This window comes from Cololabis saira, chromosome 7, assembly GCF_033807715.1.
Source record: "Cololabis saira isolate AMF1-May2022 chromosome 7, fColSai1.1, whole genome shotgun sequence".
Taxonomy (NCBI): Eukaryota; Metazoa; Chordata; class Actinopteri; order Beloniformes; family Belonidae; genus Cololabis; species Cololabis saira.
Genome location: NC_084593.1, coordinates 38,400,683 through 38,628,820, shown reverse-complemented (window position 1 = coordinate 38,628,820; position 228,138 = coordinate 38,400,683). Strand labels below are relative to the sequence as shown.

At 41.4% G+C, this 228,138-nt stretch overlaps 13 protein-coding genes across 15 annotated transcripts in view; 4 read left to right on the top strand and 9 right to left on the bottom strand.

Moving 5' to 3' along the window:
• Positions 1-4,756: 4,756 nt before the first annotated feature.
• LOC133447671 (transmembrane protein 271-like) lies at positions 4,757-5,980 on the bottom strand. The gene has a single exon (XM_061726399.1). The coding sequence runs from the start codon at positions 5,637-5,639 to the stop codon at positions 4,854-4,856; it is 786 nt and encodes a 261-aa protein (XP_061582383.1). The 5' UTR covers positions 5,640-5,980; the 3' UTR covers positions 4,757-4,853.
• An 8,497-nt stretch (positions 5,981-14,477) lies between these two features.
• Positions 14,478-24,524, bottom strand: fnta (farnesyltransferase, CAAX box, alpha). The gene is made up of 9 exons (XM_061726398.1): positions 24,354-24,524; positions 24,097-24,182; positions 22,619-22,733; positions 22,211-22,315; positions 17,122-17,248; positions 16,752-16,900; positions 16,428-16,490; positions 15,364-15,556; positions 14,478-15,279 (listed from the first exon to the last, which is right to left on the bottom strand). Exons 1-9 carry the CDS (start codon positions 24,479-24,481, stop codon positions 15,121-15,123), a joined length of 1,125 nt encoding a protein of 374 aa, XP_061582382.1. The 5' UTR covers positions 24,482-24,524; the 3' UTR covers positions 14,478-15,120.
• Positions 24,525-24,934: 410 nt separating this feature from the next.
• On the bottom strand, positions 24,935-32,213 carry aup1 (AUP1 lipid droplet regulating VLDL assembly factor). The gene is made up of 12 exons (XM_061725857.1): positions 31,998-32,213; positions 30,709-30,846; positions 30,221-30,371; positions 29,522-29,709; positions 29,148-29,220; positions 28,670-28,743; positions 28,281-28,347; positions 27,948-28,050; positions 27,703-27,840; positions 27,424-27,563; positions 26,605-26,693; positions 24,935-25,761 (listed from the first exon to the last, which is right to left on the bottom strand). The coding sequence occupies exons 1-12, from the start codon at positions 32,036-32,038 to the stop codon at positions 25,716-25,718; spliced, it is 1,248 nt and encodes a 415-aa protein (XP_061581841.1). The 5' UTR covers positions 32,039-32,213; the 3' UTR covers positions 24,935-25,715.
• A 1,182-nt stretch (positions 32,214-33,395) lies between these two features.
• On the top strand, positions 33,396-41,480 carry ctsf (cathepsin F). Its single transcript, XM_061725854.1, has 14 exons — positions 33,396-33,794; positions 34,496-34,606; positions 35,008-35,104; positions 35,642-35,703; positions 35,889-35,961; positions 37,571-37,684; positions 37,817-37,965; positions 38,048-38,144; positions 38,686-38,766; positions 38,948-39,067; positions 39,153-39,217; positions 39,503-39,593; positions 39,730-39,788; positions 40,486-41,480. Exons 1-14 carry the CDS (start codon positions 33,558-33,560, stop codon positions 40,558-40,560), a joined length of 1,431 nt encoding a protein of 476 aa, XP_061581838.1. The 5' UTR covers positions 33,396-33,557; the 3' UTR covers positions 40,561-41,480.
• A 679-nt stretch (positions 41,481-42,159) lies between these two features.
• On the top strand, positions 42,160-46,438 carry eif1ad (eukaryotic translation initiation factor 1A domain containing). Its single transcript, XM_061725856.1, has 5 exons — positions 42,160-42,312; positions 43,043-43,161; positions 43,262-43,370; positions 45,317-45,425; positions 45,516-46,438. The coding sequence occupies exons 2-5, from the start codon at positions 43,075-43,077 to the stop codon at positions 45,739-45,741; spliced, it is 531 nt and encodes a 176-aa protein (XP_061581840.1). The 5' UTR covers positions 42,160-42,312; positions 43,043-43,074; the 3' UTR covers positions 45,742-46,438.
• Positions 46,439-49,136: 2,698 nt separating this feature from the next.
• Positions 49,137-51,617, bottom strand: LOC133447396 (N-acetyllactosaminide beta-1,3-N-acetylglucosaminyltransferase 2-like). The gene has a single exon (XM_061726067.1). It carries the CDS (start codon positions 51,615-51,617, stop codon positions 50,193-50,195), a length of 1,425 nt encoding a protein of 474 aa, XP_061582051.1. The 3' UTR covers positions 49,137-50,192.
• Positions 51,618-57,008: 5,391 nt separating this feature from the next.
• nrg2b (neuregulin 2b) lies at positions 57,009-119,549 on the bottom strand. Of its 2 annotated transcripts, XM_061726395.1 has the most exons (12): positions 118,773-119,549; positions 87,236-87,401; positions 86,205-86,323; positions 85,604-85,727; positions 77,657-77,715; positions 74,092-74,115; positions 71,196-71,298; positions 69,694-69,823; positions 66,898-67,025; positions 64,587-64,802; positions 61,659-61,842; positions 57,009-58,531 (listed from the first exon to the last, which is right to left on the bottom strand). In XM_061726395.1, exons 1-12 carry the CDS (start codon positions 119,182-119,184, stop codon positions 58,055-58,057), a joined length of 2,142 nt encoding a protein of 713 aa, XP_061582379.1. In that variant the 5' UTR covers positions 119,185-119,549; the 3' UTR covers positions 57,009-58,054. The 2 variants fall into 2 exon arrangements, with proteins under 2 accessions (XP_061582379.1, XP_061582380.1); XM_061726396.1 differs by lacking the exon at positions 74,092-74,115.
• Positions 119,550-123,883: 4,334 nt separating this feature from the next.
• Positions 123,884-131,016, top strand: purab (purine-rich element binding protein Ab). Its single transcript, XM_061725853.1, has one exon. The coding sequence runs from the start codon at positions 123,947-123,949 to the stop codon at positions 124,826-124,828; it is 882 nt and encodes a 293-aa protein (XP_061581837.1). The 5' UTR covers positions 123,884-123,946; the 3' UTR covers positions 124,829-131,016.
• A 1,858-nt stretch (positions 131,017-132,874) lies between these two features.
• Positions 132,875-176,476, bottom strand: psd2 (pleckstrin and Sec7 domain containing 2). Its single transcript, XM_061725852.1, has 15 exons — positions 175,954-176,476; positions 168,276-168,772; positions 166,425-167,189; positions 145,612-145,809; positions 144,612-144,692; positions 144,104-144,216; positions 143,757-143,815; positions 142,669-142,758; positions 142,545-142,588; positions 142,233-142,423; positions 142,040-142,110; positions 140,682-140,839; positions 139,181-139,325; positions 136,813-136,956; positions 132,875-135,789 (listed from the first exon to the last, which is right to left on the bottom strand). The coding sequence occupies exons 2-15, from the start codon at positions 168,689-168,691 to the stop codon at positions 135,559-135,561; spliced, it is 2,706 nt and encodes a 901-aa protein (XP_061581836.1). The 5' UTR covers positions 168,692-168,772; positions 175,954-176,476; the 3' UTR covers positions 132,875-135,558.
• Positions 176,477-185,887: 9,411 nt separating this feature from the next.
• zgc:92242 (uncharacterized protein LOC436899 homolog) lies at positions 185,888-196,330 on the top strand. Of its 2 annotated transcripts, XM_061725850.1 has the most exons (6): positions 185,888-186,045; positions 187,342-187,751; positions 191,478-191,595; positions 191,926-192,037; positions 192,130-192,355; positions 193,009-196,330. In XM_061725850.1, exons 2-6 carry the CDS (start codon positions 187,574-187,576, stop codon positions 193,152-193,154), a joined length of 780 nt encoding a protein of 259 aa, XP_061581834.1. In that variant the 5' UTR covers positions 185,888-186,045; positions 187,342-187,573; the 3' UTR covers positions 193,155-196,330. The 2 variants fall into 2 exon arrangements, with proteins under 2 accessions (XP_061581834.1, XP_061581835.1); XM_061725851.1 differs by lacking the exon at positions 185,888-186,045 and having other exon boundaries at positions 187,170-187,751.
• Positions 196,331-201,135: 4,805 nt separating this feature from the next.
• cxxc5b (CXXC finger protein 5b) lies at positions 201,136-203,802 on the bottom strand. Its single transcript, XM_061725849.1, has 2 exons — positions 203,643-203,802; positions 201,136-202,812 (listed from the first exon to the last, which is right to left on the bottom strand). The coding sequence occupies exon 2, from the start codon at positions 202,624-202,626 to the stop codon at positions 201,670-201,672; it is 957 nt and encodes a 318-aa protein (XP_061581833.1). The 5' UTR covers positions 202,627-202,812; positions 203,643-203,802; the 3' UTR covers positions 201,136-201,669.
• A 1,728-nt stretch (positions 203,803-205,530) lies between these two features.
• zgc:110843 (uncharacterized protein LOC541492 homolog) lies at positions 205,531-209,190 on the bottom strand. Its single transcript, XM_061725848.1, has 3 exons — positions 208,988-209,190; positions 208,401-208,603; positions 205,531-206,319 (listed from the first exon to the last, which is right to left on the bottom strand). The coding sequence occupies exons 1-3, from the start codon at positions 209,049-209,051 to the stop codon at positions 206,230-206,232; spliced, it is 357 nt and encodes a 118-aa protein (XP_061581832.1). The 5' UTR covers positions 209,052-209,190; the 3' UTR covers positions 205,531-206,229.
• A 4,444-nt stretch (positions 209,191-213,634) lies between these two features.
• The window catches only part of ube2d2 (ubiquitin-conjugating enzyme E2D 2 (UBC4/5 homolog, yeast)), a 16,863-nt gene continuing 2,359 nt past the window's right edge, over positions 213,635-228,138 (bottom strand). The window contains exons 3-7 of the mRNA XM_061725847.1: positions 221,159-221,190; positions 220,859-220,936; positions 220,612-220,717; positions 219,544-219,637; positions 213,635-214,978 (exon numbers count right to left, since the gene is read on the bottom strand). Coding sequence (XP_061581831.1) covers positions 214,933-214,978; positions 219,544-219,637; positions 220,612-220,717; positions 220,859-220,936; positions 221,159-221,190 — 356 coding nt within the window. The 3' untranslated portion in view covers positions 213,635-214,932. The remainder of the gene's footprint in view (positions 214,979-219,543; positions 219,638-220,611; positions 220,718-220,858; positions 220,937-221,158; positions 221,191-228,138) is intronic.

Genomic DNA, 228,138 nt, shown 5'->3' with positions numbered 1-228,138 from the left:
AATTCACCACAGACCTCTGCTCCCAACAATGACACGTAAATCATTATTGGTCCCTTGTCTTTGTTCCTGCAGTTAAGTGAAATTAGCGATAATGAGGCTGAAAAGGCTTTCATGTAAAGTCTGGGAGGACACAAGCTGAGAGCTGATGTGGTTATTTGTGTGTGATGCAGATAATCACTCAAATCAATCAGGTCATATGGTGCAGTATGGAAAGCAGCTCTCCGTAGTTTGAATTTAAATTGGAAACTATGCGATACTATCGTCATCGTGGGGACATATGGGGAGAAGACTCTCTCCCTGTGCACTCAAGCAAATATTTTGGTGTCTGAACTCAGCACAAAACAGGGAAAACCCACCTCCGACTGGAATTACCGAGCCTCATTACCTTCATCTCCAAAAGTAATTTCTAATCATACCACATTCATTTTACTTTGGAAGTAGGACATTTCAATTCTTTTGTTCTTGCTTGTTTTGTTGCCGTATAAACAGTAAATTCTCATCGTCAGCTATAAACAGCCCCCCCTAATGCAGTGGGAATAAGTTTGTTTTCATCAACGTTCCTCTTTTTATTCCTCTTTTCGTTTACAATCATTTCATGAGAAAAGGTATGAAATATTTTATTCCAACCTAATGGGCAACTTGACTTTTTTTTTAAATTATGAAACAGCCTTCTTCATGGGGAAGCTTTATTTTAGTTGTTTATTTTTGCATTAGAACCATAAACTGTAAAACATTGGAGACGCATTAGGCTGGTTTCTGAAAACCGGTTTTGACGGCCATTTTTCTTCGTACGCCGTGTTGCTTGAGAAGCTGATGAGGACACGCCCCCACATGTCAATCAAAGTTAGCTTTGGTTACAAAGTTAGCTCCGTCAGCCGAATATAACCCAATATAACATACCGTTAGACGTGCTGACTCAACGGTGAACTCCAAACTGTTTGCTTCGCTAAGCGCGGTAGCAAATTAGGGATGAAGTGATAACGGCTAGCCATTGGCTGAGCCAACGGGCAATCAATCATATTAGAAATACAATTTATGCTTTATATAAACTTACGTGGTACAAAAACAAATTCACCCTCCTCAGAGTTGTCATGGCTGTGAAATCAAACGATCGAGACCAAAACGGTTGGTTTGAACCGGACAGTAAATGTGTTTATTTCTGCTCTAAAGTTGGACATTTTAACATGGGAGTCAATGGAGACTCACTTTTGCAGCCTCTAGCGGCCAGAACCAGCAAGAGAAAACGAGAAATAATGGTCTACTACCGACTAGCAGGCCATTGCATTACTTCAGCATGCCTCGATCAGATGCCATGTTTTATCAACATACTTACTATAAGGGCAATTAAAGGGAGAAAGGGTATGAATAAATAAGTTTTGCTTCTTCATGCCCCTTTTCAGACAATTTGCATCAATCAATGTCATATCTGGAGGTATAAATACTTAAAAGTTTATTCAATTGGGGAAAAGAATTATATTATGCTTCTATTATGTACAAATGTATATATGATATTGCGACAATGAGGTAATACTGGTGAATATGTTGTTTGGGATTGTTCTTTTGTAAATACTGTTTACCAATCACTTATTGGTCATTGTTTGGAATAAATAAATTCATTCATTCATTCAACATTGCCAGTTAAATTCATAAGTAACTTTTAGGAAGAGCAGCTTTTGAAAACATAAAACATGAAATCATATCTGAAACAGTAGTGTCCCGTTGAGCTCTGTGAGCAACAACAGCAGCAGCTTCATCTGAACCTCCAGCATGTCTGGACCCCCCCCGACCTGTTAGAGAGGTTTCCCCCTCACTAAAGGGATTCAGCACGGTGGGATTCCTCAGCCACGCGGCTTTTCATTAATGGGCCTTTCAACAGTTACGACAGCAAAGATTAGACAAAAGTGAAATCAACTGCATTATAAATGAATTAGTACGAATTAGATGTATTTGTCATACACTAAAACTGGATTCTGATTGGACTGTCCCCTTTATTTTATAAAATAAAAATAAAAACTCATCAATTGTGTCAATTGTTGTGAACATTTGCACATAAATTATTTAAAGAGGTTTTTTTTTATGAGGATTTCGATCATATCATAGAAGAGCAGCAGTGGTGAAGGTTTCTATTGATCTCCCCGTAGCTTAAGTGGGCTGCATCAATGTTTATGTGAGACTTCAGTCCCACATTCCCTACAATGGAATAGCAAATAATCTTATTAAAGTGCAGTTTTCTTGTCTTGTTGGCCAGTCAAAGCTACATTCATGCACCCAGACTCACATCCATGCGTTGCCTGAGGGCTACACACATCTCTTTCTGGCTCAGTCACAGTCTGCTGAACACAGTGAGGCCGCGCGGGCTTCAGCGGGACTAGTTCACCGTCTAATCCAAGGACACTCTGACCCATGCAGTACGAGGCCAGGAGTCAAAACCCCGACTCTCAAGTTGGCATGACGACTGCTCCCTGAGGCTCAGCTGCCAGTTACATCCCACAATGACACCCTGCTACAGAGGCTGGACCATGTGCAGGACTGCATCACCTGCTTCAACCCTCATAGGAATGGATTCAACTTTGTTCCCGTGAGCGAGGGGTCTTCCTCACACACCTGGGTCAGTCATGGTGTCACAGGTTTCTCAGGTGACCCTGAGCCATTTGTTAAGCTGTGGCTTTAGACAGCTGAGCACCATGATGCACCGGGCTGCTTCTCTTTAAAGGGGACCTATTATGAAAAACAGGTTTTTTCTTGCTTTAACATATATAAAGTGGTCTCCCCTCAGCCTGCCAACTCAGAGAAGGAGGAAAGCAACCAAATTCTGCAGGGTCTGTACAGCCGCCAGGATGAGCCGTCCAGTGTGATGTGGCTTCTACGAGCCAATAAGATTCTGCTCTCGTCGTTACGTAACCAAAATGCAATTTGCAACGGTTGGCCTCCAATGCGTGAAACCACGCCCACAACTAACTCTGCCCGGAACAACAACAACTAACTCCGCCAGCCATTTTCCCATAGCGGTGTATCGCGTCATTCAGGCAGCCAATCAGCACAGTGCCTCATTATCATAGCCCCGCCCACTCAGAATCCCACATAGATAATGAGGTTAGAGAATGGGATGATAAAGACTGAAGAATGGCTCAGAGGCTGAATTTCTAATTTATTTAGCAAAAAGAAACCAAAAGCTTGTTTTTAAGACATTTAAGGCCTGTTTAAAATAGCTATTAGATGCCATAATAGGTCCCCATTTAAACTCCATGGCTGCATTCATCATATCATAATCAGTAACTTAGCGATTCTCCTTTCCCTGTGTCTTCCCCTCTCTCTACAGCCAACATAGCTGAAGAAGGCAGGAATGAGAGGAGGGCTGTGGTACAGTTTTTTTAGTTTGCATTTCAACCAAAGCATGACAAATAAATTGAATTAGGAACTCAGGAAATCTTGTGAAAAAGGAAGCCACCCCTATAAAATCTACATGGGATGCAAGTCATCAATTATCTTTATCAAGTAGATTCAACAAAAGTCAATCTTAAAGATGAATTTAAACCCAAATTCAACTCATATCATCCATGACCGATCAGCTCATGTACAATAAGGATGCACTCAGGGGTTAGATGGCACCATTTTTTGTTTTAAAAAATAGCATATAGCTTTTTAATTACAATCTTAAAAAATATGATATAACTGCATTTAAACTAAACTACATTGTCTGCACTTTTTAGGCATGAGTAACAGAGATCCCCACACCGGCAGCAGCTTCACCACTTCAGATGAGGGTATGCACGTTTTATTCACAAGTAGAAACGTTAACAGCCAACATTTAAAACACAAAAGTCAGCAAGCTGTTGAGTTTATGGGCCTGTGGGTCTGCCTGCTCTGTCTGGCCTGCTGGCTGCCGCGCACATCTGTGTCTACCTGGAGTCTGGCTGGTGGTGCACGATGTGGGATTTATGCTTCCGCGTTACACCGACGCAGAGCCTACAGTGTAGGCCCTGCGTCGGTGTAACGCGGGACCATAAATCAGCCTTTATAGTCCATGGGCCAGAGCCCAAAATTTCACTTGTCAGTACCACTCAAGGTGACCAAACTTGCTTACGATTTTTGAAAAGATCCATGTCTATAGATGATATTTTGGTCTGATAACCCTTCCTGAGTGGCAGCTGGATCAGAGCTATCAGCTCATGAAGTTCAGAAAATTACATTTTAGATGCTGGTGCATATCCTGGTCTAGACTCATGTACAGGATATCTGTCAATGTTTCACAATATTGTCTTTGGTATCATTTTAAAGGGGACCTTTTAAGCTAAGCTAAGATGTGATACATTTCCTGAATCCTTATGCTCCTATGAGTATTGCAATTTTTGTATTTTGTGTCTCTGTTGTTCCTAGATGGCACAGGGATAAAAGATAGTATATCATTTAGGCGAAAATTGTGTGTTGTTTATAGTTTAAAGAGCTGCAGTGACCTCTATGTTGGCAGAAAGATTCACATCTTAGCTTGAATGAATGCTTAAAATGATACCAAAGACAGTATTGTGAAACATTGACAGATATCCTGTACATGAGTCTAAACCAGGATATGCACCAGCATCTAAAATGTAATTTTCTGAACTTCATGAGCTGATAACTATGATACAGCTGCCACTCAGGAAGGGTTATCATACCAAAATGTCATCTATAGACATTGATATTTTCAAAAATCATAAGCAAGTTTGGTTACCTTGAGTGGTACTGACATCTGGCCTGGAACATGGACTATTACTGTGTTTTCCTTCTGTTTGTTGGTTGTGCGTATTGGAGGGTAAGGGTAAGTTTAAGCATGGATGTCACTGATTGTCACGGCAGAGAGGAGCCCACCGGTGCAGCTATGTGTCTATGCATGCCTGCATGGGGAAGATGTCCTCGTATGCGGGCGGCAGCTCTCCGGGGACCGGGTAGGAGAAGGGGAAGCTGCGGTTGAGCTCCGGGTCCGAGGGCGAGTACCCCGGCAGCTCGATGGAGGGGTGTCCCCCGCAGCGCACCTCGGCTCCCGTCTCGTCAGACACGGTGAACACCCCCAGGTTGATGTAGGACACCGGCTGGAAGCCCTGCGAGGAGCAGGAGCGGTCCTCGCCCAGGGCGCCCCCGGCGCGCTGCGCCTGCCGGCTGCGGGAGAACTGCGCCGCCTTGTAGCGCTTGATGATCAGCAGGTTGAGCAGCCCCAGCAGGCACTCCAGGGTGCTGAGCACCGTGGAGATCACCAGACTCCTCTGGTAGTCCCGCAGCTGCTCGCAGGCGGGGTTGAAGAACATGGAGTGGAAGCAGTAGTGGGAGAATTTCCTCTCCACCAGAGACGCCGTGTCTCCGTCCACCACCGCGCCGGAGAAGGCGGTCAGCACCCCCAGCAGGAACACCACGACCCCCAGGAGGAAGAAATTCCTGCAGCCGGGTTTCTCCGTGCAGCAGAGCAGCGCGGAGCCCAGCAGGACCTGGCCGAAGCCCACCAGGATCCCGGAGTAGAAAGCTCCGGCCGCGGCGCCCAGGCGGAACTGCGCCTTCACCCCGGAGCCCAGAGAGACGCACCGCAGTCCGACCACCACTTCGCTCAGGGCGCACACGAACAGGAGGGTGCTGGAGAACACGGTGCACAGTCCTCTCCCACTCAACTTCATTATATTCCACCTGTGCCTGCGCTCGGCGTCCCTGTCCCCCCGTCCTCATCCTCCCTCATCCTCTCCTCCGGCTCCTCTGGAAACGCTCTCACAGCGCGCAGGCATCGCGCCGGCGACTCCCCGCTCACAGCCCGCGATCCCCGCCGCTGCGGCGGCGCTCCCGCATCCCCGCCGCCGCACACCGATCTATCAATAATTAATGACCAGCACGAGTTTCTCTCAGCACTTATCGATCATCCGTGGTCATTGTATCCAAAAACAAGCCCGATCCAACAGTCCGTCAAAACAGAAAGATGCGCTCTATACCGAGCAAAAGTTAGTTTTTCTTCCTCATGCGTATTTCCTCTCCCGCAGACAGACCGGCTTGTCTGTAGTCAGGTGCTGTGGATGCTGTGGATGCTGTGGATGCTGTGGGGTGTTTTTTTTTTCGGAGAAGGAGGAGGAGGAAGCTGCCACAGCTGATTCTGGAGGTGACCAATGACTCACGGGGCTCCAAACACTCCTACGGAGTCATTACGCGCGTCCCAGGTGCTGCATGCTGTCACATCCAGGAGTTATGAGCTGCTGGTTGGTCAGCCAGGCTCACAATTACTAACACAAACCCCTCTCTCTCGGGGCAGGTTTAAAGCCCTCGCCCTGGAGTTTGGAGAGGCAGTAGGTGCGTGCGTTCTTGCAACCCAATTGAATTTTAGATGTATGGAAGAGTATCAGGGCCATGCCCATGCAGGAGAAAAAATATTTGAGAGGGGAAGATTTTTTTTATTGTGCACTTCGAGAAAAAAGTCGTAATGTTGAGAAAAAAGTCGAAATGTTGAGATTAATGTTGAGATACAATTTCGAGAAAAAAGTCGAAATTTCGAGAATAAAGTCAGAATTTCGACTTTTTTCTCAACATTTCAGTTTTATTCACGAAATGTTTACTTTTTTCTCAACATTTTAACTTTTTTCTCGACATTTTGACTTTTTTCTCGAAATCTCGACTTTTTTCTGAACATTTCGACTTTTTTCTCGACATTTCGACTTTTTTCTGAACATTTCGACTTTATTCACGAAATTTTGACTTTTTTCTCGACATCTCGACTTTTTTTCTCAACATTTCGACTTTTTTCTCAACATTTCGACTTTTTTCTCGAAATTTTACTTCAACATTAATCTCGATTTTCGACTTTTTTCTTGACATTTCGATTTTTTTCTTAACATTTCGACTTTTTTCTCGAAATTCTACTTCAACATTTATCTCGACTTTTCGACTTTTTTCTTGACATTTCGACTTTTTTCTCAATATTTTGACTTTTTTCTCGAAGTGCATAATGAAAAAAAAATCTTCCTCCTCTAAAATATTATTTTTATTTTTCTCCTACCTGGCCCTAATACTCTATACAGATGAGACCACATAGTGCTCCAACTCATTTTTATTATTTGCAGATATCCGACGTGATTCAATACATGGATGCCTATTATGCTCCCGTAATTATTCACGGTAGGTGTGTGTCTGGGAGTCAGAAAGAAAGAGTGCTACAGGAGGAGTGTTGTGCTGCAGAAACATCCAGGTCTTTCCATGGAGCAGTGCAGTTCAACACAAAATGCGCCTCTGAGATTTGATTTAAAGGAGATTCAATGCGTCAGGTGTGGATATCAGGCCGTTGTCTAACTTCAGTCCCCAAAAACACCTTGGCATGGTGGAGACAGAACTACAGGAGTTACAAAGCAGATTGCTGTTAAATAGTATTTTTGTTTCAGAACAAATGTAGAAGCACATTTTGAGTGAATCATGTCACTCTGTGCTGTAACGCCAAACAGAAACTACACTCTAAGTCTTGAAGTAAATGTGTGAGTCCAAAGCCCAAACATGGTTCCTGTTAAAAGGCAAAAGAACCGGGCATTACTTTAATTCCCAGGTTAAGTATGCACGAGGAATATTCAAAAACTGTCTTAAAGTGTTTCTCATTAAACTGAAAAGCATCCTCACACTTGCCTGATAGCTGTTTCACCCAAAGTGGTCTAAAGGGAAATATGTGTGTCATAAACTAAGCACAGTCCCCTCACATGTCACAACCATATTATAATAGCAATAAGATAACAAAAACTTGTATAAAAGGAGAAAGAATTCAAAAAGTATAACAGTTACCATCGTGCCATGAATGGACCCCGACAACCATTACTTAAGGGGATGTATTTTGAAACATAGAAAAAGGAAACTGTTGCGCTCAAGAGTGTATATTTTGGTGTGTGGAGTGGCTGCAAAAGCAACCAAAGCAAAAAAACTCCAGCAGGACACTCTACTGTGACGTATGAAAACTGTCTGTCAGTAAAGTGTCCACGGTTGTGTGACATTGGAGATCCAGCTCATCTGTTACACACTAGTTCAGCAAACAGGTGCAGCTCTGATTCTAGAAGCTGCTCCTCCCAGAGAAGACGGGGCAGGATCACACCGAGCCGCTGGCTCCACCCCTGAAACCGGCTGCTATGAACACAGCTGTGAAACAGAACCTCTGCTCTATTTTGGTCAAAGCATTCCATTAAAATGAAGGCCTCAATCTTTTGGCATCACATAGTCATGAAAACAAGAAACAAATGAAAATGAAAAAGTTCATAAGCACTGATATCAACTCCGTGGAGAGACCTGCTGGCAGAGTATCGCAGGTTGCTGTTGTTTCCGGTTCATTTTACCTGGATGTGAAAAATGAAGCGAATGTGGAGTGGTTCAGGTGAGAGAATCCCACCAGGGAAACATTTCCTCCATTCATTCATCACAATGAGCCACCTCATTGCCTCCACGAGTGCAGCCACCAATGTGAGCACCGGCCTAATTAGGTCATTAACTGCTTGGCACCGGTTTGCAGATGCGCTGCTGCGAATGACAAGCTGATGACCTGCTGATTGGCAGTGCTGCTCCGCCGGTGGGCGGCCGTCCCTGCCAACGCGGATCTGTCCGCTGGCAGACCTGTGGATGTTACCGGCAGAAACACAGCAGCTAACAGGACCTGTCGCCTCACATCCTTGAACCTTAACAGGCCCGACGTCAGCAGGAAAAAGCCTCATGTCTGAGCCCAACGTTCTCAAACATCATCACTTTGCGTGGCAGCAGATTCACAGCAGTTTGCACATTTGTTGTCCCACAATGTGGGCGTTCATGAAGTCCTCTGAGGCTGCAATAGTGATTAATAAAGTAGCTCCAGGCAGCTTGCAGTGGCAGCTGTCAGCATGCAGCTTCCGGGTTCAAATGCCAAGCATATCTGATGAAACAGGAGTTTCTTATGGGTCTGTCCTTCACTAGGGCAGCAGCAGAGCGCTGCTCACCTCCATAACACAGACAATTGGCTGGTCATGGTCACAGAGCTGGAAGACTGTTACTGAGGAGGAAAGTAGTCCTCTCCCTAATGGGTAAGATCACCCCGAGAGGTGAGGGAGCGTGGACCGCAGCAGCAGCTCCTGAAACGGGCTTTAATTTAATGCTGAGGACAATCGTTGGAGTGAAGCTTGTGCTTTTGACCCGGCTAACAGTGTCTGAGGAGAACCTGAACCCACACTTGCTGAGTCAGCAATGAATAAACCGCTTTGACATCCAAGATGCGGTCTTACAGACGCATTTACAACGGCGTGACAGAGCATCCTGCTTAAGCCTATAAATATTCATGAGTCTGAAGCAGTTTCCAGTGTTGACACTGAGAAGTGGGAGGGTTCTCAAACAAGGTTTATCCCGAGGAGGAATTGAGATCAAATCGATGCAGGGGTGAAGCCTCGCCTGACCTGGATCAGACCGGGGACCTGAACTGTCGCGTGGGCGTGACAGCGAGGAAAATGCCCAGAAAAACAGGGACTAAAGGGCAAAAGGAAGCTATTATTAAAAGCTTGACTTATCAGGGGCTTGGGTTTTTTCAGTGTGAAGAAAAGACTGTGAAAAGCAAACTTTTTTTTGCCTCTTCTTGAGGGATATGGATTTTCCAGCATGCTCTCATCAACCTCATTAACACTTTGAGCACACGTGATCACTTGATGGTGTTTTTGTTAGGTGCTTCGTCTACTAGTGGCTTTAATTAAGCTCTTAATCAATTCAAATTCAATTAAGAAAATCTTTATTTCCCCAAGTCTCATCAAGAAGTAAAATCTGCTCTGTGCTTCTTTATAAACAGCATCAGTGCTGCAGCTCCAGTGTTTACCAGTCCAGATGAACACCAAGGTATTTGCACCACCTCCACTTCTCCTCCCATGATGGGAAAACTACCCCCCTTTAACCTGGCTCTCCTAAAATCATCTCCTTTGTCTTGTTCACATTCAAGATGGGATGATTGTTCCCACTCCAGGCCATAAATACGGCACACAAGTTCTCTGACATCAGTCTCTTGTCCATCACCGAAAATGGTCCAAATGGAAGACAGTCTCTTGTCCATCACTGATACCCCCCACATCTGCAGAGTCATCTGAGTATTCCTGCAGATGACACGGCTGGCACTTGTACAGGTGTACAGCCTGAAGAGGAGTGGTGAGAGTACAGTCCCCTGTGGTGCTCCTGAACTGCTGACCCCTGCTCAGACACACCTGCCGCTCTACAGGTTATTTAAGGTTATTTGCAATTATTCACAAATGAAACACAAAAAAATTGTAAAGTTGTTACGCTTTCAAAAAATTATATATCCATCTATCATTTGTACCTAATATAGACAAACAACCCACTCTGGTGGGCCGCCTAGCATCATCAATTAGTCAAGTTTTTGGACTGTGGGAGGAAACTGGCATAAACCCACGTGAGCGCTGGACCCATATAGAAAGAGGAAATACTGAACTGTAATTTATACCTGAACTATATTCAACATTCAACCCCCATCTCTCTGATTTTTATGCTATATCTTAAAGGTTATTATTATTGTTTCGTGGATGTGAAAAATTGTTCTCATCTTTCTTTTCCGAGCAGCGGATGATGGAGATGGTAATGATGATGATCAGACCATTACAGGCTCATTACGAAGAGAAAGAGGTGAAAATAAGAGAAGCTGTAGCGATAATGAGCTCGTGTTGGAGTTCAAAACGCCGTCTGCGGGGAGTTTCGGCTGCAAGGTTCCAACATTTCAGGCATATTTTAAGGATATTTAGGATAACGTAACTGAGGATCAGCTTTCTTGACTTCTGACTTATGGCTGGTCTGGGTTTTTATCTGTGCACATTACATTTCCCAGAGGAGGAGATTACCTGCCAGCAAGAGGGAGAAAGAAGAGGCTGCACCACAGTCAGAGTAATATGAACAACCTAAACACCTCTCCACAAAGGAATCAGTGCTGTATGAACAGCTTCCAGTCGGAGAAGGCAATCGTTGTTTTAGCCATCGTTCAAGCTGCAGGCGGCCTTAGTTTCTAAGATAAATGCATACAGATGCTGTCATTTTTCAAATATTGCCCTTGGGATGACTGATCTATCCATCATCTCCCCTCTATCTGCCAATCTTCATTGTAAACACATGAAACACATCCTGCCTCATAAGAGACATGTGATTCATCTTTTTCTTCATCTCGTTCTATGCAGCCGGAGATGACAGAGGAAAACAGAGGTTTGTGTATCAGGGGCAGAATCTATAAATAAAAGGGCTGAAAGCACATGTCGGCTTTTATTCCAGCACTTACCTCTTCAGCGACACAACACTTGAGGCCAACCTTTGTGTGGTGGGACTTTGGTGAGATCCTTGAAATAGGATTAAAGGCCCCACTCCAATCAGAAATGTCTTTCACTTTGTGTTACCTCTCCTGGATGTTGGAGCATCACCGGAGTGTCTGAAGTTTAGACGTGAGGTACATTGCGTACGGTACATTGAACTACAAGGGATCCGTCTGTGTCACTGCAGCATTGTGGAAACTTTCTCTCCCTGCAGGTTTCTGTGATGCAGCGATTGGCCGACCCGCCCACGGCCTGTTGTTTGTGTGCAGTCTGTCTTGGTTGTGGGTATTAAACATCTCACAGCACACCACATTTGCCTCTAATGGACACAGACTCAAGTCCTTTTCATGATTATTCTCACCACTCGATGTGCATTTCCTTTTTCTAATTATTGTGTCCCTCTGAGACGCTGATGGGGAGGAGGCAGCTATGTAAAATGGACTCATTTGAAAGTGTTTCTCTCTCGTACAAAGTGCTCAAACAACCAAGATCCATACTGTTGGAGAAACTTTTCAGCTAGTTTTTTATTTTAAGGGTCTGAATCTTCTTAAAAGTCTGTCCACTTATTTAGTATGTAGCCTCTGCAGTCATTGCAATGATTTATATATTTCTTTCTAGCATATATTTATATACATTCCTGGGGCATCACATGTTTATTTCATCAGTGATGTGTTTTGCTTATTAATAAGACGAATCATATACATTTAAATAACACACAAAGGGGTCTATGTGAGGCTGTAAACTGAATCCGGGCTATTTTCTGTATTATTTCTAAAGTGTTTCAGTGTCAGGCGTATTTGCTTTGTCATGTAATCTTACGCAGGGCGTTATTTTTTAGATGTTCAAGATGCCAGAGAAGAGCAGCAATCAACACGTCTTCCTAAAGTGTTAGATAAAACAGATGGAGGATATAAATGTCACCAGCAATCACAAGTTAGTTTGACACTGCTGCTGTCAAATCTGGAGCTCTTTTCAGGAGTTTTTACTGTTTTCTGTCCTTAATTACAGAGTAAAAGTGTACCATTTAGACACCCATGCCCCCCTCCATAAACCCAGCCGGTGCTGCGTGGTTTTGTGCACTTGACTCCATGTAAATCACACACGCCGCTCCTTGGTGAACAGAGGTTGCATGATCCCACGTCAGATCAGCCTCCACACACCAAACCCAGCTGGACGAGGTCCTGGGCTCCACGCTGATGCAGTGACGTCCTGTTAATCCTGAGTCTTTGAATGCATCTTCCAAAGTACCTTGTAGCCAGTACTCGAGTTGTAAAAGAAAATCAGGGGGGATGGTGGATTTTATCATATGGGGACAGATAATTTGTGCTGATTACAAATAATATAATATATTACAAATAATAGCACTGACCAAAACACCTGCAGAAATACTGCAGGAATGACATAGCAGCAGTTAAATGCAGCCTTCTGTAAGCTTTAAATATCCACTGGGCTTACATCAAATACATCAAAACACAAAAATAAAAACAGTTTTCTGAACTTATCAATATGACTCTGTCCTTCATAAGTAAAATGGATCACTGCAAAAACTCAAAATCTTAAGAATATTTGTCTTATTTCTAGTTAAAATGTCTCATTACACTTAAAACAGGACTCATCACTGGAAAAAGCAACAATTTTCACCTGTTTCAAGTAGATTTCACTTAAAATAAGTAGAAAAATCTGCCAGTGGAACAAGATTTTTTTTGCTTGTAATGAGAAGATAAAACTTGTCCTACTGGCAGATTTTTCTACTTATTTCAAGTGAAAATGTACTTGAAACAGGTGAAACTTGTCAAATAAGTTATTTTTCTGGTGATGACTCTAAATGTTGAAATAGCAGTAAAACCACATTCATTGATGAAATGACATAAGGGATGGAAAGGGGGGATGGATAAAGGGGGGGATGATTTTGACCGTTTTTATTTCAGGGGGAATGCCATCCCCCCTCAACTCCAGTACTGGTTGTAGCTCCACAAGCCTTCATCAGAACCGTGGTCATCAACAATTCATAGACTTGAAAGCTGAAGACAGATTTCTGGCTGCAGGCTGTACTCATCACTACAATTTATTTATCGGCGCTCAGACTGCAACGGAACCCGGGTTGTTACCTTAAAGTTGAGATTAATTAGTGTTTTAATTATAGTCTGAAACCTCTTTGTTTTCTTCCCCCGGTTGAACCACCAGGGAGCATCCTCCTCTAAACAATGGCAGAAACGCTGCGGCAGGTGCTTAATGTGTTTTGTTTAATAAATTGAATCACTGCAGCAGAAATTCGTATTCACGCAGCAGCCTGATCTGCATCCCAGTCAGCTGCTGCAGCAGGTGAACTCGGGGATGACAAGATACAGGGGTGAAAGTCAAAAAGATCAGTGTTGTGGGTGCTTTTTCTTCTATCTTATTACAACTGCTGCTGACCAACTCTCCCACCACAGGGTCCTTCACACTACGGAGAACAAGCACACTGCAAAAACTCAAAATCTTACCAGGAATATTTGTCTTATTTCTAGTAAAAAATGTCTAATTTTTAGTCAAAAAAAATCTCATTACACTTAAAACAAGAGTCATTACCAGAAAAGTAACTTGTTATTTGACAATTTTCACCTGTTTCAAGTAAATTTTCACTTGAAATAAGTAGAAAAATCTGCCAGTGGGACAAGATTTATCTTCTTATTACGAGCAAAAAAAATCTTGTTCCACTGGCAGATTCTTCTACTTATTTTAAATGAAAATCTACTTGAAACAGGTGAAAATTGTTGCTTTTTCCAGTGATGAGTCTTGTTTTAAGTGTAATGAGATTTTTTTTTCACTAAAAATGAGACATTTTAACTAGAAATAAGACAAATATTCTTGTTAAGATTTTGAGTTTTTGCAGTGCAGGTGGTGCTACAAACGCGGAAATCTCCAGAAGCTGTAATCACACACTACTGCTACGCAGGGATGGAGAGGGAGATGGGTCTTGTATGTCAGCACGAGTAGTAACAGCTGCATCTAGTGGAGCAAATCCAATCCAAGCTCGAGGGATCCGTGGCACTAAGTTGTAGATGTCCGTGCACGCGGTGCCAGCACAGGGGATGCTGGGTTTCTGCAGGCAACACGGTTCAGAGAACGGAAACGTCTCCACGGAGGGAGGAGGACGCTAATCCAAAGGCTTGATGTATGGATTTGGAAAAGATGAATCAGAAGGAGGCAGCGTACATCCAGCAACATGCACTTCATCTCTCAACTGCTTTATTATCACGGAAAGAGAGGTTTTACAAATAAACGTCAATATAAACAGTGCGTTTGTCGTCCCCAAGTTAAAACAGAAATACACATATTATACAACCAGCTCCACTGAAGGGTAAAGTCATTTACAGTTTGTGTTGAAGGTGTGTTTCCTTACACACAGCAGGCCAATTTAATCAGTTAGCAGGGGGGATAGATAAGAAAATGTGTTCCCAGTCGTGCAGATTTATTTTCCTCCAATCAGATATTTATAACTATTAAGACTAAAGCGATAAACCCCCACAGACGTCCTCGGGCCATTTCATGAGCAATAACATCACCTGAACGCTGAAGGAGCTGATAAACTGACCACGTAAGATCTCCAATTCTGGAAAAAGATGCAGGTTAGTTGTGTGATTAATTAACTCCTCCAGGGACTAAAGTAGGAGAGAGAGAGATTTCTGTGTGTGTGAGACTCGGTACATTCTCCTAGCTAACCGTGTTATTATTCAAAACTTTCTTAGAGATGCATACAACAGTTTACAGTCAGACCAGAATCCACGGTTTGACTCTGCTGACGGCGTTGTTGATGCGCTGATCGGAGTGTAAACGGTGTGCGTCTCCCGGAGGCCTAGCTGGTCTCCTGGGAGTCCGACGCCTGGCCATCACCGGCCACACGCTCCTCACAAGGACTGCTGTCGCCGCCGTACTTGCTCTTTAAAGAACGTCCCAAAAACTGCCAGTACTCCCTACGAATGGTGTCCTTCTCCTGCGCCAGGAGCTCACAAATCTTAAGGGGAGCAGAAAACAAATACAAAACCAGTTAGAGGGGATTACTGGTGGCATCATTTCTACCTATAATTTACATTCTTACTTCTAAAGCCTTTCTCAAAGTTCCCCGCCGTTCCTGCTCCTCCATATTCTCCTTTTGGACGCCGTTCTCCAAGACATCTTCGTAGCAGTCGAACAGAAATGCTAGAAGGTAGGGCGAGCAGTGCGTCTCCTTCAGCTCCAGCACCTTCTCCAGCAGACCCGCCTGACCCGACAGACCCCTGTCCTGCAGCATCCTGGTGGGAGCGGAGAAGGAAACACATGAGACTCTTCCAGCTTTAATACCCAGGTCTCCGCCCGGTATAAGCCCTGCGGACCGCCACACACTCGGAATTTCTGAAAGGAGATGACAGACTGACTGTTTTTACATGCAGTCAATAACCCTTTTAAAACCGGAATATTAGCAATAACCCGGTTTTGCACGACCATGTAAACACCAATAACCCCTTTGAATAACCAGAATTTGCTCATATTCCTTTTTTTAAAAACCCGAATATGACCCCTTTTCTCATTTCATTCTCATATGACTCCTTTTCTAACCTGAATATTCTGTCATGTAAACGCCTAACGGGATATCCCGATCAAACGGAACATGAATTTGTTTTCTGCGCATGCTCTGTTCACAAGGAATCTTGGTCTTTTGAGTCCAGGAAGTTCTTATAAACACGGAGAAACGCAAGACCTTTTGGACACTTTTGGAGTGAGGAGACTAATCACTTCATAAATGTAATGAAGGATATGAACATTTCTGCATTTGTAGACGGTAGAAAGTACGGGGATAGCGAGATTTACAAGAAGGTGAGCGAAAAGTTGCGCGAAGCAGCATTTGTTTTGAATTTGGATACAGGAAGAAGAAGTGGAAATGACGGTAATTGCGTCATGATGTTCTCTGTGCGTCGCTGTTTTGATCGAGAAAACCCAAATGATTAATTACCATGTAAACAGGGATAACCCTGTTTGCTCACGCATGTAAACTGAGTATTCCGAATGTTTCAGTAACCGGAATATTAGCAATAACCCGAATTTTTACTGCATGTAAACGTAGTCACTGAAACTGCCCGTAGATTTAACAACACATACGATACGAGAAAAGAAAAAGGCAATTACCCTTTTAAATAATTCCAGGCACTTTCGTTGTGAGAAGCCTTCTTGATCTGGCTCAGACAATACCTTAACAAAAAAAACAGGAAAAATCTGTCAAATGGATGTTAATTCAGAAAGAGAGAGAAATAAAAATCATACTCCAGCATCTGTACGTTAACTTTTCATGAACTGAGTTAATTTAAAAGTTAAAGATAAGCAGCAAAACAAACCCCAAAGTAATCCATACACACACAAAGAGCTATAACCATTATTTCCTCCAGCTAACAAACAAAAACTATGACTTAAATGTACATCTATATTGCCCAGATTTGGAGGTAGAGTGCTTACTTAATCTCTGCTTCCACCACAGCTGGATCGGAGAAGCCTGTGGTGTGAGAAACTACAAAATGCCTCTGGTTCCATGCAGAGTTATTCCTCACGTCGTCCTCCAGAAGACCCTCCACAAACTCCAGCTCGTTGTCCCACAGTTTGTACTCCTGGCAAACCAATCAGACGAATGTATTCAACAAAGTTGCTCATGTAATCTCACTGTACCATCAGCCATGGCTGCAGACCAACACTGAGCACAGATATCCTCCACGCACCAGCGTGCAGCAACATGACCGGTGTTCTGTCTGCCAGAGCGACTCGCTGTGGGCAGGAAATTGAACCCGATTCCTCAGTTCTGAGTCCAGACTGGGCGAGCAGCGACACCTACCTGGATGACCCACTGCCGGTGCTGCCAGGCGTGGTAGTTCTTGGCATCTTGGCTGAGGATATCTGCGATGAACTCCAGCTCCTCCGAGGGGTCGTTCAACCACTCCACCACCATACGTCTGTGATGCCTGCAGCAGCAGTGTGAAAGTCTCTTTATTTGGCAATATTTTCAGTCCTGCTTGAGAAACGTTTCATAATTCAAATCCCAAAATAATCAAGACATTTTAGTTGCAATCTTGCTGATCGGTTCCTTTACAAAGCTGCATCAGGACTCCGTCTTTCAGGAAAACAGACCACTGATACCGCAGTTTACTGCAGTGGTGCTCCAGCTGATAACACTTAAACGTGAAGACATTAAGTTACTTAGTTAATATCTATTTCGGTCAATCACAAGCATAAAAATCAACAAACAAGATAACAAACATCCACAGGTTTTTCTCTGGTCAATATTTTGATTATTTTGACCTAAAAGGTCTGGGCTTGAAGCTAAGATTGAAGCTTGAAGCTAAGCTAAGCAGATTTTGCTTATCTTGCCCACCTATTAACATAATAGAATATACAAAAAAAACAAATGAAGTATCATGAGGTTACACAAAATAATAATAATAGTAATAAATAATAATAATAGATGTAATAATACTAATAATAATGATAGCTCTGAAAACAGAAAGTGAAAAGATGCTAAAGAAACCGACAAAACCAATTGTCATATATGTACTTAGTTGACACTACATGAACCCTTATGTCTGTTTGTGACAGAAAGAAATAATCAGCCTCCAAATAACCACTTACATGACCAGTTCAAGGCGGTTTTAACTTTTTTATTCAGGCTTTTCTGCCACTAAATAGTCCTTAAGTCGTTTACACTTTTTGTGTTAAGACATGATTAAATGTTGTCATCTCTAACTAGTAGCTGTGGTAATACGCCTGGTTAAGAAGGGTTGCGTATTTGAGCGTGGTAATGTTGTTTTATTCAGTGACTTATATTTATACATCATGGATCTGAGAAGAAGGCAATGATAATAATAATAATGCTTCATCTCTGCAAGTTTTAATTTGACTGCGTATCTGTGCAACGTTTTATTTCTTGAGCAGTGATTCAACAAACACGTCCTCAACACTGGGCTCTACTTCCATTGCATGCAAGGGTCACATGTTTACAGCACGGCCGACCACAGGAAAGTGACCAACAACATGACATTGGCACAAGGATTTCACTTTAAGGCTGAGGTTACAGCAGCTTCTGGAAAAACACCAAGATAACAATATCTTAATGACCCGAAACATTGCCTTGCAGATGTGAAACGCATCTCATCTCCTCTCAGGCAGGACGGAGCCAGCAAACCGATTATGGTCTTAGTGAAGACTCATAAGTGACCAGTAAGAATACTAACATCATCATATCTAATACTTAGCTCTACATTATTCACTCAAAACTACATTATTATTATTATCATTGATCATGTCTTAACATGGAAATTGTGTTTTATTATTGCGTTAGAAAAACTTTATTATACCAACTGATAATAACGGTTACTGATTAAGATAAAACCATGTTTTCTTCTCTCCTCAGAAACAGTTTTCCAACAGTTAAATTACAGTTTCTACAATAATCTAAGAGAGCTGCAGCAAATCTTTACATTTGTCAGGGTTAGGTGGCTCCACCTACTGCATCGTAAGGTTGACACCCTTATTCCAACATAGGATTTTATATTTATGAAAGTGAGTAAAAAAAGTGCTATAATGGAGGTTTTAAAAATGACCTCATCACTCAAAGAGGAAAAAAAAGAGAGAACTATTAACATGATGAGGCAGATGAGGTCAGGTCCACGGGGCTGGCTGACATGCTGCTGTCGCAGGCCGATGGTTCATTCCCCTTTTCAAAAACGAGGACCAGAGGACGAGTATAAAATGAAGGGGAAAAATCTCTCACTCCCTAGTAAAGTCTATCCAGAAGAAGGGAAACCTCAGATTCAGGAGCCACGATATGGGTTCCCCCCTGGCCACGGAGAACTGGACCAGCTTGATACCCTGGCTGGGTCCTAGCGGGAGCGTGGAAGCTCGGGTTGTGGATTTAGATAAGGCAGTCAGCCACGTCCCCCAGGGCCTGCTGTGGAAGAGGCTCCAGGAGGAAAGGAGGTGTGTTTATTCCACCCAGAGCAACAAACACACTCCTGGTAATAACAGATTAGTTTCAGCTGGGAGCTGAGCTGCACTCATCACCAATTCTCTGCATAACTTCTGTGGACTGAATGTTTATGTGCTACTAAGGGACAGGAGCGGTCCGGTTTGACGGTCTCAGGATTTCATCTCTCCTTTTTGTAAATAATGTGGCTTTGCTGCAGTCATCGAGGCAAGATGTACAACTCTCAGAGGACTCTAGTGTGGAGCAGCATGGCTGAAAATCAGCACCTCCAGATCTGAGACTCAGTATGTTTACATGCAGCAAAGAAATGGGATTTCTGATCGTATCACTTTTACTTTATTTTTACCAAAGTTACAGGATTTTAAACCCTCAAAATCAGTTAAAAATCTGGGCGTGATTTTTGACTCTGAGCTCACTTTTATTCCACATATTAAAAACATAACAAAGATAGGTTTTTACCATCTTAAGAACATAGCCAGAGTCCGCCCGTTTCTCTCTCAGGCTAGTACGGAGGTGCTAATGCATGCTTTTATCTCTTGTCGTTTAGATTATTGTAACGCCCTGCTCTCTGGTCTTCCCAAAAAGAACATGTACAATCTACAATTATTACAGAATTCAGCCGCACGCGTGCTGACGAGGACCAGAGGGCGGGAGCACATTACACCTGTTTTAAAATAGCTGCATTGGCTCCCCGTGCGCTTCAGGGTTGATTTTAAGGTTATTTTACTAGTTTTTAAGTGTCTTAATGGTCTTGGGCCTTCTTATTTGTCTGCACTACTTTTACCCTATCGACCCTCACGGACCCTGAGGTCCTCCGGTGCTGGCCTTTTAACCATACCAAAAGTTAGAACCAGGACACACGGGGAGGCGGCATTCAGTTTTTATGGTCCCCGATTGTGGAACAGCCTCCCGGAGAACCTCAGGGCCGCAGAGACTGTGGATGTTTTTAAAAAGAGGCTCAAGACCCATCTCGTTAATCAGGCTTTTAACTGACTCATTTAACTCTTTTAAATTTCTTATGCTCACCCTTATTTTTATTGGATCTTACTGCTCTGTTTTATATTTAGTTTATCCTTTTTTATCATATTTTATTTTCATTGTTTTATCTTAATGTTTTATCTAAATATTTTAGTCATTATTTATGGTCTATTTTATACATTTTACTGTCTTATTCCTTTAGTTTTTAATGTCTTGCTTTTTAGACATACTTTTAGGATTTTATGTTATGTGATACTTTTTAAAACTCTTTTAGTGTATTTTATCCTGCTTTCTTAGCTTTTAGCTCCAGTGTTTCCTCATGGGGAGCCGCCATGCTGGGAGTGACTCTGGCCTGCAGGGGGTCGTCCTGGGGATGGTTCTGGCCTGGATGGTGGTGGAGCTCTGTACCACGGCTTCACCGCTGTGGTGTGGACTCCTCTTTCCGTCCGGGCCGGGATGGTCTCTGTGGGGCCCCCCCCCTTGTAGCTGCGGGCTATGAGACCTCCTGGCGTGGACGGCTCCCCCTTACCGTTTCCTCACCTGGATCCTCTGTGCCTAGCCATGTCTGCACCGTGTGTCTGTCTGTGTGTGTGCGGGGAGGGGGGAGGGGGAGGGCGGGGGGGAGCATTAATACATTTTATGTTTATGTTTTATGGAAAGCACTTTGTGTTACATTTTTTTTGTATGAAAGGTGCTTTATAAATAAAGTTTGATTTGATTTTGATCAGATAAACATCCAGAAGACCCAATCACTTGTCTGAGTTTACATGCTGTTCAGAGAGTGGGATAAATGTCCAGAGCATGGCTGACTCCGTGACGCTATGTGGCGCTGTAACCATGGTAACCATTTTAACAAAGAGCCACTTCCGGTTGACCGGTTTTGTTTGGCGCCAACGCCTTCCGTATATTTTTCCACTTTATTTTGATCTGCTCCGGTGTCCTGATGAACCTTCTGCCATCTCTTTCGTAATCTTCATGTTGGTGTTTAAACAACTATTTAACACATGCCGTCTCCTTTCACTTCACTTCAATGCCCCAGAGGAAATTCTCAAGCATGCGCAAATTGCAATATCCGATGTCTCCGTGTACATGGCGTTAAAATTCCGACTCTGAACGAATTATCTAGGTGTTGCAATCAGATTATTAAATTCAGATTCAGAAAACTTTATTCATCCCCGAGGGGCAATTGCAGAATGTCCGATATAGGTCTGATTGAGGTGTTTACATGCAGTTTAAAAGTCCGAACGATGTCTTATACGATCAGAAATCCGATTGAACTGCTGCATGTAAACGTACTGACTGTGTTCTCAGTTGGAAAAGGGTGGTATGCCGAGTCCAGTTTGGAGGTGTGGTTTAGAAGTTTAAGCATCATGGGGTCAGGGGTCTTGTTCACAAGAGGAGAAGAACGGATCAGGATATTGGCAGGCAGAACGGTGCAGTGACTGCAGGAATCTGTACATTTCTGTTGAGGCGAAGAGAAATCCAAGCCAAAAGGCAAAGCTCTCTCTGTTTACAGGTAGATCTATGTTACTACCCTCACATATGAATATGGACTGGGAATAGTGACAGAAAGAATGAAACTGTGGAAACAATCATCTGAAATGAATTTCCTCTGCAGGGTGGCTGAGTGAGAGGTTCTGCCATTCAGGAAAGTCACCCTCCCTCGTCAACCAGGAGGCCCCAGGACACACTGGAGAGATTATTTATCTCACCTGGCCTGGGAATATAGCAGCATTCCCCTGAAAGGCCTGAGGAGGAGGCTGTGGAGAGTTAGGCCTGGTCGTCCCTGCTTAGGCCCCTGCCTTCCTGACCCAAACTCAGATAATTTGTATTCATAAGAATATAAGAATCTATTGATACGATACTAACAATGGAGTTGCAGTCCTGTTCTTGCAACCCCTTTCTCCTTAGCATTTTGCAGAAATTCATCTGGGCTGTGATCTGGAAGTAACTCGGCAGCACTCACCAGACTTGGTAGTTTTTGGGTTGGTCCTCGATTATGTTGGTAATGTATCTCATCTCCTCCCTCAGGTCCTTGGATAAGGCTTGCAGCAGCACTCGTCTGTAGTGCCTGGATACCAAACCCCGTGTTAAGACAGCATTTTCACAGGTAAACTTCCCCAACACCAAAGAATATTCAGAAACATACAGCAAGACTAACTTAACCCCATTGTAAAGAATCAATAGTCCTTCTTTTGTCCGGACATAATGAGATCTAGATATTAAACTTAAAGCTGCAGCACCACAATGAATGGTCATTTTCTGTATTAGACATTTACTGCAAATTAAAAACACTTATACAAGTATGCTACCTCTCTTGCTGATATTTTTTCCCTTTACAAACACACGTTTTCCACACAAACAACATGCTCACCAGACTGTGTAGTTTGCAGCGTTCAGCTCGATGGCATCTGCTGTCAGAGCGAAAGCTCTTTCACTTTTTTCATCTTTCTTTAAGAGTGCACGGAAATAGTCGTAAACATCGGAGACTGTTGAAAGAGAGACGTGTTTTTAGTAATAAAGTTCCTGGCTGCGTCTCGTCTCACGTGGCAGTGAGGGTAAAAAGTACAGATATGCATATAAAAAGGTGTGTATAGCGTGATTGAATGTTTTAATATTCTTTATGCGACATCTGATTGGGATTTGTTTATTGTTTTGCAACATCTTACATTTGTCAGAATATAATTTGTTTGTTGTTTGCAACATCTTACATTTGTCAGAGTAGTATTTGTTTGTTCATCTTACATTAGTTTGTCTGACCAGCACTGATCCAGCTGGACCTCCTATGTGATTTTGTGCTTGTGGTGTTCTCTCAGATGTAAGTAGCTTTGGATAAAAGTGTCTGCTAAATCACACCAGAGACGTTTTATAAACTCTACCCCCCCACTACGGTTGGGTTTCCTGTATCAGGTGGGTTACCCCACTCCCTTTAGGAGACTTACAGCAGATCCTGAGTCTAATGAGTCCTATGGGAAAAGTGAACGTGAGCAGCACAGATTATTACCAATTCCTTCGCCCCATAGTAACCTAAGTAAATATGGGACCCATTTTTCAAAAGCCACAAACCTTCTGAACATTCTGACACCAAAATGGCAATTTTCAGACCGACAAATTAGGAAAAAATTAACTTTGTTTGAGACCTGTCTCTGTCTGAGCAACACACTCTCGCGAGATTTGGCTCTCATAGCTCTCCTCTCTGGTGGTGCTGATTCAGAGATATTGTCGGTCACTGCAGAACTGCCAACGTCGTTTTACCATCGGATAAACTTTATAACTAAAATAAAACTTGCTTCTTTGCTTAATAATACTGTTATTGTTATTATTGAAGTCTTTTTGGAAGGGGAAAAAAAGAATATTAGACTGATCCGATGATCTTGTCCTGGGTTGATATCAGACATTAAGGTAGCAGATTAAAAAAAACGAGCAGCAAAATAAGGCGCAAATATTAAAGTACTGTATCTAGTGTTGTATGTTCACAACACTTCCAAAACAATGTAGGGAGAGGGGCGGCCACTCCCACTTAGGAGACAGGAAGTCATACCATTGGCAGAAACGGTAATGCATGATCTTCTGTATAGAGTATCTTTGATCACAGTAGTAGTAGTAATTTGTTGTCTGCAGCATCTTACATTAGTTTGTCTGACCAGCACTGATCCAGCTGGACCTCCTATGTGATTTTGTGCTTGTGGTGTTCTCTCAGATGTAAGTCGCTTTGGATAAAAGTGTCTGCTAAATTACAATAGTAGTAGTAGTGGTTTTTTGTTTATAACATCTTTCATTTGTCAGAAAATAATTTGTTGTTTGCAGCATCTTACATTAGTCAGAGTGGTATTAGTTTGTTGTTTATCTTACATTTGTCAGAGTAAGCTATCTTCACCACAGGGTTCGGTCCGTCATCCTGCGGAACTGGCTCCAGATCGTCCCACTCCTTCCTCTCTCTGAAACACAGAAACACAGGTCTGAACCTGCTGAACCTGCTGAACCAGAAACCCTCACATTTACAGAGTTACAGCGTCACCATGACGACAAACACGTTGAACAGGCTGAGGTTTGAGAAGGCTAAGCTAAGTTAGCCCCCAAAACCAGGGTAATCGATAACCCACCGCTACCTGTAAAACATGTATCGAGTTGGGTCCAGAGCAAAATCATCCCCGAAATGTTCATCCGCCTCCACGTCGAACTCCTGGCTCCCTTTGAGGTCCAGGGAGTCCGCTGAAGGTTCCCCCACACCTGACATGGCTAACGCTGCTAAACCTTTAGCTTTAGGGTGAAGGCAGGAAAACACGTCACATCCGGTGAGGCGGATTGCCACATTCACGGACTTCAGGAAAATACAACTTCCTTTCCAGCGTCTGGAAGTCATTAACCTCCTTACTACTGTAATTACATTCAGGCCGCCTGGATTTATTTTGATTTTATGGCTGTAGAATTGTCAAATGTGAAAGAATCAGTGCTCCTGTCCATTTTTTTCCCCAATATAACTTCAACTTTCAATATCTGGCAGTTATTCAATATTACTTTGTGTTCCGACTGTGTAATAACTGTTTAATGAACATAACAGGTAAAATGAGGTGGACAAAACCCCAATTATGTCCATCTGTGCAAATATATATTAACTGTCCCGAACAGCAAAGTTATCATTCATGTGGCTTTGCTTATATAACAGGATTCATTGTGGGATAAGACACTGCATATTTAAGACTTTTATTGTATCTTCAGCAGCTGTCAAACTGCACCAATAACATTCAATAGTTTTCCTCTTATGGATAGTCTTAACAGTGCTGTACTGCATTTCATTTTCACCTTGTGTCCGGGTTCATGAGCAATGTCTTGAAGAGTGTCAACAAGAGACGTTGACTGGGATTGCTGAGTCTCAGCACCTTAAACAGAGATTTTCTGCCAAATCATCGCTTGGTAGAATTTGGAGAATCACAGACACTAGACACATGAAAACCTTAACAGTATAAATCCAAGTTATAAACAATAAAAATTACAATGACTTAAATTTACATAATCTTATCTAAGCTTGCTTAAAATGGGTGTTGAGTGCTAAACATTGGACATGTGAATCACAATGCAGTCCCTGAAAATAATAAAAGGCAATAAAATTAACATCTGCTTGAAATAATTTTTTGAAAGCAAGGTCAAGCTGAACTTTATTTTCATCAACAACTCTGGACATTATAAAAATAAATATGATTCACAGTCAGTGGATTGTTATACAAACTGTTATCAAAATTATTTATCAGAGAACAGAATTGCACACATGCATAAATCACCATTCCATGAATGTATACATGTTCTGAATACTTGCTGCTATTTTTTTAATTTTTTTGCAAATAACAAAATATCCCCACCCCAAACATGACCACTTGATAGAATATAAAAATCACCATTCAAATCAAACAGCTATGCAGCTTGAATATGTTCTGTCTGAGCAGTTTTCAACGATGGCTTGACTCAGAGTGTGTTCAGTGTCCGTCTTCCTCATCCAGCCCGTGCTTCTCAATGTAACGCCTGGAAAAGAAAATTAGATAACACATTGTTTACGTTGTCATTTGCCAACAACAAGTCAAGTGTTTAACATTCTACCTTGTTCTGGACTTATTGTTAAATGTATAAATAGGACCTTCTCATTATCTTGGCCAAAAAAGTTGTATGTTGTAGTCAACTATCTGACTGTAAAACTAATCTCCTACATCTTCAGCATCTTCTTATGAGAAAAAACTTTTTCTTCCCCTTATTGTCACTCCCCTACTTTATTCTTGACATAATTATCCAAAACTCATGCTAAAATATTGAGCTTCATTGCAATTTGTTACATTCTTCTGACCGTCAAGTAAAAATGCAGTAATCATTTCTGGCCACTTGAGGGCAGCACACCAGCATCCTGAACGTTTATTTACAATACCATGAGGAAGTTTGGAAGCAGTTGCTCGGACAAACATCTTGCAGGTTCTACGTTTGTGAAGGTCGTTCTTTTACATGGTGATAAACTTGTGATTAGTAGCTTTAACACCATGTGGTGGAAATGCTAAGCAACAGATGCATCCCTAACAATGCTTTCAAGTAAATCTCAGAACAATTGAATATCACAAAACTACTCACTCCCGTATAACTGGCAGATGCTGTACATAATGATGCAGCTTTGGCTGTTCTCTAGAGTGTCCTACTGGTATGTGCTAAACATTCAGTGAGCAATTAAGAGGCCCACATGTCTTGATTGAAATTATTCTGTGACAAATGCAAAATGTTATTCCAGAAAAAATAAATATAATAAAGACACAGCAGATATCTGTGCCGTTTCCACTGCAATGTCATAGATCCAGCTTTTCTTGCAATTTCTTTTTCTTATCTCACCTTCGTGCAAAACTATACAGCGCTTCTTTTCTTTCTTGGAGAGACAAATGTCTGTCAGTTGGAGATTTTCCAAACGTTTTGGCAGCAGGCTATGGGGAAAAACAAAAAGCAATAAACAATCATTTAGTAATAAGAAAGACCAGCAGTATAACACAATAAGCCAAAACACCGATATCACCTTGAAGAGCCTAAAGTACTGAAATGGCACATTAAGATCTGTGATCTCTCATCATCTTGGATGCAGAAGATTGTTTTTAATGTTTTCACAGCCTGGCCGTTAGCTCTGTTGCTTCAGAGTGAGGAGGTTACTTGTTCAAGTTTTGATAAAGGTCTTTGTGCGTGAAGTTGGAAAGTTTGTTTCATGCCTACGTAGGTTTTCCAGCTTCTTCCCACAGCCCAAAACATGGATATTAGGGTGACTGGTGATTATAAACTGACTTTGGGTGTGAACATGCGTGTTCGTTGTCTTGTGTGGTGCTGCATGTACTGGTGAGCTGTCCAGGGTGCACCCTGCCTCTCGCTTGATGACAGCTATGACTGGCTCCAGCCCTCCTGTGATGATGAGTAGGGCGGAGTGGAAAAAGAAAATGGATGGATAGACGTTCAAGGAAGTCAAAACTATGATCCGTCAATAAGTGTAGGGGAATGTGCTGAAATAGTGCCATAAACACGAGTGCTTACGGCACTCTGGATGATCATAGTGGAGAAAACTCAACTATACGTTAATGTTTCAACTTGTGATTCTTTGGCTAAATTCCAGACGTTTAAAAGATCTAAAATGAGGGCAATGAGACTTTGCTGTATTTAAAATCATCAAACCTTTATAGTTGCAGCAGAACTAGGAGCAAAGGAGCTGATCTTGGAAGGCCCAAATGTCGACATCCCAGTCGCTTCCATCAAGGTTTCGTCCTTGCTCTCCAGCAGATTTGTTATGGTGGTGTCGATGCAATTGGTTTTTGCTGTACACAAACATGACAGAATTTTAGGTTAAAGGCAAAATAACCCCGGAAAAAAGGTTCTGGAGGACATGAAAATATTGTGATAATAGAAATAGCAATGGAAACTGCACATGACATATCCATTAGAACTGAGCCCTACCTAGGTCCTTTTTAATCACATTCAATGGGACATGAGGCAGCACGTCTTTCACCTGCTGGGCCATCTTAACAATCCGATGATCATCTGTGCCCAAACTCTGGACCATGAATCCAAGCCCAATAGAGCCAGTTGGCACATCTGCATTTACAAAAACAGCATTCGACATCAGATATGCTCCTAACCTCAGATACAAGCCAAAGCATGTTCCAATTCCAATTTATTGCACAATTAGTTGGTTTTCTTACTTGAAGACAGTGGTGGTAGAGAATGTCTCTTCCTTTTGATGTGCTCTGCTTTATCGGCTTTAGTTATCTTGGTGGATACCAAACCCAGTTCAGCAGCCAGGACCTGAGAAAGAAGAAACACAAGTCGAACTTAAAAAGAGAAAATTACAACAGATATGTAGTAAATTATATCACCTAGTACTTTGTGAGATTATGAAACTAGGGCACTAAAGAGTGATCCAATACTGGTGATGGCATCAGGGTTTATATTGTATTAATCTACAAAATGTTCCCATGTTTGTTTTCAAAATGTTACCCTCATGAATCCATTCAGCTGGAAAACACTGATCTTACCTCCTGAACTTTGTTGGCAAACTCCTGCGAGGACTCGCCATCTTGTCTAGACACTGCTGGGAGCCAACTGGAATGAACATGAGAAATAATTAAGTCTGTCTGTTTAAAAACTCATGGTGAAGTTTAGATCTCTGAGCTCCCTAATTATTTATAGTGGTAATTTAATTTCAAATCATTTTAAAGGAAGGCCCATTACTAAGCATTACGAGCTAGGGGGGAAGGTTGAACTTCTGAGGCCGAAATTTGTCTCAAAGCAAAGTGTTTCAGTCGTTCTTATTTTCACAAAACTACCTCTTACTACAGGCTAATTTTCTAGGTCATGTAACATGTTGAAAAAACTTCAAAAAATCTCAATAATTCATAGAAAAGAATGACAAATTATTTAGTACCTTACATGATACACTGTAAATGGAGCAAAAAATGTCCATAAGAGCTCCACCAGCCAACTGGACTCAGGAGTAGTCTGTGGATTGACAAAAGACAGTTCAGTCAATTGTGTTATTGTATTACACTTGATCTTGACAGCAGGATTACAGAGAAGGGCTGATCTTGCTACAATAATACCCGTAGAATTATCGATGTGATCCCAAACAAACTAATAGATTACAAATGTCCTCGGTTATTATAAAATCTACTCATCAGCCACTGCAGCACAGAGAAATTCATGAGAGAAATTACTCTTAGGTCCTCTCTAAGATAAATGGCTTCTTGCTATCTCAAGGTCATTTCACAGGTTTTACCAAGAGTTTCCACAGCTGAAATACAATAGGTAATGTGCAATAATTACACAACTGAAGCAGAACATTAACTTTCCACAACATATCTTTAATCTAGCTTGGCCTTGAATGCAAATTTAAATAACTTTACCAAAGAAATCATCGGCCTGGTCACCCGTAAGGCCACAGGTTGGACAGACTCAGTCAGAGAGAAAGGCCAGGAGCTGAAAGGAGAATAGGGATATTTGAATGTCTGTGTGTTAATAGCCTTCATGCTGTGAACAAATAACACTGTATAAGCTAAGCTGACTATTCCTTAACTAAAGGAATTTACAGGTGGTCCGGTTTTTCAAACTCACATATGACAGGTTTTCTGGTAAAAGCTGGATGGTTAATACGCATTTATTATGAAGGAAATTCATTTGACACAACTGTTATGTTGAGAGTTTCAAGTCTAAACGAATGAAAAGAACCGTGATGTCACACACTAGGCAGTAATATTGTACAGCAGAATCCAACACAAACCTGAACTTGAGCAGACCAGCACGGCCGTTTGTGGTGTCGTCTTCAGGAAACAGGAGCAAAGGAGAGGTGCCATCGGTAGAGCAATACCTCTGGAGAGACTCTCCGACCGCTCCGGGGCTTGACGCTGACTGGATTTCCATGAAGCCTCTGGCCCAGCAAACAAAGCCTGTAGAGCCCTCCAGCTGGGGCTAATGAGCAGAAAACACAATGCAAACCCATCTGAATACCACATTCATTGTTCTGTGTGGCTGTGCCACAATTCAAGCATGGTGACTGTAAACTGAAAGCTATACATTAATACTATCTGCACAGGTGATGTTTTAAGATAATTTCAAGCATCAGTGTACACATTTGCTCTTCTGCAAACATTCATTTCCAACCACTTTTGTTTTTACAGAGAGCAGGATGTACTTTCATATTTGAAGCGTCACAAGAGAAGTAGTGGTTCAAATGTGAAAAAGACATCAGAGTGATCTAGAAAGCGAGCGCAGGCACTCCATTATTAATACCAAAATAAACATAAGAAAGCTAAATACATACAAACACCGGTACAAGCACTGATACATGCTATAGATGTGACCTGATGAAAGAGGCGTGCTGTAATCCTAAAAAGTTAAACTGGCCATTTTTTATTTATTTTTTTTTAAGTATGAAATACAAGGTTTGATGAGCAAAATAAAAAAATAAATAAATACTCACAGTATTGCATGGAGTCACAAGGTTGAATATATTGTGATCAAACTCTGTCAGATGATTGCATATGTAAAGCTTGGTGTTTTTGTCTCTGGAGCGAGGATTTTTCTGTTTCACGTGCATCCCCAGGACTGAGCACATCACTCTCACAATAAACCTAAAAGCAACCAAAGCAAAGCAGTAATAATAATTAATAAGCAACAAACAAGTCACAAAAAGGGAGAACACTATCCAAGTGTTTGATTCAAGCCCATGAAGAATAAATCACTCAGTTAAACTTTGGAGGGAACGCCACAATGGCTCTTTCCTCTTTCCAGACATTTACTCCATTATCTGACTATGTGTTAAAGTTCATTTAGCATTCTAAAGAAATACTTATTTTTCAACCGGCTATTTGCTTTGCATACATGGTTATAGCTGCCTCTGACACATATGTACATAAAGGGCTGAGAGTACAGCATGCTGGTGGAAAATCAATTCTTTCAAACACTTACCTCCGGACAAAACTCTCTGGAAGTGCACAGCTGACCAAGAAAACATGGACACCTATAAAAATCCGCATTAACATCAAACAAAGGCCAACTGGAAAGTAAATCAGCAACAGCAAGAAAACCACTCCATCTTTGGGAAACCTGGGTAAAGAAAGAACAAGAGCTTTTAGAAACATTTTTATTGCAGTATTTAAAAGATAAAGACATTTATAACAAAGCAAAACGGCTTTACTGGCCAGTCTTGGCTTATCGCAGATCTATCAATATTCTAGCATATGAAATGATAAGTAAAGTGAAATTGCAATACAAATTAAACTAGGTGTGAGGTAAAAATAAAGGCCAGTCAAGTTTTACGTTGTTGAAAGTTAAGTTTTAGTTTTGAAATGTATTTCCTTACTAGCCATCATGGCAACAATTCAGAATAAAAACATATCTGAGGCCTCTTTAACAGTCTTTTGCGAATATAAGTAAATACTGACATAATTCACTGAACTGATATTAAAATGACAACACTGAGCAAAATTCAAAACCTTCAAGTTTTTACTGTTAAAACAGCCCTGACTGATTTATCCTGTTCACATGAGGCAAATTGGATCAATAAGGACCAACAATTCACCTTTGATCATCTAATCATTAATCAGGAGGGTTACATAATAACACCTAATACGGCATAAAACCATAAAAGGTCCTTTTTTTCTTATTCAAAGATATGTTGAGATATGATTTGTACATTTTTAGTCACTTAATGTCTTTTGAAATCTAAATAAACGTGTATCACCATATTAAAAGCTTCTTTGAGACCTTTTAAAAGCGCTCGATAAATAAAATCGATCATTATTATTAGATATTTGCAACGTAATCAAGGACTTAACAAACGGTATCTACACTTGATTTATGTGAATAAACAGATGTCCTTGCCAGATCTTTCAGTTAATAGTTTGAATTCCCCTGATGTAAATTGATCTCATATTAAAACACTGATGTATTTATTCATTACTTTTTAAACAGTAAATAAAGTGTCAGTGATGACGTGTACAATGACGTAGCATTCCACCCAGTAGCAGCTAATGTTGGTTAAAAACCCGAGTTTTACTTTTTTTTTCCGCTTAATTTTTACCAGGAAATGTGATTCTTTATTATGAAACACTGACATGTGCCGTATCTGTTAGCTGACAAGTGACAGCAGTTATAGTTGAGACTGTAAGCTCATATGATTTAATCCTTTAACGACTACAACCGTGCTAATTAGCATTAGCTCCTGACACCTAGCCGCTAGCTGCTAACTGACTTACCGACGAAAGTCAAACATGTCGTCGATCCCCCGAGTCTCCATGTCTAAATCTCTAAATACGGATTAGTCATCACGTTCACATGCGGAGTCTGGTCACACAGCGGGTGAACCACCCACCGGTTCGTGTTAATATTTACTAAAAAACCAACAGTCCCGGCAGGAGTGCGTAAACTCAGTTTAGCAGCGCGGCTAACATCCGGTCCACCGATTACACTTCCAGACGAACCTTCCAAAATAAAACTCTTCAAAACTAGATTCATTACCTTTGCTGAGTGGTGCACAATGTTTAAATATTTCACTAGCCAGTATGTTTTTTCATGCTTCAGTGATTTTCTTTAAATCCCTTAGGTACAATACGTAGTTTGTAACTTTGTAACGTCTGTACATCCCTATACACTGGCCACTTGTGGTGTCGGTACAAGAAAAGCAGCATGCAGAGGCTAAACTGTGGCTTATAATGACTGTATGAGGCTGCTTCTTAAAGTCACAATAAGCTGTAGTGCCAGTCATCTGTTTGTTAGTGTTGGAGTTCCAACTTGTGCTGCTGTGCTACGGAATTTGATGTATAAATGTATATGTAGAGTAATCTAACTCTTTAAATAGCATTATTACCTGCTTAATGAATCCTGCACTTAGCTCAGTCAGGTTCACATCTATGTTGTGGAACCACTGGCGTTCATGTCTCTACACTTGCGCCTACTGTTTTTCTTTTTGTGTCACTGTTGTTTTTAAGTCTTCTGTATTGTGGTTGTTGTTGTCTTTTATATCGTGTGTGTTATATGTATAATTTTCTATGGTACTATGGACCTCTTCTCGAGATGTGTCTCTAATAAAGTGTGAATTGAATTGAATTGAATTGAATTGAATTGAATTGAATTGAATTGAATTGAATTGAACTTAATTGAATTGAATTGAATTGAATTGAATTGAATTGAATTGAATTGAATTGAATAACTGAACACATTGACATTGACATATCTGTTGATTTCAAAATAAAGGTTTTCTATAAAAGGGAAGACAGCAAAAATACTGATGTTTGTCTTCCTTTAGTGAACGTGATACATTTGAATGTTGACAACAAGTCATAGTGATAAAGAAAATGGTTTTTAAAAAGTACAACTTAGCATTTAACCTCCTTACTACTGTAATTACATTCAGGCCGCCTGGATTTATTTTGATTTTATGGCTGTAGAATTGTCAAATGTGCAAAGAATCAGTGCTGCTCCAGTCCATTTTTTCCCCCAATATAACTCCAACTTTCAATATCTGGCAGTTATTCAATATTACTGTGTCTTGACTGTGTAATAACTGTTTAATACATGTTCCTGTCTATGTAACACTAACAAAAGGACCGACTGCATCATCTGTTCACCAGATTTAACTCCTCCCCTCAGTCTCCTCCCACCGCCAGTCTCAATTGTTTATCAACAAGGATGCTCCACTTATAAAACCTCTGCAGCTACTTTAATATTGATTTTTATTTCTCCGAAAAACAAACAAATCCCTCTTTTTAAGGGAGCGCAGCCTGAACATCGGTCCCTTCTCCTGCCGACAGGACAACATGGTGGTCCGGTTCTCCGCGCTAATCCTGGCTCTGGCCGCCGTGGCCGGCTCGGTGCTCGGCCTGGGTGAAGACCTGGACCGGCCTCTGTTCGGGCCTCCCGGCTCTCCCATCCGCGTACACGAGTCCGACGAGGGCTTGAAGCAGGCGCTGCTCTTCGCCGAGGAGCGATACAACCGCGGCTCCAACGCCCTGCACCTCCGCAAAGTCAACCGGCTGATCTCTGCCACCAAACAGGTACAATTAGACGACTTATGTTGATTTATGTAATGTTTTATGTAATGTCATTTTAAGATATAATTATGCAGTGGTATTTCCTTCGACATAGCATTTGATATAATTTATTACATTGTCATGAATGGTTATTTTTGTGCGCTGAAGTCTGTAAACAATGTATTAAAGGCTCTGCAGTTTTGACAGACATTTACGAAAACCAGACCGGAAACTTGCTTTCAAAATAATGGTATAAATCTGCACATTACACAACAGTTTCAGCGCATCAACTGCACACCTACAGTTAATTTCTATCTATTCACCTTTCAGGGACCGTTGATTAATTGAGACACTTATCAATTTAAATTTTAATTGCATCTTTGACTGGCAAATACTGTTAAAATGCCGCATAAATCGCTGCAATATTTTAACATTTTTATGTGGCCGGAAGTAGAGTAATCCATTTAAAATTGACACTTGGCACTACAATCAGTCATTTGTCACTACAATCAGTCATTTATCAGCGAATTTATATGAGCAGTATAATCAATCTAGTGTCAAGCTTGTTCCAAGAAAAAGGAACATTTTTTATTTAACAACAACAAAATATAATCAGCATTCATTAAGTCACAGGACTCACCCACTACATGCTGTGTTGCTAAAGTGATGGATTTATGGATACTGTTTTTCTTGATTTTAAATTGTGTGTTTTGTCTGTTTTTCAGTTGGTCAAGGGAATCCGTTACACTATTACAGTGGAAGTGAGCAACACCCAGTGTAAAAAGTCTACCATGCTCAGGACATGTGACTTTTATCCAGAGCCCCAGAAACTCAAGGTAGGATTTATGTGGGCGAGAAATACTCTATATAGATTAATCCACTGACCGAAAGCAGCTTTGTTAGTGCCGTTATGTAATTTTACTGAAAGGATAATCATAGATAAAAGCTGTTTCTCGTCACTGCTGCAACGTGTCTTTGTTCAGCAGAAATGTCACCAGTCATCTAGTCTTGTGACATGAGTTTGGCTTTGAATAACCCGGAGCACTTCATGCATGAATCAACATGCAACACCAACATTTGAGCTTCTTTTTGTTTTGTGTTGTTGCTCTAGTCTTCATGCTCTGAAAATTTGCTTTAGCCATTGCTAAGCGTGAGTCTGGATTTAGTTTAAAAATAATGTGAACACATGTTGATAATATCTCTTTTGTCTGTCTTCTCTAATGCTTTTATATTTCAGACAGAGGTTTGCTTGTTCGAAGTGTGGGATATTCCCTGGCAGGGAACTTCAACCCTGCTCAAGCAGAAATGCCAGCTTAAAAGTCAGTCATCAGGATGTAAGCAACTAAATCCGTTTCAGCTTTTAAGAATCACAACAGTTTCACGACGGTGATGAGGAATGGCAGTTTTCCTTTATTCTGTTGTTTCAGCTAACAAAGTCGAGGCTGTCTGTAATCATTGTTGATCCATTGGTTTTCAGTGTTATGGCACAAGTCTGTCAGAATTACAATTATCCCATAAAACAGATGAAATAACAGCATATACAGTGCAGTGTTGTTGTTTTTTTGTTTGTTTGCCTATTGATCACCAGATAGTGGATAGCCTTGGTGTTAGTTGTTCAATGTGACCTTCATGTTATGTAACCCTATTTACCAACCTGTTTCTCAGTTAAACTAATTAACTAGACAAAACGGTAAAAGGTAATGAGTCCATGTCATGCGGTGCATGTCAAAAAATCTTCATTATGCATTATTTTTATTTCACATATGGAGGAATTACACAGGTACAAACTGAGAACAGATTTAACGGCATGTGTGCAAGAGTAAGACACAATCAGTCTTGACATGTTTTTTTCTGGATGTCTCTTTGATCAGTTGAGCCTGAAGCAGAACAGACAAACAACGGAGAGGATCTATCCACCAACCAGCCTCTGGAGGTAAACATGCTGTGCTGCTCAGGCGGATGACAGGAACGACAACAACACGCTAATCAGACGTTCTGTGCTGCTGGCTGCTTGCCATAAAGTCCTGCTTTCTTGTTAAAACTACTCCGTTTAGTTTGAATCTGATCTTGGGGATGAAGACGCTGATACTTTGTGTCTGTCTGCTCTTTGTTTGGTAGGGATCTGTGGAGCTGCTCAGTCAGTTCAAAGATTTTATGGTTAAATATGATAAACTCTACAGCAGCCAAGAGGGTGAGTTGTTGTTACATGTTCAAATCATAAACCTCCCAAAGTGTGGCTGTATTCACTGTTTACTTCCTGTCTACACACACTGAGCACTACATGTACTTGGAACAATGTGTCCAGCCTGTATGAAAGCATAAACACACTAAATATTCTCAATATCTTTGGAATAACTGCAGTCACTGGTAGTAAGCTTGTGAATTAACATGATCAAATCTGAAATAGAGGATAATTACGTGTGCACAAGTGAACTAAACCACATACAATTTTTTTTAATATATATATATATATATATATATATATATATATATATATATATATATATATATATATATATATATATATATATATATATATATATATATATATATATATATTCAGCTGCTTAAAATAAAGACTTGTAAAGAGGTGTAGGACTCTTCATATGATTTTAAGTATTGATATGAAGAAGATCCAAACAGCTCCAAAAGTGACCCCAGAGTCAGTGGTGCTGATAAAAAGGCTGGAAGGTTGGAAGATAAACTTAAAACAGATCAGGCTCTGTACAATACAAGTGTTTAAATAGTTACATGTTTTTTAAGATGTCTAAAATTCTGATACAGGACATATTCTCAATTTTGTTTTAACCAAATTTGTAATTACTGTGTTTAGCTTTTACTGATGAAAAGATTATTTATTGAGATGAGTTATTCAAAAGGATAGAGAGTACTGTGGAATAGGGCTGGGCGATATGGACCAAAAGTCATATCTCGATATTTTCTAGCTGAATGGCGATACTCGATATATATCTCGATATTTTTTCTGTGCCTTAATTGGGGTTTTCCCCCAAAGCATTATAGCATAGCATCTCTGTTAGCTTCATTTTTTTCTGAAGCAAACCCTTAAAAAAACAGTCAGTTTTAATACAAAGCCTCGTGCCAAATGTCACAGGTACCTTTGTTAACAGAGGTCTGCACAATATCAAAATGTATAAAACAAATGAAATAAAAATAAACTGCCTGCATATATAGAATAAAAATGCTTCTTGAATAAAATAAAACAAATATCCCTTTCCTGCATAACAATTAAATTAAAATACACTGTGCAATTAATACAATGTAGACAGTAACAGGCAGACTTTTCCACTGAGGTTGACAGTTGTGCAAATAACAAAACATTTGTGCAAATCTCAAATAAAACATTCAAGTCAATTTGTCACAAAATAAGCCATATCAAAATCATTAAAAAAAAAAATATATATATATTTTTTTTTAAATCGATATAAACGATATTGTCTCGTACCATATCGTGTTTGAAAATATATCGATATATATTAAAATCTCGATATATCGCCCAGCCCTTCTGTGGAACTACATTTACTTTCTGTAGTCATAAGATAACATTGTTGGATAATTGAGGATAAAAGGAGTTCAACTCCTGAAAAGGTTCATAAAGGAAAACATTGTGAATTAAGTGAAAGAATCACCTGCCTAAACAAGGCTGATCAAAACTATTATATGCATTATCACTCATGTAAGTAAAACATTCTAGATAACAATAATAATAATGGCTATGAAGGGCAGTGAAATCCAGTTTTCATTCTGAATTATCTCATCATTTAATTTATTTGATCTGGCAGAGGCCGACCGTCGTTTGCGTATCTTCCACGAGAACCTGAAGACCGCGGAGAAGCTCCAGTCTCTGGATCAGGGTTCAGCTGAGTACGGAGTTACCAAGTTCAGTGACCTAACGGGTACGTGACTGTGCATGTGCTTGCATTTCCACAGTTTTCGATGAAGAAATGCAACTTCTGCTTCTCGCGTGTTGACTCAACTTTGTTGTGATAAATTCATCCTAAACACTACAAACGTCTGATGTTCCTCAGAGGAGGAGTTTCGCTCCACATACCTGAACCCTCTCCTGAGTCAGTGGACTTTGCATCGGCCAATGAAACCAGCGGCTCCTGCCAAAAGCCCCGCCCCCGACGCCTGGGATTGGCGCGATAAGGGAGCTGTCAGTGCTGTTAAGAACCAGGTGAATTATTGAGAAGTCACCTTAAATTGTATGCTAATGAGAAATAACCTGCTATGCTGACACGTGCGTGGGTGTTTTGCAGGGTATGTGTGGATCTTGCTGGGCGTTTTCTGTCACAGGAAACATTGAAGGCCAGTGGTTCCTGAAAAATGGGAGTTTGTTGTCCCTTTCTGAACAAGGTAACACATCTGTACAGATCCAGACTGAGGCACTCACTGCAAAAACTCAACATCTTACCAGGAATATTTGTCTTATTTCTAGTTAAAATGTCTCATTTTTAGTCAAAAAATCTCATTACACTTAAAACAAGAGTCATTACCAGAAAAATAACTTGTTATTTGACAATTTGACAATTCACCTGTTTCAAGTAAATTTTTACTTGAAATAAGTAGAAAAATCTGCCAGTGGGACAAGATTTATCTTCTCATTACAAGCAAAAAAATCTTGTTCCACTGGCAGATTTTTTCTTCTTATTTTAAGTGAAAATCTACTTGAAACAGGTGAAAATTGTTGTTTTTTCTTGTTTTAAGTGTAATGATATTTTTTTGACTAAAAATGAGACATTTTAACTAGAAATAAGACAAATATTCTTGTTAAGATTTTGAGTTTTTTGCAGTGCTGGGGTTATTCAGTGACCTTTTCCCTGCAGTCAGCTTGGTTCAACTTTACCCATCCAGACAGATGTCAAGGTTTGATTGTTTTATTGATCCTTCTTCCCAGAGCTGGTCGACTGTGATGGGCTGGATCAGGCATGCAAAGGCGGCCTGCCATCAAATGCTTATGAAGCTATTGAGAAGCTCGGTAAGAGACTGCTGTGCGGAAGAATATAATCAAATATTCTGTCTTCAACAGCTTTTTCATACACCCACAACTCACCTGAGATTGATGCCAGTAAAATGGATGTTTTTTGTTTTTTTTAATCAGAAGTCTGCTAAGCACAAACGTTCAATACTCTGATCTTTCACCCCCATGCATATCCCAGGTGGCCTGGAGACGGAGACAGACTACTCGTACACCGGGCACAAGCAGAGGTGTGACTTCACCAACGGGAAGGTGGCCGCCTACATCAACAGCTCCATGGAGCTGTCCAAAGATGAGAAGGGTTAGTGCCCCCAAATCCACTGATGTAACAGTGTGCTGTTATACAAGCCAAAGTTTTATGTTTGTTTTCTACTTTTTGACCTCAGAAATTGCAGCTTGGCTGGCTGAGAATGGACCGATCTCTGTAGCGCTGAATGCCTTTGCTATGCAGGTGATCCCTTTTTTTGTTTTCATTGAAGTTTCTTTGAAGCTATGAATCATATTCTAATTTTTTTTTCTTTCTTGAATTCTGTTCAATGCATTTTAGTCTGTGTGTGCTTTCATTTGTGGTATATTTACTTAATTTCAACTCCCAATAAAGGTTATTATTTTTCCCTGAACCAATTACAGATGTTTGACTTTGCCATCTTTGAAAAAAGAGACCATTCTGATTTATGCTGCATATAACAACCATATCTAATAGATGTTTTAATTATTATTATTATTATTCCTGTAGTTCTATAGGAAGGGTGTGTCTCATCCTATGAAGATTTTCTGCAACCCCTGGATGATCGACCACGCCGTGCTGATGGTGGGATATGGAAATCGTAAGTGTTTTTCCACTGGTTGAGCCCCACTTTGTTTACCAAATGTTGCCACTGAAAAAAGGACTGGGGTGGTGGTAGTATATTGTTTTGGGGAACGTCATTGAGAACAATTATATTTGTGTTTCTGTTTCTTCAGGTAACAACGTCCCATTCTGGGCCATTAAAAACAGCTGGGGGGAGGATTACGGAGAGGAGGTGAGACAATAACATATATTATCAACAACTATATTCCTTTCAAAGTTAAATATGACATGAATTATAATCTAATTATGCAGGTGGCAATATAGAATAGATAGAATAGAATAGAAAGCCTTTGTTATCATTGTACAGGTACAGTGAAATTAGGCAGCAGCTCCTTCAAAGTGCACACATGCAAAGACAATGTAAACAAGGAAACATAAATATATATATATATATACACTATAAAAAAGAGTGAATGGGAGGATAAAAATGTACATGAATGGGTGGGGGGATATTGCACTTAAATGGATGGAAGAATAATATTTCCCTTGAAATGATGGGAGATTATTGCACATAGATAGAAGGGAATATTGGGACATTGTGGATAGAGGGTAGAAAATATTGCACAGGGTAGAAAATATTGCACAGTGAGGTAGCTTATAGGTTGAGAAAGTTCACAGCTTTGGGGAAGAAGCTGTCCCTGAATCTTTTTGTAAGTACGTAGGTTTTGGACTGTAAATTAAGTCTTTGGTAATTAGGATATGATAAACTTTGCTCTGCTGTGTTGCATTATGTGGTAAAAAATGAACTTCTGTGTAGCAATTATTAAGTATTATATTAAAGTAAAAAGTGTAATGTCACAGTAAAAAGCTAAATGAAGCTAGAATATGGCCTTTTTAGTATTTGCTTGACTTTGTTTTGTCTTCCTCAGGGTTACTACTACCTGTACCGGGGATCTAATGCATGTGGTATCAACAAGATGTGCTCATCTGCTGTTGTCAACTAAGCATCCACGTCGCATATACGTCTTCATGCCTCCTCATCTGCCTGCTGAAACCTCCTCGACACTACTCACACATATGATGTGAAGAGGAAACACATTCAAGTCCTTTTTAAAGGAGACATATTATGACAAAAACGTTTTTTGTGCTAAGAGCACATGTTCAAATGTTTGAAGAGACTACTAACTTAAAAATGTTGAGATAACAAAACCCTTTCCATTCTGGGGGCTGAAAATACATCATTCTGTGAGAGGTTCAGATCTTTAGGGTACTGAGACAATACAAACCAGATGAAGAGACAAATTATCCAGTTTCCCCGTAAATATGTCCTACAGATTTAACATTAAGCTGTGTTGCTCTATATATCCAAAGTGGGTATCTAGAAATATTTAACACCAGTTACAAAAGAGCCTCAGACCACAGAATGAGGGAAGCTGAGGGAAGCTGGTATGCGAAAAACCAGCTACCATGAACAAAAGATGTGGTTGAAAACAGCTCTTTAGATCTTTTGTTCTTTTTTTTTAAAGAGCATAATATGGCTCCTTTAAATAGGACATGTTTTTTGACCTCAAAGCCCACACCTCATGTCACTTTACAAACTGATACCAGCTCAAATAAATCTAGCTTTTATGTGCTTCTCAAACTTTACAGTGGATTTTAATTTCTATTTCTGTTTGAATAGATGGGTTGTAATTCAACCCTGCCCGCAGTAACTGAGCCCCTGCTTGAAATGTTTTAACCTTTTAGTATAAGACTTTTGTGTGTTGAGCTTTTTCTCAGACGTGGTGTTGTGTATTTGAAAGGGTCTGTTTAAAAATAGTAATAATAAAGATAGGAGTTTGGCTTTAAAGTGGTCCGCTTGTTACTGCAATAATAAGGAATGAATGAAAGTTGAATTCAATTGAATAAAAATGTGTGAGAAAAATGTGTATTGTTTTTTTTTGTCATTTTTGTAATGGGTAAAAGTAAACACAAAGACACCATTTTGCACTGATCTAGTTTTATTGATATTTAATTTGAATGCTAAACATTGATGTAATTCTTTGAAAACAGTTGTGAAATATGGGAGAGATAATATTTCCATATTTTAAGCGCAGTACCCACTTGATACAGGAGGAGTTAGGTGGTGATCTTGAACGTTGCTCAAATTGGGGAAGTTGGAGCGGCGAGAGAACAACTACATTTCCCATAGGGCAACGGTACAACCCTGGAAAAACAATTATTTTTACACATTCTGCAGCCAGGTGCTCTTTGTGTAAATAATTATATCATAAATCGGATAGTGGTTGTTAGTTGAGTCATTTCTAATGTATTTGCCTTCGTCAAAAAAATTAAGAAAAACATATGGACGTTACGCAGCTGTCAAAGCTGTCGAAAACAGTTTGCACTCTCATTTTAATGTTTATTTTGTGATTACTGTTATTTGTGTGTTATTTGTAGACGTGTGCTGCTGCCTTCCTTGGCCAGGTCACCCTTGTAAAAGAGGTCTTGTCCTCAATGGGTCTTTTTAATCTGGTTAAATAAAGGTGAAAAAAAAAAGAAAAAAAGACGCTACATGCCTTTATTTTGAAAGTCTGAGACCCTTTGACACCGGAAGTGAAACTTCGCGTTAAGCGTTTCAGAAACACGAGCTCGTGTGTGGTTTTTGTTGCAGTTTTACAGCTGATTTACTCTTTCTCTCTTCCGACTCTTGTCCGAAAATATTCTCTTTTAGGGAGCATTTTTAAAATTTTACTTTTTCTTTCACTTTCTTCAAGGTAATTATGTAATATGACTGTATGAACTGATCATGTTTGGTTGTCCAGCTACGGCTTTAGTAAAACTGACATTTAAAGTATAAACAACTCGGCAACGAGTAGGTTTAACTCGCAGAGAATAAATATTAAGAGTTTTAATTAGAGGGAAAGCAGCTGTTGTGTATCTAACTTAAGTCCACAGTTTCGTGTCTCAGGGCCAGATAGATGGATCCACATCTGGAAACATCAGTTACATTTACAACCGTACCCAGACCTGAGAGCTACTACAATTTTATCATTTTCATGTCTCCTTTTTGGCACTGTTTACTTTCTTTTTTTAACCAGTCTCTCATCGTATTGCCATTTTGTATCATTTTCATTACTGCATCCAAACGATGCTTTTATATGAACTAAAATAGGAAATATTAGTGGTCTTTCTGGCTTGTCAGATTCTGTGAGGCGGAAAAGTAATGTACAAATGATTTATTAACTATTTTTAGGCGTGTAATACCTCAAACCTGAGCACGAACGGATCTGTTATTTCAGATAGTATAATATAAATGTAAATGTCATGAAGCAGCCTTTTTGTTTACATCTATTGTGTTTAAGTAAGAAACACTGTGTTAAGTACATTTTAGTAATGTTAATAGATTCATAAATGCATTTCTATAGTAGTTGACTGATATTTGTTTCTTAAGGATACAGAATGTGGTGTATTTGCTTTCTGACCATCTCCTGTTGTCTCCATCAGCTGGCGAAGGACCCTTTATTTCATCATTTATAATGTCACAGGCCACCAAACGCAAACATGTTGTCAAGGAAGTTCTTGGAGATTTTGTCTCTCCCACAGAAACCCAGCAGGTCGTGAAGGTAACGTTTGTGAAGCCCAGAGAAGTCAATCATATCAGATTATAAAGAAATGCTTTATTCCAATTTACCTTACCTGACTCTGCCTTTGCATTTTTAACAGGTTATTGGTAGCCGTGGCAACAACCTCCATGAAACCATCACGGCTCAGGGTGACACGTTCCTGGTGAGCATGCCCACCAAGTTCCGCAAGAACATCTGGATCAAAAGAGGTAACTGATGCTAAGTTTGTCGTCCTGGAAAAAGGGGGAGAATGAGCCCTCTGTGAGGATGTTCGTTCAGCTGCTAAATATCAAAACAATTATGATGCAAAATCTTTATAGTAAACAGCTGATCATGAAATCTCTGTATGACACACCAACATGGATAAATAAAATAGTTGTAATTGGCAGCATATTTCTGACAGTTACTAGAAAAAATTATGGAATTTAGTTTTGTGCCGCACTGTATTTGCAATTTATTTCCTATTTTTATCCTACGTAATAAAGCAAGAAGGAACATCCTCCATGAGTTTGATTGCATGATTTTTGCCAGATGCTTTATGTTAGTGACTTATTTCTCTCCTGATAACATTCGTGCTCTGCTTCTGGGGCAAGTGGTGATGTTGATATGCGTTTATTACGACATGTGTGACAAAAACTAAATAGTAACAGTAAAATAAAGGTAAGTGTCCATCCCTAAGACTCATCTGAACTGATTGTCCTGAAATAGATTGAAGTTGTGCGTAAAGTTAAACACATATTGCTCCTTCTCTTCTACATGTCACCATCTTTTTTCTTCACCTGCTCCTCATGTTTACGACATTTGGATGTTGCCAATCTGCCATTCCTGTTGAGATAAAAATATTTTGGTGTTCATCCAAAACTCAAATGCAACTTTACAACCTTTTTGCACAATTTTAAGTGCATTGTCTAAAGTTTTGCCCTTTTTTTTTGGACCCCAACCTGTTCTGTTTAATTGAATTCTGAATACACAAAGTAACCACGTCTTGCTTGCAAGTCAAAGAAAACTTCTGGGATCCAGATTGTGAAAAGTTTGGTTGCATTTTGCAACTAGTTTTTTATTTTTAGGTATTACTGCGACATATCAATATAGCCTGCGTTTTATTGTCACTATATGAAACCCGACAAAGAGCTAGAATATAGTTTGTATACTGTGTTATTTAGAAAGACGTGAGAGCTGAAACAAGTGTATCCTAATGAAGCCAGGAGGGCTTGTGGCACGCACACTCTCACCTTTCTGTGTCCACTGAGATTACGTTCACGCTGCAGGTCTTAGTGATCAGTTCTGATCTGATGGTTTTTGTGCTTGTTCACATTGGTATTTTAGATGCATCTTACTTCATGTGAGCAGGCGTCTGTTTTGGAGTGCACAGTAAGGTGAAGTGATGTCAAACGTGGTACGTTGGGTGTGTGCAAGTAAACATGGATGCAGCAGCAGGAAGTGTTGGAGTATGATTTCTTTTTGAATGTTTTGTACGATAGAAGTGCACAGATTCATAATATAATTTTGAGGAGAAAGGTGAGGAAGAAGGGCCGTGTGTGCAGAGATGGCTTCAACATCTGTACAGAGATGTGTGTGGATGATGGAGCGGAGCCTGGGAGCGGTGGACAGTGACAAAAAAATTGCTGCCAATGCAGAATCGTGACGTTTATCACGTAGCAGGGATGTCAAAGACGGATGAGATGCAACCAGACAGTTCAGACTGCAGTCAAACCGGAAAACATCAAATGCGTCGGATCCTGATTCAGGAACAAACTTTACACATGAAACTCTTGGAAGATGCAACTACAGGACACCTAATCTTTCTAATTTGGGGCACCAGTACGACTTATGGAAAAGCTTGTGGAGGTCCGATATAATTATCAAAAATATAAAGATAAGATATAAGAAAACACTTCACTCTAGATATTTGGATGAGATATAAAATGAACATAAGGGGGCATAACTTTGTGACCACTGATGTGAATAACCGCTGTTCATCTTGCTACACTGCAACAGACCCGTCCTCTCTCTTTCAGAGCACTAACCCCGTACAAACAGAGTAGTGTTACTCCTCTAGCGTAGCGCCACCCCAGCAGCTCAGCACTGATACTTGTTGAGATGTCTTTGTTGTTACTTTTGCTTGACATTTAAATGTTGTGCTCTGACTCCCCAGGTGATTATGTGATCGTGGATCCTATTGAGGAGGGAGACAAGGTGAAGGCTGAGATCAGCGTTATTCTATACAAAGATCAGATTCAATACCTCCAGCAACAAAAGCTTTGGTGAGTGGAAACACACAAACACAGAGATGAAGCCACGCACGTGCAAGTGTTGTGATCCAAGGTGACTCCTTCTTCTCCATCTCGTTCCAGGCCAGAGGGCTTCATGGAGGAGCAGTTGCTGCAGGAAAAGACAAGCAAGCAGCAAGGAGAGGAAGACAAGAGAGAGGAAAAGGAAGAGGAAGATAGCGAATCCGAGGATGATGAAAGCGATCTGTTTGTAAACAACAACCGTTGTAACTACGAGTACAGTGAGAGCGAAGAGGAGGACAGTGAGGAAGAGGATGAGGAAGAGAAAAGGACAGATAATGGATCTTAATTGCAACAGCGAGATGAAGGACTTGAAGCGACTGAAATGAAGCGACTGCTCTGCTGGCTGATGAGACGGGGGTTCAGTTGTTATGCAACAGCTCCCTCTGCAGGCCGACGAGAGAATCCGCTTCAAGCTTTGAACGGTTGGACCCCTTGAACAAACTTAATTTCCCCCTTTTACCAAAAATGCCTGGACCAATCTGTAATGCCTGAAGGAATTCCTAATAAAAGAAAGAAAAGAGATTAAATACATTTTGATTGTCTTCTCAGATACCGCTGGCATCTTGTACCAGACTCATGTCCACATGGAAACCTCCGGTGGGAAGTCTTATCAGTTGATTTGAGGGAAAAATAATATTTTGACTCAGTGTCTTCAGTTGAACAAAATTAATCAGACAAACCTGTAACGCATGATCATCGCTGTAATATAAAATGGGTTTGAATCATGTTTTGTTTTTGATGATTTTTAACCAAAGAGTGTGGGGGCGTGGTGGGAATAAGTGTAATGTTCCTTTGAAGGATGTTAATCCCACAACCTGGACCAATGAGAAAACCACTCTTATTTTGCACATTCCACATTTTCAGAGCTTCTTGTGAATGTGGGTCATCAGTTTGGGTTTTAAAGGACCTTAAATCACATGCTATTGGCATTTCTGATCCAGTTGCACATGTATTTGTTTGTGATCAAATGTCTCCAAATTCAAACAAAGGAATTATTCAAAATATCTGTCTTCCTTTCACTGCTAAGAATTTTTTTTCTTCTACATCAGTTGTTCAGACGCTATTTCCAACATGTGAAAAACATTTTACAGGTGAAACGCAGAAAAATAGGTTTTAATGGGATTTGCTCAAAGTATTTGACAATCGCTCATAAACATCCACACACCAGTGGAACCAGTTGAGCCAACCGCTGTACTGGCACCCACTTGCCTCTCTGAGCAGTTGTGGACTGGTTAGGCTGCAGAAAACATGCTCCAGGCGCAGAATACCTGCCATGTGCGTTCAGCGGCACATGGCAGGGAGTTGCCCAGAGCGTGAGTGAGGTGACCTCAAATACTTTTTGGTTTTTAATCGTTATATCAATCGTTAAGTAACACAATTTTCCTCCATTATTATACTTTAAAGTAATTCCACTGAATAATATGTCATAAAAAAGCTGCTTTTTCATACTCAGAAGTTGGCTTGAATAACATTTTAAACATCTATAAAACCACAACTTTGTAAACAAAAAAAATGTTTAATGTCAATTTAGTTCATGGAAACAATGGACTTTAAAAAGGTGTTGAAATGTATTTTGTGACTAACTCTGCCGCAGTTGTTTCATTGTTATCCTCAGCTGAAACACTCCCTTGACAAAGAAAATAGAATTGAACCAACAACCCCCCTCACACATGTGTGGCTGAGCTACGCACACCAACCGGTTTTCATCATTAGATGTAGATGTAGTTGGAGCAAAGCAGATTAAGAAGAAATGTCAACAACAGTCAATCACCTTGAGGAAATATATAAATATAAATATAAATAATGTCATCATAAAGATGTTGGAAATCAGAACAGTCTGATTTTGTTTTTAATGCCAGAACATGGTCACGGACAAGAAAAAAACCCGCCTGGACAGCCAAACTGAAAGCTGCATTAGCAGTTTCCACTTCACTCCTCAACCAAACCGTCTTAACGACAATGTCACTTTGATTATGTTTCATTACACAGATTTGTTTTAGTAGTTTTTAAACTTTGATACTGTAGTTGTTCAATAGTAAAAAAGAACACATTGGCTCTTCCAAATGAAAATGTAGCGACTCTTACCCAACATTTAGTGTTTCCTGTCATGAAATGATCACACGATAAAGCCACTTATGTTCACCCGCTGCTAATTGCTTTTACTGCATGTAAAATACATTTATTTGGAAGTTTCACCTTCAAACTAGATAAAACCAGTTTCCATGTTTAAAGGCTTTCTCAACCCAAACCAGGAAAGTGCAGATATCATCGTGAGTCTTTATTAAATTCTGTTGTGCCACGATTAAGGTTTAGTCGCCTACATTTGAAAATATAAGAACAATTATTTGTTGCCAGGTTGGACAAATTCCTTGACAGACGGAATATTCTGAGCACTAAAGGAATTAATAGATTAAACATCCACTACAATAGATGATGAAAATGTTTTTTTTATTAGAATTTTTATTGACCTGAAGAAAGCATTTGACACCATAGATCACAACATTCTGCTTGAAAAACGTAGTAAATATGTTAACAATCCATTGTGGCATGGATTATGGGTTATTTAAAGAATAGATGATAGTCTGTACAAATAAATAATATAAAATCAGGTACATGTAATATAACGTGGCGTGCATCAAGGGTCAGTTTCTCGGTCCTAAACTGTTCATCTAATTTGGGGTGTTATTATGGATGAAAAATATTTCTTGGAAGTCACATATTTATGGTATAAAAAAAAAAAAAGGATTCATTGTACAATAAGGCATTATATATTTTATATAATTCTTTGACTTATTGCTTAGAAATGAGAACTACATATTAAACTGACACTAATCCGGTTTTTATGTCACAGAAAAGACCAATAAGTATCACTAGTCGAAGCAGATACAGAGAGCCATCCAGTCTATTGTTTATTAAGTTAGTAAAATGTGGTGGTCTAGTTGATGACAGTATTTTGAAGCCCATATACAAAGCCCATAGGACATGTTTACTGAGCAATATACAGGATGTGAGGTATTTATAAAACCAAGATTCAGAACAAAAGTGACGGAGCGACATGTTCAGTTTGGGTTGGTAAATGGGACAACCTGGATAAAGAATCTAAACAAGCAAATTAAACATCGTGTTTAAAAACATTATTAAAGACACTATGACTAGAAAATATAATGAATGAGGTACATTTTTTGATCTGTTGCTTTGTGTAGAAGATAATTAATGAAGAGTTAAATACGATGTATTTGATGGAAATCAGTGGCATGCGGCCTGCAGCTGTTTTATTACTTTAATAAATGTTATTTATTTTTGGTTTAATTATTTGTGTGACAGGGGCATATTATAGTGTGTGAAATTTGTCGTATTAATTGTTTTGTAGAGAATGAAATAAATAGATAAAGATTTTTTTTTATGATGACACATGTTCATATCTGCTGTAAATAAGCTTGAAATATAAAGAGCTGTGAGGCAGTTCTGAAACTTTCACGTAGACAAGTTTAACAACCGGAGGTTGTATCCTCCAAACAGCTGCACCTTCATAATAAAATGAATAATGGACTAAAAAAAGCAAAAACAAAAGTGCCACCATTTGGACTGTAACTACATGTATGTAGTTTGCTCAGATTTCAGTACTTTTTTTCCTTCTGTTTGAAAACCTTTTTATCTGGAAAGTTGTCACCAAGATAAAAACTATTTTTTCTGACTAGGTGAAAATCAGCAATAGGGCTTGGTCGCCAAGTTGCATTCTGGGATGCGGCGGCCATGTTGGCAGCGTTGTGAGTGTAAACAAACAGCAGTGTAGTAGCAGTGTAGTAGCACCAAGTGAACAGACGGAATGCTGGAAAGCAACTGGAATTTACTGGGATACCTTAAACAAGGAAGCCAGGGACCGGTATATGGAGAAAATAATGATTATTAAGGGTTTGGATCCATATGAAATCCCTACTAAAGAGTGGAGCTCCGAGGAGGACTTACTGCCGCAGTTCTGCACGACTGACATCTTAGGCTACCTTGTTTGCGAGTTTTTGGCAGCTGCTTTGGTAAATGTTTGACTCACCATGTGTTACAATAAATTAGTATAATAGTACAACATACAGTACATGTTTTGTATTACTCTTACTTTTTTCTTTTCTTTTTTTTTGACTGATATATTATGTGGAAGAGGCTCCGAGGCATGAACAATATTTTTGTTTTCCTCATGGGATTATTTTTTTCATCTGCAGCTACAAATAGAGTTAATATTTTTTCCTCAATAAACTAGTTTTATCTGAAGATTGGGGTTAATCTCACCGCAGAGAGCTGGCCAGCAACTGTGTTTAGCTTGAGAAGTGGGGAATAAAACCCGTGTTTTGATCCGACCCAGTTTGTGTGAGTGTTTGTTTGTGATATACTGAGGAAGGTTATGTTTGGTCGTTACAGCCGCGATCCAAGCGAGCCGATGACTCTTTTACTCTGTTATCTCAGATACTTCTCCGTGGTTCTGCCTCCAGGCAGGAAAGCGGTGAAAAGTTAAACCATTAGCGATCTTTTCCCCACGTCTCTTGTGTGTGGAGCTGCTGCACCCCACAACAGAGCAACGGAATACCATGGTTTAAAGGATAACGGAGAGTAAAGATTACAAGTAGGCTAAGACAAAACGAAGAGGGAGCACGTCTGTACACAGTGCGCAGTGGTCCGAAGAGCAGCTAAGTTAGCTTCCAATATGGCGGCTCCGCCAGGTGATGACGTCAAGACGACCAAGCCCTATTACACTTTAAAGTTTTTCCTTTTTTCTCCTTCCAGAGTCTTGGGGTCTGTCCTCAGAGACACATGTCCACATTGAGTCGACGTGTTCTTCAGGTCGGCCCACAGGTCGGCCATTTGTTTGGGGCTGCGCTTGTGGACCAGGAAGATGGTGTGGTACGAACACGGCTCTGCCGCTTCCTCCTGGGAGAAGTCAAACGTCAGGAAGGCGGGGTGGTGCACGGGGAAGGCATCGAGCCGAAACATGCACATCCCCACATAGACGTCATCGATGGGGAACAGGTGAACGGTTTTGGACACGTCGTGCAGGCGTTTGGCCAGCAGACCCGAGTACACCACCCCTCCCCCGCCCAGGTATAAGGGATAGAGACCCTTGTAGAAGTGGTCTGGGATGAAGTACTTTGAGGTGCGGACTCGGCTGGGCACGGCAGCTTCTATGACATGTCCTATCATGAAGTCTCTCATGGTGTTGTGGGCGTCCGGCTCCTGCAGCAGGTCGTGGAGGTAGCCGACCAGCTTTGGGGTGTTGACAAAGACATCGTCATCTCCCTTAAAGACGAAGTGAGAGTCACAGTGGCGTGAGAACCATCTCCAGAAGAGCACATCCTTTAAGGTGAGGTTGAAAAAGGTGTCTTTAAAGTCCCAATGCAGAATGTCTCCGTGGTGCTGACTCTCGACTCTTAGTAAATCCGATACGTCCCCTCTCAGGTCTTCTGTGGTTTCTTGGCCGAGCAGAAACACCCTGCGGACGTATCCTCCGTAGGCTTCTCCACCGCTGCTGTTGCTCTTCTGTCCCCCCACCCATCCCACTTGACCCCAGGACTTTCGAATGGCTTGTCGGTTCTCATAGTTGGATGCTGTGGTTTTGATGGCGAACAGAATCAGAGGGGGTTCGGTCTCATCCTCAGCCTGAGCTCCACATAATCCGTGTGGCTGGATGAGGGTGGGGTAGCTCCTGCTTTTCATGTAGGTGACATACTCCTGCAGGTGCTCCGGTAGCTGCTCAAAGATGTTTCTGTCACGCCCCGTCATGGTTACCTCAGAGAAACTTTGATTCAGTAGTGAATCACCAAAGCTGGTTCTCTCTGATGCGTCCTTGGCTCTGATGGGGTTCAGGACGGGGTTGAAATGGTAGTCAACGGCCAGTTGGAGCTGATTCCAGATGGCGCTACTGGGGTTCCTCCAGAAATGATGAGGGACTGCAGCAAAATTGCCATCACGTGAAGTCCCCGTGGCCACGAAATGAATATGTTTGGGAGCGGGAGCGGGAGCGGGGGTTGTTCTGAGCAGAGAGCCATCTTTCATGATCATGTTGAGCCTGACAGAGACGTAGACGAACATCAGGGCCACGGAGAGGCAGGGAGTGCACACACAGATCAGCACGCAACGGGAGCGACAGCAACGGGAGCGACAGCAACGCAGCGCCATTACGCTGAGAAGGCAAATAGAGTTGATTAGCTTCTGTAAAACTCAGAATTCAGTACAAAGCTCTGCTTTTATGAAACGTAGTCGTATCGTGTGCCTATCTCCTTGTTTCTACAGAAGCCACACATGGTTTTGGAGATATTTGTAAGGTTTTGGGAGGTACACAATACCACATAATGTGCCTCAAATTTACCACAGACACAAACAAAATTACGCTGCCAAAACTAATTTCTAAGAAAGTGAAAAGGAAGAAAGAAAATGAGACTATTTAGACAATTTTGCTAGTTTTTAGAAGTATAGTCAAGAAATGTTTCTTACTCCATTGGCAGATATTTAGCTAAAAATAATACAATTTAGGCTTATTTCTAAAGGGGCTGTTTTTGCAGTGTAGTAATGGAAAGTTGCCATGCTTGCAGTGTGATGTCAAAGGATAAAAGATCTTACTGAAAAAGGTTTTAGCCACATTTAAAACTTAACTAACTAGCCCATGATGCAATTTTTTTAAACACATAAGCACATGTAATAATTTTTTTTTTATGCATATATGCTTTAGGGTTTTACCAAACCTGTTATTAACCGATAATATATATGCAGAGAAGGGGAGGAAAAACCAAAAAAAAGCACATGTAATCACAACTGTTAAATTCCGGATTACATCCACTACATCTGGAGACATGATGGAAAAGTCCACCTGCTGAGAGATCACATGACTGGATTTGAATCTGAAGAGCTACTGCTAAATGCATTTAGTGGGAACAGTGGTTTCCTCAGACGTCCAGATAATTCGAGGATATTTGAAATAAATCAGAGACTCTATGTGAGCGAATTGTTTGAAATGGAGTGAAACATCAAAAATGCAGGAGGTGAATAAGGAAATGACTGCAGAGTCAGACAACAACATCTTCACACTAAGAACAATGAACTTACTGTGTTCAATTTCCTATTAACAACACAAATAATTACACCCGAGATGAGAAACTCTATGTACTTTTAAAAAGAGAATAGTTTAATTTTCTTACCTGCTTTAAATGGGAATGTCCTCATTCACTGAAAACTGAATTCACTGGTTTTGTGGCTCTACGACCGCAGAGAGAAAAGTTTATTCTGTTCTGTCATGAAGCCATGATGTAAAACTAAGAATGAGGAGAAGCCTGTCGTACTGGGGCGTGTGCGGGAGGAGGGATACACCCACTGACAGACATGATTCAAGGTGACATCAACACTAAACAGGACCATATATATACATATACATATATTAAAAAATAAATAAATAAATAAATATATATATATATATATATATATGGGTCTAATATATATTATATATACATACATATATACATCCTTTTTATAGTCAACATTGCCAGTACCACTGAAACATGACAGGAATAAGCTTTCTTTTCCATCTTTCCATCTCTTTCTTTCCTTTCTTTTCCTAAATGTAATACAGGTAAATTTCACACTGTCAATAAAAAATGTCGATAAAAATCATCAACATGACAGCGTAATAGCCAAGTGGCAAGCAACAATAACTGGTGTCGCAACATGTTCCCATTCACATCTCTACAGCAGAAACCGCATTACGTATTGATCTAGCATGAAACCCCATTATCACTCCAAACCTCGTCACGCCAGTCAGACACAGGTTTAACTGGAATTGAACCAGAGGAATGGACGTTTCTGAAATGTTTGGCTTGGTTAACAAAACCTCAAAGTTCAATCTTGACGCAATTGTTTGATGAAGTCACCAAACTGCTGAAAGGACAAAACCACAAAACGAGTTTGGGGACTTCAAGTGCCTGTAAACAAAGGGGGGAGTCATCAGGGTAACGTTGACTAAACACTACTTCTAAACCCAGCCCTGACCTTCCACCTTTGTGTCAGCTGGATGTCATGTTTATGATTCACATTTTTAGAAACTAATTCAGTTATATATCCAGGTATTTGTTCATGTATATCTGCCTGGGTCTAATTTTCTTATCATTTCATCCACTTTCATCTTTGTTTGTGTTAGATAACGACAGCTGTTGAGTTTTTAATCTTGTGACGTTTTGATTTTGAAACACTGGAGTAATATAAAGACGATGATCCTTTCCACATCGTATGCTCTGACACTTTTTGTGGTTCAGGTATGTAATGTTCTTTTTATTTTGGTACACAGGATGGATGTTTCAGTAACTAATAGTGTGAAACAATAATGCTGTTAAATGTTAAAACACTGGGGGGTTTACTAGCCCAAAAGTTTAACACATTTAAAAATCCCCAAATTCCATCTTTCAGTCCCTTTAAAATTATGAATGTGACTAAATAATTCAAATAATAAGGATTTTACATTTCTCATCTTAAATGAAAACCCGTCAAGAACATGTTTTCATGATTAATATAGAAACGTTCTTGGATTTAACTAAACATTTGATCACAAGTTTTCTTTCACTATAACTTTTCTATTACTGCTCAGAGCTCATCCTTGGCTTTACCTGCTGTGCATTTTCAACAAATTCTCATTTGAAGGTGGCTGTATAATTTAGAGCTATTTTATTTTATTGGGCCATTTTATTTGCTTTTCAATTACATTTACTAAAACATGCCATTCTTCCAGTTTGAATCAAAGTCTGCCCAGCCACATGGGGTTAGGTTGCGGGGAAATGCTGCCCTCTAGCGGCCAGCCGTGTAAACACTTCGACCTGCCTGGCTCTTCCTACTAATGTGAGCAGAGAAAAGCACAAGAATCAGCAGACGTTTGTTACAAAAATGACAGGACTGTTTCAAAATGGTAGGAATAAAGTTTTATTTCTCATATGAAGGGGTGGTTTTGGATTTTTCTTCTTTTACAAGTAGTATGATTTTGATAAAACTTGCAAAAAATTTTCTAGCATATTCCAAGAATGATGGACATGAAGAGAAAGGGATTTATTGCTGAATGTTTAAAATGAAGACACATTATTTTATGTTATTTTATTATTATTATTCTTTTTTTTTTCACCGAGTGGAAAAACAATTTGCTTGCTGCTTTTTCCATGCACCCAACTACCAGTACCACTAGGACATGCAGGGTATTTTGTGGGGTGAGAAAAGAGGAGGAGGAGGAGGAGGAGGAGGAGGTCGAGGAGGGTACAGGAGAGGGACAAAGAAGGAGAAAAAGGGGGAGTAGGAGAGTTGATAGGCAAAAAGACAAACCGCTTGAACAACAAACATGGGAGGGCTGTGTTGGTGTGAGTGTGTGTCACGGTGTGTGTATGTGTGTGTGTGGGTGTGTGTGTAAGTGTGTGTGTGTGTGTGTAAGTGTGTGTGTTCATATGTATCTAACAGGGTGAGGAGAAGGAAGGTGGGATTGTTAACAATTCGACTAGCTCTAAAAGCACACTATCCTCACTTGCAGTTTTTCCACATTGCAAATCCCAGATTGGTTACAATGATAGTAAGACAGAACTAGGCAGACTTTGGGCCAGCTACCCAAATTATACTTTTTTAATATTTCTAATATGATTCCCCTGAATAAGAGGGGGTTGTCATCATTTTTAGGCTACTTTCTATTATCTGTGATCCATGCATTTCCTTTGTGAATAAAACAAAATAAAAACAACTCTACTTAGAGATGGACTCGTATAGGGACGCGTATTTTGACAGAATTGTTGAAAAGGGCGTCGAGTGGAATCAAATTTGACATGATCAGCTGAATGTTAGTGTGCTGTTTGGTGTACTCCCAATGGCATATTAAATTCATCTGCTGGTTGCTTCTGAAGGTCCTAAGAGGCTGAGGACAACATGAAGGCGCGGGTGGGGTGGGTGGAGGGGGGGAAGGGAGGGGGGCACAAAGAGACAGGCCATTCAGTCAATATGACCAAGCAAAAGAAGCTCAATCAATAAAAGTAAAATGCTGATCAAATATGCAGAATTATCATGTTTGGAGCAAAAAAAAAACTTGGAAATGCTTCTTTAGCAGTAAGGGATGTTTTTTCTCTCTCTTTCTCTTTTTTTTCTCTTCTTCTTCCCCCGAATAGAGTTGTGCCTTTGCTCGTGTGGCGAGATGCAGGAACGATTTTTTGGAGCCGGCAGCTGAGGGAGCACCGGTGAAATTTCAAGATATTGGTAACAGGAAAGAAAAAGGGACTAACCAGAATAATATCCTCCTCTTAAAGGGCAGGGGGGGTGGGGGTGGTTGGGTTCAGGGGGTGGGGGGAAAGTACCTAGCCACACCCCTGCAAGGCAAACAGATGTGGTCTGAACACAATTTCATTTTTTCATCTTCACCATCGACTTTGTGAATTACACACAACTACTCACATGCTAACTTACACATGTAACAACCTTTCAACGTAATTAAGGAAAGAAAAAGGAAAAAAGAAGCAATCTAATAGCTCTTCTGACTCCAAAACTTCATCCTGTTTTTAATCGGGGGCCATGGTTGAATGCAACAGAACTGAGTGAGGGTGTCGTGGATCTGGCCCTGTGGACTGAACTGTGACTGAGATGACGCGCTCTCTCTGCTTCGAGTCTTTTGGTTGTGATGCGATGGGGAAGTCCTGAGACACAGTGCGGCTCTAAGCTGCTGGCATAGGAAACGGGTGGACTGGGCAGTCCACGGGAGGCCAGAGTCAGGCTGGATTACAACTGGATTGGTTGGGTTGGGTTTGGGTCGACAGCTCCCTGACCAGTGACAGCTCATGGAGGGAGGTTCTTACAGTGCAGTGGAGCTTCTGGCAGCGTGATAGGTGGTGAGAGGAACATGTCACACAAACGAGAGACCACACCCACCAAGGTGAACACAGGCGCCAACCAAATGAGGCTTCATGAGGTCTACGGACTGTCTACAGGCATGCACACAGTACTGGAGTTGAGGGGGGATGAGGGGGGATGGCATCCCCCCCTGAAATAAAAACGGTCAAAATCATCCCCCCTGTAAAACTGCCATTCCCCCTTTCCATCCCTTATGTCATTTCATCAATGAATGTGGTTTTACTGCTATTTCAACATTTAGAGTCATCACCAGAAAAATAACACCAGAAAAGATACTTATTTGACAATTTTCACCTGTTTCAAGTAAATTTTCACTTGAAATAAGTAGAAAAATCTGCCAGTGGGACAAGATTTATCTTATTATTACAAGCAAAAAAATCTTGTTCCACTGGCAGATTTTTCTACTTGTTTTAAGTGAAAATCTACTTGAAACAGGTGAAAATTGTTGTTTTTTTCAAGTGTAATAATTTTTTTTTACTAAAATTAGACATTTTAACTAGAAATAAGACAAATATTCTTGTTAAGATTTAGAGTTTTTGCAGTGATCCATTTTACTTATCCTGTGAAGGACAGAGTCATATTGATAAGTTCAGAAAACTGTTTTTTATTGTTGTGTTTTGATGTATTTGATGTAAGCCCAGTGGATATTTAAAGCTTACAGAAGGCTGCATTTAACTGCTGCTATGTCATTCCTGCAGTATTTCTGCAGGTGTTTTGGTCACTGCTATTATTTGTAATATATTATATTATTTGTAATCAGCACAAATTATCTGTCCCCGTATGATAAAATCCACCATCCCCCCTGATTTGTTTTACAACTCGAGTACTGCATGCACACACACACACACACACACACACACACACACACACACACACACACACACACACACACACACACACACACACACACACACACACACACTGCAACCACCACCAATGTGATGGCAGCACCCTGAACACCTCCACAGGAATCTGAAGTCACCTTTTCTCAACTCCCAAACTCTCACCAGTTTACAGAACTCCCCACCTACAGGCAGCAGACCAGGACATTCATGGCTGATGTGTGTTCATCCGAGAAATCTACCCCCCCAACACATCCGGGTGCGTCAGTGACCAGATGTCCCTGTGAAACAAACGCATCGTGTGGATCACACTCATGTAAACGGACACCTTTTACACAGGAGGAATCAATATTGCATGATGACATAATCAGATCACAGTTCAAAAAGAGGAAGATCCCAAATCAGAGAAAAAAAACCAAACAAACAAAGCAATAGGAAGGAAGAGGGTTGGTCTCTATAAAAATGAGGAGTCTTTATAAGAAAGGCTACAAAAACTCAATGGGACCTCCGACTTCAGCATACAGCAAAAGGCACCACAATATTATTCTATTTATCTAACTTGTGAAAAAATTGGCACATAATTCTCTTTTTTTTTTTTTCATCTCTCATAATGCTGTAAATCAAAAAACTTTACATATAAATATCCCCCCAATATAAAAAAAGTCTTTGCTGTTAGCTAGTAGACAATTTTTGCTGAAATGAAAATAAATATTTCCTTTGTTTAGAATATCTGTCTGTTATACAAAATAAAAATATTTCTCCTAGGTGCAGGTTTCTAGTCCACTGGTTGTGTGTAGGAAGAAGGGGGTGTCTAAAGTGGAGGGGCGGGGTGTGGCAGGGGTGTCGGGGGTCGGGGGTCGGGTCTTAAAGGGGCATGTTGTCGGCCTTGGAGCGCTGCGCCGGGGGGCCGCGGCTCTGCCCGTTGCTGCGCGTTCCCGGCCGACTCAGCCCGCGGTGAGTCCGCGTGTCCGCCCCCGAGGAGGAGCGGTACCCCGAGACCGTGAGGGGCGGGTCCATATTCATGTTCTGCATACTGAGGAAAGGCGTGCTTTCCCCGTGAGCGTCGTCCTCCTCGTCCTCGTCCTCCTCCTCGTCCGACTGGCTGAAGCTCTGGGAGCTGTAGTCCCGCAGCCCCGCCGAACGCTGGGACACGTGTCCGTTGAGGCGGTTGCGTCGCGGACGCCGTCGGCTCCGGATGGGTTCCCGTGAAGAGGCGTACTCCTGCGTGGTCTCGTAGGCCTCGTCATCGGGGAGGCGGTAGGGGCTGGACGGGAGGCTCCCCGTGCTCTCCGTCAGGTAGGGCCGCCGCGGGCGCCGGGGCTGCCGGTATAAACTCCCGTCCTGAAACGCAGACCAAGAGCAAACTGAAACAGCGCCACGGTTGCATGTAGGGGTGGGACGATACGGTAACTCACGATTCAATACTGTGGCGATATGTGGCCCACGATAGTGATATTATCACGATACACGATATCTACGATATTCGATATATTGTAACAAATTTCATCGATACATCACGATATATGTGACTGAAAAAGAAAAAAATATTAGTGTTGTCCCGATTGATCGGCCGCCTGATCGATTATGCCCGATCACGGCATTTTCCAAACATCGGTATCGGCCAAAAAAGTATCGGAACATGCCTAGTTATTAATGTTTTTAATATATATTAAATCGTTTTATACATCGCTGCATTTAACGTCACTTCTGGCCGGCCGGAATTGATGAAGTAAGCAAAACTAACATGGTTTACATGTTTGAATTGTGAAATTTTATATATGTTCATGTTGCATTAATTTGCTGATATTCATTTCATGCCATTCAGAATGTTGCACTAAGGCTAAGCCAAAAAGTATTTTAATTTTTCTTGTGTTTGTGAGTTTGACTGGATGTCATTCAACTACCTCTTTTGAAGTTAAATTTATTCATTTTTGTTTTTGCACTATTCTGCACTTTTTGTTTTAGTTTACAATTTCATGTTTTTACATTTTGTGGCACCAGTGCTGATAAGCTTTGTTGAAATATATGTCCATGTTCTCCAATGGACAATAAAAGAAACTTGGGATAATTTAGTTTTAGTCCTCTTTTTTTTTTTTTTTTTAATTCATTGCCAAAATGTATCTGATCGGGAAAAAGTATTGGAAATGTATCAGGAGCCAAAAAAAGTGATCGGATCGGGAAAAATCGGGGTCGGCAGATACTCAAACTCAAGTGATCGGGATCGGATCGGGAGCTAAAAAATCCTGATCGGGACAACCCTAAAAAATACCCATAAAAAGGAAAACGTCTGTACTTCATACAATGTACAAAGAAAGTGCATTTGTATATAAACCTCACTGCCTCCTAGTCTTGTAAATGTAAACACTGTACAGTTGGACAAATTGAAGTGCATGAACAATAGTGCGGTGACAACCGCATAAATCCATTATATGTGTTGTAATAAAATATCGATATTTGCCGTCAGTTTATCGATTATTTATTGCGACAGAGAGTGCAACAATATATTGCAATATCGATTTTATTCCCCACCACTAGTTGCATGTCAATCTATTTGCAGGAATATTGCTTTACTTTTAGGTCTTCCATCCCAACCCACAGCAAAGGTGATTTTAGTTTCACATCTTCACTAAGCTGAGTTAAACATTGCAAAAGTTAAATTGTACCTCTGTAATAAAATATCTTCTCTTGTCTACCCAGAAACCTCTGCAGCAAGCAGGGAGTTCAAAAGTCTAATTAAAATATGATATTCTTCGTCCTGAAGAATAGACGTTCACCAAAAACGTTGTCATTTACAAATAAACCTGACCTGGTGATTCTTCGTCGTCCACCTGCTATTTCAAACATAATCAGCGATCCCCACCTTTGTCGTTTATTATCATTTGCAGTTTAGATATTTATCCGCAGCTGAAAACAGTCTCAAAGACGTCTACCAATTCCTCCTGTGCTGCACAGAGCCGGTTGCCCTCCAACCAGGAGGTTGGCGGATCGATGCCTCGCCCCGTCGTGTGCTGGCGTGTCCTTGGGCAGGACACTGAACCCCACATTGCTCCCTAGTGTGGTCATTAGTGCACCGGAGGAAGAGCAGCAGCTCTGCTGTGACTATGCAACAGAGGCACCGGAGCACGGCTGTGTGTGCAGAACCTGGATAAACGTAAGACTAATCAGTAAAGCTAATGATCATGGCTCATTTTGTTTCTTATGATATAGGCTAATGCTCCTCTTTGCCGCTGCGCTCCTTTTAATGCACAAGCCAGGTCTCAGTCTGGCCCGTTCTCATCTCTGCTCCTACGACACCAGAACCAGCTATCGGATGCTGAATTTTGTTCATCGCTTCCAAGACGCTTTGATAAAAGTGTCTGCTAAATGTAAATGTTAAAGGGGACCTATTATGAAAAACAGGTTTTCTCTTGCTTTAACATATATAAAGTGGTCTCCCCTCAGCCTGCCAACTCAGAGAAGGAGGAAAGAAACCAGATTCTGCAGTGTCTGTACAGCCGCCCGGATGAGCCGTCCAGTGTGATGTGGATCTACGAGCCATTCAGATTCCAGATTAGCCTCCGATGCCTGAAACCACGGCCACAACAATAAAACTGTGTAACTGCCTGCGAGCGTCCGACTATCGCATCGCACTGCGTGACATCGGACGCTCTCTGTCCATCTCCAGCAGCTGCCACTTTATTGAGGTTTTTGTAGTGAAATGAGGAGGAATCATAGAGATAACTTCTCATTTCAACTAACTGGATCAGCCGTTCCTCATCCGTGACTGTTTAGCTCCTTTCAACCGGCTTTCAACGTGAGCGACAGGAAGAAAATAGAAGCAGGGCGTCCAACAAATGTTCAGCTCAAAACGGCGCGACGAGTCGCGCTGCGTCGCTCGCGGCCAGTTAGGACAGTCCAATAAAAAAATAAAGCAATGGAATTGATTTTGTCGCTGACGCTCGCTCGCATTGCATGCAGTTATGACACGGCGTAAAGGCTGATTTATGGTTCCACGTTACACTAACGCAGAGCCTACGCCGTAGGCTATGCCGTACCCTACGGCGTAGGCTCTGCGTCGATTTAACGCAGAACCATAATTCAGGCTTAACTCCGCTGGCCGGAGCTTCCACCATTTTTTCGTAGCGGTGTATCGTGTCATTCAGGCAGCCAATCAGCACAGTGCCTCATTATCATAGCCCCGCCCACTCAGAATCCCTCATAGATAACGAGGTTAGAAACGGTAAAGATAAAGACATGGCCCAGAGGCTGAATTTCAAATTTATATAGAAAAAACAATCAAAAGATTGTTTTTAAGACATTCAAGGCCTGTTTAAAATAGACATTAAATGCCATAATAGGTCCCCTTTAAGTTAAGCCCCAAGTAGGGCTTGTTCTCATCATTCGTTTCCTGGAAAAGATGCAGAACAGCAGCAGCCAGTTCTGTCAATGACGATAAGTGATCACCGTTATGCTGCACGTGCACACGTACATCGGGGCATCTGAGCAGCGGCTGGTCGTCGTCCCTGTGGTAGGCGGCGGCAGCAGGAGGGAGCGACAGGGCGTGGGTTGTGTTGGGAGAGGTGATCTGGAAGGTGGGCACCTGGGGGGGCAGCGGCGGGTAGTGAAACTCCACAGGAGACAACCGTGCCGGCGTGGTCAGCGCAGACACGTACCTGGGTGGAGAGAAAAGATCAGAACAAAAATGGCTGAAATGTCCTCTGGACAACACAAACATACATCTCACCCTCGAACCCACTTGAACAGAGTTGGGTCAATCGGCCTTTTCCTTTTATGCACTGCAAGTTTGGAATGAGCTACAACACATACTCAACTTGAAATATTTACCTTCTCTTGACATGTTCAAACATATGTTAAAATCAGTTTTCACAGAACAATGTCTTTGTTTTTAATCAAGTGCCATTATTTGTCATGAATTCTTTTTAGCTTTCTGATCCTTGTATGTTTTATGCTTGTTTGTTTCTTGTTTTGATATGTTTTTATTTTTTTGTAAAGTTACTTGTCCTTGTATGTATTTTCTTTTATATGAAACTGAATTTATTTTTCTGCTCCCATTTTGACCAGGACTCCCTGGCAGAAGAGATATTGTATCTCAATGGGACTTTCCTGGATAAATAAAGGATAAATAAATAAAAAAAAAAAATAAATAAAACCCTGATTACTAAACGAAAGCAAGACCCACACTTCAACCCCTTAATGGTTTTTACATTTCAGCCTATAAGACTGTACTGACGGGCCATTCTGCCCCGCATGCAGTACAATCAACTACCTCCAGGTCCTTTTGTGGCCCAGAGCAACAACTTTACACAATAATAAACCAAACTACAGTTATTGTCATGTTATGTGTGGAGTGATTTTGTCAGACAAAGGCTCAATGTGCCATTCACTCCTGCTTAATATCATGTAAAACTGTTTAAGGTAACAGAGAGCGCAGGTTTCCTATGAATAAACAGCACAGACAGGAGGATGGAAGAAAAACAAACATCTCATTAAAAAAATAAATAGCTGAGATCAGATGAGGCTACATAAAAGCAGTAGCCACCCCCAGTTCCTGCATATTAGATTAAAATCAGCGTTGACATTTCTGTAGCATCTTATTCCATTAAACTTGAGTCCCCACTAATTACTCTTCCTGGTGTTTGGACAGATTGACCATTTGTTGAATGACGGGTTCAGTATTTTTACTGCTTTTGGTCTCATCAATGAGCAGACGGAAGTTTGGATTAAGTCATCACTTAAATCCGAGCGAGTGAATTGCGGGCCGGGCCCCGCCTCTCTGACACAACAGCACTCTACCCAACATTAGCTAATGAGGTTTAAGCTTTTTCTCAGTGCCTCTTCTCCATTTGTTTTCTGTACCACTTGTCCACTTTACAGCTGGATCTGACCCAAGATGAAACTGGACAACATGAACCTGCTGTTCGAGTCGAACCTGAAGTCAGAATCTTAAAATTCTGATTTCCAGGCTCTTAAAGAGACACAACAACTTGGCTGACAGCATGGGGGTATTTATACACAAGACTAAACGCACGAAGCCTGTCGAACACACTGCTTTAAGTTCGTCAGGGTAACGAAGATGCCTGCGGTGTCACATGCACTCTGTCTCGTATCATTACATCCGACATGCTGGTGTTCACTTCCTCTGGATGCTGCAGAGGCAACATCTGGCTCTGGAAGATGGGAGTTTTTATTTCAAAAGGTCTTTGGATTGTGGGAGGAGCAAGAAAACTATATTAAACACACACTAACATGTTAAACTTTGAACTTAATTGTCCAAATCAATCAGAAAGATGTACAAAACATCCATACGTACAGGGGCGTCAATTGGGTATGAAGGTACGGCAGCCGCCACACCGTGGCTTCAAGGGAAAATGTAAATGTTTGTTTTTTAAATACATTTATGGAATTACTCTGTGTCTATTTGTATTGATTATTCTATTACTTAATACATATAGAATAACTACAAATGCAAATCAGAACAACATGATCGATTTCACTAGTTATTTTACACTGCAAAATCTCAAAATCTTAACAAGAATATTTGTCTTATTTCTAGTTAAAATGTCTAATTTTTAGTCAAAAAAATCTCATTGCATTTAAGACAAGACTCAAAAACAACCATTTTCACCTGTTTCAAGTAGATTTTCACTTAAAATAAGTGGAAAAATCTGCCAGTGGAACAAGATTTTTTTGCTTGTAATGAGAAGAGAAATCTTGTCCCACTGGCAGATTTTTCTACTTATTTCAAGTGAAAATTGACTTGAAACAGGTGAAAATGGTCAAATAACAAGTTATATTTCTGGTGATGACTCTTGTTTTAAGTGTAATGAGATTTTTTGACTAAAAATGAGACATTTTAACTAGAAATAAGACGAATATTCCTGGTAAGATTTTGAGTTTTTGCAGTGAGCGAGACTGCATTTGAAAAAGTTCAAATTTTCTTGACCACACAGATAAGCTACATAGCAGACTTCTGTGATGAGTATTTGCTGGACGTGTTGATTGATACTCTAGTTATGTTCTGTGACTCGTAACCTTGCCATGCCTTAGCTTTGACTGAATTAACGCCACTGCCAACGTCCCTAAGTATGTTGTGGTAATAAATGAATGTGGCAAAATAGAAATCAAGGAGTGTCATGAATTAAGAAGATCAATGAACAAAAGTCAAAAGTACTTTTTAGGATGTTGATCTGATTTCATGTCCTGAAAGACATGTATAGCCCAACGATGCAGTGATTTCCTATAATATTTAACACTGGAGGAGTGTAGGAAAAGATGTAGTCATTTCAATGATGCACCACTGGAGGTCGCCAGAGAGTAAAGGAATCAGTGTCATAAAAAAACCAACCCAAAACAAAACCAAACAGTGTTTGGGTAATTAGGTATCCCCCTTCACTACCTGTCACTGTGAGGTGAGTCTCTGAGCGAGTCGTAGGAATCCCCGTACTGCATCCCCGGTCCGGACATGTCCGCGCAGCCCCAGTGGGCCGCCCGCCTCGCCATGCACGCTGGGCTGCTGCACTTACTGGTTCCCACTGAGCTGGAGAGCCCACCTGACTGGCAGTCTGAGTTCACGCTCTCTGATCGCTCCATGCTCCACGTCTGCTCCTCGTGTCTGCAGGTGTGGGCGCCAACACAACAAGTTTGAGAGGTTACAGTGATGCTGAGCAGGCAGGAGTGATGAGGAGTGAAAATACCTTTGTCAAATAAAATATAAAGTGATCACTCTGATGGGATGTTTGATCTGGTCTGTGTCGTATGTTTGGGGAACAAAATTGATAAGTTGATCTTATTTGCTTTGAGATCTGTTACTTTGCTGACAATATGAGGCTAAAATACTTCCTGTTGTTTTCTCCTAAACGCCATTTAATTTAGCTAAAATGAATCGCAAGCCTCCAACAATTTCTATAAATAAATAAACATAAGTTGATATACTCAGTGTAGCGGGGAGGTAAAAATAAGAAAGTAAAGATCTTAGGTGATGTCAACAGGTGGCTGTAACAATGGCAGAAAGCAGAAAGATGAGCGGAGGATCTCCACCGTGTCAACAAATGTGTGAGAAAATGACTGAAACGTTATCAAAACAATCAAAGAAGGACTGAAATTAACTTGCATATGTCCCCTGCTGCAGCATACGGCACGATTAAATAATACCAGGAATTCAGCCTCATGTTGTCACAGACGAGAGATTACTTTTAGAAACTTCAGTCAAACATTACCTCACACTGCTACACTCACAAATCTAAAACTGTTGTGCAAAAAGGAAGCCCTATGCTAACATTGCAGAGATGTAGAACCAACACATCTGGGCTCAAAGGCAGTTGGGATGGATCGTCACAAGACACAATATGAAGTACAGTCAGATCAATTAATATTCCAGATCTTCTTTGATAAAAATGGATAGGATGTGCTCCAGACCAGAGGTGACGAAGACCGTCCCAAAGCCAGGCTCCGATGTATCAACTCCCTTAGCAAAGACCGTTTACTGCTCTGTGACAGCTGAGTTATTGCAAAAAAAAGTATGTTGAGATCTTCAGGCAACACGTGGCTCCTTCAGGAACAGCTCTTTTGTGGGGAAGTCCCTGCATCTTCCAACGAGACAGTTCAAAGCAACGTCCTGCACACATGAACCAGGTACGGCTGAGGAAGGCGAGATGGTGAGATTGTGTGGTGAATTATGAAATGAAAAATGCAACAGCGACAAGCCCGTGCTGTCACACGTCTTCAGGCGCGTTTGCAGGAAGAATGAGACACAATTACAAAGGAAACGCTTCATCATATTCCTGATGCCAAAATTCCTTTCAAGCGTTACGAGAAGGAACCGCAATAATGCCGCAAGTTGTAAAACCTTTACTGTCCAAACCTTTTTTGGAATGAAACGCATTAAATGGACGTAAATTAACTGATGAAATGAAGCTTAATAAAAAAAGATTAAAAAAAAAGTTGAAATATGCTTCATGTAGTCTGCAGAGAAATACAATCGTGCGTCCGAAATGCCATACTAAAAAGTATATACTAAAAAGTATACTTAAATACGGCACACTTTTGAGTAAATATCAGTAGTGTGCATTAATTCGGACGTACTATTAAGAGCGCACATGTCACTTCCTGCTCTAGGGAGGGGGGGGAGTTGTTACCATGGTAACCTGTCACAGCAGCAGTAGCACTGCTCCGCTATTTCCCGTTCATTCTGGCCGAAACAAGATGACATTATATAATATTATTATATACGAATATTATAATATTAATATTATATAATAATATTATTATACTTAATATTATACTTATGACATATACGTATCACTTAGCAACCAAACGCCGCTGCATTGCATTGTGGGAAGTTTCTGCTCAGCTAGTGTCCATCAATCCACACTAAAAAAAATATCTGGAATGAGTATGGATAGAGCTACTATTGAGTACGTTCTAATGTTTAGGACGCACTAAAAAATCTCGCACAATCATTTTGCATACTCATTAGGGTGGAAGTATGCAATTTCAGATGCACCCAATCAGTATGTTTTTGTTTTTATTTCTATTTTCTGTAAGTTTTCAGCTTTTCCTGGTTTAACAGCTTCAGTGTTTTGCGTTTTTTTTTTTTTATGAACCCCAAATTACTCCAAAATTCTGCATATTATTAAAAACCAGGGCTGAATAAAAGACCAGTATATGTACTATGTGAAGGTGTTGCGTTGATGCGTGCGTGCGCCCACCTGGAAGCGTGTGAGGCAGTGGTAGAGTGGTGGGAGCGGGTGGATATCCGACTGCCTGCATAGTTGCCTGCACCCTCAGCTCCGTGACTGATCACACATTCTGTCGTAGGGATGCTCTTGGGGATGTACTGAAATAAAAAAACAGATATATAAACATCAGAAAAGACATGATGACTTCTTTAGTTGCTTTAGCCTCACTCTAATATTCATAAGAAAGACTTGAAAAACACAGGAAACAGAATGAATACAAGCAAACAGAGCAGATATAAAGAGAGGCCTCTGTTTGTGGGTGTTTCTGTTTTTACTGCTTCCACCGTTGCTGACTCATGCTCATATCATCTCCAAGAAATGGTAGGAGTTTTCTGCTCTCTCTCTCTAGCACGTGTCAGCGTGGTGGCACTACATTTCCCTGGGTTATCTGTGAATCACAGATTTATCAACCTGAAGACTTTTTCGAGAGCAAAAGTGGAATTGAAGGCTCAAGAGAAAACTTTGTCAAGTTGAATCCAAGCTGAAAAAAAAACACCTGAAAGCATCCAGAGCATCATCAAATAAAAAAAATATGATAAATATCTGTAAGCCAAACTCAGGAGACACGACCCGGCCCACGCTGCCTGCACGGGCTTCTCAGGTGAAGCCGATATCCAGATCCACTGCCTCTTCCTTCATTTGTCCTTAATTTAGTATTAATGAATATTTGAGGATATTCTGAACATTTTAACACCCAAATCCTATTTATAGGGTGCTTATATTTAATTAAAAGTACTGATATGTCTAGTCTTATTTGAGCAGTGGCTGGAGGCTCTGATAGAGATTAGATATCCCTTTCCAAAAAACTTGATATACTAAAAAACTACGGATAAAAAGGTGATTTTAATTGCTCTGGATGCGAAACGTTTTCCTTCTCATATTTGTTTTATTTTTTTTCACAGTGATCATATTTTTCATTTGATGATGCTCTGGATGCTTTCAGGTGGAGATCCGTTCAGCACCAGCCACTGTGGTGGCTCTCACCGAGTTTGGCTCTGCATCGTCTCGCTAGGATGAGCACAGATCTTCTTGTAAAACATGCCACAACTGAACGGGAGCACATGTCGCTCCAGCAGCAGCCAGCGCTGCTCAGCACGAGGAGGGCCGTCACAAATGTGCAGCATCTCAAAGACTCTCCATCACGGCTCTTGAGCTGTTGCCAAGGAACATAATCAGCTTTGAGACTTCTCACTTGTTCCTGCAAGCCCCGCCCCCTTTTCTGTATGCTCCGTCCAAGCTTGCAACACATAAAAATAAAATCACTATGCTTTTAAAAAGACAAGAATATGTGTCACTGTACTATGTTTCATTAAATGAGGGTTTCAGTGATTTTAAATGATGTGGTTTATTTATTTAGTTGTTTAATGTTTGTTTTTAGTGATATTAAATATGGCCGCAAACATTGAGCTTAACCAGCATTTCCAATTATCTACACATCTTATTACATTTAATGAACCAGAAGTATTTTGTGAAATTTGTTTTTAGCTTTGATGTGTTGTTTTATCATCACATCACATCAAGAAAAATTCAATAAATCAAGAATGGCAGCGGTCACGTGACGGCCTTACATTGGGTCTTTGTTCGTATCAGCTTGGCTCTCATCTCATGTTTATTTTAATTTACACTGCAACAATATCATTTGCCTTTGGGGATTTATAAATTGTTATTCAATTCCATTCACTTCTAAATTAATTGAACTCAATTCATTTCAATTAAGTCATTTCCCCCGCGTGGCGTGTACTCCCGGTGGCCAGCACGTGTGAAAATAATGAGCTGTCTCCCCTACCACTTCTCCACAACTTGAGCCCAATGAATCCTGGCATCGTCATTTTGAAATGTGCCCATACCAGCAGGGAGGAACGGGAAAATCAGCCATCAGCATATCCTGCTACTCAGAGCAGTTTTTGGGAGGTGAACGCAGACCTGACCAACTTTTTCCTATGTCTCTAAAGTCACCGGGCAAACCAAAGCTTTTATTATTATCATCTTCATTGAAATGCAGTTGCTTAATTGCTCTTACTCTCAATGTTAAATGGTATTTGATGGTTTTTTCTGACAACATTTCTCTCTCCAAGATGCTCCTTCACTACGGTTTCATGACGTGTTGGACAGTGTTGACTTTGGTAGTTTCAGCACTAAACAGCAGTGAACCCACCAATAATCAACCCCTTCTGAAACAGAACAGCGTCTTTTCCAACTTGTTTAAAGAAAATACTTTAATTCACTTCAAAATCACATCAGATCAGGAGGACCTGCATCAGAACCTGCATCAGAATCTGCTACAATCCAGCTGATATGACAAGAGGTGAAACCACAAAGTACGAGCGACATCTTAAAAAGCACCACGACATCGTGAACAGTAAAATGTAAGAAGTGATGTAACGCTGGTGATCATGTTTCTGTTAAGCCAATGAAACGCTGATACGGCGGCACCGAGCCGTCTGTGACAGTAACAGCTTATGAAAAACTCCTCACGGAGGCGGAGGGAGATAACCAACTCTATTACCCACTTCTAGCTTATCAACACAGTCACTAAATACGGGATTGAAAACCTTATCAGAACGCTTGACAAAAGACAAAAACCCACATATTTCAGTCAAGTTACCCTCCCAGAATTTCATACAGACCAAAGTTGGAGATGGAGCTGAAAATGTGTTTTATGCCACGACGGCTGGTTAAATTACAATCACACTCGAAAAAAAACTGCGGCCATTTTTAATGTAAGTTACATTTGACCTGCGGTGTGTTTCTGGCGCCGAGACTCACGTCGTCCAGCTGGATCACCTCAGGACCAGGAACCGGGGGGTTGGGCCCGTTGGCCATGATGCGGTTAGGCTGCTCCGCGCACGGGTTCTGGTTCTGGTGCAGGTGACTCTGCATCTTCCTCCTCTGCTTCCTGTGTCAGTGGTGAGAATGGATGCAAAATAAGCACACATACGCTCCTGCGCTGTATTTTATTGTCCAGAGAATTCACAGCCATTGACAGTTTGGACAAACGTGGCAGACCACATGTCCAAGAAACAGAATTATTGGCATTTAGCTGAAAACTCGGCTAGGCTTCAAAGGACATTAGCAATTCACTACTTGACTTATTCAAACTGCTCTATATTGTGAGCTAAGCCGGCCATACACTGTGCGATTATCGGCTTGTTTTGAGCCGATTTTCCAGTCATGCGATTATTTTTGGATCGGGCCGGATTTCGACCCAATCGTTGGTCGTGCCTCGTGCAGTATACGTGGGGTAACGACGAGAGATTAACACCTCACGACGAGAGATTAACACCTCACGACGAGAGATTAACACCTCACAACGAGCTCCCGATCACGAATCGTGTGCTCGCAAGAAAATCAAACGTGTTTGAAATCCTGGTCGTGCTACGACCCGATTTGCCTCATCCTTTCGCAGAGAGCATGTACAATCTCTCATGTCACGTCAAAAACTATTATTTGTATTTTAAAGTGTTTCAAATTCACATTACAAATCATGTTTTAATAGCAAAAAAAAGACATTACCAACGTCTGCCCAGCCAATTCCTTGTCCAATCACGGCGTTGTCTAATCTTTTTTCATTTATCGCCACACAGAATGGTACAAATTGTGTCTAAAAATGATGCGCAGTGCCCACCCAATCAGAAACGGTACAGATATTTTGTGATTTCTTTTTATATATATAAAAAAATAAAATTATAAAAAAATAAAGGATCCCCATAACCTTTGATCGGGTGGGCAGGACGCACGTTTGGGTGGACACAGCCCACCCCTGCCTCAAAACCAGCCTCGAGTTCCAGTACACAGAAGTCCGACGTGAAGATTATGATCGTATAGTGTGAGCAGACGGGCCGCATCAGAGCATCGGCTCGTACAGTGTGAGAACATAAATCGTGGGGTGTGAACTTTTGAACTCCGCGATCTAGTCGTGCAGTGTGAGATGGGGCTGAATCAAACGATTTAAAATATCGCACAGTGTATGCCCAGCTTTAGGGGCTGTAGTTTACCCCGCAATCAGCAACAAAAATTACATGCCATTAATAATCAATAACACCCTTTTCTGATGAATATCTAATATTTTCGATCGGATGAATTTGAATCCTGAACTTCTCTTCGTGCTAAAGAGCCTTTAGACTGGATTCAGGGCAGTTTTTTCTCCCGCCGCATCACAAACACAATAAGCAGCTCATTACCATCGTTTCCTTTTAAGAGAGGTTAATGTGGAGGTTTAGAGGCTTTCATAAACGGGGAATCATTTATTTCTCCTTTTAAACACATACTTGGTTTTGCAGTAGGCCACCACACAAACGATGCCAACTACTAGCAACGCCACACAGATGCCGGTGATTGTCAACACCCGCCTCTGGTAGAGCTCCTCCGCCTCTGTGGGAGCAGAGAAACAAGCATGCAAACACACCCACACACACGCGCGTTCAGGTGCGAACACACATTCATACATCGGGGGACAATGGACACACACACACACACACACACACACACACACAGACATCCTGCATGAGTGCTGCTCCATTGGTGGTAGCTGCAGAAACAGTTTTCTCACTCCTACCATCTGCTGCCATCATATGTCCTGTGCTGTTAACTGATTCCTGCTCTCACATGTCTCACACTTCTACCTGTGCTGCATTCACACGGCCCTACATCAACACAGAGGCCTGACTACCGTCTAAGAGTTACACATTCATCCTGACATAGACTGCCTGCTGTCCCTGCACAGGTGCATTCACAGTTGCCATGGACATGTAATGTTACAGATGACACTGGGGGGGGGTCTGACCGCATGCCTGTATGGATGGAGTAAACAAAAACAGGTCATCCAGTTAAAAAAAACAAAAAAAAAACAACTAGTGAAAGCGTTAACACCACAGCGGCCTGGGACCAGAGCTTCATCCAAGTTCAGTATTCACAAAGCTCGCCATGTTTGTCACAACAGTTTAGATTATGTACCCTGTCGACTCCATTATGTGCATGTCTACTATGTTTTGCCTCAACAGAATATAACTGGTTAAGTCGTTTGATTAAGGTTTTACTTTATTTACACCACTGACCTCTAATCCCCAAATTAAGCAGTAACTTGACGTCAGGCTGAATTGGTGGTTTGCTGCTCTCAAATGGCTGCAACTGGATCTGAGACGCTCCTGACAGGGATGCTGCAGCGCACCGACGTGCTCGTCTACAGACCTTCTCCCAGTGGACGGAAATATGACACCCTCTCTCTGGCTTTTGTCTTCAGTGTGAAAAGGGTATAATAATTTGTGTTTTGTCCCAGCTCACGTGACTGTGCAGCAGTGGCAAGGTCTTACTAAGCTCAACGCTAACCCCGGGTCCCCCAGCGTTGACCTGCGGTGGACACGTGAACAGCTCTGGGCTGCCAGAGTGGACGCGCTGCCCCCCCAAGTTTTGAAACGTTGCTTCTCAAAATGGAAAATGAGTCAAATGCCTCTGTTTTAGCATTCATAAACTGCACAAATAGATAAATAAAGACTGTATATCTATCTAGTAATTTTGGTGTTCAAACAGCAATCTAATGGTGAGAGTGATAGAGTTTTTGTGATTATCTATTATTTTTATTTGATCTTAAAGTTAAATTAAATCTTTGAATAACATCTTCCTCAAATAACAGGTGAAACATGCACGCCACTATTTACATCAGCGTATATTTACATAGTTTTGTGTATATTTTTTAGATTTTTGACATGAACTAATGAATGGAAAGTTGCCCCATAAAGGAAGACTAACTTCTGCTTACAACATAACAAATTTGGCCTACATGAGACTTCATAATACGCTTTATTCCTGCTCCCCTATGAACAGTCCAACAGTGTAAATGACGTGGTATTTTCACGTCACGGCCCAAACTGCAGACGTATATATGCACTGACTGCACTGCATTAAACTCAGCTAAATCCCTCGGTTTCTGGAGAAGCTTTGTGAATAACGGGACTTGCTGGTGTCGCCTGCGGTGGTGTAACGCTCTGTGTCAGAACGGCGAGCGCAGCGACACAATGACGGAGAGACCAACAGACAGAACAAAACATGAGGGGAAGGGGGGGGGGGGTAAAAATCAGGAATAGCAAAGTGGTGAGGGATGAGGAAAAGGAGGAGGAGAAGGACGCACATAGATAAAGGAGGAGGAAAGGAGCAGGAGCGTGTCAGGAGAATCCAGGGAGAAATATCTCCCCAGGAACCGAAGACTGACCTGAATTTGTCCCCTTATGAACTAAGTGGATTATCGAGGTCCCTGATTTGCTAGTTTTAGATAAGAGAGTCCTTCAAGGATTGAAATAACCTCAATTGGAGTTAGTTAGTAGTTGAGTTCTCACTCAGTTGGTTGGCAGCAGTCTGATAATTTATGAATTGCTTGGTCAAATCATAATCGGTTATTTTTATCTAATTCATCACAACCCAGATAAAAAACCCCTCTAGACACGCCACTGAAGGGGAGGAACGGGGGTCGTGAGAGGGGTCGGGGTGATCTCTACAGAAAGGGCCTCTGTAGGGACTGGCCGGCCTACGAGAGCTTTGGCCCGGCATTGTGTGCGTGTCACAGGATACAGAGGCAGGGGAAGGGGCGGGGGGGGCGCTCTGTGGCGCAGCGGGGCCAAAAGCAGATGTGATTTAGGACAGGCGAGCTCTCGACTCTGACACTGAATCAATCAAGGGTATAATAATAAAGACAGCCTGTGTCATCTGACCTTTTGCTTACTTTTGGCAATGCTTTTCAAAAATAGTCCCGGCTTGGATTTATGACAGGCTGCTGTAGCCAATATGCATATTACCTAAAACCTGAGGACGAGCCAGAAACTCAAACATGCTTTGATTTATTCTCTAATTTGTTTTTTTTTATTATTACAAAAAGATAGATTGTTGATTTGGTCATTCTGCTGTTCTGTTTTTATTCACATCAGCAGTTTATTCTTTAAAATAATAAACCTCCCCAATTAATTTTTTCCCCTCTCTGGATTGGCTGCTTTTCCAAATGTATCAGATTAGAAGAAGAACACATGCAGAGATGGGAGACAGGTGTGCTAAAATCAGGTTAGAGGGCAGTTGAAAAAAAGAGGGACAAGTTGGGAAAGACCCAGTTGTTAGCTTTAGAAGGAGGATGGGACAATAATGTGTGATTGTGAGAATAAAATGAATAATAATGTTCCATACCCATAAATTCAATTTTGAGAAGCTCTGCCAGCGCAGAAAGTTGTCGTGGTAAAAAGAAAGAGACACAAGGTCAGGCGAAATGTCCACTTTGGAGCAGATATGTTATTTCCATGTCCTGCATGTGCTGAACCAGGAACCAAGTTAATTAGTGCTGTGAGCCATCGCGATTGTCACGAGTACCATCCAGTAACAGACAGACAACTCAGACAGCCTCAGCTCTGTGACCCCCAGATATGATATTTGAAAGAAAAAAAAACCCTGAACCAAACAGAAATAAGACATGAAGGCAGAAGCTGAACCAAAGGAAGAAGGAAGGAGGAAGCAGCAGGCGGGAGAGGCATGCAGAGGCAGAAAGAGACGGACAAAGACAGCAAAGACAAGAAGCCACATCACTTACTGCTATATTTACTAGACCTCATTTCTGGAGTAAACAACATTGGACGGATACACAAAACAAAAAGGAAAAAAATAAGGAAACAAAAGATAAAAAGCCGTGAGTTACACAACATAAAGACACACTACAGTTGATGAGGTTGGCAGAGCAAATGGGGGTGGGTGCTTCGGCTCTTTTTGACTAATGGCAGTTGTGCGCCGTGGTATTAATTATATCGTAGCTCTTGTATAACACTTTGCTGCACTACTGCTGCTTATAGCTGTTATAACCTTTCATATCGTTTGCAGGGAAATCATAACAGCATTCTCAATTTCCATGGATTTGCATGCATTACTGGGAATGAGGAGAGTGAAAAGTTAGCTGATCTTCTGCCCGCTCTGACATTAACTGAGGGTGCATCTTCACCAACACAGTGCATGAATAAAAGCACGGCAATCACAGACAGACTTGAGCATGTAGACGGGGCGTGATGCTGGGGTCAAACACAAGTAGACATCACATATGGAATGATGTCTGAAGACGTAAAACGCGGTGCAAATGTTCTGAACTGTTCTCGGTACAAATGTGACATAATTCAGCACAGAAGTTTGGATAATAGACAAACAGCAAGGCAAGACGACGTGGTATGAAGCAACACTGTTCAAGTCTGGAAACAGAAAAAATAGCATCAAATCCATCCTTCTTTTTTATGTGATTGCTTGGACAGAAATGTGAGAACAGCAGCAGATGAAACTAAGGCAGACAAGCACAGAGGGATCTTTAAACTGCTAAGTCCTTGCACTTCCTGTGGTTTTCCTCTGATTGTGCCAACAGTGTATAAATACATCTCACTCTGAGTGTCCTTGCAATCACACCCCATGTGCATTCCTATCATTTAAATGAACAAGTTGACATTTCAGGAAATCTACATATTTGCTGTCGTTCAAAAGTTCCAACAGGACCCAGGTTTCTCTAGAAACCAGGGGGTACCCAGTAAAGGGGTACTCCTAACGCAGCGCATCGTTACAGTTAAAAAGGAGCTCTCCAGCCAGTTTGGGAATGGTGACATGAGCCAGCCAAGTAACACTGTCAACATTTTGCAGATAGGGGCTTGAGAATGGTCTTTGCATTGAGGGTTGTGGCAGCCATGTTGGTAGCTACAGAAGTATAGTATTAACATTACAAGTTATCAATTGATGCAACATGTGGCTTTAAATGGTTTAGATCCGTATCAGATCCCAAAGAATGCACCGCTGATGCCACCTGTCACCTCTGCTGACACACCGGACGCATTTCTTAAAGGCACGGCCCCTCAAACAAGGGGGTCAAACATATCACCATTTGCATATTTAGCATACATTTTCAAAGTCTTGCACAGCTCCACCAAATAAACTAATGTAAAATTAAAGAAAGAGCAAAGTCCTGTCCATTTTACAAACAACTATACATCAGCTCTTAATTGTGACATTGCTCTGCAACATGGTAAATAAATGAAAGTGTGAACAACAAGCAAAACTGAACAGTAATGCAGTAACAAATCGGGCTAACCTGCATATGACACCGTCATGGGATGGCAATGTCATACAAATAAGGTAAACGGCTAGCGCAGAGCATTGCTTTACATGTTTATGTTGACGTGCACGAGACAGGACAGCAGCAGTCTTTTTCTTAAATTACTGTTGTTAAAGCCATGTTGCTCTTAGCCATACAACATCTAGCCATAAAGTACGCGTCTGCAAAAACTAGAAGGAGACAGTGCTACATGTAGCTGCCCTCTACTCCTGGCATGCACGTAGCTACCAACATGGTGGATTTCCCAACTGTGCAACAGCTACAGCCCATTAGCATGAATCCATCCTAATTTCTGTTCTTTGAGTATAAAGCTAAAGGACTTTTAGTTTGACAACTGGAAGAAAAAATAATTTTTACTACAATTTTAAGTTTAATATAATCACAAAAATGAGATTAAATATACTAATTAGTCCCTTGGAAAGACATGCTTTAGTGAAACCAGCGTGGCAGGCCAAGCTAACAGTCTCCTGGCTGCAGCCTCATATCCAGTTTACATCAGACTACTCCACTGCTCCTCACGACAGCAAATACGGAAACTTCCCAAAATGTGAAACTATTAATTAAAGTAAATACCACAGTGTTTGGAAAAAAGAAAAAAAAGTGACAATTTCGAAACACATCAAGAGTTAACCATAAAGCAGCATTTAATGACATGCTTTGAGGAGACAATTTATGAGATGATCCATAGGCACTTATGGAAACACGATCGGTTTTAACTTTGTCTAAGTCAACTGACATCAAAGAAACGTAAATGGAGACCAGCACCACAGAGGAGCTGGACTTGAGTTGAATAACCGAGTGATGCTTTTATATTTCATTACTTTAAGACCAGAAATGTAAGCATATTTTATGTGTAACTTGCGCTTTCATTTGCCAAATGGGTTAAATTCTGGACCCTTACACTTACGGCTTAAACTAATACAATGGACTTTTCCTTACTTTCCATGAAAATGGCCATGTGGAAAAATAAGGACTAAAATGGTTGGTTTTGTTTTTCCTTTTATTTATTTTTTACTCCCGAAGAACAAATCAGCACCGATGGACCATCTACAAAGAAAACTAACAAAGCAACTCAGTGAAAGCAAACAGCGTCAACCTTTTCTGTCTTGTTTATTGTGTTCGTTCTCTGTCTCCTCTGTTTTGTGTAATTCTCTGGATCAAGCTGCAGAAAAAGCTTTTTGAGCCCAATTTACAGTTTGAACACAGTTTGAAATGGAAGAGTAAGGCCGATAATGTAAAAATTTGTTGCCAATTGAGGGACTTTCATAGCAGTTTTGTAACTCTATAGCAGCCAGTAGACAACAAATGAGATTTCAAGCAAGTGATCTGAGATGAAACATAGATGAAATGTAAATTATAACATTTCTAGATTGGTTGTTTCTGGTTACCAGAGGAGCACCACAGAGGAACCAGGGGAGACAGGGACAGGAAGGAGGGGACACAGAGTCATGCAAACACACCCTCACACACACACATATGTTAACTTACATGAAACAAAGGAGCAGCGTTGTAAACACACACACACACACTCACACACACAGTGTTCCCACCAGCCAACACCTCCAATGTAGCATGCAGCATCTCAGTGGGAAGGAGACAGACAAGAGCAAATGGACATACTGTAGAAACCGGCCATGACGGAGTTTTGACAGCGGTCCCCCGTATAGTCATTGGGACACCTGATGAAGGGAAAACGAGACACAGAGAGGAGAGAAGGGAATGGGGTGGGGTTAAAGATACAGAGGGAAGAGAAGGATAAAACATAAGGACAGAAGGGAGGAGAAATAGCAGACAGAAGAGGAGAGGAGAGGGAGGAAGGGAAGGAGGGAGACATAAGAGAGCAGAGAGATGAGGGATTAGAAACAGCACAATCCACCAACTACAGAGAGAGAGATGACCTGCATACTCTGACATCACCACCATCAATTTGACACTGCGACAGTTCAGACATGATCACGAGTCATGATGGTCATGTGATGTGGCGCGGGAAGCAGGAGGGGTCAAACGTACGACTGTTGACCTCCAGCCCCTCTCACACATTAACAGATGTACAGAGAAGCACACACACGCAAATACACTCACGATTGCTTTAAGAACTAGGCCCTAGGATTCATTTCAGAACTATTGAATGGTAAAAAAAAGGCTTATTGCCACATTAATTATTCTTTGGTCAGCTGGAACAAACACGGCAGACTAACATACAATGATATAACATACAGAAATGCACACAACTTTGACAAATGTGGCAATAAATACAAACTCCTGTTCCCTTGTTTTGGTCTCATGGAGACTCTGTGTTTAACTGCTAATGGCTGCCTTCGCCGTATGGCCACATTAAGCCATCTGAACATTTTCACTGAAAAAGAATCATAGAGTCACCTGCTGCTGCTGGAAAATTAGTTGACCGTTAAACCAAAAAACAAAACCAGAATCAGGAAAATGTCTAGAAATGTCCAATAAACTGAGATGCTCAGCAGACCACATTTGTGTAGAGCCTATAACGACACCCGCCCCCCAAAAAATAGTTATAGAAAAGTAATAATAATAGTAAAAAATAGATAAAAAGCAAAGATGTATGAAAGTGGTCAACTTTTACTGTTTTTCACAAAACAGGAGAAAAAAAAGGTGTAAATACAGACAGAAACACACGGACATCCCTCCAGCGTGTGAGCATGAGAATGGGTAGAATATTTTTTCAGTACAAATAATGGCAACGGCGCTATTATTTATGGAGCAGCAGAATGTGATGTTCTGTTTGTGCATGGATGGTGAGCTGTCAGTGACACCACGGGATAAATGGGATTCATGTTCTGGCATCAACAATCAGATTCATTGAAAGTAAAATATAAGCTCCTCAACGCATCACTGGAGGGAAAAAAATAATACACATATTCTGCATACATTGGTATTTTTGGTGCATTTTCTTTCACCATGTCCCTCTTACTCGTCTTTCAATTAAACAGTACAGGTCCTTGTTTCCAACAGCAACATCTATAGATAAAAAAAAAAAAATCTCAAGTGTGTACTTTCAAATTGAAAACGTCTTGAGCTGCGTGTTATAATGGGCGCTGTGGCTTTTTCCCTGCCACGCAAAAGTGATTTCAGTCTTTTATTGCCCTAATTAATTGTAGAGCAGCTTTTACTGCAGTCAAACCAAAGACAGAAACTCTGATCTGACTGCAGTGCACATTATACTGTAGGCGAATCGCAACAACTGACCGCGCTCTTATGATATTATGGGTGTGGTAATATTACAGTCATTACAGGATGACAGAAGCTCTTCAGCAGCTCCATCCAGCCCTCGTCATAACTATACTGTATTTATTCCGGTTACATAGTGCCTGGTCAACAGTTTTATCCGTTTTAAAATGCAAGGACCTTCCTCTTGCCCTCCTGCATACACTCTCCATAGAACTGACTGGATATCCTTTTCTCCTCTCTTTCACTACTAAAGAGACAACTTGCATTTTGAATCAATTACAGCAAAAACCCTCAGAAGAGCTCAGTCAGCAGTTTCCCAGAGAGATATAAATAGAGCAGAGAGAAAGAGGTGGGAGAAGCAGCCCTACGCCGGCAAAGCTTTTACTGTATATCATTTCTTTTCTCTCCCCCTCTCTTTGCCTCTTACTTCGCCTTCTCTCTTTATCCTTTCTTTATCTGCCTGCTTTCTCAAATTTTCCCTAAGCACCGAAAATGAGCAACAAGGACATAAAGCTAGCACACCCTTTTGTTGCAGCCATGTAGATAACAGCAATGCCTTAGATTCACTTTGTCACATTTATTATGCAAAGATTCAGTAAATAAAACATGTTCTGCAGGGAGAAAAAAAAAAACACGTTTCCAGCCATGTCTAAGCATCAATACTAGTCGAAACGATGGTATTTGTACGCAAGATTAAATCAACTTAATTGATTCAAGGAAGTACATCTCGCATGTTCAGGTTACTCATGAATTAGCTGGAGACCGGGGTTTTATCCTTTATAGAGTCAACAGTTGCTGGGGCTTATGGCTGGGCAAGGGTAGAAGGTAAGCCCTGCACAGATCCCATATTTACACCTACATGGTAAATGCAATTTGCACATTATCTGCACATTTACTGGATACTCCCTAGTGCTCAGGTGAAAAAATAAAAGTGTCCTTTTACAAGGGCCACTGATGTTTTCACATCCTGCGAATAACAATAATAAAAAAATATTATATAATTATATATATATATATATATATATATATATATATATATATATATATATATATATATATATATATATATATATATATATATAATAAAAATAATAATGTGTATTTATAGACACCTTTCAGGGCACCGCACATAAGAAAAAATATAAAATACCACAATATATAACGATACAAAAAGAACACAGGAAAGCATAATAATAAAAAAATAGTAAAACTAAATAAAGTCCAAAATTGAGGTAATTTCAGTCCCAGAATTAAATGGAATATGCCTATTTAAGGCGTATTTGTATTTTAAGGCGGGACTTGAGGGAGGTGACAGTGTCAGAATGTTTAATATCCTGTGGTAGAGGGATCCAACGACGGGGGGCTGAGCAGCTAAAGCTCTCAGCCCTACGGTGCACAAGCAGGCAGATGAGAGGGTGAGATGGATGGGAGAAGAAGACCTGAGATACGACAGCGTATGTTAATGTAAAGGGGCTCAGTGACATACAGAGGGGGGAGGTTGTTGATGTCCTTATAGGCGAGTCGTAAAATTTTACACATTATATGGAATTTAACAGGGAGCCTGTGAAGTTTCTGCTAGACAGGGGGGATATCACTGAGGGGAGGAGTTCTGGTAATAATTCAAGTTTTGAACCAGTTGAAGTTTTAGGAGGGACTTGTCAGGTACACCAAACAGAAGGGAATTACAATAAAGACGAGATGTAACCAGGGCGTGCTGCTGTTTTGGGTGTGAGAGACGGGCACAGACGTGAGATATTACGGAGATGGAAGTAAGCTGAGCCAGGGACATTGTTAATGAGGGACTGGAATGACAGAGTGCTGTCGGATGACACCCAGACTCTTATTCTGGGGAGAGGGAGAAACAGAAGAGTTGTCAACAAGAATAGAAAAGTTATTTATCTTGGAGAGAGCGGATTTAGTGCCGACGAGCAGGACCTCAGTTTTGTCTCTGTTAATTGTCAGAAAGTTGTGTGGGAACCTTGATCTGATTTCCTGTAGACAGAGGTGGGTAGTAACGAGTTACATTTACTCCGTTACATTTACTTGAGTAAGTTTTGGGAAATGTTGTACTTTTAGGAGTAGTTTTGAATCACTATACTTTTTACTTTTACTTGAGTAGATTTGTGAAGAAGAAACTGTTACTCTTACTCCGCTACATTAGGCTACGTTGAGCTCGTTACTTTTCTTTTATCTCCTCCGCGTACGCGTCAATCTCAGACATCACTGAGTGATTCTTTGGGAATAATGTTTGTTTTTGCATGTTTTGTCACATTTACACAGACTCAAACACACACAGAGTTTCTATGAGTTCATGGGCTTGTTCTAGTTCTGCCTGGTTAAAAAAGAAAAGTACAAAGGCTTGACATTTTGTGCTACTTGTGCTTAATTTATTTTTTTATTCTGTTATTTTATTTATTTTATTATTTATTAAAGTACTTGAATTCACTTTAAGATTATTTTAATTTAAGCTATTTTTTATTCATTTTAATTTATTTTATTGATTTAATTTGCCTGAAGATGATTATTTTGTACTTTTGTCTGTTTGAATGGTTGTGTTAAAAAAATAAATCAGACGTTACTCAACACTTACTCAGTACTTGAGTAGTTTTTTCATCAAATACTTTTTTACTTTTACTCAAGTAATTATTTGGATGACTACTTTTTACTTCTACTTGAGTCATATTATTCTGAAGTAACAGTACTTTTACTTGAGTACAATTTTTTGGCTACTCTACCCAGCTCTGCCTGTCGGCAATCAAGGGGGCGGGTGGTAGGTACTGGCTTTGGTGGCCAGGTAGAGCTAGGGGTCATACATTCACTATGGCAATGACATTTATTGCCATAGTTTCAGAAGATGTTGGCAAGAGGGAGAGGGTATACAGTAAACATGAACGGTCACAGTACTGAACCCTGTGGTACACCAGAGGAGAGAGGGGATGGTGGGATGTAAATGATTTTAGTTGAATGAGTGCAATCAGCGAGATATGATTTAAACTAGTCCAGAGGCGGGCCAGGTAGTTAAGTGGCGGCTAATCTGTCATTAAGTATGGCATGGGAAATTGTATGAAAAGCTGAACTCAAGTCAAGTAAGAAGTCCATTGGCAGCCATAAGAAGGTCCCTGGTGATTCTGACAAGAGCAGTTTTGGTACTGGGAAGCGGTAACTAAAACTAAAGCCAGATTGGAACTACGAAAGGTGATCATGCACCTGAGACGCAACAGTTTTCTCCAAGGTTTTCGAAATAAAGGGGAGACTGGAACAAAGATTGTTGAAATTATTAGGGGTCAGCACCAGGTTTCTAGAGAATTAGCTTTATTTTAGCTGATTTGAGAGACGAGGGAACAAACCAGTGGTGAGAGAGGAATGGAAGGGGTCAGAGAGTGACTGGAGGCTTTCACCAGAGAAGAGGGGAGAGGATCCCGCTGACAAGTACATGACTTAGATTTATGGGTGAGTTCAGATATATCAGCTGCAGAAACTACGAGTCGGTGAGAGAAAAGCAACAAGATTAAGCTTATTTCATTGTAATGCATTTGTATTATATGTTGTGAAGATATATACTTTAGCTATAGATCTTTACAAACATGTGCCTACAGGTAACAAGAGGCGAGGCATAATGCCTTTCTGCGTGTGTCAATTTTACTATACAGCTGTACTTTACTCTTCAGGAAAAGGGGATTATACTTTTTTGTGGTTGGAAAAAAGACCTTTCAAACATCAGCTGACGTTTGAGCTATCATGCATTTTTCCTTCCTTCCAGTGCCATGGGGTGGACTGATTGCATCTATTGTGGCGGTTCATGAGAGGCAGAAAGAGAGGGACAGTTGGAGTCTCCATATCTCTGAGGTAACAAGCGGTGGACACAGTCTACTGTCGGTCTTATTTACATGCCGTTTCCAGCAGTACTACGAAGGTTGATAAAGCTGAGAAGCCACATCTCTGGAAACTGCAGGCCAGTCAGTCACTACCTCGCAAACCTCCTCCCTTCTCTAAATATGCAGCATGTTATATCTATTGTAATCACACACACACACACGAGTCAAACAATTGTGCACATTTTACACCCCTCAGATGTTAAATATGCAGGTCATAATACTTATATGAACCGTTTATAACTAAGTTTTCTGCTTGTCAGCACCATGACAATAGATTCTGATTTATCCTTCAGCAATGACCGGAAGGTACATCAGCTGGGAGGCAGAGAGAAAGGCACGTAGCAAGAATAGGGGGTAAAAGTGGTAGACACACTGAGAGAGAGAGAGCGATGGAAAAGGAGAAGCAGCGTACAGATGTTAACGAGCCACCTTGTGTATCCAAGGAGGGATTTCTCTCAGATATGTGCAACTGTACTGTACAAGGAATCTTTAACAACAAAGCTTTCAATTACATGTGAATATTTACAGTATGCCATCTTGTCAGACATCTACTAAATCTTGTATGAAGTTACTGTTTTGTACCACAGGAGGGGAAAATGGACGATGCGAACACGAACAGAAGAAAGGGAAGTCACTGGACGTGGACGGGGTACGAGACTCTTCCCAACGAAGGTTGGCACCAGGGGGTTTGTGGGAAGCTCAACTACACGTCTGCTGACAGAGCTAGAGCTCATGAGCAGGATGCCACACAGAGCCACCAGAGAACTGTCGGATGGAGCAGAGAAGGCAACCTCTTGCCTCTGGCTGAGGACGAGGGCCAGGACATGGCGAGCCAGCTGGGACACGTTCCTGTTCGCTGCTCCACCACCGGGACATGTTAGGGGATCAGGGGCAAAACATCCTTAATATGGCAGGCCTAGAGCCCACACAGCCTGTTCCAACTACCACATTCATTGAGGATACAAAAGTGCAAAATAAACCAATCAATGATCCAATTCAATATTCATAAATCAACAAAGATCTACTGTAGCTGCAGAATTAAACCCAGATTCTACAAATGTAAAGCGCTGTGATTGCTGTCTACTGCAAGAAGGACAAAAAATTTAAAATAAATATATCCTTTGAAAGTTCTTGACACACAATACACTAAATTAAAAAAAAGAAGTAATATTTAGCTTTTTACATCTTTCTCCGAACATTTGGCATGTGGGTGTCAGAGATCCTACTATAAACTTAAGACAGCTGAGTAGTGTATCTGGTGGCGTATTACGATAGTATCTTCCTATTTTAAATTGCAACATCTTCTTATTTTACTGCAGAAAGTTAAAAATGTTTCAAATCAGTATCAGTAAATAGCATAGTAAAGAGCTCTGATGGTCAATACTTCATCTTTATGTAACACCACCTTCTAAAGCTGAAAACATCCCCGGCTTTCTAAATGTGAGGGAAGTAAAAATACATCTGTGGCCCATATGCCAGCATTAATACAGTTTTACAGTTAGGGACTTTTTTATAAATAATTATCTGCTTTACATAAAATGCCAATATTCAACCTATTACTGATGTAATAATTAAAACTGTTCAACAGATGCTATTGTTTAAATACAATTAGTCCTCACAGTTAGTTTTTGGCGTAATAACATGAGTGTGGCTTGGTAACACGGATAGCTACTGGCAATACTGAGGTTACTGTGACCACCTCTGCAGGTTAATAGGGACCTAATAATGTGGCTCCGTCAATTGTTGAATGTTAAAACGCAAGAGCGCAAATCACTGCTCATCACTGAAGGGACTGACATCTGTGTGAGCTGCTCTGTCCTCTGTGTTGGGGCGTCTTCAGCTTGCAAAACGGTTCGTGGTAACATGCCAACAGAGTGACCGCCAGCAGAGACACCTGCTAATACACTACGTCACCGGGACGTCCTGTTCAACTTTCCAGGGCCTGTCGTATATTAATATATATATATATATATATATATATATATATATATATATATATATATATATATATATATATATATATATATATATATATATATATATATATATATATATATATATATATATATATATATATATATATTATAATATATATATATATATATACACACATACACAAAGTAACCTCTTAAGTTGAGAGATTTAAAGAGTTTGCGTTTCCTCCCATTTCACAGGCAAACCTCACTCACTCAATGAAATGGTCTTATTACGGCAGGAAACAAGGACTTCTGAATGAGTATGGACACTAAGTGCAGTGAACATCTCTTCCAGCAAAATGCTTTATTGTTCAAGTGAAAACTGGGAGAAAGTGAAAACAGGCCCTGGGGCATGATGGCGTGGTGAGGCAGGCAGCAGGCGTGGATGTGGAGGGGCTGTAAACGGGAAACAGAGCGGCACAGACACCAGGTGGAGAGATACGACAGCCACGACACAGTGATGCGCTCACAGCGATGCGCTGAGGGAATGAGGGATGACTGGAAGGCAAACTTACTTGCAGGACAGCTGGTTAATACCGTGTATGAAGTAACAGTCTCCTCCGTTGACGCAGTGGGCTTTCTCCGAGTCATTGCAGCGCCTTGCATGACTCACACCTGGAGAAGGGGTTGTGGTGGTCACTGGGAGGAGGATGAATTGACAGAAAACAGGCAAAATATGCATTATATTTAGTTGCAGACACAATACCAAGTCAAAGTCTAATAAATCCATCCACTTTTATTAATAGGGATGCATTAAAATCCAAAGATGATGCATTTTTAAAACATAACTTGGCAGAACAACTGTGTCATTTGACATACACACTTCAGTACTTGTAAATCTTACAATAATTAATATAGTAATGTTGGAGTCGGAAAACATCCTCAATATCTGTATCTTTGTGGTCAATTTAAATCAATACAAGTAAAAAAAAATGTATTTTCTCTGAATATTTGCACACCTAATTCCAATATTAATGCAAACAACTAAACTCTTATTTTCAACTGCTGATACTACGTTTCTTTTCTGTGTCCCTCCCTGGTAGTTTCCCTAACCCTGGAGATTTAATCATATTTGCAGACAGACAGAAAGACAGACAGAAATGTGTTGTTGCTTACAAATCTGTACACTGATGATACTTGTCGCGTTTTCTTGGCCTAGTGAGTTTTCAGCCACACAAGTGTAGTTGCCGGAGTCTTCCACGCGGACGCGAGTGATCTGCACCTTTGAATTTTTCCTTGGGTGAAAGGGGAAGAAAGAGACAGAGACAAAACAGAGTAGTACACAGTCGACAAGTTTCAAGAAGAAAGAAAGACTAAACTAAACTGGACAAATCAGCGTGTGGTTCAAAACACGATCTATGGATTTCTGGCGGTGACCACTATCTCATTTCAATAATGAACCATGGAGCATCCCACATTAGCCAGGAATCCCAAACAAGAGACCTGTTGATCACCACGAGCATGTAACGATGCCACAACACTGGGGTAGCTTGGGTCTCATGAAACATACCGTCTTCATTCCTATGCAAGCCTGTGTGAGGTGTGCGGCTCATCAATAGATTAACTGATCATCAGCGAGCATCACCATCTTTATCAAACCAGATGCTTTGGCAGTTTGCTGGTCTGGAGCATTAAAGAGTTTCTAAATATAATGCCCAGAGGAGAAGACATTAGTAAATGAGTTGAGGGAAGGATTTGCTGCTGCCCATCAATCTGGTAGGGTTATACGATTGTCGATGAGTAATCTGAAGACCATCATTCACAGTGATTACTCACAGTAACAAGTTCACCCACAAAGTCAGACCATGCCCATATAAAGTTAAAGAAACCAAGGTTAATCGCAGTCCAACTTAGTAAAAGACCTGTCTCGGCTTGTTTGGAAAGGTTACCCCCATCTATTCACCTATCTATCCATCCATCCATTCATCCAGAATTTTAAATGAAAAGGTAGGGCAGTTTAGGCTGCACTCTCACTTCTTTACAGATTTCTAATATGTGCAAGAAAGAAAGAAAGAAAGAAAGAAAGAAAGAAAGAAAGAAAGAAAGAAAGAAAGAAAGAAAGACAAAGCCACTGCACCATGGACAGAAGACATGTCTGGGCCTGTTGGGATGGATGTATGCATATGCAACAAATCTGAAGCACTCACTTGTTGGTTTTTATTTTGAGGTCTCTGCCTTTCTGAAGCTCATGTCCGTCTTTGTACCAGCGGAAGGATGGGCTGGGGTTCCCCGACGCCTCGCACTTCAAGTACAGCTTGTCTCCCTCCATCAGAGACTGGCCTCTCATCAGTCTTAGGAGCTTAGGAGCCGAGGCTGGACATGGCGAGATACAGACACAGAAGGACAGATAAAGGCAGGGACAGAGGGGGGGGAGGGAGGGAAAGAAAATTAAAGCTTGCATTATTGAAATGAGCTGAAGACATTCAATTAATCTATCCATTTCCTTCTGTGACTGCATACGCGTGCGTTTGTGTGTCCCTGCGTGGACGTGCAGAATGTGTTTATGTGGTGAAAAACTCTATCAGATATAACCTGCAGAAACCTGGGCCTTAAAAACAGACAAAAATTCATTTTGTTTTCTCGAAACACACACATATTCCTCGTTCATACAACCTGGACTTAAAAGTAAACATAACCTGAAACAACTTTTTGAAGGTGCGTCAGGCCAAAATTCTTTCAATTTGTTCAAATATTTTCTCTAAGGGTGTAAAAGTCAACTTGGTCCTCACAAACATAGTACTGGCACATGCACACACATGCACACACACAGATAGAAAAGGCACTCGGGGAAGTTGTGAATCCTGAAAAGCAAAAACCAACTTGAAGCTTATGGGGGAAAAAAAAAAAAAACTTGCTTCAGAAACTCTGCAGTAGATTTTAACAATGGAACAATGTGTATCTGTGTGTGTGTGTGTGTGTGTGTGTGTGTGTGTGTGTGTGTGTGTGTGTGTGTGTGTGTGTGTGTGTGTGTGTGTGTGCAGGCGCGTCAGCTGTCCCTGGAGACTTTGACTCTCTCTCTTTTTCTCCTTAAAAACTACACCAGACTGCATCACTGACGCCAGTGAAGGCTGCACAAGCATGCAGAAGCTGAGGCAAAGAGACAACTCAGCATCATCTAGTAGCATTTATACACTCTCACATGCACACCCCCACACACAGCCTGTGATTTTACCCACACATGATGATGCACTACTGCAGGACTGAGACATACAGTACATACACTCTCCCAGCTCTGCTGCATCCTCAATGCTTCCTCATACACATGAGCTTCTTGCATCAATCCTGGAAAGTGAAGGTCGTTATGATTTCCAGTTTCCCTCTCATCACAAACTCTTTGAGGTGATGATAAAAAGAAAAAAAAGTGATTTTAAAAAGGAGGTCAAATTACATACTCTACTCTATTACACTAAGGTGTTCCTAATCAAATGCATTAATTGATCATTAGCAGGTCTATAAAAGCTGGGTATTTTTTCAGTTTTCTATTATTCAGATGTTTCTTCACGAAAATGGCAACAGGGAAAAGCATCAGCGCCAAACTCAGAGAGGAAGTTGTTGCTGACCATCAATCTAGACGCGTTTAGAAATCCATTTCCCAACAAACAGGCAATGTGGAAGATTATTCACGAGTGGAAAATATTCAACACTGCTGCCAATCATTGTGCAGCGGAAATCCCAGACAGGTTCACTCCCAGGTCAGACTGTGCTACTCTGAGAGGCAAAAAGCCCAGGAGTGACTTGTCAGAGTCAACGGGCCTCAGTTAGTGCACTCAGTGTTAAAAGTTCATGACAGCGCAATTATACAAAGATTTGATAAGTCTGGCTTGTTTGGAAGAAGTTGCCAGGTGAGAACTCGCCTAAAAAGGACAAACTATAAAACGTCTGTACTTTCGAGTGACTAAATATATTTAGAGAAGTACAGTAACATGGAAAAGCTACAGAAATGCTTAGCAGAAGTGTGTGTGCATGTGTCTATTTAAAAGCTCAATATCTGGTTTGTCTGTGCTGTTTTTTGTGCTTAAACAAGTGGAAACATCAGTGAACCACACCGTTGCCCTGGGTGACGCCTTGTTTCATCATCAATCAACATACAGTAACTGGTTTATTTGTCTTTAACTCCACATGTATTGTGTCTGTCAGAACCGCTCGCTAGAGATACATTATGTTCATTAACAACAGCCAACCACATTTTTTCATCTTATTTGAGTGTTTTTGTTGTTTTTTGTTAAATAGCAGTCTTTTAAAAATAATTTGCTCTTTGATAACACATTTAAAATTTTGTTTAGGTTCTTCAGAGGGTTTTATTCACTCACATTCTCACTCCACTTCAACAATCCCACCCTGATGATCATATTGGGGGGAATGTGGGGTTCAGGTGCAGGAGGAGACTTTGAGGAGTGTCGATTAATCCACCCACCTGCCCCAAAAGCCCTGGCGACAGTGTGTTCTTCTGGTTAACAGCTGTTATTCAAGTAAAATTCAAGTTTGATTTTTACACTTCCAAGGGGACATGAAACATTCACACGTCTCACCAAAGTAAAAAAAAAGTCACCTTCATTGGACAGACTCGTCCTCACTTTCTGGCGGGTTTGTCCTGAGTTATGCTGAACGACTGTAACAACATTTCTGTTGTTGAAATTATTTGGCTGCTAAATTATTTTCTTTAACAAAACTACAAATACCATAGCCTAAATTACGACTGCAAGAGTTGGGATGATACGAAAAATGCATAGAAAAGATTTACACTCACCGGCCACTCTATTAGGTCACCTGTCCAACTGCTCGTTAACGCAAACTTCTAATCAGCCAATCACATGGCAGCAACGAAATGCATTTAGGCGTGTGGACATGGTCAAGAACATAGACATATATACATAGACGCCGCATTGACTGCCTGAGAACGTCGGGGGTGGCCGCCATCTTGGATCGGTGGCGCTTTGACTCCAGTGCGTTCACTTCTATTGAGGAAGGAGGTGTCTGCATAAGTAAAATAACTATAACTCACTTAATTTTCAACCGATTTTCACGCGGTTTGCTTTGTTACAAACGGCAGACATGTAGCTATGATACAGGATGCTTGATGTACGTTAAAAATGCAGGCTTTCATGCTAAAATACGTTCTGCATGTAGTCACACTACTGGTTATGCTATTCAGGTATACACACATATACATATATGGGTCATTTCAGAATTGCGGGTACATTTCGCGTCTCCCAGAAAAACCTTTTGTTATCTCCCCCCAAAAAAATCTTTACTGGATCAGTTTTAAATAATATTGCTAATTATATTGAACTTTAATCAATAATAATGCTTGATGTGTATTTTAGGCACAATTTATACATAAAATATGAATTAAATGATTCCCACCCCACCCATTATTGACTGTCTTCAGCTCATGATTCACACATTCAACTTGAATTAACATGAAATAAGTCAGTATAATTTGCAGGTTTTTTGTGCTTACCCTATTAATAGTTATAAAGTCAGTTGCACAGAGTATTTATTTTCTGTATTACATGGGATTTCAACATTAAAAATATATATTTTTTATCTGTCCCTATGATCTGGTCAACTCTGTTATCTCTGTTATAAAACTACATAAAAAACCCTATAGCATTCAAATAAAAACATGTGACCTGCACCCAGTGATGTCACTTCCTCTTGCAGAAAACATTTGGAGGGAGTTATGGTATGTTTTATTTCTTTTCTCATTAATTTGTACAAAATGTTGAGGATACACCAAGAGTAGATTAATTATATGTCAAATCTGTTATTGCGATAGTATAGTGAATCTCTCATTCAATTTTTAAAAACAATAATATGATGAAAAGTCATAAAATTATGTTTTTATACATGGCATGTGTTATTTGGTTTTAAGATAGCACATGGAGTTAAGGGACAAAATGGTGGAAAATGTCAACTCTGTTATTGTCAACTCTGTTAATCGTTCAAAGATTTCAACGATAACAGAGTTGACGATGACTAACAGAGTCAGATGTTCCCAATCACTTCTAAGCATTTTGCTTTAGTTTATACATTTATTATGGATTCTGGGTATTTTTTTGTAGTGGGAAAGTAAAGATACAATTGGACAGTGGTGTGTCGTCAAATATGATGATGACTTTTATCCTGGGACCATTGTCGAGGTCAATGAGACACATGCAAAAGTCACATGCATGCACAATGTGGGGAAAAATCAGTTCTTCTGGCCAAACCGTCACGATACTTTGTGGTATCCCTTTGATGATGTCCTCAGAATCATCCCACCACCAACCTCAGTGACGGGACGCCATGTAGAAATAAACAAAGAAATATGGGCCGAAATCGCCTACGACTGATTTTTTTTCGAGGGAGTGAGGGAGTTGGTATGGTGAAGCATGGGGGCCAAACCTGAACCCGAAGGGGCAGCAATAACCACCATGGGCTCTTTAGCCTAACTTGAATGGATTGGACTCTTTGGCTGATTGGTTAGTGTGCTTGTCTGTGGTCTGGGGAAGCTAAATTCAACTCCTGGCTGTCCCTGAATTTGCCACAATATGATGCACATCAGTCTAGAAATGTTTTGAAAGCTATTTTATCCAGCTCAGTGTTGTTATTGTTCAAGTTCATGAAATATATGCAATTCAGATTAATTAAAAATTGTGTTTTTACTTTTAAAAATTGATGAATTTATATGATGACCATTAGACGAAAACATTTTGAAAGCCATTATCGGTAATGCAGGAGATTAATGTTAAAGTTCAAGAGACATCAGAGGTCATGTGAGATCAGCAATTCAGATGTATTACTGTAGTTAGGATTAAATGTTTTTACATTTAAAATAGTTTTAAAAGTTGCAGAGTCAGGCAAATATGTTACTGTTTTTGGTCTTTCAAGTATGGGTAGTCAACTCTGTTATTCATGTCAACTCTGTTACATCAGCGTCAACTCTGTTTTGTTTAAGTGTGTTTTGTTTCAAACAATGATCATTAAATAGTTTTTATTGTTAACAAATTGATCAGAAGCTGTGTCATAACTAACATTCTCACTACATGAAATTTCAAAGCATTTCATTCATTTTTAAAGCTATATTTAGAGAAAATGCAAACCATCTTGGCTACTTTTCAGTTAAATGTGTTAATGTTTTTACTCCAGAAAAAAGAGTTTCTATCTTACAAGATTTAAAGTTGAATTAATGGATGTAAAGACAAAAGTTCTTCTAGGGAAGACATGGTTTTAAATTGTATTACATTTGAGTACTATATATATTTGACCCAATTTGTCTGCAACAGAGTTGACCGATTTTTCTGTTAGTACACTGATTTTCGGATTAAATATTATAACTCTTACAGGTTTAAGATTAGCAAATACTGGAAATGTTCAATTTAAAGTATGCTCTATGAGAATAAAACAAGTTTAATGGAAAAATTCATTCTTATTTTTTGTTTTCTGTCTAAACTTGAAATGTACCCGCAATTCTGAAATGGGCCATATACACACACACACATATATATATATATATATATATATATATATATATATATATATATATATATATATATATATATATATATATATATATATATATATATATATATACACACACACATATATATACATATATATATATATATATATATATATATATATATATATATATATATATATATATATATATATATATATATATATATATATATACACACACAATATACACAATACAAAATACAGTATAGCATATTAATGAATGTATTGATATATTTTAATAACAGACAAACTTAAAAACAAAAAACATAATGGATGACAGCATACAATTGTCTTAATGGAGAAAAAAAGAAACATTTGGAAGGCGTGTGTGTGTGTGTGTGTGTGTGAGAAATTGAATATTAGTGTTATAAATGAAATTATATAATAATGCAATCGCTATGATATATAATTTTATAATATAATACAGTCAAAAATATATGAAATGAAGCAACATACAATAAGATAATACAATATGCTATATTACTGGGTACGCTAATATGATATAATAACATGTAATATAATATGGTATAATAGATTAATATAATATCATACATTCTGGACCATGAGATACAGCTGGACTGTATGATCGTGATCTGATTTTAACTACTATCCTTTCATCTGTACCGCCATGATTGTCTGTGTGTGTGTGTGTGTGTGATGTGAACAAGTAGAGTCATGTTTTTATGAGTTCCTCATTTAAAAAAATACAGAAAATACAGTGGCTCTGTGAGAGAAACAGACAGAGAGACAAACAACTGCTGTGAAGTGTGAAGAACAGTTGGTAAAAATGTAAATAGTGTAAGTGAAATAAACTCAACTCAACAATCTTTTTATTATTTGTATTATTATTATCATTATTATCATAGTGTACCTTATTTTTTGTTACCCCTTATTACATGTTATATATATATATAGTATAACAGAATTTATGATATTATATTAATCTATTATACCATATTATATTACATGTTATTATATCATATTAGCGTACCCAGTAATATAGTATATTGTATTATCTTATTGTATGTTATATGTATATATGTCTATGGTCAAGAACATAGACATATATACGTAGACGCCGCATCGAGTGTTCTTGCCCGCTGCTGCGATACGTCAACGTTGCCGCCATATTGGATGTGGCAAGACTGCGCTGTAAACTAATACAAGTAAATGGACTTATTTTCATAAAGCGCCTTTCTACAAAGAAATGTACGTTTTACGTCTCATTTATTCATTCACACACGCACTAATATACTAGGGAAACAGTTAGGCACCAAATATAATATATTTAATTGTCTCTAATGGCAAAATTAAGAACTTTATTGATCCCACAGGAGGAGGAGTAATTCATGTTATATCAGCTATAGAGAACAAGGTAGTGCCGAAAAACAATACATATCCCCTCTCACAAAAATAAGAAAAATAGAGAAACATATTTTCTCATCAACAAAACATATTTTAAATATTTCAACTAACAAAATAACATATTTGAACCATTTTTCAGACAATAAAATAACATTTGAACCATTTTTCAGACAATAAAATAACATTTGAACCATTTTTCAAACAATAAAACAACATTTGAACCATTTTTCAGACAACAAATAACATTTTTATTTTCGTGAGGGGGGATATATATTGTTTTTCGACACTACCTTGTTCTCTTTAGCTGATATAACATGAATTACTTATATGTGGGATCAATAAAGTTCTTATTTTTGCCATCTGAGAAAATTAAATATATTATATTTGGTGCCTAACTGTTTCCCAAGTATATTAGTGCGTGTGTGAATGAATAAATGAGACGTAAAACGTAAATTTGTTTGTAGAAAGGCGCTTCATGAAAATAAGTCCATTTACTTGTATTAGTTTACAGCGCAGTCTTGCCACATCCAATATGGCGGCAACGTTGATGTACGGCTCAGCACTCGATGGGGGCGTCTACGTATATATGTCTATGGCCAAGACGATCAAACTGAGCATCAGAATGGGAAGAAAGGTGATGTGACTTTGAAGGGGACATGGTTGTTGGTGCCAGACGAGTTGGTCTGAGTATTTCAGAAACTACTGATCTACTGGGATTTTCACACACAACCATCTCTAGGGTTGACAAAGAACGGTCCGAAAAAGAGGAAATATCCAGTGAGCGGTCAGTTCTGTGGGCACAAATGCCTGGTTGATGCCAGAGGTCAGAGGAGAATGGCCAGACTGGTTCCAGCTGATAGAAAGGCAACAGTAACTCCAATAACAACTCGTTACAACCAAGGTTTGCAGAAGAGCATCTCTGAACGCACAACACATCGAACCATGAGGCAGATGGGCTACAGCAGCAGAAGATCACACCGGTTGCCACTCCTGTCAGCTAGTAACAGGAAACTGAGACTACAATTCACACAGTCACACCAAAACTGGACAACAGAAGAAGGAAAAACGTTGCCTGGTCTGATGAGTCTCCATTTCTGCTGCAACATTTGGATAGTTGGGTCAGAATTAGGCTTCAACAACATGAAAGCTGGATCCATCCTGCCTTGTATCAACTGTTCAGGCTTGTGGTGGTGTAATGGTAGGGGGTGGGGGGGGTTCCTGGCATCTTTGGGCCCATTAGCACCATCTGAGCATCGTGTCAACACCACAGCCTACCTGAGTATTGTTGGTGACCAGGTCCACCCCTTTATGACCACAGTGTACCGCAGGATAACGCGCCATGTCATAAAGTGACATGGCTGGTTTCATGAACATGACAATGAGTTCACTACTCAAATGGCCTCCACAGTCGCCAGATCTTAATCCAATAGAGCAGCTTTGGGATGTGGTGGAACAGGAGATTCACATCATGGATGTGCAGCCGACAAATCTGCAACAACTACGTGATGCTGTCATCTCAATATGGACCAAACTCTCTGATACAGATGAATTCTGATTTAACAAGAATCGAAAAATGCCAATCTTCATTAATTTCAAAGTTAGACCCACTAAGCTTGGAGGTTAGGGTTAGGGTTTTATTAGAACAAACAGCATCGCACCAGTGGACATGCTACCCAACTTGAGCTTAACAGACGAGGACTAAAGACACTTTCAAAGCCCTTACTATCCTCGTAATGCACATGGATTTTACCACTACATAGTGTGTACTACTACATACATAATACAGTATGTACTACTGTATGAAAACAACTGTACAATCTGCAAAAAGTATCCAGTATGTTTTGCTACTTCTGGGAACATTTCTCGTGTGACAGTCTACCTCACATTTCCACATAAAGAACCAAAGCAGAATGAATTAAAATTTTCCCATAAACACTGGATCAAACTCACTGTAGTGACAATAATTACCTCAGAAACTCAGCTCTGTTGTGAAACATTTTAACATCTTTCAATGCACTGATTTGTTTTCACCACTCCTGTTTGGGCTCGTCGCTCTGCTCTGTATCGTTTGCAGCAAGTAACTTTTACCGTGAGAACGGAGCAGCAAACGGCGGATGATTATTGATGATGATTATGATAAAGGCTGTAAAAAATGAGCTGGCTGGCTGTATGGTGGGCGTGGGATTCGCCGTACAGGGAACCATGTGGCGATTAATTAGTCTAAAAGCATGCAGACATGGAAAAGCAGGCACAAGCAGGCGATGCAAAGGGGCCGAATGGTACTCGGTAGGAGAACAGCATCTTACAGGGAGGCACACACAGAGATTTGCCAAACATGTGCCAAAAGAGCAAAAAATGTTCACTGACATTCATCGCTGGAGCTTTACAAGCTTTTGTATGCAGAAGAGCAAGTTAAATAAGATTTCTCTTCATTTTCAAACTCTGACTTGCTGTGAATGAAAACACAATAGTTGAACAGCTTCTGCCACCATTACAAATACTACTAGCGTTTATACTATTTCTCTTACTGCTAGAGAGATTACCACTATCACATCTGCACAGTCAATCCTCCCTTCCCCCACTAAATGTTACTACTACAACTACTAAAATGCATGTTAGACTATAATTTACATATTGCATTACTCTGCAGCAACTGTTTCCAACTGTGCTGCATAATTGAATAACATTTTTTTTTGTCTAAAAGTGTAAAAATAGGTCTAGCCTCCATTTTAACAAGAGTATCGATTTTTTTTTTAAAGCCGTCATTACTACCTTCTAGCATTTCCTAAACTAAACATTTGATACAAAAGGTCAAAGTAGAACAACAACCCAACTACATTTTAATTCCTTAAAACAAACAGTTCAGCAAATAAACAAAAATAAAACAGGGAAAATAGAAAAAAGGTTGTAAGTTATAGTTAAAGAATGGGACCAAAAAAAGAAAAGAAAAAACTGTCTTATCAGACTCAGGTCCTCCAACACTAATAAGAACTGTATGTGTTTAATTCCCTCCATCCACCAGCCAAACGGCTGTCACGAGCCTTGTCTTTGAGAGTGTAAAGTGTCACTCACATTGCTGCAGACATCTTAGATTCATATTGTTCCAATTAACAAGAAAAGTCACCTTTGAGGGCTTTTAAGTGGAGGTAGAGAAGTTAATTTAACGCAGTGCACTTCAATCCAGTCCAGTGTAGTTTAATACAGCCAAACTCAGTTCAACAGTATTTAAAAACATAAAATTACCAAAAAAAAATAAAAATCAAACATGGGGGAAGCAAAGCATCGCATCAAATCCTGATTCTGACTCATTCCTCCATCCTGATGTTACTTCTGGCTGTAGATGTTATTATGACTGATTACCATCAGACACGATTACGATGACCTTTGAAACATTGAAAGGTCTGAAATAAACGGTAGTTTTAGGCCTTTATATGGGCAGTCCTTGATTAAACTGGTTTGTGGTGCTAATGTATATATTTCATGTTTATATCATTGTAATTATACGTGCTGCCTGTCTTGATCACAGCACTTTTGAAAACGAGAGTTTAAATCTGGAGAGCTTTTTTCCCTGGTTAAATAAAGCTTAATAAAGAAGAAGGTGCATGAATAACAGTTTAAATGGCGGTACCCCGTTTTAAAAGGTTCAGAGCCTGAACCAGACTCAGTCAGGGATGACTGCCATCTAACAAAATGTTTATCCGACGGTAGCCATAAGGGACCAACATAGCTGAAACACTGGTTGGTAAAACATAATACACCTTTCCCACTTCTTCAAGAAGAAAAAGAAAAAAGCGATGTCACATCAGTACATGAACATAAAGGAATATGACAAATAAATGCAGGCAGCTCACATTCTCAACCCCGTCCTTATCAAAGCATCTCACTTGTTAAACAGGTAGAAGGTGATTATGTATTTTACACATGTTGAATTATGCATGATAAAGTATACGTATCTAGCATGGCAAACATGGCATCAGATTGAGTCTTATTCACTGTAAAGAGACTATATATATATATATATATATATATATATATATATATATATATATATATATATATATATATATATACATATATATATATAATAAGTATATATATATATAAGTATATATGTATATATTACTGAGCAGCCTAGTTGCTGTTTTCATGCAGCATTTTGCTTTGAATATTTTGTAGAAGACAATTAGGAAATCCTGGAAACAGTAACTTAATAAAAACGTACCACATGTGGAAGAGAGATGAGGTTTTGCTGTAGAAGAGGCAACATTTGGGTGATTTCAGCAGCACAGATCTGACATTTAGTTTCCCAACGACGAAATACCTCAGAGAATAATAATCTCTGTTTGTATTGCACGTTTCAAAAGCAAGTTACAAACTGAGTAAATACATTAGAAATTATCAAGAGAAAATAACTATAAATGCCACAGATAACAAGAGAGAACGCATAATAGAGAAACACTAACAACGAAGCAGAGTCAAATCTTTTCTTAGCTTTGTGAGTGTAGTAATGTTATCTCTTCTTGCAGATAAACACCTTTGGTCACCAGTACGAACCCTCATCCATCCCTTAAGGACTCTACACAGCATACCGGCTGATTTTCCTAAGTGTATGATTTTTACCGTGATGATGCAGCGCTGGAGAAGTTGCAACTTTGACAGTTTAAAACCACAGAGTTTGTTCAAATATATTTGAGTTAATTTAGTGGAGTATTACAGTAGCACAATGTAACTTTCAGCTTTTGTTGAGTTTGGCAACTCCTTTGGACAAAAGCGGTATTGTTTTACCAGAAAGAACTACATTTCCCATGAGCACCAGCGCGTACTGCCGGAAAACCCCTGTCCCCGTCGCTGCATTTGTTTTGATAGTGAATGAAATAAGACGGGATGGACTTTCAAAACTACTTTTCTGTTTTCAGCGGTCGTTTGCAGGATGGATAGCGAAGAGGTAATGTATCTATTTTTGGCTAAACAATATAATATGACGATGTTGAAAATCACTAAGTTCAACTTGGTTTTATTAGTGAAGTCACCCCCGCCCCCCTGTCCTGTTTCAGCCAGATAATGCGCCCCAAACTACTACTGCACCTTTTTCCTGTCATGTTTTTTAGAGGGACTTCGTCATGAATTAGTAGTCCAACATACTTACTGACAAAATAAAAAAATACTTTATAACCTGTGAATAACTGAATGCCCATTCCTTATATTTTGCAGATCAGCCCTGCACAATTTTACAGTTCTCAGGAAAAATACTAGAACCCAAGACGAATCCCCTGTATGTGAAAACATTCTAGTTTTGATTCTTATTGAACATAGAACTCTACATTTACATTTGTATCATAACATCTGTCTCTTGTTTTATCCCCATAAATCCCCATCAGTCGGACATCCCTCCTCGTCTTTCAGCTCACGCCAGCGAGTGAACGCCGGGCCAATGTTTATTCTTGTCCGGGCATTTTTTTTTAATTTTTTTATTTTTTCGGGCATTTAGATTGTTGCTCTCCCTCTATCTTTTTTTCGCCTCCTCCGATAAAACTTTTATTTTCTTAGTTTTTTTCACTGCTTCGGCCATACCAGCTCCGCGTTTAGCTCACCACCAGCTCTGCGCTCCACGTCCCGCCCAGCTTTCGTCTCGACTACGAATCAGGAAGGAGGGGGAAGTGACGTATCCCGTAAAGCAGTCAAAGCCGTAAAGATTTGTAGTTTTTTAGTGTGGCAGGGTTTCTACCATGCACCTCAAAGTTACATAGTGCCAGTGAAGGTGACACAGACCCCTCAGACCATGACAGAGGTTCATTAAACCTGTTGGAAGTTGATGTACCATCACAATGACTCTGGAAATATTATATTAAGGCGGAAAAGTTACATAGTGCTGCTTTAAATTCCACGAGAGGAGAAGAAAAGGACCAATATATCCTTACATTCAGGATTGAATAACATTTGAATTCCCTCAACCCACCTCAAGTGATATTTGCAGGTTTGGGGAAGAACTTTTTGTTCTCACTCTTGTTTCCATGTGGTGACAAGAAACCTCCTTAAAAGCACTGGAAACTTAGAGGACGCCTGAGGTTTTCTTACACAATTTTACCAACTTTTTGTTTGTTACAAAAGCGAGAGGAATGAAAAATTTTAAATCTTAAAAGTTTATTAACACAAAGCAAAAAAATTAAGATTTCCACATCAGTACTTTTTTAAAAGAAACCCACAATTTGATGCTAACCAACCGCCTACTTTAACTGCACCAGAAGGCGCAGCAGCCTTTTAGTCTCGCTGAGATTACGACTGGATGGAGGTGGAAACTGTTCCATCAAAAAGGTAAAAGAAATGTGTTACTGTAAAGTTTAGAAATCAACGTGTTTCTTCTGCAGGTTCCCTTCAAGTGAGACACCTGACCTGACAGTTTTACAGTGGGACGGAGAGAATGATAACTGTGACAAGCTGAACAAAGAGAAGCTGACTGAAAGCCTTTAAGGTGGATTTCCATTTCACTTTCTCACAAAGCAAAAGTGAAACTGAATTTGCATTAAAGTTAGTGCTGCATGTGGCTGGTGTTTCTACTGAACCGTGTGTTTCTCTGTACGAGCGTAACTCTCCTAGTTGTATCTCCGTAACTCTCTCTCTATCTATCTCGTCCCGCGAGACCTCTCTTCAAAACAATGAAAAAAGAAAATCTCAGCTTTGAAGAAGAAGGACAGAAACATCTTCAGTCTTTGACAAATTATTGCCATTGGGGCTACTGCTGTTGTACGAAAATAGTCATCAGAAGAACAAGGCCTGTTCAGATGACTATTCACAGGCAAAGACCTGATGTAACGCAGTAATATTTAAAGTAGTGTTAGAGTACAACGACATCGTATCAATGAGACCAAAAACAGCTGGAAACCAGACTTTGACGACTTTAGACTGACGGACTAAATTACATCCAGCGCTGCTGGAGATGTGCACGTGCACAAAAACCGTTTTAAGAACACTTTTGAGATAAACTGGATTATCGGTACGTCTGAAAAACCATTTTGTGAAAGCATAAATATAATTTACCCCCTATAATTTTTTTCAAATTATAGGGGTTTCCATTGCAGGTTTTTCTTTGTGATATTTTGGTTTTGTGCAAATCTAGAGGTAATAGAAACGTGACTACTGCCACAGACAAGATGTTGTACTGTAACACCAACGCCTCCGACCAAAACCGACCTGCAGCAGCGCGCGGAGCTGCCCATGTCGGGAGACTCAGATCAATGTTGACTCTGGTTTTTTCAGCCGTGTCTTTGGGCTTATTCAACTGAGAGGGCAATATCTGGAAAATCACGGCCATCTGAAGACACTGCTGGGCACCGGAGGGACTCACAAGCACTGACATTCACAACACTGGACACGGGGGCTTGGATTAAATTTCCACAGTCGTATTGTTCACAATCTTGTTCACTATACATCTGAGAAAGTCAATGGAAGGTTGATCCTGTTTGACCCTAAATCAAGGTCTAAACACACACACATGCTGTCACGGATGTATATTCATGACTTGGTTGTTTCCCGACCACAACAATGAGCACTTCATCTATTTACTTATAAATACAAGAGTTCTGTGAGGATGATTATCTCTAATATATTTAATCAAAGGTGACTGTTGACAACTGCGCTAGTATACATATGTTAGTGAGTCTATTTTGCATTAAAGCCATGTTTTTTTGTGTAGCTGAAGCTTTCCTGTTAAACGTCCTTTATAAACAAGGAAGGCAGGAACGCTCGAGACACAGCAACCTTTAACTGTACTAGCAACATTTTACCCAGCCGTCACAGATATGTAGGAGAAGGAAATTGGAGTCATTTAACAAGAAAAATGACCACGTTATTTATCTAATCATATTATACCTTACTGCTCAATCTTGGTACCGTATTTTCTGGACTATAAGCCACTACTTTTTTCATAGGTTTTGAACCGTGCGGCTTATACAAAGGTGCAGCTATTCTGTGGATTTTTCTTCCACCGCTCGGGGCGCTCTAACCAGAATTACAATCAAAACTAAGACAAAATAAATGCAAACAAGAATACACTACTTCTTCTTTAGCAGATAGAAGTAGGTAGAAGCAGATTTCAAACAAAGCAAAGTTTACGTACAAACATGTACATCATTTACAGTTCAAAATCCTTCTGTACATGTAGTAAATATCTAATCTAACAACATAAATATCTGTGGCTTGCATATCTTTTTTTTTTAAATAGAGCGGATGCGGCTTGTATATCTTTTTTTTTATTATTATTTTTTTTTAAATAGAGCGGATGCGGCTTATATGCAGGTGCGGCTTATAGTCCAGAAAATACGTTCAACGTCATGAAGCTAATTCACATCGAATCACGGATTCGAAAGTCTAAGCGATCTAAAACAATAAAAAATCTTTTGCAGAGTGCATCAAATAAGCTTCTTTGTTGATTTTCTTTCATAAAATATCCAGATACAAAAATTCAGTAACAGTGCAAACCATTCTGGGAGTGAAAATGATGTTCAGTGGTATTCAGCTAACTCTTGGTGACTGCTCTTGAACCTGGTGCAGCATCATATTGACAATCTTCCAGGTGAGAGTCTCCTCTCGGTGAGTCTGAGCTGAGACTCTCAGGACTCTCACTGAGCTGGTGTGACAGTGATCACGACCCGTCAGCCTGAGGCCGTAGTGAGAGGAGAACGTGGTTACCAGTGAGGTTATCCCTCTCTGAGCTCTGCTCCTCAGGCAGCAGGCAGGCGTGGTCAGGATGGGAATGGTAGCGTAAAAGCAGAAAGAATCTAACCTTCACGGATGCAACATCCATATGTATCATCAGTGTGACAATGTCAGATAGACTGAACGGGTTTTCCCTTTTTCTTCCTGCATCTGTCGCTTTGGGCATCCAAACACACTTGTGAGTTTGTCCTTCAGAAAGACTTATTCGTCTAAAACTGTGTCCACTATTAATGAGCAATACTGTGCAAAATTAGCTCGCTCCTTTGTGTGCTTATTGTGAGGTCATTTTAATGAGACTTCAAAGATTACAGTTAATCATCAAAAGGCCTTCTTTCCACTCCTCCCAAATGCATTAACCTAAAGATAAATTCAAAGGTGACTGCTCCGTACAAATTGATCTTGATTACTCTTTGATGGTTTAAAAAACAGTAACTAAAAGGTTGTAAAAGCGAGATAACACAAACAGCACCAAGTCACAAATACTGAGGAGGAAGCATTAACTGGAATGAAACTAGTCTACTTTATTACAGACTGTTTGCTTGTTTTATCTCATCCTTGCACCCAGCTGCAGTGAGTTTATCATGGATGACATCACTACCTGGACATCTCGGTGCTAACACACTCTGACCTGGAGAAAAGCCACGAAGGCTCGGGAAGAACATGCAACTCCTCGTTGGAGAGAGCGTGAAGGATTTAGTGACACTTCCCCTCACCCTCCCCTCTTAAGCCTGGAGGAAAGAAAGATGAAGTCAGCATTTGTTTTTCCCTTTCAAATGATTCTACATTAATGGCAGCATATTTTTCACTTGACATTGAATTTCTGCCAACAGATCGCCCTAAATCCTTCACAAAGCTTTAAAAACAGAACGTCGCAGAAAAGAAACACTCATGCAAATGTGTGGAGCGCTAACACACCACCGCGGAGACGGGGAATGCTTAAACGGTGATGAATGGGATGAGAAATGCTTAACAGGTGTGGGATGGAGATGTAGATATTTTGAGATATCGATTGCAGGAATAAAAATCCATTGCTTGAGCAGGAAACAGGCCATGAACACGAGCCCCTGCTGCACTGGGAGGACAACTTCTGTGGCAGACATGAATGTAACATCCAAAGAGAATAAAAGCACAATCTACTTTTCATTTTGTGAGTTTGTACCAGTGAAATTATCAATAAAAGGACTGGAAAACATCCAAGTGAGCTAATGAATCCTACTTCAAATCCTCCTCCTCGATTGTTTTTCCTATTCTTGGCAGCTGTGCTCGCTAACATCCACAGAAAAAAAGAAACAAGTTCCTTTGGTATTGTTCGGCCTGAGATGCAGCTTGATTAAGAATTATTACAATATCTGGGATTAAAGAAAAACAACAGAAATCAAACAAAGCCTGCACAGCATTTTTTCCCTCTAAGCTTGAAAAGAGGACGAGAAACTCTGAAGTACATGTGCACAAACGCAATTAGAGGAGATTCACACATCCCACACAGCACAGACCCCACGCAAGCCATAACAAGCTCCGCTCTGCAGCTGCAATTCACACTCTCAGAGATTTCCCACCGCTCAGTCAGTGTGTGTGTGTACATGTGTGAAGCACACATGCGTGCATGCGCCTTTCATTGTTTCCTCTGATGGATCCGTGTGATGCGTGTCTCTCTCTGTGCTGAATGAGTGCACGCACTCCAAGCTGCTGATCCGAGGCTGCACCTCTGAGTGACGGGAGAATTCCTCGGCGCGGGCGCTGAGGGATGGAAAAGGGGGCAACAAATGCACGGCAGCGTCTGGCCAATAGCCTGTGACCTGGCCGCTCTCGCTGCCCAATCACACATGACCAGCACTCCCATCAGCCATCCATCAAGAGCTCCTTCGTTCAAGGTCAGCTGATGCTCCCTCCCTCCTCTCCTCCCCTCCCCATCTGTCTCGCTGTCCGGCAAAGCGAGCATCAACTAAATTGATCTAATTTCTTGCTAAGCATGATCCAATAACAGTGAGTGATACGGTGGCCAAACCAATTAAGCGTGTTTTCGGGCAGGTGTGGCACCCTGAGAAGTCGTGGCCGGGGGGGGGGGGGGGGGGGGGGTGGGGGATGAACGTGTGTGAATGTGGGCGTACATGCAGAAAAAGAGAGAAGCTCCTTCGATCTCGTTTTCGGATCAGTGTGATTTCTGCAGCGCACAGCTGTCACCATGGAAACCAGGGAGGGCGCAGGAGATAGAGGGAGGATGTAAGGCAGAAAGAAAAGGGAAAATAAGATTGAGCGAGAGTACGAGCGAGTGTATGTGTGAGAGGAGGGGAAGGTGGAAGGAGGAAGGAGGGGAGGCGTGAGCACGGCAGCCACAGCGGGCCTTCATGCAGCATCACCTGCAGCATCACCTGCCTAACCTCTGCACAGCAGCAAGCCGGGGCAGCCCACCATACCTGGCATAGCCTAGCCGGGAAACAAGATGCTGGAGTGCAGATGTGTGTGTGTGTGCACAGCTACAAGAGTGACTGTCAGTAAATCCTCCCTTCTTTGCTTTGTCTGCCTTTTTTTTTAGGATACGAGCACAGTCACAGATCTTAATGTCCCATCACTGGGGGTGGGCATTGTTCTATTAGCAGCAGGTATAAATACACCCCTGAGACTCAACAGAAGCCTCACACACACACACACACACACACACACACACACACACACACACACACACACACACACACACACACACACACACACACATACATCCAGATGTACAGTCAAGCCCTCCGAGAGAGCGAGAAAGAAGGGAGTGGGTGTGAGAAAGCCAGGGAGGAGGAGAGAAAGATTCAAGGGGAGGTTTTGACAGTGAGAAATGATAGATAGATAGATAGATAGATAGATAGATAGATAGATAGATAGATAGATAGATAGATAGATAGATAGATAGATAGATAGATAGATAGATAGATAGATAGATAGATAGATAGATAGATAGATAGATAGATAGATAGATAGATAGATAGATAGATAGATAGATAGATAGATAGATAGATAGATAGATAGATAGATAGATAATGAATGGTTAATGAAGCGCTTGCGGGCAGAACAGAGGGGAAAAGCTATTCTCTCTCTCCGTCCTTCCCCTCCTTCTCTTCTCCCCACTCAGGAGGCGTGTGCAAGTCATTCTGCTCTCCATATGTCCTCCATTTATCTTTTTTCTTTATCTCTCACTTCCTGTTCACTCTTCCTCACCACTTTCTGTTCTATTTCTCACCTCTGCCTCCCTTTCTGTTTTCATCCGTCCTGCTATCTTGCCTCTCCCTCCTCCATCTCTGAGCCCTCTCTGGCCCTCACCCCACCCCAACCCACACACCGATTTGCACACATATACACACACTCACACACACACACACACAAATGTCATTAAATGCAGGCTTGTATTGCAGACTAACAGGGATAATTCTCCTGATAAGAGGATTGGAGCATTGATCACGTCTGTCTGCTACAGGGAGGCAGCGCACCCACGGAGGTAAGATGATGTCCCACTGCCCCTTTGAAAGAGCTCATACCAATATGAACTGACAGCTGCGGGAAGGAGATACCTTGAAGCTCACTACAAAGATAGTGACATTTATTTCTTTAAGTATCAGCCCATGTTCTGCTCCTGGCCTCCTTTCTCCTTTCCCCCACTTTCTCCTTGTCTAAATTCTGGAGTTAGGACTATAATTATAACACATCCAGAGTCAGTTTGAACGAAGATAATACCTCACTATTCACCTCAGACTACAGACCTGATTTACTGAAACGTTAAAAAGGTAAAAGCAACACGAAGGAATTTGTGAAATTGTAGCTCAGGCACAAGTGTGAAGGTTTACAACACTGTCCAAGATGTCCTCTCTTTTGTGTTGCTGCTTTAATTCTGTGTAGGGCTGAACGATTAATTGCATTTGCAATAATATCGCAATGTGATAAAATGAGATTTTCTAACCACAAAGGCTGCAATTTGACCGTCACGTGATCTGGTCATTTTGCACTTAAGTATGTTGTGTGCCGCTGTTACTGAGGGAATATAATATTTCCATTGAATGTTCAGGAAGGTTTTTTTTCCTCCTTAAAATGTAATAAGAACATAGACTAGTTTGTTTTGTATTCATTGGGAGTTAAATGCCCAATTGGTTAAACCAGATATTTGTAATTTTCCTGCACTTGTGTGATGTTACTGACTGGAGATCAGTAAGATTTATTTTTTATATCTGTGTATTTTATTTATTTATTTATAGAAAGTCCTGTTAAATTCAGACAGTGTTTAAGAAGTGCAATCCACGTGTTTTTACATATGTTTCATGAAGTGTGAAGTTAGACGTGTTAAAGAGGTAAAGCCACAGATTGTGTTTTCTTTATTGTTGTAATCTGTGCTTTAAATAAATCTGACATTGTTTATTATAAAACAGACTGATTTATTGCTTTTGTAGTTGAAATACATGAGAACAGGACCTTGAAAAATATTGAGGAAAGAAAATCGTAATTAGATTATTTTCAAAAATCGTTCAGCCCTAATTCTGTGACACAGAAACAAAGGAAGTGACTTTAACGTCTTCACCGACCAGCTTCATGGTGTTTAGAAGAAAGAAACAAACCCAGAACTGGATGACAGGAACGCAGTAAACAATGTTAGTGGAGAGGAAGAAGGACAGAAAGGTTTATAGATTATAGTCATAATATTTTGGGAGATTCTACAATCAGATTAATTGGCAGGTTGCAGGCGAAGGTGTCAGTAAAAGAGCATCAAGCTGTCAAGATCTTAGTCTTTGTAAGAAAACACAGGCCATTTTGGACCAAACTCCATCTGAGAATCACTGATTAGTTAAAAATAAATAAATAAATCTGATCCTTAATTGCAAAAAGATTAGCTCTTTCAACACCTATTACTTTTAATATTGCAAAAAAAAAGTGTCAATACCGGAGCAAGTCTGAGAAAACGTGAGCATGTACAGGTTTTGTCGTGTTGATCACACGACATGAAGCAGCTGAATCTCGTTTTTCGGCAGGAATCGACGCAGCATGTCTTCTTGCAAAAGTGCAAGAAATAGCATCATCAGTTCAAAAACTATTAACTAAAAAGTGTAATTAAAAGTAAAAGCGATACATATCTCTCCACACACTTTTTTGAGTAGGTTGCTGGCATCTAATTCTGGATTTGTCTGGATTTTCCTTCCCCTGTACAGCAGAGTTCATGCATTTTTTTTGGTTGTTGTTTTTGCATTTTAGAAAAATCCTAATCATTTTTGGAAATATGGTTTGTAATTCATCTTATTGATCTGTAATTATTCTTATTATTAGATTAGTATTATATCTGAAAAAAATCTGCAACTGAGAGCGTTGGCATAATCAAACACATAACACACAAACACACCTGAACCAGCAAAATAAGATAACACGAATAACGGTGATAAAAAAAAAAAAAGTACAACTATTACAGCATTTTTCACAGTCTGTCACAAGACATATGTCACCAGGCCTCACAGCTTTGGTCTTGGGTTTAAGCACATCCCTGGACCTTGGAAACACTTCATGTAGAAATTAAGGCGTTCACTTTTCTTTCAACTGAAACTTTGGACTGCAGTCGTCAATGGAAACCATTGCCACGGTTTTTTACAGCGCAGGCACGCTCAGATCTCAGTCAAACGATTGATTGTTTAAATCTGCTGATGTTCCCTCCCTGGTATCCTCTTTAGCATCTGGAAAAATAAATGTTCAGACTGTGTGTGACACCTCTTTGGGAGTCTAATAACAACTGGAAATATGAAAAGTTTTCATGGTTACTTTATACACAACAGTCAAAAAGAGACCAAATAATTTAAAACCTGCGTGAGTAGTTTTCTTTATACTACACATTAAATAACAATGAGAGGAAGCCACTGCGGAGCGTAGGGGTCCATCAGAGGGCAAACGCGTTCAAATGTTCAGTGGGCAGGACATTTTTCTCATTTTCTTTCTTGTTTATGTGAAGTTGTCTCTAACGTGACCCCTCAAGGTGCTCAGTGCACGTACAGTTAGTTAGAACAAAAACTAATAATTATGACTCGCTGTTCTTCGTTTGACAGGAACCACTGAGGAATGAAGTCCCGGTGGTTTTTCCATGTCCACTACAATTAACGCGTTGCTCTGAACCAACAAAGCTTTGCTGGGGATGAAATCTTCCCTTGGCATCTCTGCGTGTTGGCAGTAGACGGCAGCGAGAGCAGCCGCTCCTCGTCTTTGAACGCTGCAGCCCTGTAATACGACTACAGCACGCTGCTCACTGCATGCTCTGTTAATTTTTCTCTTTTTAAATCAAAGTAAGTGGCACAACAAGAGACCGGCAGCAAGTCCAACTTTCACTGGACGTATTTTACGTTCAGTGTCCTCTGAAGAGACGATCACACACTCACTATAACTGTTTATCAGACTGCACTGGGCCCTTTTGTGTCTCCAGCAAATGCGAATCATTGAATGAATCGATTCATTTATCTATAACTGGAAATGTTGACCAAAAACCACATTTTGTTTGAGTAATAATTTGTGAACATTGGAGCCGTTCAAGGAAAAGCTAAATACCTTCAGCAACACATCTCTAAAAATACTATTTTCTTATAATTCTTATAAATAAAATGGGTAAAATATCAGATTCAGTCACACACAAAGTTAAACCCATGAGGATTTGTTGAAATGATTGTAAATCTGACTGCACACCACCACGATCAAAACCTGCAGCTATGAAGATGCAGCTGAGGCTTTTCTACACAGTTCTTCCATCTCCTGGGCTTAAAGTGGCTGATGGGCAGTTCAATGGAAAGATGTAGCTTGTTTTTTTCAGTATGTTCTACAGATTTAATAAAGAAAGCTGAGGCATCATGTTAATGAATGAGTGGCCACTTTTTTTTTTTAAGTAGAAGAGCAAGAACAGAACTATAAAATGAATGGCCGCACAAAATCTGCATCAACAAAACTATATGAATCGATGAAAGCCTTTATTCTCATTTCACTGAAGGTCCCACAGCCATATCTGAAAACAGATGCTTTTGTCACTTACATAAAGTATTATTCGAGCTCTTCAAGAAACGGATCCCCTAATGAACGTGAATAAAGAGGATTCCCCTCATGATGCAAACCTCTAGTACCACCAAAGAATGAGAAGATGAGGCTGGACAATCCCAGAAAAATTTTTCTTTTTCTTTTTAAATGCTACAGAGGTCCAGAAAATCATTCCTTGAGCAGATTATACACATTTAGCAGACTGACGAGCGCGTGTACAACATCAGCAGCAAAACACACCTCCCGTGCTGCCCGTGAGGACAACCTGGTTGCTGTTTCTTTGTCTAGGTTCACAGCCACCATCTTATTTCTCCTCTATTTCTAGTAAATGCTGAGAAACACATCCTAGCTCACCTACACTGGCACATCCATGCCAGCCTCACGCTGGTTTCTGTAGCGCGTCAGCAGGGTTGAATATTGATTGAATATTATTTAATAGGTGATCATTGTTGGAGTCCAAACCTTCCCCGCCTGCTCTGTTTGTGTCATGTGTGTCCCAGACTGACACCGGCAGAGACTCTTGAGGCTCATACTAGTGTTTCATTATTACTTCCTGACTTGTCAGGTCGGGCCCTTAATTAATGATTTTCACTGATAATTTTAATGGATATTAATAACTATTCTTAGACATTTAACTCACAGCTAAGCCGGCTCCGACTGTATCCCCAGCAGAGCTGTGCTGCCCACCTACACTCAGTCAAATGCTGCAAAATGAGAGGGTGCTATTTACAGTGAGGCAGCTTCATTTACTTACAATTAGGAACATTTAGCTCACAAAATAATAAAATATCCGACATTTTCTCAATTACATGATGGAGTATTTCTTCAGCGGACAGCTTAATTTGGTCAAACATGTTCTCACACAGATACGGATAAAAATAAGACTAAAACATCCAGTATAATCTAACACAGGTCCATTGTACAGTAGTGACAGAGAAAACATCAGTAGAGGAAGAGGAAGACAGTTGAAGATGCTCTATTTGTCTCCATCAAAGATCTCCACAACAAGAGAGCTAAAGATAGCCCACCTTCCTGAGCTGGAGATGCAGAACCAGAGGGATGTTTTAACCCTTTCACGCTGTTATTTCCCTCACATTTCCTTGAGACACTGCTGCACTAAGCACCACTTCAGAAATGCATTTAATCAGTAAATTACCTTGTTCAAAAAGACCAAGGCTATGAAAAACCCCAGAATACAGCTGAAGCTGAAGATGTCGACTTACACATTCAGCAGCATCAGGATATGCTGGCTGCATCTCAACACCTTTCGAAAGCTACTGTAGCATGGCTACATGTGAAGAAGTGACATATAAGTCCTAAAAGGAGTTTCACAAAAACAAAAGTCTGTCTAAAATGTGTTCAAACAGGAGCAAAACTTGTGTATTTTTAAAAGTTTAATCATCAGCTCCAACACTACCAAGGATCAAGCTTTGAATTCAACGTCTAATCTAATTCTGAGGAAAAATGATCTTCACGAAGGAACAGAGAGGGGATCAGCCAAATCTCTCCCGACTGAAACAGGCACTTGATGCAGTGAGGAAGGTGTGTGCAGCCGCAGTTGCATGGGCATGTGGGCGGTGTGTGCAGCACCGCTGCATGCGTGTGCGCTCGTGCTCCGATGTGTGTTGGTGAGCAAGGCTGCACGGAGACCGCTCTCATTCACAAACTAAGCCATGTGGCAACGGGCCGGTCCCTTTAAGATGCACGCGTTGGACTTTTTTATAACTAAGACTCAAAAGGATGAGTGTTTATACATTATTCAGAAGTAGGCACACACACACACACACACACACACACACACACACACACACACACACACACACACACTCACGTGTGCACACAAACACACGATAAGTGAAGCAACAAGAGTTTAACAATCAAAAGTGAGTTGTGTGAAAGAGAGCCGCTCTAATGCACCTAATATATAAAACATGCATTAAATGAGCCATGATGTGGCCTATACATCTAAACGCAACACACACAAACACACACACACACACACACACACGCATGCACAGGCAGAGAGGAGAAATCCTCAGCCTTCTGTTATTCTGTGTGCATAATTTATAGCAGCCCCAGATCTCTCTGCTAATGACAGCACACCAGGGCATCTGCAGCACAGCAGCAGCAGCAGCAACAGCTAGCTGGCACTGGCCAGCATGTGTGTGTGCAGAGGTATAATGCTCTGTTGAGACAAGGACAGTGAGGGAGACAGAAGGAGAGAGAAACAGAAGAGAAAGTGACACAAAGAGGGTGTCTGAAATAGACACAGATAACACAACAAAGAGGCAAAAGGGATGAGACAGGCAAGTGAGAGGCCGCTCTCTCTCTTTCTCACACACACACACACACACACACACACACACACACACACACACACACACACACGGTCTTGTCAAGTCACTGAATCAGCCAGTGAATCTCCCAGGATGCACTTTCACACCAACATACAGTAGGTACCCGAGTCTTGTTGCAGCTTCAGGTGAAACGCTTCTTAATTAAGAAATTCATATCATATTCTCCCCACGACGCACTGGTTTACAAATCTGCTTCTGCCATGTCTCCACAAAAGCGTTACTAGCTAGAAAAATCCTGAATTTAGGAAGACCAACGAAAAATGTCATTAAACTTTGAATTTGACTGAGAATTATTTAATTACAGAGTGTTCCTGTTGTAAGGACTTCTTTGACGTGCTCCTCAGGAGCAAGAGACTCCTAATTCTGTGATTTAGAGATCAGCCTTTCTGCCCTCTAGCTGCTGAACACAAAGATGTGAACTGAAGCTAAGCGTCCAGCTATAGATGTTACCCATAATGCATCTACCTTCCAAAGGGGACCAATGAGTATCTCTATTTTCGAACTTGTGCCTTATATGTATGTATGTTTGTATGTATGTATGGAGATATATATATATATATATATATATATATATATATCCATATCTCCATATATACATATATAGTTTGATATTGCTGTTGCTGCCATTATTTTTTTTATTTTTTTATTTTTTTTTTATATTTATTTAATTTTGTTCTCCCTTAAGGTATGATTTTTTTTTTTTTTTCCCTAGGGCAATTATGGAGAGGGTAGGAATGTGGGTAGAATAGAAATCGTGAATGTGAAAATGTGAATTGTGAAAATTATTGTGAAGTAAAAAGATATTAAAAAAGAAAAAAAGAAAAAAAATGTCCATCAATCTATAGATACAGATATATAGATAGAGCCTATGTGGTGGTGTGTTGTCCGCTACACACGGCTTTGACATACACATCCCATCCATTTTAGCAACATATAATGATTAATATCATCTAAGGATTGTAAATGTCTTCAAACAAGATGTTAACAAGATCTCGGTTCACACAATTATGTTAAAGAATAGTTGAGGAAGCAAGTGTTGTCTTTCCAACAGCATGATCATACGATCGATACAAATCCCATGTTATCTAGTTAAGGTCGGAGGTTTGTACAAGACGAGATTAACGGTGATACATCTGTAGCCTAATGCCAGAGTTTACAATGTCATGAAGGGGGCTGTCATCTAACTTAGCTAGGTTGCTATGGAAACCTCTGATACTCCAAGGGAGGCTATATCCAGTGAGGTCCAGTGCGCAGTGAGAGTCCGTCTCCCGGTCACAAACCTTAAAGTTTCACTATATAGGCCCAGTTTGTTCTGCCACTGTAGCTCCTTTACTGGCTCCCTGCTCTGCTTTGAAAACTCATGTACGCAGAGCGGCTTAACATCTTGTTCGCCTGGCGTCAAGACTTGTTGTGACTACGGGAGGTAGTAACAGAGGTGTATTGTGAATATGTGTGTTATTAATGTCCGAAAACAAGTGCTGGGTGAAATGCTGATGTGGAAAGGCGTAAGAGGGGCTGCATGGAGGATGAAATCAGCAGTGTCAGAACACCACAGCCTGCAAGCTAAAGACGCCACCAGGTTAGTGACCACGGCGCTCACAAGCAGATGTATCACAGACCTCGTGACTCACAACCTGTAGGAGCCTCTCATCTGTCGGAAACAGCTAGACATCTCCCTCCTACAGCCACGGAAACGCCCCACAAGCCAAACGTAGGCCAATACGGCTGCGTATGGCCCACTGGAGAAACCAGGGACAACCGTAACTTCTCTGTTTGTGTTCACTCAGCGCTGTGCCGTTATTCAGAATCCACTGGACGCTGCATTTGGCCAGTCACCAGAGACATTAGGGACTCGTTGCTGGCCGTGGACCGCCAAGTAAAGGAACGATACCGTTTTCACGTCGTGGAACAATTTAACACAGTGTGAAAACTGAATTCGGTGGGGGCACTTTAGCGCCTTTGTGGGATAACTGTGAATGTTCAGCTGGTGGGGTAAAGAGTGTCTCTCCAACACGTCATTGTACCAAAGTCTCTGCATGAAAGTAGCAACTGTCATCACCCACTTTAGCACTAATCAGTTTGTTTACCCGAACTCAATAGCACACGTGAAGACACTTTCCTTCCGTCTATATCTCTCCAGAAGACAGTCACCACCAGCTGAGCGCCCTTCCAATATCCCCATAGCCAGTTTCATCAGCTGAGGGTCAGACACCCAGCAATGCTGTTCATCGTATCAGAATAAATTATCTGTCCACCATAACAACATTCACCATGAACAATATGGATTGTCGCTCTTTGCAGACCTATCGATCCGTCCACAGGTGATGCCGCTGCAGTTGCAGCATCGTAGCGGTACGTGTCCTCCTCCTACTCCCCTACCATCAAGCTTTTATGGGTAATGCTGGTTTCCTCGCACGTCAGTTTTACGCTGCGTTAACGTAAAGTTCTCTTTTGTGAACAGGAAAGAGCATGTTAACAGAGAAACGTTGTGATACAGGATCTCCTTTTGAAGATTGTGGTTAAGCATAGAAGGTGTTGGTATGTTGGACCCGTGGTGGAGCACACACCGTAGAGCATGCAACAGCCTAGCTCAGCAGAAAAACTTCAAACAGGAACCGAGGGAATACATGAGAGAGAAAAACCTGCAAACCCTACTGTTCTCAAGCTTAATATGTTTCACTTTAAAACTGAGTTCAGCAGGAATCGTGCAATATATCTTTTTTTTTTTTAAACAGAAACATCAAGTGACAAGATATCACATATTGAAATGTGTATCTCTGCACAAGCAGAGTCTCACTTAAGTGAGTATCCCTGAACTTAGTGTTTTCTCTTTTAGTCGGATATGAAAACCAGCAAAGCTCTGACCATTATTGAAAATAAATGCAGAATCTCTTTGTAGTTTCAAAGCTTAAGATCCCTCCTTCTCTTTCCCTCCCTTTCTCTCCTTCCCTCCTCTAGCGGTGGCTGATTGACAGAAGGGCAGACATAAGCTGAACCAAACACACCAGCTCCAGTCAGCTCCAGCAGGACGAGAGAAAAGGGGAGGAGGGGTGAAGACAGTGAGAGCGTGAGACTTGAGGTATGCAGCGTTAGAAGCAGCATCGGTGACTGGAGCACTTTGGAGCATCAGATGGAGCTATTTCAGGCTAAAAACTGTCAATGCATCTAAAAAGATGCCAACAGCAATGATCAGAGAGGACCTACATTATGCTTTGGAGTACTTGGGATGTCAGGTAGGATTAGTTTAGTAATTCTTAATGGGGAGTGAGAGCAGTCCACACACACCCAAGTTTGTTTAACAGAAAGAAAGAGACTAGAGAGAGAAAAAAGAGAAAATCCAGCGGATCTCAGAGACATTTTTTCTTACAGTAAACTGTAGACTTTCAGTAGCTACAACAAAGCAGTTGTGTCCTATCACTCACTCGTCATCTGTAGCTTTGAAGAAGATTTCTACTCTATTCCTGCACATGAACTGTTTAAACCCTAAGTCGTACTACCACAATCCACCTTAACAAGCAACTGCAATGACTTCAAAATGATGCAAGCCCTGCATGAAACTGAAGACAACAACCCAAATACCAAAATGAAGAAATCTTCTTTCTTTTTTTAATTAAGTGCTCATTTAGAGTTCTATCTAATACTATGTCACACGATTCAATTTGTTTCATTACACTGAGCATTTTAAAAATGAAATGTTTTCTCATTTCTGCTTTCTGTAGGCTTGCAACGACTAAACAGTTCTGATTTGGACCACAGGAAGCCTCCATTTGAAGGTTTGCTGCCATCTCCAAACATACAGAGATTTCTTCAGAATGTCTGAACGTGGTTTCAAATTTATTTTTGAAAGACTTGTACTTCACAAAGCATTTGGTATTTTTCTGGATGTGGGGTTGTGAGGTGATCTGCAAACTGATGGTGATCTGCAACTTGCTTATAGGTAGGTGTAGGTTGAGAGGATAAACAGAGTAGCTATGGCAGACACAACAACATAAACATTAAGAGAGAGTCTAGCCACTTTTGCCATTTAATCACCATCGGCCCCTGGCTTTGGAAGATTGTTCTACCTTTTATGGGGCAAAAAGATTTATTGTCTGTCATTGTGAGGGGTTTGTTCTTATAACCTTAAAATGTCAAAGTTTACTAGCACCAAGTCTGACTTGAATCTGACAACAATCCACCAAAACATTCAATTAAATGTTATTAATTTTCTGTGTTATGGCCATAAATGGAAACATAACATGGCTTCTTTTAAGGAAAATATATCAGGGACTGGTAGCTAAACACGTGCTGCCTTGTCTGTATACGTTTTGTTCTTTTGTCTGATTGCAATGAGGTAAAACTGGCAAATAGAAGCGAGGCAACATTGAGTCTTTGCCAAAAGAATCGCTGTGCAAAGTCAATAAATTAACGTGTCTGTAAAATCTCATTTTGAAAGAGTATTTGGCTAAAGGCACAAGTGGAATATGGCCACATTGACAGAAATTAGGTGAATGCAGAAGTGGGAGTTGCACTAGTTGGACTTTGATTGGCTCACTGTTTTTCTGCTAGCTTTTTAACTGGTTAGGAAGGGGTGTGTGTCTGCTGCGGACACACCCCTCACAACCCACCGAGCTGCCTTCTACAGCTGGAGCTCCTTCACCAGCTAACTTGACCTTACTGTGTCACCCCACAGAAAAGTGCTGGTGCAGTCAGAGAACTGCGCAGCACTCAAATGTTGCAGAGGTGTATCGCCTTTGACGTAATTACGCACTGAATGTTTACGTTTGCGGTATGAAGCAAACGAGCAGCTATGAAACTCAACTTCCTGAGACTTTAACATTTTGCATGACTGCTATTTTAGTAACATATATATGAATGAGTAAGTAAATAGGTGTAGGAAGAAACAGTTGTTTTATATTAGCATGCTGTGGACATGAGGATGCTCGTAGCTTCACAAGTGAATGTGTTAATTATCAACACTTTCTTGAGTCTTATTGAGCTGCATTTCTTCCAGATCCTCCAGTTCCTGGGGTGTGCAAACATGAATTACTCATGATGTGGAAAACACAAAATATATATTCATTCATTCACTCACTTAGAGTGTAGGGATTCTCCTAGAAATGAAAATATAAATAGTGTTTACAGTTACAATCTCTAAAACAGGAACTTAAATCAATACAATATCTGCTGAAGGAATGGAAAAAGGACTACGAGGCCCATGATTGAGCACCTGCTTCCCCTGAGCTCATGTTTGACTTTAAACACAAGTTTGGTTTGATTTCAGCAGCCCTGTCACAAATTGATGGTGTGATAATTTTAGCTTTTCATAGGAGGCAAAAATAGAACATCACACTACTCTCAAGTCAAACCCTTGACAACCCCTTTGTTGAGACTTCTGAGCGAGTCCCGGTGGGGATTTACTATTTATAGACCGCGCTGGCTTTACAGTAATCATGTTTATTTTGCAGATGAACATGTTTCATTATCATAAGCTGTCAAATGTTTGCATTCTCAAAGTCGCGTAAGAAGAAAAACATCTTGTCGATTTATCCTGGAGCTGCTGCTGAAATATGTCACTTCTACTGTTAAAATATTGTTATCTCTTGTGTGCAGGAGGGCAACCTGGTTCTTCCCGTTCCTGCTTCTCCACTCCGGCTCACTAAAGGATAAGCAGATGCTTTAGTGGAAGCTACATATTCCAGTTAGGCTGTCAAAGTATGTAGTATTTCCACAGAGTGGATCAGAAAGATAAATTGCTGAAAAGTCAGCGTTGTCTTTGAAGCAATGTTTTGAAAAGTAAAAGTATTTGAAATTTCCAGAGTGACTAATATAAGACTTTCGTAAATCACACTGTGTTGTGGGTGTATTGTTGTTCCTTTTTTCAAATTTGAGCTCATTACAGTAGCTCACCCTGAAGAAATTCATGTATAGCCTCAATATGGAGGTAAGCATCAACAGGACATATTCCTTCCACATGTTCATATTTTAACCCAATGCATTTCACTTAAAAGTCAAATCAAAATGGCCAAATGACTCTTTTCTACAACAGTGACATGCAGTCTGTGCTTCTAACCAAAAATGTAAGTTCAAACCAGAGGAGCTGCAGCAGTTTCTCCTTCTTCATTAACAAAAAAGCACAATTTGAGTTGCAAGTGGTCAGTAAACTGTCAGTAAGTTCAGAGTTCTGTAACCACATCCCACATTTACTGTCACTGCAGTTAACGCAGTCAGAATTTTGCTGCATTTGCCGATATAAACCTGCACCAAATTTGGCATCTGATGCTGATTGAAAGCAACAAGTTTGGAAAGGAGGTTGAGTCTGCAGTCCATAATTGCAGTCACATTCTCCTTACTTTGTTAGTGAGGAACTGCTGCCTTTGGCTCTGCCTCTGTGTGCCACCTTAAGCCTCCACATGTAAGCTGCCTCAGTTTTACTGTACGAGTATGCAGATTGCTGGAATCCAGGCTACGTTTACACCTTCACACAGGTGACTTGATAAGCTCACACTTTTTTACAATATGGATGACCGGGTTAGGGGCGTTTAAGGGGTGTCAGTGAGCTCATGCGCATGCATAAAGGCCCCTATGTACCCACGCTGACACCCTGTAGCCCAGACCCGCGCACACATCCAGAGAGAGGGATGTCTCCTCACATCCAGAGAGGGATGTCTCCTCGCATCCATCAGCTCCAGGGGGCCCTGGCAGAGCCTTCACTTGCACGGGAGAAGCACTGAAAACTTACCGCAGTCCTCGCAGAGCACTCTCTCCACGTCCTTCTTCAGCTCCGGCTCGCTGGCGTCCACAGGGGCGTACGAAGCCTTGAACACGAGCGGCTCTGCGGTCGGGTCCATGAAAAAGATATATCTGTGGTCCTTCTCCACCGTGGTGCAGGGGGCCTCGGAGCCGAAGTCCCCGACGGTCACGAGCTGCTCCCTCTCGAGGCCGCCGCTGTTGAGGGGCCACACGTCCAGCACTTTGACATTCACACTGTAGGGCTCCCGGGAGGAGGCGTTCTCCGGGGAGGAGCGCACCTCGCCCTCGATGACCACGGTGGATCGGTGCGCCTGGTCCTGGAGGGAGTTGAGACTCGGGGCGTAGCAGGCGAAGGAGACCCCGATGACCAGCATGGAGAAGTGCACCGGATCAAGCCTCATGCCGTCAGCCTGTGCTGTGCTGCAGTGCTGCTGGGCGGCGGAGCGAGCTGGAAGAGAGAGACGGCGGCGAACGGGCTCCGGCAGAGCATGCAGGGCAGAGCGGCAGACGTGTTGGAAGTGTCCATGCCATCTGGGGCCGCCGCTGCTGTCCCCATACGGCTGCAGGCGTCGGATAGGGGGGGGGAACACCAGCCCTAGGAACCGGAAACGGCCCGCTGCTTCTGCATGCTTAAAAATGTGATTGCTGCATTCTCCTTCACCATCAGCCACCCTCCCCTCCGTATCTCTCCTTTTCCTGAGAGACAAAACAAGACTCGTAAATTAGCCTCCTCTCGTATCCGGGGCTGAAAGCTCTCTCTCTTCAGCTAATAGGCCAGCATCGCATGGGTGGGCGCATTGCCTCTCTGGAAGAAAAAAAAAAAAAAAAAAGAAGAAGCAGCTTTTGCGCGTACAGGGGGGATCACAAATGACACGAAGTCCACGCACACGCACCTAAAGCAGGTCCTTTATTCTCCGAGACTCTCACTCTTGCAGATCACTGTTCGGTGAGCAAAAAAAAAGAGGACAAAAAAAGAGCACAAAAAACGAGGAGGGACGAACGGACCGGATGAGAGAGCAGCGGTTATCCGGTGAGGCGTTGCAACAGCAGCGCGCAGCGTCCAGCCGCGTCCCCTGCGCCCCTCGTCAAACGCGAGCCGCTTACGTGCGCAAACATCACCTGCCCGGTCACTGGCGTCGCTCCCTCCGCCGCGTCCTGCGCAAACACCCCTAACGACCCGGGCTCCCACCGGCCCTCCGCCACGGCACCCACCGGCGTGCGATCATGCCACGAATCCCCTCTGCAGGTGGCTGAACGAACGACGAATCACGCACGCAGTGCGCAGACACGCAGCCACAGAGAGAGATGCGCCCGGAGAGCCCAGCCCTTTACACGGCGCCCGCCGCGCTCCTCCGGTGCAGGAGCTGCAAAAGACAGCAAGGCTGTAACAGCCAGGCGACTACTGCATGCACTCACTGCAGATAGCTGCTGCTGCGATGACTAACGCTGCGAAATTCTCTCAATGAATTCCTCGGCGTGACGGTGTGAGTGGTTAGTTTGGAGACTTCAGCTCTGAAAGCCCCCCAGACAGAGACCCCGCTGGTAGAAACGCAACACCCAAAACCCGAGATTTCCCCCCACTGAAAGTCACTGCGGCTCACTCTAGGACCCTTAGGATAATGTGCGCGTTAGAGACTTTATGTCAACACGTGGTAGCAACAGCTTGAAAAAAAAAAAGAAAAGAAAATGCGGGTATTCTGGCCCAAATATATCCCCAACATGCTTGGCAAAACATAACCATCATTTGATTTGTCTTTTTGTCACAATTGAAACGAGCCCTTTGAACCATATCCTCCTTTTAAGATGACCGCAAGCAGCCTTATTCCCTCCCAGTTACACTCTTTATCTTCGTTTCAACCAAGTCATTCATAAGATTCTGCTCTCCCTCCCGTCTGGAGCCGAGCGCCCTTGTTAAAGGACAGAAAGCACTTGATTACCCATGTTGAGAACGAGAAACAAAAAAGGAGGGGAAGTTAACAGAAGTTATTTTTCACTGATGTGAGACATCTCATCAGGAGGGTCATGTCAGGTCCAGACTCTGTCCATGGTGCTGAAAGCTGCTCTGTAACAGACCTGCCACATTCCGCCTACATTGGTCTGAAGAACAAGATCACGTTGTTTCACCTGATGCATCATTCTGAACAACATTAACTCATTGTTGGAAGAGTTTCATGATCATTCTAAGCCTGGTTATCAAACATCTAGTGTTGTGCTTGCTCAGTCAAGTGTTTATTGCTCTAATTCTAATTGCCTGACCACGGTGGGGAACATCACACATCCAGTCCATCCTCTCAACCACGTCTAAAACTTTAATCTGATTCACTGACAGATAGATTTTTTTAAATAAGGGCTGATAACCAGGGACATAGGGTAATGTTGATTATAATTTGAGCAGACAATGTACAAAAATATATCCTGTATACTAATTTAAAGCAATGAGTGTGACTCCAAGGCACATTTGAGCTGCAGGAGCAATTCAAGAGATCTGATCACCACAAAAATCATTCAGAGTGTGAGTCAATTGTTACTCCTCTTTCCTTTATGAAAACAAGTTATCCATTCTTAAGGATCATTTGTATATTTTGTTGTGAAGTCTCTGAATTCGGTGCCTTTATAGTGCATGATAGGCAGAATAAATGAAAGGAAGTCCCATCGGTGAATGGGTGGACAGTGCACAGTGAGCGATGTCACTCTCTACTTATAAAAACAATACTTTTTTTGCCTTCTGTGTTTGGTTTTGGACTAGAATTATAACTTTTTTTTTAACCCTAGCTTGCTGAAAAGCCAGTTTAGCAGCTCTCAAGTTGTATGTTGACTTTAAATAGCTGATCTGAATCTAAAATGATAAAAAAGTACTTCTTTCTCAGATTCGGTCTACTGACAAGAATATTATGCCACAGCTTATTAAACCACGATAGTTTGGTTTTAGGACAATAGTAATAAGATGACTGTTTTGTCTAAAAGAACTACCGCAATGTTTATTCAAGAAGAAAAAAAACAAGAAAAACCCCGTCTCATCCGGGTTTCTATGGTGCGTGTTCACTGACCATGGTGCTGAAAACCCTAAACAACTGCCCATAGTACTGAAACACCCACCGATAATCACCAGATAACACTTGGTCGACGCTCAGCCTTTTATTTGGTTTCAGTCCGCGTGTGAATCTTTATTAAAGCTATACATTTGAAGTGAAATCGATATAGTTGTCTGCAAATCCATTTATGTATCTCCCCTTCGCTATTGCAGCAGTGGTTTAGTCTCACGTGTGTTAACTTTTTTTTTTTATAACTTAAATTTTTATTATGTTTTCACATGTAAATATACAAAACAATACTGCAAACAAGTTACAGATTAGAATAACAATAATAGTAACATTAACAAACTGTCTGGGGATGATCCTCTATTCAGTTCCATTCGGCATTTGTTCAGTTGATGTCAGTAAGTATTCAATTTTTCCCAGTTCTTTTCAAATACATTCTCTTTGATCCTTAAAAGATATGTCAATTTTTCCACAACACAGATTTCCTGGACAATTTCCAACCACTGTCTTTGTTTTGGGGGCATTTGAGCCAGTTTCTTGTGACTGCTTTTTTACTTGCTGCGAGTAACACTTTAGTCAAGTACAGATCTTCTCTCGTGACAACCTTTCCAATATTCCCCAAGATACATCACTGGGCAAGTATTTGGGATTTCATATCCCAGAACATTTTTTTACTACTAAATTTACATTTTGCCAGTATATCTTAATTTTTTTACAGTTCCAGAAGATGTGTGCTTGGTCCGCCTTCACATTCCCGCACAGTCTCCAGCAGTTTTGTTGTGTGGCGAGTTGCCTACATTTTATTTTTGGTGTTATAAAATAGTCAAATTAGATTTTTCCAGCAGAACTCAGCATTACAGGTCTCAGAAAATTAGAATATTGTGATTTTCTGTAATGCAATTACAAAAACAAAAATGTCATACATTCTGGGTTCATTCAACTGAAATATTGCAACCCTTTTATTATTTTAATATTGCTGATCATGGTTTACAGCCAAGGAAACTCAAATATCCTATCTCAAAAAAGTTGAATATTCTGGGAATCATAATCTTAAACTGAAAACCATAATCAGCTATATTAAAATAATAAAATGCTTGCAATATTTCAGTTGATTTGTAATGAATCCAGAATGTATGACATTTTTGTTCTTTTAATTGCATTACAGAAATAAAGAACTTTATCACAATATTCTAATTTTCTGAGACAGACCTGTATTAACCCTTGTGCTGTCTTTGGGTCAAGGGAGGGTGAAGGGAGAAAAGAAGGAATGAAGGAAAGAAGTAAGGAAGAAAGGAGAAAAGAAGGAAGGAAGTAGGAAAGGGAGTAAGGAAGGGAGAAAAGATGGAAGGGAGGAAAGACGGAAGTAAGGAAGAAAGGAGAAAAGAAGGAAGGAAGGAAGAAAGGGAGTAAGGAAGGGAGAAAAGATGGAACGGAGGAAGGGAGAAAAGATGGAAGGAAAGAAGGAAGAAAGGAGAAAGGAAGGAAGGAAGTAGGAAAGGGAGTAAGGAAGGGAGAAAAGATGGAAGGAAGGGAGAAAGAAAGGAAAGAAGTGAGAAAAGGAAAGAAGGGAGGGAGGGAAGAAGAAAGGAATGGATAAAATAAGGAAAGAAGGAAGGAAAAGCAAAGAAGGTAATAAAGGAACGAATGATGGAAGGGAGGTAGGAAGAAAAAGGAGTAAAGGAGGAAAAAATGAGGAAAAGAGGAAAGGAAGAAAAGAAGGATAGAGCATGGCAAGAGGAAAGAAGGATAGAAGAATTGGGTCATTTTGACATTTTTCAAAGACAGCACAAGGGTTAAGGCTGAGGTGAAACCTCCGGGAAATGTTGCGGAGAGCGGCGTCCCTCTCTTGAACGCAGCCCGCTCGCAGGACTACAGCGGCAGAAGGCTGATTTATGGTTCCGCGTTACACCAACGCAGAGCCTAGGTGCGCGTCGCCGCGTACCCTACGCCGTAGACTACGCCGTCGATTTAACGCAGAACCATAAACCCGGCTAAGAGACTACAGCTCCCTCCTCTCGCGATAGCGCGGCGGGGCGGCTTGACTGGCAGCGAGGTTGCAGCAGCAGCAGCAGCAGCAGGCAGAGACAGGGAGAGAGCTGGACGGTAGCGCAAGGGAGGCAGCATCATGGCGGACAGAGACAGTGGCAGTGACCACGGAGGGCCCGCCGCGGGCCCCGGCTCGCTGCCCCAGGGGGCAGGGGGGCCCAGCATGGGCGCCGTGTCCCGGCTGCAGCACGACACCGAGGAGCTGGCCTCGAAGCGCATCGACATCCAGAACAAGCGCTTCTACCTCGACGTGAAGCAGAACGTGAAGGGCCGCTTCCTGAAGATAGCCGAGGTCGGGGCCGGCGGCAACAAGAGCCGCCTGACTCTGTCCATGTCCGTGGCCGTGGAGTTCCGAGACTACCTGGGCGACTTCATCGAGCACTACGCGCAGCTGGGGCCCTCCAACCCGGACACGGTGCAGGACGAGCCGCGGCGGGCGCTCAAGAGCGAGTTCCTGGTGCGGGAGAATCGGAAGTACTACATGGACCTGAAGGAGAACCAGCGGGGCCGGTTCCTGCGGGTCCGGCAGACCGTGAACCGGGGGCCCGGCCTGGGCTCCTCGGCGCAGGGCCAGACCATCGCCCTGCCGGCGCAGGGGCTGATCGAGTTCCGCGACGCCCTGGCCAAGCTGATCGACGACTACGGCGTGGACGAGGAGCCGGCCGAGCTGCCCGAGGGCACCTCGCTCACCGTCGACAACAAGCGCTTCTTCTTCGACGTGGGCTCCAACAAGTACGGCGTGTTCATGCGGGTGAGCGAGGTGAAGCCGACCTACCGGAACTCCATCACCGTGCCCTGCAAAGTGTGGTCCAAGTTCGGCAACACCTTCTGTAAATACGCCGAGGAGATGCGCAAGATCCAGGAGAGGAGTAGAGAGAAGCGGGCCTCCGAGCTGCTGCTGCAGCAGCCCGAGGGCCCGCACGGCGCCGGCCCCGGCCCCGAGGACGCGGAGGACGACTGACCTGACCCGGGGGAGGGGGGTTGAGGAGACGCCGGTGGTGGGGTAAAAAGTGATTGCCATGGCTGCCACAATCTGATTTCTTCTGATTTCTGGCCGCGGGAGCGCGCACAGCAGCCCGTTGAGAGAGAGCACTAAAACGTCAGATTTTCAGATTATGAAGCTCAAGAATGAGATCAAATCATATTTAGGCAGAAACAACTTTCATTAACTGTATTTGGCCTTCAATCCATTTTTGGCAGGTGAAAATCCATTTTTTCTGTTGTAATGGTCCTTAAAAAGAGTTAAAAGCAATCCTGTGAGCTCTAGTATTTATATTATGAAGCTCAAGAATGAGATCAAATCATATTTAGGCAGAAACAACTTTTCATTAACTGTATTTGGCCTTCAATTAATTTTTGGCAGGTGAAAATGCCTATTTTGTGTTGTAATGGTCCTTTAAAAGAGTTAAAAGCAATCATGTGAGCTCTATAATAATATAAACACTAGTGTTTATATTATGAAGCTCAAGAATGAGATCAAATCATATTTAGGCAGAAACAACCTTTCATTAACTGTATTTGGCCTTCAATCAATTTTTGGCAGGTGAAAATGCCTATTTTGTGTTGTAATGGTCCTTTAAAAGAGTTAAAAGCAATCCTGTGAGCTCTAGTGTTTATATTATGAAGCTCAGGAATGAGATCAAATCATATTTAGGTAGAAACAACCTTTCATTAACTGTATTTGGCCTTCGATCAATTTCTGGCAGGTAAAAAGACCCATTTTCAGGGGAGAAATCAGATTCTGGCAGGCAATCACTTTTTGGCACAACACCGGCGTGGAAACAACCAAGAAAAAAACTGAGCTTATAGGAGAGAAGACGAGACTTTTAACTGTAAAATAGAGAGAGAATTTCCAAGGGAATCACTCCACACACATCACTTCCACAGACATGGCAGCAGCTCTGCTGTCTCCTCGCTCATTGTACTGGATGTCACCCCACTTACCACCCATGTAACAGTAAGCCGCTGCTATCAAGAATTGAACTGTAAGATATGAACTCTTTCCTACTTGACTTAAATGACAATGAACAGAGTGTTTATATCTCTATCAATGACAGATTTTGCACACATCAGAGCTATTTCGAGAAAAAAAAAATAATGTTTAATCGTTTTCAAAGTGGTTAATATACCAAGATTTAATCCAAGTCAAACCAGAGGTCTATTATATAAGATGACAGTCTTCATGTAGAGTGAATATTTGACATCAGCACAAGGAGAACAATACCTATGATGAACTTTATGAAAACCAAAATCTGATACCAGATGTATAGTTTACTATAAAGGTACGAAGAATTAATAAGAATCTGAAGAACGCCGCACTACAGGCCCGTAAACACCTGTCAATAAGCTTGTGGGCTCATGGTTTAAAAATACGTTGGCAAAGTAGACAATAGTTTTTAAATTTGAACAAAATAAATAATAATGGTCAGCCAATGACAGCATTTCTATCATGCCATCGTGAACAGTTGAGACACGACTAAATAGTCTACTTTGTGCGCCTCAAACAAATGGGATAAAACTATGTCGGAGCTACTCTATAGAATACCAACCCTCTTGCACCATGTCCATGTAAACTTAAATGAAAAAAGTGCTAACTTAGATGTACTAATTATGATTTTGTGAATCAGCTGTAAAGAAATCCTTATTAAGATACCCACGTTTTCTGTGGGTTAATTTTTTTTCTTTGTTACTTTGTTGTTTTCTTTCCTCTGGGAGGGTGGGGGATGCAAAAAGCTTAAGATCCACTTGTGGGGGGAACGCAAAGCGTAGAAACAAACAAACAAACAAAAAAAAAAAGACAAAAAAAAAAAAAGAAGAAGCGACAGCTCGCGGCGAGGCAACGCATCCTCTCTGACATCATTACGACCCGTGCCTTATACACTCCACTCGTTTACGTGTTCTCACATGGATGGTCTGTGACCTCGACCGCTGTACGTTTTCATTTACGAGTGCTGTTTTGTAGGCAGAATTATATCCTGGTGGGGCTGTGGGTTCTCCCTACCCCTGCAGTGCATGGAGCATGCGTGGCAACACCGAAAGGAGAGGCTGAGAGAGGCCGGCGGTGGTTTTGGTCGGGGGAGTCGGGGCTCCCCGTGTTTGAGCTCAGCATCCCTGGCAGCAGCCCCGGCTGGGCGGCCTGCGACGGGAGAGGGATGTGTCTCCAGAGCAGTGAAGGGCCAGCGCTGACTGGTGCCTGGAAATCAAACTGGAGATCTGACGGGTTGCTTTGCACATGGTATGCACCCTGATGTTGAAAAAAGAAAAGAAGTGATGGCTAGAACGGCTGGATGAGGCTGTTGGTCAGAGCGTAGACGGATGCTGTTAAAGAGCCAGACTGTCAGCCGGTCGGGTCGGGCCAGCCGGCCCATCCCATGCAGTCAGTCTGAGTGCAGCCCAGTGGATGTAGAGGCCTGTTGGTGCAGGGCCCAGGCAGTGTCTATCTTTTCATGGTGCTACAGCCCCTTGATCATCCCCGGGGGTGCCTCGCCGCTCGAAATATGTCACTTTTGCATTACTGTTATTCTGATGCTCTTTCTGTTCTTCAGAGTTCGTTTCTCCACTTTATGTCGTCCCTAAACGTGTCGGGTTTCTTCCTTGCAGCAAGAGACGAAGCCACCGACTGGTGTAGGACATTTCATATTAGTGTGCAATATTGTGTACGTGCCAATCGTGGCATTGTATCGCATGTACAGACTATTATAAGAGGAAAAAAAAAATGTACCGGCTATGTGATCAATACATATTTGAAAGCATGATGACGATGAGGTTAATACATCTGCATTATATTTCCGAAATGTGAAAAGTAAGAAACAGTAAACCTGGTAGTGAGTTTTTTTTGTTTTCTCTGTCACATCTTTTTAAACCAGTCGGCTGCCTTGTCTGTCTGTCAGTGTGTATAGACTAGTTTGGGTGTTTTATGGCCCCCCCTACTGAATCACAGAAGAGAAAAACACAATACCCCCCCCCCCCCCCCCCTCATTCCTGTTCATACACACACAACACAGAAACCAAACAACTCCTGACTGTCTCTGCAGTGGTCGACGCTGAAGGTTAATAGTATCTTGGGGCTTGAGTCCGGGGGTGGCTGGCACACACACACACACACACACACACACTCCCCCTTGCTGAGGCCTCTTGCTATCTGAGAGCTGGGGAGGCCTCTACACCATTTTGAATGGTGTTTAGACTGCGTGAGGCCTCCTGCGATGAGAAGCAAGGACGTTTGTTGCTGGAGCCCGAGTGTGACGGCTCTCACGCCAGACTGTGTTGATCGCAGGGCAGGTGAACTTCAACCTGACTTTAGCTTTTCTGCACTTGTGCTTGAGCTGGGCGACAGTGATCGGCCGCAGCGAAACCCCAAGAACAGAGGAGTTCTGTTGTTTTTACAATGAGGGTCACAGTCCTTCTGTGTGATGTGGGCAGACTCTGCTCTCAGATGTGCTTCACTTTCCCAGCCTGGACTCAGAAAGCGTTTTAAGAAAGGTCCCCGGCTCTTTTGTGGTTCAAAAGTTCAAATTTCTGACCCGTCTTTTATTCTTATCAGACTGTGCTGGGGTTTTTCTCAAGAACCACTTGTGCGTTGAGTGTTGCAGAAATGAATCAGGTTCATAAGAGGCCAGTTTTACCACAGTAGCTAGTCAGACTGGTCCACCTGTGCTACATGTGTATCAGAGGTACTGACTTTAAACAAGCTGATCTGTGTTTGATTGGTCATGTTTCTGGCAACAAAGTCGAGAAATATGTTCCAGGAAATCCCATCTGCTCTACACGGGACTTTCTGATTCGTGTTTGTCTCAGAAAAGAAAGTGAAAGGCCCAACAAAGCCTGGCACTGCACTGTAGGGGGCTTACCAGCCAGTAGCCTGACGGGACCCTCTGACTCAGCTGTTATTGGAGAAGAACAGGAAATCTCTTTACCGTCTTTGCAGAGGTAGCCGCATGTCCTCACGCTGCCCTGTGAATTATAAAGAGCTTCCTATCAGCTGAAAAAGCCAGATAACGTCGACATCCCCCATAAAGCACGTCTGGGAGCAGTCTGAGCCGGACTCCGTTGTGATGCAGCACATATTCAGCTTGATTGAATTAGTAATTAAGCGAGTCTCATGCAACAAAAAGTCTCAAACCACACTTTCTCTCTCTTCTCTTCCTTCAGTAGGAGAGCCTGAACCTGCTTATAGTTTATTTTGTGAGCTCTTCACTATGAAACGCCCTTTTTTTTTTTCCTCAAAGACTGAAGTCTTTTTCTTTTTTTTTTTCTCGGTCCAGACTGCAAACGACATTGCTGCTGGTTGTGTGATTGTGCAGAGGGATTCTGTTGAGAGACACGACTCGTCCTTTCGTGGGTCGGGGCCCCGTCTGGGTTACACAGGAATGGCGGCGCGTGTGATTTCTGCTGAAAACAATGTGATCCGATCACATTTCTCATTTAATGACGGCTCAACCAGGTTCCCCCACAAAACCCTGGCGTGACCTTGCAGCCCGGTCGAGCCCACACTGCACAGTCACCTATTTCTGGGACTGACAATGGAGGGCGGATGTTTTACGCCCCGCTTTGTGTAACGTGTCAGTGGCCTGACAGTGTGCTCTCCACACCGGCTCTGCCCACATTCAGTGTGCACGAGTGGCAGAGCACTGAATCGGTTAGCATTGAGCAGAATGATGATTGTTTATACAAGGGGAGCCATCATAGCAATCTTTTAATATAATGTTGCCCTGCCCTTGTCTGTTACAGCTTTAGTGTTTATTTGCCAAATCGCATTCCAAGCGCATATATTTGTTGCAAAAATTGGTGTTAACTCCATTATTCTTCATAATCATTGAGTGATGGAAACAAAAGAAATATATTTAATTTGCAGATATTACTCAACAAAGTACTCGTTGGCTGTTTCTCCGATTGCTACAATGGCTCCAGCTGCAGCTGTGTCGTCCAGCGGTTCCTCGTCCTGGCGTGCACGTGTCGGTAAACTCCTAAAACGGATCAGACTTCCACGAAGGAGTTTCAAACAACCAAATGGGCTCGTTTCCTGGTTTCTGTGTTGTGGTGTTTTCATTGGCCGTTCAGAGTTCCTGGTTAATCACACAGCCAATCGCAGCCTCTGGTCAAAGCCAAGCACTATGTGACTCATCACAAGCCACCAACAGAGAAGCGTCTTCTGTTTGCACGTGCACCGTGCAGTAGGGTCCATCGTATTTCCAGACTGTATAGGCTACTGTTGTGTATAGTTATAAAAATGTTCTTTTAATTGTTCTAACGATGTTGGGAAACAAGATACTGGATTTTAAGGGGCGGGGTCAATGCACAATGAACATATCCCATGTCACCATTTGGTCTCCATCCCTTTACCATCCCCATATGAGATAATATGTTGTATCTTTCAAAAATATTTTATCTGTGGCGTGTGTGTATGAGTGTGTGTGTGTGTATAAATATATACATATATGGTTTGTTATATATGATGCTCATCCTTTCAGAAAAATATAACATATAAACAGGAAAAACATATTGCTGTTTTTTTCCTTTGTATTTTATACTTAAAGCATTGAATAAAAACAGATACTTGCACTTTAGATATATTAAGAAAAATAAAAATCTGCATATTATTTTTGATAGGGATCTCACATTTAAAGATGATAAATTACAGGCTTTGTGACTATTGCTGGACAGAGATGTATTGAGTTGTACTTAATGAAGTATATTTTGTCTGTGTGTCACAAGGTTTACTAAAGTAAATTGCATGAAAAAGTAGTGCTATACCAATATTGTTATTTTTTATTTGTTTTTGTTTTGTTTCTTTAGTTGGTAAAAATGTCTAAAAACTGTGATAACAACCCTCTTGTATCATGTTTAACTTCTTCCCTGTCCCCAAATATTTCTTACTGAAATATGGCCTTTCCTGACTACATGACAATGGTGCTTACTTTGGCTTTGACATCGAGCTCATCCCATTCATCTCAGCATCATCATAACTTGCATTGTTACTCTCCATTACTTTCCGTTATGTACCTTCACTACCTTATTAAATTTCCGTTGATGGCAAAAAAAAAGAACAAAAAAAGAATGGTGTGCTCTTTTGTACATTGCTGTTTGTTTTAATGTTTGGGGAGCCTTGTTGTCTGAAAAATGACTGATCGCTCAATAAAATGTCATTCCACATGCCTCTGTTTTTACACAACTCTCTCAGTACTACAGCTGTAAGTCAAAATGAACGCTGCCAACGCTAATGTAAGAGAATTAACCCACCGAGGGCGTGTTGGTTCATGGCTTTGCAGTCGGCCATCATGTTTCCCTCTAAAGGATCACAGTTTGTTTTGCACTTCAGATATGTGCTCTTGATTTTCACGTGGGAAATCGAGGCCAGAGCACAACACTGTTGCCACATAGAAAACCGGACAGTGTTCACTCAGAGATATGAGGCATTTTCTCTCTGCAACAGGTCATCGCTGCACCAGAAGCACCTAAACCGATGCCTGATCACTCTGAAGTCTCACTTAAAAATAATATTTAAACATGACTCATGACAAAAGGAATCTATTCTTTTCTATAGAGCTGTACGCAATGTTAAATACATGTTTAAAAATATCCTCTAAAATGCTTTAAGCAGAGACATTTGAAGGACTAACAGGCCAGTTGTCACCGTCTGGATAATATACCTATAAGAGCATGCATCCTCAACTCTATGGACATTTCCACATCATTGAGGCAAAGACCTCATCTTCTCTTAATTGCGTGATACAAAAAAGCAATTGTGGATGAGAATTATTAAACTATTAAATAGCAATAACTAAGCGTAGCTCCCATTATAAACTGCGTTTATGTTTAAAGGGTGAGTTTAAAAAGCAGAAATACACCGTTCTCACCTACTGTTGTTACAGTTGAAAAAGACCTGACTACACACAAACCATGTTGATAAATTACATTTTTTATATCTGAAAGGTGGCTATTTATTGTGAACCCTTATAGCTCCAGAAAGAATCAAATCTTAAACTGCAGTTGATGTCACCAGGCTCGTGACACGACGACTCAACCAAGTCTTCACCTTTATTCCTCTTTCTACTGAAAGCTCAATTTATTTGTTAAATGAACAATATAATGTGTTAAAGTATTAAAGCAATGACAGAGGCTTTCTGAAAGTCGGTCAAATTTACAGTTTTGTGTCAATTAATGAGTGAGCTTTGAGTCTGAAGAAGGTTCTAATAATTTTAATAACAGATATACATAGATATACGCAAATCTAAGTGAAGAAAGGTAAACAACAGCATTTAGAGGCTAATTTTTGTCGAGCTGACAAAGAAAAAAACGCATTTAGAGCAAATACCATGAAGTTAAATGGTAGAGAAGGAATACACAGCGGCTCTGTTGCAATTTTAGGCCGTGGTGAAAACCACCAGACACCTGAATGTGTGCGCACCAGCGTAAGTTTCCGTTGCATTGTGGGTAATGTAGTCGTCGGTTTTCCTCGAGCTGCTTGAACGAAGGGATGACAAAAGAAAAACCGAAACCAAAATTAATAAATACTCTACTTATTCATTTTGTCGCCCGTTTTTAAATCATGCAACTTTATTATCCATAGATTATGATTTTATGTTATTAGGGCACATAGCATTGTTACAGGTTAGCTGCAGTTTATCTTAATGTTGAGATGAAATAGGCAAGATATTTTTCAGGCCTCCCTTGGAAAGTCTTTTATTTTTTGCCCTTTTATATTCTTTTCAGTCTTACCTTTGTAATGTTCTCTCAGTCTGTGGTTTAGTATCACTCGTGATCTCTGCCATCAGTTTGGTGCCAAATATTTATTTCCTTGTCTTCTCAGTTACAGCTCAGTGCTCAGAGACACTTTGTTTGTTTCGGTCTACTTTTAGAAAATGACAGTTTGCTCTTTCTATTAGGTACCTAAAGTCTCACAGCTTTAGTTAACAAGGGATTTAATATTAAGCTCTCTAAATTCTGAAGATTAATAGTTATATCAACCAAATATCAGCTAGGTAATTTATAAGGTAATTAAGTTTTGACAATGTAAACAACAGAGTACAAACACAGTTATTTGTAGGAAAGCTTACTTTATGAAGCACAGACTAAATATTCAGTAAATATGTCCTTTACATATTAAGATCATCCTGTCCAAAAGTTCAGATATACAAACAAAAATACAGATCCAATGCTGACAACAAAGTGCCAAAGTTGTCTCTCTCTCTATTTTTCCCTTTTCTTTTTTTTTTTAAATAAAACATAACACATTTCCCCCACAATCCTACATTATAGCACAGGCCTATCCTACAACATTGGGAATCAATGGTTAGCACAACAGCCAAAGTGACTATATCAGGAAGTATCTTTGTAAGAAAGCAGGTATTTATTCTAACAATACAGCTTTAAAAAATGACATTTCTTCTTCAAAAACACAGCTCCTCTTCAGTATTTTGGTCTGTACAAGAATCAGGCTCCAGGATCCCAGCTGCGAATCCAGGATTCCACCCAAGTCCCTAAAGGATCCCAGATCCCACCGGTCACTACTTATGTTATGCAGAGCAGCAAAATGGCAGAGTCCAGAGTGAAAACATAACACTGTTACGACTCTGGTAATGACAACAGGTTTCTAAGCCGCAGGTTTGAGTGAGGGGAGGCTGAATTTTGTGATCTACAGTTGTGTCATAAGCTAATTATGTAGAAAGAATGTGTGTTTGAGAGTTGTTAGGGTTAGTTAAGGTGCTCACAAACAGCGGTACCACATCTCCTCTTCCTAACAACCTTCTTCAAGTCTCAAGAATTGGGCTCATTACATCGATTCCCTCGGAAAAACATGTGCTGTAAGTCTGCTTTGCCTGCTCTTGGCTGGCAGTGACTTTCATTCTAAGAAAATCAAACCAGGCCCTTTTTCCCTCGGAAAACAAGCCTCTCCTCCTCCCACACGGAGAGGGTTTTGATGGCTACTTTGACGATGTTCCTCTATCCGTTCCAGTATGCTGACGGGTTTACAGCGGTCTGGCTGCTACAATCTGCAATCAGCCGGTAACTGTTAAAAAAAATAATACCCTTTACTGGTTCCCCAAAAGCATCCTCGTCTAAAGGGAAGGATGGCAACAGAACTAGCATGCCATTGATTAGTAAATGCCCAAATAATGTAACTAGTCAGGCAAATCTATAATACGGTAGGTCCATGTAAAATAAGATAAGTTGATCAGGGCTTGGAGGTTAGATACAGTAAGAGGTAAGGATACATCTTTTGCCACAAGGATGATGGCTGCCTTTGAAGTGAAGATGCTTTTTAGAGATCTGGGGGTGATTGTGCTGGTAGTCTTACTCAGCAGAAGGCCATGTGGTCGTAGGGTCACCGAACATGCTAAATCCACCCTTCATACAATAATATAACCCAGCTACGTTGGCGTGGACTCTCAGTTACCCGGCGAAGGATGAGCCAGCTATGTTCACTTCTTCCAGTCAGCTTCAGCTGCGACATTTCAACTGGACCCATTTAAAAAAGCACACATTTAAACATGTGCACACACAAACATGCACGCTAAGCCATTCATAATGTATGCTTCACACCCACACTGTCCTCTTCTGCGTTTTATTCTTGACTTCAGAAACCTCACACTCAACCATACGTTTCACATCAGTTCTATCAGCTCAGAGTATAAAAGTAGGCGTAAGGGGAGAATATCAGATGACGGCACAGTGCTTTCTTCCAGATAAACACTTTCTAAAACCAGGAAAAAATAATGAGACAAACCTTATTATCTGGGGTAGTCGTGGGTCAGAAATAATGGGAGCAGACGTTTGATCGCTCTATGTTGAGGCGCCCTTCGCTAAGGCACTCATCCTCCAGCTCCTCTGCAGAGCAGCGAACTGTTTACACCACTAGACAGCTCCTGGACACTTATATGCGACTGACTCGAAAGAAGGAATTTCTGGAGAAGGGCAAAAGGGCTCAGGTGAACCCTTCCCGGGCTGAATAAAAGTTTCTAGAGTTAAATAAATAAATAAATATGATAAAGAGGGACTTTGTCCGTCTGAGTTCGTTGCAGAATAGATATGTTGTATCTTCACACACCATGCTCAACCTGCACTGTAGGTCTGTACAGCACTTGCATCTGTAATTGGCTGAGTACGCATGTACACATTTTTATTTTCATTTTTTTTTTTAAAGAAGGCCAAAATGCTACAGTAGTACCATGTTTGCCGTGTTTATCTCACACACTGTCTGACGTTCCATGACAGCAGAACAAGACAAAAGCAAAATAGTCTGTTTCCTTTTTGGCCTTATACTGACACATTTTGAACTATTCAACTTCTGCTCATAGCGAGAAAAAAAAAACACACACATTTCAAATAAAAACCTCTGTTTCATTCAGAGATTTTGAAATAATACTGATGATGTTGCTATAAATAGTGATCAGAGTTTTGATCATTTTAAATGTGCAATAATAAAGGCTGAAAGGACTGAGGTCTAGCAGAATTACTTGTTTGGTATCAAGGGCAGGTTTCTTCTTCATCTATTGCTCGAGGACAGAGAGTTCAACAGGCTCTATAAAGTCTGGGAAGAAGACTGACATCCTACTGTACTTAGGAACGGAGGAGCCCAAAACACAAAATACTAATGACTAATCCAGGGAGGAGTTGCAGGATTATTTTGCTGAGACTTGGGACGCGTTGCTTTGTATGCCGGCGCGTCTGGTCCTCCTTCATCCCCTTTCCTCAGCTACTCTGTCCAGAACTAGTGCAAGCGGTGGCCTTCCCGTTCAGGCCGGCGTGGGCCTGGCTGATGGATGGGGAGGACTTGGTCTTTCGGAGGTGGCCTTCACGCCCGGCCAGGCTGCCGTCCATGATCAGGCTGCCCATCACACTGGCCTCGATCTTCTCCAGGTCGTCCGTGTCCACCTGGATCTTAGCCTGCAACAGGCTGATGTATTTCTCATACCGAGTTTTCTGCTCAGAGAAGGGGGTGGAGGAGGGATGGAGGAGGGATGGAGGAGGGATGGAGGAGGGATGGAGGAGGGATGGAGGAGGGATGGAGGAGAGATGGAGGAGGGATGGAGGGGAGATGGAGGAGGGATGGAGGAGGGATGGAGGTGGGATGGAGGAGGGATGGAGGGGAGATGGAGGAGGGATGGAGGGGGGTCAAACAGAAAGACCAAAAGAAACATGTCATAAAAAGGTGAGTAAGAATCTTCTAAGGGCCTCATTTGCATTCTTGCTGGCTCAAATGTGTCCACAATTTAAAGCTGTCCTAAACCTGTAAATAAAATAGATGAAGCTGGTTTACAGCAAATAAGATGCTTGTCCTTGTATTATACATATACAGGACTGTCTCAGAAAATTAGAATATTGTGATTTTCTGTAATGCAATTACAAAAACAAAAATGTCATACATTCTGGATTCATACACAAATCAAATGAAATATTGCAAGCCTTTTATTATTTTAATATTGCTGATCATGGCTTACAGCTTAAGAAAAACTCAAATATCCTATCTCAAAAAATTTGAATATTCTGGGAATCTTAATCTTAAACTGTAAGCCATAATCAGCAATATTAAAATAATAAAAGGCTTGCAATATTTCAGTTGATTTGTAATGAATCCAGAATTTATGACATTTTTTTTTTTTTTTTTAATTGCATTACAGAAAATAAAGAACTTTATCACAATATTTTTTTTGAGACAGTCCTATATATATACATATACATATACATATATTTAACATATTTACACAACACATTAAAACGTAGTGTAAGTGATCTACCTGCAAGCTTTTAACTAGTTAAGGAATGATCTAACATAGGTAGGTACTATATAACATAGGGTGAAAGTTTCAAAAATAAAACTATTCAACTATTTGAATTTATTTATTATTTATTCAACTATTTGAGGCTACAAGTAACTACAAGTTGCTACAGTTACATACATGGGTTATGCATTCAATGACACTGATCATAACTCTTATTCTGTACCTCATATGTGAGGTAGTGCTCTTTCAGCCGGTACTCCTCCCACTCACGGCTTTTTGGGTCAGCCGAGGGCTGGTTTTTTCGGTGTTCTTCCAGCTCCAGACTCATCTGCTTCAGCTTTCTTTCATGACTCAGCAGCTGCTCCTCCTACACCAATCACAGGCCAAACACAAGCCAGAGGACCCCCAAAATAGTCAGTAACCTTCAAGTGGGCAAACAGAATATGTATGAATCGCTCTGCTCTGTCCTGAACAGATCCTATGATGTAGGAGGAAAGAGTGACCTAAACGCAATTGTGACAAAATACTGATTGAAGTTTTGACCACTGCATCTAATGTTTCTGTTCATATAAAAGGGGAAGCAGCATATACTATAGTAGTAGCTCCACTTTTTTCTAATGTAAATTAGCACAAAAGAGATATTAAGTTCAACCTATTTCAGTTCAATGTTTTGACGAATCAGGACAAAAAGCAAACAAAAATAAAGAATAATCTGGTGCTTATAAGCTCTTAAAATGAGATAAACACCTGGCATAGAACACCATGTTGTTATTTTTTGCGTCGAAAGAGATTCAGTGTGAAAACCTACGTAGATCCCAGGATTCAGTAGCTAGAGCTACCTTCATAGATCTGCAATTACATGGGACGTCCCCTCGTGGGATGGCTGGGAACAACAATCCAGTTTTAACAGTTTGGGAAGAATCTTTCTCTTTGTTATACGGAAATAACCTTATAACCCTTCCTAAACTGATGGAGATCAACAACTGTTCCTCTAAAACGTAGGTTATTATCAGTACTCGAGTTGTAAAAAAGAATCAGGGGGGATGGTGGATTTTATCATATGGGGACAGATAATTTGTGCTGATTACAAATAATATAATATATTACAAAACACCTGCAGAAATACTGCAGGAATGACATAGCAGCAGTTAAATGCAGCCTTCTGTAAGCTTTAAATATCCACTGGGCTTACATCAAATACATCAAAACACAACAATAAAAAACACTTTTCTGAACTTATCAATATGACTCTGTCCTTCACAGGATAAGTAAAATGGATCACTGCAAAAACTCAAAATCTTAACAAGAATATTTGTCTTATTTCTAGTTAAAATATCTCATTTTGGTAAAAAAATCTCATTACACTTAAAACAAGACTCATCACTGGAAAAAACAACAATTTTCACCTGTTTCAACTTCAAGTAAATTTTCACTTGAAATAAGTAGAAAAATCTGCCAGTGAAAAAATACTTTTTTGCTTGTAATAAGAAGATAAATATTTTTTCCTACTTATTTCAGGTGAAAATTTACCTGAAACAGGTGAAAATTGTCACATTTTTGTGGTGTTATTTTTCTGGTGATGACTCTAAATGTTGAAATGGCAGTAAAACCACATTCATTGATGAAATGACATAAGGGATGGAAAGGGGGGATGGCAGTTTTACAGGGGGGATGATTTGACTGTTTTTATTTCAGGGGGGGATGCCATCTCCCCTCATCCCCCCTCATCTCTAGTACTGGTTATTATCTTCATTTCCACACACTGCCTTTGTATTTTGGCTTGGTTTTTGTTCAATAAATAATAATGTTATGTAATTGGTTGAGTCATTAATCTGAGATTGTATTGTCCTCATTTTAAGACCTGAAGACCAGAGGAGTTGTTTGTGATGCCTGGTAAAACCTTTCAAAGAGTGTGTTTTTTTTTCAAATGGCTGATTCCCACGATCTGTACTCAGTTTTGAGAGATCCTAAACAAGTGACACTACAACATGTAACCAAAAACATCTTGATTGATTATGTCTTACTCTCCGCTCTGTATGTAAATGAACACATGCGTCGTTTTTGCTTGATAACGCCACGCACAATCTTTTAATCACCAAAGACGACAGCTTGAGTTTTTATTCCTTAAAGGATATGTTCAAAACAAGAGTGTACACAATATTAAGGAGGATCTGCTGCAAACATAAAGAAGAAAATTAATAACAGCTTTACTGCAGTCATTCACTTGCAAAATCAAATGAGTCACTGCCTAACCTACTGGCTTTAGTTTAGTAGGCGGTCTCTGATTCTATCCCAGGATGCTTTTGCTCTTAAACTATCGAGAATGTGGAGAGAAGTGTTCCAGACCATCCTCAAATACATCCTGGGTGATCGGATCTGCATCCTCTCTTTGATATGTTCAGATGTCGCATTAGCAGTGGTCTCTTGTGCCTGGATTTGTCCGGATGCTTTCTGAACTGTATTGTTGAAGTGTCTTGAGATGGCATTTGTCATGATTTGACACAATGTAAATAAAGCTGAATTGAATTGAAAATTGAAATGAGAGGTTAATGCACGGTCTGAGTTGCTGTTACGCATCTGTGTGTGCTTACCTGGTTGAGTCTAGTGGACGAAGATGGCAAGATTGGCCGACAGAATTTCTTCATGGAGCCAATAGCAGCCGGGAAGGCTGGAGCAGAGAACAGCGCCGCCACCAGGTTTATCCTGAAGATCCAAGACATCATCTCTTCCTCGCTCCTGGAACACAGATGGAGTGATGTCAGGGACTGAAAATCACATGTCAGTCCTTTGTTTTTTGCCATCATTGAAAAGAGTGAAAAAGATGATTATGATTTGCAAAAAAAAGTGTTATTAAAATCATATACAAACTGCATATCAGAGACAGTCGCTATGGAAAATGCTAATTAAAAAAAACAAACATACATTATTTTGACGTATATTTCTTTTGAGACTTTATGAACAAAACATGCTTTATATTTCCCTCCAAAGGATAAATAGAAAATAGGTGGATGGATGGATATTTTATATCTTTCTCGTCATTTCCTTTTGTTAACATTCATACATTTTGTCATTTTACTGTCGGAAGTAGAAAACTTTTTGCACACCGGATTTTCAGAAAGGTGCGTCGGAGGAGGAAAGCTGTAGCCAAATATAAAAAGAAAACTCCCGCGCACCTTCTTCTCACCGTACTCGTGTTTATTAGGCCAATGTTTCGGTCATAGACCTTTTTCAAGGCATCCAAAGGGTGCCTTGAGTACGGTGAGAAGAAGGTGTGCAGGAGTTTTCTTTACTTTTTATATTTGTCATTTTACTGTCAGAAACACATTCCAGAACATTTAAGATTTTACGACTTAATGCTGCGACTCCTTTTCATAACAGTTAAAAGGTGTTCTGGCATGAAGGACAGCACGCAACCAACAGTTTCTATTAAAACTATTTTAGTAAAAAAAAAGAAGATGGACAGTGTGACGGTCCATTGCAGAATCCTTCGAGACATGAACGTCCCCTCTGGACAAGGCTGACATAACTTTTTTTTTGTGCCATACAATTTTAAATAGCATCTGTGAACACATCTCTGTACTGTAGTGCCTCCTCAAGGTGTCCTGGAGTAATCCCTTGCCTTCGTGGTTCAATCAGTTACTGGGAAATGAAGGTTCTTGATGCAGCGATGTCTGATAGACTGGACATTACAGATTAAGCTTGTGTTTTTGAAGCTTTTGATTAGATTATGCTCTGTAGAAAAAGAAATGTACAAAGCTCAAGTGAAAAGAGCCCAAAAGATATGTTTGTACATCTGAAAATTCTATTGAATCTGTACATGTTATTGTGAATATTGAACATTGATGTTTTTCTTGGATGAGCATTGTGGTTGTTCGGATCCCAAGTGGAGCCTTTCTGTGGAGAATGTTCATGGACTCTGCATGCTTTCGTGGGTTTTCTCTGGGTTCTCTGACTCTCACAGTCCAAAAAACATGAATTTTAGGTTGATTAGTCTTACTTAATCATCCCTGAGCACGCGTCTCTCTGCGTGGCCTTGTGATGGCCCCACAGAGGGTGGGTGTGCTAGATGAATGAAGGGCCTGGGTTACTCACGGGGCCTGCAGCAGGAACACTCTCCAGTCTGAGGTTTTGAGCTTTAGCACATTGGCTTTCTTGCTGTAGTCGGTGGCGCGAGTGGCCAGCGCATGGTGGATCCGCACGGCGTTCTTCAGGTCCACCTCGGAAATGTCGGTGTCTGGCTTGTACTCATCCTGTTTAAGTTAAACAAAAAGATAAAAGCAAAAATGTAGGTTGCAGATTACAGTAAATCATTCAAATAGTTTCCTCTCTTACAGCAGAAGATTAGTTGATTAAAGTTTGCATAAAATGTACTTTGATGTTAACACTCTACTCTGATGTTTCCTACAGATATATCTGGTATAACCAGTACTCGAGTTGTGAAAAAAAAAAACAGGGGGATGGTGGATTTTATCATATGGGGACAGATAATTTGTGCTGATTACAAATAATATAATATATTACAAATAAGTTAAATGCAGCCTTCTGTAAGCTTTAAATATCCACTGGGCTAACATCAAATACATCAAAACACAACAATAAAAATCATTTTTCTGAACTTATCAATATGACTCTGTCCTTCACAGGATAAGTAAAATGGATCACTGCAAAAACTCAAAATCTTAACAAGAATATTTGTCTTATTTCTAGTTAAAATGTCTCATTTTAGTAAAAAAATCTCATTACACTTAAAACAAGACTCATCGCTGGAAAAAACAACAATTTTCACCTGTTTCAAGTAGATTTTCACTTAAAATAAGTAGAAAAATCTGCATGTGGAACAAGATTTTATTGCTTGTAATGAGAAGATAAATCTTGTCCCATTGGCAGATTTTTCTACTTATTTCAAGTGAAAATTTACTTGAAACAGGTGAAAATGGTCAAAATAAGTTATTTTTCTGGTGATGACTCTAAATGATGAAATAGCAGTAAAACCACTTTCATTGATGAAATGACATAAGGGATGGAAAGGGGGGATGATTTGGACCGTTTTTATTTCAGGGGGGATGCCATCCCCCCTCAACTCCAGTACTGGGTATAACTACTCGTAAAGTCAAAACAGTACTGTTTGTGGGGCAGATGAGTGGACAACCTCACGCGTCACTACAACCTTCCTATCAGCAGGGGGAGACAAACGTACACTAAACCAGCCTCCCTTCATTTCCTCTCTTAATGCATTTTCTAGTTCACTCCCTTAAAACACACACACACACACACACGCGCACACACACACACACACACACACACACACACACACACACACACACACACACACACACACACACACACACACGCGCACACCCACACCACAGAGCTCACAGCATCCACCACTGCTGTCACTGCGGTGGTGGATGTGTTTCTATGGCAACGGAGAGGAAGATGAGACATGGCACCTTCTGGAGATATAAGATCATTCCCTTGAGCACCGCATAGAATTTCTTCCAACCCCGGCGACCCCTTGGGGCTGAAAGACAATAGGGCAAAACAACACTTATTCCCTCAAGATTTTGTTCTGAAAGAGATGAAACAGGATTTGTTCACTTCAGTGTCTTTTATCCGTGTGTGAGTTTGTGTGCGTGCACTCACTGCGTTTGCCGTCCATGTCAGCGTGACTCTTGCGGGTCAACACTCCGTGTTTGTAGGTGACCGCGTTTAAGAGAATGGGAATGGCAATGAAAGGGTTATTGCCGTCCGTTACCCTGGCAACACGTTTACTCCCACCCTCACATTGCTCCTCCACTAGTTCTGACAGACTCTTCCTCAGCTCCTCCTCCTCACTGCAAACACACAAATGCCCATTCATATATCTCCGAGGTGCAGGTTTTCAAATGCACTCAGTTCTGCAAAACTTGTAAAATCCATATACTTCTCCTTTAGATAAGTACAGAAAGCACTTACACTGCCCACTCCAGCTTTTCATTCTTGATAGAGTTATACAAGATCTGGGCAGGAAATAAAAGGAAAAGAATGTAACATTTACATGTTTTTTTTATTAATTTAACCATTTTACTCTCTACAATACCTTTAATAAATCTTTAGGAAAGTCTTTGCCATTATTGAGGCCATCAAGGTTACCAATGAACTGCTGGCAAGACATCTTCTTCCCAATGTTCTGAGGAGAGGAAAAGAAGCCAAGAGACAAACACAGAAAGGAACAAAGAAAACAGTTACAGCTGAATATTAAATTACTTTTGGTAACTCTGTGGAACCAGGCAGTCTGGCTCAGCTCTGGATCAGCGATGACAGATTCTTAGCTTTTCCCAGTTTTGTCTGTGCAAACCTGAATGTAGTTTTAAAACTGCCCACTGGGCAGCAACACTGTGCTGCTGGTGTTCAGTATCAGTGCTAACCGGCGCTGCCTTTACTAGAATTTACCAAACACCTTTCAGTGTGTTCATTTCTAATCAAAGAACAGAAGGATCCATTACTGACATTTTCTGCGTGAATCAAATTGGACACTTAAACAAATGTGTTATTGCTCTATTTTGATATTGACATTCGAAGCATTATGCTGGAGCTGTTCTCATTCCTTCCACCAATATTTATTCCGACATTAAGTGTGCAAGTGGAGGCGTATATATATGTCATCAAGTAAAGTATTAGTACAGATTAATACTCACCACCTGCAGGGACAGAGAGAGACCAGGGGACCAGATATGGTTAGCAGGGAAGGGTTTGAAGAGGGAGGAAAAGGAATTACAAAGAAAGAGTAGATATTAGTTAGAGGATGGGTGTTCATTCTAACTGCTACTGGCAAGGATTGACTGGAGTTGACAAGTGGACCCAGGAATAACAAAGTACAGGACCTATGACACTGATCGTGTCACTGTATGTGGACCACAGCGCTTCGGTTTTTCTACTGTATAGATGAGACCGTTCAAGTAGAGAAGAGACAGAAACAGGTCAGAAACTAGGCCAGGAAGGAGAGAGAGAAACTGAGAAAAGGGTAGGCAGACAGGGAAAGAACAATAATGTGTGAAAAAGATGGTGGAAATGGAAACATGCTGTGGCAGATGGTGAATTATCTCCAGACTTGTTTTTTTTTTTGTTAACAAACAGAAGTGCATAGATTTCTACACAACTAGAAAACCAGAGGACAAAAGTACATACGTGTCCATGCAGATCAGTGTTGAGCAGCATCAAGGCGCAGGTCAATGTGTGAGCTCCATCTGCAACGGGGTAATGCACAAGGCCAAGATCAGCTGTCACACACCAATGTATGATAGTTGTAGGTGACATCTGCAGAGCTACACAAAACAAGAGCTCTGCAATTTCCAATTGCACTGCTAATAGTACTGCTTCTAATAAGTTTATGCTGCAAGATGATCAGTTTTGGTGACTATTATGGTCTAATCTTACTTCAGTTGAATTATTATAGTGTAATCTCATCTTTTTCTTCCCTTTTTGTCTTCATAAAATTGTAATTATCTCGTCATCATCACCGTAACGACTCTAACCTTCAGAGGAGGGCGTCTGCGGGTTGCAGTGGCAGAAGCGTTTGGAGAAATGGACGAGGACTCGCTCTCTCTCCTGGGTCTCTCCCATCAGTGGAAAGGCCTTCAAGAAGTTCCTGACACACAAATGCAACCAGATGAAATGTGTTTTACAAAAGGAGCAGATGTCCAGGCCGCTTTCGACACTTGAGCCATAAATCAAGTAAACTGTTTTACACAGCCAAAATATTTCTGTTTGTGTCTCTTTAATACTTCTTTTTATGTTCTTATATTCTGTGAGCATGCTGCATGCTGCTTTTCAGCAACAGTGTTCTGTTGTGCAATCAGATCAACATGCATGTTATGTACTCTGCAGCTGTCAGCTTTGCTGGCAAAATATACTCAACAGGACAACTTGATAGGTACAAGGTTAATGCATTGTGAAAGGAGGCGGTGAAAACACACCGACATGTGCATGTGTATGAATATCTACTATTATACTCATCACTCACAACTGCTGAGTATGCATTACCTCAGGGCTCGATCCAGTGACAGGCAAGAGAAGTCAAAGAAACTCAGGTACTCCGATGCCACCAACTGGCTGAAGTCGTTACTGCAGACAGAAAAAAGCGTCAGTACCTCCATGTGGCGCTGAGGAGGTTTGAATATTAGTGTTTTAACATTAAAGAGTGGTAAAGGAGTCCAACCTTTAGCAGATTTTCATGCATTTGTCTACATGTCTATTTTTTACGACGGAGTATTAGGCCAAACAAAAAAACAAAAAAAGGAAATTACGAGAATAAAGTCATAATGTAATGAGAATAAAGTTGTAAAATTACGAGAATAAAGTCATAATATTACGAGAATAAAGTCGTAATATTACGAGAATAAAGTTGTAATATATTATAAATATATAAATATAACTTCACAAGATGCTCAATATTCTTCATTTTAACACAGGGACAAGACTGCTCTTCCTGTTGAGTTCTCATAAATTACCACTTTATTTTCATAATATTACGACTTTATTCTCGTAATATTACGACTTTATTCTCATAATATTACGACTTTATTCTTGTAATATTACGACTTTATTCTCATAATATTACGACTTTATTCTCATAATATTACGACTTTATTCTATTACGACTTTATTCTCGCAACATTACGACTTTATTCTCGTAATGTTACGACTTTATTCTCGTAATTTTACGACTTTATTCTCGTAATTTTACGACTTTATTCTCGTAATATTACGACTTTATTCTATTACGACTTTATTCTCACAACATTACGACTTTATTCTCGTAATTTTACGACTTTATTCTCATTATATTATGACTTTATTCTTGTAATTTCCAATTTTTTTGTCTTAGTTTGGCCCTAATACTCCGTCGTAATTTTTACATGAAACAATGTAAAAAAAAAAAGTAAAAATGTGCCATATGAAACTGCATCAACATTTTTACACTTTTGTGGTGTCTGTCTGTCCTTCCACCAGTGTGCATGTGTTACTGTGGGTGCGTGCTCACTTCTTGCCCAGGTGTTTAGCCACATCACAACGTTTGAAGCCCTCAAGGTGATAGAGCCGCTTGGCCAGCCTTTTGGCGGCTTCACAGTCGACCCGGCAGCCGTTGGCCAGAGTGTCGGTGCTCCCGCGTGCCAAGCGCTCCAGACTGCCCAGATCACACTCCTCTGAGTCAGACAGTGCGTCTGTGAGGCTGGCATCACTGGGAAGGAGAACATACGTACATGCACACACAAACATGCACACACAAACAAAAACACAAACGCAGGAGGTCACTTTAATTAATGGGGTTTCAGCAAATTTGCAACTGACTTAGAACTAGACAGCAAGCACTAAATTATTGAGCATAATTTCAATTATATAGACATATGGTCACTTAGGAAAGAAGATAAGTGGAAGAAAGTGTAAATGACTTAACAGTAACCCAGTTTCACCCTCCTTTAATATGCTGCAGTGGGTATGAGGGTTAATTATAATGCAGGAGCTGAATTCATCTGCTCCAATCATGTCAATAAAGCCCCGCTCACTTAGACAGTAAACTTCTGACATCGCTTTAATTAATGGACTATAACTCTATTCGACTTCTCTCTTTCAGGAAATCGTAGCAGTTCTGTTTTAAAGTGAGCTTTTCACTTGCAAGCTCAGCTCCCAGACCTCAATTATTCATCCATCCATCCAACTTCCATGTCCGCTGCATTCTTTCAGGGTCACGGGGGTCGTCTGCAGCCGATCCCAGCTGGACACTGGGTGAGAGGACACTGGAGGTGTTGCCAGTCAAAGACAAACCATGAACAACGGTCGGCCACACAGTCAAGGTTTTGGATTGCGGGAGGAAGTTGGAGAACTTGGAAAAAACCAATGCAAAGATGGGGAAAACCCACACACTCCACACGGAGAGGTCCAAGCTGGGATTAGAACCGATTCTGGCTGTGAAGCAACACTGCTGATATATGTCAGCCCCCGCGCTGCCAGACCTCAGTCACTGTGGAATATTATGTCTTTATATAAAGACTTGGGGAGGGAGGGGATCTGAATTAGAGCAGGAAAGCATGAGTCCCCTTACTCAGTAACCAGGGCTTAGAGCACAGCAGCTTTAATAGTCAACCTTTGTGTCAACCTTTACTCTGTTACAAAGCTTTGTTTACAAAATGTAACCACATTCAGACATATATATAAACACCAGGCAATGAACAAACTATCTTTTCACGCTAACTCCTGCTACAGCGGCTCACAAAGAGTTCATTTTTATATGACAGACACACACAAACAAGACTCACAAGGTGAAACTATAACAACCCTCATCGTTGCAGGAACTCCAGTCCTCGTGCAAAACAGCCAACACTGAAATAAAGGTGTAAACTGTGCATTTTACACTGGTCTTTCCTGAAGCTGCCTGTTGTCAGCGGTGGAGACCTGCGTACGCATCGATCCGAAGCAAAACACTTTGAGATCAGTCAGTCCTGCCAGAGTAATTATGGTCACGAAAAGAAATAGAAATGAGCTGCCAAACACTTGAGTAAATTATTAAACGGTTTTCAGTATGAAGTCCAAATGTATCAAACTAAACTGAATCAATGCCTGTTGAGGAATATACTGAATTTTAAACCACTAGGGCCGATAATGAAAACATCTTCATTCCAGGTTATTTCCTGCTCCACCAGATTCAAGCAATTGTCATTGATTTAGAAACAACATTTTAACATCAATACAAAAAAATAAAAAAATACTGATATATAAAACTCTAAAATATCATTAAGCCACGATACAACATTATCGCGAGAGAAATACGTTTCTTGAGTTTATTCAGGTGCCTTTAACACTGAACATTTGTTAACATTGACAACTCAAGAGGAATATATGAATAACATTAAAGCAGGATGCTCTAGAATAGAATAGAATAGAATAGAATAGAATAGAATAGAATAGAATAGAAGACTTTATTGATCTCCCAGAGGAGAAATTCAGTCGTGCAGCAGCCAAAACACACACACACTTTATACAAAAAATGTAAAATAGAAATAACCAATAAATAATAAAAAAGAACAATATAAAAAGTAGAAAAAGAGTATGTACAAGAGAGAAAAAAAATAGTAAACACCAAAAAAAAACGGATAATATTTAAAAAATATTTACAAATATTTTCAAAAATACGTGAGCAGCAGCCTCTAGTATCATTCATGCTTCAGAATAAAATAAACCCAGCACTGTCATGTCATGACTACACTTCATCTTTCCTCAGACCCTCACATGCTGCATGCATTTCAATAACCTTATCTTTAAACTGTTACACGAACTCTAATAAAAAGGAGAAGTTCAGACGGAGGTTAGTGCTGCTGAGACGTAATCCCTCACCGAAGAGATACGAGGTCATCACATTAAATTAGGATGCTGAGTGTGGCAGAGGGACTCTGTTTAATGAACTGTCCATAAAGAGCACGACCTTGCGGTCAGTATAACTGTTCTACTGTTGTCAAGTACAGAGAGAATCAGTGCAAGGAGGTAATTAGTTCCCTGCTTACTTATTTATGACTTCCATCATTGGTTAGACTCGATGATGTCGAGCTGAAGCCACGGTACATCATTACCCAGTAACCTTCCGAACGGATACGCACCAAACGGATACACGCCAGTGTCTTTCAGTGGGATTAAGTGAATTATCCTTTTTATTGACATCGTAACAGAGGAAAGTGGTTTTGATTGAGAGTCCAGAAAACTGCCGTATTTCATTTAATTGTGAAGCAAAGAACTTCATTTCTGCCCCTAAATGGAAACTCTTCACATTCAATATCAGAGTAAAATAAAATCCAAGCATTTACTACTGTCCATGCTAAAAGGAACAAATGATGTAAGCGGAAGTGTCTCCTTGTACATCTATTACGAGTGAGTGCACCCACTCATTTACGTCCTGCTTTTGCTCATTTCCTGACTGTCGGTGCATCTGTGTGGCACCGCCAGGATCCTCACCATGATTCATTTGAGGGTTAGTTGGTTTTTTTTGCATAACCTGATCAGGCAAATTTCATTACCCTCACAAATTCAATACATTAACAGCGGCATCCTAAGGGATTAGCTGGGTCACCATGGCTACAGCAGAAGCCAGGTGCCCCATGCCCATTAAATAATGATTTAAGATTTCAACAAAATAATACCAAAATTAAAAGTGTCTGACAAATAAAACACAGTTTCAATACCAGAGCATAAATCCCCCAGATTTATGTATAAATGTTTTTTGTGTGACATCAACACAACTGACATTTACAAGCAGCTGTGATTTCCCTGCCCTGGGCGAGGCTGCAGTTTGGTGTTTCAGTTTCTTCACTGATCTTGCAGATGCTTTATCTGGTCCTTTGCCCGGTAGAATCTATTTCCATGGAAACAACAAACTATTGAACTCAATATCGGAGTTCAAGAAGTCGACCTGCGCATAAGCTCTGCCAGCCATGAAGAGGTGGTTCCTCCCCACCTTATCGTGGTGAGCATCACTGGCTGAAAAGATGAAGAGATCACTGATACAGTCTGCAAAAAAACAGCCAGTCAGAGATTGCCTGCACGGGCTCGGCCTTGGGGACAGGGTGGGGAGTTTCCCAAGGGAGTAAAACCACTGCTCTTCAGAGCAGAGAAGGAGGCTTTTGATTTGCTTGGGAGATCTGATTTAAACGCTTCCTGTGCTGCTCCCTCTGGAGGTATTCTAGACACGTTGAACAGGGAGGAGAAATCATAGCAGGCTCTCCCCAATCAACATCCCATCAAACCTGAGAAAACTGTTCCTTGTCCTTAACAACCACAAAAAAGATGGCCGAAAAGATGGCCAAAAAGCACAAGAATATGTATATGTTTCACTCAAATATCATACAGGCCAAATATAATGAGCAACTGGCAAACCACAGAGATAATACCTAGTCCTATGTTGCCACCGAGACTGTGCTTGTTTGACCACGTTCATCCACGAGCATCAGAGATAAATCATTCAAAATCATATCAGCTAAAATAACATCAAGCTCTCTCGGGTCAATATTTCCAACTATTGACACAATCAAAACCAACACGCATATGCACACTTGCAGACAAACACACAAAATACTGGAGAGCGTGAGACAACATGAAGTCTCAGATATCGAGTTCAACTTTCCAGGCAAGAGACTCAGAGATACTGAGAGCCGAGTGGCAAACAGAATCACTGTTAGTGAATGCGAAAGTCAAATTGTGTATCCTCGGGCCAAGTGTATTCAGTAACCATGACCGCCACTCAGTCTGCATCCATGAGTGCGTGTGACTGTGTCAATGAACAAGACACGGCACGCTAGTGACTCACAGGCTGATCCCTGGCTGCCCACCGCCGGCACCTACACCTCCAAGGTGTGTCTGTGTGTCTGCATGCAAGGCCTGTGAGTGTGTGTGTGCGTGTGTGTGTGTGTGTGTGTGTGTGTGTGTGTGTGTGTGTGTGTGTGTGTGTGTGTGTGTGTGTGTCTGTGTGTCTGTGTGTCTGTCTGTCTTTGGGTGTGAGGGGGAAGAAGAGGGTCATAATGCCAAACGCCTGTATGAGCACAACCAGTAATTGAAGGATTTAATGATATATGAAATCCAATTATTCCAGACTTTTTATTTTCATTTTCTGTTCATACTGATAAAAGGCAAAGTGAATGATAGCAGACACGAGTCCAAACAACATTTGAAAAAGTCATTAGTGTGCGTGACTGGACATGCAAAGGTAAAATGTTGGCATTTATGCAATACCAGACTTGTAAATGAAATTAAAAAAAGAGAACAAAAACGTCCAAACATGAAAACTGACAGATTTAAACTCACCCAGGGAACCATTGTTCACTGATCATAAACAAACAAAACAAACACAAACTCACCCACATGACACATTTCTATTTACATTCTAACACTGGACTTGCATAATGAGCCTGGAGGCTGAAGACATGACTTCTACTGATTCCTTCATCTCCAAATCATTATCCAATATTAAGGCTAGAAGAATAATTGACATATTGTTCTTTGTTCACTTTATAACTTTGGTTTCTTTTACAATATTTGTACAAAATGTTTTTCAGATTTTTATTTCATTTGTAAACTGAGTAACTTTGGGGTTTTGGATGCTGAACTTTTTTCTGTGCATGTTTATTTTCTTTGTACAGTTTAATTGATGTATGGGTGAGAACCAAACCTGCGGGGATTATGAATGAGCTGCAGATCCCGGACCTCAAATTACACACAGATCACACACTAGGGCTGTGTGATGTGTTGTGGCTGCGGTTCATCTGGACCGATAAACTGCAAATATACGGTGGATCCAGGTCGCCACGCTGGCCAGCATGCATCTGGGCTCACAGTGTGGAACCAGCACGTTATCTAACATGCCCTTTAACCCACTCTTAAAGTTAGTACCGCTGGTTTCTGCAGGAGCGCTGCAGTACTGGATCTTTCTCCCTCTGTTCAAGTGCACCACAGCTGCCTCACTATTTCCATGTTTGCCACGCAGCATAATTCTAATGTTCCCACCCCATTGGGGAGGACTAAGTTCAAAACTGGTAAACAGACATATCAAACTCACAGGAGGTGCAGTAAAAAGTCGAAATGAACATCATATTCTTCTTTCCACATGTCGGATCTTGTGCGTGAGCGGGTGAAGGCGCGCTGCGGGCCACCCTCCTCATCATCCAGCAGTCGCTAAAATGAACATCTGCCCGGCCGCTGCTTCTTTTTACTTTCCAAACAAATCTGATTTCTTCATTGGCGGACGGTCCAGAAGAAAAAGCGGTGTCTATTCGGAGCTGGTAAATTATCCGTGTGAATGAGTAACCGCGTCAAGATGTTCGGGGTTTGTGAGTGTTTCCTTGAAGTTTGTGTTCTGGGCTGGACGCTCCGCAGGGAGAGGATGTGGGAGGCGGAGCGAAGGGCTGGACACACTTCTCCAGATCAACTTCACAATGGCCCAGTGTTGTCTAACCTAACCAGGGAGAGCTTTTCAGCATTAAAATAAAACCATATAGGCTATCAGCTGAGTTCTGTATCTGCAGGGCATCCTGCATGGCTCTCACCAACTCATCTGTTCACTCATCCATGTATTATCTCATATTTCCTACAGGATACCTCCTTCAAAGAGGGGAAGGGGGGAAGGGGGACTATATTCTCGTCTGATCTTTTTGTCTAATGAAATATGTCTAATCTTTTGTAAAATCAGACACAAGGATCCTTGCTTAGTGTAAAAATGAAAAGAGCTCATTTGGAGTTTAGTTACAGTCTATAAAGAGCAACAACTATAGGTCTGACTGATGGGAAGTTTATTATTGTCATCATTTTATTAGGAAGGACTGCAAGGGTGGAAACAATAGGGAACACAAAACAAAACAAAGTTTCAAAGAGCATTGCGGTACTTAACAGAGCAAAACAGGTTTTGGATCACAGGGCCCTCCACATTCTTTACTGTTCACTAGTTCTTCCATATTTCACTTACTGTGCAGAAATTTGGGGCAATAACTATAAAACCAGGTTACACTCATTACTCGTACTTCAAAAGAGAGCGATACATTACATTCATAAGGCTGGATATCGAGATCACACTAACTCACTATTATTACAGTCTAAAGTACTAAAACTCATGGATTTAGGGGCATTTCAATCTTCAAAAGTAATGTTTAAAGCGAAAAATCATTTGCTACCGGATAACGTTCAGAAATTATTATATTGGGAGGGAAGGGGGTTATAATTTAAGGGGTAACCTAAACTTCAAATCTTTACTTGTGCGTACAACAAAAATACGTTTTTGTGTATCAGTTTGTGGAATTAAACTGTGGAATGGTTTGAATTTGAAGTTAAAACAATGTACAAACATAAACAATTTAAGAAGAAATATAGACATAGTTTATTTGAGGTATAAAAATGAAGACTGTGTTTAAAGATCACCAGCTGTGTGTTCTGCTATTTCGTCATGTTGTCTTTGTATGATTATATACTTAGATATACGTATTATATTGATATCATAGTTATATTATATTTATATCATAGTTATATTATATTTACGATAGAGCTTATATCTTGTATTAAACAGGTTATTTTTGTAAAAATGATATATATTTATGAAAATGAGTGTATAAAAATAATACAGACATATAATTTATGTTTAGTTGTGGAAAAGGGGTGGGATTAAATAAGTACTTCCTCCCACTCCTTTTCGAACATGTAACTGAAATATGTGTTTTGATGTGGTTTTTTTGTTGTTTTTTTTCTTTATGTGGTTTTTCTTTGTGTGGCCCACCTGTATTTGTTTTCTTATCTTTTTTCTTGTTTTTTTATACCTGTTCGAAATAAACAAAAACGAACGAACGAACAATTTATACATAATGTCAAGGGATTTTGGACTCAGGGCTCAAACACAACGAAAAGTTTGTGTGTTTTATAGGACACACTGACAGGATCCTACATGCCTGCTCCAACCTCCCAATCTCTCCTTCTTTGTAATCTGCTAGAAAGAGGAACAGCAGATAAAGGAGGAACAGGCATCTCCGGGGTCAAAACTACAACATTTGGATGATGAGGTGGAAAATAAAAATAGACACATTAGTTGCACACACACCCACATCAGATGTCCACTGTAGTATTATGTGGGTCAAGCAGATTATTAAGAACAAACAACTGTCATGACTGAATTCCCACTAAAACCAAACAGAGATTTGCAGGCTTTTGTGCTGCAGATCACTGGTCACAAGTCAGTCTGGCGTGACTCACGGCTAACTTTGTCATTCACTCACAATGGAATTTTTACACACAGCAGAATTTATAAACCACTTGTAACAAAATACGCTGTCCTCGTGGAAGCCAGCACATGGGAAGATGGGATTCAGCTTTGGACACTTCGCCAGAGCATATTACAAGAGTGTACATGTGCAAATATGAAATCATTCCTTATATTGTGTTGCTCAATTAACCAGCCAGGCAGGACCATGATACATAGAGGAATTTATTTAACTTACATACAAATCAAAAAGCAGATATAAAACAAAATCATGTAACACAAACATGCCAATAGCTGAAAAAGGAATAGGCTGAAGAGCATTGCTTATTACTAAAGTTTAACCCAAAAAGAAGGAGTTGAGTCTTTGACTTTGCACTGTCTCTTCTAGGCTTATTGGCCATGCAATGTGTCATACATACAGTTATCTATGACATAAACCTTCAGACATCATGGTTAATGCAGGGTGATAAGGGACTCAGTATTTTGGGTTATGTCCAAATCTTTGGCTATATATATTTTCTGGTTTGAGATAATATGAAAGCTGTAAATAATGCTGCATTTGCGATACTTTGGAGGGAGGTGCAAGGGAAGTGAATCTCTTACTCTTGTTTTTTTTGGCCTTCCAGTTCACAGCAAGATCTTGTTAACTTCCTATTCTTATTAAACATCTATTTGTTACTGAATCAGCACCAGTAGCTGTCATCACAAAGGGAAAGTTCTTATCATTAGCTAAATATTGTCCACACAAGCAGCAATTCTTAATGGTGGCTTGTAAAAACTTGCACAAGTGAATAGGCCAACAGTGAAGCCCTTGGAACAGATCTCATAGAGGAATGATGTGATCTATAAATTTCTTGCAGTATTTTAGATTAATTCAGCATTTGTAACAGGGGTTCAGCATTTCAGCAACCTGAGCCATTTCCACTCATGGCCTGTGACAAAACTGTGCCTCAGAGAGAGACTCGCACCACCTGTATCAGCGGCCAAACTACAGATAAGAAAAATGTAAATATTTGAGAGCAGAACTTGAAGTCGGGACAGCGAGGTACTGTATGTTCTCTCATTCAGTGATAATGTCCTTGAAGGGTTACTGAGTTTAATTTGTGTCCAAATTTACATTTCCTGGGAAACACTAAGCTGTACATTGATCTAAAAAAACAACACACACACACACACACACACACACACACACACACACACACACACACACACACACACACACACACACACACACACACACACACACACACACACACACCAGCTGCTACGGCCAAAGATCTCAAGATATAATTTAAGAAAGAAAGAAGTGGTAGTCTAACTTGAAAAAATGTTCCAACTAATGCATCTTTGTTAAATACACTACAGATATCATATCTGTCAAATAAATGTCAGTTTATAACAATTTATAGTAACTTTATTTCATTTGTGGTTGTTATCAAATTATGTTTTGTTTGCAACCCAAAGAAATCTATTTATAAACAGTTACTGTTGCACAAATGACTGAAAATCTTAATGGTGGTTAGAAAAGAATGCTATCTGAGGATTTTGTCAGCAACTACATCTCCGCTTCTGATGTATTATTACAGTAAGGGAGGTATAAATGAGAGATGTCTGTCAAGTCTCAAAACAAGATTCCCAGTGACACTAACCTGGCTCTCTATTAACTCAGCTGTTATAGCTGAGTGCCTATAACATTCTTAGTGATCCTATTTCAGCATTTAAAAGTCAGAACTACAGAATTTTGGTGTCTAACATTATAACCAAGTTATAATAATAATAATAATAATGCATTTAACTTGTAACGTACTTTACATTCATGAATCTCAAAGTGCTACACTTAGACCATTATTCATTCATACACATTCTCACTGGTGGTGGTAAGCTACGTTTCGTAGTTATGTTAAATTTGCCTTTTCCATGTTAACCAAACTGACAATATCCAACCGTCATCTTAGAAGTCAGTCAGTGCATTTGAAATGTGATTTTATTTCCTAAAATTTACCACTATTTATATGTTCTTTTCTGAATGTGTTCAATAGTTGGTGCTGCAGGGATTTTTACCTGAACCAGAAATCAACCCTTCTGGTCAAAAATCCATGTTGACTTAACATGCCATCTAAACCCTGCTTTGCTATGTGTCATTACTATGGGAACCATAAAGGCAGAGGAATAAACTTTTTAATATTTTTTTCCTTCTGATATTCAATTAATACATATTGTAATGCAAGTATAAAAGTAATTTAGTAGGTTTATGTTTGAGGATATCAATATTTATTTAATTAATTAATTAATTAATTAATTAATTAATTAATTAATCCATTCATTCATTCATTCATTCATTCATTCATTCATTCATTCATTCATTCAGATGGTGTATGAATTGTTTCAATATGAAATTCATAATCTTCCCCTCTAAAAGTGTCAAATGATGTGCAACGCCTCTTTTTATGGGCGTGCACGCCAAGCCTGATGCAGAGTGCTTGAGATAAAAAATTCAGTCAGTAGTCTGGAATGTGAATGATCACGACTTTTATGATTGTGGGTGGCATTAGAGAAGAAGGATGTATGTTCTGCTCCTTTAACCAGAAGGTTGGATCAATCCTCAGGCTTATCCATGTGTCAAAGTATCCCTGGGCCTGACACTGAAACCCACATTGGCTTGTATGCACCGCTGTAAACAACTATAACGGGCATTCAGCATCAGAACTGGATTGTTGAGTGAGGTGATAAGAGTAAGGGGATTCCACTGATCCAAAGATCCTGACTTGTACGAGGAGGTCTGACTTTTGACTATGACTGAAAATCTTTATTATCCCCAGAAATCCACCACCCAGGTTCTACGATATCACTGATGATAAAAAAATGACTAAAACTTAGGACTGGAATTTAAATTTTAGGTTGTATTCTACATTGCTCTGTCCTTTATTCTGAATACATATGTATATTAAATACAGATCATAACAATGGATCCACAAGACACAGATAATGAGGTTGTTTTGATGATGAAACATACATGTTCAACTGAATTAGTCCTACTTCCCTAGTGAGAGTTCAGCATTGGTGCTGCAGACTGGTGCCATAATTTAAACATTAAAAAATGAACGGTAAAACCAAAACAAACAAAAACCTCATATATAACTCATTAACAAAATGTTATGCATGTACACATGGTGACTCTCTCTATCGTCTCTCTCTTTCTCTGTCTGCCTTGTGCAGACACACAAACATGAACGAAAGCCCAAATCAGCGACTTAGCAGCAAACAATGGACAATGGGGACCTCTTTTGGCTGGGAGAGACTCATTATATTCAGAAAAACTGGTTGGTAAACATCTTCATCAAAACAATATTGACAATATTATCTCCAAAAAATAAAAAAAAGAAAGAAAAAGAAAACATAGATTCAAACGGGGGAAGAGTAACTGCACAGCCTTCGACTCAGCACATACAATAAGTGTAGATTACATGCTTGAGAAGAGAAGAGCTCATGGTAAGAAAATCCTCACTCAGCCAAAACAGTCAGTGCTACAGTAGGATTGTGGGATGTGTCATAAAAGATGGAGACAAGCTATAAATAGAGCGGGATAAATCTGCCAGTGTCGAAATGATTCAGTTACTGTGTTTGTTGTGATGAGAGGATGAGGAAAAATTGCTGTATTACTGCCTGTTTTGAAAAGCGTGCACTCATCCCTCCAAGTCTAAGACTGTGTGTATGTGTGTCTATATCACAGCCTGTGGCAGAGCCAGGAAAGGATAATCTGCAGAACGTTTCAGCTGCGCTATAGAACCTCACTAAAGGGTTTTATTCCAATAGATATTTGCATTTGTGCGTGAGAAACAGGAACGGAAAGGAAGACAGATTGAGGGTGTGATATGTTGAATGATCTCCCATATGTGTGTCAGAGAGTGAGGTTTAGGATGTATGAGAATTAAAGATGCGTGTTTATGAATGCATTCAGCTGGCCCGTGAATCTGTGCATTTCTAAACTCGGCACCGTGCATGGGAGAGATTAGTCCACACGCCAGAGCTGCTTCTCTGATATGGAAACAAATGTGCCTGGCTTTTATCTGCTCTGCTTGAGCTCAGATCTGTAAGGCTTGTGAAGTCGCGACTGAAGCACACACACAGCAAGTTACGCATCCATGCAAATGATCAGCCGGAGATAATGCACGCATGTACTAGTGTACACACGATCCCACTAAACATCCCTAATACCATGGCCGATGAAATTTAGTTTGCACTTTGATGTGATAGGTCAAAGAAGCATACACATGTCAGTGTGTCTCCTTAATCTGCAGTGTTACTGTTTGAGTGCTCGTTAAAGCACATGGACACTATTATGCAATTTGTATTATCACACAGGCCGTATGAACTATTTGGCCTCACTTGGCAGTCTCATCTTACTTTGTAGTAAGCTGCTGGATGGACTGACACTGACTGAGAGCGGGCTCTCATCGCCATTTTATGATTCCTGATGGATTCATTTAAGCTTCTGACGATCCCCAAAGAACACAGAGTGACACGACTCAAGCAAAGTAACAGACTCTGACTAATCAACCAAATAGAGACATGAACGAATGGCTGCGAATATACTGACCAAAATGCTTGAAAATAATGCTTGGCTAAAACAATGTGTACACACAGATGCAGAAATGTGCACGTCAGTTCCTCGTGAAATAAAAATAGAAATAAAATGTTACAGATCTTTCATATTGCTTAGTCATTGCTAAATTGTATCCACATGCATGGACCTGAATTCCTCTGCTACCCTCAGCAATGAATGGATGTGGGGAAGTTTCCTACTCAGTCGTTTCCATAAAAAGGTAGTTTCTATCACATTTAAATAAACATCACAATTAAAACAACAACAAAGAGGATACCCTTATACCCATTAAGGTAATCTCCTTAATGTATTGTACATGTTGAACAATGAAAACAGGAAAGTAACTACTGAATGGAAAAAGTAATAAAAAAAACAAGCAATCTTTTGCTTGATGCCTTTATGATGCACTGGAGAGGAGAGGAGACAGGGAGACAGGGATATTTTTTAAACAAATATGTTTAAAAAAAAAGGTTCTGGCAAAGATTTGAAAAAAAGGTTTGTAATTCAAACAAGCCACCAAAATGTGCATCAGCTGGAAGCATCAGGGTTATGGAACGACCCCTGCCTTATCTGGAACTAATAAACCGTTGAGCCTGTATATTGGATCAAAAAGCCTAACATGGAAATGCTCAGAGAGAAGACCCGTGGACAGATGGAGCATGTATGCTAAATAGATGCAGTAATCCTGCACTGGTGTTTGAACCACTTTACCTCTATCATCCAGTGCCAGAAAATCAGAAGGATCTCTAAATACTCGTTCTCTTCTTTCAATCATATCAGTAAGATCTCATACACAGTCAGGAGAGTCATCTTTATACACAACTGTTGCTGCAGTTATTTTAGTCCCCGGAATGATTACTTCATCCATCCACTTAATGTAGCTACACAAAGCTGTTTCTGGTTTGGAAGAAAGCCGGAGCCTATCGGAGCTGTCATTGGTTAAGACAAGGGGTTCATCCTGAACAGGTCATCAGTCCATCTCAGCGGTATTCAGGAAAAAAAGGATATTCACAACTATACAGACTCACATTCTCATCTACAATCGATATGGAATCACCAGGGTAATCCAGACGCACAGATTTACGCTATTGCTGGACGTTCCCAGACAAAACCACCCACAATATAGAAGTATATTGCATTACAAATACTAAAGAAAATTAAGGAAGTCAAAAATCAATTCACAAGTCTTCCCAAACCATGTGTATGGCCTCAAATATGCATAAGGTGAACACAAAATCATCTTACGTTCCTCTAATATAACTAACAGTTGGTGTACAAGAAAATAGGTCAGCATGGGTTGCATGCTGATCAGGCATATTCACAATATCTGCAATACATTCCTCCCAAAGCTGCGTAGTTTACTTGCTTCACATACTGTAAGAAGGACAATCTGTAGGGAAAATGAGGCTTAGGTAAGAGTCTTTTTTTGGTTCTAGCTTTAAAACATTCCTGTAGAGCTGTTATTCTGCAGCTCCTGCGGAATTGAGCTGCTCGAATTGAACACAGCTCCACTGGCTCCCAATCAAACATCGAATCAAGATAATGATTTTCACCTTGAAATGTATCCATAATCTGGCCCCTCCCACCTGACCCCCCCACAAAATACCATCCAAGCTTCAGAACTCACTTCCATCACTCAAATCGGAACTTAAAACCCACCTGTTCAAACTTGCCGACTCACTTCGACCCTGCTATGTTAATTTTTCTGTAAGGTGCCTTGGGTTTAGATCAAATGTATGATTATTATGATTATTATGATTATTATTATTATGATTATTATTATTATTATTATTATTATTATTATTATTATTATTATTGTTGTTATGATTATGATTATAATTATGGGAAGAGTGTGTGCAGTGGGCCTACAAGACTTTATATCCTCTGAAATCAAAATTAATAAATGTATTAAGTTAAAAAAAAGAAGGAATTTGTTTCTTTGCCGTAATGCACAACAAAATGCCACTGATTTATGTAAGCTAAATAATCCACGAAAAGGATTACATCACTGGGAAGAATAAATGAATAAGTAATTAATGAAAATAATTATTTTAAATGCATTCACAAAGAGCATGTTGAACATGTTTACCACTGATCTATGACTTCTTAACAGAGTTTCTGCAACATCTTGAGACACATATGCCGATCTAACGGCCTCACACTGAATGCTAATTTTTCATGCAAACTCACACTTCCACACGTCGTCATTGACATTCATTCTCTTTATCGTGCAAGCAAATCATTTTGTACATACATGTTATTTCATGTATGTACTGAGCAAATTAATTGGTTGTGGTCCATCTATTTGGTCAGTTTTAAAATATTTTCACAAATAATGATCCCCTACCATCACTTCTGCATCCCAGCGATGTTGAAATTTCAACTTTTAAGAGCAAAGTGTATGAAATTCCCATAAGCTCCAGATGTGCCTGTCATAATAACTTGAGACATTAAAAGTGAATAACAAAATGGATGGAAACATAATGGAATCTCACCCATGTGCAATGCATGTATTAGCATATCCACATCCATATATGAATTGGACAAAATGGTAATAATTAGGCTCTATACCTACTATTCATTAAGCAGCACAAGTTAATATCTTTTTTCATGTTCAAATATCAGTTTCACTTACATTAGATGGAATATTTGCTTACTTTTGGCAAATGCTGTCCCTACTAAATGCGAAAAGTGGGCAAGTAACTTTGCAATCCCACCCCTGATTGTCTCTTGTGGCAAATGCGTATTGCTTTACAATCCTGCTACACATTAATAATGAAGAAAGTTACACACTGAGCTATTGTGGACGTCACAGCAGAGGTGACTAGGATACTCAACAAAGTAATGGCAAAAGATGAAACAAGAGATTGACCATCTGGAGCAGCGCTTTAAAAACAAATCTCCCCTCCATGCCTACAGGGGGACCTGCTGAGCTAAAAGCAGCAAACATCCCTTTTTGCTGCTTTAATCCTGTAAACATTGTTTCTGTGACAAACATACTACCGTATGCTGGAAATAGGCATGAAGTCTAAACATGTGCAGTGGGCTAGTAGCCTAAAACAGCACACAGTATAGCATTAGTTTTTTCAATTAAACTTCAGATATGCTACTTAAGTCAACAATTAAACAAGAAAAATGCAGTCCAAAAACACAACAGAGAAGATGATCTAAAACTGGCACCAAATGGAGATTAAATAAAAAATGATTAGAAACAGACAAAACAAAACTGAACATTAATCCTAATGCAACAAACAGAGATCAATAAGCAGACAGAAAATGCCGATTGACTAATAATAATAATATTTTAAAAATTGCTATTTTCATTTACTACTCTGCAGCTGCTTCTTCCATGTGCAAAAATGTGTAACCATGGCTACACATTGGCATGAAGGGAGTAAAGAAGAGGAGAGGACTGAAAGATAAGACACAGCGGTAAGGAAGAAGGGAAAGGAAGACAAGGGGATGCAGAGAACAGAGGAAAAGTGTGTGTGTGTGTGCATGCATGCATGCATGCGTGCGCGTGTGTGTTTGTGTGTGAGGGGGCGTTGGGGGAGGATTTGAGATGAAACAAAGTGAGATGAGATGGATCAAGGGGAGGGATTAATACGCAATAAGGAAGGAGAGAGGAAGCAAAGTCATTTGGTGACACAATCTACAAAAGCTAAGAATATACTGTACATGCACACAACAAACATGAACGTAGTAGTGGTGAATAGCACCCATTACACAGATTGTAAGTGAATTTCAGTGTTAGTTCCTCTCCCTGCTAACTTAAAACTAAACCATGCATTCTGACAACCCTTTAGAAAAAAAGCAAAAAGATTAAATGCTACCATGGTGTTTTCTTTATTGGAGTTGAAAACTCATTCTTAAAAACAATGCATGCTCTTTGACAAGTGTATAGACAAATCTGATTTGCACTCAAACTGTCCATGTGTTAGATTTAAATCTGCTGAAAAAGCTGAATAGACATCAAGAGAGTAAATTAGATGATGTGAGAGTGTACAACTCAAACTTTCCCTTTAGGACTGACTAGCAGATGTATCCACTCTAGATTTAAGCGCTCAAATGCTTGGCAAGCTTGGCTAGCACATTGCAATTATCACACACTTACACACATGCACACTCGCATTCACTCCAAGACCCTGCTGGTCTTGGGGAAGCTGAGGAGATGATGTCATGATATAAACAATGGCTCATTCAGCTTGGCGCTGGTGGTCAGGAAACAAGACTGTGCTTAACATCTGCAGATTGGAGTGACGCAGAGGAAAGCTCTGAGCAGTGCAGAGATCCAAAATCCTCCAGTCATCTTTTACTTCCTCAGACTGAGCTGTGAAGGACCGGGGGAGTCGACGAACGAATCCCAGCAGTTTGCTGAGCACATTATGTCAGAGGTCTGTGCATCTACTTGGTTTTCCAGGCCATTTGAAACTGCAGAAACGGTGATGCAGGCAGAGCTGGAAAAGGTTGCAGAGACCAGGCAGGAAAACCTATAGCCATAGTTAGTTATAGCCATATGTGGGTTTTCCCATATGGTTCTTGTTATCAACTTCCTCCCTCGCGGCCCTTCACTGTCTTCCTCAAAACATTTCAGTGCTATTAAGGTAATTGTATGCAAGAAAGTGATGTCAGCCGTTCCTGCATTCACACAGTCCCATGTGGTCTATGTAAATGAGGGTGGGAATGTATGAGTTAGTATTCACAGAGAATAGTCTCAATATTGTAAATATCATCTGGTAACCCTCAATCCTGCTTCTTGTTAAAAGCTCTTTTGTCCTGTATACATGCTTTGTAGTTCTGCAGTGGTGACGTTATCTCTCCTTACTGTGCAAGCATGCTTTTAAGCAACATGGTTGAAGGCAGCAAATATCTCTAGCCTGCTGATTTTGGCATGAACTTCATTTGTGTCACGGTCTCCGTCGTCACCAATCTCTGGCGCAATAGTCCTGCTTTAACAGGCTCACTGATACCATGCAAATATCTACTTTACTTTGCTCTATCTTTAAATACTTCTTCCTGACGTTTCTAGATACCATTTACGACTGTGAATGTGAAATTCTCACTTAAGTGCACAAGTAAGGGCTCTTTTCTTTTCCAAACCCTTAACACACTGAGCAATAACCTACATCATACACCATGTATTTTACTGACTGGCTGGTTGTTAGACTTAAGTTACTCAAGTTACTCTGAGTTTGCATGTATGGACAAATTACTGTCTTTTGAAAAGCTTCTTTCACCTCCGTCTAATCCTCCCTGCCCCCTCTCTCTGAGCATACATTGTTGGGTTTTCGCTTGCTAATGCCACCTGCTGGTTGAGCCAAGGTCACAGCAAGTTAATCACACTTGAGAAGACTTCCACAAACTGACATACATTGTCATTCATCGAAGCACTTTTTAAAGTGCATTCATCAATTTTGAAGCCATTTTAAATCTTATGCTATATTTTTTTTTGCAACCTTTAAACTTTTTGTCACAGAATTTTGCACCTGAAACCTAATTAACTGCCATACTTCAACATGCAGATGAGTATCATCTCTCCTTTCCTCTTCTTCTCTTTTCTTCTCTCAGCTCAATCCAGTTTTTAATTATGAGAACGTCAAAAGTCTAATTGGGCACCATTGTTCATGTAGTGTGTTACTGGTCTGGACCTTTTTTCGTCTTCTCTATATGTTTGCAGGCCGCATCAGTATCTGCCGTTATACATCATTTATAGTCATCGTACATAAACTAACCATGTTCATAGAGCTCTAAATTCTTCAGCTAACTGCTAATATATTTTGCCTGACGTAATTTTTTTTTTTGGCACTTGTGGCCTTTATTCAAAGTAGGTGGACAGGAAATGAGTACAGGGTGAGGGGGGAAGACATGCAGGAAAGAGCGACAGGCCGGGATTTGAACCTGCACTATCTGCATGAGGGCGACAGCCTCTGTAAAGGGAAGCTGCTCAAACCACTGAGCTGTCCAGGGCCTGCCTGATGGAATATTGACAGTACATTTGTGTCTCTCCCACCTTTGTTCTCCATCCTCTCGTTCTATCCCTCCTATTTTCTTCCTCTACAGCCGGTTATGATCCAGGTCCTGCTCAAGGTTTCTTCTCTCTTAAGGGGGAGTTTTAACTTGCCACTGTTTGGCTCTAGGGGAGTTTTTTAATTTCATTATTGTTTTTTTTCTATATTTGCTCGGGGGTCATGTTCTGGGTTTTTGTACCCAGGGCCAATTTTTATTTCTAATAGACAATGGATAGATTGAAATCGAATTGAAGATAACTATTTCAATATCAAAAAACAAAAGAAATCATTAACAGTAGCATGCAATCCTATTTTATTATCATTTTAGGTTAATTCTACAAGACAAATTGAATATATTTATATTTTGATGATGGCCCTGTGATGGTCTGGCGACCTGTCTAGAATGTGCCGCTGCCTTTCCCCTGCACAGAGCTGGGCTGGACTCCAGCAGACCCCATGACCCTGCATTGGAATAAGCAGGTAGAGATAATAGATGGACGGGTGGATGTTTATGGCCTTATTATCATTTCTGTTTTTGGCAACTGCTAGAGGTAATATGAGATGCAGAGGTACAGTAAAAGCTTGTGTTAGACATGACTGAACTCCAATAACAGTCCCAAAGAAATTCACCCAGGACACAAAATAAAGCCAAATGTCCAAACTTCCGACAAGGATTTTCAGACTTATGTTTAAATAAGTTAAACTGATGTGCTGTAAGGGGAAAATGGACAAACAGGGTGTTCATTTCATATGCCTCAAACAGAAAATGAGCAGCCAGCACACAATCCACTGCTTTTGAAAATCCAGCCAACCAATCAGAACAGAAGGGGCCCAATGGGAGGGGAGCATTAAAGAGAAAAGAGCTCAATCAGCATTTATAGACGGTAACTATATCTGCTGCAACAATGGACGGAATGTGAAAAACACTGTAAACATATTCCAGCAGACCCTCAAATTAATATGATGAAATGATTCTTTAATTATTAAATTCACACCTTTACAACAAGAATGTGAAAGGTGAACGCAGTCATTTTTGCTGCTCCAAAGACTGCACTTCTCCGGCCAGATCTCTGATGTTGTTCCCAGGATCTGCTGAAGCCACTCCCCCAGCTCGGGGGTCACAGGTCCGAGTGCTCTGATTACCACTGCTTCCTTTACCTTCCACATCTTCTCTTTTTCTTCCTTCAACCCTTGGTATTTTTCCAGCGTCTCACGTTCCTCGTTCTTGATGTTGTTATTGCTCGGGGTTGCTACATCCATCACGACTGCTCTCCTCTGGAGTTTGTCGACCACCACAACATCTGGTTGGCTCGTCATCACCAGTTTATGAGTCAGGATTTGGAAGTCCCACAGGATCCGTGCTCTTTAATTCTCCACCGCTCTTGCAGATACAGTATCTCCCCAAGGCTCTATAAAGGCAAGAGCCTTTGGGACTTCCAACCCATACTCATACCCATACAGATGTTTTTGTACCCTATTCCAGCTACTTGGTTGTGGCGCTCCATTATTCAATGTATGCCTTACCTGATATGGTATTACACCCAACTATTCTGTGCTGGATTGTCTGCAGGAGCATCGTTGCACAGTCTGTAGTTGGGATCTTGTCTCGTGTGGTGGACCTTGGCCTCTACCGCTCTTGTGGCTGATGCCTTTTCTTGTGCTGCTATGATTGATGCCTCCATACTGCCCCTCTGTACCTGCCTACTCTGGCCACTCGTAGGACTTGTCAGTGACTATTGCTAATATTCCAGTTACTGAAACATTTGGAATATTCCGTTTACATGCGTGAGCAAACAGGGTTATCCCCGTATACATGGTAATTAATAATTTGGGATATCTGGATCAAAACAGCGACGCGTGGAGAACGTGATGACGCAATTAGCGTAATTTCCGCTTCTTCTTCCTGTATCCAAATTCAAAACAAATGCTTCTTCGCGCAACTTTTCGCTCACCTTCTTGTAAATCTTGCTATCCCGGTACTTTCTACCGTCTACAAATGCCGTTTATAAGTACGTCCTGGACTCAAAAGACCAGGATTCCTTGCGAAAAGAGCATGCGCAGAAAACAAATTCCTGTTCCATTTGATCGGGATATTCCGTTTGGCGTTTACATGACCGAATATTCGGGTTTTAAAAGGAGTAACCCAGGGGTCATATTGGGGTTTTTAAAAACCCGAATATGAGCAAATTCGGGTTATTCAAAGGGGTTATTGGTGTTTAAATGGCCGTGCAAATTCGGGATATTGCCAATATTCGGGTTTACAAGGGTTATTGACTGCATGTAAACACAGTCACTCAACCACCCCTTTAGTCTGCATCGATAAATTGCACACATGGGTTTCACTGTCCATGATGGGCCCCTTTTCTTCCACCTTTCTTTCTCTTCATATTAAACCCTTCATATCCTTCACAAAGGGGGTACACATTATGTTTAGGGGACACATGAACTGAAAGTGAAGTGATCCTTACCTGACAGAGTTGACCATGGCTCCGCAGGCTTCCACGGCTCCTTGCAAATGGTATCCGTTAGGGACAGCCCAGCGTCCAGGCTGGCTCAGCACAAAGTCCGACCTGCTCCCCGGTATGGTCGTCCTCAGTGGACTTCCCCCTATTCCCGCCCCTGCTCCAGCACCAGCGCTGGTGCCTTCCTCTGCAAGGTCCCCGTCCAGGGCGTCTGGTCCAGCCTCAGCCCCTTCCTGCTCCTGAACAGTTGCCAGCTCCAGCTCCAGCGGTTCGGGCCCCTGCAGAAGGGCCCTCTGTTGGATGAGCGGGGTCAGCGGAGCTTCAAAGCTGACGCAGCTGTCCGTCTCGTCTGTGAGTGACAGGACGTCCAGGGAGTCCAGGCTGCTGTAGCACGTGCCGCCCCTGAGCAAGGCAGACTCTACTATACGCTCAAATGTGGAGCTAAAGCCGTCTTTGTTGTCCACCTTACTTTTCTCCCTCTCATCCTCCTCCAAGTCTATTTCTTCCTCGTCGTCGTCATCCTCCTGAGCATGAACCTGCTCAACAATGTGCTCGAATGCAGAGCTGAAACTGTCTTCTTGGTTTTCTATCTCGTCTTCTGTCTGGAACTCCTCATCGTCTTCTTCCACTTCAGTGTCCGCCTGTTCTACAGTCGTCTCAAAGTTAGAGCTGAAAGTGTCGAGATGTGTGTGTGTTGCCCCTTCATCTCCTCCTTCGTCGTCCTCGTCCGCCTCATCCACTTTGTCCTTCACATGGATTCCATTAGCCAATCTGTATTGACAGGAAAATACATTTTGACCTTAAGCGTGACTCAACAACAGTTTCTTTTCAAGACTCTCACACAAACAAATGACAGTGTTCCTCTTGCTTGGCAAGTACAGAAATACAATATTTCAACCTGAATAGTCACAAGGATAATTGAAGCTGTCTGAAATATAAAACAGAAATGAAAACTAATCTGCCGGCATCTGTCAACCCCTCATTTAAAGGAGCTTGAGGCTCCTTTTAAGAAATGAGACTCTCTAGCGCCACCCTTCGCCACGACGGCCGTTGGGGGTACTGCAGCCAACAGTGAAGCCGGCACGGGAGAACGGGGAGAACGTGCATGCAGCGTCATGTGACGTCACATCCGCAGCCCAGCACGGGAAATTCGGGACCGAATTGCAGCACATTTTGCAGCAACAGCCTGTTCAAGGCAAAGGAGAGATACACTAGAGGACTCATTCTTTTGGGTTTGGAACGCTTCATCTGACATTATTACTAGAAAACTTAAAATGTATACGGATTTTTTTCATAAATCTTGCCACAATCCGGCCTCAAGCTCCTTTAAAATTGAAATAATAGGATCCTACTACAGCACTTGATCAGTTCCATATATGACAGATTTACAGTGAAGTACAAGACATTACAAACCCATAAAAGCAGGTATGCTATTTCTGCCACGTTTTAAGCTTTGCCCCCCCCCCCCCCCCCCCCCCCGCCCCCCTTTAGTATTTGAGTCTGTCAGAGGTAATACTGTCAAGTCTGCCAGTTACTGGCTCATTCTGCTCTTTTGTGGTTTCCTTTTCTGCAGAGGCTTCTTGCCGAGCTATCCGGTGAATGTGAGTGAGGCTCATTAGGGAAATTATGTACCAGGAAACCAAACTGAGAAGGCAGTGTGCCACTATATATCTTATATATTCAAAATGAAGTAAGGAAACTATGTGTGTGTGTGGTCGTGTCTGTGTGTGTGGATGAAAGTTAACAAAAACGCATTGTGTTGGACGTCCAAATGTGAAGAGATTTGGAAGAAAAATGTACACAGTTCATTTGCAATATAGAGTTTTTGCAACATTTAGTATAGTTTTGCTCACTAACCGCCCAGCCTGTTGAGAGGTAGTTGCTTTATCCTCTGTAGACGATTGCTTGTCTTCATTTTCCTTGCCCTCCTCTTCCTCTTTCATCTCCTCAGCCCCTCGTGTTGTGTGCTGATGTTCCTCCGTGGTGCTATCCACCCAATCCCTCTCCAACTCACTTTCTCCTCTTTCATTTTGCACTTCTGCCCTCCCCTTTCCTCCTCCGTGTGTCTCCTGCAGTTCTGCCTCCTCTTTTCCTCCAGTCTGCTCTTCCTGTTTCCCCTCCTCTGCCCTGTCCTGGGCCCTACCCACTGGCCTGTCCTCGACAGCCTGGCTGTGTGTCTCTGCTGGCGGGTCCGTGCCGGGGGCAGCGGCGCTGGAGTCCACTAGGTTCTCAGGTGGGGTGGGAGAGGGCAGAGCCTGCCCCTCCTGGGTCATGGTGCCCTTCACCGAGGGAGGCAACTGTCCACTCCGGCTGGAGCTGGAGACCAGAGGTTAAAATCAGCAACCACTGGGACGCTGGAGGAATAACAACACAGACATAGAAACACACAGGACAAGAGAAGAGAGGAAGATTAGCTGAAAAAACATAAAGTGATAACTGAAAACGATGAGATGTAGAAGGCAATAACACCGGTAACCAGTACTCGAGTTGAGGTCCCCCCTTTCCATCCCTTATGTCATTTCATCAATGAATGTGGTTTTACTGCTATTTCAACATTTAGAGTCATCACCAGAAAAATAACACCAGAAAAATGTTACAATTCTCACCTGTTTCAGGTAAATTTTCACTTGAAATAAGTAGGAAAATCTGCCAGTGGGACAAGATTTATCTTCTTATTACAAGCAAAAAAATCTTGTTCCACTGGCAGATTTTTCTACTTATTTCAAGTGAAAATCTACTTGAAACAGGTGAAAATTGTTGTTTTTTCCAGTGATGAGTCTTGTTTATGAGATTTTTTTACTAAAATGAGAGATTTTAACTAGAAATAAGACAAATATTCTTGTTAAGATTTTAAGTTTTTGCAGTGATCCATTTTATTTATCCTGTGAAGGGCAGAATCATATTGATTAGTTCAGAAAACTGTTTTTTATTGTTGTGTTTTGATGTATTTGATGTAAGCCCAGTGGATATTTAAAGCTTACAGAAGGCTGCATTTAACTGCTGCTATGTCATTCCTGCAGTATTTCTGCAGGTGTTTTGGTCACTGCTATTATTTGTAATATATTATATTATTTGTATATATATGTTATATATATTATCAGCACAAATTATCTGTCCCCATATGATAAAATCCACCATCCCCCCTGATTTTTTTTTTCGAGTACTGCCGGTAACTGAGGCACAAACCAGTAAAGTCATTTAATTATTTCTTGCTACAACTGTCACAGAAATCACACTCATTAAAGACAAGGCAGCTCCTGACCAGATAATACCAAACAGTTCTGAAAGAGCAGAAAGGGAGGAGACAGCAGATGAATAAAGCCAGGCAGGCATACAGACAGAGATGTAATAAACCCAGCAGACTCCCGTCAGCATTATCCTGCTATTTCATTGGCTCTGGTCAGAATGGAGATTTCTGCTTTCACTGTGCTTTGTGTAATTAAAATGTAAGTGTGCATAATTGTAACCTCACTGGTGTCCTGTAAGTTTTATGTGCACGTTAACCTGAGCAGTCAGACCTCTGACTCCAGCTTTACTCAGACTCAGGGCTTAATCCTAATGAAATGCTCTTAATTATTATTCTGCAATGTTTTCAACCTTTATCAGTGACTTAACACATGATGTTATTCTTTCTTGATAAAAAAAAATGCATTTAATGAAAATGAAATATACATTTTTGATATATTTGTAATTGACAATTAATAAACTATGAGTCTAACGTTTGAGTGAAGTCTTTTTTATGAAGATTTCTTTATAGTTATGCAGTTGCAAATCAAGTTGACAGGCTGAAGTACAATTAGTGTAACTCAGAGTAAAATAATATTCTACAAATGTCAAACATCTTTTTTAAGTAGATGTGTAGATTTGGTTGCACAGAACAAGGAGGAAACAACCGTGTCTGTCTGATTTGACCTGAAACTCAATACGCATTAGATCTCAGCTCTGCTGAATCATCTGCAGCCAGGGACTTGTAGCAGAACTGCAGTAAAATATTCACTGCATTCACAGCTTTTTCTCGTGGCCTAGTTAGGCAGAAATTAACATCCATAATCTGCCTACAAAACTTTGTATAATAGGCCAAAAATTATTCAAAAAGTAGGAAATATCTATTTCGGACCAGGATGTGAACTAAATGTGTTTCTCCTCGATGTTACAAATGCTTTGACTTAGCCTCTTAGTATGATGACACCATACGCCTATTACTGTAAATGTTTTATCAGGGCTGCAAATACATGATGCAAATTATGCAGAACCCAAAAATAATCATACAAATTGCTTCCTAGTTCCATGCCCCCAGTTAAAGCAGAACCTTTTGCCTATTGCAGACTTCTTGCTGTCACAAAACTGTTACAGCACTGTGGGGAGTGGGTTTGTGAATGCTATTGTTGAGGCACTCAAAAATAACTAAGAATAGAAAATTAAATCTTTGCATTTACTATGACATCTTTTTCAAATATCAATCTGAAAAACCACAAACTGTCAGGTGTGGTGGAGTTTTTTTTCTTTTCTCACCACCAGCCATGTCTTTTAATTGCAGCCCTCTCTAATCCTCCTCCCTCTGAGAGCTGTGGCTCTCACCTCAAACCTTCAATTCATCATTGATGATTGGCTTACTTATTTGTTTATTTATAAATATGTAGCCAAATGGTTTCAGTGTATTCCATATGCATAAACATCAGTCGTTTGGAGCTTAATACTTGACTTCATCACTGCATTATGACACATTAAATGTGCACCTCAGAGTAAAACATCTAAAAGCATTTCCAGCCTAACTATTCATGTAGTACCAGCAGACTGTCCTCAATTGTTAAATTGGCATAATTTCAGGATAAACCTAAACTCAGATATTGAATATTTGCGTAATAATTTCTGACCTTCATGAAACGAGCCACTACAAACATCCAGAATTTGCATCTGTTTACGCTATTCCACAAAGTGGAATTTGCACATATTACCATGCAGTCAAATCCACAAACACACACTGACACACACACACACAGACACACACACACACACACACACACACACACGGACACATACAAGTGGAACAATGTCCATAAGTGGAAACTGGATAAGTGGGAATTATTCGTCTGTTCCTGTCTGTGTGTCTACAGTAGACTGTTTTCATCCAACTCTGTCCTGTTCATGTGTTATATGTTATGTTATAAAATTCAATCTCCCCTCTCTCTTTTCTCCATCTCAGCCTTTCACTTAGTGGTAATTTTTCCTTTGCTCTTATCCAAAAGAGGACTCTTGAAATGAGAAGCACTGTGCTGAGAAGAGGGAGCAGATGTGCTCAAGCCCCCCTGCATGGCCAGCTAGAGAAAACATAGCCAATGACAGAGAAGGGGTGTGTGTGTGTGTGTGTGTGTGTGTGTGTGTGTGTGTGTGTGTGTGTGTGTGTGTGTGTGTGTGTGTGTGTGTGTGTGTGTGTGTGTGTGTGTGTGTGTGTGTGTGTGTCTATGTGTGTGTGTGTGTGTGCGTGCATGCATATCTGTAATTGTGGGGTACCATGAGACAAATGGCGTGTCTCTGAATCTAGGTGTTTCTTTGTGTTGTCAGCAGAACACTGAGGCTATAGGGCCTTATCAATTTCCTTTAACTGTGATCGGACCATATGCCAATCATCTGAACAACACAAAAACGCAAACACATACGAAGCCCAATGAGAATGACGTCGAACAAAAGGCCAGTTTGCCATTTAAGGCGTTTCTGCCACTTAAATCTCTCTGAGCCGTTTTTTTCTGTTTCACAAACACAGACACACATAGTGCAAACAAATACCACAGACATACACCACGCTGAATATTATTGATCTACTGAGACGCAGTGCTGTAGTCCACTGAGAATCTGACACTGACAAGCTTGACTACAGGCCCCAGAAAAGCAACACTACGGCAGTAATGGGACTGGTGGTGAAAGACAACAATGAGAATACCAGGAGAAAAGATCTCTACAAAACATGAATCCCAATTAGAGGAGATGACGGAGGTGCTGCTGCAAGGAATCTTGGTGTTTAAGGTCTATTAAATTCACTTCCCATTTGTGCATGCTTTCCACTTTATTCTTTAATTTGGAAGACAATGTAGTTCAGGATTTGGCACGATGCCAAACTGCTCCAACTCTTAACACAACAAAAGCAGCTAATTGTGCTGTTGTTTACATGACTGCTCAACCCTGGTTAATCCAAGAATGGGCAAAAAGAAAAAAAAGAGTGAAATGGAGCATGCTAACCTTACCTAAGTTACCACTGGCTAGCTATTTTAGAGTCCTTTAATTCGTGTTAACCTATGATGCTAACTAACTTTAGTTTTCATTCATTCTGATCACATCTGTCAGTCCATGCTCATTTCAAACGTCTTTACTAAAAAGATCTGGGATTGCTGGAGCTCCCCTACAACACCCATTTGGTTAACTGGATGATCGCAGCCACCCAACCCCAGCTAGCCAGAAATGGCTACAGCCATCAACCCTGGCTGGTCAAGGGTTGACCTGAAATTTCCAGTGGTGTTCCTCGGGGGGGTGGAAGAGGCCTGGTTGGAGCTGTCAGGTGTTCTGGCTACCGGGAAAGTTAATTGTTGATGAACATCCTTCCTGTCCAGCTACCAATGACTGGCGGCCATCAGCCAAAGACAAAGGTGGCTACTGGCAGCTGGTGTGGCTGAGCCACCTCTGCCCCCGTAGCCCACCAGGGCAGTCAGTCAGTCGCTCATCAAGCTGTTTCACACCATGGGTCACTCTTAAAACCACACCCCTAATTATGCATGGGTTTGTGGTTTAATATAATTCTATCTATCTATCTATCTATCTATCTATCTATCTATCTATCTATCTATCTATCTATCTATCTATCTATCTATCTATCTATCTATCTATCTATCTATCTATCTATCTATCTATCTATCTATCTATCTATCTATCTATCTATCTATCTATCTATCTATCTATCTATCTATCTATCTATCTATCTATCTATCTATCTATCTATCTATCTATCTTATTGTGAAAGTACTACTCTGCCTGCAGAAACAGTGAGCATCACTGCAGCACCTTTCCCTGAGTTTAAGTGGTGGAGCAGTCCACCAATCGACCACTTTCAACTTGTCTGACCTCATTACATTCAAAGTGCTGCCCACAGTAATTTTAAACAAAAACGTTTGTGTGCAGCTCTTTTGTTTGTGCTGCGTGCCACCATGAGGGTTTCTTACTAAAAGCCAGCAACACAAGTGCTGTGAGGGACACATTGTTGATGCTTCGGTGCACTTGTTGACATCAAGCAGATTATCACGTTTTTCCAAGATGTAAATTACACTACAAACCTATTAAGCATATACATACTATGTCTTATAATTTAATACCAGATTTAATTAAGAAACCAGCATGAATGGTAGTTCAAGTCTTGTAATATTATTCTGTCCACTGGGAAATTTAGTGGACGCAAAGAAAAAAGTACGTAAAACATAACAAACACGTATGGGTGTCAAAACTTGCCTAAGATATTACAACAGCTACTGTAAAGATCAAGACCCTGGGAATACACTCATTACACTTTTTATCAAGAGCTAATTAGCAACCCAGATGAGTTTATAACCAGCTGAAGAGATGTTTATGATTAGCATACTAAAGACACAACAGGAAAATGCTTCCCCACTCATTCCCTCTTCCTCTCTTTCTGCATCTATCAGTGACACACACTGCAGTCTGACTATAAATGACCCACTGACCCTGTTCTTAATATGGCTCTGCAGCCCGCACACACACTCATGCAGAGATAATGTGCTGTTTTCAAAACTCTGGTGCAGGTGGTAAGAGGAAGAAAATCATTCCATGATTTCCTGCTTGTGAGGCCGGAGCAGGAAATAAAAGAAAAAAATGGACTTGAACGTAGTCCAGGGTGTTTTCCTTGCTTTTGTGCCTGCTCACAATAACTCCCACCAGTGGAAGCACACAGCCTGCATCGACACACTCAAGCCCACGGCCTTACAGTCAGCCAGCACCCCCAAACCACCCCATCAAGGTCAACCATCCTCTCACAGTTTGTTTCTTAAACACATTTATCTGATTTTCTATCTCACCACTTAAATTCCCACATTATTACAGCAGTCACGCACTGGCAGGTGAATGAGTGGAAAGTCTGACTTTTCAGTTCATTATGGGTTTTACCTAATCATTTGTTTCTTCATGCTCTGAATTTCGAAATTGTTTCATGTTGTCTAATAAAAATGCCTGAGCACTGTTGTAGATTAGCTTCAGTGCTAGTCAAGTCATGGGGGGTGGGGGCAGTAATGACAGTCAAAAGAAGAGAATAAAAGAGTTCTTAGTTATGAGCTACTGTTGGTGCCCCTGAATATCTGTAATGACATCATAAATACATTTGCCTGGGAGGGTCGACGGTTGTATTTGGGAAATGAATTACAATGGATCCAAATGAGACGTGTAAATGCCTATAATTAAGATAATAGCAACTTTGCTTTCAAGATGAAAACCAAGCAGCGCTCCAACACCTGCTTAAAATGAAGGCCTTGCATCTTGCAGAGGGAACGAAAGTGCATGGCCTTGAAGCTGCTCATTCTAACCTTTCTTCTTGAAGTTAAATTAATAAATCTATAATATTTAGTATTTCCATTTAGACATACTCAGACTGTGTGACAGTTTTTTTTTTACACTTTTAGATATTGTGATGATCTTAGGACATGTGCAGAGACATATTTTTGCTCGGGTATGTGTGTGATGCTTTCAAATTTCTATAATCAGGTTACTATATGTAGATTTTTTTCTCTTACAAACCCCCCAATATACTTACAGACCTACTTAAACAAACACCAAACCCATCAGGCTTATTGTCTGCCTCTCCCCTGTCCCTCTCCCAGTGTGTGTGTGTGTGTGTGTGTGTGTGTGTGTGTGTGTGTGTGTGTGTGTGTGTGTGTGTGTGTGTGTGTGTGTGTGTGTGTGTGTGTGTGTGTGTGTGTGTGTGTGTGTGTGTGTGTGTGTGATGAGAGAGAGAGACAGAGAGAGAGAGAGAGAGAGAGGGAGAGCAGCGCCAGACAGCCATGTCCTCCCAGCCTCCTCCAGCCGGTAACCATGACAACAGAATGGCTGGGAGACACGGTCCAAGCTCAATTGAGGCCGGTGTCTTTCTTTTCCTCCAAAATAGACCTTGGTCTCGTTTCAAGTTGTCCCTCTAAAAGGCGCAGAGGAAACGCTTTTGTCCTCGTCTTCTCGGGGGGACAAAGTGAGGGAGAAAACACTCATACCTCCGTAATAAAATCCCACGGCCCGCGGTGCGTGTTTTCCAGCCGGCGCTGGCTCCGCCAAACACCGCTGCCCTGGAGCCCGGCATGTGTGTGCCTATGTGCGGATATGTGCACATTTACTCATGAAAATAGAGAAAAAAACCCTCAGCCTGCATGGGGAAATGTCTTCTCTCCGGTCGCAGTTGAACTAAAACAGCTACATGAGATCAGCGCGGCTGTGGTGGAGAAGCGTTGATGCAGACGCTTTAAATGATAACACTTTAAACCTGGCACATACGTACCTGGACTCAGCGGGGAGAGCCGTCCTGTCCGTGGCTGGGATGAGTTTTCCCGGTGAGAGGAATGCCTTTCTGTCTCTTTATTCCACCCGTTTGGTCCGTGTGTCCCGGCTGCCTCGGAGCGAGTGCGCGGCGGTTTATTAACGTCCAGCGCTCGCTCCGCCAGTGCGCCGCCGCGCAGAGCGGAGCCGCCGAGCAGACGGACGGATGGATGGATGGATGAAAGGATGGATAGATGGATGGATAGATGGATGGATGGATGGATGATTCAGCGTCCTCCGTCCCCCCTCTCCTCTCCGCGGAGTCCCTGAGTGTCAGCCCGCTCCTCGCTCCTCTCCTCGCCCGTCAGCGCGCCCTGTGCTGCGCGGTCTGCTCGCGTCTCCGGGGCCTGTTGATCTGAGACGCTGCGCCCTGCGCTGCAGATCCGTGCTGTTTACACACGTGCCTGCCCTCTCTGACTGGACTTTAGCAAGTCCGACATGCCATTAAAAATCGCTCAGACTATATCTTTGTTGGAGACGCGGTGCCGGAGCCTGCTCCCAGACTGGGACCTTCAGCATGCCCAAAGCATCTTGAGAAGGATATCCTATCCTGTGGGTGTGTGGGTGGGTGGGTGGGTGGGTGGGGGGATATAATACTCACCAGACATTTGGATTTGGAAGAATGTTGTTGACTGGGCAGTTTGGGGAATCGAGCAGAAAGAAAAAAAAAACACAACATGCTGATGATTTACAGACATTCAAATAATGCTATCCAGGGTCTAAAGTCCTGCAGCTGTCATATCCTGATGCTGCATTGGTCATGCTGGAGTTTGGTTTAGAAAGGAATGTAATGTGAGGGAAAACATGACCTATGAAACTGTCAACAGCCTTCCTTCGTAGTTAACGCTGTTGCCTTATCTGAAGCAGCTCTGTACTCAACATTATATACTGGAGATCAATTACAGTGAGTACCTCAACATTAAACTTGGGGACACATGATTGATTAGTATTTGAAATGAATAGGATTATTGTAATACATTTCCTTGACATGTGATATGCTATGAATTTTTCAAGACGTTTCAAGATGTTTATGATTTTCTTCTTGCGTTTGATATGGCATGTATGTGAAAGGTCTGCAGCGAAGTCCAGATCACAAGGAGTTGTTCTCGCCCACAGAGGAAAACGATGCTGCAAAAATGCCTCATTAACAATCCAGGCTTTCTTTTTCCATTACTTATCTACATCCCCATGACACACATTTGCATAATGCCTGCACATAGGCCAGTCTGTTACACCCATGGTTACACCTCAAACAAGGACCGAGCTACTAATGCTCTCCAGAATTTGTGGACCCGTCAGAGGAGATGTGGCCTTTCAGAAGTTGTGGAGGGAGAGTGCTTAAAGAGACAGAAGCTTCATTAGACAAAGCACTTCAAAGAAATAAACACATCTGGAACCTTCTTCAGAAGTCCCTTGCTGCTTGGTTAGGTTTAGGAACCAGTCACTGGGGTTTGGACCACAGATTTAAGGAATTAATGGTTTAGATCAAGAGCCAAAATGATGATCTGTCCTTATATGAGAAACCAGCGGATGTAGACAAAATGTCCCTCTATGACTTAAAGGCTGGCCTAATTTTCCTGTTACTGTTCTTTGGTGGACCTTTTACGTGCCTCGTGGAACATGAGAATCATCAAATTTGGTATTGACTGTGGTCATTACAGATCACTATATATACAATCACTCTTTTTGCTGTGGGAGCAGTAACAGTGGTTCAAAAAGAAAATAACACTAATACAAATCAATAAAGAAGGCTATCAGTAACATAGGCCAGAGAACAAAGATAAATGGTAATCACTGTGAAATTACAATGATTTTAGGCCTTTCCTTACATTTACATTTACATGCACAGTATTATGACAAAGAAAAACTAAAAAAAACAGGGCTTAGAACATATATGTGGGTGTTTATAAAAATCATAGCAGTCATTATGTTTGGGTTCTTCCAATGTTCAGTCTACATGGATTTCAGCCCATGCAGATTGTTGTCCTGTTCAGACTACACAACTCACCGTCTTGTAATTGTTGAACTTGTTGTGGTGTCCACATTAACACGACTGGTCACACAACTAGGAAGGGTCACAGAGCACAATCTAACAGCAACTGGGACCCTAGCCAGCTTAAAACTAACTAACTTAAAAGAAAACAACAAGATGCAGGAAATGAGGAGTAACCACGTGCAAAACACACGCTGTTTATTTGTTAACAGACGAAGAAATAGCAGTTTACTTGTAGCTGTTTTCATAGTTTATTTACAATGTAAATGAAGAAGAAAGAACAACAAATAATGGTGTATGACAGAGAGTTGGGGTTTACAGTGTCCTTCCCTTGCTTTGCAGGATTCCTTCCCTCATGACGGCAACTCCATCAATGGCTGTAGCTTGAATGGGAATTCACAAATAGTTCCATATTTGCCACGTTTAATATCTGCCTTCAGTCAGTCTCCAGAACATGCCGGCGAGCATCTTTGAGTTTTTCAAAGAGCGTTGTTGAGTGGGGTCACTTCTGACTGCTCATCGAATTACCCCTGATTAGTCTGCACGCTTGTAGTTAGTGCAAAGCTGTGCCACAGATTTCAAACGAGCATCACATAAGAGAAGAGGGAGGACAAGTGGAGTCGTGTCGTACTCCACTTCCTTAAAAGGCTTCTGTGAAACAGAGCAATAAAGAAATTGTAAAATAAGGAAATATTGTACTGGATTCCGGTCGTAAATCAGAATGTTGAAGATTCTGGTCTTATTGGGGTATTTTTGTAGTTTTTTTGTAAATAATAGACATTAGTTTCTGTCCGTCTGTTTCTGACAAACAATGGGAAGCATAGGTCTGCTGCAGCAGTATGCCCAATGCACCAAAACCATATGTATTGTCTTTACACACCATAGTACCTGCTTATTAGGGCATCTCAAGGTCATGAGCAGAAGCCCACCAGTATACAACCACACGGCTCTGCATTGTTTGCTGCTCACGTGTAACTGGGCCTTTGAGGATCTATTAAAACGTGCAACAGTGCCAAGTTTTAATGTAACAGCATGGATTGAAACCTTCACAGCCTTTGATCATCTCCAGCAATCAATAGCGCATTAGAAGGAGACAACAGAAGGGGGAGAGCAGCTGAAAAACAGATAAGTGAAGACGATGAAGGAGAGGCAAAGAGATTAAGAAGAAGAGAGCGATGGCTAAGGCAACGAAGATGATGTGGATAGAACAAAAGAGCTGGGTGTGTTTAAAGACAAGGGGAGGAGAAGGTTAGAGAAGCGAGGCCTGCCCAGCAGGACAGGTAGAGGGGGGTAGCGCAGGGAGAAAGATGAGGAGGAGGAGGAGGGGAGCAGAAAGGTAGGGGGTGCATGCAGGGTTGAAGATCACAAAGATAGTTCAGAGAATGCAGAAAAATTGACCTGGTGAAAATAGTTTGGGGGAAACCCACGCCAGACGCAATGTCAATCCTAATTACTAATTCATTAACCTGCCTGGCTCCCTTCCCCCATTTTTAGCCACACACACACACCCACGCATGGACTCACTGCTCCCTGCTCTGTTCCTCCTCCACGTCCCATGAGAGGCAGAGGGGTGGATAGATGAAGAAATGAAGAAGTGTGTCTGCGGCTAAGTGACATCTGCAGAGCCGTGATGGAGGCAACGTGTTGGGATCGCTGGAAATCCCTGATGTGACAATGGGAGGGAGGGGAGAGTGATGGGTGAGGAGAAGAGCTAACAGCTTGCGTTTTGGTTCAGTGGGGCGGGTGGTCTCCCGTAATGATGCACATAAGTGTGTTAATGTGCACGGCTGTGTTGGCAGAATATATATAAATATATACGTGTTCTTTCACGCATGCACTTATTTATGTTAGTGTCCATATTTGCAGTCACAACGGGTGTGTGTACATGCGTGTTCACATATGAAATGAAAGCAGACATTGGGGGGAGATAAATCAATGTGCTGATGCTGCTGCTGAAGTAATAACGTTGCGAGCATAATCAGAGCGAGGGGGAGGTGCCAGACAGACTGAGTGTGTCTTTAGCTCGTAGCACAAAACTCCTGTTTTTTTGTGTGTGAAGCATGTAGACAACAGTGCATGATGTTTGCACCCACAAACACACACACACACCTAGACACCATGGAGCAGTCTGCACATGCTCATGCACAGAACTCATTAAAAAGATAAAGACACAGTCGTGAGCATGTGTTCAGGTACTGCTGTGAGGAAACACACACACACACACACGGTGCTGCTGACTGAGGTGGACTTAAATGGAGGAATCCTCCACACGAGCATTGATCCGCAGAGTTTACAGGAGCGGCTCTGACAGTCCTGGCAGGCTCAGCAACAGGGAGCTCTGAGGCAGATGGGAGCACAAATGCACAATCAGGGGCCAGAGCTTGCACGCATATAACATGCACAGATCAGAGAAAATGTTCACACATGGTGGGTCTTTGATTTTCATCATAGAACTACATGAAAATGTGTAAATCCGTGTACAAGCTTGTCTGCATGTGGCTGTGCATGTACATGTACTGTGAGGCTTGACTGAAAGGGAAAAACTGAGTTGTTTAAAAGATGTTTTTTCCCTCTGCACGCCAAGGCTCCCATGATAACACCCAATAATGTTTTTTTCCTCATAAATGTTTGGGTTTTGCAGAATTGATCAGATGTGTTTAATTCTGTGTTTGGAGAAACTACAGAGAACCCCCAGAAGACTTGTTTTCATCTAAATACTATATAATGAGAAGCATATTTAGAGGAAATTAGGCTACTGGAATATTTTCTCTGCTCACTGATCTGAGCTCCATCCAGACGGCTACACTGGCAATAAATCACATGTGATTTCTATGTGAGTGACAGCTTGAAATTATGGGCGTCATGCGCTAATCAGTCACAACATTAAAAAGCCACTGCTAGAAAAAACAAATCATCATCTTGTTACGATTTAACGTTTTGCTGCAAAGCCGAAGGAAACACACAGTAACTACCAGCATTCATAATCTACTGAGGAGTACCACAAGGTGTCCTGACATGTCCCCAGACTGAGTTAAGATGGGGCGTCTGCAGGTCGTGTTAAAGCACAACTCACTCGGCCTGCACTCAGCAGCACAGAGGACTTGAAGGATCCTCTTCATGTTTTCCACTCCCTGTTTTCAGTTGTTTTGCTTTTTTTAGGCTCTATTTTCATAAGCTACTTCAGTTTTCCAGTGAAGAAACTCTGAAAGCTCTCCGTCCACCCTCACAGCAGTTAAAATAAAATGAACGAGAAGGTCATGAGTGGTGCGGTTACGTGTATATTTCTGTCCGGAGGTGATGAAGATCCAGTTCTGAGCAGGAAAGAGAGTGAGGTTTGTGCATGCAATTTTCCTGGCTGCAAAATAAATGACCTGCAGGTCAACACAACTATAGCTATTGCAAGTGAAAACAATGCACGCATTAAATGCATGGATTACTTTTCTATAACCACATAGTCCTGTCCAGGTTTGTGCAGAACTTGACACTGATCCTAAGTGAATTCCCAGAAATAATAATTGAACCTTCCACAAATAAAAAAAGATGTCAAAAATGTCTACTTGAAACAGTGAGTGTAGCAAAAATGAGCAACGATGCACCATCATTAATGCAACGTCCTTGTACAGTAGCATTTATCTGTCACCAGTTCTGCCTGATCTGACAGATTTAGACCAAAAAAAGTGAAAGCTCATGCTTTCCTTCACGCTGGACAATATTATTGAGCTGCATGCTTTTGTGTTTGAGTCCAAGGACTCCCTTGAGAACCCCACCAGCATTCATTACCCTCAAGGAGGAGGGGGACAAAGCATGTCAGCAAATGCAGTGTGTGTGTGTGTGTGTGTGCGTGTGAGCGCATGAAAATGTGTCAGTCTACGTGTGTGGTTCTCATCTGGGTCATTATATCCACAGGCATAAAAAGCAGGTTACAATGACACACTTCATTCCCAGTGACAGGGACAAATGAGGGCACGGCAACATTGCCAGGAGAAATTCTTCCAGATAAACGACGGCCAAAATGTACAGACACATCCGTGCTTATTCGTGAACAAACCTAATCTGTGTTTGCGTTCGCACGTGCGCCACTGCATGTGTGAAACTGCAGCAAAAAGAGGAAAACACTGACGACCTTGCCAACATGGCGACAGAATGTGCCATGTGTGTCAGAGAGACGGCGTGCAGCGTACCAACTACGAGTCTGCCGGGCATCCCGGTCAACAGACAGACCGGTCGCCATGGCAACAGTGCCACACTCTGCCACTGTGTGCCAAGCCGAAAATATGGGAGTCAGATGAAAAATATGGAATCAGAAAAGTTTAGGTTGGCAGCACGTTGGCGCTCTAGAGGACTCCCTCTCATGGGAGCCAGCTGTGCGGACATATGTCTTTGGAAGAATTTGAATCCAACCTTTAGTAAGTGAAGGAAACACAAATGATTGCCCTGCCAGCACTGTTAAAATAGTATAACATCCTCACATGGCATGTGTCCTAACAGTTTTTTTATGTAGCTGGTCTAAAAATAATTTTCAGTGTAAAGATCCAGATATTTCCTCTGAGAATCTTTGGAGACCAAGAGAGAGCTAAAAGGAGATTTGATGTTTGCAGGTGTCCAAGCACATGACTTAATGGATCTGCAGGCATCGGTGTAAAACATGTGCAGCTTAGTTGCTGTGAAATGCTTTGGTTATCACATCCAGGGCCCTACTTAGACTCATTTCTGCAGTGGTTACACATTTCACTGTTTGTACCTACTGTAATAACTACAGCCTGCTTGGAGTAATGTTGTAAACAATCTTTCTACACGCAAGGGATCTTCCTCCAGCACAGCTCATACAGGCAGTTAAATAAACTGGTAACTAAGATAATACTTCTCTGTTTAACCACATGAATCTCTCTTGTGAATCCTAATGCTCATCCTATTCTCAGGGCATATCAGCCCATGCATTAAACATGGGGCCGTTTAAGCGAGAACATGAGAACACGAGCAGTTTTACCGCAGAAAAAATCTGGCTGGTAATATTCCTAAACGAGACCCCAGAAGCATGAAGGGAAGAGAGACATGTCATAATGAATTACGGATACTAGTTATACGTTGTGTGCTCCAACAAAAGCATTAACATGCATAGTTGGTGTCAGTTGAGACTTAATGACAGCTTTTTCCTATTTCACAATGCATTTTGAATCAGAGGTCAGGGAAATGATTTAAGCTTTGTATATTTGGAGGTTGCCCCACAAAATAGTTTTAAAAATGGAAACAATTTTATGTTAACACTGCAACCCACTTTAAAAAATTAGGAGTAGTTAGACAAACTGTGAGATAAATAACATAGTCTGTGGTGTAAAGTATACTCTTCTGGGTCACAGAAGGGTCAAATTGTCACGAAGAGGCATGCAAGACAAACAAGCATGTAGACTCACTTCAATGGACGGTTTAGGATCACCAATATACCTAACATGCATGTTTTTGCATTGTGGGAAGCCAAAGTATGGCGTAAACCTTCAAACACAATGAAAACAACCAAGCTCGTATACAAAAATATGAAGATACTGCTTAGAGAATAATGATTTAATAATGATTTATACATACTAAGGGTAAATTAGCAGCTATGTTTTGCAGATGTACCTCTTTAGCATGCCAGCATTGTCTCACGAGGTTTTACTCAGGATTTTAGGGAACCTTTCACACATTATTGATTGCCCTTGCTGTTCTGCATCGCGCCGGCAGAGGGCGCTGTTCACGCATAATTACCATGTTAATGCGAGCACATCTCCATTGCTGTCCACGTGGATTCAGAACCAGAGAAATGGGGGGATAAAAACCGGGACTTTCCCAAGGTGTGTCCGAGTCGTCAGACAGGTACCAGTGTCACAGGTGAAGGAGGAATCATTACTTCCTTACTGGCAGATAAAATAATCCCAGTGTTCCTCCTTCCTGGGAATTCAAAGGTACTTTCACAGGGTGATTAGAAAGAAGGTCGCTTTATGTGTACAAATATTCAAGGAAATTGGACATTTAAAACCAACCAATGTGTCTTAGTTTGACCACTTTAGAATAAATCAGGTCATTCATGGACAGAAGGTGAGCTTCAAAGCTACATTTGCTTTTATGATATGAATCATGCTGAATAAAGTGATCAGATTGGTCAATTAAAGAATTGGAAACAACTTAGAACATGTCTGGGATTGACTGTAGGTCAACAGACATGAGTCATGTGTCTGTGGTCTGAACTTCAGGTTGCTGCCCTGATACCAGTGACAAACTGAGGGGTAAACAAACGGGTGACTGGTATCACCCAAACACTGGTTTTGGTGGAAATTCAGCATTATCGACAGCTGCAGCTGCAGGGTTTCATTTTACGCAATGTCAAAGCTTAGCTTCAGTCTCAGGTCTCAATGTCCAGATCTTTTCTCTTTTTAAGCTCCACTTTTGTAATTAATTTGTAGGTTGGGTTCAGCAGAGATAAATACACTCACACTATTTCATATAATTACTTCTTATTTTGAAAATGATATAAAATTGTTATTTATAAAGGGCGAGAAAGCCGTTCACTTTGTGGCGCCTAATACTTGGTATAAATGACAGTCTGAGCTGCAGCTTCACGGCCTTGTTGCACGAGTTTAAAGCTCTGGTGAAATCACTGCAGTCTGCGTGGAAGTGTTTCATGTAGTTTTAATGTCTGATTTTAATATAACTATGCTGCTGCTCCTCCTGGACGGGTCTCTCTTGTGAGAGAGACCTTTGATCTCAGTAGGACAAACCTGCTTTTAAATAAATATTATGTCATTTGCTGCTCTAACAGGGATTCATGTCGTGATTTACTTTCACTTATTTAATTACATAAGAAGTTACATGTATGACCTTGAAACAAGGTCGTACACAGTTTTAGGCTTAAGAATCAATTAAGACAAAAGGCAAACTTGCTCCATTCAATATAATCAACGTAATTTACTCTTTACTCTTTACTCTTTTGAGTTGCAGCTGATATTGTGCAGTGTTTGCAAACAGATAACTGCAATGTCACTCAGTTTGCTGATTTTCTAACTTGATCATGTTTTGCTGGTCAAAAACAATCCCTTATTAGTAAAAAAAAGCTGTGCAATAAAAAGTTATTTGTGAAGTTAAAAATGATTATAAAGATAAACAACCAAATATTATATCTTAAAAGGTAAGCCCAAATAGCATTTATTCAATGTAAAATAACAGTTCGTAAGGCTTCCTGCATGAATGACAGTATCCCAGCACTGACGAGCCAGTAAACATCACATTTGTAGGCGTGGACTTGTATGGTATTCAAGGCCGCCAAGCGTGTGAATGATATTCACGCCATCCAACAGGACTTATCAGATCTGGCACCACGGGGTGGAGCTAACGCAAAACAATGACTGCTGATATGAGATCTGTGTCAACAACCTGTTGACGGAAAAATCCTGCGGAATACCTTCCTGCACATGTGGTGTTGTGATTAATGGTTTCTGGCAGAACCGGCAGCGCTTCCTCAAGGAAGAAAGAGATGGGAAGGGGGTCAACCACTGCTATGCACTGTCCAGCCACTTCACTATTACATAGTAACTGCAGAAATAAGACGATCACCCATTTCCCCACAGGTTGGAAAGTTCCAGGACCTGTCAGGGGGAAATGAAGTTCCTCCGGTTCTTGAACATAATTAAATGAAAACAAGAATGTAAACTGGAAATATTACATTACAGAGTTATTTTACAGAAGTTTATAACACATGTTTATAATTTCTCCTATCCCCGTTGTCTCATTTCTTTGTAAAACTCTTGATAGTATAAACTGGAGATAAGAAAAGAAGGAAAGAGGAGGAGAGGGAAGGAGGAGAGAAAATAAACAAATGCAGTGATGTCATCATCCCACTCCTATTCAGTACAAATGCGACAGCACAGTGAAGCCTGCATACCAGTGCTGACGACTGATCTGATACCACACAGACAACACACGCTCACAAAGACACACTCTTTCGCCTGACACTCCCTCTCCGTCAGCAGCCCAGTGAGACAGCGAGAGTCTCTGCAGAGCCGGGAGATGCTACAGGCTGGCAGCCGCTGAGTGAGTCCACTCTCTCTCTCTCTCTTCTCTCTGCTCTTCCTCCTTTCTTTCTCCGCCTGTCGTTGTTTTGTTTGATTGCCATTCTGTGACCCGTCCGAGCTAATTTATCTCTCACAGTCTTCTCCGCCGGTGTGAAACGGCCACTGTTTGCTCAGACTGAGAGACTTTAGAAACTTTTCTCTCAGTATGCCATGCACATACCTTTCCCTCCTCTCCCTGCCTGCTCTTTCTTTGCTCTGCATGTGCGAGGCAGAAGCAAATGCCAGCCCTATTTGCATGTTGGCACGGAGCCACAGCTGGATATTTTTTACGTTAAATAACATATTTACGTCTGTTACTGTGTGAACCGCTAGATTGTGATTTGTCCTAGCGTGTGTGCACGGGGTTCTGGGCAAAGATTTCATGCTTAACTGGACTGCAGTTAAGCATGACTGTAATGCAGGTTTAAGTCTGAGCAGACTGCAGCGCTGTATTTGCTTACAAATCTGTGAATGAGTGCTGGGTTTATTTGTTCCGCTCTCAATAGCAACTTCCCAAATGGATTTATAGCTTTCACTATCAAGAAAACAATGAGAGCCGAGCTGATGAATTTACTTAAGCACATTTTAATTCAACTCAGTTTTACATAAGCTGCTGTGCTGGGTGACACTGACTGTTAGAGCCTTCGAGCTGAGACTAATGTGAGATTTAGAGAGTCAATGATATGGTGTGGTCGTGGCCGCGTTTGAAACACACACTTTTATCTCCTTTAATGCTTCACTGTAACGTCAGATAACCTCAAGTGCAGATCCGTTTAAGGTCACTGCAGACGCAAACTCTACTCTCTCGCTCAGCGACACACGTTTAAACCTGCATGCCTTTATTTACACACAGCGGCAGCTGCAAGCTGGTTTCTAGGACCTTTAGTTAGAGAACTTCCTGGTCCACTTATAACTAGCACAAGTGTTACTAAAGTGAAAAATAACCTGCCAAAGAACAAATATGTCTGCAAAAATGTGACTAAGCCATTAAAACTGTCTGTCACCAACTGATAGCCTGCAGTCATAGCACCCCGCCCTGTGAGGGTGTGTGTGTTTGCGTATTTTGAAATACTGAACCTGCCCTTGTTTGCCTACGAACGTTAAAGCCGGACGGCATTCCCAGTGCACACAGCCCACCAGCGCGCACGCATTACACTTGGCATTGTGGATTATTTGCTCTGGGCCCATTGTGTTAAGCCTTTGCAGAACACTACTGAATGGAGCGGGACAAAACAATACGGTGGGTCTAATCACTCTGTCTCTCTAAAAACCACAGCAGCAGCCTTCTCTGCCCCAGCCGACGCTCTGCACCTCCACCTCCAGAGAGCCGGATACAGAGATACAGAGAGAAGCTTCACAAAGGACACGGCAGTGACCTGCTCCAGCAGTGAAGGGGGCACCTGATCCCAGGGCCTTGGGAGGAAAAAAGGGAACCTGACTCTGAGCAGGAGGAAAATCACAAACGCCGCTGCTGAAACACGACCCGCGGATCCGCTATCTGAGGCAATATGCTGGCCAAAATCCTGGAGGACATGTGGGTGGACCCGGAGGTGCTGGAGGCCCTGGGTGAGGAGCAGAAGAGGATCCTGTTCCTGAAGATGAGAGAGGAGCAGGTACGCCGCTGGAGAGAGCGGGAAGACAGGGAGGAGACGGAAGGGCAGAACAGGAAAACCAGAGCCAAGAAAGGTAGAGAACAACCTTCATGTCCTTTGAGATGTGTATTTAACAGGTATTTAAGAGGTGTCTTCAGTATTCACATTCATTACTCAGGTAGAAGTATAGATACTAGAGTTTAAAAATACTCCTGTAGAAGTTGAAGTATCAACTCAAGTTTTTTTACTCAAGTAAAAGTATAAAAGTACTGGTTTCAAAACTATTTAAAGTATAAAAGTCAAAGTAATATAAGGGGGAAAAAAGCCATTAAGGACAAAAGCCATTGAAAATGAATGCATCTTAGTATAATGCAAATATATTAAAGAACCATATATGTGTACTATTGAGCATTAACATGTGTTTCAGAGAGCAGGAGATATGATGACTAGTTGCCTATAAGTATTGTAATGGTGCAAAAAGTCAAACTTCAGAGGCATGTTATCATTTATCCTAACCTTTATTGGAATGTACATCCAAGTTTAGTTGCAGGAATCTGAGGGAACGGATGTAAGAACAAAACTGGACAAGAACATCTGAAACAACCACAACCAAATTCACTCTATCCGGATGGAGCAATTTAACTGGATAGTTTTTTTTAAAGGTCGAAATGAAATAGAGTAACGAGGCTGTTTTTAAAATGTAAAGAGTAAAAAGTACAGATAATTGTGTGAAAATGTAAGGAGTAAAAGTAAAAAATCGTCTGAAAAATAATTACTCCAGTGAAGTATAGATAACCAAAATTTCTACTTAAGTAAAGTAACGAAGTATTTGTACTTTGTTACTTGACACCTCTGGTATTTAAACATGCCGGGAAGTGAACATGCATTATTCTGATGAATATGATAACGAGGAACATAAAAGAGGGAACATTGATTGGGGAAACAATACTTCCTTGCAGGATTTTATCTGTAAATATGGCCTTTTTATGACAGTAATAGTAACTGATAGAAGAGGCGGCTGATTCATCTCCCAGTAATCACCAGACATCACATGAAGACACAGTGACAGACTCAACAGTGTTGCTTCACATTAGTTCATCAAAGAGATCTTGAATGATTTGCTTTAGCACTTTTCTAATAAATGTTTTTAAAGCGGGCACTAAAGCAAAGAGGTCTTCTGCAACCCGGGGATGTTTTTTCCCCAAAGCTGACATCAAACATTTCAATTTTTCACTGCCAGTTCACTTCATGTAAACAAGCCGCACATTTAAGCGGCTTTTCTCGCGTCAGAAGGGAAAATATTGTTTCATTTCCACCACAGAAGAGGGTTCTCCCCGACAGCTCGGGTCGTGCTTTGGCGTGGTCTGTCGCTCACGGCTTTGGCAGACTCACACTAATTGACAGCTTTAATTAAAACAAGAGAAGCAGTCGACAACAGCATTTAGGAATTACCAGAGCAAACCACTAAATGAATGCGTACTCCTAAATAAACAGATCCGGTCTATGTGCAGAAGCGGTTCTTTGTAAAGCGGCCCCCCCTCCAAACCACAGAAATATGCAGCTTCACTTTCTCAGCAAAAAGGCTGAAAGGAAGGGATTGCCAATGAGAAAAAAAGAGAGAAATCCCAGAAATGATGTTAGCGGCGGGCCTTTTTGATTATTCAGATGTAACCACTTAATAAGTATTTCCATTTTTTCACTCCGTTGTTGCTGATTTCAATTAGGCTGTATTTATATTGCAGTTTGCTTGTGCAAATTATATCCAACTTACTTATCAAGAAGTAAAATCACTCCATCTGTACTTGCAGTTTCTTGTCAAGTTCTTAACAGACACAAGCTGTGTGGTAAGACTGTGATTACCAGTATGATAAGGTGTGTGTGTGTGTGTGCGTGTGTGTGCATGGAAAACAGGGGGGGGAAATAGGAACGTGTAATTCCCCCTTGGCCAAATGAGCAACAGGTTATTTTTAGCTGTTAACTCAAAATAAGCCCCACTCCACAATGAGAGGTGACTCAGGTGTTTTCCGTGACACATTTCACTACCTGGCGAGACGAAATACCTGCCGAGGCCTCGCAGCCCCAGGCGGGGATTAAGTGTACGGCGTCCATCAAAAGGCCCGGTAACGTCAGAGAGATTTCCAGTGAAACAAATGACACAGACGTTTGTCCTTTTGTTCCTATTCTGAGAATCAGATGTATTTATCACGTCACACTGAAGGGTATATCGGGCAAACGTCTGCGTCTGATGTCACCACCGAGCAGCTCTGGCAGGGTTCTGTTAGGGCTGGGCGATATGGACCAAAAGTCATATCTCGATATTTTCTAGCTAAATGACGATACTCGATATATATCTCGATATTTTTTCTGTGCCTTAATTGGGGTTTCCCCCAAAGCATTATAGCATAGCATCTCTGCTAGCTTCATTTTTTTCTGAGGCAAACCCTTAAAAAAACAGTCAGTTTTAATACAAAGCCTTGTGCCAAATGTCACACAGGTTCATTTATTAACAGAGGTCTGCACAATATCAAAATGTATAAAACAAATGAAATAAAAATAAACTGCCTGCATATATAGAATAAAAATGCTTCTTGAATAATATAAAACAAATATCCCTTTCCTGCATAACAATTAAATTAAAATACACTGTGCAATTAATACAATGTAGACAGTAACAGGCAGACTTTTCCACTGAGGTTGACAGTTGTGCAAATAACAAAACATTTGTGCAAATCTCAAATAAAACATTCAAGTCAATTTGTCACAAAATAAGCTATATCAAAATCATTTAAAAAAAAAAGTAAAATGTATCGATATAAACGATATTGTCTCGTACCATATCGTGTTTGAAAATATATCGATATATATTAAAATCTCGATATATCGCCCAGCCCTAGTTCTGAGTAAACCAGGCCACAGGCGTTTATATTCTATAGTATATTCCCAGTCATGTTACTCATTGATACCGTGATAACACGGCACAGAGGCCCACTCCACCGCAGAGCTGCCTGTCTTCATTACTATCGCCCCGCTAATGAACCGGAGATGCAGCACGTAATAGAAATATTCTGACAGTTTAAGATTCACTTGTGCGTGTGCGTGACATTTAGAGGCGTGCGTGCACTCAAAGGCCCGTCTCTGATGCAGAGACGAGCTCTAAACTACGCGGTGAACAAAAAGATGAAAGGCGGCTAACTGGAACTCGTGATGTGCAGGCCAACGCGCAGACGCTCGCTCACCTCTCAGGTGACATGGCAGAGATTGCGTAAACAAGGGGAGTAACTCAATATGGGGTTCAAAGCATGACGGGGCCTCAGATCACAAGCTTTACTCCGTCTTATTCAGCTCCCAGCCCAGGGGACGGTGTGACTGCTGGAGATAGAGTTCTGTAAACAACACCACCCTTCACACACACACACACACACACACACACACACACACACACACACTCCTTTGTTGAAGGTGAATCAGTTAAGGTGATAAGGTCTACGTGAGTCACAAGCACCTTTAATGGTGGGAGGCTGGGTGCAGTAAGACACACACACACACACACACACACACACACACACACACACACACACACACACACACACACACACACACACACACACACACACACACACAGGCAGATGCAAACACACTCATAAGATCTGTTGCTGGCCCAAAACTGGCTTCCTCTGTCCACTTAGAGGACAGCTCCACCTACTGGTCGGTGTTGAGAATACCAGTTCAGGAGAGGACTCGAGCAGAACTTCACTGTTGGGTCAGAACATAGTTTTAACCATTTGTTTTCCTGTTTTTTGTTGTTTTTTTTTGTTTCCAGCCTCCAGTAAACATGTGAGCTGGCTCCTTGGCCGTGATGGGGACGTGAGCGTCAGCATAATCGGAGAGGTGGATGAACTCAGGGCCTCCAAAGTGCTGCAGAGCCTCATGAATAACAGGTAGAAACACTTCTCTAGTGTAAATGTGCCAGAAGAACTCAAGCAGCATGGTGTTTGGAGAGTACTGTGTAGTTTATGAGGCTAGAAAACAAAAATAAAAATCTAACTAAGCCCATCCTTCATATTACTTGTCTTATACAAACTTCCTAATTGACGGGAATAACATTTTGATTCGTGGCTTGGAATGAAATGAAAAATAACAACTGCATATCTCTGATTTGTCTCTGATAAATAGCTTCAGTCAGTTTCAGTCAATAATTTACCTAGAGTCAGGAATTGATTCAAGCATTGGAATAGCTGTCTTTGGGCCTAAACTCAAATGTCTTCCAGACTTCATACTGGGACTATGAATGGCATCCAGACGGTGGACCTGCTGCCAGGAAAAGAAACCCAGCCGCTCGGCTTCAAGGACGACATCAAGCTGCCACTCACACATGTTAACGTGAGTCCCGTGTTTGACTCCGGGTTTAAGGAAATGAAATGATCAGCGTGTTGGCGTCTGACCATCGGCCTGGGCCTCAATTACACACACAGGAAGACTCGGCTTCGCCAGACGGCCGGCTGTCTGGGGAGGACTGGGACTCCAGCGGCGCAGACGACGACCTGAAGGACCCCGCCGAGGACAGCGGCAGTGAATCAGGCGGCTCGGACAGCGTTAGCGACTGGGATCCTCGGTACAGGCCTCGTCTCGGTAACCACGGCAACCGGTCGCTCAAAGCCCAGCTGTCAGACACAGAGAGAGTGAGCGCACAGGACAGGGGTGAGGATGAAAGAGAGCTGGAGGAGGAAAAGAGGATGAATTATCCATGTTGTTATCCACATGTAACTTTAATTGTAATATATATCACATTAAGTAACACAAAGTGGGTATGGAAATAATTTTTGGTCCCTTTTTTAGTGTTAGACTTACCAAACACAAGTCACATTCCCCCAAATCTGGAAATGGGCAGTCAGCGTTCTCTATAAAGGGCTCTCAAATGTGGAACACACTGCCAACTGAGATAAAAACAACTCAAGATTTTAAGGTTTTTACTAAAAATGTCAAAGACTGGTTGAAGCAAAATCAGAAATGTACGCATTTTTAATCACCTGTAACCGCTAATAGGGTGCTCTCTTGCAAGCTGAGAATTGTAAATAGGATATAGCTTTGCATGTTGAAAATTGAATGTGTTTTTGTATTCTTTTTCTCCTTTCTTTCGTTTTCTTTTACTAAAAGCCTAACTAGGGACAGGAGATGGAAACTAGCAATAGCTATAATCTCTGTATGCAGAACATCAGTCACATTGGCTTGTTTGTAATGAGTGAATGTGATCAAATGTAAACCTGCATTGTCCCTATTAAATAAAATAAATTAAATTAAATTAAATTAAATCAAAAGATTTTTCTCACCTAATTTTGACCTCCTGTTTTCAGAGGCACCGTGTTGCAGAGGACCCGTGGTGCATCTTGGGAAGGCACTCACGGATCATCCACAGGGCAGGTCACCGGCCGTAAACAAGCCACCCATACCTGTCAAACCTGCTCATCTACAACGACAGAGCTCGCCCATGAACCACTAGACCAGCTCCTGTGTCGTTCCTGCAGAGACACAACATTTGACCCTTGAAGACTCCGAGGCGTCGCTCCTGAGAGTACTGAGCAGCGTGCAGATGTTGCAGCCCGGTACCACGGCGACGGCCTAAGCTACATTCAAACAACAGGATCTTGGCTTCAACACTGGAAGTGAATTTAAAATGCAATATATTAGACGTTATTCCAAGGTCTCCTCTACAGAAACTGAGAGAGCGGCCAGCGAGCCTCTGAACCAAAGTCAGCCTGGATGTGATTGACAGGCGGACACACACACTGTTGACTATGGTCAAAAAACACTGGTTTTATTACTGATGTGTCATAAGCTATTGGGAACTGGAAAGAACTGATAAATTGCATGCATTTTCCTTCGTATTGACCCACATCGTTATAAATGTGATCCATATTTCTTGTCATTGACTTTATTAACACCAGTGACTGAAGTGTGACAGGACCTCCTTCTGGGATCAAATAAAACTACCAATGTGGCAGTAAATCATAAACAGACTGTAGGCTATACATACACAGATGTGCAGATGTGCTGGTATCCCGATTCAACTGAAAAAAGCATGGACAGAAATGATTGACAACCTCTGTAGCTCTCAGTGAGACTTCTGGATCTGTCAGCAGGTATTTCATCCCTCATTTCCTGAACAAGCTGCTCACGCTGTCTGAACGTTGAAGGGTGTCTTATCCAGACGACTTGGTTTTTTATTGTTGTTTTTTTTAGATTTTTTCCACGGAGGTTCAACAGGAACAAGATTAGAGCGTATACAGGTTTATATAAGGACCATTATCAAGCATTTGTGGGTGGTTTTGGCTGTGTGTTTTGGATCATTGTCCAGTGGGAGGACCGGTGACAGAGACGCTTTGCAGTATGTTTCACTCTATAGGGAGACATCATCGCAGTCTTGTTCAAGATGCAACAAAGCACCCCCCCCATAACATGACTGAGATCAACGTTTCATAGTAGTGGGGTTTAGTTTTTCTGTGTGAAAAGTATCCGTACATGCTCGGCTCTCATGTCGTTGGATGTTATGCTTGGCTCTTTGTCTCGCATCCACACTCCCTGTCCGATCAACCCGGGGTTAGGTTTCTTCTCGCAGCCACATCCTGGGAGGCTGGCCACGGGCCCGCGGACCTTGATCCAGCTGTAGTCACTGGAACATGAAGCTGCTTGGAGATTATCTGCTAACTTTTACTTTCAAAGGCGTTTACTTATATTTCTTTTTCTGTCTCCTGTGCTTCCTCTGCTCTGGGTTCAGTGTGGTGATGATACCAGCCTGCAGCAGCAGGTTTTTATTACTAATGAGTGATAAAAACATTAAAGACACTTGTGATACTGCTTGAAATTAAACAATTACTTTGAAATAGTACTATTAATCTATTGAGTTATTATTTTTACAGGGGGCCTACTACACCTTGGCTCTTTTATAATATCCTTGTCAAATAATCAATAGATCATTTTTATGCATCCATACTAAAAGTAAACAGGAATATGTGGGAATGATCATCTAATATAATACCGTTTCAGGGGGAATGAACCCTTGTTTCAATAAGGAGGAAGGCTACGAACAAATGTGGCCACATTTAAAACAATTACACATTAACAACCCTTATTCACATTCACCTACTAGTGTCACGGTGTTGATGATCTTATGGCTGATATCACGTAGCAACCCTGTGTGGCTTTTAGAAACCATGACTGGTACGTGTTGTATCCTCTAGCGCTCTAGATTTAAAGAGAAACGATAAGCACGTAGTTCATCTTTAAATTTCAGTAGCTTAGTTGTGAGTGAGGGCATTTCAGGTCAGAGAACCTCAGAATAATCACGGCTTTAAAGGGCATTCTGGCAGTTTAGGCTTTAGATCATTTGTAGCCTCCAGATGTAAAAACCCAACATCTACTGACTTTTCATATCTTCACATTGTGATATTCCCGATAGAAGGGTTTATAAGTTTGGAGGCTCGAACGTTTCCTCCAGCAGCGCTCTCTGCTCTGGGTGACTGGAAAAGTGCTGCTTACATGTCAGCATGCTGGAGCGGAACGTGACTGCAGACTCTGCGGAGAGGCGCTCCACTCGACACCAGAACCACATGACTTTCAGTCTACGGAGCACTTTCCCCTGATACGCTGCCCTCGCCGCTCCAGAGTGGAGGTCACATGGTTCCGGTCGGCGGTGCAGCCACTCTCTCCCCAGTCTGCAGCCAGGTCCTCTAGGCATGGTGAGATACTAAGATGCAAGAGGGGCTGATCTAATATCTAAACATTAGCATGGTCATTGTATGCATCTCTTGCATATTAGGGAGATCATTTAACTGCAAGTAGTGCTGGCTGCAGCTGCACAGAAATCCAGCTGGAACAGCTGAAAATCACAAAGTTCCTTGATTTTATTGGACCAGACCTAATTTTAGAGATTGAATCAAGATTTGAATACATGGATCTATTTAATTAGCCAGCTAATTCTTTATGTGGATATAATACGTCCTGCCACACACCAAACTTATTTTTCCAGAGCTTTTTGCCACGTGTCACATCTGGACATGGAGGTGGCGGAAAGGTGGAATTGAAGTTAACGTGCTCTGTACGATCCAGAATCCTTTGTTTGGGTTTAATCCTGAGGCCAGTTATCATCTTTGCTTTTTTTCTTTGTTTTTACTTTTTCAGCAGAAAGCATTTGAGCAGTTGAACCATCACTGAAAAGTTCATGTGCTCTGGCTGTGTAGGATCGCTGACCTGCACTGTCATCCAAGCATCAAGATGTTGTATAAAAAAGAAATCAAGTTTCCATGCATGCTAATTTGACTTTGCACACCTTCAAATTGGCGTACAGCTGTGAGCTGGTATTTTAACCTTGTGGTAGTTGTTTCATTTCTGCTCTAGTGTCCTTGAGTGTGTAACATAATGAAGACTACGTCCCTGGGCACATCCTTATAGAGCCAAAGCAGCACATCAGGTGCAACAGGCTGCAGGAAACACAGAATCACACACACATATGTCTGAGGCAACAGTTTCATCCTTAAGGTTTGGGGTGTTTGAGCTGCAGTTGTTAACTATTTTGTCACATGCTTACTTGACTTGGTCACAGATTTATTTCCACACAGTATGTTAGTATGTATTTATATTGTTAATTTACTATTTATTTTATGTTGTTGCATTTGAAAGAGAACAAAATAGTGCAACTAAAAGTGCAGTTTTGTGTTATTTTCCTCCTCTTCCTTCAGACAAAGTTGTTTCTGTTCGTGGTGTTCATGTGAGGGTAGGTGGAGCTGAGGGAGAAGACACAAAGAAACTGTAGATAGTGGTCACTTACACAGAGATGATCTATTCAGTGGGGTGCATCAGAAAACAGCCCGCCGGAGATCAAACGGACAGCACAGAGAGCTGATTAGCATGCGGTTTAGACTGAGACGGAGGGCGGGACGCTCGGGGAGACGGAGCAAATGAGAGTCTGGTCACGGGAAGCAAACGTCACACTCAACTCAATAAACCTCCCCACATTCCCTCACCTCCTCCACACCCTCGGCTTGTATGCGTGCGTGTCTGTCCACCCATATATCTTGACTCATGTGACTTAACACGAGCACTCATGCACACAGCGTGAAAAGCCCCTCTATATATAGAAGAACAGTGTTGGGTTTCCCAGTGAAACGTTGTAGGAACCCCCTCCATCTTTGTTCTCCAAGAGCAGCGGCTGTCATTGACTTCTTGAAATGTTATCTGCCGGTACTCTGGGTGGTAAGAGTCTTCTGCTGCTCCTGATTGATCTGTGTCAAGCCTGAGAGGTGAAGCGGGGACACAAGACTATCCTGACTGTGTCAGCAACCTTTAAATATTATCTAAAGGTCTGTTGGATACTTAAACATGTGTCAATTGTGCTAATGAAGTCACAGGAACGTAACATGTCAGACAAGAACAGGTTAACAGCTTTTACCTCACTAGTTTCATCCCCTGAATGTGACATTTTCTAATTTGAAGCCCCTGCTAATCACTTAAAATGTGGAAAATTATAAGCAGACATTACAAATCTTTTTCAAGCAATAAATATTGCAAACTGATGGTTTAATCCATCGTTTCAATCTAAAATTAATTTAATTTTTAAAGGTTGAAGTTCTTATGACCGAAACGTGCTCCTGCCAGACAGGCCTTTCTCTTTAAGACTGCGGCCTTGTGCGTCTCCTAGTTGTGACACGGTTGCTGTGGGAAGTTAATGAGTGAGGAACGGTCAGATGAACTCAGTAGAGCAGAACCTGCAGAACCTGGCGACAGCTTGGAAAAGCACGCCAAAGTGGAGCGCTTAGCTTGACCGAGATCCATGGTAAAGCGCCTGCGTGGAGCCAGGTGCTAGCATGACGTATCTAAACAGGGTAGTTGACAGCGACAGGCCAGACTTCAGCAAGAATCAAAGTGATTAAAGTAGAATCACTGCTTCAGGTAATTTACTTTAGTAAAAGTGAAAACATGAAGCCTCTAAAAATGTTCACATGTTTTCAGAGACCAATGTTCAGTGTACTTTTCAAAACTGAGGGTAAGAGTACGCTCCCTTACATGCTAAAGTCATCAAACAAGATTACTGAGCGCCATCGTGAGTGATTTCCTTGCTGCCTGGCAAACGGCGCTGCGGTGCGTTACCCCCATCAGGGGGGGAAACCACATTAACACATTATAATCATTACTTTACTTCTCCTTGTCTCAGGCTGTTTTCCTCATCAAATTCATAATGAGCGTTACTCTACACTTGAAAAGCATAACTAATCTTAAGCTTACAGGTCTTTTGTAATGCAATTACAGTAAATCTCAGTGTCTCTGTGTTTTTTACAGACCTTTATGAGCAGTTTTTAGTTAAAAAGCTATTAATAAGATGAAAACCAAAAGAACCATTGAAGTGCCTTCAGAAACTGACTTCAATTAGCGATGCTGGAAAAAAGTTCCTTTAAAAACAGAAGATTTGGTTATTTTTGCTTAGAATTGTAAAAAGGAAATAAAATGAGTGAATGAGTGAATAAATTAACCAGCTGCAGTTAATTAGCAGCCAGTTGAGCAAATAATGGCTAATTAGCAGCTATCTGTCAGCCTGGGCTGGACTGAAGGAACTTTAGCCTTGAAATTACTTTTGAAGACTCCACGAGATGTTGTGATACGTCATCATTTGCTCACATATTCAACATCTCTAAGTCTGCTGTGGCGAAGCTGCAACTTGTGAGAGTTAATGACATTTCCCCCACACAACTGGGCTTCATGGGTCGCGCTTGTTAGCTGCTATTAGCATGTTAACACACCGAGCTTGTAAACAGGAGCAGACAGGACAAAGGGACTTTGACAGATACTTGCTAAACCACACATGATAGCACGCTGATAATGACATTTAGCTTGAAGATGTGGCTAGCAGGGCCTTTGGCTGTCGCCTCGCATTGGTGTCTGCTCTCCATTAACTGAGTAGCACCAAACTTTGATACGGAGTGGCGCTATTTTGATTCTTAAGTACCGCACTAATGTGTTGATCTTTTCAAAAGAAGAAACAAGATGAGTGCAAGCAAGCTGTGGCTCAGTAAATCACAGGTATTGATCGATTCAGCATGATGAGGCGGCATCCAAACAAGCCACGGTGAAATAACGCCGCAGACAGCAAACTTTATCACCGCGCTCTAACTTCCTGGAACCGCCGTGCCTTTGAACAATCAGCAGCGGAGTAAAGATTAACTGCATTTTGTACACATTAACACCAAGGATCAAAATGTGAGTGTTTTTCAAGCTTCTCCTCTTATGTATATTAATACATTTTTAATTAGGTTGAGTCCATTCTGCATTTAAATGTCAAAGTCCTTACTCTCATTTAAATGCTGTGTTTCTGCTTGTTATTCATCGGCAGCACCAGGAAACAACCGGAGGAAGATTATGCTGTTTATAGAATTGGGTCTATTCTGAATCCACCTTTAACAGCTTTTGCAGTCAGAGGTCAACAGCCCTCTTTGACCCCTGTGTCAACCATAACATAACCTGGGGGCAGATGAGCCGGCGCTCTTTGGGATGTAAGAACCCATTGTGTTTCTGTTTTTCGGGGGCTGTGTGTGTATAAAAAAAGTGAATACCAATCGATGAAGTGATTTCAGGACGAAGCTGTTTTGCGTGAAGCTGTTACACATTTCCGAACACTGGGGATATAAGCCAGTGGTGGAAGGAAAAAATAAAAAATTCAATGAGACACAGTGTCCCCGAGCAAACGCAGTGGCCAACATTTCAAAGGTCTGGCTCCGGAGCGAGGGTCCGCCCAGCATCGGCGCAGGTCGCCGTGGGCTGGCAGGTTGTTTCCACTGCAGTGGATGTTGTGAGGGGAGTTTTTCTCCTGAGTGGGCTGGGCCTCTGGTTCTAACATATGTAAGCTCCACAGGGGTTTGTGACATCATGCAGCCCCTCCGGACAACGCACCCATCATTAACCTGCAGATCCTGCGTCTCCGTCTCGCTGCATTTCACTTGGTTTCCATTTCTCCGCTCATCGGATGTCACTCTCATCCCTCTCCTTCTCCCTTTGTTTGGGCCGCGTTATCTCCATCTCCTGCTGCCCATCTCCCTGTCCTCCTCCGTGCAGTTCTTCTCCACCCCCGCCGGCCCCCCCACCCCCCTATGGCCTGCTTTTCATCTCTCCCGGTTTCACTCGCTCCCTCTCCTCCCCACCCTCACCCCCAGCCCCGTTCTCGCTCTGCCCTTCACCCCCCCACCACCACCACCACCACCTTCCTCCCTCTCCCTGGATCCACTTTCCACCGCCTCCTCTTCCCTCAGCCTCCCCCCCCTCATTCCGCCCCCACCTCCCTTTCTCTCCTGCCATCTTGCAGGCCAGTGGAGCCAGACTGCAGGCGTTCAGGGAGTCACTGGACCTGCTGGGCAGCGGGTGACACAGATTTCCGGTGTGTGTGTCTGTGTGTGGATCCGCATTTGTGTTTATGTGTGACGAGACCAGGGAAGGGGGGTGTGGGGGTTTGGTGGGGGGGATTAAGCTCCAAATCACTAGAAAAGGCACTGAAGAGAGAAAGGGAGGTGTGTGTATGTGTGTGGAGGGGAGCTACAGATCCAAGAATTTGAAATTCCCCTTTTGTCTGGGAGATGAAGAAACGCTGGACTGTGGACTCAAACTAAAAGACTGTGTGTTTCTCATTCAGAGGCAGCGTTGTAATAGCATGATGTTGGAGCTCGCTGCTTTTCTCCATGAGTTGGCAGTGTCCTGCGTTGGCTGGCGTGCAGCGCTTTCTCTCTCTCCGCCTGACAAACACACACACACACACTCACACACACACACGCACACACACATACACACAAAACCCCCCACCCCCACAGATGCACGCACGCACTCACACACACACGGACGCGCACAGTCCCTCTGCGATCCCCCTGACTGAAGGCTCACAGGAAGTGCAGCCGTGGCCCAATTATAGCGTGACACCTCGGGCCGGCCGTTTCCATGGTTACGTCTTCCCTGCGGTCCCCTGGAGTGTGGCGCCGAGGAAGAAGGTCTTATCACATCAGCCATCGTTACGGCAACAAGCAAAAACCCACCCTGTAGCCTCAGTCCAGCTGGCTGCGTATTTGCTTTAAAATCTGTGCGCATGATGTGATACATGCGTGTGAGAAAAAAAAAGAGAGAGAGAGAGAGGGGGAGCTTGATTGAGTGTTCTGAATTTGTGATCATGTGTTCACGTCAAGTTTAGATGTACATGAGTGCACACACCGGCCCTGCCAAAGCAGCGTGTAGGTGTGCTTGTGTGTATGCGTCTGTGGGGTTGCGATAAGGCTCTCAGCCACACCATTAGGTGACTCATAATCCACACAACCTCTCTCTCTCTCTCTCTCTCTCACACACACGAGCGTACACATGTGCGAGTGCAAGCAGAAACATGGTTGCGAGCAGACACATACGCCCAATTAAAAATGAACACAGGTACGCAGGCGTAGCATAAAGCTTGTAGACAAATGCACATGGCAAATTTCTTTTATTTCAAAAGGGCAAACAGAGCTATACAGTACAAGTTGCACATGAAATAATTTAGCCAAGGCTGAACTCATTCATTTCTTACTGATGCGTTAATGTCAGGACAACAGAAGCAAAACTCCCCATTAGAAACAAAACGTCTGGCTCCTTTCTTGTATGTTGAAGCACTTTACATCCAAACTGGAAAGCAATGTAAAAAAAGACATAATGTTTTCCAGGTATTTACAGACTATGTACAGCATTTTTGTTGTCATCTAAATATTGACACACATTGGTATCCGTTTCTCCTCTCCAATTCACTGATTGTCAAAAGAAAGGATGGGAACAAGTGTGGACATTCTTAAGTGGAGCTGCAGCCCCTCACAAATCACCAGATCTAGAGATCTTTGTACCACAGTCTAAGCATGTCGACACGGTGTGCTGTGTGTGTGTGTGTGTGTGTGTGTTTATGAAACTACAGCTCCCAAACAATCATCCAACCAGCATCCTCTGACAAAGACTGCCAAACGGAGGAGTTACTATCCGTCCAAGGCTCCGTTGCTCCTCTCCTGTGCCAGGCCCAGAGTAAAGTCGGAGCCCCTTAGATCGAACCCAGACACTCTGCTTTCGAACCCGGGCCCTCCGGGCTTCCTCTTCAGCTCCTCACACTTCCTGTATTTACAGATCTGGTGTCCTCTCTTGCGATTGCGGCAGCTGCTGCACTGCTCGCAGTTCGTCTGACGTCGACAAGGTACACACTCCCCGCACCTTTTCCTCTTCCTCCGGCCTCCGCTGCCTCCCCCCAGGGACCCGGGGGAGTAGCCCTCGGCCACCATCCCCTCCATGCTCTCGGCTCCCATGGCCGCGCTCCTCCAGTGACCTCCCCCCATCTGAAAGCCCGCCATGGGGAACAGAGCGGGGCTGAAGGGAAACCAAGCACCGAGGAAGGGTTGGAAGTCAGTGCTACATCCAGAAGAGTCCTCTTCCTCCTCCTCGGGCCCCGACCCGCCTCCCTCTCCGTCTCCCCTTCCGTCTCCCCTTCCGTCTCCCCTTCCGTCTCCCCTTCCGTCTCCCCTTCCGTCTCCCCTTCCTCCCTTGGCCTCGGCCACCTCCTTCTTGGCGGGCTGGCTGCTGGGCGTCACACCCAGGCTGGCCTGCTCCGTGGTGGCGGGGGTGAGAGCCAGCAGGCCGGCGCGCATCAGCAGCTCTGCGGCGTGGGCCAGGTGCAGCCCGCTGGGCGACTCCCACATGTCGGGCCAGGAGGGGGCCCGGCGAGGCTTGGTCTGGCCGGCCTGGGCGGCCCGCTGCTCCGCCGGGGAGGGCTGGATCAGGCTTTTGACATCCACGGCAGGGGAAGGGGTGGACATGTAATGGGAGAGGCTGTAGGGGTGGCTGGAGCGCTTCAGGCTGGGTCTCAGTGGCTCGTTGGGGATTTTGGCGCTGCTGTGGGCCTGGTCTGGGGAGGAAGGGCCAGCGATGTCTACTGCGGTGGACATAGCCGTGGCTAGGGTTGAGGTGTGTCTGTCCCTGGTGCGTTCGTGTGCGTTTTCAGAGGTGAGGGAGAGGGGGGTTGAAGCCGATGCGGGGTTGACAACTGTCCTGCTGTTACTTCAGCCAAAATGGCAAGCCTTGGTCTGTGTCCCTATTCCCATTCTCTGCAGCAGCCGAGGAGTCCTGGAGAGCTAGGGAACCAGCCGGGGACAAAAACAGGAAGATTAAGAAAAGAAATGCTACATGGACACATTCAGAAAGGAAAGTAAACAGGGGAGCATATGCGAGGAGGAGGAGGATGTATGTGTGGAACCACAACTACTCCACGCTGCCAAAGAGGCTTCTTAAAAACATAAATGTGGAGGTTCACAGATAAAAACTACTTGAACAGATGTGAACAGACGCACGTATACTGACAGTGCACGGCTTGGCAGGGGTTTCCGCACACAGGAGGTAGTATCCCTTTAAGAATTTCACGGTATATCAATGCAATCAATAACAGAGCGACAACAATATGCAAAGATATGCGCATATGCGCAGGTCAAATGTGGAGCGCGCTTTTCAAATACATTTTGACGACTGTTGTTATGTGTGCCAGCCGACGCTTAAAGCCACCAGAGAGGGGCCGAATCGGGGACCGTAAAAAAACAGGCTGTCTTTTGTCTGGTATCGACGACGAGGAGCGAGGTGCGCAACGATGCGGTTGCTGTGGATAAAAAAAGGAGCTGGCTATATTCGGTCCGCATTTGAGGGGAAACTCCTGCTCCGGCCGAGCGTGGGACGCGCATGTTCACACCGAGCAACTTCGGGCTCGTTTTCGACGAGGGTTTCGATCCTGCGGGGTCCGGATCGATGGATCCGGCGCGGTTTGGGGGTTAGGTAAGAGGACTGGCTCCGCGGCGGCTCAGCTCAGCTCGGCTCTGATCGGGCTGACCAGCGTCCGAGTGGCCGCTGCGACACACGGAGCCGCTGCAGCCGCCTCCGCCCGCGGGGGACCGGGGGGAACACGGGCCGCTCTTACCTTTTATTATCCTGGAGAACTCTCCTGTCAGAGACGGGGTGAAGTCAGGGACTAATGGCGTGGGGATTGTAGCGTATGTGGACGGCGGCGCTGCCGATTCCTCCTCCACCTCTCCGTCCCGGAGGGTCTGCAAACACTCTGCACGGAATTTGGGGGCGTCGCTCAAAATGCGAAGTGGACTCTGCAGCCGAGGCTGCTGGTCAGAGCGACCCCGACACTCCTGGGAGCGGGCCAGGGCCGGGACCAGAGCCGGGAAAAGTCCAGAATATACTCCAGAATATACTCCAGAACCAGCACCAGGACACACTCCAGGACCGGGGCCACCGGGCCGGGATCAGCCAGACCCGGGATCAATACTGTCATAGGCGGCCACAACCAGAACCATGACCGCATCAAAAGTACTGAAAATGATCAAAACTCATGACAACATCAGCATGGTGCTGAACAGTTTTATTATCATGTTTACACAAATCTAAAAAAATAAAAATCACATCAGTTGCATTCACTGTGTTTGAGGTAATAATAATAATATAATAAACTTTATTTATATAGCACCTTTCATGTGAAAGTCGCAGCTCAAGGTGCTTTACAGTAACAGTACAAATAAGAAACAACAGCAAATAAAACAAAAAAAACACAAATATTTAAATAGGTAAATACAGGTCAGTTTTCTATTGATCTCAACTCTGTCTCCTGTTTTTTTTTTTACCTTTATTTCACTTCAGTATTATTCATAAAGCGTGTATTACAATACACTTGGTCTCTAGGGCTCCTCCAGGGACCCACGTGCAAATATTATGAAATATTGAGTCAACAAACCATGGCAAGTGAAGGACATGTTGCAGTTTAATGTTTTAATGTAGTGTCACTGGAGCAGAAGTAAAATAATAAAAACAGTTGACCCACACCGGAAGTTGGAGTCATGTGTTGTTAGAACTACAGGATCACACACACACATAATGTAAACATAAAATAAATATATGAATATATTTATTTATACACACATTTTATACATATATATATATATATATATATATATATATATATATATATATATGACAGAGGGACTGCCAATGGAAATTAGCCTTTTGGCTACAATTGGGTGCATTTACATTTTTTAAATGTTCATTAATAATACATTGTCCCTCTATAACAAATAAAATGAAATGAAAAATGAAATGTGTGTATATAGATATATATTTATATAGATAGATAAGAACCAATAAAATAAAAATAAGATATTGACCAAATATGAAAACTGAATTATGTGCAGATGTGTGTCTCTTAAATAAAGCTGCTCCACTTTGTAAGCGCGTGAACTGCAATCGTCCATAATAAAATGTGTGGTTGGTCCCCGGTAAGGCGGCTGTGCTGATGGAGGTGACTCCTCACGCAGGGACGGTGGAGTCCACTCCACCTCTTCTGAGAGTCCTCGTTGCATCTGGCACGCAGCCAGACACCTCGTGCGTTTTCGTGTGTGTGTGTGCGTGTGTGTGCGTGTCACTATGGGAGCAGGGGCCCACGGCACTACACCGTCTGGCCTGGACCATCCGTGCACACACAGCGTCTTCTAGCGGCCAGAGAGGAGACTGCTGCGTCTTAAAATGGCCACTGGTGTTGGTGGACACTGCAGCACAGCTGCCCCCCACAGCCAAGACCTCTCTCTCTCTCTCTCTCTCTCTCTCTCTCACACACTCACACTCACACACACTCACACACACTCTCACACACACACACACTCAAACAGCCCCACTGCAGTCGCCACACACAGCCTTTTACTCATTATCCCGCTGATCCATCAGCTCGCCGCTCTGCAGCCTCAAGAGGAAGTTTCCACCAAATCCGCACACGAACCCGGTCTCAGACGTAAATAAGTGAACGTCACAAATCAGACCACTCAGCAAGTTTTTATTAACAATGTACAGAACAATGAATCAAGCACCACAGATGGCAGAAAATCAATTTACAGATTACACACGAGAGCCTCCTCCTAAGAGAGGTGTTTCAAACTGGAATCACACGAGCATTTTTAAAGACGAGCGTTAACTTCAGTTTCTTTAGACTTCAGCAGCATGACGAACATAAACAAACTCATTCTGCAGTAACATTCATATGGGTTGTGTGTTCAGATGTAGATTTAGATATAAGGCCTGTACTGAAATCAGGTGAAACACTAGCCCGGCCGAGGGCCTGCCAGGTTCAGGTTTCCACCACCTGTTCCTCCCCAACAAGAGCCGGCCAGAGCCAACGAGGAAAAAAGGGACAAAGTGACAGCAGTCAACAGGCAACAATACCCGTGAGCTTTTAAACAAACGCCACATGGGCTTGATTAAAATACCACCACGCCTGACTCTACTGATTGTCAACGTCCTTCCCTCATCTGCCCTGAAAGCATCCTTGATTTCAAAGTAATTCGGATAATTCTTGAAATAGTTAAATACGTGAAATCGCAAGGATTTCCGACAGTTTCTTGTGGCTGCATCAGTGTGGGACTGTAGTGGTCAGTCTGACACTGAGACAGCAGCGTGTGGGTGGGCAGTCGAGGAGGGGAGGGCCGGGCTCTCTGGTCGGGGAAGGGGGGGGGGGATTAGGAATCCTTCTTTTTGATGATCAGGGGTCCCACGTTGTCCCCGGTTTCCTCGTTGTGCTTGGTGTGGGCGCCGTCGCAGTACGGGAACTGCAGGGACACAAACAAACGAGACGGGAGGAAAACAGGCTAATCAAGGTCAGGACTTTGGACCGGGCGACATGTGGGCACGCGCTGATCCAGATAAACGCCAGCGGACCAGCTCAGTCTTACCCACAGCACGAACCAGAGACCTGACAGATATCCAGTTTCACCTTTAAAAGTCGCCACTGACTGGGTTTGGGCATTCAAGGGACCCCAACCTCGTTTTTTGGGGCCCCTTGGATTGAAATGTCATTCCTCGGTTAAGAGCCGGTGATGGCGCTTTTAAGTTTGATAGATCTGCTCTGTTGTGAAGAATTCTCTTAATCCATTAAGGCTATGAGGACAACTCAAGCCTGGTCCGTCCACCACTGATCTAGAAAGTCGTCCAGGCTTTTATTACAACACGGCTGGACTGCTGTAACTCTGTAGACGTGGGGAGATCAGTCTTAGCTGCGGCGCCTGCAGCTGGTGCAGAACGCTGCTGCACCGGCTCACAGTCTCCTTTACGCTGGATTTCAGAATCCTATTGCTTGTTCTTAAGGTCCTACGTGGTGTCGCTCCTCCGTACCTCACAGAACTTCTAAATCTCCTTGTCGAGGAGAGCTGATCAGTTGCCTTTAGATGTCCCGAGGAAGTTGCGGGCTACAAACTATCTTTGCAATAGCTCCTAAGTTGCGGACCAACCTACCGTCACACATTAGATTGTGGGGACTTTTGAATCCAAACTGAAAACTCACTTCATTTCACTGCCAAAGTTTAATTAGACATCCACGTTCCATTTATGGTAGTTTGGTCAACTTTTGTTGTTTTACACGTGCCTTATAAATAAACTACATTTTGCATAAACAAACATTTTAAAATGTTAGTACAGCTGCTCTGCATCAAATTGTGGTTCTGAGGTTTGCTGAAGCCAGACTTCTGGGTCACCTGGGTTTCCTCTGAGCTTTATTCCCCGTATATATGTTTAACTAACGACATGAGCGGTAAAACAACGTTGTCCAAGTATCGTCAGTGACTTTAAAGACTTCAGGAGGGACCTTTTTGCTCATGATTCATCTTAAAAGACCAAAAAAAATGCATTTCAATGCATCCCTCTTACAGAAATTGTTGCACAGCTTTACAAACACGGTTGTGTTTTCTATCAGTACAATCAGATTGACCCAATTTAGCATAGTTTATATTGCATGTTGTATTAGTCAGTCTGAAAACCACAAATCATATGTAATGACTTTAGGCTATGAAGCTGTGTAGTAACAGCTCCATGTGAGGTTACAGAGAATAACCACACAGCACACCCTCCCCCAAACGTCTGCTGATTTGTATCACAACAAGCGGTGAGCCACAAGTATCTCCCACCCCCCCCTCTGTTCAGCCCCCGACATGGACCAAAAGACCTAATGAAGTTAAAATACAACTAAGCCATTTGTGGGCCAACTAATGCAGCAGAGTTCTCGTGCACATCACAATGTAACACGCCCACAAACATGATGATTACACCCACTTGTCTGCGTGAGACTACATGCATGTTGATTGTCGTCACTCCAGAAGCTGCACTGAGCTGGAGACGGTGAGAGTATCGACCTCTGTAAAGGCACGTTTGTCACGCTGGTTTATACCGCGGATTATAGGGCCGTCACCTCGAGAGAAACCAGAGTTATATTTGAACAAACAAGTCCACAGATCTTCAGCGATGAAAGTCGTCTTCGCTTTCAGAGTTGGACAGCAGATTTAGCAGCACCTCACTATTTAATGGTTAAATAATCAAGCTGGATGTGTCATTGTGGGGTTTAAAACATATTACACGCTTCCTTATGAAGGTATTTGTCTTTTAAGTATTATAAAGATGTTTTATTAAATAACTGCTAACCCTTTAATCCTTCTGTATACAACTAATGTTGACATAACGGTGACGCTCCCTAGTGTCGCAAGTTGTTATTCCTTGACATCACTCGACCAAAGGTTGCAATTTTGCGTCGCCGTCGTAACCCAGTGACAGTTGAGCAACATGGAAAACATCCACATCAGCATCACCATGAATCTCGGCCCGGGACATTTCACAAAGCTGAAAAACGGGACCGCACACTAACCTTCTTTGACTTCCAGCAGCGGCAGTACACGGCTTTGGAGCCAATGTCCTCCATGTCAAAGCTGTGCACCACTTTGGGACTGTCTTTGCTGAATGATGTGTTGACCTGAGCCTTCTTGCAGCCCTGCCTGCTCAGGTAGCGGCCGGCAAGGAAACCTCCAGCTGCTGCAAACACTGCCACAGGCAACGCCACCAACAGATGCTCTGCAGGGGGAAAAGTACAAAGATATATGTGCATTGTTATTAAACACCTGCCGTGAATAAAGCTGTTGTGCATGCATGGGACTGGAAACTTTCCCCCACTGATACTGACACAAGGAGCCCTTATTGGCATCTCATTTCAACCACCAGTTTAATAGGGGGATTATATTTTGAGGTTCACTGAGAATCACATGATTCACTTTAGAGCCAAGTCACCAATGTGGATCAGCAAGTTTGTTAAGGGCTGCTTTAAAACCTTGACCCAGACCTACTTCTGCCAGAATAAAGACGCAGACACAGCCTGCAGACAACTCCTGTGACTAGGCGGTTAACTGGAGACATAAACACTCATGCAGTGCTAGCAGGCTACAGGCTGTATAAGCTTACCTTTGGTGAAGCTGAAACCTGAACCGTGCACAGCACTCATCGGGAGGACGGACAGTTGGGACATGTCAGGAACGTGTGGTTGTCAGGTCTTCTCTGCAGTTTGCGGTCACCGTAACAAGCGACAAGGTCAACGAAGAAGCTTAAATGAAAACTATCTGCTTCCCGCACCGCGGCCGTCCTGGAGCACTGCGCGTGACGTCACCACGCAGCCACCAGTAGGGTTGAGGAGGGGGCGTGGCCAAAATATGAGGCCCCCCAGGGCAAGATGAACACCATTGCATCATTTCCGGCTTCGATTTAAAGTTTCATGACTTTCAACGATATTGCCGGGCCCAGTCCTAGTTCTTCCTTGTTTTCAACTTTTGCTCAAAGTTAAGATCCTAAAGATCCACAAAAAAGAGCAAAGATTTGCGAAGATTAATGTGCAGAAAGGTTACGTATACGGCATTTAAAAAGTGGTGGTGGGTTAAATGACCGTATAGCCAGCAGCATCGGCCATGTTTGTAGTCAGAAGAAAGGGGAGAATCTACTGAGTCTAATGAAACCAAACATTATAAGGACTACAAGACCCAGATGAAGTAAAACCCATGCGTAGCGACAATTACGCGATAGACCCATACTCAAAGGAAAGAAACATGCGTGTTGACCAGGCCCCCAGTCTCGCGCTCAGCAGGCACGCCGATTTTTTCCAGTGGCCAGCCGCGGTACTGCAACAAAAAATCCCATGGGGCCCAGAAAGCTTTTTTCCCATAGACCGCAATAGTAAAAGAGAAGCCTCTAAAACTGTTCACAGGACACCTCCAGCTGTAATCACCACCAATTACTAATCTTTGTATTCTATATTTTTAAGTCATGGACTTTATATCCGTCAAAAATGTTTTATAACGGCCAGAAAAGTCAAAGAAAAGTCTCTTTCTGGGCGTGACGTCACGGCTGTGCCGTGCACTCGCAAAGCGCGGTCGTGTGTGTCTCGGGAACGAGGATGGCTGAAACTAAGCCGTTCGGCGGAATAATCACTCAGAAACACATTGCATTGCCAATTTGCACCAAACAGAAATGTTTAATAGCAAGAATAATAATGGTTTGTCATTCTTGTACTTAAACATTTCCGTTGTAGCCAACGGTGTATGGTTTGTGAAAATAAGATATCAGGCAGGAATAACACAAGTCTAAGACCCTGTCCACACGTAGCCGGGTATTTTTAAAAACGAATATTTCCCCCCCTCCGTTTATAAAAACATTTGCATCCACACATAACCGAAGATCTGCGTTTTCGACCACATTCATAAGCATTCTAATGATCCTGTAGATCATCTGCGGCTCCGCGGAGGCGCAGGTGTGGGTGTTTCCACTGAGATCCTCCTGCACACACACACCTAACGCACTTCAAATATGTATTCTTCTGTTGCTCTTTCATTTGGAGGCAGCGCCCTGCACGGGACTAAATGAGGGTCAATATTAACAAAATGAGCTTGTGGCGTGAGATCCCCACCTCACAATAAAACTGACCTCCATCAGGTTTGAGCAAACGTGCAGGGAGAGAGATGTGTCGTAGTTGTTGCGACGGTGCCGTGGAGTTTTAGATGTCATGTGTTTAACATCATCTTAACCCTTAATCCTCAGCTTATTTTATGACAGTGCTCCCGGGGAAGCTGCACCTCCGCAGCTCCGCGGGCACTGCGAAGCCGGGCAGTGCCCGCAGGGCAGTGGGCAGTGGGCAGTCCGCGGCTCCGCGGCTCCTACGCCGTAGGGTGCGCGGAGCCGCGGAGCCTACGGCGTAGCCTCTGTGTAACGCAGTAAATTAACCACATTTAAACATAATATTTGACATATTTAAACATAATACTTGACAAAACTTGTAATACAAAAAATATTTGTCTTAATGTAAGTAATAAACTTGGGAAGTTTCATGGTGATACCTGCTATTTACATTTTTACCCTATTTTAGCCTATTAACCTGGGGTGTCTCATCTTAAATAAAAATGACTCGTTTTATCTTTAATTAAAAAAAACACACAAATGAACCATGTATAGTCTATAACCATGACTTTGAGAACAGCATCGGTTGATTTGCCCTATAAATCCCTAATTTCATTGTGTACATCTATCATTACCGGTCTGAAGGACTCATGAGCGCGCAGCGCTTGTCCAGAGCGCGCAGCGCTCGTTCACATTGCCCCGGGGCATGATGGGAGGCCCCAGAGCATCATGGGAGGTGACTCAACTGCGCATGCTCTATGGGCCCGTGTACCAGGAAGTAAACCAGGAAGTCAGAAATTTTTTCGGCGGATGCGCTGGGTGAGCAAACTCCATTGAAATGAATGGGCGGCCATTTTCGATCCGGTATCCAGTTATATAATACATCCATGGTGTTGACCAGTTGCTGCTTCAGTGACTGTTTACTTCCATCATGGCAAAGAACATGCACCGCACTAATCATAAGGAAATCAGATCTTAAAGTGGAGACTCAGGGACGGGAAGACGTTAAATTTCCAGACTTGTGTGACGGTTTTGGTTCAGAAGAGCCTCGTTCATACTGGACTTGGACGTAATTTATGAGTAAGTTTTTGTGTTTATTCTGAATTGAAAATTATTTGTTGATAATTTTTGTTTCACCAAAAATAAATAAAATGCTACCTAATTCTACAGTATATGGATGTAAAAATACGATATATCAGGGCAATTGGTCTATTTTGGTCTGATGTTGTTGTGGTTTGCAACTATTTCATTATCTGTTTTGTCCGAAAATTGAAACATATGTTTCCGCTATAAGAACTAATTGTGATTCATCAATTCTTTGGATACGTTTCTTCCAACATCTGTTCTCTGTTTTCCTCAGTGACCATGATGGAGATGATGATGGAGATCATGCCGTCACGCCCCGCCCTTCAGGTTGTAGTGTCGTCACCACTCACATCCTTGGACTGTCGCTTGTATTCCTGTCTAGATTATTTGAAAATGCAATAGTGGTTTCCCAGAATAAATTGTTCACACTATATGTGATTTTTGTTTTCTTATTGCACATCGGTAGTTTTATTTGGTTATTCTCGTATAAGGTGATGAAATACAAGGTTGACGTCATCCCCAAATGCTCCAGTAGATGGCAAATAACTCCTATGATGGTCATAGGTTGTATTCTCCAACCACCTTCCATTGGAATTAGAAAGTAACCCATTTGGCACACTTGGTGCCAAATTGTGGGTCTGTCTGGTGGTATCTTTACTAAAACCTTGGTGGAGACTTTACCCTTTACATAAACCCTATCAAATTTAGTGAACTTGGTACACAAGTTACAGAAAGGGACCAATGTCATTAAGGATATACATTTCAAGTTTCTCCTTTGGTTTAGTTCAGTTCAATTTAATGAGGCATATTAAGAGCATTTTTTTGAAGTTACTGGATAGCAAGAAAATGCAGATGAACTTCATTATTTCAGAACTATTTTTATTTACTGTAGTTATGTCTATGTATGCGTTTTTCCTGAAAATAGGGCTTGGGCTTAAAAGGTTGACACTTAACTGGCTGCGTCAACTGTACATCAAGGAAAGGAATCATCACAAATATCAGGACCTGCTTGCGTCCTAAAGATTTTAATTAGTCGGAAGTATTTTTTTTTTTAAACACTTCAGTTTCTGCACGTTATTTCCCCTAAAAATAAAAGGGAACACTGAACCAAAACAAACCTACTAGTCAGGTAACGTCAATGAAAACTTCCTCCTTAGCACACGAAATGTTAACAACAAACTAACTTCCGCCCATCATGTAGTTCATGTAATACAATATCACCACCAGAGGGCGCCAAAATCAACAAATCTGTGTTTCTAGTGTAATGTAAGAAGTCTGGAGGTTCAGAATTGTTACTGGTCATATTATTTAAACCCATTATTTAATTTAACTAATGGTGGGACTCGATTCAAAAAAATAATCTAATTAATTAGAGGCTTTGTAATGAATTAATCGCAAATCAATATGACACGAGAAGCAACATTTTTCAATTTAAATGCATTTTGGTATATGACTGAATCATTGAATTGACACATAAATGAGCTTAAACAACAAAATTGTGTTTATTTTGATAACTGAGTGTTAACAAATGCAATATGAATAATATCAATATGATTACATTGTGCACAAGGCACAAACTTCAATTCAAGTTAGCTATATTCAAGCGGTTTCAGGAATTTTTGTAAACTGTCTTAAACACATTTGTTTTTGTTTAGTAAAATTAAACGGGTAACTTATCCCGGGAACTCGTGCAATAAGAAACGTTCCGCACTGATTGGAGTGCAAAAGTAAATTGTGATTAAATGCAATATTTTTTTTTTGTCGCGTTATTTTTCTGTAATTATTTAATCGTAAATAATGCGATAAAGTCCCAGCCCTATTTTTAACCCTCCAAAATGAAACAATTCATATTTATGAATTCAACCTCCCTTCGTAATCATTAATAGTTAAATTCAAGACTTTTTGTATTTAGTATTTCACAATATGTGCAATATAACTTTCTGACATCTGTTAAAGCAGGTGGTAAAGATTGAAAAAAAAAATCATCTCATTCAATGTTCATGTGATTTTGTTAAGACTCCAACCTGACAGTGAGAAATGCTTTTCTCGAATCTTTAAAAAAGGCCTGAGAATGAGTCAACACAGGAGTCGAAGGTTTTTATTACACAGTTTAATCAACACACAAAGCTCAACGAGCCTCTCAGGTAATTCAATATACAGAGGTTTTGTGCAAGAAGAGTGGGTTCTCCTCGCACCCAGAGCCCAAGCCAGTCCCATAGCCATTTAAGATGTTAGCCGCTAATTTGAGAATAGCAAAAGAAAAAAGAAAACAAAACAAAAAAACAGAATAAAATAAAGAAAAAAGAAAGAAATAAAGAAGCAACCTAAGGAATTATGGGGGTAGGAAATAAGAAGAACACAAGTTAAACTAAGAAAATGAATTGCTTAAATACCTGGTCCAGAACCTCCACCTTGACGATAAAGGAAAAGGTGGTGGAAGTGATGGGGGTGACATGGGGTTATAGTTGTGCATGCATGTGTGTGTTTGTGCGCACGCACATAAAAGGGGTCCACTTGGGTGAGGAAGAAGAGGGAGTAAGGGGGGAATGAAGTAAATTCAAGTCCTTTCATACAATTGAACAGAAGAGCAAAATAGGCCATGTGCATTTATTTTTGCCATCTTACACCAACCCACAATGACTTCTGAGTTTTTATTTTATAAAATACAGAGTGCCCTTTGACTCGCGTGCGAAAACTGCTTTCTTGAATCGTCACCTCTACAGATGGAAATCATTGGGACATCAAAAACAAGAAAGGGTGCAGAGTGTAAAAATCCCTCCAACTTAATAACCCCCATTCCCCTAAAAACAAAAAGGGGAAAAAAAAAAAAAAAAAAAACAACAACCATAATCCTCTAGAAGCTTTACAGATGCTCAAAGGAATGCTTTTAGTGATGATGTGTGAGGACGCAGCCATGGAGGGGAGAAAGGAGATAACTGGAGGGGGTTAACGACAGCCCGGCCCGCTTGGTGGCAGAATATAACTGAATACAAAAAGTCAGGAGATGAGGTCAGAGGTAAACGAGGTGGAAGGGGGGAAAAAATAAAAAAATAAAAAGGGAAATAGTTTTTTTCATTTCAAGTTGACAATATGTACACTGGAGGATGGGCAGGTGAGCTGAGAGGCGGGGCGGGTGGGAGAAGACAGTCAAACAGAGAGAAAGAGAGGAACAAGACGAGGAGGGAGGGGAGGGGGAGGTTTACAGGTACTCTGGTGAGGGGGAGGTGTGGCTCAAAGAAAGCACTCCAATGGAAACCAACATGATCTTGTTTTAAACTTCTCATTTGTTTGTATGGTTTTGTGTTTGTTTTTCTCTTTACATCTGAAGCTCCCCTAGTCTTACGTCGTAGAGGTGGTTGGCAATGTTTTCTACCTCAACACTACATTGCATACTTTTGTGTCCATTCCCGGGCTATTTTGTTGTACCTGTAAACAGAAATTGAAAGAGAGAGAGAGAAGGAAGAGATTAGCCTTTTTCCTTTCACTGGTCGAAACGTGTGACGCCTAACAACTACTGAACACCGAATGAAAGGAGCACGCAACACAAGATCAGTTTTCCTGGATAAACAAGAATGCAACAGAAGACACGACTATTCATATCAACCCGAGAAGGATGTGTTTCAGTCAAACATATTTCAGTGCTGGACGTGTGGTGTGAAAAACATAGAAAAGGGGTCTTGTCGTCTCCTTTGAGTCCGTTGGAATCTCAGATGTCGGTCTTATAGTGTAAAAGAGGAACCGCTGCAGTAGGACCTCAAATAAGTCTTAAATGTGGTACAACATGTAAATAGCCAATAATGGTGGAGAAATCCACAGTAACAGGTCTGAAAAGAGTGGATATATACACACATCGACATAAATACATACACACACATACAGTGAGGCAAAAACGTATTCAGTCAGCCGCCAATTGTGCAAGTTCTCCCACTTAAAAAGATAAGAGGCCTGTAATTTTCATCATAGGTTACTTGAGCTATGAGAGACAGAATGGCAGGAAAGATCCAGGAAATCACATTGTAGGATTTTTACTGAATGAATTGGTAAATTCCACGGTAAAATAAGTATTTGGTCACCTACAAACAAGCCAGATTTCTGGCTTTCACAGACCTGTAACTTCTTCTTTAAGGTGCTTCTCTGTCCTCCACTCGTTACCTGTATTAATGGTACCTGTTTTAACTGGTTATCAGTATAAAAGACACCTGTCCACAACCTAAAAGGCCCCGTTCAGACTGCCAGCCAATATCCGATTTTTAGCCCAGATTGAAACTGGATGACTCTTTTGAAGTCTGAGCAGTCCCAAACTGCATGAGATCCGATTTTTGCAAACCAGATTGAAACCACCTCCGGGAGGTAGTTTCATATCCGATCATTATCGCATTTGGGCAGATGCGTCTCAGTCTGAACAGCTCCAAACACTCAGATCGGTTTTTACTGTCCGTGACGTCACCCCATGCGACACCAGACCAGACCCATGCGCCAAACCACCCGCCCATTTCCAGTTGTGGAGCTACGTTACAGGTATGGAGCAGTCAGAAGATGCCGAAAACAGCAGTCCTTGGACAGAGGAAGAAACGAAATTGCGCATTAATCTGTGGGGAGCTGGCTCCATCTTGTTATTGTTTTTGTTGTCGCAATTACATGACGTCACAGAATCCACGCGCTGGGTGACGCCTCCGCTCCGACGTCGTTGCTACGGCAACCTGTCAGATCAGTCAATGATGTGGCCCAGTCTGAACAGAGCCAGATGCGATTTGGACACTTGCTAAAAACAGTGTGGACAGTCAGCCATGAAAATCGGATATGAGAAGGGATCAGATATGAATCAGATTTGCCTGCAGTCTGAACGCGGCCAAACTGTCACACTCCAAACTCCACTATGGCCAAGACCAAAGAGCTGTCAAAGGACGGGAGAAACTAAACTGTAGACCTGCACCAGGCTGGGAAGACTGAATCTGCAATAGGTAGCAGCTTGGTGGGAAGAAATCAACTGTGGGAGCAATTATTAGAAAATGGAAGAAATACAAGAGACTGATAATCTCCCTCGATCTGGGGCTCCAAGATCTCACCCCGTGGGGTAAAAATGATCACAAGAACGGTGAGTAAAGATCCCAGAACCACACGGGGGACCCAGTGAATGACCTGCAGAGAGCCGGGACTAGAGTAACAAAGGAACCATCAGTAACACACAACGCCGCCAGGGACTCAGATCCTGCAGAGCCAGACGTTTCCCCTGCTGAACCAGTACATGTCCAGGCCCGTCTGAAGTTTGCTACAGTGGATTTGCATGAAGCAGAAGAAGATTGGGAGAATGTTATATGGTCACATGAAATCAAAACAGAACTTTTTGGTAGAAACACAAATTGTCGTGTTTGGAGGAGAAAGAAAGCTGAGTTGCATCCAAAGAACACCAAACCTACTGTGAAGCATGGGGGTGGAAACATCATGGTTTGGGGATGTTTTTCTGTAAAAGGGACCAGGACGACTGATCGGTGTAAAGGAAAGAATGAATGGGGCTGTGTATCGTGAGATATTGAGTGAAAACCGCAGGACATTGAAGATGAAACGTGGCTGGTTCTTTCAGCAGGACAATGATCCAAACACACCGCCCGGCCAACGAAGGAGTGGCTTCATAAGAAACATTTCCAGGTCCAGGAGTGGCCTAGCCAGTCTCCAGATCTCAACCCCATAGAAAGTCTTTGGAGGGAGTTGAAAGTCCGTGTTTCCCAGCGACAGCCCCAAAACATCACTGCTCTAGAGGAGATCTGCATGGAGGAACGGACCAAAATACCAGCAACAGTGTAGAAAACCTGGTGAAGACTTACAGGAAACGTTTGACCTCTGTCATTGCCAACAAAGGGTATATAACAAAGTATTGAGATTAACTTTTGTCATTGACCAAATACTTATTTTCCACTATAATTTGCAAATACATTATTTAAAAATCCAAAAATGTGATTTCCTGGATTCTTTCCCCCCATTTTGTCTCTCATACTTGAAGTGAACCTATGATGAAAATGACAGGCCTCTGTCATCTTTTTAAGTGAGAGAACTTGCACAATTGGTGGCTGACTAAATACCGACTGTATGAAGCCAACACTTTGTGTCACCCAGAATAACAGAAGAAAGTTATGCATCATGGGGGGTGGGGAGGTGTTAGTGCTAAAAATGACACCCATCAGCCACTTCATTAGTAACACCTTGCCTGCAGCACCAGACTGGAACCCCTCAAACCTTCCTGGCACAGGTTTCACCAGCGCTGGAAACTTTCCTCAGACACCCTGGTCTACCCAACACAACAACACCACACTGCTGCAGCCGGTGTGTCGGCTGCACAGCCCTAAAGCTCACCTCCTGCTCCACCACACCCTAAAGGTGAGTCTGTGGGTGACATTTACAGGACTGTCTCAGAAAAATAGAATATTGTGATAAAGTTCTTTATTTTCTGTAATGCAATTAAACTAACTAAAATGTCATACATTCTGGATTCATTACAAATCAACTGAAATATTGCAAGCCTTTTATTATTTTAATATTGTTGATTATGGTTTACAGTTTAAGATTAAGATTCCCAGAATATTATTTTCTTAAGCTGTAAGCCATGATCAGCAATATTAAAATAAAAGGCTTGCAATATTTCAGTTGATTTGTAATGAATCCAGAATGCATGACATTTTTGAATTACAGAAAACAAAGGACTTTATCACAATATTCTAATTTTCTGAGACAGTCCTGTAAGTACAGCGATATCATAAAGCATAAGTAAGATAAGAGTCAACAAAACTGGTTTATTTTCTGGCTGTAAACTCTGCCGGACCAGGAGCCCGGACCAGTTACCTCTCAGGTTCATCATGACCGAGCAAAACCTCCTGATGGGCATTACATCACGCTTGTGAAGCGAGGGAGACGAAAGGAAGGGAATTAACAAATGGACGATGAAATTAAGCAGACGGTGGAAGAACCAGTTTTCTACAAATTTGACGGCAATACCAGCATGGTAACAACATTTTCACTGCTACATTAATCGTATTAATATTGTAACACTGCTGGGGTATGTGAGCATTACCTGACACACTGCATAAAGAAGAATTTACTATAGCTGTTTAAAACTGAACTTAAAACGCAGCGCTTGGGTCTTCATCCAGAGACATTGTTGAGTGTTTCAGCATTTAAACTGATTTACGCTTCGTGATGAGATGCACCGTCCTGCCGGAAGCAGCCGTTAGAGTACAATGAGTTCACGGTCAGCTGAAATATTCAGGCTGTGGCATTTGAACAATGCTGGGTTATTACTAGGTTACTAATAACCTCAGCGCCGTTAAAGCGCCACCGTCAGCAGCCTGAGCCACTGATACGAGGCCGCGTGGATCCCTGCTTTCATGCCGACACCATACGTGCTTAAATGCATTGTTTGTTATGCAACTGGCTTATGATATCTGTGTCAACGGGCAGTTGAACAGGCATACCGGATGAAGTGGTTGAAGGGTGAATGGGTACATTGAAAGCCCACGGGGGGTGAGGGGAAACAGAAATATGGTTTTAGTAAAAACGGGGATCAGCATTTAAAAATAAAAGTCAAAATGCACGACTTTATCACTTTTTAAACACTAAATTCAGTGATGAATAAATAAATAATAATAATAAAAAAAAAAAACAAATACAGTTCTGGCCAAAAGTTTGGACTCAAAACTAATTTACAATGAATCGATGTTTTCTGCATTTTCATAGAGAGAGAGAGAGAGAGAGAGAGAGAGAGAGAGAAAGAGAGAGAAAAGAGCATCATATTTAAAAAATACCCGTAACTCAGTTCCACATGTGGACCAGAGTTGGTTTTTATCAGAACGGACCGGTTTGCAGGTCGACCCAGACTGATGTATAATCTGGTCTCAACCGCATTTTAGCAAACATGCTGCTTAGTAACCAGAACAATAGATTCACGTTTTTAAGAGAGACAAACGGCGTGGAAACAAAACGATGAAGCAAAAACAACCTACTTTTCCCTGTCCGTCTTGTAGATGCGTGCGATCTCGGGTACTAAGGGGTCATCCGGGTTCGGGTCACACAGCAGGGAGCAGATAGACAGGAGAACTGGAACGGAGACAGAAAAAAGGCTGAATCTTCACCAAACCGGACATTTTCATCCTTCCTGCGATGGCTTGCAGATGCTGGTCGTGTTGGGAGCTTTTCACAGCAGCCGAACTGCTGATAAAAGCTGCAACAGCGACCTGAACCATCGTGCACGACACACGTGTTGAGGGTTGAGGGGGGATGGCATCCCCCCTGAAATAAAAACGGTCAAAATCATCCCCCCTTTCCATCCCTTATGTCATTTTATCAATGAATGTAGTTTTACTGCTATTTCAACATTTAGAGTCATCACCAGAAAAATAACACCAGAAAATTTTTACCTTTTTCGGGTAAATTTTCACTTGAAATAAGTAGGAAAATCTGCCAGTGGGACAAGATTTATCTTCTCATTACAAGCAAAAAAAATCTTGTTCCACTGGCAGATTTTTCTACTTATTTCAAGTGAAAATCTACTTGAAACAGGTGAAAATTGTTGTTTTTTCCAGTGACGAGTCTTGTTTTAAGTGTAATGAGATTTTTTTTACTAAAATGAGACATTTTAACTAGAAATAAGACAAATATTCTTGTTAGGATTTTGAGTTTTTGCAGTGATCCATTTTACTTATCCTGTGAAGGACAGAGTCATATTGATAAGTTCAGAAAACTGTTTTTATTGTTGTGTTTTGATGCATTTGATGTAAGCCCAGTGGATATTTAAAGCTTACAGAAGGCTGCATTTAACTGCTGCTATGTCATTCCTGCTGTATTTCTGCAGGTGTTTTGGTCAATACTATTATTTGTAATATATTATATTATTTGTAATCAGCACAAATTATCTGCCCCCATATGATAAAATCCACCATCCCCCCTGATTTTTTTTTTTACAACTCGAGTACTGAGTACACAGCTTATAAAAGGCAAAGCTACTCGAGTTTACTTGCACCCATGTCAAGTTGTAACCTTCAGAGACTGGAGATAAATGAGAAACAGCTTACCTTTGGAGATGGTGAGAGCTGGAGACCACTGTGATCGCAGAATGTCAAGACAAATGCTGCCGTTGCTGTTGATATTTGGGTGGTAGATTCTTGTGGTAAATGCAACCTGAAAACAGAGGGGGAAAATGCAGGAGTTGAGGCCAGAAGGGGGGACAGATGAAAGGCACAGGAAACCGAGTGATGTAAAGCTGACGTGCTTCAGCTGGGAGGTTCGTTGCACGTTTGCCTGCGTGAGCGTCTGGCTTACCTTTGGCGGTTTGAAGGGGTAGTCTGTGGGGAAGTGTATGGTCAAGAAGAAAACCCCACTCTGGTAAGGACTGTCATTCTAATGCAGAGCAAGAGAAGTGAGGTGAGGGGCTCCGGTACAACAACCAACACACAAACATTTAATATCAGTGTTAATATCAGTGCTGTTTTCAGGGTGGGTGACTTTTTCTGATTAAACTATGCAACTATGTATTGATATTAGCAGAACTGTGTCCTACCATAGAAACATATTCTGTAACAACTATGGATGTGTTTGACCCAGTAGCAACAGGATACTTACCGGTCCCATTATTGTGGCTTGCCAGTGAAACACTGAAACAAAAACAGTTATGAAACATTAAAACAGTGCACGCCTGAGAAGTTTGATAATACCACAGAAAGTCCAACTCAGGACAAATATTCCTTTAAAACAGGCACTTTAAATCCTGAAAGGTCCAGATTGATATAAGTATATGAATGAAAAACTGTGAAGGAATCTGTTGGTACAACATGTTCAATAAAGCGTTCAGTTCTGAGAACACACGTCAACGAGGGGAGGGGGGTTAGAGAAACCACATCAATTACACAATGCATGAAAAAAATACACCTGTAGTTTATTGCAGAGCGGTAGATCTAATGTTGGATGACAGGAAACAACATGCACAAGGCAACACTATTGCTACCAGTTCCTCCCACGGTGCAAATATGCATCCACCACCATCGAGACATACTGTACTGACCCACAAAACCTTCAAGACCCCGTCCACACGTAGCCGGATATCTGCGGATATCTGCTAAACCGGAGATATTTTCCTACGTTTGGACCTGTCATCCACACGAAAACGCAAATAAACGAAGCTTTAAAAAAACTCCGGGCAAAGTGAAGATTTTTGAAAACTCCGTTTATGTAGATGCGTGTGGACACACACAACCGGAGATTTGCGTTTTTGAACGTCACATTATGCGCCAAAACAACAACAAATCTGCTCTGACGTGTGACTTTTGTTTACTACAGAACTACAGATGATCCAGCATCTGTTCTCCAAGATATTTATTAAATAAATGCTCTCTGCTCTTGACCACCGTTTACTGCTTACTGATAAAAACTTAAAAATGTATTATATCATTATTCAACATTTAATCATACTACTACTCCGACAGGTTGTTAAAGGAAAAATGTAAAAAAAAAAATTGCTTTTTCAGTAGTGATGCACCGAAATGAAAATTTATGGCCAAAACCGAAAATAATAATAAACACTTGGCCGAATACCGAACATGGTTCTTCAGCAGTTTTTCATTTATTTTGCCAATTTTTTCACCATTGCATGAATCAAATTTTGATTTAGGCATGCTTTTCAAAAAAAAATCTTTTACAAAATTACAAGGTAGAAAATATTTATTGAAGATAAAAAAAATTAAAATTTCCAGAGGCTACGCCGCAGGATACGCGGCGACGCGCACCGTACGGTGTAGAGCCCCCGCGGGAGCCGCAGATGATCTACAGGTTAGAATGTGGTCGAAAACGCAGATCTTCGGTTACGTATGGAAGGGGGTTTTTTTTAAAACGATGTAATGTGGATGCAAATTTTTTTATAAACGGAGGGGGGAAATATTCGGTTTTAAAAATACCCGGCTACGTGTGGACGGGGTCCAATAGTGAATAAAAGTTTATCATTTTATTTGATCTTAGAATATCCAGATTTATGAGAACAGCGTCACAAGAGACTTTTTCTTATATCCGTAAGTTGAGACACTTTCTGCTGACAAAACCCAAACAGGAAACACTTTATTATCACCCACTTGATTTGATTTAACATTTGATTTGATCATTTTCATTCAAGCATGTATTCAGAAGAACCTGCACTTGACCAGCTGTTTTTATTCCTTTTTAAAACGTCATCAAGAATATTCAATAAAAACATTTTATTGGCAATACACTTAAATACGGAGACCTGACTCACAGCCTACGGCGGTCTGAGCATTCGCAGGTTAGTGGGACGACACATCCGTAGTGTGTGACACATCTTTTACTATATTTTCATTTGTAGTCACTTGCATTACATTAAAATCAGAACATGTTAGTGTACATCACTCTCACAGAAATCTCACCTATTGACAGTAAACATGATCCAACACCTGAAATAGTATCACCCTGCTAAACACGCCAAAACAAGTGAAACATAGACGGGTTTGAAACAAAATGCATGTCAATTGTTTCATATTAAGTTCTTTTCTGTGTTGATTTTCTATAATGTGATATCAGGTAACGCTGGCTATGCAATATGGACTTTTCAAAATCTTGAGCGATTAAAAAAAATACAGGGAATCAGAGGACATAAGGAAAGTTTCAACTCAAACGAGCGCTTACGCTCAACTTGGAACCTGCATACCTCACGCTTATAGAAACATTGTTAAAGTAGCTGTTCATAGAAACGATATCTCTCGCTTGCGTGATCAAACATGAAGGGGCGGGGGTTCGGTTGTGGCATCTTTTATTGTGCACAACTCTACAAGCGGGTCTTTTTATGTATTCCATCTGGTTTGGGCCGAGTTGTGCTGTGATCCGTTTTGCCGCCATGGTCGTGAGGTTTAAAAGTAAACAACATCTGGTTAGTGACCCGACCTAATCTGCTCACGCTCACTGGTTTTTGGGGTGTTCAGTCAGAGGGCAGATTCGTAAATATCAGGCATACTCGATATTTACAATTCAAGGCCGGGAACGCTCCAACTCAACTGAGAAGCACCACACACACTTGTGAATTGTTTGGACAAAACTGGTTGCAACAGATTAAAATCAGACCATCGCTGAGAATCAGGCTCAACAACCAGCGTCTAGCGCGGCCGACCTGAGACACAATAACAGATTAACACAACGCGCTCCAGCTGATGACACTCAAACAATTATTATTATTCCTTGCATCTTGTTTTAACTCATACAAAAACTCACTGCTGGCATTAAGAGTAAGTGAACCCTTGGGAGTTAAACGTGCACATAAAACCCTTCAGTAGGTACTAGTTTTACTAGTCAGTAACACGTGGTAAAATACTGACCCATTCCTGACACAATCATAAAATTGATTCTAAAAAAGTAAACTTTTATGAGAATATTTTCTAATATTTACTATTGAGATAGTTAAACCTGCTGCTATTTAAAAAAAAAAAAAAAAAAAAAAAAACCACAACACACACACACACACACACACACACACACACACACACACACACACACACACTTGCAGTAACTTTTTTTCATGACCGTAATGGTGATAAAATATATGGCTGATAACTTGACTAGAGTCTTTTTATTGAGCGGTAGAACGAAAAAGAAGCAGCAGTGACTAGTGGCTAGAAATATCACCAGCCAGTTTCACTATCTGCCCAAAAGTGTTTATTACGGTTAAGATCATGTATTCATTTTTGACTGCTTACTAAAAAGAGCTAATGCGATGCAATTAACTTAAAAGAAAAATTCAAATAAAAGTTTAATTTACTACCAAAAGCATACACATTTTAACTACTTGGTTTCACGAAAAGAAAGGTGAAACAAAGACAACAACTTCCTTGTTGTATAGCGAGCAAAGCAGGAATGTTTACATGTTTGGATGTTAGTCATTATTCAAATGGAGGGCTGCATATTACAGCCAAAAATAACAATCCTGGGCATTTTCAGACACAGCGTGATAAAAAGGCATAGATCGCATCATTTTCCATGACTACTAACCATCATTATATTTATAACAACAACAATGATGACACACACTGAATGGTCCTCCCAAAAATGACCCAACCTGGATTTAACTAAGCAGATAGGTGAGCATCTGCATTAGGTTTGTGCTAACAACAACTTATTTATCCCCGACTGATGCAGTGAGTGTGCCAGGGTTTCGGAAACCTGTTTTTCATTTATCCCCTCCCCCTCATTGGTATCAATATTCCCCCTTCTCTTTAGTTTATAGGTTTCCCAGGCATGGAAATATAAGCTGGGAATAAGAAAGGTGGTGCCTGATATTATTATGTACATAAGTGACAACTGGTTCTCTCAGTAACATGTGACTAAAGGTGAGTTCAAACTACATCACGTTCCACATCAATAGATTCCTGTCCTGTTCAAACTACACAACTTGCCATCTTCTAATCAAGTCTTCAACAGAAAATACACCTATTTAGTTATTTAGCTGCATTTTTTCTGCAAAACCCATGTGAAAAGTGACACAAGAAAGGACAGGTAACCACTATGAAACAGGAGTTATTTGGAAATGTACTCTAGGGACAAATGAGTGGTGCTCTCTATGTCGGGACTTGTTTAAAACATGAACACTTCATTGTTGTCTCTTCAATAAATGTTGTACAGCATCTCTCCCTTTCTTTGGGGATGTGTCATCTCTTAGTGACCTCAACCCAGGCTTTGCTCTCTCCTTGGCCATGACTGTGATGGGGAGTCATCAGCATGTCCGGATGTTTAACATGCTCAATATCTGTTTAGCATGGAGATGGCTCAGTAATGTGTTGGTGCTTTGATGCATATTTCCGTGGTCCACATATGACAACAGGTGACTTCTATTCAGGCGACCTTTAGGTGTACCTAAAACAACCATGGCAGTCATGGAAAAGATGTAAATCTGTTTTCGGAAGGGCCAAAATATTGTTTTGCATCAAGCAAATAAAATTAACGAAGAGTTTCTCTGTAGGACTGAAGGATTTATCAAATCTTAGCAGGGTTTGAAATAATGCAAGTAGTAAATTGTAAAAGGCTGTAATTCTACTGTGAATAACTATTAAAAACAGTCCTTTTACACATGTGCAAGTAGGACACGCAAACAATAACTCTGAAGTCATGCAGAAGTGTTGCTTGTTTGGATTTCATATAGGAAGTCCAGTTTCCATGACAAGATGTAACCACAAGTACCTTTACAAATATAAAAAAAAAAACAGCTCGCTGCATGATGACTGTCAAAACTAACAGTATTACAGACTTCTTGGCTAAAGACACACGCCATTTATCAATACAGTGACCAAAGGCGGGTTTCCAAAACTTATCAAATCTCTTAACAAGACATGCCCTTCCCTTCTGCATAGTTTAGTTACCTTACAGAAGTGAGTAAAACTGTGGGAGTATCACAGTGAGCGTTATGCAAGGGTACCGTTTATATTCATAGTAAATGTATTATTATTAAACATGATCAGCTATCAAAATGTCATTTATTATGCACTTTATCCTACATTGATCGTATTTCTGGAACAAGTTTTAAGTAACGCTTTGGTGGGGGGAATGTCACAATATGTTATTACTATTCTTTCTATAGCTATTTTTAATTGTTCTGATCGTTAGATTTTTACGCTAATGAGAAAAAAACCCCATATATTTATGGATGAGGGTGATGGGGCGGCTTGTGGCCTGGCACATGGTCAAAATCTAATGCAAAGTGAAAATACATTCAAATCTTGTTAATTACTAATAAATTGCAATAAAAAAAGGAAATCATTCTGATTTGCTAAGACTACTAAAATTGGATCAGTAACTGTGCAATACATTATTAATACCTGAAAGGATAATGATGAACCAGAAAGAGAGTTACAAGTATGTTTGAGGCAAGAACAAGTTCAGAATTACTCTGATGGGAGAACACTAAAACATTTGGTGCAATCGAATTAAAGAAAATCAATTATAGGACTTATGGAAATGTTAAATAGCGAAAGCAAAATCATTTCCATGTGCAAAATTTAAAAAAACTGAGACTAAACAGATGTGCAGCCTAAAGAGAACAGCCCAGATGAGGCAAATAAAAACCCAGGACGGGGAAAGCAAGTGTTTGTGCTCAGGCCTGTCATAGTGACACTCCTCAATCCAACATGTGGGCACATTTAATGCAAGCTGCTAAAAAAACTAAACAAAAATGTATCTGCGTCATGAGATAGGATAAATATAAACACTGACAGTTTACATGGGAAACTATCAAATTATATTATAGTAAAAGCTTTGTTTATGCTATTTACATATATTCACTATCCTGGGCCTCCCATAATTCAAATTACGCTACCCTAAGTTGTTCTGCGAGAAAGGTATCTTTTCTACAAGCATTTCTATGATGATGATAATAATAATAATAATGATAATAATAACAACAACAATAATAATAAAGCTATATGAAAAAACATACCTCTGACATACCATCACTGTTTTGCCAGATATTTCAAAATATTTCTAAGAATGAATTCACAGTTGACATTTATTTAGTTCAGTTAACTTTTATACAAAACTGAATTATTTTCTGGTTTAACTCTTAAATCTAATTTATTTTTTATTTATTTATTTTTTTACACACACTCATACTGATAAATACTACTACAAATGATCAAAACTATTATACCTCTCAAGTTGGACAAGTTTTTAGAAGAAGCAAAATGAATTAAATAAATTCCTGTGCCTGAGAATTGGCTTGAATATGAATGTTAAAACTAAACTGTTATGAAGCAATAAAACAGTGAATACTATCCTTTTAAGATTAACCAGTATTCCACACAGCAAGGAGTCCCATTATTTCCTGGACACATTTTCTCTCACAAACATACACACACAGTGTACTTCCTCAGTGGTTAAATGGACCCATTTGTGGATAGCTACATTTTTGAAGAACTGCTCCAGGCCACAATTAACAAAGTAACTTGCGGGCTTCTTAGTTCATCTGCAGATATGAACATAACCATAAAATCTACCATGAAGGTTGATACTGTGAAATGTTGACAGCTGCTAATATTTTTGACTTGTGATAACTGTGAATGTTTATCATGTTATTATTTATCTCAGAAGGTCAAACATATGACATTTCTTTCCAAACCAAGGAACAAGTGTGGCATGAAAACGTATAAATGATTTTGACCTTTGGTGTCACACAAATGACAGTTTACTAGAAAAATAACATTAAAAAACATATATTAATATTTCTATGCAAATTGTGAAACAGTACACCATAAAATGTTAGTGGAAGTGTCAAAACAATGTTACAAGGAAGATTTTCATCATTTGTAATTCACTTTTTTTAACCAGAAAAAGTGCTGATGTGAATGAGTGGGACTTAAACACAGCATTTATGGTGTCTCTTACTGATCACTACTACGATAACAACTGATCAATACTCTCACCACTCATTAAAAAAAAAAAATCTACCATTTCAACTTCCATAAACTAAGGATGACAAATAATCCTGACAGGAGAGACAGGTGAGGCTTCAGCTAATGGACACAAAGAGTGATGTAATTTTATCCAAACTGACATTTTATAGC

Excerpts from the sequence above, each read along its gene's own strand:
- aup1 (XM_061725857.1), bottom strand. The coding sequence starts at position 32,038 with ATGGAGACTCGGGGGATCGACGACATGTTTGACTTTCGTCG. Across the intron at positions 29,710-30,220 it reads TTGTGACTCCATGCAATACT|CCCCAGCTGGAGGGCTCTAC; the intron begins GTGAGTATTTAT and ends TCTGCTCATTAG. Across the intron at positions 27,564-27,702 it reads TGTGATTAAAAAGGACCTAG|CAAAAACCAATTGCATCGAC; the intron begins GTAGGGCTCAGT and ends GTTTGTGTACAG.
- cxxc5b (XM_061725849.1), bottom strand. The coding sequence starts at position 202,626 with ATGTCCACCGCAGTAGACATCGCTGGCCCTTCCTCCCCAGACCAGGCC.
- eif1ad (XM_061725856.1), top strand. The coding sequence starts at position 43,075 with ATGTCACAGGCCACCAAACGCAAACATGTTGTCAAGGAAGTTCTTGGA. Across the intron at positions 43,371-45,316 it reads GAACATCTGGATCAAAAGAG|GTGATTATGTGATCGTGGAT; the intron begins GTAACTGATGCT and ends CTGACTCCCCAG. Across the intron at positions 45,426-45,515 it reads CTCCAGCAACAAAAGCTTTG|GCCAGAGGGCTTCATGGAGG; the intron begins GTGAGTGGAAAC and ends ATCTCGTTCCAG.
- zgc:92242 (XM_061725850.1), top strand. The coding sequence starts at position 187,574 with ATGCTGGCCAAAATCCTGGAGGACATGTGGGTGGACCCGGAGGTGCTG. Across the intron at positions 187,752-191,477 it reads GAAAACCAGAGCCAAGAAAG|CCTCCAGTAAACATGTGAGC; the intron begins GTAGAGAACAAC and ends TTTTGTTTCCAG. Across the intron at positions 192,356-193,008 it reads AGTGAGCGCACAGGACAGGG|AGGCACCGTGTTGCAGAGGA; the intron begins GTGAGGATGAAA and ends TCCTGTTTTCAG.
- psd2 (XM_061725852.1), bottom strand. The coding sequence starts at position 168,691 with ATGACCCAGGAGGGGCAGGCTCTGCCCTCTCCCACCCCACCTGAGAAC. Across the intron at positions 144,217-144,611 it reads TCACTGGATCGAGCCCTGAG|GAACTTCTTGAAGGCCTTTC; the intron begins GTAATGCATACT and ends TTTGTGTGTCAG. Across the intron at positions 135,790-136,812 it reads AGCACTACCTCACATATGAG|AAAACTCGGTATGAGAAATA; the intron begins GTACAGAATAAG and ends TTCTCTGAGCAG.
- LOC133447396 (XM_061726067.1), bottom strand. The coding sequence starts at position 51,617 with ATGGCGCTGCGTTGCTGTCGCTCCCGTTGCTGTCGCTCCCGTTGCGTG.
- nrg2b (XM_061726395.1), bottom strand. The coding sequence starts at position 119,184 with ATGAGGCTTGATCCGGTGCACTTCTCCATGCTGGTCATCGGGGTCTCC. Across the intron at positions 85,728-86,204 it reads TATCATCAGTGTACAGATTT|TGACCACCACAACCCCTTCT; the intron begins GTAAGCAACAAC and ends TCCTCCTCCCAG. Across the intron at positions 77,716-85,603 it reads ATTAACCAGCTGTCCTGCAA|GTGTCCCAATGACTATACGG; the intron begins GTAAGTTTGCCT and ends TCCCTTCATCAG.
- purab (XM_061725853.1), top strand. The coding sequence starts at position 123,947 with ATGGCGGACAGAGACAGTGGCAGTGACCACGGAGGGCCCGCCGCGGGC.
- zgc:110843 (XM_061725848.1), bottom strand. The coding sequence starts at position 209,051 with ATGTCCCAACTGTCCGTCCTCCCGATGAGTGCTGTGCACGGTTCAGGT. Across the intron at positions 208,604-208,987 it reads AGGTTTCAGCTTCACCAAAG|AGCATCTGTTGGTGGCGTTG; the intron begins GTAAGCTTATAC and ends TTCCCCCTGCAG. Across the intron at positions 206,320-208,400 it reads GCTGCTGGAAGTCAAAGAAG|TTCCCGTACTGCGACGGCGC; the intron begins GTTAGTGTGCGG and ends GTGTCCCTGCAG.
- fnta (XM_061726398.1), bottom strand. The coding sequence starts at position 24,481 with ATGTCAGGTGTGGGGGAACCTTCAGCGGACTCCCTGGACCTCAAAGGG. Across the intron at positions 24,183-24,353 it reads ACTCGATACATGTTTTACAG|AGAGAGGAAGGAGTGGGACG; the intron begins GTAGCGGTGGGT and ends TCTGTGTTTCAG. Across the intron at positions 16,901-17,121 it reads ACCGGCAGTGGGTCATCCAG|GAGTACAAACTGTGGGACAA; the intron begins GTAGGTGTCGCT and ends TTGGTTTGCCAG.
- LOC133447671 (XM_061726399.1), bottom strand. The coding sequence starts at position 5,639 with ATGAAGTTGAGTGGGAGAGGACTGTGCACCGTGTTCTCCAGCACCCTC.
- ctsf (XM_061725854.1), top strand. The coding sequence starts at position 33,558 with ATGGTGGTCCGGTTCTCCGCGCTAATCCTGGCTCTGGCCGCCGTGGCC. Across the intron at positions 37,685-37,816 it reads CAAGTTCAGTGACCTAACGG|AGGAGGAGTTTCGCTCCACA; the intron begins GTACGTGACTGT and ends GATGTTCCTCAG. Across the intron at positions 38,767-38,947 it reads TGAAGCTATTGAGAAGCTCG|GTGGCCTGGAGACGGAGACA; the intron begins GTAAGAGACTGC and ends TGCATATCCCAG.